Source organism: Pongo pygmaeus, chromosome 13 (genome assembly GCF_028885625.2).
Source record: "Pongo pygmaeus isolate AG05252 chromosome 13, NHGRI_mPonPyg2-v2.0_pri, whole genome shotgun sequence".
Lineage (NCBI taxonomy): Eukaryota > Metazoa > Chordata > Mammalia > Primates > Hominidae > Pongo > Pongo pygmaeus.
Window position 1 is genome coordinate 2,889,888 of NC_072386.2, and position 288,358 is coordinate 3,178,245.

Here is a 288,358-nt window from a genome sequence, read left to right on the forward strand (position 1 = left end):
CCTCATTGCATTCCATTCCGTTCCACATTCCATTCCATTCCACCTTCCATTCCACAATGCATTACATTCCATTCCCCATCCATTCCATTCCAAATTCAATTCCATTCCGTTCCGTTCCTTTCCACATTCCGTTTCAATCCATTCCATTCCATTACACATTCCATTGCATTCCATTGCATTCCATTCCACATTCCATTCCATTGCATTCCAATCCACATTCTATTCCATCCTTTCCATATTCCATTCCATATTCCATTCCATTGCATTCCACATTGAATTCCATTCCATTCCACATTCCACTAAATTCAATTCCACATTCCATTCCATTCGCCTTCCATTCCATTCCATTCCATTCCACATTCCATTCCATTCCACTTTCCATTCCATTCCTTTCGTTTCCATTCCACATTCCATTCAATACATTTCCTTTACACATTCCATTCCATTCCATTTCCCATTCCATTACTTTCCATTCCTTTCCACAGTCAATTCCCTTCCATTCCACATTCCGTTCCATTCCATTTCACATTCCATTCCTTTCCATTCCATTCCACAGTCCATTCCATTCCATTCCACGTTCCTTTATATTCCACTTTCCAATCCATTCCATTCGTTTCCATTCCACATTCCATTGCATACCATTCCTTTCCACATTCCATTGCATTCATTCCACATTTCATTCCATTCCATTGCATCCCACGTTCTATTCCAAATTCCATTCCACATTCCTTTCCATTCCATTCCATTCCATTCCATTTCATTACACGTTTCATTCCACATTCCATTCCAAATTCCTTTCCATTCCATTAAACATGCAATTCCACATTCCATTTCACATTCCATTCCACTTTCCATTCCATTCCACATACCATTCCATTCCATTTCATTGCATTTCATATTGCTTTTCTTTCCCTTCCATTACACATTCCACTCCAATCCATACCTCATTCATTTCCATTCCACATTCTATTTCACATTCCATTCCATTACATTCCACGTTCCATTCCAAATACAATTCAATTCTGTACCATATTAAATTCCATAGCTTTCCATATTAAATTCTATTTCCATTTCACTTTCCATTCTATTCCACTCCACATTCCACTGCATTCCATTCCACATTCCATTCAATTCCATTTCACATTGCATTCCATTCCATTCCACATTGCATTCTGTTCCATTGCATTGCATTCCTTATTCCATTCCATCCAATTCCAAATGACATACCCATCCATTCCAAATTACATTCCAGATTCGATTCCATTCCATTCCACTTTCCATTCCACATTTCATTGCTCTTTCCGTTCCATTCAACGTTGCATTCCACATGCCATTCCCCTTTCCATTCCATTCCATTCCAAATTCCAATCCACGTTCCATTCCATGCCATTCCATTCTATTGCATTTCACATTCCATTCCATTCCGTTGCGTTCCATGTTCCATTCCACGTCTCATTTCTCACTCCAATCCTTTCTCTTCCACATTCCATTTTACATTCCATTCCACATTCCATTCCATTGCATTCCACTTTCCATTACACGTTCCATTCCACTACATTCCACGTTCCATTAATTATTCCATTACACGTTTCATTCCATTCCATTTCTCATTTCATTCCACATTCCATTCCACGTTCCATTCCATTCCATTCCACATTCCATTCCATTGCATTCCTCATTCCATTCCATTCCACCCCACATTCCATTCCATTCCATTCCACATTCCATTCCATTCTACCTTTCATTCCATTCCATTCCATATTCCATTCCATTACATTCCACATTAAATTCCATTCCATTGCATTCTACCTTCCATTCCATTCCATTCCATTCCTTATTCCATTTCAATCCATTCCACAGTCCATTGGATTCTATTCCACTTTCCATTCCATTCCATTCCACATTCCATTAGATTCCGTTCCATATTCCATTCCATTCCATTCAACATTCCATTCCATTCCATTCCACATTCCATTCCGTTCCATTCCATTCCATTTGACGTTCTATTCCACATTCCATTGCACTTTCCATTCCATTCCATTCCACGTTCCATTCCACATTCCATTCCATTCCATTCCACATTCCATTCCATTCCAATCCACATTCCATTTCATTCCATTCCATTCCACTGCATTCCACATTCCATTCCAGTCCATTATATTCGACTTTCCATTCCATTCCATTCCATCCCACGTTCCAGTCCACATTCCATTCCATTCCATTCCACATTGCATTCCATTCCAGTCCACATTCCATTTCATTCCATTCTAGTCCATTGCATTCCACATTCCATTCCAGTCCATTCTATTCGACATTGCATTCCATTCCATTCCACATTCCATACCTCATTCTATTCCACTCCATTCAACCTTCCATTTCACATTCTATTCCATTTCGTTCCACATTCCATTCCATTTCATTCCACCTTCCATTCTATTTCAATTTCACGTTCCATTCTATTTCCATTTCACATTCCATTCCATTCCACATTCCATTCCACTTTCCATTCCACATTCCTTTTCATTCCATTCCACTTTCCATTCCACCCCGGTCCACGTTCCACTCCACTCCGTTCCATTCCATGACTTCCCACATTCCATTTCAGTCCATTCCATTCGACATTCCATTCCATTCCATTCCACTTTCTATTTCATTCCACATTCCTTTGCATTCGATCCCACATTCCATTCCATTCCATTCCTTTCCATTCAAAATTCCATTTCATTTGATTCCACATTCCATTCCTTTCCATTCTACAATCCATTTCATTTCATTGCACTTTCCTTTCCATTACATTCCATTCCACGTTCCATTACAAATTCCATTCCACATTCCATTCCATTCCATTCCACGTTCCATTCTATTCCACATTCCAATCCGTGCCATTCCGCATCACATTCCATTCCATGCCACTTTCCGTTTCATTCCATTTCACTTTCCATTCCAGTCCATTCCATTCCACCTTCCTTTCCATTCCATTCCACGTACAGTTCCATTCCATTTAATGTTCCATTTTGTTCCATTCCACCTTGCATTCCATTCCACATTCCTTTCCAATCCATTCCTCATTCCATTCAATTCCAATTCACTTTCTATTCCTCATTCCATTCCATTCCATTCCACATTCCATTCCATTCCATTCCACTTTCCATTCCAAATTTTATTCCACATTCCATGCTATTTGATTCCATTCCACATTCCATTCCATTCCATTCCGCATTCCATTCCATTCCATTCCATTCCACATTCCATTCCATGCAATTCCACGTTCCATACCACATTTCATTCCTTTCAATTCTACATTCCATTCCATTCAGTTCCATATTCCGTTCCATTCCATTGCACATTCCATTCCACTTTTCATTCCATTCCATTACACCTAACATTGCAGTCCATTTCATTCCAAATTCTATTCCACATAGCATTCAATTCCATTCCACATTCAATTCCACATTCCATTCCATTCCACATTGCATTACACGTTTCATTCCACTCGACATCAGTTGCCACGTTCCATTCTATTTCATTCCACATTCCTTTCCAAATTCCATTCCACATTCCATTCCATTCGATACCATTCCACATTCCATTCCATTGCATTCTGCATTCCATTCCATTCCTTTCCGTATTCCATTGCATTCCATTACATATTCCATTCCACATTCCAGTGTATTCCATTCCACTTTCTCTTCCACATTCCATTACATATTCGTTTTCATATTCCATTCCATTCGATTCCATTCCACATTCCATTCAATTCCATTCCGTATTCCAATCCATTCCATTCCACATTGCATTCCATTCCATTACACATTGCATTGCACATTCCATTCTATTACATTGCACATTCCATTCCACATTCCTGTCTATTCCATTCCACATTCCATTCTATTCCACTTTCCATTCCATGCCACTCAGCATTCCATTCCATTCCATGCCAAATTCCATTCCGTTCCATTCCACATTCCATTCCATTCCACATTACAATCATGCCATTCCTCATTACAATCCATTCCATGCCACTTTCTGTACCATTCCATTCCACATTCCATTCCTTTGCATTCCATTCTACCTTCCTTTCCATTCCATTCCACGTTCAGTTCCATTCCATTTAACGTTCCATTCTGTTCCATTCCATCTTCCATTCCTTTGTATTCCACTTTCCATTCCATTACATTCCACGATCCATTCCATTCCATTCCATTGCACATTCCATTCCATTCCATTCCAAATTCCATTCCATTCCACATTGCATTCCAATCCATTTCTCATTCCATTCCATTCCAATTCACTTTCCATTCCTCATTCCATTCCATTCCATGCCCTTCCAAATTGCTTTCCACATTCCATTCAATTCCAATCCACATTCCATTCCATTCCATTCCATTCCAGACCACATTCCATTCCATTCCTTTCCATTCCACATTCCATTCCATTCCAAAGCACATAAAAATCTATTCCAATCCACATTTCTTTCCATTCCATTCCACGTTGCATTCCATTTCTTCCCAAGTTCCATTCCTTTCTATTCCACATTCCATTCCACATTCAATGCCTCTTTCATTTCCACTTTCCATTCCATTCCATTCCACATTCCATTCCATTCTTTTCGACTTTTCATTCCAGGTTCCATTCCACGTTCCATTCCATTCCATTCCATTCCATTCCTTATTACATTCCACTGCATTCCACATCCCATTCCACATTCCAGGCCATTCTATTTCACATTCCATTCCATTCCATTCCATTCTATTCCGCATTCCATTCAACATTCCGTTCCATTCCATTCCACATTCCATTCAATTCCATTCCATTCCATTCCAAATTCCATTCAATTCCATTCGACATTCCAGTCCACTCCACTACACATTCCATTTCACGTTGCATTCCATTCCATTCCACTTTGCATTCCATGCCATTCCACATTCCATTCCACATTCCTTTCTATTCCATTCCACATTCATTTCCATTCCGTTCCACGTTTCATTTCATTCCATTCCATTCCACTTTCCATTACTTTCTAGTCCACGATCAATTCTATTGCCTTCCACGTCCCATCCCACGTTCCATGCCATGTTCCTTTACACGTTCCATTCCATTTTCCATTCCATTCTATTCCACTATCGATTCCACTACATTCCACATTCCATTCCTTTCCATTACATATTCCATTCCACATTCCATTGTATTCCATTCCACTTTCTATTCCACTTTCCATTACACATTCCTTTCCATATTCCATTCCATTTGATTCCATTCCACACTCCATTCAATTCCATTCCGTATTCCAATCCATTCCATTCCACATTGCATTCCATTCCATTACACATTGCATTCCACATTCCATTCTATTACATCCCACATTCCATTCCACATTCTTTTCTATTCCATTCCACATTCCATTCCATTCCACATTCCCTTACAGGCCACACAGCATTAAATTCCATTCCATGCCACATTCCATTCCATTCCACTTTCCATTCCATTCCATATTTCATTCCATTCCATTCCATTCCACGTTCCATTCCATTCCACTTTCCATTCCATTCCATATTTCATTCCATTCCATTCCATTCCACGTTCCATTCCAATCCATTCCACTTTCCATTCCATTCCATTCCACGTTCCATTCCACATTCCATTCCTTTCCATTCCACATTCCATTCCACTCCATTCCATTCCACATTTCATTCTACTTTCCATTCCATTCCATTCTGTATACCATTATATTCCACTACACGTTCCATTCCATTCCATTCCACTTTCCTTTCCATTCCACTTTCCATTCCAAGCCCTTAAACATTACATTCCATTCCAATCCACATTCCATTCTTTCGATTCCATATTGCATTCCATTTCATTCGAATTTCCATTCCATTCCGCATTCCATTCCAATTCCTTTCCATTCCACGTTCCTTACACTCCATTACACATTCCATTCCATTCCATTCCACTCTACATTCCATTCCATTCCACGTTCAACTCCATTCAATTTCATTCCGCTTTCAATTCCATTCCATTCCACGTTGCATTCCATTTCCATTCCACATTCCACTCCATTCCATTTCACATTCCATTCCAACTTCCATTCAATCCCATTCCACGTTCCATTCCATTCCATTCCATAATCCATTCCATTCCATTTCCCATTCCATTCCATTCCACATTCCATTTCATTCGATTCCGCATTCCTTTCGATTCTGCATTCTATTCTTTGCCACATTCCATTCCATTCCCCATTCCATTACATGCCAATCCGTTTTAAATTCCATTCCATGCAACACTCCATTCCATTCCATTCTATTCCAAATTCCGTTACACATACCATTCCGTTATTTCCACAGTGAATTCCACATTCCTTTCCAGTCCACATTTCATTCCACATTTCATTCCATTCCACATTCCATACCACGTTCCATTCCATTCCATTCAACATTCAATTCCACATTCCATTCCATTCGATTTCTTTCCACATTCCACTCTATTCCATTCTGCATTCCGTTCCATTCCATTACACCTTGTATTCCATTAAATTCCATTAAACATTCCATTCCACATTCCATTTTATTCCACTACACATTCCATTCCACTTTCCTTTCCATTGTGTTCCACATTCCATTCTTTCCACATTCCATTCCATGTCATTCTTCATTACATTCCATTCCATGCCACATTCCAAGGCATTCCATTCCACATTCCATTCCATTCCACATTCCATTCAACTCCATTCCATTTCACGTTGCATTCCATTCCATTCCACCTTCCATTACCTTCCATTCCACTTTCCATATCATTCCATTCCACGTTCCATTCCACATTCCATTCCATTCCATTCCACATTTCAATCCATTGCATTCTACATTCCATTGCACATTCCATTCCATTCCATTCCACGTTGCATTCAATTCATTTACGTATCCCATTCCATTACGTTGCACGTTCTATTCCATTCCATTCCACTTTCCTTTCCATTCCACATTCCATTCAATGCCATTAAACATTCCATTCCTTTCCATTCCACATTCCATTCCGTTCCATTCCATTCCACATTCCATTCCATTCCATTCCACATTACTTTCTATTCCATTCCACATTGCATTCAATTCCATTCACATTCCGTTCCATTCCACCTTCCAGTACACATTCCATTCCATTCCATTCCACAATCCATTCTATTCCATTCCATTCCACATTCCATTCCATTTCTTTCCATTGCACATTCCAATCCATTCCATTCCACATTCCATTCCCTTTCATTCCACATTCCATTCCATTCCATTCGACTTTCCATTCCATTGCATTCCGTTCCACATTCCATTCCATTCCATTTCATTCCCTTCCCATCCATTCCACATTCCATTCTATTACTTTCCACAATCCATTCCATTCCATATTCCATATTACATTCCATTCCATTCCACATTCCATTCCATTCCATTCCATTGCATTCCAACTTCGTTTCCATTCCATTCCATTCCATTACAAATTACTATCCATTCCATTCCAGATTCCATTAGATTCCATTCCTCATTCCAATCAATTCCATTCCACATTCCATTCCATTCCATTCCATATTCCATTCAATTCCACTCCATTCCATTCCACGTTCCATTCCATTCTTTTCCATTCCATTTTCCATTCCACATTCTATTCCACATTGCATTCCATTCCATTCCATTCCACATTCCATTCCAGATTCCATTCCCCATTCCATTCCACATTCCCTTCCATTCCATTCCATTCCATTCCACATTGCATTTCGCATTCCTTTCCATTCCATTCAATTCCATTCCATTCCAAATTCCATTCTATTCCACATTCCATTCCATTGCATTCCACATTCCATTCCATTCCATTGCATGTTCCATTCCACAATCCACTCCACATTCCATTGCCTTCCATTCCGTTCCATTCCATTCCATTTCACGATGCATTCCACATTCCATTCCACATTCCATTCCATTCCATTCCATACCATTACAAGTTCCATACCAATTTCCTTTCCACATTCAAATCCGTTCCATTCCATTCCATTCCAATTTCAATTCCACATTTCTTTCCACTTTCCATTCCGTTCCATTCCACATTACGTTCCCCTCATTTATATTCCATTGCATTCCACATTCCATTTCAGTCCATTCCATTCGAAATTCCATGCCATTCCATTGCACGTTCTATTCCATTCCATTACACATTTCATTCCATATTCCATTCCAATCCATTCCACTTACAAATTCACATTCCATTCCATTCTATTCCACCTTCCATTCCATTCCATTCCACATTCCATTCTATTTCTATTTCACATTCTATTCTATTTCCATTTCACTTTCCGTTCCATTCCACATTCCACTCCATTCCGTTCCATTCCATATTCCATATTCCATTCCTTTATATTCCACATTCCATTCCATTCCATTCCATTGCCTTCCGCCTTACTTTCCATTCCTTTCCATTCCATTCCAAACTCCTATCCATTCCATTCTGGATTCCCTTAGATTCCATTCCTCATTCCATTCCATTCCATTCCACATTCCATTCCATTCGTTTCCACATTGCATTCCATTGCACTACATTCAATTCCACATTCCATTCCATTCCATTCCATTCCACATTCCATTACACATTCCATTCCACATTGCATTCTATTGCATTCCATTCCACATTGCATTGCAGATTCCATTCCCCATTCCATTCCACATTCCATTCCTTTCCATTCCACATTGACTTTCGCATTCCTTTCCATTCCTTTCCATTCAATTCCATTCCATTCCACATTGCATTCTATTCCACATTCCATTCCATTACATTCCACTGTCCATTCCATTGTATTCCATTCTATTCCACATTACATTCCACCTTCCATTCCATTCCATTCCATGTTCCATTCCACAATCCACTCCACATTCCATTCCCTTCCATTCCATTCCATTCCATTTCACATTCCATTCCACATTCCATTCCACATTCCATTCCTTTCCATTCCATTCCATTCCATTCCACTTTCCATTCCACTTTCCATTCCACATCCCATTCTGTTCCATTCCATTCCATTCCACTTTCCATCCCTCATTCCTTTCCACATTCCATTCCATTCCATTCCACACTCCATTCCACTCCATTCCATTGCATTGCATTTCACATTGCATTTCAGTCCATTCCATTTGAAATTCCATTCCATTCCATTCCACGTTCTATTCCATTCCATTACACATTCCATTCCATATTCCATTCCAATCCATTCCACTTTCCAATCCACATTCCATTCCATTCCATTTCACATTCCATTCCATATTCCATTCCAATCCATTCCACTTTCCAATCCACATTCCATTCCATTCCATTCCACCTTCCATTCCATTCCATTCCACATTCCATTCTATTTCCATTTCATATTCCATTCTATTTCCATTTCACTTTCCGTTCCATTCCACATTCTGTTACATTACTTTCCTCTTTCCATTCCATATTCAATTCCATTCCATTCCACGTTCCATTCCATTTCACTTTGCATTACATTCCGTTCCATTCCATTCCACATTCCATTTCACGTTCCATACCAGTCCATTCCACTTTCCATACTATTCCACTCCACATTCCATTGCATTTCATTCCATGTTCCATTCCATTCCATTCCACGTTCCATTCCGTTCCATTCCACATTCCATTCCGTTCCACGTTCCATTCCATTCCATTCCACGATTGATTCCACTTTCCATTCCATGTTCCAATCCATTCCATTAAACGTTCCATTCCTCATTCCGTTCCACATTCCATTCCTTTCCATACCACGTTCCATTCCAAGTTCCATTCCAGTCCATTCCGCGTTCCGGTCCGTTCCACTTTTCATTCCATTCCATTGCACGATTCATTCTACTTTCCATTCCACGTTCCTTTCCATTTTATTCCACGTTAAACACCTTATTCCATTCCACGTTCCATTCAATTCCATTCCACATTCTATTCCACATTCCATTGCATTCCATTCCACATTCCATTCCATTCCACATTGCATTCCATTCCATTCCACATTTTGTTCCATTCAGCATTCCATTCCATTCCATTTCACATTACATTTCATTCGAATCCATTCCATTCTATTCCACATTCCACTCCACATTCCATTGCATTCCATTCCACTTTCCATTCCACAATGCACTCCACATTCCATTCCATTCCATTCCTCGTTCCATTCCACATTCCATTCCACATTTCATTCTGTTCCAATCCTTTCCATGCCACGTTCCATTCCACATTCCATTCCACATTTCATCCCATTCCATTCCACATTCCATTGCATTCCATTCCACTTTCCATTCCATTCCATTCCACGTTCCATTCCATGTTCCATTCCATTAAACGTTCCATTCCTCATTCCGTTCCTCATTCCATTCCTTTCCATACCACATTCCATTCCAAGTTCCATTCCAGTCCATTCCGCGTTCCGTTCCGTTCCACTTTTCATTCCATTCCATTGCACGATTCATTCTACTTTCCATTCCACGTTCCTTTCCATTTTATTCCACGTTAAACACCTTATTCCATTCCACATTCCATTCAATTCCATTCCACATTCTATTCCACATTCCATTGCATTCCATTCCACATTCCATTCCATTCCACATTGCATTCCATTCCATTCCACATTTTGTTCCATTCCGCATTCCATTCCATTCCATTTCACATTAGATTTCTTTCGAATCCATTCCATTCTATTCCACATTCCACTCCACATTCCATTGCATTCCATTCCACTTTGCATTCCACAATGCACTCCACATTCCATTCCATTCCATTCCTCGTTCCATTCCACATTCCATTCCACATTGCTTTCTCTTCCAATCCTTTCCATTCCACGTTCCATTCCACATTCCATTCCACATTTCATCCCATTCCATTGCACTTTCCATTCCACATTTCATTCCATTCCATTCCACATTCCATTCCTTTCCATTCCACATTCCATTCTATTTTCATTTCACATTAAATTCTATTTCCATTTCACATTGCATTCCATTCCACATTCCATTCCACGTTCCATTCCATTACATTCCATATTCCTTTCCACTTTCAATTCCATTCCATTCCATGTTCCATTCCATTCCAGTTTGCATTCCATTCTGTTCCATTCCATTCCACTTTCCATTCCACCTTCCATCCCACTCCATTCCTCTTTCCATAATTTTGAATTTCAAGTTCCATTCTGTTCCATTTCACGTTCCATTTCTGTCCATTCCACGTTCCATTCCAGTCCACCTTCCATTCCATTCCATTCCACGATACATTCCACGTTCCATTCCACTTTCCATTCCACGTTCTATTCCATGTGCCATTCCATTGCATTAAACGATCCACTCCGCTTTCCATTCCACATTCCATTCCAATCCATTCCACATTCCATTCCACGTTCCATTCCACGCCATTCCACTTTCTTTTACATTCCACTTTCCATTCCATTGCATTCTACGATCCATTCCATTCCATTCCACGTTCCATTCCATTGCATTCCACGTTCAATTCCGTTCCATTCCACGATCCATTCCACTTCAAATTACACATTACATTCCACTTTCCATTCCACGTTCCATTAAATTCCATTACAGATTGCATTCAACATTCCATTCCACATTCGATTCCAATTCATTTCACATTCCATTCCATTCCATTCCACATTCAGTTACTTTCAATTCAATTCCATTCTATCCCACATTCTATTCCACATTCCATTCCTTTCCATTCCACGTTCCATTCCAAAATCCACTCAACATTCCATTCCATTCCATTCCATTCCATTACACGTTCCATTCCGCATTCCATTCCATTCTATACCATTCCTTTCCTCACTCTATTACACATTCCATTCCATTCCTTTCCACTTTCCATTCCATTCCATTTCACGTTCCATTCCGCATTCCATTCCATTCTATACCATTCCTTTCCTCACTCTATTACACATTCCATTCCATTCCTTTCCACTTTCCATTCCATTCCATTCCACATTCCATTCCACATACCATTCCAATACATTCCACATTAGATTCCATATTCCATTCCATTCCATTTCACATTCCATTCCATTCCATTCTCTTCAATTCCACATTCCATTCGATTCCATTCCAAACTCCTTTGCACTTCATTCCCTTCCATTCCACATTCCATTCCATTCTATTCCACATTTCATTCCCTTACATACCATTTCACATTCCTTTTCTTTCCATTTCTCCTTCCATTCCATTGCAATCAATTCCATATTGCATACCACATTGAATTCCATTCAACTCCACATTCTATTCCACTCCATTCCACATTAAATTCCATTCCATTCCACATTCCACTCCATTCCATTCCACATTCCACTCCATTCCATTCCACATTCCATTCCATTCCATTCCACTTTCCATTCCATTGCATTCCACATTCCATTCCATTCCATTCCTCATTCCATGCCATTCCATTCATCATTTCATTCCACATTCCATTCCTTTCCTTTCCACGTTCCATTCCATGTTCCATTATATGTTCCATTCCACGTTCCATTCCATGTTCCATTCCACGTTCCATTCCACGTTCCATTGCATTCCATTCCACGTTCCATTCCAAGTTCTCTTCCAGTTTCGATTCCACGTTCCATTCCACGTTCCATTGCATTCCATTCCATGTTCCATTCGTCATTCCATTCCATTCCATTCCCCATTCCATTCCACACTCCATTCAACATTCCATTCCACAATCCTCTCCACATTCCATTCATTTCCATTTCATTCCTCGTTCCACTCCACTTTCCATTCCACATTCCATTCCACATGCCGTTGCATTCCATTCCACTTTGCCTTCCACATTCCATTCCATCCCATTGCACGTTCTATTCCACATTCCATTCCACTCCATTCCATTCCTTTCCATTTCACATTCCATTTCATTCGATTTCACATTCCATTCCATTCCACATTCCATTACACTCTATATAATTCCACATTCCATTCCATTCTATTCAACATTCCATTGCATTCCTTTCCGCATTGCATTCCACATTCTATTCCATTCCATTCAACGTGCCATTTCACATTCCATTCAATTGCATTCCACATTCCATTCAACATTCCATTCAATTCCATTGTACGTTCCATTCCACTTTCCATTCCATTGCTTTCCATTCCTTTCCATTCCACATTCCTTTTCATTCGATTCCACATTCCATTCCATTCCAATCCACAATCCATTCCATTCCTTTCCACTTTCCATTCCATTCCATGTACCATTCCAAATTCCATTCCACATTCCGTTCCATTCCATTCCATTTCATTCCACGTTCCATTCCACCTTCCATTCTATTCTATTCCATTCCATTCCATGTTCCATTCCACATTCCATTCCACATTCCATTCCCTTCCATTCCACATTCCATTCCACATTCTATTACATATTCCATTCCATTACATTCCACTTTTCATTGCCCATTCCATTCCGCATTCCATTCCACATTCCATTCCATTCCTTTCCACATTCCATTCCATTGCATTCCATTGCAGTCCACATTGCATTCCATTCCATTCCATTCCACATCCCATTCCATTTCATTTCACTTTCCATTTCACCTTCCATTCCATGCCATTCCACATTTCATTCGATTCCATTCCATTCCACAATCTTTTCCAGAGTCCATTACACTTTCCATTCTACATTCATTTCCACTTTACATTCCACGTTCCATTCCACAACCCATTCCACGTTCCATTCCACTTTCCATTCCATTCCATTCCATTCCATTTCATTTTCCATTCCATTCCTTTTCATTCCAGTTCAAGTTCCGTTCCCTTCCATTCCACATTCCATTCCATTCCTTTCCACATTCCAGTCCACATTCCGCTCAATTCCATTCCACATTCCATTCCACATTCCACTCCGCATTCCACTTCATCACATTTCACATTCCATTTCATGACATTCCATTCCACACTGCATTCCATGCCATTCCACATTGCACTGCATTCCATTCCATTCTACATTCCATACCATTCCGTTCTACACTCCATTCCACATTCCATTCCGCATTCCATTGCATGCCATTCCACATTCCATTCCATTCCATTCCACATTCCATTCGTTTCCATTCGACATTTGATTCCAGATTCCATTCCATAGATTCCATTTTCTATTCCATATTCCATTCCATTCCATTCCACATTCCATTCCACATTCCATTCCATTCTATTCCACATTCCAATCCATTCCACATTCCACTCCATTCCATTCCTCATTCTATTCCAGATTCCACTTCACATTCCACTTCATTCCATTCCACATTCCATTCCATGCCATTCCATTCCGCATTCCCTTGCACATTCCATTCCTTTGCATTCCACATTGCACTCCATTCCATTTGATTCAACATAGGATTCCATTCCATTCCGCATTCCATTACATTCCATTCCACATTTCATTCAACTTTCCATTCCACTCCATTCCATTCCACATTCCATTCCACATTCCATTCCACATTCCATTCCTTTCGATTCCGCATTCCATTCCACATTCCTTTCCATTCCATTTCACTTTCCATTCCACACTCCATTCCATTCCATTCCACATTTCATTCGATTCCTTTCCATTACATTCCACATTCCATTCCAGGGTCCATTCCACTTTCCATTCTACATTCATTTTCTCTTTCCATCCCATATTCCATTCCACGACCCATTCCACGTTCCAATCCTCTTTCCATCCATTCCTTTGGACATTTCATTCCACTTTCCATTCCATTACATTCCACATTCCATTCCATTCTTTTCCACATTTCATTCTTTCCTTTTCACATTCCATTCCATTCCATTCCACATTCCGTTCCATTCCTTTTCACATTCCATCCCTTTCCCTTCCACATTCCATTCCATACTCCAATCTATTCCATTTCACATTCCATTCCACTCCATTCCACATACAATTCCATTCCATTGCATCTTTCTTTCCATTCAATTCCATTCAACATTCCTTTCCATTCCATTCCCCATTCCATTCCGCATTCCCTTCCATTCCATTTGATTCCAATCCATTCGATTCCTTTATAATCCTTTGCATTCTACATTCCATTTCATTCCTTCCTACATTCCATTCCATTCTATTCCATTGCATAGTCCATTCCATTCATTTCCAATGCATTCCACAAACCATTCCATTCCATTCCACTCTCCATTCCATTGCATACCACAATCCATTCCAGATTCCATTGCATTCCATTCCACACTCCAATCTACATTCCATTTCATTCAATTCCACATTCCATTCAATTCCATTCCTCTTTCCATGCCACATTCCATTCTACATTCTGTTGCATTCTATTCCACATTCCATTAAATTCCACTCCACGTTCCATTCCATTCCATTTCACTTTCCCTTCCATTCCTTTCCATTCCACATTCCATTCCATTCCTTTCCATTCTGCAATCCATTCCTTCCCATGACACTTTCAGTTCCACTCCATTCCAATTTCCTTTCCACATTCCTTCCCAAATTTCATTGAATACCATTCCACATTCCATTCCATTGCAGTCCACATTCCATTCCATTACTTTTCACATTCCATACCCCATTCCATTCCATTCCATTACACATTTCGTTCCACATTCCATTCCATACCATTCCACATTCCACTCCATTCAATTCCACTTTCCAATCCATTGCATTCCACATTCCATTCCATCTTTCACTTCTTTTGATTCCATTCCACATTCCATTCCATTCCATTACAAATTCCTTTTCCATTCCAGTTCATTCCGTTCCATTCCATTCCATTCCATTCCCCATTCCATTCCATTCCATTCCACATTCCATTTCATTGCATTCCATTCCACGTTCCATTCCTCGTTCCATTCCCTTTCATTCCATGTTCCTTTCCACATTCCGTTCCACATTCCATTCCACATTCCACTCCACATTCCATTCCATTCTATTCCATTCCACATTCCACTCCATTCCATTCCACATTCCATTTCATTCCATTCCACATTCCATTTCATTCCGTTCCACCTTCCATTTCACATTCCATTTCATTCCATTCCTCATTCCTTTCCATTCCATTCCATTCCACGTTCCGTTCCATTCCATTCCATACTCCATTACATTCCATTCCACATTGCACTGCATTCCATTCTGTTCCATTCCACATTCCATTCCACATTCCATTCCATTCCACGTTTCATTCCACATTCCATTCCATTCCATTCCACCTTCCTTTCCACATTCCATTCCACTCCATTCCACATTCCATTACACATTCCATTCCTCATTCCATTCCACTTTCTATTCCATTCCATTCCATATTCCATTCCATTCCATTCCACATTCCATTCCATTCCATTCCACATTATATTCCACTTTCCATTCCATGTTCCATTCCAATTTCCACTACACTTTCCATTCCACATTCCTTTCCGCTCCATTCCACATTCCATTACACATTCCATTCCTCATACCATTCCATATTCCATTCCATATTCCATTCTATTCCATACCACATTCCAATCCACCCCATTCCACGTTAAATTCCAAATCCATTCCACATTCCATTCCATTCCATTCCACATTCCATTCCGCATTCCATTCCATTCCATTCCACATTCCATTCCATTTTATTCCACATTTCATTGCACATTCCATTGCATTCCACATTCCATTATATCCCATTCCACGTTCCATTCCATTCCATTCCACATTTCATTCCATTCCATTCCATTCCATATTCCATTCCAGACTGCATTCCATTCTATTTCATATTCCATTGCATTCCATTCCACATTCCATTCTATTCCACCTTCCATTCCATTCCATTATACTATCCATTGCATATTCCAATCCTCGTTCCATGTCTTTCCATTCCGCATTCCATTCCATTCCATTCCATATTGCATTCCATTTTATTCCACATTCCATTCCATTCCACATTCCATTCCATTCCATTTCACATTCCATTCCATTCCATTCCACATTCCATTCCATTCCATTCTACCTTCCATTCCATTCCATTTCACATTGCATTCCATTCCTTTCCACTTTCCATTCCATGTTCCATTCCACTTTCCTATCCACGTTCCATTCCATTCCATTCCAGGTTCCATTCCACGTTCCATTCCACATTCTATTCCAATGTATTCCATATTCCATTCAATTGCCTTCCATTACAATTTCCATTCCATTCCAATCCATTTCATTTTACATTCCACATTGTATTTAATTTCATTTCACATTCCATTCCATTCCATTCCATTCCATTACTTTCCTTTCTACATTCCATTCCTTTCCATTCCAATCCACATGCCATTCCATTCCATTCCATATTCCATTCGATTCCATTCCACATTGCATTCCCTAGCATTCTTCATTCCATTCCACTCCATTCCACGTTTCATTCCACTTTCCATTCCATGTTCCATTCGTTTGCATTCTACATTCCATTCCTTTCCATTCCATTCCTTTCCACATTCCATTCAATTCCATTCCTTTCCATTACATTGCATTCGTTTCCACATTCCATTACATTAAATTCTATTTCACATTCCATTCCATTCCATATTCCATTCCGCTCCATTCCACATTCCATTCTTTGCATTCCAGGTTCCATTCCATTGCATTCCAAATTCCATTCCACGTTCCATTGCACGTTCGATTACTTTCCTTTACACATTTCGTTCCACATTCCATTCCTTTCCATTCCATTCCATTCCACATTCCATTCCATTCCATTCCGTTTTCCATTCCTTTCCATTCCACATCCATTGCATTCCATTCCACATTCCATTCCATTCGTTTCCCTTCCATTCCATTGCAATTTCCATTCCATTCCAATCCATTCTGCAATCCATTAATTTCCATTCCACTTTCGATTCCATTCTATTCCACTTTGCATTCTACATTCCTTTCCATTCCATTCCATGTTCCATTCCATTGCATTCCAAATTCCATTGAATTCCAACACATTCCATTCCATTTCATGTTCCATTCCTTTCCATACCATTCCAATTCACATTCAATTCCACTACATTCCACATTCCATTACTTTCTATTCCAAATTTCTTTCCTCATTGCATTCCACATTTCATTCTACATTCCATTCCACATTCCATTCCATTCCATTCCACCTTCAACTCCATTCCATTGCATTCCAAATTGAATTCCATTCCATATTCCATTCCATTCCATTCCTGTTTCCAATACACGTTCTACTCCATTCCATTTCGCTTTCCATTTCATTCCATTCCTGTTTCCAATACACGTTCTACTCCATTCCATTTCGCTTTCCATTTCATTCCATTCAACATTCCATTCCATTCCATTTCAAATTCCATTCCACATTCCACTCCATTCCATTCCACATTCCACTCCATTCCATTCCACATTCCATTCCATTCCACTTTCTATTCCACATTCCATTCTATTCCATTCAAAATTCTGTTCGATTCCATTCCATTCCTTTCCACTTTCCATTGGATTCCATTCCACTTTCCATTCCATTCCATTTCACGTTTTATTCCTTTCCATTCTACTTTCCATTCCACATCCCATTGCATTCCACATTCCATTCCACATTCCTTTACGTTCCATTCTACATTCCATTTCATTCCATTCCGCATTCCATTTGATTCCATTCCACGTTGATTCTGTTCCATTCTACATTCCATTCCACGTTTCATTGCATTCCGTTCCTCATTACATTCCACTGTATTCCACTTTCTATTCCATTGCATTTCACGTTTCTTTCCATTCCACTGTATTCCACTTTCTATTCCATTCCATTTCACGTTCCATTCTATTCCACATTTCATTCCTTTCCATTCCTCAATCCATTCCATCCCATTCCACAATCCACTCCATTCCATTCCACATTCCATTCCACATTCTACTTCATTCCCTTCCGTATTCCATTCCACAATCCATTCCTCATTCCATTCCATTACATTCCACATTCCGCTACATTCCATTGCATTACACACTCCATTCCATTCCATTCCATTCCACATTCCATTCCTTTCCATTCCACATTCCACTCTATTCCATTCCATTCCTCATTGCTTTCCATTCCATTTCACATTCCATTCCATTCCATTCCACATTCCATTCCACTTTCCATTCCATTCCATTCTACATTCCATTCCACTTCCCATTCCATTCCATTCCAAATTCCATTCCACACTCCATTCCATTAGACATTCCATTCCACATTTCATTCCATTCATTTCCACACTACTCTCCATTCCATACCATTCCACATTCCACTTCATTTCTTTCCACATTACATTCCACATTCCATTCCACATTCCATTCCGCATTCCATTCCGTTCCGTTCCACATTCCACTACATTCCATTCCATTCCATATTCCCTTTCCTTCCATTCCACATTCCATTCAATTCCATTTCAATTTCCATTTCATTCCATTCCTTTCCATTCCACATTGCATTCCATTCCACTCCTCATTCCATTGCACATTCCATTCCATGTTCCATTCCTTTCCATTCCACATTGTATTCCACTGTGAATTCCATTACTTTCCACATTCCATTCCAAATTCCATTCCGTTCCATTCCACATTACATTACATTGCATTCCATTGCATTCCATATTCCATTCCATTCCATTCCACATTCAATTCCATTCCATTCCACCTTCCATTCCATTCCTTTCCACATTGCATTCCATTCGATTTCGTTCCATGCCACGTTCCATTCCAGTTTCCACTCCAAGTTCCATTCCACTTTACACTCCACGTTCCATTGCATTCCATTCAACGTTCCATTCCACGTTCCATTGGACGTTCCTTCCACGTTCCATTCCACAATCCTTTCCACGTTGTATTCCACATTCCATTCCATTCTTTTCCACATTTCTCTCCACATTCCATTCCATTCCATTCCATTTCACATTCCATTCCACATTACATTACATTCCATTCCATTCCACATACAATTCCACCTTCCATTCCACTTTCCATTCCATTTCATTCCTGTCCACATTCCATTCCATTCCATTCCATTCCATTCCACAAACTCTCCCAGTCAACTCCACATTCCATTCCATTCCATTCCACGTTCCATTCCACATTCCATTCCTTTCCCTTCCACAATGCATTCCTTTCAATTCCACATTGCATTCCTTTCCACTTTCCATTCCACATTCCCATCCATTCCAATTCACTTTCCATTCCTGTCCATTCCATTCCATTCCACATTCCATTCCATTCCATTCCATTCCACATTCCATTCCATTCCATTCCATTCCTCATTGCATTGCATTCCATTGCACTTTCAATTCCATTCATTTCCATTCAATTCCATTCCACATTCCATTCCATTCCTTTCCATTCTGCAATCAATGACACATTCCGTTCCACTCCACTCCACTTTCCATTCCTCCTTGCTACCCAAATTCCATTGAATACCATTCCACATTCCATTCCAGTCCAGTCCACATTCCATTACATTCCATTCCACATTCCATGCCACCTTCCATTCCATTCCATTCCACATTCCATTCCACATTCCATTCCATTCCATTGCACATTCCACTCCATTCAATTCCACAGTTCAATCCATTCCATTCCACATTCAATTCCACATTTCACTTCTTTCCATTCCATTCCACATTTCATTTCATTCCATTCCACATTCCATTTCATTCCATTTCAAATTCCATTCCATTCCATTCTATTCCCCAATCCTTTCCATTCCATTCCACATTCCATTCCATTGCATTACATTCCACGTTCCATTCCACGTTCCATTCCACGATCCATTCCAAGTTCCATTCTTTTTCATTCCACGTTCCATTCCACATTGCATTCCACATTCCACTCCATTCCATTCTGCCTTACGTTTCATTCTATTCCACATTCCATTCCACTCCATTCCACGTTCCATTCCACATTCCATTGCATTCCACTCTACATTCCATTCCATTCCATTCCATTCCATTCCACACTCCATAACATTCCATTTTATGTTCTTTTCCATTCCATTCCACGTTCCATTCCACATTCCATTCCACATTCCATTCCACGTTCGATTACGTTTCATTCTACATTCCGTTCCAATCCATTCCATTCCACATTCCAATTCATTCCATTCCGCATTACATTTCTTTCCATTACATTCCACATTCTGTTCCTCTTTGCATTCCACGTTCCATTCCATGTTCAATTCCCTTTCATTCCACGTTCCATTCCACATTCCATTACACATTCCATTCCACATTCCATTCCATTCTATTCCATTCCACATTCCTCTCCATTCCATTCCGCATTCCATTCCTCATTCCATTCCTCATTCCTTTCCACATTCCTTTCCAATCAATTCTACCTTCTGCTTCATACCATTCCAGTCAACTTTCCATTCAATTCCATTCCACGTTCTATTCCACACTGCATTCTTTTCCATTCTACTTTCCATTCCATATTCCATTCTACGTTCCATTCCACTTTCCATTCCATGTTCCATTCCACTTTCCATTCCATTGCATTCCACATTCCAGTACACATTCCATTTCATTCCATTCCACGTTCAATTCCACATTCCATTTCACATTCCATTCTTCAATCCATTCTACATTCCATTCCATTCCATTGCACTTTCCACACCATTCCATTCTATTCCACCTTCAATTCCTTTCGATTTTTCATCCCATTCCATTCCATTACACATTCCATTCCATTCCATTCCATTCCATTCCACATTACAATCCATTACGCATTCCATTCCACATTCCATTCCACATTCCATGCCATTCCATTTCACATTGCATTCCACATTCAATTCCATTCCATTTCACATTCCATTCCACTCCGTTCTGCATTACATTCGATTCCATTCCATTCCATTCTACAATCCATTCCACAATGCATTCTACATTTCATTCCATTCCATTCCACATTCCATTCAATTCCTTTCCACATTCCATTCCACATTCCATTCTACATGCCATTCCCTTCCATTCCACATTCCATTCAATTCTATGCCACATTCTATTCCATTTGATTCCACGTTCCATTCCCAATTCAATTCCATTCAATTCCACATTCCATTCCATTCCTTTCCATTTCCATTCCATTCCATTCCATTCCAGATTCCTATCCATTCCATTACACATTCCATTGTGCATTCCCTTCAATTCCATTCCATTCCATTCCTATCCATTCCATGACACATTACATTCCATTCCATACCACATTCCATTCCACATTCCATTCCATTAAATTCCACATTCCATTCTACATTCCATTCCATTCCATTCCACATTCCTTTGAATTCCATTCCAAATTCCTTTCTACTCTCCATTCCATTCAATTCCACATTCTATTAAATTCCATTCCACATTCCATTGCACATTTCATTCTACATTCCATTCCATTGCATTCCATATTCCACTCCATTCCATTCAACATTCCATTCCATTCCATTTCACGATCCATTCCCCATTCCATTCCATTCCATTCCAGTTTCCATTCCACTCCATTCCACATTCCATTCCATTAAATTCCACATTCCATTCCATTACTTTTCACTTTCCATTGCATTCCATCCCGCATTCCATTCCATTCTTTTTCACATTCCATTCCATTCCATTTCACATTCCATTCCACATTCCATTCCATTCCATTCCACATTCCATTCCATTCCATTCCATTGCACTTTCCTTTCCATTCCATTCCACATTCAATTCCACATTCCCTTCTATTCCATAACATTCCATTTCTTTCCATTTTATTCGACATTCCATTCCATTCCATTGCATTGCATTCCATTGCATTCCACATTCCATTGCATTCCATTCCACTGCACTTGCCATTCTATTCCATTCCATTCCATATTCCATTCCATTCTTTTCCCTTCCATTCTACAATCCATTCCATTCCATTTCATATTCCATTGTGTTCCATACCTCTTTTCATGCCACGTTCCATGCCATTCCATTCCACTTTCCATTCTACATTCCATTCCATTCCATTCCACATTCCATTCGATTCCTTTGCATATTCCATTTCACATTCCATTCTACATTCCATTCCATTCCTTTCCACATTCTATTGAATTCCATTCCACATTCCACTCCATTCCATTTCACATTCCATTCCATTCCTTTCCACATTCTATTCCATTTCATTCCACATTCCATTCCACATTTCTTTCCATTCCATTGCGCATTCCATTCTAAATTCCATTCCAAATTTCATTCCATTCCTTTCCACATTCGGTTCCACATACAATTCCGCATTCCATTCCAATTACCGTTTCTTTCCATTACACATTTCGTTTCGCATTCCATTCAATTCCATTTCCCATTCCATTCCCCATTCCATTCTATTCCATTCCACATTCAGTTGCATTGCTTTCCGCATTCCCTTCCATTCCTCTCCGCATTCCATTCCATTTCATTGCATTCCACAATGCATTCAATTCCATTCCTTTCCACATTCCATTTTATTCCATTGTAGATTCCATTATTTTCCATTCTGTTCCATTCCAAATTCCTTTTTATTCCATTCATATCCATTCTATTCTAAATTCCTTTCCACATTCCATTCCATTCCATTCCATTCCACATTCCACTCCATTCAATTTCGCATTCCATTCCACATTCCATTCCACATTCCACTTCATTCCATTCCACCTCCCATTCCATATTCCATTTCACATTCCATTCCATGCCATTCCACATTGCACTCCATTCCTTTCCGTTCCATATTCCATTCCATTGCATTCGACATTCCATTACATTCCATTCCATTTTCCATTCCACATTCCATTCCACATTCCATTCTACATTCCATTCCACGTTGAATTCCTTTCAATTCCACATTCCTTTCCACATTCCATTCCACATTCCATTCCACATTCCATTCAATTCCATTCCACATTCCATTCCACATTTCATTCTACATGCCATTCCCTTCCGTTCCACATTCCATTCAATTCCATTCCACGTTTCATTCCATTCGATTCCACGTTCCATTCCTCATTCAATTCAATTCCATTCCATATTCCATTCCATTCCACATTCCATTCCATTCCATTCCATTCCACATTCCTTTCCATTCAATTACACATTCAATTCTGCGTGCCCTTCAAATCCATTCCATTCCATTCCATTCCATTCCACATCCCATTCCATTCCATTCCACATTGTATTCCATTGCATTCCACGTTCTATTCCAAGTTCCATTCCGCTTTCCACTCAACGTTCCATTCTATTCTGTTCCACGTTCCATTCCACATTGCATTCCACATTGTATTCCATTCTATTTCTCATTCCATTTCATTACATTCCATTTCATTTTACGTTCCTCTCCATTCAAATCCACATTAATTCCATTCCAATCCATTTCACATTCCATTCCATTCCATTCCATTCCTTTCCATTTGACATTCCATTCCATACCATTCATTTTCACATTCGATTCCACATTCCATTCCATTCCATTCCACAATCCATTCCATTCCATTCCATTCCTTTCCACTTTCCATTCCATTCCATTCCATTCCACTTTCCATTCCATTCCATTCCATTCCACTTTCCATTCCATTCCATTCCATTCCATGTTCCATTCCATTCCATTCTACTTTCCATTGCCTTACATTCCACATTCCATTCCTTTCCTTTCCTTTACATTCCATTCCACATTCCATTCCACATTCCATTCCACATTTAATTCCTTTCCATTCAATTGCATTCCACTTTCCATTCCATTTCATTCCACATTCCATTGCATTCCATTCCACATTACTTTCTATTCGTTTCCATTGAATTCCATTCAACAATCCATTCCATTCCATTCCATTCCGCCATCCATTGCATTCCATTCCGCATTCCATTCTATTCGTCTTTCCATTCCACATTTCTTTCCATTCCATTCCATATTCCATTCCTTTCCATTTCAAATTCCATTGAATTCAATTCCACATTCCATTCCATTTCACGTTCCATTCCATATTCCACTCCATTCCATTTTGCATTCCAATCCATTCCATTCCACTTTCCATTCCATTCCACGTTCCATTCCACCTTCCAATCCATTCCATTCTACATTCCATTCAACATTGCATTCCTTTACTTTCCACTTTCTATTACATATTCGATTCCATATTCCATTAAAAATTAAATTCCATTCCATTCCACATTCAATTGCCTTCTTTTCCGCATTACATTCCATTCAATTCTGCTTTCCATTCCATACCATTCCACATTCAAATACGTTCCATTCCTTTCCACATTTCCTTTCATTACATTACACATTCCATTCCATTCAATTTCATTTCTTTCCGCATTCCATTCCTTTCCATTGCATTCCATTCCACATTCCATTCCATTCCTTTCCATTCCATTCCATTCCACAGTCCATTCCAGTGCCTTCCATTCCACATTCCGTTGAACATTCCAATTCATTCCTTTCCACATTTCATTCAACTTTCTATTTCGTTACATTCCACATTCCATTCCATTCCATTTCATTCGAAATTCCATTAAATTCTATTTCAATTCCCATTTCATTCCCTTCCATTACTTTCCACATTCCATTGAATTCCATTGCACATTCCATTCCATTGCTTTTCACGTTCCATTCCATTATATTCCACGTTCCATTCCACATTCTATTCTACATTCCATTCCACTTTCCAGTCTATTCCATAAAACACTCCTTTCCATTCCATTCCACTTTCCGTCCCATTCCAATGCACATTCCACCCACATTCCATTTCATTCCATTCCACATTCTATTCCACATTGACTTCCATTCCGTTCCACATTGCACTCTATTTCATTCCATTCCACATTCCTCTCCATTCCATTCCACATTCCATTACACATTCCACTCCATTTCATTTCATTCCACATTCCTCTCCATTCCATTCCACATTCCATTCCACATTCCACTTCACATTCCACCTCATTCCATTCCACATTCCATTCCACATTGCATTCCAAATTCCATTCTGTGCCATTCCACGTTGCATTTCTTTCCTTTCAACTGCACATTCCATTCCACATTCCATTCCTTTCCATTTCACATTGCATTTTACATTCCATTCCACAATCCACTCCACATTCTATTACATGCTCCACAGCTTTCCATTCCACATTCCGTGCCATATTCCATTCCATTCCTTTCCAGATTCCATTCCCTATTCCACTGCATGACATTCAACATTCCATTCCAGATTACATTCCATTCCATTCCACATTACTTTCCATTCAATTTCAAATTCCATTAGATTCCATTCCATTCCATTCCACATTCCATTCCACATTCCATTCCACACTCCATTCCATTCCATTGTACATTCCATTCCTTTCCAATGCATTCCAGTTTCCATTCAATTCCATAGTCCATTCAACAATCCATTCCATTCCACATTCCATTCCACGTTCCATTCCTTTCCATTTCACATTCCATTCCATTCCATTTCACATTCCATTCCATTCCAAATTCCATTACATTCCATTTCACATTGCATTCCATTCTATTCCATTCCACATTCCTTTCCATTCAATTCCAAATTCCATTAGATTCCATTCCATTCCATTCCACATTCCATTCCGCATTCCAATCCATTCAACTTTCCATTCCACATTCCATTCCATTCCATTCCACATTCCATTGCCTTCCATTGCATTCCATATTCCATTCCATTTCACATTACATTCTATTCCACTTTCCACATTCCATTCCGTTTTACATTCCATTCCATTCCATTCCACGTTCCATTCCATATTCCATTCCATTAAATTCCATTCCACATTCCATCATATTCCATTCTATTCTCTTCCACATTCCATTACATTCTTTCTTTTCCACATTCGATTCCATTCCATTACATTCCAAATTTCTTTCCAAGTTTCATTCCACTCCATTAAACTTTCCATTCCTTTCCACTTTGCATTCCATTCCATTCCACCTTTCATTTTATTCCCTTCCACATTTCAACCCATTCCACCTTCCATTTTATTACCTTCCACATTCCAATCCATTCCACCTTCCGTTCCATTCCAATCCACTTTCCTTTCGTCATTCTATTCCACTTTCCACTCCATTCCATTCCACATTGCATTCCTCATTCCATTCCACGTTCCATACCATTCCATTCTACATTCCATTCCTCGTTCCATTCCACGTTCCATTCCGTCTTCCATTCCACGTTCCATTGCTTTCCATTCCAAGTTCCATTCCATTCTGTTCCAATTTCCATTCAATTCCATTCCACATTCCATACCATTCCATTCCACATTACATTCCATTCAACCACATTCCATTCCAAATTCCATTTCATTCCATTCCACATTCCATTCCATTCCATTCCACATTCCATTCCATTGAATTCCAAATTCCATTCCACTGCATTCCAAATTCCATTCCACATCATTCCACATTCAATTCAATTCCATTCCACATTGGATTCCATTCCATTCCACATTCCCTTCCCTTCCATTCCACATTCCATTATATTCCATTCCATTCCACATTCCATTCCATTCCATACTACGTTCCATTCAACATTCATTTCCATTCCATTACATTCCACATTCCATTCCATTCCATTCCTCCCCACATTCCATTCCATTCCATTCCACATTCCATTCCACATTCCATTCCACACTCCATTCCATTCCCTTCCATATTCCCTTCCCTTCCATTCCACATTCCACTCCATTCCATTCCAGATTCCATTCCCTTCCATTCCATTAAAATTTCCGTTCCAATTTCTATTCCATTGCATTCCACATTCCATTCCAACACATTTCACATTCCATTCCATTCCATTTCGAATTATATTCCATCCCTTTCCCTTCCACATTCCAATCCATTCCTTTATAAATTCCATTCCATTCCATTCCATTTCACATTGCATTCAATTCCAATCCATTCCACATTCCATTCCATTCCATTTCAAATTGCAATCCATTCCAAATTCTAATCCACATTCCATTCCATTCCGTTCCATATTCCATTCCACATTCCATTCCATTTCATTCCACATTCCATTCTATCCATTCCACATTCCCTTCCATTCCATTTCACTTTATATTCCATTCCTTTCCGTACCACATTCTATTCCATTCCACTCCACATTCCATTCCCTTTCATTCCACATTCCATTCCTCATTCCATTGCATTCCATTCCATTCCACATTCCATTCCACATTCCATTCCACATTCCATTGCATTCCATTCCATTCCACATTCCATTCCATTCCATATTCCATTCCATTCCATTATATTTCACATTCAATTCCATTCCATTCCATCATTGCCTTCCATTCCACATATCACTCCATTCTATTCTCATACCATTCCATATTCCTTTCCATTCCATTCCATTCTATTCCACTTTCCAATCCATTCAATTCCATTCTGTTCCACATTCCAATCCATTCCATTCCATTCTGTTCCACATTCCATTCCATTCCTTTGCATTCCACACTCCATTCCAAGTTCCATTCCACTCCATTAAAAGTTCCATTCCATTCCAATTTCCATTCCATTCCATTCCACGTTCCTTTCCAATGCCATACACATTCCATTCCATTCCAAGTTACATTCAGTTCCATTCCATGTTCCTTTCCAAGTTTCATTACACGTTCCATTCCACATTCCATTCCACTTTCCATTCCATTCCATTCCAAGTTCCTTTCCTCGTTCCTTTCCACGATCCACTCCATTCCATTCCACAGTCCATTCCTCAATCCATTCCACGATCCTTTCCATTCTATTTCACTTTCAATTCCATTAAATTCCGCATTCCATTCCACATTCCATTCCACATTCCACTCCATTTCATTCCACCTTCCATTCCATTCCATTCCATATTCCATTCCACATTCCATTCCATTCCATTACACATTGCATTCCATTCAGCTCCATATTCCATTAGATTCCATTCCATTACACGTTCCATTCCATTCCATTCCATTCCTCTTTCCATTCCATTCCATTCTACATTCCCTTGCATTCCATTCCATTCCATTCCACATTCCCTTGCATTCCATTCCACATTCCATTCCATTGCATTCGACATTAAATTCCATGTTTCATCCTATTCCATTCCACATTCCATTCCACATTCCATTTTATTCCATTCCATTCCATTCCACTTTCCATTCCATTCCATTCCATTCCACATTCCATTCCATTCCATTTAATTCCATTCCACTTTCCCTTCCTTTCCTTTCCACATTCCCTTGCATTCAATTCCACATTCCTTTCCATTCCATTCCACATTCTACTCCATACCATTCAATTAAATTACACTATCCATTCCCTTAAATTCCACATTACGTTGCATTCAATTCCAGATTCCATTCCATTCCATTCCACCTTTGATCCCTTCCATTGCAAATTCCATTCCATTCCATTCCATTCCACATTCCATACCATTCCATTCCATTCCACATTCCATTCCACTCCCTTAAACTTTCCATTCCCTTCCATACCACATTCCTTTCCTATCTATTTCACATTCCATTCCCTTCCATTCCATTCCACATTCCATTCCCTTCCTTTCCATTCCACAATCGATTGCATTCCATTACACATTCCATTCTATTCCTTTCCATATTCCATTCCATTCCATTCTTCATTCAATTCCACATTTCTTTCTATTCCATTCCACATTCTTTAAACCACCTATTCCATTATATTCCACATTCCATTCCATTCCATTTCACATTCCCTTCCATTCGATTTCACATTCCTTTCCATTACATTTCACATTCCATTCCATTCCATTTCCCATTCTATTCCACTCCATTCCATTCCACTTTCCATTCCACTCCTTTCCACATTCCATTCTATTCCATTTCTCATTGCATACCATTCCATTCCATTCCGCATTCCTTTCCCTTCCATTCCACATTCCATTCCATTCCATTCCACATTCCATTCAATTACATTCCACATTCCATTCCACATTCCATTCCACATTCCATTCCATTCCGTTCCTTTGCAGATTCCTTTCCATTCCATTCTACATTTTTTCCAATCCATTCCACATTCCATTCCACATTCCATTCCATTCCGTTCCTTTGCAGATTCCTTTCCATTCCATTCTACATTCTTTCCATTCCACTCCACACTACATTCCACATTGCATTCCACTACACTCCACATTCGTTTCCACATTCCACTCCATACCAATACACATTCCATTCTATTCCATTCCACTTTCCATTCTACTTTACATTGCATTTCACATTCCATTCCACATTCCATTCCATTGCATTCCAAGTTCCATTCCATTCTGTTACATTCCATTCCATTCCATTCCTCATTCCATTACACGTTACATTCCATTCCATTCCAATTGTCATTCCAATATTTTCCACGTTCCATTCCACATTCAATTCCATTCCATTCCACATTCCATTCCATTACATTCCACATTCCATTCCACATTCCATTCCACATTCCATTCCATTCCGTTCCTTTGCAGATTCCTTTCCATTCCATTCTACATTTTTTCCAATCCATTCCACATTCCATTCCACATTCCATTCCATTCCGTTCCTTTGCAGATTCCTTTCCATTCCATTCTACATTCTTTCCATTCCATTCCACACTACATTCCACATTGCATTCCACTACACTCCACATTCGATTCCACATTCCACTCCATACCAGTCCACATTCCATTCTATTCCATTCCACTTTCCATTCTACTTTACATTGCATTTCACATTCCATTCCACATTCCATTCCATTGCATTCCAAGTTCCATTCCATTCTGTTACATTCTATTCCATTCCATTCCTCATTCCATTACATGTTACATTCCATTCCATTCCAATTGTCATTCCCATATTTTCCACGTTCCATTCCACATTCAATTCCATTCCATTCCACATTCCACTCCATTTTCATCTCCTTTCCATTCCACATTCCATTCCATTCCATTCCTTTCCATTCCACTTCCATTCCATTGCCTTTTACATTGCATGCCATTCCATTCCAATCCACATTCCATTCCATTCCATTCCATTCCAATCCACATTCCATTCCATTCCATTCCATTCCACATGCCATTCCACATTCCATTCCACATTCCAATCCGTTCCATTGCACGTTCCATTCCTCATTCCATTCCACATTCCATTACATTTCTTTCAACATTCCATTCCACATTCCATTCCACATTCCATTCGATTCCATTCCACATTCCATTCCTTTCCCTTCCAAATTCCATTCCACATTCCATTCCATTCCTCATTCTATTCCACATTTCATCCCGTTACATTCCACATTCCATTCCCTTCTATTCCATTCCATTACTGATTCCATTTCACATTACATTCGATTCCATTCCACGTTCCATTCCATTCAACGTTCCATTTCACATTCCATTCCATTCCATTGCACATTCGATTCCATTCCTTTCCACATTCCATTCCATTCCACTTTCCATGCCTTTGGATTCCACATTCCATTCCACATTTCATTCCACATTCCTTACCATTCCATTCCAAATTCCATTCCATTACATTGCATTCCATTCCACATTGCATTCCATTCCATTCCATTCCATTCCATTCCACATTCTGTTCCGTACCATTAAATTCCACAATCCATTCCATTCCATTTCACATTCCATTGCTTTCCATTCCATTCCAGAGTCCATTCAATTCCATTCCACATTCTATTCCACATTCCATTCCACGTTCCACTCCATTCAATTCCGCGTTCCTTTCCATTCCATTCCAAACCATTCCATTACACATTTCACTTCATTCGCTTCTACATTAAATTCCTTTCCATTCCAGAATCCTTTCCATTCCATTACAAATTTCATTCCACTCCATTCCACTCCACGTTCCCTTCCACATTCCATGGCACATTCCATTCCATGCCACGTTCCATTCCACTTTCCGTTATACGTTCAACTCCACGTTTCTTTCCACGTTCCATTCCATTTTCCCTTCCATTCCATTCCATGTTCCATTGCTCATTCCATTCCACATTCCATTCCACATACCATTGCACATTCCATCCCACGTTCCATTCCATTTCATTCCACATTCCATTGTATTCTGTTCCACTTTCCTTTCCACGTTCCATTCCATTCCACTCCACATTCCATTCCATATTCCATTCCATTACAAACCACATTCCATTCCATTCTATTCCATTCCATTCCTCATTCGATTTCATATTACATTACATTCCATTCCATTCCACGTTCCATTGCGTTGAATTCTATATTCCCATCCATTCTTTTCCATTCCATTCCTCATTCCATTTCACATTCCATTCCATTCCATTCCATGTTCCATTCCATTCCATTCCACGTTCCATTCCATTCCATAACACATTCCATTCCACATTCGTTTCCATTCCATTCCACATCCCTTTCTTTATTCCATTCCCCTCGATTCCTCATTCCATTCCTTTCCATTCACTTCCATTCCACATTCCATTCCATTCCATTCCACATTCCAATGCATTCCATTCTCTTCCAATCCATATTCCATTCCATTCTATTACACATTCCATTCAATTCCATTACATTCCACCTTATATTCCATTCCATTCCTCATTCCATTCCATTCCATTCCGCATTCTATTCTATTCCACATTCCATTTCATTCCACATTCAATTTCATTCCTCATTCCATTCAATATTCCATTACAATCCACACTCCATAGCATTCAATTCCACATTCCATTCCATTGCATTCCATTCCACATTCCATTCCATTCCATTGCACATTCCTTTCGATTCCATTCCATTGCAATCCACATTCCATTCCATTCCACATTCCATTCCATTCCATTCCACTTTCCATTTCACGTAGCATTCCACATTCCATTGCATTCCACTTTCCATTTCACGTATCATTCCACATTCCATTCCATTCCATTCCACGTTCCATTCCACGTTTCATTCCACATTCCTTTCCTTGTTCCATTCCACATTCCATTCCATTCCACTTTTCTTTCCATTAAACATTCCATCCCACATTACATATAACATTCCATTCCATGCTATTCCATTCCGCATTCCATTCCAGATTCCATTCCACATTCCATTCCTCATTCCATTCCATTACATTTCACATTCCATTCCATTCCATTCCCTTCAATTCCACATTCCATTCTGCATTATGTTCGATTCCATTCCATTGCAATCCACATTCCATTGCATTCCAATCCATTCCACATTCCATTCCATTCCAATCCACGTTCCATTCCATATTCAATCACATTCCATTCTACATTCCATTCCATTCCACATTCCATTACATTCCATTCCACATTCCATTCCACATTCCAGTCAATTCCATTTCAGTTTCCATTCCATTCCATTCCACCATCCCTTCCATTCCAGTCAATTCCATTCCCTTCCAAATTGCATTCCATTCCACATTCCATTCCATTCCATTCCACATTCCATTCCTTTCCATTTCACATTCCTTTCTCTTCCATTCCACATTCCATTCCACATTCCATTGCATTCCATTCCATTCCACATTCCATTCCATTACATTACATTTCAAATTCCATTCCATTCCATTCCTTCATTCCCTTGCATTCCACATTTCTTTCCATTGTATTCTCATACCATTCCACATTCCATTCCATTCCATTCCATTCTATTTCACATTCCAATACATTCCATTCCATTCTGTTCCACATTCCATTCCATTCCTTTGCATTCCACACGCCATTCCAAGTTCCATTCCACTCTGTTAAAAGTTCCATTCCTTTCCACTTTCCATTCCATTCTATTCCACATTCCTTTCCATTCCCTTACACATTACTTTCCATTCCACGTTATATTCAATTACGTTCCACGTTCCTTTCCAAATTTAATTACACGTTACATTCCACATTCCTTTCCACGTTCCTTTCCATTCCATTCCAATTTCCTTTCCTCATTCCTTTCCATGTTCCACTCCATTGCATTCCACAATCCATTCTTCATTCCATTCGTCTCTCCAATCCATTCCATTCCACATTCCATTCCATTCCATTCCACATTGCATTCCACATTCCACTCCATTCCATTCCACTTTCCATTCCATTCCGTTTGACATTCCATTCCACATTCCATTCCATTCCATTCCATTCCATTCCACATTCCATTGCATTCCAATCCACATTCCATGCCATTCGACATTCCATTCCACGTTCCATTCTATTCCATTCCACATTTCACTCCATTCCTTTCCATTCCATTCCACATTTCATTCCATTATATTCCACGTTCCATTCCATTCAATTCCATTCCATTCCACATTCCATTCCATTCCTTTCAACATTCCATCCCATTCCATTCAATTCTATTACACTTTCCATTCACTTCCATTCCACATTCCATTGCATTCCATTCCAGATTCCATTCAATTCCATTCCACTTTCCATTCCTTTCCATTGCACATTCCATTCCATTCAATTCCATTCCACATTCCATTCCATTCCCTTCCACTTTCCATTCCCTTCCAATCCACGTTCCATTACAATCCTTGCCACATTCCATTCCCTTCCATTCCAATCCACATTCCATTACATTCCATTCCTTTCCACGTTCCATTCCATTCCATTCCACATTCCATTCCATTCCTTTCCACATTCCATTGCATTCAATTCTTCATTGAATTCCACATTTCATTCTGTTCCATTCCACATTCCTTTAAAGCACCCTTTCCATTCTCTTCCACAATCCATTGCTTTCTATTTCACTTTCCGTTCCATTCCACTTTCCATTCCGCATTCCATTCCACATTCCATTCGACATTCCTTTCCATTCCATTGCACATTACATTCCACATTCCATTCCATTCCACATTCCATTCCACATTCTATTCCATTCCACATTCCATTCCATTCCACATTCCATTCCACTGTATTCTATTCCATTCAATTCCAAATTCCATTCCATTCCTTTCCATTTCATGTTCCGTTCCATTCCATTTCACTTTTTATTCCATTCCATTCCATTCCATTCTATATTCCACTCCATTCCAATTCACATTCTATTCCATTCCATTCCATTCCACATTGCATTCCATTCCACTGTGCATTCCATGCTATTCCATTTCTCATTGAATTCCATTCCATTCCATTCCAATTTACTTTCCCTTACATTCCACATTCCATTCCATTCCATTCCACATTCCATTCACTACCATTTCTTTCCACATTCCATTCCATTCCATGCCACATTACATTGCATTCAATTCCACATTCCATTCAATTCCCTTCCACATCCCATTCCACATTCCATTCCAAATTCCATTCCATTCCATTCCTTTGCAGATTCCTTTCCATTCCATTCCACTTAGTTTCCATTCCCTTCCCCTCTACATTCCAAATTCCATTGCACTACAGTCCACATTCGATTCCAAATTCCACTCAACTCCATTTCACATTCCATTCTATTATATTCCACATTCCGTTCCACATTCCATTCGTTTTCACATTCCATTCCACATGCCATTCCTTTTCATTCCAGTTTCCATTCCATTCTATTCCCTTCTATTCCTCTTTCCATTACAAGTTTCATTCCATTACATTACATTTTTCATCCCATTATTTTCCACGTTCCATTACACCATCCATTCCTTTCCATTCCACATTCCATTCCCTTCCCTTTTACATTGCATGCCATTCCATTGAACTCCCCATTCCATTCAATTCCATTCCATTCCAGTCCACTTTCCATTGCATTTCATTACATTCCACTTTCCATTCCACAGAGCATTCGACGTTCCATTCCTTTCAATTGCACGTTTCATTCCTCATTCCATTAAACATTCCGCTACATTTCATTCCACATTCGGTTCCAAATTCCATTCCACGTTCCATTCGATTCCATTCCATATTCCATTCCATTCCGTTCCAGATTCCATTCCACATTCAATTCCGTTCCTCATTCTATTCCACATTCCATCCCATTGCATGCCACAATCCATTCCATTCTATTCCATTCCGTTACTGATTCCATTGCACATTACATTCCATTTCATCCCACGTTACATTCCATTCCATTCCACGTTCCATTGCACATTCGATTTGAAACCATTCCACATTCCATTCCATTCCATAATATATTCCGTTACATTCCACATTCCATTCCATTGGATTCCACATTCCGTTCCACATTCAGTTCCACATTGCATTCCATTCCATTCCAAATTGGGATTTAATGTGGAATGCAATGATATTTAATGGAAAGGAATGAGGAATGGAATGGAATGGAATGTGGAATGGAATGGAATGGAATGTTGAATGTAATGGAATGGAATGTGGAATGGAATGGAATGGATTGGAATGTCAAATGGATTTTGGCATGGATAGTGGAATGGAATGGAATGGATTGGAATGGAATGTGGAATGGAATGGAATAGAATGGAATGGGGAATAGAATGGAATGTGGAATAGAATGGAATGTAATGGAATATGGAAAGTAATGGAATGGAATGGAATTTGGAATGGAATGTGGAATTGAATGGAATGGAATGTGGAATGGAATGGAATGTGAAATGTGGAATGCAATGGAATGTGGAATGCAATGGAATGGAATGAGGAATGTGGAATGGAATGGAATTTGGAATGGAATGGAATGCAATGTGGAATGGTATGGAATGGAATGTTGAAAGGAATTGACTCTAATGTCCATTGCGGAATGGAATGAAATGTGGATCGGAATGTAATGGAATGTGGAATGGATGTGAATGGAAAGTGAATTGGAATGTAATGTAATGTTGAATGGAATGTGGAATGTAATGTAATGGAATGTTGAATGGAGTGTGGAATGGAATGGAATGGAATGTCGAATGGAGCTTATTGTGCTTCATGGAATGGAACGTGGAATGGACTTCAATGCAAAGTGGAAAGGAATGGAACGTGGAATGGAATGGAAAGGAAAGTGGAAATTATTGTGGAATGAAATGGAATGGAATGTGGATTGGAATGGAATGGAATGTGGAATGCAATCCGGAACAGAATGTGGAATGGAATGAGGAATTGAATGGAAGGAAATGTGGAATGGAATGGAATGGAAAGTGGAATGGAATGTGGAATGGAACGTGGAATGGAATGGAATGGAATGGAATGGAATATGGAATGGAATCTGGAATGCAATGGATTGGAATCTGTAATGGAATGGAATTGAATGGAAAGTGGAATGGAATGGAATATGGAATGGAATGGAATGGAATGGAATGTGGAATTGAATGGAATAGAATGTGGAATGGAATGGAATGGAAACTGGAAAGGAATGTGGTAGTGAAAGCATTGGAATTTGTAATGGAATGAAATGGAATGGAATGGAATGAATTGGAATGTGTTACGGAACGGAATGTGGAATGCAATGGAATGGAATATAGAATGGAACGGAATGTGGAATGGAATGAATTGTAATGTGGAATGGAATGTTTCAGAACGGAATGGAATGTGGAATATAACGGAATGCAGAAAGGAATGGATTGGAATGTGGATTCGGAAGTAAGGGAATGTGGAATGGAATGGAATTTAGTGTGGAAAGGAACGGAATGTAATGTGGAATGGAACGTGGATTGGAATGTGGAATGGAATTGACTGGAATGTGGAATGGAATGGAATGGAGGGTGGAATGGAATTTGGAATGGTTTGCAATCCAATATGGAATGGAATGGAATGCAATGGAAAATGGAATTGAAGGGAAGTGGATGTGGAAAGGAATGGAAACGAATGTGCAATGGAATGTTGAATGGAATGGAATGGAATATGTAATGGAAAGGGGAATGAAATGCAATGGAATTGAATGGAATGTGGAATGTAATGGAATGGAATCTGGAATGTAACGGAAGGGAATATGAAATGGAATGGAATGGAATGTGGATTGGAATTTAATGGAATGTGGAATGGAATGGGATGGAATGGGGAAAGGAATGTGGAATGGAAAGAGGAATGGAATGGAATGGAATGGAATGCAGAATGGAATGGAAGGGAATGTGCAGTGGAATGGAATGGAATGGAACGTGGAATGGAATGGAATTTGGAATGGAAAGGAAAGGAACATGGAATGGAATTGAATGGAACGTGGAATGGAATGGAAAGTCGAATGGAGTGGAATGGAACGTTGAATGGAATGTGGAACGCAATGTGGAATGGAATGGAATGGAAAGTGTAATGGAATGGAAGGTAATGTGGAATGCAACGGAATGGAATGGAATGGAATGTGGACTTGAATGGAATGTAATGGAATAGACTATGGAATGTAATGGAACGGAGTGTGGAATTGTATGGAATGGAATGTGGAATGGAACGTGAAATGGAATGGAATGTGCTATGGAATGTAATGGAATGGAATATGGATGGAAATGGAAAGTGAAATGGAATAAAATGGAATGTGGAATAGAATGTGGAATGGAATGAAATGGAATGTGCAAAGGAATGTGGAATTGAATCAAATGGATCATGGAAAGGAATGTGCAATGGAATGTAATTGGAATGTGGAATGCAATGTTGAATGCAATGTTATGGAATGTGGAATGAAATGGAATGGAATGTGGAATGGAACGTGGAATGGAATGAAATGGAATGTGGATGCGAATCCCTAATGTAATGGAAAGCAATGTGGAATGTAATGTGGAATGCAATGGAATTGAATGGAATGGAATGTGAAATGGAATGGAATGGAATGTGGAATGGAAGAGAATGGAATGGAATGTGGTATTGAATCTGGAACGGAAAGGAATGGAATGTGGAATGGAAGGGAATGCGGAATGGAAAGGGAAATAATATGGAATGGAATGTGGAATGGAATGGAACGGATTGTGGAATGGAATGGAACAGAATGTGGAATGGAATGTGGAATGGAAAGTGGAATGGAATGTGTAAAGAAATGTGGAATGGAAAGTGGAATGGAATGTGTAAAGAAATGTGGAAGGGAATGTGGAATGGAATGGAATGGAATGTGGAATGTAATGAAATGCAATGTGGAATGGAATGGAAAGGAATGCGGAATGGAATGTGGAGTGGAATGGAATTGAATGTGGTTTGGAATGGAATGCAATGGAAAGTGGTATGCAGTGTGGAATCAAACGGAATGGAAAGTGGAATCGAATGCAATGGAAAGTGTAATGGTATGTGGAATGGAATGGATTGGAATGTGTAATGGAAAATCTAAGGGAATATCGAATGGGACGTGGAATGAAATGGAATGTGTAATGGAATGTTGAATGGAATGTGGAATGCAATGGAATGTAGAATGGAAAGTGGCATGGAATGGACTGGAATGTGGAATGGAACGTGGAATGGATTGTGGAATGTAACGCAGAACGTAATGGAATGTAGAATGCAATGGAACGGAAGGTAATGTGGAATGGAATGGAATGGAATGTGGAATGGAAAGGAATGGAATGTGGAATGGAGTGCAATGGAATGGAATGGGAGATGGAATGGAATGGAATGGAATGTGTAATAGAATGGAATGGAATGGAATGTGGAATGGAATGGAATGTGGAATGGAATGGAATGGAATGTGGAATGGAATGAAATGCAACGTGGAATGTAATGGAATGGAATGGAATGTGGCCTGGAATGGAATTGGAATGGAATAGAATGGAATGTGAAATGGAACGTGGAATTGAATGGAATGGAATGTGAAATGCAAAGGAATGGAATGTGGAGTGGAATGGAATGGAATGTGGAATGGAATGTGGAGTGGAAAGAGGAATGGAATGCAATGGAATTTAATGTGGAATGGAACGGAATGGAATGTTGAATGGAATGGAATGAAGTGCAAAGTGGAATGCAATGGAATGGAATGTGGAATGGAATGTGGAAGGGAATGGGGAAAGGAATGTGGAACGGAATGGAATGGAATGGAATGGAATGTGGAATGGAATATGGAATGGAACGTGGAATGCAAAGTGGAATGGAATGTGGCATGGAAGGGAATGAAACATGGAATGGAATGTGGAATGAAATGTGGAATGGAATGGAATGGAACGTGGACTGGAATGTGTAGTGGAATGGAATGGAATGTTGAATGGAATGGAATGGGGTGAGGAAACGAAAGTAATGGATGGTAGTGAAATGGAATGGAAAGTGGAAAGGAATGAAATGGAATGTGGAATGGAATGGAATGTGGAACGGAATGTGAAATGGAATGGAATGTGAAATGGAATGGAGTGGAATGGAATGTAGAATGGAATGGAATAGAATGCGGAATGGAACGTGCAATGGAACGTGGAATCAAATGTAATGGAACGTGGAGTGGAAAGTGGAATGGAACGTGGAATGGAAGGTGGAATGCAATGGAATGCAATGTGGAATTTAATGGAATGTAACGTGGAATGGAGTGGAATGGAATGTGGAATGAAATGGAATGGAATGGAATAGAATGGAATGTGGAAAGGAAAGGAATGTAATGTGGAATGGAATGTGGAATGGATTGGAATGTAATGTGGAATGCAATATGGAATGGAAAGGAATGGAACGTGGAAAGGAATGTCGAATGGAATGTGGAAAGGTATGTGGAATGGAATGTGGATAGGAATGGAATGAAATTTAATGTGGAATGGACTGGAATGGAATGTGGAGTGGAATGCAATGAAGTGCAATGTGGAATGGCATGGAGTGTAATGTGGAATGGAATGTGGAAGGGAATGTGGAATGGAATATGAAACGGAATGAAGTGGAATGTAGAGTGGAATGCGGAATGGAATGTGGAATGGAATGGAGTGGAATGTTTAATGGAATGTTATGGAGTGGAATGTGGAATGGAATGGAATGTGGAATAAAACGTGGCCTGGAATGAAATGGAATGTGTAATGGAATGTGGAATGGAATGGAATGGAATTTGGAATGGAATGGATGGAAAGTGGAATGGAATGTGGAATCGAATGTGGAATGGATCGTGGAATGGAAAGGAATGGAACGTGGAATAAAATGGAATGGAATGTGGAATGGAATGCAACGGAATGTGGAATGGAAAGGAAAGGAATGAAATTGAAATTGACATGGAATGCAATGGAATGTGGAATGGAATGGAATGGAATGTGGAATGGAATGGAATGGAATGGTGTTTGCAATGGAATGTAAAGGAAAGTGAAATGGAATCCAAAGAAATAAGGAATTGAATGGAAAGGAAAGGAATACAATGTGGTATGGAATGCATAGGAATTTGGAATGGAATGCGGAATGGAACAGAATGGAATGTGGAATGGAAAGGAATGGAATGTGCAATGGAATAGAATGCAATATGGAATGGAAAGCAACTGAATGGATTGTGGAATGGAATGCAGTGGAATGGAATGTGCAAAGAAGGTAATGGAATAGATTGGCATGGGATGGAATGTGGAATGGAATGGAATGGAATGTGGAATGGAATGGAATGGAATGTGGAATGGAATGGTGAAAGGAATGGAATAGAATGTGGAATGGAATGTGGAATGGATAGAATGGAATGTGGAATGGAATGTGGAAAGGAATGGAAAGGTATGTGAAATCGAATGGAATGGAATGGAACGGGCTGTGAAATGGAATGGAATGGGATGTGAAATGCAATGGAATTGAATGTGGAATGGAATGGAATGAAATGTGGAATGGAAATGAATGGAATGTGGAATGGAATGGAATGGAATGCAATGTACAATGGAATGGAATGGAATGAAATGTGGAATGGAATGGAATAGAATGAGTAAAGGAATGGAATGTGTAGGAATGGAATGGTATTTGCATTGGACTGGAGTGGAAAGTGAAATGGAATGCAATTGAATGTCGAATGGAATGGAATGGAAACTGCAATGGAATGGAGTGGAATGGATGTGGAAAGGAATGGAATGGAATGCGGAATGGAAGGTCGCATGGAATGGAATGGAATGTGGAATCAAATATGGAATGGAATGGAATGTGGAAAGGAATGCAATGGAATGTGGAATGGATTGGAATTCTATGTGGAATGGAATGGAATGGAAAGTGGAATGTGGAATGGAAAGGAATGGAATGTGGAATGGAATGCGAAATGGAATGTGGAATGGAATCGAGTGAAATATGGAATGGAATGTGGAATGGAATGGAGTGGACTGTGCAATAGAACGGAACGGAAAGAGGAATGGAATGGAATGGAACGTGTAATGGAATGTGGAATGATACGGAATGGAATGTTTATTGGAATGTGGAATGGAATGTGGAATGGAAAGTAATGGAACATAGAATGGAATGGAATGCAATGTGGAATGAAATGTGGAATGGAATGGAATGCAATGGAATGTGGAATGGAATGTGTAGTGGAATGGAATGGAATGTGGAATGAAATGTGTAATGGAAAGGAATGCAATGGAATGTGGAATGGAATGTGTAGTGGAATGGAATGGAATGTGGAATAGAATGGAATGGACGGTGGAAAGGAATGAAATGGAATATAATGTGAAATGGAATGAAATGGAATGGAATGTGAAATGGAATGGAACGGAATGGAATGTGTAATGGAATAGAATAGAATGTGGAATGAAAAGTGGAATGGAACGTGGAATCGAATGGAATGAAATGTGCAGTGGAAAGTGGAATGGAACGTGGAATGGAACGGGGAATGGAATGGAATGCAATGTGGATTGGAAAGGAATGGAAGGTGGAATGGAATGGAATGGAATATGGAATGGAATGGAATGGAATGGAATGGAATGGAATGGAAAGGAATGTGGAATTCTATGGAATGGAAAGTGGAAAGCAACGGAATAGAATTTGGAATGGAATGAGGAAAGCAACGGAATGCAATATGGAATGGAATGTGGAATGGAATGGACTGCAATGTGGAATGCAATATGGAATGGAAAGGAATGGAACTTGGAAAGGAATGTGGAATGGAATGTGGAATGGAATGTGGAGTGCAATGTGTAATGGAATTTAATGGAATTTAATGTCGAATGGAATGGAATGGAATGTGGAATGGAATGGAATGAAGTGCAATGTGGAATGGCAAAGAATCGAATGTGGAATGGAATGTGGAAGGAAATGTGGAATGGAATGTGGAATGGAATTGAATGGATCGTGGAATGGAACTTGGAATGGAAACTGGAATGGAATGTGGAATGCAATGTGGAATGGAATGCAGTGGAAGATGGAATGGAATGGAATGGAAAGTGGACTTCAATGGAATGGAATGGAGTGGACTACGGAATGGAATGGAATGGAATGTGGAATGGCATGGAATGGCATGTTGAATGGAACGTAGAAAGGAATGCAATGTGCTATGGAATGTAACGGAATGGAATATGGAATGGAATGGAAAGTGAAATGGAATGGAAAGAAAGTGGAATAGTATTTGGAATGGAATGGAATGGAATGCGCAAAGGAATGTGGAATGGAACGAAATGGATCATGGAAAGGAATCTGGAATGAAATGGAGTGGCATATGGAATGGAATGTGGAATGCAATGTTATGGAATGTGGAATGAAATGGAATGGAATGTGGAATGGAACGTGGAATGAATTGGAATGGAATGTGGAATGGAACGTGGAATGGAATGGAATGGAATGTGGAAGGGAATGCGTAATGGAATGGAAAGGAATGTGGAATGTAATGTGGAATGGAATGGAATGGAATGGAATGGAATGGAAAGTGAAATGTAATGGAATGAAATGTGGAATGGGAGGGAATGGAATGTTATGTGGTATGGAATCTGGAATGGAATGCCAAGGAATGTGGAATAGAATGGAATGGATCGTTGTAAGCACGGAATGGAATGTGGAATTAAAGGAATTACTTAATTCCACGGAAAGGAATGTGGAATTAAAGGAATGGAATGGAATGGCCACCAAATGGAATGGAATGTGGAATGGAATGAGATATGTGGAATTCCACATTCCATTCCACTGGAATGGCCACGTTCCACGCATCAAATCCATGTGCACTTCATTCCATTCCATTCCTTTCTATTCCACATTCCATTCCATTACATTCCATTCCAGTCCATTCAACATTCCATTCCATTCCATTCCTCATTCCATTCCATTCAATTCTACTTTCCATTCCATCCAATTCCACATTCCATTCCATTCCATTCCACATTCATTTCCATTCCCTTCCATCCCATTCCATTTCACATTCCATTCCATTCCATTCCTCATTCCATTCCATTCCATTCCATTCCAGATTCCATTCCATTCCTTTCCACATTCCATTCCATTCCATTCCACATTCCATTCCATATTCCATTCCATTCAATTCCACATTCCATTTGTTTCCATTCCATTCAAGTCCACTTTACCTTCAATTCTATTCCATTCCAAATTTCATTCCTTTCCATTCCAGTCATCATTAAATTCCATTACATTCCACCTTCCATGCCACTCCATTCCAAATTCCATTCCACTTTCCATTGCCCATTCCATTTCATTCGATTCCACGTTTCATTCCACGTTCCATTCCAAATTGCATTCCACTTTCCTTTCCATGTTCCACTCCTTTGCAATCCACATTCCATTCCATTCCACTTTCCATTCCCTTCCATTACATATTCTATTCCCTTTCATTCCACATTCCATTCCAAGCTCGATTCCATTCTTCCACATTCCATTCTATTCCATTCCAGTCCACTTTGCATTCCATTCAATTCCATTCCAGTCCGCATTCCATTCCTTTCCATTCCAAATTCCATTCCATTAAATTCCACATTCCATTCCACGTTCCATTCAACATTCCATTCCATTCAATTCCACTTTCTGTTCCAAGTTGCATTCCATGTACCATTCCATTCTATTCCACGTTCCATTCCAAGTTCCATTCCACGTTCCATTCCACATTCCATTACACATTCCATTACACATTCCAAAACATTCCATTACACATTCCATTCCACATTCCCACCCATTCCATATTCCATTCCACATTCCATTCCACGTTCTATTCCACATTCCATTCCATTCCATTCCACTTTCTATTCCATATTCCATTCCATTCCATTCCACATTCCATTCCATTTCATTCCACATTCCATTCGATATTCCTTTCCATTCTATTCCACATTCCATTCTGTTCCATCGCATTCCACATTCCATTCCATTCCATTCCACATTCTATTCCAGCCCATTCCACTTTCCATTCTATTCCATTCCATTCCACCTTCCATTCCGTTCCATTCCACATTCCATTCCACATTCCATTCCATTCCATTCCATTCCATTCCACATTCCATTCGTTTCCATTCCACATTCCATTCCATTCCATTCCATATTGCATTGCACTTTCCATTCCATGCCATTCCACTTACCACTCCACATTGATTTCCATTCTATTCCACATTCCATTCCATTCCATTCCATTCCACATTACATTCCACATTCAAATCCATTCCATTCCACGTTGCATTCCACTTTCCATTCCACGTTCCATTACTCGTCCCTTCCACGTTCCATTCCACGTTCCATTCCACGATCCATTCCAATCCATTCCACATTCCTTTCCATTCCATTCCGCTTTCCATTCCATTTCAGTCCACATTCCATTACTCATTCCATTCCATTCCATTCCATTCCACATTCCATTCCACATTCCTATCCTTTCCATTCCTCATTCCTTTCCATTCCATTATGCTTTCCATTACATTTAATTCCACATTCCATTGCTCATTCCATTCCATTCCATTCCACATTCCATTCCACCTTCCATTGCATTCCATTGCACGTTCCTTTCCTTTCCATTACAAACTCCATTCCATTAAATTCCATTCCATTCCACATTCTATTCCGCATTCCATTCCATTCCTTTCGCATTTCAGTCCACCTTCCCTTATATTCCACGTTCCATTCCGTATTCCATTCCATTGCATTCCACATTCCATTCCTTTCTATTCCATTGCATTCTTCATTCCATTACAGATAACATTCCACTCCATTCCACCTTCCATTCCATTGCTTTCCACCGTCCATTTCACATTCCATTCCATTCCATTCCACATTCCATTCCATATCCCTTTCCATTCCATTCCACATTTCAATAAATTCCATTGCCTTCGATTCCACATTCCATTCCATTTCATTCCATTCCTCCTTCCATTCCATTGAGCATTCCATTCGATTTCATTCCATTGCAATCCACATTCCATTACATTCCAGTGCATTCCACATTCCATTGCATTCCATTCCACATTCCATTCCATTGCGTTCCAATTTCCATCTCACATTCTTTTCCATTCCATTGCATTCCATTCCACTTTCCATTCCACATTCCATTCCATTACATTGCAATCAATACCACATTCCATTCCATTCCATTACACATTCCTTTCCCTTCCATTACACATTCCTTTCCATTCCATTCCCTTCCATTCCACATTCCATTCCATATTCTAATCTACATTCCATTTCACATTCCATTCCATTTCATTCAATTCCATTCCATTTCATTCAATTCCATTCCATTTCATTCCACTTTCCATTCCACATTCCTTTCCCTTTCATTGCATTCCATTCCACGTTCCATTCCTTTACATTCCATTCCATTCCACCATCCATTCCATTCCATTCCACATTCTATTCCATTCCTTTCCATTCCACGTAGCATTCCAATTTCCATACCTCATTGCATTCCATTCTATTCCATTCCACATTCCATTCCATTCCCTTCCTCATGCCATTCCATTCCACATTCCATTCCATTCCATTCCACATTCCATTCCATTCCACATTCAATTCCATTCCATTCCATTCCGCATTCCGTTCCAGATGCCGTACAACATTCCATTCCTCATTGCATTCCATTTCATTTAACATTACATTCTATTCCATTCCAAATTCCATTCCGTTCCATTCCATTCCACATTCAATTCCATTCCATTCCACATTCCATTCCGTTCCATTCCATTCCACATTCCATTCCATTCTATTCCACATACCTTTCCACATTCTATTCCAATCCATTCCACATTGCATTCTATTCCATTCCACATTGCATTCCGTTACATTTCAGTCCATTCCATTCCACATTCCATTCCATTCCATTCCTTTCCACATTCCATTACATTCCATTCCACATTCTATTCCTATCCATTCCACCTTTCATTCCACATTCCATTTCATTCCATTCCACGTTCCATTCCATATTCCATTTCACATTGCATTCCATACCATTCCTCGTTCCATTCCATGTTCCATTCCAAATTCCATTCCATTCCACGTTCCATTCCACATTCCATTCCATTCCATTCTATTCCATTCCATTCCACGTTGCATTCCACATTCCTTTCCATTTCATTCCACATTGCATTCCATTCCATTTCACATTCCATTCCGCATTCCATTCCATTCCGCATTCCATTATTTTCTGTTCCACATTCCATTCCATTCCATTCCACCTTCCATTCCACGTTCCATTCCATCCCACTTTGTATTCCATTCTGTTCCACTCCATCCCACTTTCCATTCCATTCCATTTTATTCCATTCCACATTCCATTCTATGTTCCATTCCTGTCCATTCCACGTTCCATTTCTTTTCAATTTCCATTCCATTCCATTCCACGTTCCATTCCTTTCCATTCCACTTTCCATTCCATTCCACATTCCATTCAATTATATTTCTTGTTCCATTCCAAAACATATTATACAACCCATTCCATTTCATTCCATTCCTTTCCAATTTCCTTTCCACATTCGATGCCACATTCAATTTTATTCCATTACATTCCATTCCACGTTCCATTCCACATTCCATTCCATTCCATTCCACATTCCAGTCCATTCCATTCCACATTCCATTCCATTCCATTCCCCATTCCATTCCATTCCATTACACTGCACATTCCATTCCACATTCCAATACATTCCTTTCCACGTTCCATTCCACATTCAATTGCATTCCATTCCATTCCACTCCACGTTGCATACCACATTAAATTCCATTCCATTCCACATTCCGTTCCATTCCTTTCCACTTTCCATTCCACATTCCTTTCCATTCCACATTCCACTGCATATTCCATTCAAAATTCCATTTCAGATTCCATTCCATTCCATTCCACATTCCATTGCACATTCCGTTACAGATTCCGTTTAACTTTCCATTCCATTCCATTCCATTCCATTACATATTTCATTCCACATTTCTTTCCATTGCACATTCCATTCCACATTCCATTCCACATTCCGTTCCTTTCCATTCCATTCCATTGCATTCCACTATCCATTCCATTCCATTCCATTCCACATTGCGTTCCACTTTCCATTCCATTCCTTTCAAATTTCCTTTCAATTCCATTCCATTCCTTGCCACATTTCACTCCAGATTCCATTCAACATTGCATTCCACATTCCATTCCTTTCTATTCCATTCCATTCTATTCCATTCCATTCCACTTTCCTTTCCATTCCACATTGCATTCCATTCCATTCCATATTCCATTCCATTCCATTCCATATTCCATTCCATTCCATTCCATTCCATTCTATTCCACATTCCTTTCCACTTTCCATTCCACATTCAATTCCACATTCCATTCCATTCCACATTCCTTTTCACTTATGTTTCCATTCCATTCCACATTCGATTCCACATTCCTTTGCCTTCTATTCCACATTCCATTCCACATTGCATTCCATTGCATTCCACATTCCATTCCATTCCATTTCACATTGCATTCCACATTCCATTACACATTCCATTCCACATTCTATTCCACAATCTATTCCACGATCCATTCCCTTCCATTCCACAATCCATTCCATTCCACATTCCATTCCATTCCATTCCAATTTCTATTCCATTCCATTCCACGTTCCTTTCCATTCCGTTCCACTTTCCAATACATATTCCATCCCACATTCCATTCCGCATTCCAGTCCCTTACATTCCACAGTCCATTCCATTCCCTTCCACGATTCTTTCCGTTCCATTCTACATTCCATTAAATTCCTTTCTACTTTCCATTGCACATTCCATTCCACATTCCATTGCGAATTCCATTCCCTTCCGTTCCACTTTCCATTCCATTCTATAACTAATTCCATTCCACATTCCCTTCCACTTTCCATTGCACGTTCCATTCCACGTTCCATTCTGTGTTCAATTCCACGTTCCATTCTTTTGCATTCCACATTCCATTCCACATTCCATTCCATTCCATTTCACATTCCATACCATTCCATTCCATTCCATTCCAAATTCCTTTCCATTCCATTCCACATTCCATTCCACATTCCATTCCACATTCCATTCCATTCCTTTCTACAATCCATTCCATTCCTTTCCACGTTCCGTAGCATTGAATTTCACATTCCATTCCATTCCACGTTTCATTTCATTCCATTCCACAATCCATTCCACATTCCATTTCACATGCCATTCCACATTCCATTCCACATTACATTTCACATTGAATTCCACATTCCATTTGACATTAGACATTCAATTCTATTCCATTTCACGTTCCATTTCATTTCACATTCCATTGCATTCCATTCAATGCCATTCCAAATTCCATTCAATTCAATTCCACATTCCATTCCACATTCCATTCTATTACATTCCATTCCACATTCGATTCCATTCCATTCCATTCCATATTCCATTCCATTCCACATTCCTTTCCATTCCATTCCATTCCATTCCTCATCCCATTCCATTCCATTCCATTCCACGTTCCATTCCACATTCCATTCCCTTCCATTCCACATTCCATTCCACGATACATTTTATTCAATTAAACATTGAATTCCTTTCAATTCCACATTCCATTCAATTCCATTCCACATTTCACTCCATCGCATTCAACACCACATTCCATTCAATCAATTCCGTATTCAATTCCATTCCTTTCCACATTGCTTTCTATTCCATTCCATTCCACATTCCATTCCATTCCATTCCAAGTTCCATTCCGTTCCTTTCCACATTCCATTCTATTCCGTTCAATATTCCATTCCATATTCCTTTCCACATTCCATTCCTCATTTCAGCCCTTTCATTCCACATTCCATTCCATTCCATTCCATTCCTTTGCAGCTTCCATTCCACTCAATTCCACTTTCCATTCCATTCCATACCACTTTCCAATCCACATTATATTCCAAAATCCATTCGGCATTCCATTCCCTTCCATTCCACGTTCCATTCCATTCCATTACTCATTCCATTCCACTTTCCGTTCCACGTTCCAATGCACGTTCCTTTACACGATCCGTTCCATGTTCCATTAAAAGTTCCATTCCATTCCATTCCACATTCCATTCCACATTCCATTCCATAGCTTTCCACATTCCATTCCATTCCATTCTGTTCCATTCCTCATTCCATACCATTCCATTCCACTCCATTCCCCATTCCATTCTATTCCACAACCCATTCCATTCCACTCCGCATTCCATTCCACATTCCATTCCATTGCATTCCATTCCACATTCCGTTCCATTCTATTCCATTAGTGCCCACATTCCATTCCATTCCATTCAGCCGTCAATTCCATTCCATTCCATGTTCCATTCCATTTCTTTCCATGTTCCAGTCCATTCCTTTCCACATTCCTTTCCCCTTTCCATTCCGCATTCCATTCCCTTCCTTTCCATATTCCAATCCATTCCTTTACTCATTCCATTAGGCTTTCCATTCCACCTTAAATTGCACTTTCCATTACACGTTCAATTGCACGTTCCGTTCCATTTTCCATTCCAATCCATTCCACATTACATTCCAAGTTCCATTGCATTCCATTCCACTTTCCATACCATTGCATTCCTTTCCATTTAACATTCCATTCCATTACATTCCATATTCCATTCCACATTCCATTCCTTTGCATTCCCCAATCCATTCCATTCTGTTCCACATTCCATTCCATATTCCATTCCATTCTATTCCACATTTCAATCCACATTGCATCACATTCCTTTCCATATTCCTTCACATTCAATTCCATATTCCATTCCACATTGCATTCCATTCCATTCCACATTGTTTTGCGTGCCATTGCATTCCATTCCATTTCACATTTCATTCCGTTCTATTGAATTCCACATTCCATTCCATTGCATTCCACATTACATTCCACATTCCATTCCATTCCATTCAATTCCTCATTCAGTTTTACATTCCATTCCACATTCCATTCCATTCCATTCCACATTCCATTCCATTCCATTCCAGTTTACAATCCACGTTCAATTCCTCTTTCCTTTCCATTCCAATCCACGTTGCATTCACATTCCATTGCATTCCATTACACTTCCGTTTCCCCATTCCATTCCATATTCCATTCCACTCCATTCCACATTCCATACCTTTACATACGATTTCATTCCACAATCCGTTCCATTACATTCCACTTTTGATTCCACATTCCATTGCACATTCCATTCTGTTCCATTCCACATACCATTCCGTTCCATTCCATATTCCATTCCACATTCCATTCCACATTCCATTCCACATTCCATTCTGTTCTATTCCAGATTCCATTGCATTCCATTCCAGATTCCTTTCCACATTCCAATACATTCTATTCCACATTCCATTCCATTCAATTCCAGATTTCATTCCACATTATATTCAACCTTCCATTCCACATTCCTTTCCATTCCATTCCACATTCCATTCCTTTCCATTCCACTTTCTATTCCATTCCATTCCATATTCAATTACACGTTCCATCCCATTACATTACAGGTTCCATTCTGCATTCCATTCCACTTCGCATTCCACATTCCATTCCGTTCCATTCCATATTCAATTCCACATTTCATTCCACATTCCATTGCGTTCCATTCCACATTCCATTTCACATTCCATTCCACATTCCATTCCACATTCCATTCCACATTCCTTTCCGTTGCATTCCACATTTCATTCTACATTCTATTCCATTCCATTCCACATTGCATTCCTTTCTAGTGCAGATCTCATTCCACTTTCCATTCCATTCCTTTCCACATTCCATTCCATTTCATTACATGTTCCATTCCACATTTCATTCCACATCCAATTCCATTCCATTCCATATTCCATTCCACATTCCATTCCACATTCCATTACATTCCACATTCCATTCCACATTCCATTCCACAGTCCATTCCACATTCCATTCCAAATTCTATTCCACGTTCCATTCTCATTCCATTGCGTTTCTTTACACATTCTATTCCACAATCCATTGCATTCCAATTCACATGCCATTCCACATTCCTTTCCATTCCTTTCCATTCCACATTCCATTCCACATTCTATTACAAGTTCCATTCCAATGTCCGTTAAATTCCTTTCAACATTCCATTCCATTCCATTTCACAATCCATTCCATTCCAATCCACATTTCATTCCACGTTTCATTCCATTCCATTGCACATTCCATTCCACATTCCATTCCACATTCCATTCCATTCCTTTCCACATTCCATTCCTTTCCATTCCATTCAATTCCACTTTACATTCCACATTCCATTCCATTCCATTCCCCGTTCCATACCATTTTCCATTCCATTCCATTCCACGTTCCATTCCATATTACATTGCATTCCATTCCAGGTTCTATTGCACACTCCATTCTACATTCCATTCCACATTCTATTCCATTCTATTCCACATTCCATTGCACAACCCATTCTACATTTCATCCACTTTCCATTCCACATTCCATTCCACTCCATTACAAGTTCCATTCTACACACCATTCCACTTTCCATTCAATTCCACTCCACGTTCCATTCCACTTTCCATTCCATTCCATTCCACGTTCCATTCCATATTACATTGCATTCCATTCCAGGTTCTATTCCACACTCCTTTCCACATTCCATTCCACAATCTATTCTGTTCTGTTCCACGTTCCATTCCAGAACCGATTCTACATTGCAATCCACTTTCCATTCCACATTCCATTAAATTGCCTGCTACATTCCATTCCACATTCCATTCCATTCCATTCCGCACTCCGTTCCACATTCCATTCCACATTCCGTTCCTTTCCATTCCACATTCCATTCCACATTCAATTCCACTTCCCATTCCACATTCCATTCCACTTCCCATTCCACGTTCCATTCGATTTCATTCCATGTTCGATTCCACATTCCATTAAACTTTCCATTCCACATTCCATTGCACATTCCATTCCGCATTCCATTCCGTTCCATTCCACATTCCATTCCATATTCCATTGCATTCCGTTCCACTTTCGTTTCTTTTACACTCCACTTTTCATTCCACATTACTTTCCATTCCATTCCACATTCTATTCCAAGTTCCATTCCATTCGAATCCACGTTGCATTCCACGTTTCATTCCACATTCCATTCCACATTCCATTCCTTACCATTCCGCATTCCATTCCACATTCCATTGCACATTTGAATCTATTCCATACCACATTCAATCCCACATTCCATTCCGTTCCATTCCACATTCCGTTCTCATTCCAATACATTATATTCCACATTCCATTCCACATTCCGTTCCATTCCATTTCCCATTTCATACCACTTTACATTCCACTGCATTCCACATTCCATTCCACATGCCATTCCACTTTCCATTCCATGTTCCATTCCACCTTCCATTCCACGTTCCTTTCCATTCTATTCCACGTTCCATTCCATTCCATTTGACGTTTGTTTTCATTCTGTTCCATTTTCCATTCCACATTACATTTCTCATTCCGCTCAACATTCTATTTCGCTTTAAATTCCATTCCATTCCATTCCATTACACATTCCATTCCGTTTCATTCCTCATTCCATGCCATTCCATTCCACATTCCTTTCCAAATTCCATTCCACATTCCATACCACTCCATTCTATTCCACATTCCATTCCATTCAATTGCACAATCCATTCCACATTCCATTCCACATTCCATTCCAAGTTCCATTCCATTGCATTCCACATTCCAATCCATTCCTTTCCTCATTCCATTGCATTGAATTGCACATTCCATTCCATTCCATTGCATTCCATTCCACATTCCATTCCATACATTTCCATTCCACAATCAATTCCATTCCATTACACATTCCATTCCTTTCCATTCCATTTCAGAGTCCATTCCATTAAATTCCAAATTCCTTTGCAGATTCCATTCCACATTGAACACCATTCCATTCTACATTCCATTCCTTTCCATTCCAAACCATTCGATTCCACATTCCATTTCATTTGATTCTACATTCCATTCCATTCCATTCCAGAATCCATTCCATTCCATTCCACAATCGATTCCTTTCCATTCCTCTCCACTTTCCATTCCACATTCCATTCCACTTTCCATTCCACTTTCCTTTACTCGTTCCACTCCACGTTTCATTTCACATTCCATTCCATGTTCCATTCCATTGCATTCCATGTTCCTTTCCTCATTGCATTCCTCATTCCATTCCATTCCATTTCACTTTCCATTCCATGGCGTTCCACATTCCATTCCACTTTCCTATCCATTCCATTCCATTAAAAACCACATTCCGTTCCATTCTATTCCTTTCCATTCCTCATTCCATATCACAATACATTGGATTACATTCGAAGTTCCATTCAATTAAATTACACATGCAATTCCATTCTATTTCATTGCGTTCCACATTCCTTTTCACATTCCATTCCATTCAATTACACATGCAATTCCATTCTGTTTCATTCCATTCCTCATTCCATTTCACATTCCATTCCATTCCACTCCACGTTCCATTCCAATCCATTCCACGTTCTATTCCACATTCCGATCCATTCAATTCCACAGTCCATTCAATATTCCATTCCATTCCATTCAACTTTCCATTCACTTCCGTTCCATTCCATGTTCCATTCCATTCCATTCCATTTCACATTCCATTCCTTTCCATGCCAAATTCCATTCCATTCCACATTCGATTCCATTCCATTCCACATTCCATTCCATTCCATTCCATTGCATTCCGCTTTCAATTCCATTCCATTCCTTTCCACATTCCATTCCACTCCACTCTCCATTCCATTCCATTCCACATTCGATTCCACATTTCTTTCCATTCCATTCCACATTTCATTCCATTCCATTCCATTGAAGTTTCCAGCCCACATTCAATTCGATTCCATTCCATTCCATTCACTTCCATTCCACATTGCATTCCATTCCATTCCACATTCAATTCCATATTGCCTACCATTCCGTTGAACATTCCATTCCACTTTCCATTCCCATTCATTCAATTCCACATTCCATTCCATTCCATTCCTCCATTCTACATTCTAATCCATTCCATTCCACATTCCTTTCTATTCTGTTCCACATTCCATTCCATTCCATTCCACATTCCATTTCAAATTCCATCCCATTCCGTTCCACATTGCATTGCAAATTCCATTCAATTACATTTGACATTCCGTTCCAAATCCCTTTCCATTCCATTCCACATTCCATTGCATATTCCATTCCATTCCATTCCACATTCTTTTCCATTTCATTCCACATTCAATTCCATTCCATTCCACATTGCATTCCATTCCATTCCGTTTCATGCCACATTCCATTCCATTCCATTACACATTCCATTCGTCATTCCATTACATTCCATTCCACGTTCCATTCCACTTTCCATTCTATTCCATTCCACATTCCATTGCAATCCACTCCACATTCCATTCCACGTTAAATTCAATTCTCTTCCACGTTCCATTATACATTGCTTTCGGTATTCCATTCCATTCCATTCTATTTCATTCCACCTTCCATTCCACATTCCATTCCACATTACGTTTAGTTCCAAGACATTCCATTCCACCTACCATTGCACATTCCATTCGACATTCCATTGTCTTCCAATCCATTCCATTCCGAGATCCATTCCACATTCCATTCCACATTCCATTCCATTCCATTCAACATTGAATTCCAATCCATTCCCTTCCATTCCACATTCCATTCCATTCTTTTCCACATTTAATTCCATTCCATTCCATTCCACATTAATTTCCATTCCATTCCACCTTCCATTCCACTCCAAACTATTTCATATTCCATTCCACATTCAATTAAATTCAATTCCACATTCCATTCCATTCCACATTCCATTCCATTCCGTTCCACATTCCATTCCATTCCATTCCACGTTCCATTGCCTTCCATTCCACATTCCATTCCATTCCATTCCACAATCCATTCCCCATGCAATTCTCTTCCATTCCACATTCCATTCAATTCCATTCCCATTCTTTCCACATTCCATTCCATTCTAGTCCACATTTCATTTCATTCCCTTCCATCCAACATTCCTTTCCATTCCATTCCAACTTCGATTGCATTAAAATCCATTCCATATTCCATTCCGCATTCCATTCCGTTCCATTCCACATTCCATTGCATTCCATTTCATTCCTTGTTAAATTCCATTCCATTCCACATTCCGTTCCCTTCCATTCTACATTCCACTCCCTTCCATTCCATTCCATTCCACTTTCCTTACATTCCATTCGTTTCCATTCCACATTCCATTCCATACCACATGCCATTCCAATTTCCATTCCAAATTCCACTCCGTGTTGCATTCCATTCCATTCCATTCCACATTCCATTTCATTCCATTCCATTCCACATTGCATTCCACATTTCATTTCATTCCATTCCATTTCATTCCGCATCCCATTCCGTTCCACTCCGTTCCACATTCCATTCCATTCCCTTCCACATTGCATTCCAGTCCATTCCACATTCCATTCCACATTCCGTTCCATGACATTTCACCTTCCATTCGACATTCCATTCAACATTCCAAAGCATTCCATTCCACTTTCCATTCCATATTGCATTCACTTCCTTTCCACATTCCATTCCACATTTCATTCCATTGCACATTCCACATTCCATTCGACATTCCACATTCCATTCCATTCTATTCCATTCCATTCCTCATTCCTTTACACATTTCAATCCGTTCCATTTCACTATCCATTCCATTACTTTCCATATTCCATTCCAAATTCCATTCCATTTCATTCCACATTCCATTCCATATTCCATTCCATTCCTTTCCACATTCAAATATATTCCATTGCCTTCCATTCCACTTTCCATTACATTGCATTCCCTTCCATTCCACATTTCTTTCCATTCCATTTTAAATTCCATTCCATTCCATTCCATTCCACATTCCATTCCATTCAATTCCACATTCCACTCCATTTATTTCCATTGCAATCCGTATTCCATTACATTCCCATCCAGTCCACATTCCATTCCATTCCCATCCACTCCACATTCCATTCCATTCCATTCCACATTCCAATCAAATTCATTCAACATTCCATTCCATTCTATTCCACAATCCGTTCCACATTCCATTCCACATTCCTTCCCATTACATTAAATTCCTGTTCACAGTCCATTCCATTCCATTCTATTCCAGATTCAAATCCAATCCATTCCACATTCCTGTCCATTACGTTCTACACTCCATTCAATTCCTTTCCACCTTCCACTCCATTCCACATTCCATTGTAAATTCCATTCCACATTCCATTCCATTACATTCCACATTCCATTCCATTCCAGTCACATTACATTACATCCCATTCCCTTCCTCATTCCATTCCATTCCGTTCCACATTCCATTCCATTCCGTTCCACATTCCATTCCATTCCGTTCCACATTCCATTCCACATTCCATTCATTCCATCACACATTCCATTCAATTCCATTCCACATTCTAATCCATTTCATTTAACATTCCATTACTTTCCACATTCCATTCCACATGCCATTCCACATTCCATTCCATTCCACGTTCCATTCCATATTGCATTCCATTACATTCCACATTCCATTCCTTTCTATTCCATTCCATTCCTCATTCTATTACACATAACCTTCCAATCCATTCCACCTTCCATTTTATTACTTTCCACCTTCCATTTCACATTCCATTCCATTCCATTCCACGTTCCATTCCATATGCCTTTCCATTCCATTCCACATTTCATTAAATTGCATTCCCTTGATTCCACATTCCATTCCATTCTTCATTCCATTCCATTGCCCATTCCATTAGATTTCCTTCCATTGAAATCCACATTCCATTACATTCCAATGCATTCCACATTACATTGCATTCCATTCCACATTCCATTCCATTGCATTCCAATTTCCATCCAATATTCTTTTCTATTCCATTGCATTCAATTCCACTTTCCATTCCACATTCCATTCCTTTATATTCCATTCAATTCCACATTCCATTCCATTCCATTACACATTGCTTTCCATGCCAATACACATTCCTTTCCATTCCATTCCCTTCCATTCCACATTCCATTCCAGATTCCATTCTACATTCCATTACACATTCAATTCCATTCCATTCAACTCCATTCCATTCCATTCCACTTTCCATTCCACATTCCTTTCCCTTTCTTTGCATTCCTTTCCACTTTCCATTCCATTACTTTACATTCCATTCCACCATCCATTCCATTCCATTCCACATTCCATTCCATTCCATTATACATTCCATTCCAGTCCATTCCACATTCAATTCCATTCCGTTCCTTTCCACATTTCATTCCCCATTCCATTCCACGTTCCCTTCCATTCTGTTCCACATTCAATTCCATTCCACCTCCCATTCCATTCCATTCCGCATTCCATTCTACTACATTCCACATTCCATTCCACATTCCACTCCATACCATTTCACTTTCCTTTCCATTCCATTCCACATTACATTGTATTCAACTTTCCATTCCACATTCCATTCATTTTCACATTCCATTCCACATTCCATTCCATTCCATTCCTCATTCCATTCCACATTCCAAACCATTCCATTCCTCTTTCCTTCAGACATTAATTTCCACTCCATTTCACGTTCCATTCCATTACTTTCCAAGATCCTTTCCACTTTCCATTCCATTCCATTCCACATTCAACTCCTTGTTCCATTCCATTTCATTCCACTTTCATTCGAATACATTCCCTTCCATTTCACATGCTATTCCATTCTATTTTGCGTTCCATTACATTTATTGTATTCCACATTCGAATCCTTCCCACATTCCTTTCGATTCCATTCCATTGCAATCTACATTCAATTAAATTCCAATCCACATTCAATTACATTCCAATCCATTTCACATTCCGTATGATCCGTACCACATTCCATTCTATTCCATTCCACTTTCCATTCCACATTCCATTCCATTCTATTCTATTCCATTCCAATTTCCATTACATTCCACTCCATTCCAATCCATTTCTCATTCCATTACACATTGCATTCCATTCCACATTGCATTCCAAATTCTATTCCATTCAATTCCATTCCATTCTACATTACATCCCATTCAATTCCATTCCACTACACATTAAATTACACTTTCCATTCCGTTCCATTCCATTCCATTCCATTCCATTCCACATTTCCTTCCATTCCATTCCATTCCACATAAAATTCCATTCCATTACAAGTTCCATTCCAATCCATTCCACATTAAGTTCAATTCCATTCCATTCATTTCCTCATTTCATTCCAGATTCCATTCCACATTCACTTCCACATTCCATTCCATTCCATTCGCTTCCATTCCATTCCATTCCATTCCACATTCCATTCCACATTCCATTCCATTCCATTCCATTCCATTCCTCACTGCAATCCATTCCACATTCCATTCCATTCCATTCCACATTCAATTCCGTTCCATTTCACATTCAAATCCATTCCATTCCATTCCAGTTCACATTCCATTCCAGATTCCATACCAAATTCCATTCCACATTGCATTCCATTGAATTCCATTCCACATTCCATTCCACATCCCATTCCATTCCATTCAACATTCCATTCCACATTCCATTCTATTCCATTAAATTCCATTCAATTTCAAATTCCATTCCATTACATTCCACATTCCTTTCCATTCCAATCCATTCCATTCCAATCCACATTCCTTACCACATTCCATTCCACATTCCACTCCATTCCATTCCACATTCCATTCCACTCCATTCCATTCCAGGACACATTCTGTTCCATTCCATTCCATTCCAGATTCCTTTCCATTCCTTTCCACATTCCTGTGCATTACATTCCACACTCCATTCTACATTCCATTCCACTACATTCCACATTCCATTCCACATTCCACTCCATACCACTCCACATTGCATTCAACTCCATTCCACATTCAATTCCACATTCCATTCCATTCCACTTTCCACATTCCATTGTAGATTCCATTCCATTCCAGATTCCACATTCCATTCCCTTCAATTCCATTCCAATCCACATTCCATTGCATTCCATTCCACATTCCGTTCCATTCCATTCCGTTCCTGTCCACATTATATTGCATTCCACATTCCATTACGCATCCCATTCCATTCCATTCCACTTTCCATTCCACATTCTTTCCATTCCATTCCACATCCCATTCCACATTCCATACCATTCCACTCATTCAATTCAATTCAATTCCACATTCCATTCCATTACCTTCCACTTTCCATTCCATTCCATTCCATTCCATCCCATTCCATTCCACATTCCCTTCCAGATTCCATTCCACATTCCAATCCACATTCCATTCCACATTCCATTCCATTCCATTCCACATTCCATTCCATTCCATTCCACATTCCATTCCATTCCGTTCTCCTGCAGTCCACATTCAATTCTATTCCAGATTCCATTCCTTTCCATTCAACATTCCTGTCCATTAGATTCCACACTCCATTCCACATTCCATTCCAGTACATTGCACATTCTATTCCACATTCCTCTCCACACCATTCCCTATTGCATTCAATTCCATTCCACATTCCATTCCCCATTTCGTTCCATTCCACATTTCACATTCCACTCCATTCTATTCCATTGCATTTCTCATTCCATTACACTTTATAATCCGTTCCATTACACTATCCATTCCATTACTTTCCACGTTCCATTCCAAATTCCATTCCATTCCTTTATACATTCCATTCCATATTCCATTCCATTCCCTTCCACATTCCAAGACACTCCATTCCCTTCCATTCCACATTCCATTATATTGCATTCCCTTCCATTCCACATTCCATTCCATTCAATTCCTCATTCCATTACATTTCTTTCCATTTCAATCCACATTCCATTACATTCCCATCCATTCCACATTCCATTCTATTCCATTCCACATTACTTTCCATTTCATTAAACATTCCATTCCATTCCACATTCCATTCCACATTCCATTCCATGTTCCATTCCAAATTCCATTACCCATTCCATTGCATTACATTCCATTCCAGTCCACAGTCCTTTCCATTCCATTCCATATTCCTTTCCATTGCATTCTACACTTCATTCCATTCCTTTCCACATTCCATTCCACTCAATTCCACATTCCATTCCACATTCCAATCCATTACATTCTACATTCCATTCCATTACATTCCATTCCATTCTACATTCCATTCCATTCCATTCCATTTCATGCCACATTCCATTCCATTCCATTACACATTCCATTCCTCATTCCATTACATTCCATTCCACGTTCCATTCCACTTTCCATTCTATTCCATTCCACATTCCATTGCAATCCACTCCACATTCCATTCCACGTTAAATTCAATTCTCTTCCACGTTCCATTATACATTGCTTTCGGTATTCCATTCCATTCCATTCTATTTCATTCCACCTTCCATTCCACATTCCATTCCACATTACGTTTAGTTCCAAGACATTCCATTCCACCTACCATTGCACATTCCATTCGACATTCCATTGTCTTCCAATCCATTCCATTCCGAGATCCATTCCACATTCCATTCCACATTCCATTCCATTCCATTCAACATTGAATTCCAATCCATTCCCTTCCATTCCACATTCCATTCCATTCTTTTCCACATTTAATTCCATTCCATTCCATTCCACATTAATTTCCATTCCATTCCACCTTCCATTCCACTCCAAACTATTTCATATTCCATTCCACATTCAATTAAATTCAATTCCACATTCCATTCCATTCCATTCCACGTTCCATTGCCTTCCATTCCACATTCCATTCCATTCCATTCCACAATCCATTCCCCATGCAATTCTCTTCCATTCCACATTCCATTCAATTCCATTCCCATTCTTTCCACATTCCATTCCATTCTAGTCCACATTTCATTTCATTCCCTTCCATCCAACATTCCTTTCCATTCCATTCCATCTTCGATTGCATTAAAATCCATTCCATATTCCATTCCGCATTCCATTCCGTTCCATTCCACATTCCATTGCATTCCATTTCATTCCATGTTAAATTCCATTCCATTCCACATTCCGTTCCCTTCCATTCTACATTCCACTCCCTTCCATTCCATTCCATTCCACTTTCCTTACATTCCATTCGTTTCCATTCCACATTCCATTCCATACCACATGCCATTCCAATTTCCATTCCAAATTCCACTCCGTGTTGCATTCCATTCCATTCCATTCCACATTCCATTTCATTCCATTCCATTCCACATTGCATTCCACATTTCATTTCATTCCATTCCATTTCATTCCGCATCCCATTCCGTTCCACTCCGTTCCACATTCCATTCCATTCCCTTCCACATTGCATTCCAGTCCATTCCACATTCCATTCCACATTCCGTTCCATGACATTTCACCTTCCATTCGACATTCCATTCAACATTCCATTGCATTCCATTCCACTTTCCATTCCATATTGCATTCACTTCCTTTCCACATTCCATTCCACATTTCATTCCATTGCACATTCCACATTCCATTCGACATTCCACCTTCCATTCCATTCTATTCCATTCCATTCCTCATTCCTTTACACATTTCAATCCGTTCCATTTCACTATCCATTCCATTACTTTCCATATTCCATTCCAAATTCCATTCCATTTCATTCCACATTCCATTCCATATTCCATTCCATTCCTTTCCACATTCAAATATATTCCATTGCCTTCCATTCCACTTTCCATTACATTGCATTCCCTTCCATTCCACATTTCTTTCCATTCCATTTTAAATTCCATTCCATTCCATTCCATTCCACATTCCATTCCATTCAATTCCACATTCCACTCCATTTATTTCCATTGCAATCCGTATTCCATTACATTCCCATCCAGTCCACATTCCATTCCATTCCCATCCACTCCACATTCCATTCCATTCCATTCCACATTCCAATCAAATTCATTCAACATTCCATTCCATTCTATTCCACAATCCATTCCACATTCCATTCCACATTCCTTCCCATTACATTAAATTCCTGTTCACAGTCCATTCCATTCCATTCTATTCCAGATTCAAATCCAATCCATTCCACGTTCCTGTCCATTACGTTCTACCCTCCATTCAATTCCTTTCCACATTCCACTCCATTCCACATTCCATTCTAAATTCCATTCCACATTCCATTCCATTCCATTCCACATTCCATTCCATTCCATTCCATTCCAGTACACATTACATTACATTCCATTCCCTTCCTCATTCCATTCCATTCCGTTCCACATTCCATTCCATTCCGTTCCACATTCCATTCCACATTCCATTCATTCCATCACACATTCCATTCAATTCCATTCCACATTCTAATCCATTTCATTTAACATTCCATTACTTTCCACATTCCATTCCACATGCCATTCCACATTCCATTCCATTCCACGTTCCATTCCATATTGCATTCCATTACATTCCACATTCCATTCCATTCTATTCCATTCCATTCCTCATTCTATTACACATAACCTTCCAATCCATTCCACCTTCCATTTTATTACTTTCCACCTTCCATTTCACATTCCATTCCATTCCCTTCCACATTCCATTCCATATCCCTTTCCATTGCATTCCACATTTCATTAAATTGCATTCCCTTCGATTCCACATTCCATTCCATTCTTCATTCCATTCCATTGCCCATTCCATTAGATTTCCTTCCATTGAAATCCACATTCCATTACATTCCAATGCATTCCACATTACATTACATTCCATTCCACATTCCATTCCATTGCATTCCAATTTCCATCCAATATTCTTTTCTATTCCATTGCATTCAATTCCACTTTCCATTCCACATTCCATTCCTTTATATTCCATTCAATTCCACATTCCATTCCATTCCATTACACATTGCTTTCCATTCCAATACACATTCCTTTCCATTCCATTCCCTTCCATTCCACATTCCATTCCAGATTCCATTCTACATTCCATTACACATTCAATTCCATTCCATTCAACTCCATTCCATTCCATTCCACTTTCCATTCCATATTCCTTTCCCTTTCTTTGCATTCCTTTCCACTTTCCATTCCATTACTTTACATTCCATTCCACCATCCATTCCATTCCATTCTACATTCCATTCCATTCCATTATACATTCCATTCCAGTCCATTCCACATTCAATTCCATTCCGTTCCTTTCCACATTTCATTCCCGATTCCATTCCACGTTCCCTTCCATTCTGTTCCACATTCAATTCCATTCCTCCTCCCATTCCATTCCATTCCGCATTCCATTCTACTACATTCCACATTCCATTCCACATTCCACTCCATACCGTTTCACTTTCCTTTCCATTCCATTCCACATTACATTGTATTCAACTTTCCATTCCACATTCCATTCATTTCCACATTCCATTCCACATTCCATTCCATTCCATTCCTCATTCCATTCCACATTCCAAACCATTCCATTCCTCTTTCCTTCAGACATTACTTTCCACTCCATTTCACGTTCCATTCCATTACTTTCCAAGATCCTTTCCACTTTCCATTCCATTCCATTCCACATTCAACCCCTTGTTCCATTCCATTTCATTCCACTTTCATTCGAATACATTCCCTTCCATTTCACATGCTATTCCATTCTATTTTGCATTCCATTACATTTATTGTATTCCACATTCGAATCCTTCCCACATTCCTTTCGATTCCATTCCATTGCAATCTACATTCAATTACATTCCAATCCATTTCACACTCCGTATGATCCGTACCACATTCCATTCTATTCCATTCCACTTTCCATTCCACATTCGATTCCATTCTGTTCTATTCCATTCCACATTCCATTACATTCCACTCCATTCCAATCCATTTCTCATTCCATTACACATTTCATTCCATTCCACATTGCATTCCAAATTCTATTCCATTCAATTCCATTCCATTCTACATTACATCCCATTCAATTCCATTCCACTACACATTAAATTACACTTTCCATTCTGTTCCATTCCATTCCATTCCATTCCATTCCACATTTCCTTCCATTCAATTCCATTCCACATAAAATTCCATTCCATTACACGTTCCATTCCAATCCATTCCACATTAAATTCAATTCCATTCCATTCATTTCCTCATTTCATTCCAGATTCCATTCCACATTCACTTCCACATTCCATTCCATTCCATTCCCTTCCATTCCATTCCATTCCATTCCACGTTCCATTCCACATTCCATTCCATTCCATTCCATTCCATTCCTCACTGCAATCCATTCCACATTCCATTCCATTCCATTCCACATTCAATTCCGTTCCATTTCACATTCAAATCCATTCCATTCCATTCCAGTTCACATTCCATTCCAGATTCCATACCAAATTCCATTCCACATTGCATTCCATTGAATTCCATTCCACATTCCATTCCACATCCCATTCCATTCCATTCAACATTCCATTCCACATTCCATTCTGTTCCATTAAATTCCATTCAATTTCAAATTCCATTCCATTACATTCCACATTCCTTTCCATTCCAATCCATTCCATTCCAATCCACATTCCTTACCACATTCCATTCCACATTCCACTCCATTCCATTCCACATTCCATTCCACTCCATTCCATTCCAGGACACATTCTGTTCCATTCCATTCCATTCCAGATTCCTTTCCTTTCCTTTCCACATTCCTGTGCATTACATTCCACACTCCATTCTACATTCCATTCCACTACATTCCACATTCCATTCCACATTCCACTCCATACCACTCCACATTGCATTCAATTCCATTCCACATTCAATTCCACATTCCATTCCATTCCACTTTCCACATTCCATTGTAGATTCCATTCCATTCCAGATTCCACATTCCATTCCCTTCAATTCCATTCCAATCCACATTCCATTGCATTCCATTCCACATTCCGTTCCATTCCATTCCGTTCCTGTCCACATTATATTGCATTCCACATTCCATTACGCATCCCATTCCATTCCATTCCACTTTCCATTCCACATTCTTTCCATTCCATTCCACATCCCATTCCACATTCCATACCATTCCACTCATTCAATTCAATTCAATTCCACATTCCATTCCATTACCTTCCACTTTCCATTCCATTCCATTCCATTCCATCCCATTCCATTCCACATTCCCTTCCAGATTCCATTCCACATTCCAATCCACATTCCATTAGACATTCTATTCCATTCCATTCCATATTCCATTCCATTCCATTCCACATTCCATTCCATTCCGTTCTCCTGCAGTCCACATTCAATTCTATTCCAGATTCCATTCCTTTCCATTCAACATTCCTGTCCATTAGATTCCACACTCCATTCCACATTCCATTCCAGTACATTGCACATTCTATTCCACATTCCTCTCCACACCATTCCCTATTGCATTCAATTCCATTCCACATTCCATTCCCCATTTCGTTCCATTCCACATTTCACATTCCACTCCATTCTATTCCATTGCATTTCTCATTCCATTACACTTTATAATCCGTTCCATTACACTATCCATTCCATTACTTTCCACGTTCCATTCCAAATTCCATTCCATTCCTTTATACATTCCATTCCATATTCCATTCCATTCCCTTCCACATTCCAAGACACTCCATTCCCTTCCATTCCACATTCCATTATATTGCATTCCCTTCCATTCCACATTCCATTATATTGCATTCCCTTCCATTCCCCATTCCATTCCATTCAATTCCACATTCCATTACATTTCTTTCCATTTCAATCCACATTCCATTACATTCCCATCCATTCCACATTCCAATCTATTCCATTCCACATTACTTTCCATTTCATTAAACATTCCATTCCATTCCACATTCCATTCCACATTCCATTCCATGTTCCATTCCAAATTCCATTACCCATTCCATTGCATTTCATTCCATTCCAGTCCACATTCCTTTCCATTCCATTCCATATTCCTGTCCATTGCATTCTACACTTCATTCCATTCCTTTCCACATTCCATTCCACTCAATTCCACATTCCATTCCACATTCCAATCCATTACATTCCACATTCCATTCCATTACATTCCATTCCAGTCCGCATTCTATTCCATTCCATTCCCTTCCTCATTCCATTCCATTCCTCTCCACATTCCTTTCCATTCCATTTAATATTCCATTACATTCCACTTTCCATTCCAGAATCTTTTCCGTTCCATTCCATTCCATTCCTTTCCATTACTTTGCATTCCACATTTCTTTCCAATCCATTTCATTCCACGTTGTATTATGTTCCATGCCACATTCCATTCCATTCCATTCCATTCCATTGCACTCCACATTCCATTCCACATTCCATTCCATTCCATTCCACTTTCCATTCCATTCCATTTCAAATTTCATTCCATTCCATTCCATTCCATTCCACATTAAATTCAACTCCATTTCATATTCCATTTCATTCCATTCTATTCCATTCCACTCCACTTTCGATTCCACATTCCATTCCATTCTTTCCACATTACATTCCACATTCCATTCATTGCATTCCACATTCCATTCCAATCCATTCCACAATCCATTCCATTCCATTCCATTCCAATCCATTCCACATTCCTTTCCACATTCATTTCCATTCCGTTCCACATACCATTGAACATTCCAATCCATTCTTTTACACAACCCATTCCAATCCACATTCCATTCCTTTCCACATTCAATTACATTCCGTTCCATTCCGTTTCATTCCACATTCCATTCCATTCCATTCCATATTCCATTCCATTCCAATCCATTCCATTCCATTCCATTCCATTCCATTCCACATTCCATTCCTTTCCATTCCATTCCATTCCATTCCTTGCCATATTCCATTCGACATTACATTCCATTCCATTCCTTTCCATTACACATTCAATTACATTCCAATCCATACCATTCCTCATTCCTTTCCTTTCCTTACCATTATACAATCCATTACACAATCCATTACATTCCATTACACGTTCCTTTCCAATCCATTCCACATTCCATTCCACATTCCATTCCGTTCCATTATACATTCCTTTCTAATCCATTTCACTTTCCATTCCACGTTCCATTCCATTCCATTCCACATTCCATTCCAATCTATTCCACATTCCTCTCCACGTTTCATTCCATTCCATTCCACTTTCCATTCCACATTCCATTCCACATTCCATTCCACATTCCATTCCATTCCATTCCATTCTACGTTCCACTCCACATTCCATTCCAGATTCCATTCCATTCCATTCTATTCCATTCCACGCTGTATTCCACATTCCTTTCCTTTCCATTCCATTACATTCCACTTTGCATTCCACATTCCATTCCATTCCATTCAATTCCATTGCATTATGTTCCATTCCATTCCATTTCATTCCTTTCAATACCTTACCATTCAACATTCTATTCCATTCGACATTCCCTTCCATTTCATTCCACATTCCATTCCATTCCATTCTTTTCCACATTCCATTTCACATTCCATTCCATTCCATTCCATTTTAGATTCCATTCCATTCCATTCCACATTCAGTTCCACTCCATTCAACATTCCATTTCATTCCATTCCTTTCCATTCCACATTCCATTCCATTCCATCCTATTCCACTTTCCATTCCACATCACCTTCCATTCCATTGCACATTCCATTCCCCATTCCATTCTATTACTTTCCACATTCCATTTCACTTTCCATTCCACATTCCATTGCACATTCCATTACATTCCATTCCACATTCCATTCCATTCCATTCCACATTCCATTCCATTCCATTCCATTCCATTCCAGTCCACATTCCATTCGATTCAATTCCATTGCAGATTCCATTACATTTCATTCCACATTCCTTTCCATTCCATTCCACTCTCGTTTCCACCTTCCATTCCACTACATTCCACATTCCATTCCACATTCCATTGCATTCCTTTCCGCATTCCATTCCATTCCATTCAATTCCACTTTCCTTTCCACATTCAATTCCGTTACTTTCCACATTCCATTCCATTTCATTCCTTTTCATTCCACATTTCATTCCTTTCCATTCCACGTTCCATTCCACATTACATTCCAAATTCATTTCCACATTCCATTCCACATTCCATTCCACTTTCCATTCCACATTCCATTCCGTTGTCGTCCACATTCCTTTCCCCATTCCCTTCCACATTCCATTCCACATTCCATTCCACTTTCTATTCCATTACATTCCACTTTCCATTCCACGTTCCATTCCACATTCCATTTCACGTTCCATTCCACGATCCATTCCATTCCATTCCACGTTCCATTCCACTTTCCATTCCATTCCATTCCACCTTACATTCCACATTCCATTGTACATTCCATTTCAACTTCCATTCCACATTACTTTTCACGTTATATTCCACGATACATTCCACATTTCCTTCCAATCATGTTCCATTCCACATTGCATGTCATTACATTCCACGTTCCATTCTACATTCCATTCCACATTCCATTCCACGTTTCAGTGCACATTCCATTCTATGTTGCATTACACTTTCCTTTCCACATTCCATTCCACTTTCCATTCCATGTTGAATTCCATTCCTTTAAACGTTCCTTTCCATGTTCCATTCCGCATTCCATTCCATTTTCCCTTCCACATTCCATTCCACTTTAGATTCCATTCAACTCAAGATTCATTTCCACATTCCTTTCCATTTCATTCCACATTCCATTCCACTTTCCGTTGCACATTGCATTTCCCATTACTTTTCTCTTTCTATTCCATGCCATTCCTCATTCCATTCCACATTCCATTCCATTCAATTCCACATGTCATACCACAATCCGTTCCACATTCCATTCCATTCCATTCCACATTCCATACCACATTCCACTCCATTGCATTTCACGTTCCATTCCATTCCATTACACATTCCATTCCACATTCCTTTCCACGGTCCATTGCATTCCGTTCCACGTTCCTTTCTACTTTCCATAGATATTCCATTACATTCCATTCTACATTCCATTCTAAATTCCATTAGAGGTTCCATTCCATATTCCATTCCACGTTCCATTCCATTCCATTCCACGTTATATTCAATATTCCATTCCATTCCATTCCACATTTCATTCCATTCCATTCCTCATTCCATTCCATTCCATTCCACTTTCCATTCCACATTCCTTTCCACGTTCCATTCTATGTTCCATTTCATGTTCCATTCCATTCTATTCCACCATGTATTCCACATTCCATTCCATTCCATTTCACGTTCCATTCCACATTCCATTCCACGTTCCTTTCCACGTTACATTCCACGTAACTTTCCATTACATTTCACGTTCAGTTCCACATTCTATTCCATACAATTCAACAATCCATTCCATTCCATTCCACATTCCATTCCATTCCTTTCCACATTCCATTCCATTCCATTCCTCTTTCCATTCCACGGTCCATTCCATTAAATTCCACCTTCCATGCATTTCATTCCACGCTCCATTTCATTACATTTCACATTCCATTCCACATTGCATTTCACATTCCATTCACCATTCCTTGTCGCATTTCATTCCTCGTTCCATTCCACATTCCATTTCACATTCCATTCCACATTACATTTCACATTCCAAATTCCATTCCATTCCATTTCATGTACCATTTCATTCCACATTCCATTGCATTCCATTCCACATTCCATTTCTTTCCATTCTACATTCTCTTCAATACAGTTCCACATTCCAATCCGCTTTCCATTGCACATACCATTCCATTCCATTCTATTCCACATTCCATTGCATTCCATTCCACATTCCAATCAATTCCATTGCATTCCATTGCACATTCCATTCCCTTCCATTCCACGTTCCATTCCATTGCATTCCACATCCAATTCCATTCCATTCCACATTCCATTCCATTCCATTCCACGTTCCATTACATTCCATTCCACAATCCATTCCATTCCATTCCGTACCATTCCACATTCCATTACACATTCCATTCTTTCCATTCCAAATTCCATTCTTTCCATTCCAGATTCCATTCCATTCAATTCCTCATTCCATTCTTTTCATTCCACATTCCATTCCACTTTCCATTTCTTTCCATTCCACATTCCATTCCATTCCATTCCACTTCCAATTCCATTCCATTCCATTCCATTCCACATTCAATTCCATTCCATTCCACATTCAATTCCATTCCATTCCTCGTTGCATTCCATTCCATTCCACTTTCCATTCCACTCCATTCCGTAGCATTCCATATTCCATTCCACATTCCATTCTTTCCATTCCACATTCCATTCCACATACCATTCCATTCCAATTTCCATTGCATTAAATTCCACATACCAATCCATTCCATTCCATTCCACATCCCATTCCATTCCATTCCATTCCACATTCCATTCCATTCCATTCCACATTCCATTCCATTCCATTCCATATTCCATTCCATTCCATTCCACATTTCATTCCACATACCATTCAATTCCATTCCATATTCCGCTCCATTCCATTCCACATCCATTCCATTCCATTCCAGTTTCCAGTCTACACTCCATTTCATTCCACATTCTGTTCCATTACATTTCACATTCCATTGCAATTTCCATTCCATTCCATTTTACATTCAATTCCATTCCATTCCACATTCCATTCCATTCCATTCCATACCATTCCACATTCCATTCTACGTTCCATTTTTTCCATTCCACATTCCATTCCATTCAATTCCTCATTCTGTTCTATGTTCCATTCCACGTTACATTGCACTTTCCATTCCACGTTGCATCCCACGTTCCTTGCCACGTTCTGTTCCATGTTCCATTCCATTTCATTCCTCTTTCCATTCCACATTCCATTCCAATACTTTCCACATTCCATTACATAACATTCCACATTCCATTACTTTACATTCCAGATTGCATTCCATGGCATTCCTCATTCCTTACCACATTCCAATCCACATTCCATTCCACATTCCATGCCACGTTCCATTCCTAGTTCCATTCCATTCCATTCCACTTTCCATTCCACGTTCCATTCCAAAATCCATTCCATTCCATTCCGCGTTTCATTCCATTTCATTCCGCATTCCTTTCCATTCAATTCCACATTCCATTCCATCCCATTCCACATTCCATTCCACATTCCGTTCCACCTTCCATTCCACTTTCCATTCCACGTTTCATTCCATTCCATTCCACGTTCTATTTCATGCCGTTCCACGTTCCATTCCACATTCCATTTCGCGTTCCATTCCATTCTATTCCATTCCATTCCACACCCCATTTTCTTCCGTTCCACATTCCATTCCATTTCACATTCCATTCCATTCCATTCCACATTCCATTCCACATTCTGTTCCACATTCCCTTCAGTTCCTTTCTACATTCTATTCCACACTCCATTCCACATTCCATTACACATTCCATTCCGTTCCATTTAACATTCTTTTCCACATTCCATTACACATTCTATTCCATTCCATTACGCATTCCATTCCACATTCCATTCCATTCCATTTCACATTCCATTACTTTCCATTTAACTTTCCTTTCCACATTCCATTCCACATTTCTTTCCATTCCATTCCACATTCCATTCCACATTCCTTTCCTTTCCATTCCACATTCCATTGCATTCCATTCCACATTCCATTCCAGATTCCATTCCTTTCCATTCCACATTCCATTGCATTCCATTCCACATTCCATTAGACATTCCATTCCACATACCATTCCTTTCCATTCCTCATTCCATTCCATTCCATTCCATTCCACATTCCGTTCCACATTCCATTCCTTCTTCCATTCCATTCCATTACACATTTGATTACAAACTGCATTCCACTCCATTTCACATTCCATTTCATTCCATTCTACGTTCCATTCCACGTTGCTGTCCACGTTCCATTCCACATTCCATTCCTTATTCCATTCCCTTCCTTTCCAATTTCAATTCCAGTTTCCATTCCACATTACATTCCACATTCCACTCCACATCCCATTTCACATTCCATTCCACATTCCATTCCACGTTCCATTCCATTCCATTCCACGTTCCATTCCACGTTCCATTCCACGTTCCATTCCACATTCCACTCTACATTCCATTCAATCTTCCATTCCATTCCATTCCACGTTCAATTCCAGTTTCCATTCCACAATCCATTCCATGATCCATTCCACATTCCATTGCATTCCATTCCACGTTCCCTTCCAAGTTCCATTCCACTCCATTCCACGTTCCTTTCCACATTTGATTCCACTTTCCATTCCTAACCATTCTACGTTCCATTCCATTCCATTCCACATTCCTTTCCATTCAATTCCACATTCAGTTCGAAATTCATTCCACATTCCATTCCATTCCTTTCTATTACACATTCCATTCCATTCAATTCCACATTCCATTCCATTATATTTCGCATTCCATTCCATTCCAACCGAAATTCCACTACATTCCATTCCATTCGACTTCTCATTCCATTCCATTCCACATTCTATTCAACTCCATTCCACATTTCAATCCAAGTTCCACTCCATGTTGTATTCCACTTTCCATTCCACATTTCATTCCACGTTCCATTCCCTTCCGTTCCACATTCCATTCCATTCCATTCCACTTTCCATTACACGTTCCTTTCCACATTGCATTCCTCGTTTCATTCCACGTTCCATTCCACGTTCCATTCCACGTTCCATTTGTTTCCACTGCACATTCCATTCCTTTCCACTGCACATTCCATTCCATTGCCTTACACATTCCACTCCTTTCCATTCCATGCCATTGCACATTCCATTCCACATTCCTTTCCCTTCCATTACAGATTCCATTCTATTCCATTCCACATTTCATTCCACGTTCCATTCCACTTTCCATTCCATTCCATTCCATTCTATTCCACATTCCATAGCATTCCATTCCATTCCACTTTCCATTCCACATTCCATTCCACATTCCATTCCTTTCCATTCCACATTCCATTCCATTCCAGTGCACATTCCATTCCATTCCGTTACACGTTCCATTCCATTCAATTCCACTTTTCATTCCATTTTCCATTCCATTCCATTCCACTTTCCATTCCATGTTCCATTGCACGTTCCATTCCACATACAATTCCACATTCCATTCCACTTTCCAGTCCATTCCATTCTACATTGCATTGCACATTCCATTCTACGTTCCTTTCTACTTTCCATTCCACCTTCCATTCAAAGATCTGTTCCATTCCATTCCATGCCATTCATCATTCCATTCGAGATTCCATTCCATTCCATTCCACATTATATTCCATGTTCCATTCTTCATTCCATTCCACGTTCCATTCCACTTTCCATTCCATTCTAATCCACATTCCATTTCACATTCTATTCCATTACACTTTCCGTTTTACTTTCCATTCCACATTCCATTCCACATTCCATTCCATTATATTACATTCCATTTTCCATTCCACATGCCATTCCTTTCCATTCCACCATCCATTCCATTCCATTACACTTACCATTCCATGTTCCATTCCACTCCACATTCCATTCCATTCCATTCCACCTTCCATTACATTGCATTCCATGTTGCATTCCACTTTCCATTCCTTTCCACGTTGCTTTCCACATTCCATTCCACATTCCTTTCAACATTGCATTCCACATTGCATTGCCTTCCATTCCACATTCCATTCCACTCCATTCCAATTTCCATTCCATTCTATTACGCATTTCATTCCATTCCATTCCACATTCCATTCAACCTTCCATTCCATTCCATTCCATATTCCATGCCACATTCCTTTCCACATTCCATTCCATTCCATTCTACATTGCATTCCACAATCTATTAAACAATCCATTCCATTCCATTCCACATTCCATTCCACATTCCATTCCATCTCATTCCACATTCCGTTCTACTTTGCATTCCGTTCCATTCCACTTTCCATTACATTCCATTCCACGTTCCATTCCATATTCCATTTTATATTCCATTCCAAGTTCTGTTCCACATTCCATTCCACGTTACATTCCAAGTTACGTTCCATGTTCCATTCCAATCAAGTTCCATTTCACATTCCATGCCATTCCATTCCACGTTCCATTCCACATTCCATTCCACTTTCCATTCCACGTTCCATTGCACACTCAATTCGACGTTCCATTACACATTCCATTCCACTTTCCATTCCACTTTCCATTCCATGTTTCATTCTTTGTTCCATTCCATTCCATTCCACGTTCCATTACACATTCCATTCCACTTTCCATTCCATGTTTCTTTCTTTGTTCCTTTCCATTCCATTCCACGTTCTATTCCACATTCCATTCCACATTCTGTTCCATTCCATTCGAAAGTCCATTCCACATTACATTACATTCCATTCCACATTCCATTCCATTTCATTCAAAATTCCATTCCACATTGCATTCCACATTCCCTTTCACGTTCCTCTCCATTCGTTTCCACATTCATTTCCACATTCCATTCCATTCCATGCTAAATCCCATACCACATTCCATTCCACATTCCATTCCATTCCATTCCAGATTCCATACCACATTCCATTCCATTGCATTTCCCGTTCCATTCCATTCCATTACACATTCAATTCCACATTCCATTCCACGTTCCATTCCATTCCATTCCACGTTCCATTCCACTTTCCATTCCATTCCATTCCAAGTTCCATTCCACGTTCCATTGCATATTCGATTCCACATTCCATTCCACTTTCCATTCCACATTCCATTGTACGTTCCATTCCATTTTCCATTCCATTGCATTCCACTATCCATTCCACTTTCCATTCCACTCCATTTCACTTTCCATTCCACATTCCATTACACGTTGCATTCCTCTTTCCATTCTTTTCTATTCCACGTACCATTCCACATTGCTTTCCATTCCACGTTCCATTTCACATTCCATTCCTCTTTCCATTCCACATTGCACTCCGTTTTATTCCACGTGCCACTACACATTCCATTCCACAGTCCATTTCACATTCTATTCCATTCCATTCCACATTCCATTCTAATCCATTCCACATTCAATTGCATTCCATTCCACATTACACTCCACTTTCCATTCCCTTCAATTCCATATTGCATTCCACATTCCATTCCATTCCATTCCACATTCTGTTCCACATTCCAATCCATTCCATTTCACTTTCCATTACATTCCATTCCACATTCCATTCCACATTCCCTTCCATGTTCCATTCCATTCCATTCCACGCTGCATTCACCTTCCATTCCACTTTCCATTCCACATTCCATTCCACGATCCATTCCATTCCATTCCACGTTCCATTCCACGTTCTACTCCACAATTCATTCCACATTCCATTAAACATTCCGTTCCACATTCCATTCCATTCCATTACAGATTGCATTCCATTGCAGTCCACATTCCATTTCACATTCCATTCCATTCCATTTAAACCTTCCAATCCATTCCATTCCACATTCCATTCCACCTTCCATTCCATTCCACATTTCGTTCCACATTCTAGTCCACATTCCATTCCATACCATTCCACATTCTATTCCTTTCCATTCCTCTTTCCATTCCACATTACATTCCAAATTCATTTCCACATTCCACTCCACATTCCATTCCATTCCATTCCACATTGCATTCCACATTCCATTCCGTTGCCTTCCACATTCCTTTCCACATTCCCTTCCACATTCCATTCCAAATTCCATTCCACATTCCATTCCTATCCATTCCACGTTCCATTCCACGTTCCATTCCATATTCCATTACACGTTCCATTCCACTATGCATTCCATTCCATTCCAGGTTCCATTCCACTTTCCATTCCATTGCATTCCACGTTACATTCCACGTTCCACTGTACATTCCATTTCAAATTCCATTCCACATTCCATTTCACGTTACTTTCCACGATACTTTCCACATTCCCTTCCATTGTGTTCCATTCCACATTCCATTCCACATTCCATTACACGTTTCAGTGCACATTCCATTGTAGGTTGCATTACATATTCCATTCCACGTTCCATACCACGTTCCAATCCATGTTCCATTCCATTGCTTTCCACGTTCCATTCCACGTTCCATTGTGCATTCCATTCCATTTTCCCTTCCACGTTCCCCTCCACATTCCATTCCACTTTAGATTCCATTCCAGTCCACATTCCTTTCCACATTCCATTCCATTTCATTCCACATTCCATTCCACATTCCCTTGCACATTTCATTCCCCATTCCCTTTCTCATTCTATTCCATACCATTCCACATTCCATTCCACATTCCATTGCATTCAATTACACATGCCATACCACAATCCATTCCACATTCCATTCCATTCCATTCCACATTCCATACCACATTCCACTCCATTGAATTTCACGTTCCATTCCATTACATTACACATTCCATTCCACATTCCTTTCCACGGTCCATTCCATTCCATTCCACGTTACATTCTACTTTCCATTAGACTTTCAATTACATTCCATTCCACGTTCCATTCTACAATCCATTAGAGGTTCCATTCCACATTCCATTGCATTGCATTCCACGTTACATTCCGCATTCCATTGTACATTCCATTTCAACTTCCATTCCACATTCCATTTCACGTTACATTCCACGATACATTCCACATTCCCTTCCATTGTGTTCCATTCCACATTGCATGCCATTCCATTCCACGTTCCATTCCACGTTTCAGTGCACATTCCATTCTAGGTTGCATTACACATTCCATTCCACGTTCCATTCCACGTTCCAATCCATGTTCCATTCCATTCCTTTCCATGTTCCATTCCACGTTCCATTCTGTGTTCCATTCCATTTTCCCTTCCACATTCCCGTCCACATTCCATTCCACTTTAGATTCCATTCCAGTCCACATTCCTTTCCACATTCCATTCCATTTCTTTCCACATTCCATTCCACATTCCCTTGCACATTGCATTCCCCATTCCCTTTCTCATTCTATTCCATACCATTCCACATTCCATTCCACATTCCATTGCATTCAATTCCACATGCCATACCACAATCCATTCCACATTCCATTCCATTCCATTCCACATTCCATACCACATTCCACTCCATTGCATTTCACCTTCCATTCCATTACGTTACACATTCCATTCCACATTCCATTCCACGGTCCATTCCATTACATTCCACGTTCCATTCTACTTTTCATTAGATGTTCCATTACATTCCATTCCACGTTCCATTCTACTTTCCATTAGAGGTTCCATTCCATATTCCATTCCGCGTTCCATTCCATTCCATTCCACATTAAATTCCATATTCCGTTCCATTCCATTCCACATTCCATTCCATTCCATTCCACATTCCGTTGCGTTCCATTCCACTTTCCATTCCACTTTCCATTGCACGTTCCATTCCGCGTTCCACTCCACATTCCATTCCACTTTCCGTTCTACGTTCCATTCCATGTTCCATTCCATGTTCCATTCCATTCTATTCCACGGTGTATTCCACATTCCATTCCATTCCATTTCATGTTCCATTCCACTTTCCGTTCCACGTTCCTTTCCACGTTTCATTCCACATAACTTTCCATTACATTTCACGTTCAGTTCCACATTCCATTCCATTCCATTCCAAGATGCATTCCACTTTCCATTCCGCGTTCCATTCCATTCCATTCCACGTTCCATTCCACGTTGCATTCTACGTTCCATTGCATTCCATTTCACTTTCCATTCCACTTTCCATTGCATTCCATTCCAAGTTCCATACCACAGTCCATTCCACATTCCATTGCATTCCATTGCAAGTTACATACCACAGTCCATTCCACGTTCCATTCCACATTCCATTCCGTTCCATTCCACTTTAGATTCCACAATCCATTCCACATTCCATTCCAATTTCCATTCCACATTCCATTAAATTCCATTCCACATTCCATTCCACATTCCATTCTATTCCATTCCACACTCCATTCCACATTCATTTCCACACTCTATTCCATTCCCTTCCACATTCCATTCCACATTCCATTACACATTTCATTCCACTTTCCATTCCACGTTCCAGTCGATTTAATTCCATGTTCCATTAAACATTCCATTCCTTTCCATTCCACTTTCCATTACACATTCCATTCTGTTCCATTCAACGTTCCATTCCACATTACATTCCACATTCCAATACGTTCCATTGCACATTCCATTCCACCTTCCATTCCATTCCACATTTCATTCCACATTCTATTCCACACTCTATTCCCTACCATTCCACATTCCACTCCTTTCCATTCCACGTTCCATTCCACATTACATTCCAAATTCATTTCCACATTCCATTCCACATTCCATTCCACATTCCATTCCGTTCCCTTCCACATTCCCTTCCACATTCCCTTCCAAATTCCATTCCACATTCCATTCCATTCCATTCCACGTTCCATTCCACGTTTCATTCCACATTCCATGCCATGTTCCATTCCACGTTCCATTCCATTCCATTCCACGTTCCATTCCACTCCATTCCACGTTCCATTCCACTTTCCATTCCATTCCATTCCACTTTAAATTCCACATTCCATTTTACATTGCATTCCAACTTCCATTCCACATTCCATTTCACGTTACGTTCCACGATACATTCCACATTCCCTTCCAATCAAGTTCCATTCCACATTGCATGCCATTCCATTCCACGTTCCATTCCACATTTCATTCCACGTTTCAGTGCACATTCCATTCTACGTTGTATTACACATTCCATTCCAAGTTCCATTCCACCTTCCATTCCATGTTCCATTCCATTCCATTTTACTTTCCATTCTACGTTCCATTCTGCATTGCGTTCCACTTTCCCGTCCACATTCCATTCCACATTCCATTCCCCATTCCATTCCACTTTAAATTCCATTCCACTCCACATTCCTTTCCACATTCCATTTCATTTCATTACACATTCCATTCCACATTCCCTTGCACATTGCATTCCCCATTCCCTTTCTCATCCTATTCCATACCATTCCACATTCCATTCCAGATTCCATTCCATTCAATTCCACATGCTATACCACAATCCATTCCGCATTCCATTCCATTCCATTACATTCCATACCACATTCCACTCCATTGGATTTCAGGTTCCATTCCTTTACATTACAAATTCCATTTCACATTCCATTCCACCGTCCATTCCTTTCCATTCCACGTTCCATTCTACTTTCCATTAGACGTTCCATTCCATTCCATTCCACGTTCCATTCTACATTCAATTAGATTTTAAATTCCATATTCCATTCCATGTTCCATTCCATTCCATTCCACATTAGATTCCATATTCCATTCCATTCCATTCCACATTCCATTCCATTCCATTCCACTTTCCATTCCACTTTCCACTGCACGTTCCATTCCGCTTTCCATTCCATATTTTGTTCCACATTCCATTCTACGTTCCATTCCATGTTCCATTCCATTCTATTCCACAATCTATTCCACTTTCCATTCCATTCCATTTCACTTTCCATTCCACATTCCATTCCATGTTCCTTTCCACGTTACATTCCACGTAACTTTGCATTACATTTCACGGACAGTTCCACATTTCATTCCATTCCATACCAAGATGCATTCCACTTTCCATTCCACGTTCCATTCCATCCCATTCCACGTTCCATTCCACTTTTCATTCCACATTCCATTGCATTCCATTTCACGTTCCATTTCACATTCCATTGCATTCCATTCCAAGTTCCATACCACATTTGTTTCCACATTCCATTCCGTTACATTCCACTTTCCATTCCACAATGCATTCCATTCCAGTTTGCATTTCACATTCCATTAAATTCCGTTCCACAATCCATTCCACATTCCATTCCATTCCACACTACTTTCCACATTCCATTCCACACTCTATTCCATTCCTTTAAATATTCCATTCCACATTCCATTACACATTTCATTCCACTTTCCATTCCACGTTCCAGTCGATTTAATTCCATGTTCCATTAAACATTCCATTCCATTCCATTCCACATTCCATTCCACATTCCATTCTGTTCCATTCCACATACCACTCCACATTCCATTCCACATTCCAATCCATTCCATTCCAGATTCCATTCCACTTTCCATTCCATTACATTCTACATTCCATTCTCATTCCATTGTATTCCATTCCACGTTTCATACCAGATTCCATTCCATTCCATTCCACATTCCATTCCACTTTACTTTCCACGTTCCATTCCAAGTTCCATTCCACGTTCCATTCCACGTTCCATTCCATTCCATTCTACGTTGCATTCCATTCCAGTCCACATTGTATTTCATTCCGTTCCACATTCCATTCCACGTTCCATTTCACTTTCAATTCCGCATTCTATTTCACTTTCCATTCCATTCCATTATATTGCACATTACGTTCCATTACATTACACATTCCATTCCACTTCATTCAACATTCGTTTCCACATTCCATTCCACATTCCATTCCATTCCATTCTGTTCCACTTTCCATTGCATTGCATTACACAATAAATTTCACATTCCATTCCACATTCCATTACACGTTCCATTCCTTTCCATTCCACTTTCCATTCCATTCAATTCCACGTTCCATTCCATTCCAGTCTATTCCATTCCATTCCACATTCCATTTCATTGCCTTCCACATTCCATTCCATTGCATTACACATTCCATTCCACTTGCCATTCCACGTCACATTCCATGTTCCTTTCCATGTCCCATTCCTCCTTCATTTCCTTTCCATTCCACATTCCATTCCATTCCCTTACACTTTCCATTCTATTCCATTCAACATTCAATTCCATGTTCCATACCATTCCATTCCATGTTCCATTCCAATTTCCATTCCACATTCCATTCCACATTGCATTCCAAGTTGAATTCCATACTCCATTCCACATTCCATTCCGTTCCATTCCACATTCCATTGCACATCACATTCCACATTCAATTCCATTCCATTCCACATTCCATTCCACACTCCATTACACATTCCTTTCCACATTCCATTCCGTTCCATTATACATTCCATTTCACACCCCAATCCACTTTCCATTCCGTTCCATTCCATTCCATTCCACATTCCATTCCATGTTCCATTCCATTCCATTCCGAATTCCATCCCATTCCAATCCATTCCATTCCTGATTCCTTTCCATTCTGTTACCCATTGTATTCCACTTTCAATTCCATTCCATTCCCCTTTCCATTCCAGTTTCCATTCCATTCCAATCCACGTTCCATTCCATTCCATTCCATTGTACATTCCATTCCACGTTCCATTCTACATTCCATTCCGTGTTCCATTCCATTCAATTCCATGTTCAATTCCACATTCAATTCCACGTTCCATTCCAGGTTCCATTCCAAGTTCCATTTCAAGTTCCATTCCACTTTCCATTCCGTTCCATTCTACGTTCCATTCCACATTACATTCCACTTTCCAGTCTACATTCCATTACACATTCCATTCCACATTCCATTCCGCTCCATTCCACATTCCATTCCACATTCCATTCCTCATTCCATTCTGCGTTCCATTCGATTCCATTCCACATTCCATTCCACATTGCATTCCATTACAGTCCACATACTAATCGACATTCCATTCCATTCCATTCCACATTCCATTGCATTCCAGTCCACTATCCATTCCACGATAAATTCTATTGCATTCCACCTTCCATTACACATTCCATTATAGAATCGATTCCACATTCCATTCCATTCCATTTCACATTCCATTTCACATTGCATTCCAGTCCACATTCCATTCAATTCCATTCCGCCTTCCATTCCATTACATCCCTCATTCCATTCCATTCCATTCCACATTCCATTCCATCCAATTCCACATTGCATTCCATTCCATTCCACATTCCATTCCACTTTCCATTCCACATTCCATTCAGTTCCAATCCACATTCCATTCCAAATTCCATTCCTCTTTCCATTCATCATTCCATTCCGCATTACATTCCACATTCCATTCCACATTGCATTCCATTACAGTCCACATTCTAATCGACATTCCATTCCATTCCATTCCACATTCCATTGAATTCCAGTCCACTTTCCATTCCACTTTCCTTTCCACGATCAATTCTATTGCATTCCACCTTCCATTCCACATTGCATTATAGAATCCATTAAACATTCCATTCCCTTCCATTTCACGTTCCATTCCACATTGTCTTCCATGCCAGTCCACATTCCATTCCACATTCAATTCCATTCCATTCCACATTCCATTCAATTCCATTCCATATTCCATTCCATTCCATCCCTCATTCCATTAAATTCCATTCTACATTCCATTCCATCAAATTCCACACTCCATTGCATTCCATTCCACATTCCATTCCACATTCCATTCCACATTCCATGCAGTTCCATTCCACATTCCATTCCACATTCCATTCCTCATTCCATTCTGCATTCCATTGGATTCCATTCCAGATTCCATTCCACATTGCATTCCATTACAGTCCACATTCTAATCGACATACCATTCCATTCCATTCCACATTCCTTTGCATTCCAGTCCTCTTTCCATTCCACTTTCCATTCCACGATCAATTATATTGCATTCCAACTTCCATTCCACGTTCCATTATAGCATTGATTCCAAATTCCATTCCATTCCATTTCACATTCCATTCTACATTGCCTTCCATTCCAGTCCACATTCCGTTCCTCATTCAATTCCATTCCATTCCACATTGCATTCCATTCCATTCCACATTTCATTCCATTCCTTTCCACTTTCTATGCCACATTCCATTCCATTCCATTCCAAATTATATTCCACGTTCCATTCTACATAACATTCCACGATCCATTCCACATTCCATTCCATTCCATTCCACATTCCATTGCACATTCCATTCCATTCCATTCCACATTCTATTCCACATTCCATTCCACGTTATATTCCATTTCACGTTCCATTCCACGTTCCATTCCATTCCATTCCACATTCCATTCCATTCCATTCAATTCCATTCCACTTTCTATTTCACGTTCCATTCCACATTCCATTCCACATTCCATTCCATTCCATTCCATTCAATTCTGCATTCCATTCCACATTCCTTTCCATTCCCTTCCACCTTCCATTACATTCCATTCCACGTTCCATTCAACATTCCATTCCATTTCATTCCACATTCCATTCCACATTCCATTCCATTTCATTCCACTTTTCATTATATGCCATTCCATGTTCCATTGCATGTTCCATTCTACTCTCCATTATATTGCATTCCACCTTCCATTCCTGATTCCATTCCTTTCCATGTTGCTTTCCACTTTCCATTCCACATTCCATTCCACATTCCATTGCATTCCATTCCACATTCCATTCCATTCAATTTCACTTTCCATTCCATTCCTTTTCACATTCAATTCCATTCCACATTCCATTCAAAATTCCATTCCATTCCATTACACTTTTCATGCCACATTTCATTCCACATTGCATTCCATTCCATTCCAAATTGCTTTCCACATTCCATTCCATTCCATTACACATTCCATTCCACGTTCCATTACTTTCTATTCCACCTTCTATTCTACGTTCAATTCCACAATCCATTCCATTCCTTTCCACGTTCCATTGCACATTCCACTACACATTTCATTCCATATCCCATTAACTTTCCATTCCACATTCCATTATATTCCATTCCACATTGCATTCCAGATTGCATTCTATCCCAGTACGCATTCCATTACACATTCCATTGCATTCCCTTTAAAATTTCCATTCCGTTCCATTCCACATTCCATTCTACATTCCATTCCATTCCATTCCATTCCATTCCACATTCCATTCCACATTCCTTTCCATTCCAAGTTCCATTCCGTGTTCCATTCTGTGTTCCATTCCGCATTCAATTCCACATTCTACTCCACTTTCCATTCCATTCCTTTCCATTCCATACCATGTTCCATTCCAGATTCCATTCCATAGCATTCCACATTCACTTCCGCTTTCCATTTCATAATCCTTACCATTCCGTTACATTCCATTCCGGATTCCATTCGATTCCATTCCACATTCCATTGGACTCCATTCCATTGCAATCCACATTCCATTCCTTTCCACATTCCATTCCATATTCCATTCAATTCCATTTCATTTTCCATTCCACATCCCATTCCATTCCATTTCACATTCCTTCCCATTCCATTCCATTCCACAATCCATTCCTTTCCTTTCCATACCATTCGACGTTCCATTCCATATTCCATTCCTTTCCATTTCATTCCATTAGAAGTTTCATTGTACTTTAAGTTCCACATTCCATTTCGTTCCTTTCCATTCCATTCCACGTTCCATTCCACATTCCATTCCACCTTCCTTTCCATTCCTTTCCATGTTCCATTCCAAATTCCATTACACAATCCATTTCATTCAATTCCACGTTCCATTCCTCATTCCATTCCATTCCATACCACACATTCCATTCAATTCCATTCCACATTTCATTCCATTCCATTCCACATTCCATTCCATTCCATTCCATTCCATTCCATTGTATTCCACATTCCATTCCACACCATTCCATTCGACATTCCATTCCATTCAATTCCACATTCCATTCCATTCCACATTCTATTTGATTCCATTCCATTGCAACCCACATTCCATTGCATTCCAGTGCATTCCACATTCAATTCCATTCCATTCCATTCCAAATTCCAATCCATTGCATTCCAATTTCCATTCCACATTCCTTTCAATTCCATTGCATTCCATTCCACTTTCCATTCCACATTCCATTCGACTACATTCCATTCAATGACACATTCCATTCCTTTCCATTACACATTCCTTTTCGTTCCATTCCACATTCCTTTCCATTCCATTCCTTTCCATTCCACATTCCATTTCAGATTCCATTCTACATTCCATCACACATTCCATTCAATTCCATTCAATTCCATTCCATTCCATTCCACTTTCCATTCCACATTCCTTTCCATTTCATTCCACTTTCCATTCCACATTCCTTTCCATTCCATTGCTTTCCATTCCAAGTTCCATTCCATTACATTCCATTCCATTCAACAATCCATTCCATTCCATTAAATTACACATTCCATTCAATTCCATTCCACATTCCATTCCATTCCACTCCATGGCATTCATTTCCACATTTCATTCCAGATTCCATTCAACATTCCATTCCATTCGAATCCACATTCCATTCCATTCCACTTCCCATTCCATTCCATTCCAGATTCCATTCCACTACATTCCACATTCCATTCCACATTCCATACCATTGCATTCCACATTGCATTCTGATCCATTCTGCTTTCCATTCCATTCCAAATTCCATTCCATTCCATTCTATTACATTATATTCCACATTGCATTCCACATTCCATTGCATTCCAGTCCACATTGCATTCTGATCCATTCCTCATTCCGTTCTATTCTAAATTCCATTCCTTTCCATTCCAATCCATTCCATGCCACATTCCATTCAATTCCATTCCATTCCTTTCCACATTCCATTCCATTCCATTCCATTCCATTCCACATTCCATTCCATTCCATTCCATTCCACATTGCAAACCACGTTCCTTTCCATTCCATTCCATTTCATTCCACATTCCATTCCAAATTACATTCCATGCCATTTCACGTTCCATTGCACATTCCATTCCACATTCCACTCCATTCCATTCCACATTCCAATCCACATTCTATTCCATTCCATTCCACGTTCAATTCCACATTCCGTTCCACTTTCCATTCCAATCCATTGCATTACATTCCATTCCACATTCCATTCCACTTTCCATTCCACTTTCCATTTCATTCCATTTCACATTCCATTCCACATTCCATTCCATTACTTTCCTCATTCCTTTGCATTCCATTCCATTCCATTTCACATTCCATTCCTTTCCATTCGATTGCTTTCCACATTCTATTCCACGTTCCATTCCACGTTCCATTCCATTGCATTCCATTACATATTCCATTCCATTTCACATTCCATTTCACATTCCATTCCACATTTCATTCCATTCCATTAAACTCTATTCCACATTCCATTCAATTCCATTCCACATTCCATTCCAGATTGCATTCTATTCCACATTCCATTCCAGATTCCATTCCATTCCACATTCCATTCCAAATTCCATTCCATTATATTCCACATCTCCATCTACATTCCATTCCATTCCATTCCGCATTGAATTCCACACTGTGTTCCATTCCACTTTGCATTCCATTCCTTTCCATTCCACTCCACATTCCATTCCACGTTCCATTCCACTCCATTCTACTTTCCATTCCATTCCACTTTCCATTTCATTCCATTCCATTCCACTTTCCATTCCATTCCATTCTATGTTCCATTCCATTCAATTCCACGTTCCATTCAATTCCACATTCCATTCCATTTCATTCTGCTTTCCATTCCACTCCATGTTCCATTCCATTTCATTCCACGATGCATTCCACCTTCCAGTACACGATCTAATCCACGACCCATTACATTCCACTACACGTTCCATTCCTCCCTCCATTCCACATTCCATTCCATTCCATTCCTTTTTCCATTCCACTTTCCATTCCACACCATTCAAGTTTCCATTCCATTCCACTTTCCATTCCATTCCATTCCACTTTCAATTCCATTCCTTTCCACATTCCATTCCATTCCATTCCACGTTCCATTCCACTTTCCATTCCATTCCGCTTTCCATTCTATTCCATTCCACATCCCATTCCATTCCATTACACTTTCCATTCCATTCCACGTTCTATTCCATTCCATTCCACGATCCATTGCAAGTTCCATTTCACGTTCCATTCCATGTTCCATTGCATTCCATTCCACGTTCCATTATTTCTACCATCCAAATTCTATTCCATTCATTTCCACTTTCCATTCCACATTCCATTCCACATTCCATTCCATTGAATTCCACATTCAATTCCACATTCCATTCCAGTTCACATTCCATTCCACATTCCATCCCATTCCATTCTACATTCCATTCCATTCCATTCCACATTCCATTCGTTTCCATTCCACATTCCATTGGATTCCATTCCATTGCAATCCTCATTCAGTTCCATTCCACATTCCATTTCATATTCCATTCTATTCCATTTCACATTCCATTCCACATTCCTTTCCTTTCCAGTCCACATTCCATTCCATTCCATTCCCTTCCTCATTCCATTCCGTTCCATTCCACATTCCTTTCCAGATTCCATTCCACATTCCATTCCACATTCCATGGCACTTTCCAGTCCAGTCCATTGCACATTCCATCACATTCCATTCTATTCCAGTCCACATTCCATTCCATTTCCTTCAATTCCTTTCCAGATTCCATTACTTTTCATTCAAATTTCCTGTCCATTAGATTCCAAACTTCCTTCCACATTCCATTCCACTACATTCCAAATTCCATTCCACATTCCACTCCATACCATTCCACATTGCGTTCAATTCCATTTCACATTCTATTCCAGATTTCATTCCATTCCACATTCCCCATTCCATTCCATTCTATTCCATTCCATTCCTCATTCCTTTACACATTACAATGCGTGCCATTTCACTATCCATTCCATTACTTTCCATGTTCCATTCCAAATTCCATTCCATTTCTTTCCACATTCCATTCCATATTCCATTCCATTCCTTTCCACATTCCAATACATTCCATTACCTTCCATTCCACTTTCTATTACATTGCATTCCCTTCCATTCCACATTCCATTCCATTCCATTTTAAATTCCATTCCATTCCATTTTAAATTCCATTCCATTCCATTCCATTCCACATTCCATTCCATTCAATTCCACATTCCATTCCATTTCTTTCCTTTGCAATCCACATTCCATTACATTCCCGTCCACTCCACATTCCATTCCATTCCATTCCACCTTCCAATCCAATTCATTGAACATTCCATTCCATTCTATTCTAAAATCCATTCCACATTCCATTCCACATTCCATTCCATTAGATTAAATTCCAGTCCACAGTCCATTCTATTCCATTCCATTCCATTCCAGATTCCAATCCATTCCATTCCACATTCTTGTCCATTACATACAACACTCCATTCAATTCCTTTCCACATTCTACTCCATTCCACATTCCATTCCACATTCCATTCCATTACTTTCCACATTCCATTCCATTACATTCCATTCCATTCCAGTCCACATTTCATTCCATTCCATTTCCTTCCCTTCCTCATTCCATTCTATTCCATTCCACATTCCATTCTACATTCCATTCATTCCATCACACATTCCATTCCATTCCATTCCGCATTCTAATTCATTCCATTTAACATTCCATTACAATCCACATTCCATTCCTCTTTCCATTCCATTCCATGTTCCATTCCATATTCCATTCAATTACATTCCACATTCCACTCCTTTCTATTCCATTACATTCCTCATTCCATTACACATAACATTACACTCCATTCCGCCTTCCATTCTACTACTTTCCACCTTCCATTTCACATTCCATTCCACTCCATTCCACATTCCATTCCATATCCCTTTGCATTCCATTCCACATTCCATTAAATTCCATTGCCTTCAATTCCACATTCCATTCCATTCCATTCCATTCCTCATTCCATTCCATTGTGCATTCCATTTGATTCCATTCCATTGCAATCCACATTCCATTACATTCGAGTGCTTTCCACATTCCATTGCATTCCATTCCACATTCCATTCCATTGCATTCCAATTTCCATCCCACATTCTTTTCCATTCCATTGCATTCCCTTCCACTTTCCATTCCACATTCCATTCCATTCCATTCCATTCAATTCCACATTCCATTCCATTCCATTACACATTCCTTTCCATTCCATTACACATTCCTTTCCATTCCATTCCATTCCACGTTCCATTCCAGATTCCATTCTACATTACATTTCACATTCCATTCCATTCCATTCAATTCCATTCCATTTCTTTCCACTTTCTATTCCACATCCCTTTCCCTTTCATTGCATTCCATTCCACGTGCCATTCCATTACATTCCATACCATTCCACCATCCAATCCATTCCATTCCACATTCCATTCCAATCCTTTACACATTACCTTCCCTTCCAATCCACATTCAATTCCATTCCATTCCTTTCCACATTTCATTCTCAATTCCATTTCACGTTCCATTCCATTCCATTCCACATTCCATTCCGTTGCACCTCCCATTCCGTTCCATTCCACTTTCCATTCTACTACATTCCACGTTGCATTCCACATTCCACTCCATGCCATTTCACTTTCCTTTCCATTCCATTCCACTTTCCATTCCACATTACATTATATTCAACATTCCATTCCACATTCCATTCATTTCCCCCTTCCATTCCACATTCCATTCTATTGCATTCCTCATTCCATTCCACATTCCATACCATTCCATTCCTCATTCCATCACACATTGCTTTCCACTCCGTTTCACGTTCCACTCCATTATTTTCCACGTTGCTTTAAACTTTCCTTTCCATTCCATTCCACATTCCATTCCTTGTTGCATTCCATTTCATTCCACATTCGATTCCAATCCATTCCCTTTCATTCCACATGCTATTCCATTCCATTTTGCATTCCATTACCTTTATTGTGTTCCACATTCCTATCCTTTCCACATTCCTTTCGATTCAATTCCAGTGTAATCTACAATCAATTACATTCCAATCCATTTCACATTCCATTCGATTCCGTTCCACATTAAATTCCATTCCATTCCACTTTCCATTCCACATTCCATTCCATTCTATTCCATGCCATTCCACCGTCCATTACATTCCAGTCCATTCCAGTCCATTACTTACTCCATTACACATTGCATTCCATTCCAGATTGCATTCCAACTTCTATTCCATTCCATTCCATTCCATTCTACATTCCACTCCATTCAATTCCATTCCACTACACATTAAATTACACCTTCCATTCCATTCCATTCCATTCCATTCCACGTAAAATTCCTTTCTGTTCCAATTTTCATTCAAATCCATTCCACATTAAATTCAATACCATTCCATTCCTTTCCACATTTCATTCCAGATTCCATTCCACATTCTGTTCCACATTCCATTCTATTCCTTTCCATTCCATTCCATTCCATTCCATTCCATTCCACATTCCATTCCACATTCCATTCCTTTCCATTCCATTCCATTCCTCATTGCAATATATTCCACATTCCATTCCATTCCATTCCACATTCAATTTCGTTCCATTCCACATTCCAATGCATTCCATTAAGTTCCAATGCACATTCCATTCCAGATTCCCTATCAAATTCCATTCCACATTCCATTCCATTCCATTCCATTCCACATTCCATTCCACTCTACATTCCATTACACATTCCATTCTATTCCATTAAATTCCATTCCATTTCAACTTACATTCCATTCCATTCCACATTCCTTTCTATTGCAATCCTTTCCATTCCACTCCACATTCCTTACCAGATTCCATTCCACATTCCACTCCATTCCATTCCACATTCAATTCCATTCCATTCCATTCCATTCCACATTCCATTCCACATTCCTTTCAAGATTCCATTCCACATTCCAATCCACATTCCATTGCAGATTCCATTCCATTCCATTCCACATTCCATTCCATTCCTTTCTCCTCCAGTCCACATTCCATTCCATTCCAGATTCCATTCCTTTCCATTCAACATTCCTGTCCATTAGATTCCTCACTCCGTTCCACATTCCATTCCACTACATTCCACATGCCATTCCACATTCCACTACATACCGTTCCATATTGCATTCAATTCCATTCCATATTCCATTCCACATTTTTTTCATTCCACATTCCACATTCCATTCCATTCTATACCATTGCATTCCTCATTCCATTACACATTACAATCCGTTCCATTACACTGTCCATTCCATTACTTTCCGCATTCCATTCCAAATTCCCTTCCATTCCTTTTCCCATTCTGTTCCATCTTCCATTCCATTCCCTTCCATATTACAAAACTCTCCATTACCTTACATTCCACATTCCATTATATTGCATTCCCTTCCATTCCACATTGCATTCCATTAACTTCCACATTCCATTCCATTCAATTCCACATTCCACTGCATTTCTTTCCATTGCAATCCACATTCCATTACATTCCCATCAATTCTACATTCCATTCCATTCCATTCCACATTCCATTCCATTTCATTCAACATTCCATTCCTTCCACATTCCATTCCAAATTCCCTTCCACATTCCACTCCATTACATTTCATTCCCGTCCACAGTCCATTCCATTCCATTCCATTCCTGATCCCATTCTATTCCATTCCACATTCCTGTCCATTGCATTCAACACTTCATTCCATTCCTTTCCACATTCCATTCCACTCAATTCCACATTCCATTCCACATCCCATTCCAGATTCCATTCCATTACATTCCACCTTCCATTCCATTATATTCCATTCCAGTGCACATTCCATTCCATTCCATTCCCTTCCTCATTGCTTTCCATTCCATTCCACATTCTATTCCATTCCATTTAACTTTCCATTACATTCCACGTTCCATTCCACATTCCATTCCTTTCCATTCCATTCCCTTCCACATTCCATTCCATTCCCTTCCACATTCCATTTCATTCCATTCCTTTGCATTCCACATTTCTTTCCAATCCATTGCATTTCACATTCTATTACGTTCCATGCCACATTCCATTCCATTCCATTACATTCCACTTCACATTCCATTCCACATTCCATTCCATTCCATTCCACATTCCATTCCATTCCATTGCACATTTCATTCCATTCCATTCAATTCCACATTAAATTCAACTCCATTTCACACTCCATTTCATTCCATTTCACATTTCATTCCATTCCATTCAATTCCACATTAAATTCAACTCCATTTCACATTCCATTTCCTTCCATTCTATTCCATTCCACTCCACATTCCATTCCAAATTCCATTCCATTCTTTCCACATTACATTCCACATTTAATTCCATTCCATTCCACATTCCAGTCCAATGCATTCCACAATCAATTCCATTCCATTCCATTCCAATCCATTCCACCTTCCACTCCACATTCATTTCCATTCCATTCCAAATACCATTGAACATTCCATTCCATTCTTTTACACAATCCATTCCAATCCACATTACATTCCTTTCCACATTCAATTCCATTCCTTTCCATTCTAATTCAATGCACATTCCATTCCATTTCATTATACTTTCCATTCCATTCCAACCAATCCATTCAATTCTATTCCACATTCAGTTCCTTTCCATTCTATTCCATTCCATTCCATATTCCATTAGACATTCCATTCCATTCCATTCCACATTCCATTCTATTCCATTCTTTTCCATTACACATTCAATTCCATTCCATTCCATACCATTCCACATTCCTTTCCATTCCATTCCATTATACAATCCGTTACATTCCATTACACATTCCTTTCCAATCCATTCCACATTACACTCCACATTCCATTCCGTTCCTTTCCAGATTCCTTTCCAATCCATTTCACACTACATTCAACCTACCATTCCATTCCATTCCACATTCCATTCCAATGCATTCCACATTCCTTTCCACATTCCATTCCATTCCATTCAACGTTCCATTCCACATTCAATTCCACATTCCATTCCACATTAAATTCCATTCCATTACATTACACATTCCATTCCACATTCCATTCCTCATTCCATTCCACATTCCATTCCGTTCCATTCTATTCAATTCCATGCTGCATTCCACATTCCATTCCATTCCATTCCACATTCTGTTCCATTACATTCCACTTTGCATTCCACTTTCCATTCCATTCCATTCAATTCCATTCCATTCTGTTCCATTCCATTTCACTTCATTCCATTCAATTCCATTCCATTCAACATGCCATTCAACATTCCATTCCATTCCACATTCCATTCCATTCCATTCCACATTCCATTCCATTCCATTTAATTCCTTTCCACATTCCATTTCACATTCCATTCCATTCCATTCCATTCCAGATTCCATTCAATTCCATTTCACATTCAATTCCATTCCGTTCAACTTTCCATTCCATTCCATTCCTTTCCATTCCACATTCCATTCCGCATTCCATTCCATTCCACATTCCATTCCATTCCACATTCCAATCCACAAAACTTTCCATTCCATTGCACATTGCATTCCACATTCCATTCTATTCTTTCCACATTCCATTCCACTTTCCATTCCACATTCCATTCCATTTCATTCCAGGTTCCATCGATTACCCATTCCATTTCTCTTTGCATTCCGTTCCACTACCCATTGCATTCCACTCTCCATTCCACATTCCATTCCACATTGCATTCCACATTCCATTTTCTTCCATTCCCCATTCAATTCCACACTCCATTCCACATTCCATTCCATCCTATTCCACATTCTATTCCACATTCCATTCCACATTCCATTCCATTCCATTGCATATTCCATTCCACAATCCTTTCCATTCCATTCTTCCTTCTATTCCACGTTGCATTCCACATTCCATGCCACATTCCATTCCATTTCATTCCAGGTTACATTCCACGTTCCATTCCACATTCCACTACATGTTCCTTTCCATTCCATTCCACGTTCCATTCCAAATTCCATTTCAAATTCCATTCTACATTCCATTCGACATTCCATTCCACGTTCCATTCCACATTCCATTCCACGTTCCATTCCACATTCCATTCGACGTTCAATTCCATTCCACATTCCATTGCGTTACTTTCCATTCCAAATTCCAATCCATATTGCAATCCATTTCATTCTATTCCACTGCATTCCATTCTACATTCCATACCATTCGATTGCATTCCACATTACTTTCCTTTCCATTACACATTCCATTCCTTTCCATTCCACGTTCCCTTCCGTTCCATTCTACAATCCATTCCATTCCATTCCACCTTCCATTCCACGATCCATTCCACATTCCATTCCATTACATTAGATTCCATTTCATTCCATTCCACATTCCATTACACATTCCATTCCATTCCATTCCACATTCCGTTCCACATTCCTTTCCACATTCCATTCTATCCCATTCCACATTCCATTCCATTCCATTGCACATTCCTTTCCTTTCCATTCCATTCCATTCAACATTCCATACCATTTCATTGCATTCCACATTCCATTCTTTTCCATTCCACGTTCCATTGCATTCCATTCCACGTTACATTCCATTCCATTCCATGTTCCATTCCATTCCATTCCACATTTCATTACATTCTATTCCACATTACATTCCACTTCCATTCCACTTTACATTCCACGTTCCATTCCACGTTGCCTTCCATTACATTCCACAATCAATTCCATTCCATTCCACCTTACATTTAACGTTCCATTCCATGTTCCATTCCATCTTCCATTCCACTTTCCATTCCACTTTTCATTCCATTCCAATCCACATTCCATTCCATTCAATTCCACCTTCCATTCCACATTCCACTCTACTCCTTTCAACATTCCTTTCCACATTCTTTTCCACATTCCATTCCATTCCATTCCATCTTCAATTCCACATTCCATTCCGTTCCATTCCATTCCATTCAAAATTCCATTCCACTTTCCATTCAATTCCTTTCCACATTCCATTCCATTCCATTCCATTCCATTCCATTCTATTCCATTCCATATTCCATTCTATTGCGTTCCACATTCTATTCCACGTTGAATTCAACGTTCCATTGCACTTTCCATTCCATGTTCCATTCCATAATACATTCCACATGAAATTCATTCTATTCCATTCCATTTCATTCAGTTCCATTTCACATTCCATATTATTCCATTCCATTCCACATTCCATCCATTCCATTCCACATTCCATTGCGTTCCCTTCCATTCCACATTCCATTCCATACTATTCCACATACCATTCCACATTTCATTCCAAACAATTCCTCATTGCATTCCCTTCCATTCCACATTCCATTCCATTCCATTCCATTCCAGTCCATTCCATTCCACATTCCATTCCTTTCCATTCCTTTCCACATTCCGTTCCATTCCATTCCATTCCACATTCCATTCCTCTCCATTCCACCTTCCATTCCACATTCCATTCCATTCCATTCCACCTTCCATTCCACGTTCCATTCCATTCCATTTCACATTCCATTCCACAGTCCATTCCACTTCTTTCCACCTTCCATTCCATTCCATTCCGTGTTCCATTGCACGTTCCATTCTCCCTTCCATTACATACCGTTCCACCTTCCATTCCACATTCCATTCCTTTCGATGTTGCTTTCCACTTTCCATTCCACATTCCATTCCACATTCCATTGCATTCCATTCGACATTCCATTCCATTCCAGTTCACTTTCCATTCCATTCCTTTTCACTTTCAATACCATTCCGCATTCCATTCCAAATTCCATTCTATTCCATTCCACATTCCATGCCACATTCCATTCCACATTGCATTCCATTTCATTCCACGTTCCTTTCTACCTTCCATTCCATTCCATTCCACATTCCGTTCCATGTTCCATTACTTTCTATTCCACCTTCAATTCCACGTTCAATTCCACAATCCATTCCATTCCTTTTCATGTTCCATTGCACGTTCCACTACCCATTTCATTCTACATTCCATTAACTTCCCTTTCCACATTCCATTCTATGCCATTCCACGTTGTATTCCACATTCCATTCCCTTACATTCCACATTCCATTCCATTCCATTTCACTTTTCATTACACGTTCAATTCCACATTTCATTCCTGGTTTCATTCCGTGTTCCATTCAACGTTCCATTTCTTTCCACTCCACATTCCATTCCATTTCCTTACACATTCCCTTACTTTCCATTCCATTCCATTGCACATTCCATTCCACATTCCATTCCCTTCCATTACAGATTCCATTCTATTCCATTCCACATTTCATTCCATTTTCCATTCCACGTTCCATTCCACGTTCCATTCCAATACATTCCACATTCCATTCCACATTGCATTCCATTCCAGACCATATTTCATTGCACATTCCAAACCATTGAATTTAAACATTCCATTCCATTCCATTCCACATTGCATTCCAAATTCCATTCCACTTCACACTGCATTCCACTTTCCATTACACATTCCATTCCATTCCATCCCACATTCCATTCCACGTTCCATTCCATGTTCCATTCCACATTCCATTCCACATTCCATTCCATTCCATTCCACATTTCATTCCACATTTCATTCCATATTCCATACCATTCCATTGCACATTACATTGCATAATCTATTCCATTCAATTCCCCATTCAATTCCACGTTCCTTTCTATGTTCCATTCCACGTTCCACTCCACGTTTCTTTCCATTCCATTCCACATTGCATTCCACAGTCCATTTCCCATTCCATATCATTCCATTGCACATTCCATTTCACAATCCATTCGATTCAATTCCACATTGAATTCCACGTTCCGTTCCACATTCAATTCCACTTTCCCTTCCACATTCTATTTCACTTTCCATTCTATTCCATTCTATTTCATTCCACATTCTGATCCATTCCATTCCACATTTCATTCCATTCCATTCCACATTCCATTCCATTCAATACCACATTCCATTTCACATTACATTCCACATTCCATTCCATTCCATTCTATTACACTTTCCATTCCATTACATTTCACTTTCCATTCCACATTGCATTCCACATTCCATTCCACGTTCCATTCCATTCCATTCGACATTCCATTCCATTCCATTCCACATTCTGTTCCATTCAATTCCGCATTCCATTAGAGTCCATTCCATTTCATTCCACATTCCAATCCATTCAATTCCATTCCACATTCCATAACATTCTATTCCATATTAAATTCCATTCCATTTCTTATTCCATTCCTTTCCACTTGCAATTTCATTCCACATTCCATTCCACATTGCAAACCATTCCATACCCCATTCCATTCCATTTCATCCACATTTCTTTCCATTGCATTCCACATTCCAATCCACTTTCCTCTCCATTCCATTCCTTTGCACATTCCATTCCACATTCCATTCCATTCCTTTTCACATTCAATTCCATTCCATTCCATTTCACATTCCATTCCACATTCCATTTCTTTCCATTTCACATTCCTTTCCACTCCTTTCCACATTCCTTTTCACTCCTTTCCACTCCTTTCCATTCCGCCTTCAATTCCATTCCATTCCACATTCCATTGAACATTCCATTCCATTCCATTCCACATTCCTTTCCATTGCATTTCTCTTTCCATTCTAATCCATTCCACGTTGCTTTCCACGTTCCATTCCACGTTCCTTTCCTCTTTCCATTTCACATGCCATTTGACATGCCATTCCATTCCATTCCAATTTCCATTCCACATTCCATTCAGTTACATTCCACTTTCCTTTCCATTCCTTTACACATTTCAATCCACATTCCGTTCCACATTCCAGTCCAGATTAGATTCCATTCCATTCCGCTTTCCATTCCATTCCACATTGCATTCCATATTCCATTCCTTTCCATTACATTCAGTATTCCATTTCATTCCATTCCACATTCCATTCCATTACATTCCATGTTCCATTCCATTTCTTTCCATTCCCCATTCTATTCCATTCCACTTTCCACTCCATTCCATTCCACATTCCGTTAAGTTCCATTCCATTCCACTCCATATTCCTGTCCATTCCATTGCAAATTGAAGTGCACATTCCATTCCATTCCATTCCCCACTCCATTCCACATTCAATTCCATACCATTCTTCCTTCCATTCAACGTTCCTTTGCACATTCCATTCCACATTGCATTCCAGATTCCATTCCATTCCATTCCACTTTCCATTCTACAATCCATTCCACATTCCTTTCTATTCCATTGCAAATTGCAGTGCACTTTCCATTCCATTCCATTCCCCACTCCATTCCACATTTGATTCCATTCCATTCTATCTTCCATTCCACGTTCCTTTCCACATTCCTTTCCACATTGTATTCCACATTCCATTCCATTTCTTTCCACTTTCCATTCTACATTCCATTCTACATTCCTTTCCACATTCCATTCCTTTCCATTCAACGTTCCATTCCACAATCCATTCCACATTCCATTCCACGTTCCATTCCCTTCCATTTCATGCTCCATTCCACATTCCAATCCTCATTCCATTCCACATTCCATGCCACGTTCCATTGCATTCCATTCCACGTTCCATTTCATCTTCCATTCCATTCCATCCCAGGTTCCATTACACATTCCATTCCACATTTCATTCCACGTTCCATTCCACCTTCCACTACAAGTTCCATTCCACATTCCAATCCAATTCATTCCACGATCCATTCGACATTCCATTCCATTCCATTCCACTTTCCATTCCACATTCCCTTCCACATTCCATTCCACATTCCATTCCATTACTTTCCACGTTCCATTCGACATTCCATTCCATTGATATCCACTTTCCATTCCACATTCCATTGCACATACCATTCCGCATTCCATTTCATTCCATTCCACATTCCATTCCACATTCCATTCTACATTCCATTCCATTCCATTCCACTTTCCATTCCCTTCCATTCCACTTTCCACTCCACATTCCATTCCATTCCATTCCACATTCCATTCCATTCCAGTCCATATCCCATTCCACATTCCATTCCATTCTTTCCACATTCCATTCCATTCCAGTCCATTTCCCATTCCACATTCCATTCCATTCTTTCCACATTCCATTCCATTCCATTACACATTCCATTCCACATTTCATTCCACATCCCTTTCCATTCCACGCCACACTCCATTCCTCAATCCATTCCGTTCCATTCCACATTCCATTCCATGTTCCATTCCACATTCCATTCCAGATTCCATTCCACAATCCATTGCATTCCATTCCAAGTCCCATTGCACTTTCCATTGCATTACATTCCACATTGCATTCCACTTTCCATTGCGCTTTCCATTCCACCTTCCATTCCATGTTCCTTTCCACGTTCCATTCGATTACATTCCACTATCCATTCCACATTCCATTGCACATTCCATTCCCCATTCATTTCCGTTCCATTCCACATTCCATTCCACATTCCATTCTTCATTACACTGCTCGTTCCATTCCACGTTCCATTCGATGTGCCATTCCACGTTCCATTCCATTAAATTCGATGTTCCTTTCCGCAATCCATTCCATTCCATTCCACTTTCCCTCGCACATTCCATTCCACATTCCGTTCCGTTCCATTCCACATTCCATTGCACAGTCCATTCCACATTCCTTTCCACATTCCATTCCATTCCATTACAGGATATTTCACGTCCCATTCCACTTTCCATTCCATTCCATTCCATTCCATGTTCAATTCCACATTCTATTGACCATTCCCTTCGACGTTCAATTCCATGTTCGATTCCACGTTCCACTCGTTCCATTCTACTTTCCATTCCACGTTCCACTCGATTCAATTCCACTTTCCATTCGACATTCCTTTCCATTCCATTCTACTTTCCTTTGCACTTTCCATTACACATTCTATTCCACATTTCATTGCACATTCCATTCCATTCCATTCCACATTCCATTCCATTCTATTCCAAATTCCATTATATTCCATTCCATTACATGCCTCTTTCCATTCCATTCCTTTCCATTCCATTCCATTCCATTCCACATTTCATTTCATTGCATTCCGCATTCCATTCCATTCCATTCTATTCCATGCCACATTCCACTCCATTCCATTCAATTCCACATTCCGTTCCATTCTATTCCACATTCCATTGCTTTCCATTTCACACTACATTCCACGTTCCATTCCACGTTGCTTTCCACCTTCCATTCCGTGTTCCATTCCTTGTTCCATTCCTTTCCATTCCACATTCCGTTCCATTCAATTCCACATTCCATTCCATTCCACTCCACATTCCATTCCACGTTCCATTCCATTCCATTCCACCTTCCATTACGCATTCAATTACACATTCCATTAAACGTTGTATTCCACATTCCATTCCATATTCCATTGCACATTCCATTCCATTCCATTGCACGTTCCATTCCATTCCAAGTTCCATTCCATATTCCATACCATTCCATTACATTCCATTCCGGATTGCTATCCATTACAATCCGCACTCTATTCCACCTTCCATTCCATTCTATTCCACATTCCATTCCACATTCCATTGCATTCCATTCCAAATTGCATTCCTTTGCATTCCAAATTCCATTACTTTCCATTCCAAATTGCACTCCACATTCTATTCCACGTCACGTTCCACATTCCATTCCACATTCCATTCCACGTTCCATTCCTCTCCATTCCACGTTCCGTTCAACTTTCCATTCCTCATTCCATTACGCATTCCATTCCACGTTCCATTCCACATTCCTTTCCATTTCATTCCACATTCCATACCGTTCCATTCTATTCCATTCAACATTCCATTCCATTCCATACCACATTCTATTCCACATTCCAATCCATTCCGTTCTCATTCTTTTCCATTCCATTCCACATTGCATTCCGAGTTCCATTCCATGTTCCATTCCACGTTCCATTTCCCATTGCATTCCGTTCCATTTCGCATTCCATTCCATTCCATTACACATTCTGTTCCACATTCCTTTCCATTCCTTTCCACAGTCCATTCCACATTCCATTCCACTAGATTCCAAATTCCATTCCATTCCACTCCACATTCCACTCCACATTCCATTCCATATTCCATTCCATTTTGTTACACATTCCATTCCATTCCATTCCACTTTCCATTCTACGTTCCATTCCAAATTCCCTTCCACATTCCATTCCACTTTCCATTCCACATTCTAGCCCATCCCATTCCACTTTGCATTCCATTGCATTCCATGTTCTATTCCACATTCCATTCCACATTCCATTCCACATTTAATTCCGTTCCATTCCATATTCTATTCCACATTCCTTTCCAGTTTCCATTACACATTCCATTCCATTCAATTCCATTCCACATTCTCTTCCACATTAAATTCCACATTCCATTCTAGATTCCATTCCACATTCCATTCCATTACATTCCACGTTCCATTCCACATTCCATTCCACATTCCATTCCACGTTCATTTCCATTCCATTCCACGTACATTTCCACTTTCCATTCCATTCCTTTCCACGTTCCATTTCACATTCCATTGCACATCCTATTCCACGTTCCATTCCATATTCCATTCCACGTTCCATTCCATTCCATTACACGATCCGTTCCAGATTCCATTCCATTCCATTCCACTTTCCATTCCACCTTCCATTTCGTGTTCCAATCCACGTTCCGTTCAATTCCAATCCACGTTCCATTCCACATTGCATTCCTTCCTTGTTCTGTTTCACATTCCATTCCATATTACAATCCACATTGCACTCCGTTCCACGCCATGTGCCACTCCACTTTCCATTCCTCATTCCATTCCACGTTCCATTCCATTCCATTCCACATTCCTTTACATTCCTTTCCACATTCCTTTGCATTTCATTCCACATTCCATTCCACATTCCAGTCTGTTCCATTCCACTTTCCATTCCACATTCCAATCCATTGCATTCCACATTCCATTCCATTGCATTCCACATTCCATTCCATTCCACATTCTTTTCCACATTCCATTCCACTTTCCTTTCCATTCCATTCCACACTCCTTTCCACCTTGCATTCCAAGTTCCATTCCATGATCCATTCCACGATACATTCCATTCCATTCCACTTTCCACTCCACGTTCCACTCCATATTTCATGCCACATTCCATTGAAAATTACATTGCACATTCCATTCCATTCCACTCCACATTGTATTCCATTGCAGTCCACATTCCAATCCACATTCCTTTAGCTTCCATTTAAACTTTCCAATCTATTCCATTCCACATTTCATTCCACCTTCCATTCCATTCCACATTCCATTCCACTCCACATTCCATTCCACATTCCATTCGACAGTCCATTCCACACTCCATTCCATACCATTCCATATTCCATTCCACATTCCCTTCCATTCCATTCCACGTTCCATTACACGTTCCATTCCTCATTCAGTTGTACTTTCCATTGCACATTCCATTCCATTCCATTCCACATTCCATTCCATTCCATTCCAGTTTACAATCCACGTTCAATTCCACTTTCCATTCCATTCCAATCCAGGTTCCATTCCACATTCCATTGCATTCCGTTCCACTTTCTTTTCCACATTCCATTCCATATTGCATTCCTTTCCATTCCACATTCCATTCCACATTCCATTCCACATTCCATTCCACATTCCATTCCATATTCTGTTCCAATCCATTCCACATTCCATTTCACGTCATTCCACACTCCATTCCGCATTCCATTCCATTCCATTCCACATTTCGTTCCACGTAGCATTCCATTCTATTCCACTTTCCATTCCACGTTACATTCCACATTCCGTTCCACATTCCATTCCACTTTCCATTTCAGATTCCTTTTCACATTCCATTTGACATTCCATTCCATTCCATTTCACATTCCATTCCACATTCCTTCCATTCCATTCCACATTCCATTCCACATTGCCTGCCACATTCTATTCCATTCCATTCCACATTCCATTCCATATACCATTCCACGGTCCATTCCATTCCATCCCACATTCCATTCCACTTTCCATTCCATTCTATTCCACGTTGCATTCCACATTCACTTCCACGTTCCATTCCAAGTTCCATTCCACATTGCATTCCATTCCATTCGTCATTCCATACCATTCCATACCATTGCATTCCACAATCTATTCCATTACGTTCTATTTTTGATTCCACATTCCATTGCACATTCCGTTCTGTTCCATTCCACATGCCATTCCGCACTCCTTTCCACATGGCATTCCACATACCATTCCGTTCCATTCCATATTCCATTACAAATTCCATTCCATTCTATTCCAGATTCCTTTACACATTCCAATACATTCCATTCCATTCCACTTTCCATTCCATTCAATTCCACATTCCATTCCACATTCTATTCCACATTCCATTCCACATTCCTTTCCATTCCATTCCACATTCCATACCTTTCCATTCCAATTTCCATTCCATTCCATTCCATATTCCATTACACGTTCCATTCCATTACTTTCCAGGTTCCATTCCGCATTCCATTGCACTTCCCATTCCACATTCCATTCCGTTCCGTTCTGTATTCAATTCCACATTCCATTCCACATTCCATTGCATTCCATTCCACATTCCATTTCACATTCCATTCCACATTCCATCCACATTCCATTCCATTCCATTCCACATTGCATTCCACATTGCATTTCATTCCAATCCAGAACCCATTCCGCATTCCATTCCATTCCTTTCCACATTCTCTTCCATTTCATTACACATTCCATTCCACATTTCATTCCACATCCAATTCCATTCCATTCCACATTCCATTCCACATTTCATCCCACATTCCATTCCATTCCACATTCCATTCCACATTCCATTCTGCAGTTCGTTCCACCTGCCATTCCACACTCTATTCCAAGTTCCATTCTCATTCCATTGCGTTTCGTTACACATTCTATTCCACAATTTGTTGTATTCCAATTCACATGCCATTCCACATTTCTTTCAATTCCATTCCATTCCATTCCACATTCCATTCCACATTCCATTCCACGTTCCATTCCAAAGCCCGTTAAATTCCATCAACATTAGATTCCATTCCATTCCACATTCCATTCCTTTCCATTCCTTTCCATTCCATTTCATATTCCATTCGACATTCCACTCCGTTCCATTCTACATTCCATTCCATTCCATTCCTTTCCATTACACATTCCATTCCAGTCCATTCCATACCATTACAAATTCCTTTCCATTCCATTCCATTATACAATCCAATGCATTCCATTACACATTCCTTTCCAATACATTCCACATTCCATTCCAAATTCTTTCCGTTCCATTCCACATTCCTTTCCAATCCTTTTCACATTCAATTCCACATTCCTTTCCATTCCATTCCACATTCCATTCCAATCCACTCCACATTCCACTCCATGTTCCATTCCATTCCATTCCACGTACCATTCCACATTCCATTCCACATTCCACTAAATTCCATTCCATTCCGCCTTCCATTACACATTCCATTCCACATTCCATTCCGTTCCATTCTATTCCATTCCACGCTGCATTCCACGTTCCATTCCGTTCCATTCCACATTCCATTCCATTACATTCCTCCTTGCGTTCCACATTCCATTCCATTCCACATTCCATTCCACAGTCCATTCCGGATTCCATTAGACATTCCATTCCACATTCCTTTCCATTCCATTCAATTCCATTCCATTCTGTTCCATTCCATTCCATTTCATTCCATTCAATTCCATTCTATTCCACATTCCATTCCATTCCACATTCCATTCCATTCCATTCCACAATCTATTCCATTCCATTCCATTCCTTTCCACATTCCATTCCTTTCCATTCCGTTCCTCTCCATTCCAGAATCCGTTCCATTCCATTCCATATTCAATTCCATTCCATTCAACATTCCACTCCATTCCATTCCTTTCCATTCCACATTCCATTCCATTCCATTCCACAACACATTCCATTCCATTGCACATTCCATTCCCCATTCCATTCTTTTCCTTTCCACATTCCATTCCACTTTCCATTCCACATTCCATTCCACATTCCATTCCATTCCATTACACATTCCATTCCATTCCATTCCATTCTGGTCCACATTACATTCGACTCAATTCCATTTCAGATTCCTTTACAATTCATTGCACATTCCTTTCCATTCCATTCCACTCTCCATTCCACATTCCATTCCACAACATTCCACATTCCTTTGCACATTCCATTCCATTCCGTTCCACATTCCATTCCATTCCATTCAATTCCACATTCCTTTCCACATTCAATTCCGTTACTTTCCACATTCCATTCGTTTTCATTCCTTTTCATTCCACATTTCATTCCATTCCATTCCATTCCACATTCCATTCCAATCCATTCCATGTTCCATTCAATTCCGTTCCACATTCCATTCAACATTCCATTCCAATCCACATTCCTTTCCAAATTCTATTCCATTCCATTCCAATTTCCATTCCACATTTCTTTCCATTCCATTCCACATTGCATTCCACGCTGTATTCCATGCCACTATGCATTCCATTCCTTTCCATTCCATTCCACATTCCGTTCCATGTTCCATTGCACTCCATTCCACGTTCCATTCCATTCCATTGCACGATACATTACATTCCACTTATCCCTTCCGTTCCACTCCACTTTCCATTCCATTCCACGTTCCATTCCATTCCATTCCACGATCCATTCCACTTTCTTTCCACCTTCCATTCCACATTCCATTCCGTTCGTTTCCACGATCCATTACTTATACTTTTCCAAATTCCATTCTATTCCATTCCACATTCGATTCCATTCCATTCTTCATTCCATTCTCTTGAATTCCACATTCCATTCCATTATCCATTCCAATCCACATTCCATTCCACATTGCATCCCATTCTATTCGACATTCCATTCCATTCCACATTGCATTCGATTCCATTCTACATTCCATACAATTCCATTCCATTGCAATCCACTTTCCTTTCCATTCCACATTCCATTCTATATTCCATTCAATTCCTTTCCACATTCCATTCCACATTCGATTACATTCCATTCCACATTTATTTCCATTCCATTCCACTTTCCATTCCATTCCATTTCACATTGCTTTGCATTCCATTTCTTTCCACATTCCATTCCATTCCATTCCATTCCACATTCCATTCCACATTCCATTCCGTTCCATTCCATTCCATTACACGTTCCATTCCACGTTCCATTCCTAATTCCATTTCTTTCCTTTCCATTCTTTCCACTTCCCATTCCACTTCCCATTCCACATTCCATTCCACATTCCATTCCATTCCTTTCCAAGTTCCATTCCACATTCCATTCCACTTTCCATTCAATTTCATTCTGCATTTCATTCCATTCCATTTCACATTCCATCCCATTCCGTTCCATTAAATTGCATTCCAATTTCCATTCCACTCCATTCCATTTGACATTTCATTTAATTCCATTCCACATTCCATTCCATTCCACATTCCGTTCCGCATTCCATTCCATTCCATTCAAAGTTCCTTTCCATTCCATTCATTTCCATTCCACATTTCATTGCATACCATTCCTTTCCACATTCCATTCCATTCCATTCCACATTCTATTCCATTCCATTCCATTCCACGTTCCATTCCAAATTCCACACCTCATTGCATTCCATTCTATTCCATTCCACATTCTATTCCATCGCATTCCTCATGCCATTCCATTCCACCTTCCATTCCATTCCATTCGACTTTCAATTCCATTCCATTACACATTCCACTCCATTCCATTCCATTCCAGATTCCATTCCAGATTCCCTACAACATTCCATTGTGCATTGCATTCCATTTCATTTCACATTGCATTCTATTCCATTCCACATTCCATTCCGTTACATTCCATTCCACATTCCGTTCCATTGCATTCCACATTCCATTCTGTTCCATTCCATTCGACATTCCATTCCATTCTATTCCACATTCCATTCCACATTTCATTCCAATCCATTCCACATTGCATTCCATTCCATTCCACATTCCATTCCATTGCATTCCAGTCCATTCCATTCCACATTCCATTCCGTTCCATTCCTTTCCACCTTCCATTCCATTCCATTCCATTCCACATTCCATTCCAATCCATTCCACCTTCCATTCCACTTTCCATCCCATTCCATTCCATTCCACATTCCATTCCAATCCATTCCACCTTCCATTCCACTTTCCATTCCATTCCATTCTACGTTCCATTCCACATTCCATTCCATTTCATTCCACATTCCATTCCATTCCATTTCACATTCCATTCCAGTTTCCATTCGATTCCGTATTCTATTAATTTCCATTCCACATTCCATTCTGCATTCCATTCCATTCCACCTTTCATTCCACGTTCCTTTCCATCCCACTTTGCATTCCATTCAGTTCCACTCCATCCCACTTTGCATTCCATTCCGTTTCATTCCTTTCCACATTCCAATCTATGTTCCATACCACTCCATTCCACATTCCATTTCATTCCAATTTCCATTCCAGTCCATTCCAAGTTCCATTCAATTCCCTTCGACGTTCCATTCCATTCCATTCCACTTTCCATTCCATTCCACATTCCATTCAATTCCATTCCTCGTTCCATTCCACAATCTATTACACAATCCAGTCCATGTCATTCCATTTCTTTGCAATTTCCTTTCCACATTCGATTCCACATTCCACTTTATTCCATTCCATTCCATTCCACGTTCCATTCCACATTCCATTCCATTCCTTTCTACTTTCCATTCCATTCCACGTTCCATTCAACATTCCATACCATTCCTTTCCGCGTTCCGTTCCACATTCAATTGCATTCCATTCCATTCCACTCCACGTTCAATTCCACATTAAATTCCATTCAATTCCACGTTCCATTCCATTACTTTCCACTTTCTATTCCACATTCCATTCCATTCCATATTCCATTGCACATTCCACTCCAAATTCCATTCCACATTCCATTCCATTCCACATTCCATTCCACTTTCTTTTCCACATTCCATTCCACATTCCATTCCATTCCATTCCACATTCCATTCTACATTCCATTCAACATTCCGTTCCACAATCCATTCCATTCCATTCCATGTTCCCTTCCACAGTCCATTCCACATTTCATTCCACATTCCATTCCACATTGCTTTGCATTCCATTCAACATTCCATTCCACATTCCATTTCACATTCTGTTACACATTGCATTCCATTTCATTCCACATTTCATTCCATTCCAGCTTCCCTTCCACGTTATATTCCACATTCCACTCCACGTTCCATTCCACGTTTCATTCCATTCCACGTTCCGTTCCCCGTTCCATTCCACGTTCCACTCCACGTTCCATTCCATTCCACTCCACGTTCCGTTTAAAATTCCATTCCATTCCATTCCACTTTTCATTTCATATTCCATTCCACATTCCAATCGACTTTGCATTCCATCACATTCCGCATTATATTCCACATTACATTCCACATTCCATTACATTCCATTGCACTTTCCATTCCACTCCATTCCATTCCATTCCACATTCCATTCCAAATTCCATTGCAATCCATTCCACGTTCCATTCCACATTGCATTCAATTAAATTCCACATTCCATTCCATTCCATTCCACATTCCGTTCCATTCCATTGCATTCCACATTCCATTCCACATTCTATTCCACATTCCTTTCAATCTATCCCACATTCCATTCCATTCCATTCCACATTCTATTCCACATTCCATTCCTTTCCATTCCATGTTCCATTCCACATTCCATTACACATTTCATTGCAACCCATATCTCATTCCCTTCCACATTCCATTCCATTCCATTCCATGTTTCCTTGCACATTCCATTCAACATTCTTTCCTCATTCCATTTCACATTCCATTCCACATTCCATTAAATTCCATTCCACATTTCATTCCATTCCACGTTCCCTTATACGTTCCATTCCACGTTCCACTCCACGTTCCACTCTATTCTTTACACATTCCATTCCACATTCCAATCCATTCCTTTCCACTTTCCCTTCCACATTAAATTCCACTTTACATTCCTTTCTATTCCACATTCCTTTCCACATTCCATTCCACATTCTCTTCCAATCAATTTCACATTCCATTCCATTATATTGCATTCCACATTCCATTCCATTTGATTCCGGATTCCATTCCATTCCTTTCCCTTCCATTCCACGTTCCATTCTATTCCATTCCATACCACACTCCATTCCATTCAAATCCACATTCCATTCCATTCACTTGCATTCCACATTCTATTCCAATCCATTTCGCATTCAATTTCATTGCATTGCATACTATTCCACATTCCATTCCATTCTATTCCACGTTCCATTCCGTTCCATTCCACATTCCATTCCTTTCCATTCCACATTCCATTCCATTCAATTCCACATTCCATCCCATTCCATTCCACATTCCATTCCATTCCATTCTGTGATCCAGTCCACATCCATTCAACATTCCATTCCACGTTGTCTTATATTCCGTTTCACATTCCATTCCACTTTCCATTCCATTCCATTCCACGTTCCGTTCCACTTTATATTGCATATTCCTTTCGAAGTTCCATTCCACATCCCATTCCACAATCCATTCCACATTCCAATCCACTTTGCTTTCCACATTCCATTAAATTCCCTGCCACATTACATTCCACGTACCATTATGCGTTCTGTTGCATACCATTCCAAGTTACATTCCACATTTCATTCTGTTTCATTCCACATTCCATTCCACATTCCATTCCGTTCCATTCCACATTCCATTCCGCATTTCATTCCACTTTCCATTCCACATCAAATTCCATTCCATTACATTCTTTTCCACTTTCCATTCTACATTCCATTCCACATTTCATTCCATTCCGTTCCACATTCCATTCTACCTTCCATTCCACCGCATTCCACATTCCATTCCACATTACATTTTCACATTCCATTCCCATTACATTCCACATTGCATTTCGATTTCCATTCCATTCCATTCCACATTCCATTACACATTCCCTTCCATTCCATTACACATTCCATTCCATTCCATTCCACAATCGATTCCACATTCCATTCCATTCCATTCCACAATCGATTCCACATTCCTTTCCATTCCATTCCACATTCTATTCCATTCCTTTCCACGTTCCATTCCACTTTCCATTCCACGTTTGAATCCACTTTCAATTCCATTCAATTCCACATTCCATTACACGTTGCATTCAACATTCCATTTCACCATCCTTTACGTTCCACATTCCATTCCATTCCATTCCACATTCCATTTGACATTTCATTAATCATTCCATTCCATTCTACAATCCATTCCAAATTACATTCCACATTACATTGCATTCATCTTTACATTCTACATTCCATTCCATTCCATTTTCCAGTCCATTCCATTCCCCATTCCATTCAATTCCATTAAACATTCTGTTCCACTTTGCATTCCACGTTCCATTGCATGTTCCACTCCACGTTCCCTTCCATTCAATTCCACGTTCCATTCCACATTCCATTCAACATTCCATTCCACGTTGCCCTCCATTGCGTTCCACATTCCATTCCACATTCCATTCCATTCCACGTTCCATTGCACATTCCTTTCCAAGTTGCATTCCACATTCCATTCCACAATCCATTCCACATTCCAGTCCACTTTGCTTTCCACATTTCATTAAATTCCCTGCCACATTCCATTCCACGTTCCGTTATGCGTTCTGTTGCATACCATTCCAAGTTCCATTCCACATTTCATTCCATTTCTTTCCACATTCCATTCCACATTCCATTCCGTTCCATTCCACATTCCATTCCACATTCCATTACACATTTCATTCCACATTCCATTCCACATTAAATTCCATTCCATTACCTTCTTTTCCACTTTCCATTCCACATTCCATTCCACATTTCATTCCATTCCATTCCACATTCCATCCTACCTTCCTTTCCACCCCATTCCACATTCCATTCCACATTCCATTTCACATTCCATTCCCATTACATTCCACATTTCATTTCGCTTTCCGTTCCATTCCATTCCACATTCCATTCCACATTCCCTTCCATTCCATTACACATTCCATTCCATTCAATTCCACAATCGATTCCACACTCCATTCCATTCCCTTCCACAATCGATTCCACATTCCTTTCCATTCCATTCCACATTCTATTCCATTCCTTTCCACGTTCCATTCGACTTTCCATTCCACGTTTGAATCTACTTTCAATTCCATTCAATTCCACATTCCATTACACATTGCATTCAACATTCCATTTCACCATCCATTCCATTCCACCTTCCTTTCCATTCCATTCCACATTCCATTCGACATTTCATTCCTCATTCCATTCCATTCCACAATCCATTCCAAATTACATTCCACATTGCATTCAACTTTACATTCTATATTTCTTTCCATTCCACTTTCAAGTCGATTCCATTCCACATTCCATTCCATTCTATTAAAAATTCCATTCCTCTTTGCATTCCACTTTCCTTTTCATGTTCCATTCCTCGTTCCCTTCCATTCAATTCCACGTTGCATTCCACATTCCATTCCATTCCGTTCCACTTTCCTTTCCACATTCCATTCCACATTCAATTCGACATTTGTTCCGTTTCATTCCACATTCCATTCCACATTCCATTCCATTACATTCCACACTCCATTCCACATTCCTTTCACCATTCCATTCCACATTCCATTCCTTTCCATTCCACATTCCATTCCACATTCCATTCCATTCCATTCCACATTCCATTCCACATTCTATTCCATTACATTCTACATTCCATTCCACATTGCATTCCACATTCCATTCCATTCCATTCCACATTTCATTTCACGTTCCATTCCATTCCATTAGACGTTCCATTCCACGTTCCATTCCACATTTCTTTCCACACAACACTCCACATTTCATTTTAAATTCCATTACATTCCACATTCCATTGTTTCAATTCTACATTCCATTCCATTCCATTCCACATTCCATTGCACATTCTATTCCCATCGATTCCAAATTCCATTCCATTAAATTCCATTCCACATTCCATTCCATTCCATATTCCATTCTATTCTTTACCACTTTTCACTCCACTCCATTCACTTCCATTCCATTTCATTCCAATCCACATTCCATTTCAAATTCTTTTCCATTCCATTCCACGTAAAAACCATTCCATTCCATTCCATGAAACATTACTATACTTTCCATTCCACATTGTTTTCCATTTTATTCCTCATTCCATTACACGTTCCATTCCAAGTTCCATTCCATATTCCATTCCACGTTGCCTCCCATGTTCCCTTCTACTTTCCACTCCACGTTCCCTTCTATTCCAGTCCACATTCCATTTCATAATCCATTCTATTCCATTCCACATTCCATACCGTTGCATTCCATTCCTTTCCACATTCCATTCCATTCCATTCCATTCCATATTCCATTCTATTCTATTCCACTTTTCACTTCATTCCATTCCATTCCATTCCATTTCATTCCATTCCACATTCCATTCCATTCCATTGCATTCCACGTTCCATTCTACATTCCATTCCATGCTCCACTCCATTCCATTTCTCGTTCCATTCCACTTTCCACTCCACGTTCCATTCATTCCATTCCACGTTTCGTTCGACATTCCATTCCATTCCGTTCCACATTACATTCCACATTCCATTCCATTCCATTCCATATTCCATTCCACATTCCATTCCACATTCCATTCCTTTCCATTCCACGTTACAATCCACGTTCCATTCCACATTAAATTCCATTCTATTCCACACTCTGTTCTACATTCCATTCCACATTCCATTCCATTCCATTCTACTTTCAATTCCACTTTCCATTCCACATTCCGTTCCGTTCCATTCCACATTCCTTACACTTTTCATTCCACGTTCCATTCCAAGTTGCATTCCACGTTCCATTCCGGCTTCCATTCCTTTGCATTCCATGTTCCTTTCCATTAGATTCCGCGTTCCATTTCATTACGTTCCACACTCCATTCCACTTTCCAGTTCACATTCCATTCCACATTCCATTTCACATTCCATTCCACATTCCACTTCACATTGCATTCCTTTCCATTCCATTCGATTCCACTTTCCATTCCTTTCCAGTCCACATTCCATTCCATTGCATTCCTTTCCATTCCATTCGATTCCTCTTTCCATTCCTTTCCAGTCCACATTGCATTCCATTGCATTCCTTTCCGTTCCATTCGATTCAACTTTCCAATCCTTTCCTGTCCACATCCCATTCCATTGCATTCCACAATAAATTCCATTCCATTCCACCTTAAGTTCCATTCCATTCCATTCCATTCTACATTCCATACAATTCCATTGCATTCCACATTCCATTCTTTCAATTCTACATTCCAATCCATTCCATTCCACATTCCATTGCACATTCCATTCCCATTAATTACAAATTCCATTCCATTGAATCCCATTCCACATTCCATTTCATTCCATTCCATTCCATATTCCATTCTTTTCTAGTCCACTTTACACTCCATTCCCTTCCATTCCATTCCATTCCATTCCACATATTCCACTTTCCATTCCACGTTCCCTTCCACGTTTCATTCTACGTTCCATTCCACTTTCTCTTCCATTCCAATCCACATTCCTCTTCAAATTCCACTCCATTCCATTACACATTCCAAACCATTCCATTCCACTCCATGCCACATTCCATTACATTCCCTTCCACATTTCTTTCCACATTCCTTTCCGTTCTATTCCACATTCCATTCCACGTTTCATTCCAAGTTTCATTCCATATTCCATTCTACGTTGCATTCCAAGTTCCCTTCTACTTACCACTACACGTTCCCTTGTATTCCATTCCACATTCCATTCCCATTCCATTCCATTCCATTCCATATTCCATTTCATTTCGTTCCCCACGCCATTCTACATTCCATTCCGTTCCATTCCGCATTCCATTCCACATTACATTCCACATTCCACTCCATTCCATTCCGCATTCCATTAAATATTCCATTCCGCATTCCATTCAATTCCATTCCACATTCCGTTACACGTTGCATTTCATTCTATTCCACCTTCCATTCCATGATACATTCCACATTCCATTCCACATACCATTCCACTTTCCATTTCAGATTCCTTACCTCATTCCATTTGACATTCAATTCCATTCCATTTCACATTCCATTCCGCATTCCTTCCATTCCATTCCACATTCCATTCCACATTGCCTACCTCTTTCCATTCCATTGCATTCCACATTCCATTCCACAGTCTATTACATTCCTTCCCACATTCCATTCCATTTTCCATTCCATTCTATTCCGCGTTGCATTACACATTCCATTCCACGTTCCATTCTATGTTCCATTCCACATTCCATTCCTTTGATTCCACATTCCATACCATTCCATTCCACAATCCATTCCATTCCATTCCACATTTGATTCCACATTCCATTGCACATTCCATTCTCTTCCATTCCACATTCCCTTCCACACTCCTTTCCACATTCCATTCCACATACCATTCCGTTCCATTCCACATTCCATTGCCTTCCATTCCAGAATCTTTTCCACATTCCATTTCATCCCATTCCACATTCCATTCCATTCAATTCCACATTCCATTCCACTTTCGATTCCACATTCCATTCGACATTCCATTCCACATTCTATTCCATTCCATTCCACATTCCATTCCTTTCCATTCCACTTTCTATTACATTCCATTCCATATTCCATTACACTTTCCATTCCATTACATTCCAGGTTCCATTCCGCATTTCATTCCACTTCCCATTCCACCTTCCATTCCGTTCAATTCCATATTCAATTCCACATTCCATTCCACATTCCATTTCTTTCCATTCCACATTCCATTCCACATTCCATTCCACATTCCTTTCCATTGCATTCCACATTTCATTCCACATTCCAATTTCCATTCCAGGTTCCATTCCACTTTCCATTCCATTCCTTTCCACTTTCCATTCCACTTTCCATTTCACATTCAATTCCACATTCTATTGCGTTCCATTCCACATTCCCTTCCACATTCTCTTCCATATTCCTTTGAACATTCCTTTAAATTCCATTCCACATTCCATTCCACATTGCATTCCTTTCCATTCCACAGTCCATTCCACACTCCATTCCACGTTCCATTCCACCTTCCATTCCATGTTCCATTCCATTCCATTCCACGTTCCATTCTATTCCATTCTACATTCCATTTCATGCCATTTCACGTTCCATTCCACATTCCATTTCGAATTCCCTTCCATTCCATTCAATTCCATGCTGCATTCCGTTCCATTCCACATTCCATTCCATTCCATTCCACATTGCATTCCTCATTCCGTTCCATATTCCATTCCATTCCATTCCACATATGATTCCACATTGCATTCCTCTCCATTCCACATTGCATTTCATTCCATTCCACCTTCCATTCCACGTTGCTGTCCACGTTCCATTCCACTTTCCATTCCTCGTTCCATTCCATTTCATTCCACGTTACATCCATTCCATTCCACATTCAATTCCTGTTTCCATTTCACATCCCATTCCACATTCCATTTCACATTCCATTCCTTTCAATTCCCTATTCCATTCCATTCCACATTCCATTCCATTCCTTTCCACGTTCAATTCCACATTCAATTTCACGTTGCATTCTATTACATTCCACTTTCCATTCCACTTTCCATTCGATGACTCATTACATTCCATTTCACGTTCAATTCTATGTTCACTTCCACTCCATTTCACGTTCCATTCTGCATTCCATTCCAAATTCCATTTCACTTTCCATTCCAAATTCCAATTCACTTTCCATTCCATTCCATTCCATTCCCTTACACGTTCCATTCCATTCCAATCCACATTCCATTCCATTGCATTCCACGTTGCATTCCGTTTCACATTCCATTCTGTTCCATTCAGCATTCCATTCCATTACATTCCACATTCCATTCCACTTTCCATTTCTCATTCCACTGCATTCCATTCTATTCCACAATCCATTGCATTCCATTCCATTCCATTCTATTCCACAATCCATTACTTTCCATTCCACATTCCATTCCATTCCATTCCATCCCAATTATCATTCCACATTACCTTTTACGTTCCATTCCATTCAATTCCACATTCCATTCCTTTCCATTCCACATTCCATTCCATTCAATTTCACATTCCATTCCATTATATTGCTTTCCACATTCCATTCCATTACATTCTGAATTCCATTCCATTGCATTCCATTCTATTCCACATTTCATTCCATTCCATTCTTTTCCACATTCCATTCCACTTTATTCCACATTCCATTCAATTACATTCCACATTCCATTCCACTCCTTTCCACACTCTGTTCCACATTCCATTCCACATTCCATTCCATTCCATTCAACAATCCATTCCACATTCCATTCCACTTTCCATTCCACTCTCCATTCGATTTCGTTCCATGTTTGATTCCACCTTCCATTCCATTCCATTGAACTTTCCATTGCACATTCCATTCCACATTCCATTCCCTTCCATTCCACATTCCCTTCCATATTCCATTGCATTTCGTTCCACATTCCTTTCTATTACACTCCACATTTCATTGCACATTCCCTTCCATTCCATTCCACATTTTATTCCATGTTCCATTCCATTCAATTCCACGTTCCATTCCACGTTTCATTCCACATTCCATTCCACATTCCATTCCTCATTCCATTCCACATTCCATTCCACATTCCAATCCATTACATACCACATTCCATTCCGTACCATTCCGCATTCCATTCCACATTCCATGCTACGTTCCAATCCATTCCATACCATATTCCTTTCCATTCCACATTCCATTCTCATTCCATTGCATTAAATTCCACATTCTTTTCCACATTCCATTCCGTTCCATTTCACATTTCATACCACATTACATTACTTTGCATTCCATATTCCATTCCACATTCCATTGCACTTTCCATTCCATGTTCATTCCACCGTCCATTCCACGTTCCATTCCATTACCTTCCACTTTCCATTCCATTCCATTCAACGTTCATTTACATTCCGTTCCACATTCCATTCCACATTCCAATTCTCATTCCATTCCACATTCTATTTCTCTTTCCTTTCCATTCCATTCCATTCCATTACACATTCCATTCCATTCCATTACACACTTCATTCCATTCCATTCCACAATCCATTGCACAATGCATTGCACATTCCATTCCAAGTTCCATTCCATTGCATTCCAAATTCCAATCAATTTCATTCCTCATTCCGTTCCATTCAATTGCACATTCCTTTCCATTCCATTCCATTCCATTAAATTGCACATTCCATTCCATTCCATTCAAGCTTTCATTCCATTCCAACCGACGTTCCATTCCATGTTCCATTCCGCATTCCATTCAATTACATTCCACATTCCATTCCACATTCTATTCCATTCCATTCCACTTTCCATTCCATTCTGTTCCTCATTCCATTCCATTCCATTTCATTGCACATTCCATTCCATTCCATTCTGCATTCCATTCCATTCCATTCCCTTCTATTCCACATTCCGTGCCATTCCATTCCACATTCCATTCCATTATTTTCCACATTCCATTCCACATTCTATTCCACGTTCCCTTCCATTCCATTACACATTCCATTCCATTCCATTCCACATTCCGTTCCATTCCATTCCACATTCCATTCCACTCCATTCCATATTCCATCCCATTGCATTCCACTTTTCATTCCATTCCATTCCACGTTACATTCCACATTCCATTCCCCATTCCATTCCACATTGCATTCCATTCAGTTGCACATTCCATTCCACCTTCCATTCCATTCCATTCCACGTTGCATTCAACATTCCATTACACATTCCCTTCCAAGTACCATTCAACCTTTCATTCCTCATTCCATTGCACGTTCCCTTCAGTGTTCCATTCCACATTCCATTCCATGTTCCTTTCCACGTTCCATTCCACATTCCATTGCACGTTCTATTCCATACCATTACAACTTCCATTCCACATTCCATTCCATTGCATTTCATGTCCCATTCCACATTTCATTCCACATTGCATTCCACATTCCATTCCATTCCATTACATTTTCCATTCCACATTCCATTCTACATTCCATTCCACAATAAATTCCATTCCATTACATTCTCTTCCACATTCCATTCAACATTCCATTCCACATTCCATTCCACATTTCAATAGACTCCATACCACCGTCCATTCAACATTCCTTTCCATTCCACTACACATTCCATTCCACATTCCATTCCACATTCCATTCCACTTTCCTTTCGATTCCATTCCACATTCCATTCCACATTCCATTCCATTTCATTCAACGTTGCATTCCATTCCAACCGACTTTCCATTCCATGTTCCATTCCACATTTCATTCCACGTTCCATTCCATTCTATTCCAGGTTCCATTCCATTCCGTTCCATATTCCAATCCACATTCCATTTCACTTTTCATTCCCTTCCATTCCACATTCCATTCCATTTCCTTCCACATTGCAAATTTTCCACATTTCATTCCAAATTCCATTCCACGTTCCATTCCATTCCATTTGACGTTCCGTTCCACGTTGCATTCCATGTCCCATTCCATTCCATTCCACGTTCCATTCCGCTTTACATTCCATACCATTTAACGTTCCATTCCAATCCATTCCACTTGCCATTCCACATTGCATTCCAGATTCCATTCCACGTTCCATTCCACATTGCATTCCATTCCATTCCACATTGCATTCCACAATCCATTGCATTCCATTCCATGTTCCATTCCACACTCCATTCCACATTCCATTCCACATTCCGTTCCATTCCTTTCTACATTCCATTCCACATCCTACTGGCCATTCCATTCCGTTCCTTTCCACATTCCATTGCATTACCTGCCACATTCCTTTCCGTATTAAAATCCATTCCAATCCTCTTTCCATTCAATTCCATTACACATCCCATTCCATAGAATCTTCCAGATTCCTTTTCACATTCGATTCCATTCCATTCAATTCCACATTCCTTTCCACATTCTATTCCACATTGTATTCCAAATTCCATTCCACTCCATTCCATGTTCCCTTCCACTTTCCATTCCACATTCCATTGCATTCCATTCAACATTCCATTTCAGATTCAATTTCACATCCCATTACACATTCCATCCCATTCCATTCCACATTCAATTCCATTCCATTCCATTCCACATTCCATCCCACGTTCCAAAGCACGTTGCACTAAACTCTCCATTCCATGTTCCATTCCATTCCATATTCCTTTCCACATTCCAATCCATTGCATTCCACTATACATGCCACGTTGCTTTCCACAATCCATTCCGTTCCATTCAACATTCCATTCCACATTCCATTCCTCATTCCACTGCATTCCATTCCCCATTAAATTCCACATTCCATTCCATTCCATTCCATAATCCATTCCATATTCCATTCCACATTCCATTCCACATTCCATTCCATTCCACATTCCGTTCCATTCCATCCTAAATTCCATTCCACGTTCCATTTCACGTTCCATTCCACGTTCCATTCAATACATTCTATGTTCCATTTTTTCCCATTCCAGTTTTCTTTCCAGCTTACATTTCCCATTCCATTCTACATTCCTTTACACATTCCTTTCCATTCCATTCCACATTCAGTTCCATTCCATTCCACATTCCATTCCATTCCATTCCATTCCACATTCCATTCCATTCTTTTCCACATTCCAATTCTTTCCACATTCCATTCTACATTCCATTCCATGTTCCATTCCATTCCATTCCACGTTCCATTCCACGATCCATTCCATCTTCCATTATATTCCATTCCACGTTCCGCTCCGCATTCCATTCCTTTCCATTTCATGTTCCATTCCACAATTCCATTACATATTCCATTCCACTTTCAAATCCATTCCATTCCACTTTCGATTCCACTCTCTACTCCACATTATACTCCACATTCCATTCCGTTCCAATACACATTCCGTTCCACATTCCGTTCCACATATCATTCCACATTGCATTCCATTCCATTACACATTCCATTCCATTCCATTCCACATTCCATTCTACTTTGCATTTCCCGTTCCATTCCACGTTCCTTTCCACTTACCATTCTTTTCCATTCCACGTTCTATTCCACATTCCATTCCATTCCGTTCTAGTTTCCTTCCACATTCCATTCCACATTCCATTAAACATTACTTGCGTTCCATTCCACATTCCATTGCACATTCCATTCCACAATCCATTCCAAATTCCATTCCATTCCATTCCACATTCCATTAATCATTCCATTCAACATTCCATTCCACATTCCTTTCCACATTCCATTCCATTCTATTCCACAATGCATTTCACATTTGATTCCATTATATTCTGCATTCCATTCCACATTCCATTCCTCATTCCATTCCGTTCCTTTTTACATTCCATTACACGTTCCATTCCATTCCATTCGACGTTCAATTCCACTTGCCATTCCAGATTCTGTTCCACATTCCATTGCACATTCCATTCCAGATTCTATTCCATTCCATACCACATTCCATTCCAATCCATTCCACTTTCCATTCCACATTCAATTCTACATTCCATTCCACATTCCATTCCATTCCATCCCACATTCCATTCCAAGTTCAATTCCATTCCATTCCACATTCCATTCCTTCTTCCATTCCATTACATTCCACGTTCCATTCCACGTTCCATTCCACGTTCCATTCCTCATTCCTTTCCACGTTCCATTCCACATTCAAATTCCTTCCATTCCATATTCCATTCCATTCCATTATATTCCCCAATCCATTCAGCATTCCATTCCACATTCCATTTCACATTCCATTCCACATTCCATTCCATTCCTTTCTACGTTTCATTACATTACACGTTCCCTTACACGATGCATTCCACATTGCAGTCTAGGATCCATTCCATTTCATTCCAAGTTCCATTTCATTCCATTCCACTTTCCATTCGACATTCCATTCCACATTCCATTTCACATTCCTTTCTCATTCCATTTCACTTTCCATTCCATTCCATTCTATTCCATTAAACATTCCATTCCATTCCATTCCACATTCCATAGCTTTCCATTCTATGTTCCATTCTGTTCCACATTCCATTCCATTCCATTCCTCGTTCCATTGCATTCCATCCCACTTTCCATTCCATTGCATTCCACATTCTATTACATATTCCATTGCATTCTATTCTATTCCACTTTCCATTCCATTCCAAACCACATTCCATTCCTTTACATTCCACGTTACATTCCACGTTCCTGTCCACGTTCCTCTCCAAGTTCCATTCCACGTTGCATTCCATTACATTCCGTGCTCCATTCAATGTTATATTCCACATTCCAATTCACATTCCATTACACGTTCCATTCCATTCCATTCCGCGATCCATTAAGCATTACATTGCACATTCCATTCCACGTTCCATTCCACATTCAATTCCACTTCCCATTCCTTTCCATTCCACGTTCACTTTCATTCCATTCCATGATCCATTTCATTCCATTCCACATTCCATTATACATTCAATTTCACATTTCATTCCACATTCCATTCCATTCTAATCCACATTGCATTCCTTTCCATTCCATTCCATTCCACATTCTATTCCATTCAATTCCACATTCCATTTAATTGTATTCCACATTCCATTCCACTTTGCTTTACATTCCATTCCATTCCACTTTCCATTCCAGATTCCATTCCACATTCCATTCCCCGTTCCATTCCATTCCATTCCACATTCCATATTATTCCCTGCAATTCCATATTGCATTCCATTACATTCTACGTTGCATTCTATTCCATTCCACATTGCATTTGATATTGCATTCCACTTTCCATTCCATTCCATTCCACATTCCATTCCATTCCATTCCACATTCAGTTCCATTCCATTCCACATTCCATTGAACATTCCATTACACATTCAATTCCACATTCCATTCCGTTCCTTTCCACATTCCATTCCACATTCCATTTACCGTTCCATTCTTTTCCATTCCACGTTCCATTCCACGTCCCATTCCACTTCACTCCACGTTCAGTTCCACAGTCAATTCATTTCCATTTCACGTTCCATGCTACATTCCATTCCACATTCCAATCCACATTACATTACGTCCATTCCACATTCAATTCCACATCACATTCCAATTCCATTCCATTCCATTCCACAATCCATTCCACATTCCATTGCACATTCCATTCCGTTACATTCCACATTGCTTTCCACATTCCATTCCTCATTCCATTCCACATTCCATTGAATTCCATTCCACATTGCAATCCGCAACCCACTACATTCCATTCCACATTCCATTCCATTCTATTCCACATTCCTTTCCACTTTCCATTCCACATTCCATTCCATTCCATGTCCCATTGCATTCCACATTCCATTCCTCATTCCGTCCCACGTTCCGTTCCACGTTTCATTCCATTCCATTCCATGTTCCATTCCATGTTCCATTCCATTCAATTCCACGTTCTGTTCCACTTTCCATTCCATTCAATTCCACATTGCGTTTCACATTCCATTCCACATTCCTTTCCATTCCAGTCCTCATTCAATTCCACGTTCCATCCCACCTACCATTACACGTTCCATTCCACGTTCCATTACATTCCATTCCATGTTCCATTAAACGTTCCATTCCTCATTCCATTCCCCTTTCCATTCCAGTCCATTCCATTCCATTCCATTCCACATTCCATTCAACATTCCTTTCACATTTCATTCCATTCCATTCAAATTTCCTTTCCACGTTCCATTCCACGTTCCATTCCATTCCATTCCACATTCCATTTCACATTCCATTCCTTTCCATTCCACATTCTTTCCACATTCCATTCCATTCCATTCCACATTCTACTTCACATTCCATTCCGTTCCATTCCACATTCATTCCACATTCCATTCCACATTCCATTCCACATTCCTTTCCATTCCTTTCCACATTCCATTCCATTCCATTCCACATTCCATTCCATTCCATTCCACATTCCATTCCAAATTCCATTCCACATTCCGTTCCATGTTCCATTCTATTCCATTCCACATTTCATTCCATGATCCATTCTCTTCCATTCCACATTCCATTGCATTTCTTTCCACATTCCATTTCATTCAATTTCACATTCCATTCCATTACATTGCATTCCACATTCCATGCAATTCCACTCCGCATTCTATTCGAATCCATTCCATTCTATTCCACGTTCCATTCCATTTCATTCTATTCCACATTCCATTCCATTCCATTCCACATTCCATTCAATTACATTTCACGTTCCATTCCACATTGCATTCCACATTCTATTCCACGTTCCTTTCCACATTCCATTGAACATTCTATTCCATTCCAACCCACATTCCATTACACTTTCCATTCCATTCCATCTGACATTCCATTACACTTTCCATTCCATTCAATTCCACCTTTCATTCCACTTCCCATTCCACGTTCCATTCCACGTTCCTCTCCAGGTTTCATTCCACATTCCATTCCTTTCCAATCCACACCCCTTACCATTCAATTCCATTCCTTTCCACAATCTATTCCATTCCATTCCACATTTCTTTCCACATTCCATTCCACATTCCATTACTTTCCATTCCACATTTCGTTCCACACTCCATTCCACTTTCCATTCCACATACCATTCCGTCCCATTCCACTTTCCATTCCACAGTGCATTCCACATTCCATTCCACTTCCCTTTCCATTCCACTCCACATTCCATTCCACCCTCCCTTCCACCCTCCATTTCCCATGCCATTTAGTTACATTCCACATTCCATTGCACACTCCATTCCGTTCCATTCCACTTTCCATTCCACAGTCCATTCCACATTCCATTCCATACTCCATTCCACATAGCATTCCACATTCCATTCCACATTCCATTCCACCTTCCATTCCTCATTCCATTCCAATCCATTCCACATTCCATTCCACATTCCTTTCCTTTCCATTCCACATTCCATTCCACACTCCATTCCACATTCAATTCCACATTACATTCTGTTCCATTCCACATTCCTTTACGCATTCCATTCCACATTCCATTCCAGATTCCATTCCACACTCCATTCCATTCTTTTCCAGATTCCATTCCATTCTCTTCCAAATCCCTTTCACATTGAATTCCTCATACCTTTCCTTTCCATTCCACATTCCATTCCACATTCCAAAACACGTTACATTCCACATGCAATTCAACATTCCATTCCGATCCATTCCACATTCCATTTGGCACTCCATTACACATTCCATTGCACATTCCAAACCGTTCCTTTTGACATTCCTTTCCACATTACATTCCACAATGCGTTCCACATAACATTCCGTTTCAGTCCACATTCCATTGCATTCCATTCCACATTCCATTCCACTTTCCATTTCGCATTCCGTTCCTGTCCATTCAACATTCCATTCCACATTCCATTACAAGTTCCATTCCATTCCATTCCACGTTCCAAGTTTTATTCCACATTCCATTCCACATTCCATTTCACATTCCATTCCACATTCCATTCCACATTCCATTCCATTCCACTCCATATTTCATTCCAGATTTCATTCCATTGCATTCCAGATTCCATTCCGTTCCATTTCACATTCCATCCCACTCCGTTCCTTGTTCCATTCCATTCCATTCCATGTTCCATTCCACATTCCATTCCACATTCCATTTCACGTGGCATTCCATTCCTTTCCAGGTTCCATTCCACGTTACATTCCATTCCATTCCACTTTCCATTACACATTCCATTGCACATTCCTTTCCAAATTCCATTCCACACTACATTCCGCTTTCCATGGCACGTTCCATTCCATATTCCATTGCGCGTTCTGTTCCATACCATTCTGAGATCAATTTCACATTCCATTCTAGTCCATTCCACGTCCCATTGCTCATTCCATTCCACATTCCATTCCATTATATTCCACATTCAATTCCAAAATCCATTCCATTCCACTCCACATTCCCTTCCACATTCCATTCCACATTCGATTTCACGTACCTTTCCACATTCCTATACTCGTTCCATTCTACCTTCCATTCCACATTCCTTTCCATTCTTTTCGACGTTCAATTCCACGTTCCATTCCATTCTATTCAACTTTCCATTCCAAATTCCATTGAACATCACATTCCACGTTCCATTCCATATTCCATTCCATGTTCCATTCCACATTTCATTCCATTCCATTCCAATTTCCCTTCCACATTCCATTCCACATTACATTCCACATTATATTCCATTCCTTTCCACATTCCATTTCACATTCCATTCCACATTCCACTCCATTCATTTCCACTTTCCAATAAACATTCCTTTCCACATTCCATTCCATATTGCATTCCATTCCATTCCACAATCCATTCCAAAGTCCATTCCATTCCATTCCATTCCACATTCCTTTCCACATTCCATTCGACACTCCATTGCACAGTCCATTCCAAATAGCATTACACATTCAATTCCACACTCCATTCTAATTCCATTGCATTTCTTTCCCCTTTCCATTCCACATTCCATTGCATTCCAATTCACATGCCACTCCACATTCCATTACATTCCATTCCATTCCACATACCATTCCACATTCCACATTCCACATTCCACATTCCATTCCACATACCATTCCACATTCCACATTCCACATTCCACATTCCACATACCATTCCATTCCATTCCACATTCCATTCCTCGTTCCATTGCATTCCATTCCACCTTCCATTCCATGTTCCATTCCACGTTCCGTTCCACGTTCCTTTCCACCGTCCATTCCACATTCCATTCCACTCCATTCCATATTCCATACTATTCCATTCCTTTCCATTCCACAATGCATTCCATTCCATTGCTCGTTCCATTCCACATTCCATTCCACATTCAATTCCTTTCCATTCCACATTCAATTCCTTTCCATTACACATTCCATTCCACATTCTATTTGACATTGCAATCCACTTTCCATTCCGTTTCATTCCAAATTACATTCCACATTGCATTCCACATTCCACTCCGTTCCATGCCACATTCCACTGCATTCCATTCAACATTCCATTCCACATTCCATTCTATTCCATTCCACTGCACATTCCATTTCACATTCTATTCCACATTCCATTACACATTGCATTGCATTCCATTCCACATTCCATTCCTCATTCTATTCCACATTCCATTCCACATTTCATTGCATTGCATTCCATGTTCCCTTCCACATTCCATTCCACTTTCTATTCCACATTCCTTTCCATTCCATTCAACCTTCAATTCCTCGTTCCATGTCACATTCCATTCCACATTCCATTACGTCAATTCCACATTTCATTCCGTTCCACTTTCCATTCCATGATGCATTCCACGTTCCATTCCATTCCATACCATGTTCCGTTCCACATTGTACTGTATTCCATTCCATTTTCCATTCCACATTCCATTCCACATTACATTTCACATTACATTCCTTTCCAATCCACATTACATTCCACATTACATTCCACATTCCATTTCTTTCCATTCCACATTCCATTCCACATTCCGCTCAACATTCCATCGCACATTCCATTCCATTCGGTTCCACATTCCATTCCAATTTCCATTCCATTCCACTCCACATTCCAACCCACGTTCCATTCTCTCCATTCCACATTCCATTCCACATTCCATTCCGTTCCATTTCACATTCCAATCCAGACTGCACTCCACAATCCATTGCACATTCCATTCCGTTCCATTCCACATTCCTTTCCACATTCCATTCCTCATTCCATTCCACATTCCATTAAATTCCTTTCCACATTGCATTTCACAACCCACTACATTCCATTCCACATTCCATTCCATTCCATTCCACATTCCTTTCCTCGTTCCATTCCACATTCCATTCCAAGCAATTTCAGATTCCATTCCACATTCCATTCCTCATTGCATTCCTCCACATTCCATTCCACATTCCATTCCATTCTATTTCACATTCCTTTCCACGTTCCATTCAACATTCCATTCCATTCCATTTCCCATTCCATTCCACATTCCATTCTCCATTCCATTCCACGTTCCTTCCCACGTTCCAATCCACGTTTCATTCCATTCCATTCCATGTTCCATTCCACGTTCCATTCCATTCAATTCCACGTTCTGTTCCACATTCCATTCCATTCAATTCCACATTTCATTTCACATTCCATTCCACATTCCATTCCACATTCCTTTCCATTCCATTCCCCATTCCATTCCACGTTCCATTCCATGTACCATTCCACGTTCCATTCCACATTCCATTCCATTCCATTCCACGTTCCATTAAAGGTTCCATTCCACAATTCCCTTCCATTCCTTTCCATTCCATTCCATTGCATTCCACATTCCATTCAACATTACTTTCCACATTTCGTTCCATTCCATTCCAATTTCCTTTCCACGTTCCATTCCACTTTCCATTCCATGTTCCATTCTGTTACATTCCAAGTTCCATTCCATTCCATTCGACATTTCTTTCCATATTCCATTTGACACAACGATTGCATTCCCTTACACATTCCATTCTACATTCCTTTGAACATTCCATTCCATTCCATTGCACATTCCATTCCACATTCCATTCCTTTTTTTTCCACATAGCATTCTACATTCCATTCCATTCGATTTCATATTCCTTTTCACGTTCCATTCCAAGTTCCATTTCGTTCCATTCCACGTTCCATTTCACATTCCATTCCACATTCCTTTTCACATTCCATTCCATTCCATTCCATTCCATTTTGCATTCTTCATTCCAATCCACATTCCTTTTCATTCAATTCCAAATTCCTTTCCACATTCCAATCCATTCCATTCCACATTCCATTCTATTCCACATTACTTTCAAAATTCTATTCCACATTTCATTCAATTCCATTCCACTTTCCATTTCACATTCTATTCCATATTCCATTTCACATTCCATTTCATTGCATTTCATGTTCATTTCGACATTCCATTCCACATTCCATTCCAGATTCCATTCCACATTTCATTCCACATTCCTTTCCATTCCATTCAACATTCCATTCAACTATCCTTTCCACATTCCATTTCACATTCCATTCCACATTCCATTCCATTCCGTTCCACATTTCACTCAATTCCATGTTCCTTTCCACTTTCCATTCCATTCAATTCCACTTTTCATTCCACATTCCATTCCACATTGCATTCCACATTACATTCCTTTCCATTCCACATTTCATTGCACATTCCATTCCACATTCCAATCAAGACTGCATTGTACATTCTATTCCATTCTATTCCACATTCCATTCCTTTGCATTCCGTTCTACTCCACATTCCATTCCATTACATTCCATTCCACATTCCATTCCATTATATTCCACATTCCATTTCATTACGTTCCACATTCCATTACAGATGCCATTCCACATTCTAACCAACGTTCCATTCCATTCCTTTGCACATTCTATTCCGTTCCATTCGACACTCCATTCCATTTAATTCCTCATTTCATTCCATTCCATTGCATTCCACATTCCGTTCCATTCCATTCTGCATTCCTTTCCATTCCATTCCGCATTCCTTTCCATTACCTTCCATTCTATTCCACATTCCATTCCATTCCATTCTATTCCACATTCCATTCTATTACATTCCACTTTCCACTGAATTACGTTCCATATTCCATTCCACATTCCATTCTATTACATTCCACATTCCACTGAACTACTTTCCACATTCCATTTCACATTCCATTCCACATTCTATTCCACAATGTATTCCATACCATTCCACATACTATTCCATAATTTTTACATTCCATTCCATTTAATTCTACTTTCCATTACATTCCGTTGCATTCAACATTCCATTCCGTTCAATTCCACATCCCATTCCATTCCATTCCATTCCATTCCAATCCACATTCCATTCCATTCCACTCCACATTCCATTCTATTCCATTCCACATTCCCTTCCACATTCCATTCCACATTCTTTTCCACGTTCCACTCCATTCCATTAAACATTCCACTCCATTCCATTCCAGATCCCATTCCTTGTTTCATTGCTTTCCTTTCAACTTTGCATTCCATATCCCATTCCTTACCATTCCACATTTCATTCCACGTTCCATTCCACGTTCCATTCCACGTTCCGTTCCATGGTCTATTCCACAATCCATTGTATTCCATTCCACATTCCACTGCACATTTCAATCCATTCCATTCCACCTTCCAGTCCACATTCCATTTCACATTCCATTCCACATTCGAATCCATTCCATTCCGCATTCCATTCCACATTCCATTCCACATTCCAATCCATACCAATCCACGTACCATTCCATACCGTTAGAGGTTCCATTCCACTTTCCTTTCCACGTTCCATTCCATTCCATTCCACATTCCATTCCACATTCTATTGCATTCCATTACACATTATTTTCCACATTCCATTCCATTACACATTCCATTCCTTATTGCATTGCGTTCCATTCCACATTCTTTTTCACATTCCATTCCATATTCCTCTGCACATTCCTTTCCATTCAATTCCACATTCCATTTCACATTCCTTTCCCTTCCATTCCACATTCCATACCACATTCCATTCCATTCCATTCCATTCCACATTCCATTCCTTTCCATCCGACATTCCACTCCATGTTCCATTCCACGTTCCATTCCACTTTTCATTCCATGCCATTCCGTGTTCCATTCTGTTCCATTCCACATTTCATTCTAACTTCCATTTCGCATTCTATTCGACATTCCATTTCAAATTCCTTTCCATTCCATTCCACATTCCATTCCATTCCATTCCACATACCATTCCACATTCCATTCCACATTCGTTTCCATTTCATCCAACATCCATTCCACATTATATTCCATTCCATTCCACATTCCTTTCCACATTCCTTTCCACATTCCATCCCATTGCATTCCACATTCTTTTCCTTTCCAATCCACTTTCCATTCCACATTCCAATCTATTCTATTCTTCATTCTATTCCACATTCCATTCCACATTCCATTCCATTCCATTGCACATTCCATTCCACATTCCAGTCCATTCCAATCCACGTACCTTTCCCTTCCATTACGTGTTCCATTCCACTTTCCTTTCAACGTTCCATTCCATTCCATTCCACGTTCCATTCCACGTTCCGTTCCACGTTCCATTTCATTCCATTCTACGTTCCATTTCAGGCTGCTCCACGTTCCATTCCACATTCCATTCCACATTCCTTTGCGTTCCATTCCACTTTCCATTCCACATTGCATTCCACATTGCATTCCACATTCCATTCCATATTCCTTTGCACGTTCTTTAAATTCCATTCCACAATCCATTCCACATTCCATTACACAATCCATTCCACTTTCCTTCCCGCATTCCATTCCCCGCTCCATTCCATGCCAATCCATTACACTTTCAATTCCACATTCCATTGCATTACATTTGGCATTCAATTACACATTCCATTCCCCATTCCATATCTCTTTGCATTCCGTTCCACTACCCATTGCATTCCACTCTCCATTCCACATTCCATTCTCTTCCATTCCACATTCAATTCCACACTCCATTCCACATTCCATTCCATTCTATTCCACATTGTATTCCACATTCCATTCCACATTCCATTCCATTCCATTGCATATTCCATTCCACAATCCATTCCATTCCATTCCATTCCTCCTTCTATTCCACGTTGCATTCCACATTCCATGCCACATTCCATTCCATTTCATTCCAGTTTCCATTCCACGTTCCATTCCACATTCCACTCCATGTTCCTTTCCATTCCATTCCACGTTCCATTCCAAATTCCATTTCAAATTACATTCTACGTTCCATTCCACATTCCATTCCACGTTCTATTCCACATTCCATTCCACGTTCCATTCCACATTCCATTCGACGTTCAATTTCATTCCACATTCCATTGCATTACTTTCCATTTCCAAATTCCATTCCATATTGCAATCCATTTCATTCTATTCCACTGCATTCCCTTCCACATTCCATACCATTCCATTGCATTCCACATTACTTTCCTTTCCATTACACATTCCATTCCTTTCCATTCCATGTTCCATTCCGTTCCATTCCACAATCCATCCCATTCCATTCCAACTTCCATTCCACGATCCATTCCACATTCCATTACATTACATTAGATTCCATTGCATTCCATTCCACATTCCATTACAGATTCCATTCCATTCCATTCCACATTCTGTTCCACATTCCTTTCCACACTCCATTCTATCCCATTACACATTCCATTCCATTCCATTGCACATACCTTTCCTTTCCATTCCATTCCATTCAACATTCCTTACCATTCCATTGCATTCCACATTCCATTCTTTTCCATTCCACATTCCATTCCATTCCATTCCACGTTTCATTCCATTCCATTCCATGTTCCAATCCATTCCATTCCACATTCCATTACATTCCATACCACGTTACATTCCACTTCCATTCCACTTTACATTCCACGTTCCATTCCACTTTGCCTTCCATTACATTCCACAATCAATTCAATTCCATTCCACCTTCCATTTAACGTTCCATTCCATGTTCCATTCCATCTTCCATTCCACTTTCCATTCCACGTTTCATTCCATTCCAATCCACATTCCATTCCATTCAATTCCACCTTCCATTCCACATTCCACTCTACTCCTTTCAACATTCCTTTCCACATTCTATTCCACATTCCATCCCATTCCATTCCATCTTCAATTCCACATTCCATTCCGTTCCATTCCATTCCATTCTAAATTCCATTCCACTTTCCATTCAATTCCTTTCCACATTCCAGTCCATTCCATTCCATTCCACATTCCATTCTATTCCATTCCACATTCTATTCCACGTTCAATTCCACGTTCCATTGCACTTTCCATTCCATGTTCCATTCCACAATACATTCCACATGAAATTCAATATTCCATTTCAAATTCCATTCCATTCCATTCCAGATTCCATTCCACATTTGATTTCATTCCATTCAACATTCCATTCCATTCCACTCCACGATCCATTATACATTCCCTTCCATTCCATTCCACATTCCATTCTACGTTCCATTCCACGTTCCATTCCATTCCGATCCACGTTCCATTCCTCTTTCCATTCCACATTCCATTCCACATTCAAGTACACATTCCATTCCACATTCCATTCCATTCCATTGCACATTCCATTCCACATTCTATTCCATTGCATTCCACATTCCATTTCACAATCCATTCCGCATTCCATTCCATTCCATTCCACATTCCATTCAACTTTCCATTCCATCCGATTCCACATTTCATTCCATTCCATTCCTCATTCCATTCCCCATTCCATTCCACATTCCATTCCGCATTCCATTCCATTAAATTCCACATTCCATTCCACCTTGCATTCCACGTTCCATTCCACATTCCATTTCACATTCCAATCCATGTTTCATCCCATTATATTCCACATTCTATTCCATTCCATTTCATTCTGTTCCATTCCACATTCCGTATTATTCCATTCCATTCCACATTCCTTTCCTTTCCATTACACATTCCATCGAATTCCATTCCGCATTCCAGTACATTTCATTCTATTCCTTTCCACATTCCATTACACATTACTTTCCCTTCCATTCCACTTTCCATTACATTCCATTCAACATTTCATTCCACGTTCCATTCAACTTTCCATTCCGCGTTCCATTCCGCGTTCAATTCCATGTTCCATTGCACGTTCCATTCCATTCCATTCCAGATTCCACTGCACATTTCATTCCATTCCAATCCATATTCCATACCATTAAATTACATTCCACTACACAGTCGATTCCATTCCACATTCCATTTCACGTTCCATTCCTTTCCATTCCACATTCCATTCTGCATTCCATTAAATTCCATTCCACATTCCATTCCGTTTCATTCTACATTACTTCCACATTCCATTTGACGTTGCATTCAAAGTTCTATTCCTCTTTCCATTCCAGCTTCTATTCCATTCTACTCCACATTCCATTCCATTCTTTTCCACGTTCCATTTTAGTCCGTTCCACATTCCTTTCCACATTCCATTTCACATTCACTTCCACATTCCATTTCACATTCCACTCCATTCCATTCCATTCAATTCCACGTTCTATTCCTTTCCAATCCACATTCCATTCCTTTGCATTCCACACTAAATTCCTTTCCATTCCACATTTCATTCCATTCCATTCCATTCCAATCTACATTCCATACCATTCTATTCCATTCCAAATTCCATTCTCTCCATTCCACATTACATTCCATTCGTTTCCACATTCCATTCCATTACATTCCATTCCACATTCCATTCCCTTTCATTCCTCATTCCATTCCCTTCAATTCTACATTCCATTCCACGTTCTATTCCATGATCCATTCCACGTTCCATTAGGTTCCATTCCACATTCTATTCCACATTCCATTCCATAACATTTCACGTTCCATTCCACATTCCATTACATTCCATTCCACGTTCTATTCCACATTACATTCCACATTGCATTCCATGTTCCACTCCACGTTCCATCCATTCAATTCCTTGTTCCATTACACGTTCCATTCCTTTACATTCTACTTTCCATTCGCACAATACATTGCACACTCCATTCCATATTCCATTCCACTTTCCTTTCCACGTTCCATTCCACGTTGCATTGCATTCCATTCCACGTTCCATTACACATTCTATTCTTCATTCCATTCCACATTCCTTTCCATTCCATTTCGCATTCCATTCCACATTCCATTACACATTCCTTACCATGCCTTTCCGCTTTCCATTCCATTCCATTCCACATTCCATTCCATTCCTTTCCACATTGCAATCCTTTCCACTTTCCACTCCAGATACCATTAAACATTCCATTCCATTCCATTCCACTTTCCATTCCACGTTCCATTCCATGTTCCATTCCATTCTATTCCACGTTCTGCTCCTCATTCCTTTCGATTGAATTTCACGTTCCACTCCACAATTCCATTACAAATTCCACTTCACTTTCCATTCCGTTCCATTCCACATTCAATTCCACTCTCCACTCTACATTCCATTCCACAATCCATTCCTTTCCATTCCACATTGCATTCCACATTCGATTCCACATTTCATTACATATTACATTCCATTCCACAATCCATTCCTTTCCATTCCACATTCCATTCCACATTGGATTCCACATTGCATTCCATATTACATTCCATTCCATTCCACATTCCTTTCCATTCCATTCCACTTTCTATTCCACGTTGCATTACCCGTTCCATTCCACATACCATTCCAAGTTACATTCCATTCCATGAAACGTCACTTTCCATATTCTATTCCATTCCGTTCCAGTTTCCTTTCCAGTTTCCATTCCACATTACTTCCTTTCCACTCCACAGTCCATTCCACATCCCATTCCACATTCCATTCCATTCCATTCCACATTCCATTAATCATTACATTCAACATTCCATTCCACATTCCATTCCACATTCCATTTCGTTGCATTCCACATTGCATTCCATTCTTTTCCACATTCCTTTCCAGACATTTTCACATTCCATTCCATTCCACATTCCATTCCATTCGTTTTCACATTTCATTCGTTTCCATTCCACATTCCATTCCATTCCATTCCACATTCCATTCCACTTTCCATTCCACTACATTCCACATTCCATTCCAAATTCCGTACCATTCATTTCCACATTCCATTCCATTACATTCCACATTCCATTCCACTCCATTCCACTTTCCATTCCATTCCATTCCACATTGCATTCCACTGCATTCCACATTCTATTCCACGTGTCATTCCACTTTCCACTGAACGTTCCATTCCATTCCATTCCACGTTCCATTTCACGTTCCATTTCACGTTCCATTCCACATTACATTCCATTCCTGTCCGCCTTCCATTCCATTCCATTGCATTTCACATTTCACTCCAGTAAATTCCATTTGACATTCCACTCCATTCCATTCCATTTCAACTTCCATTCCACATTCCATTCCATTCCATTCCACATTCCATTCCAGTCCATTCCATTGCATTACATTCCTTTCCACAGTCCATTCCATTCCATTCCATACAACATTCAATTCCATGCCATTTCAATTTCCATTTGATTCCATTCCATTCCATTCCACATTCTGTTGCATTGCATTCTACATTCCCTTTCTTTCCATTCCACGTTCCATTCCATTTCATTCCACGTTCCATTCCACATTCAATTCCACATTCTATACCATATTCCATTCCATTCCATTCCACATTCCATTCCACATTCCATTTAATTCCACTCCACATTCCATTATACATTCCATTCCATTCCACATTCCACTCCATTCCATTTTCCACTGATTTCGATTCAATGCCACATTCCACTCTATTCCATTCCACATTCCGTCCCACATTCCACGCCACATTCCAATTCATTGCATTAAACATTGCATTCCACATTCCAATAAACATTCCATTCTATGCCATTTTACCTTGCTCTGCATTCCATTCCATTCAACACTACATTCCATTCTATTCTACATTCCTTTCCATCCCATTGCAAATTCCAATCCACTTTAATTTCCACATTCCATTCCACATTTCATTCCACGTACCATTCCTTTCCATTCCACATTCAATTCCACATTCCAATCCATTCCATTCCACATTCCATTCCACTTTCCATTCCACTACATTCCACATCCCTTTCCAAATTCCATACCTTTGATTTCCACGTTCCATTCCATTACATTCCACATTCCATTCCACTCCATTCCACCTTCCATTCCATTCCATTCCACATTGCATTCCATTGCATTCCACTTTCAATTCCACCTTCCATTCCAGTTTCCCCTCAACGTTCCATTCCATTCCATTCCACGTTCCATTTCACGTTCCATTCCACATTCCATTCCATTCCAGTCCACATTACATTCCATTCCATTTCACATTCCATTCCATTCCATTAAATTCCAGCCCAGAATCCCTTCCATTAGAATCCACATTCCATTCCACTCCATTCCACATTGCATTCCACATTCCATTCCACATTCCATTCTGCATTCCATTCCATATTCCATTCCATTCCATTCCACTTTCCACTCCATTCCATTCCATTTCACATTGCATTCCATTCCAATCCACATTCCATTCCATTCCATTCCATTCCATTTCACATTCCATTCCATTCCACTTTACATTTCATATATCATTCTGTTCCATTCCACATTCCATTCCATTCCATTTCACAATGCATTGAACATTCCATTCCATTCCGTTTCACAATGCATTCCGTTCCCTTCCACATTCCATTACAAATTGCATTCCATTCCATTCCACATTCCATTCCGTTCTATTCCACATTCCATTCTATTGCATTCCATTGAATTAACCATTCCATTACACAGTCCATTCCACGTTACATTCCACGTTCCTTTCCACTCTCCTTTCCACGTTGGAATTCACGATCCATTCCACGTTCCGTTCCATTCCATTCCACATTCCATTCCACATTCCATTCCATTGCATTCCACATTCCATTCCATTCTTTTCCACATTCCATTCCATACATTTTCACATTCCATTCTTTTCCATAATCCGTTCCATTCCTTTTGGCATTCCATTCCTTTCCATTCCACATTCCATTCCACATTCCATTCCATTCCATTCCACATTTCATTCCACTTTCCATTCCATTACATTGCACATTCCATTCCAAATTCCATCCCATTCATTTCCACATTCCTTTCCATTACATTCCGCCTTCCATTCCACACCATTCCACCTTCCATTAGATTCCATTCCACATTGCAGTCTATTGCATTCCATTTTCCATTCCACGTTCCATTCCACTTTCCACTCAACGTTCCATTCCATTTCATTCCACATTTCATTTCACGTTCCATTCCACATTCCATTCCATTCCATTCCATTCCATTTCACATTTCACTCCGTTTAATTCCATTTCACCTTCCACTCCATTCCATTCCATTTCCCCTTGCATTATACATTGCACTCCATTCCATTCCACATTCAATTCCAATCCATTCCATTCCAATCCATTCCATTCCATTACATTCTTTCCATAGTCCATTCCATTCCATTCCATTGCACATTGCATTCCATTCCACATTCCATTCCCTTGCATTCTACATTCCATTCCATTCCATTCCACATTCCATTCCACGTTCCACTCATTTCCATTCCACATTCCATTCCACATTGCATTCATTTCCATTTCATTCCATTCCACATTCCGTTACATTCCTTCCCATTCCACGTTCCATTCCATTGCATTCCACTTTCCATTGCGTTACATTGTACTTTCGTTTCCATTCAATTTCACTTTCCTTTTCATTTCATTTTTTTTCCATTACTTTCCATTCCACATTCCATTCCATTCATTTCCATTCCATTCCATTCCACATTCCATTCCATTCAATTCCATTCCATACCATAATCCATTCCATTCCATTCCACATTCCATTCCGTTCCATTCTACTTTCCATTCCACTTTCCTTTCGGTTCTATTCCACAATCCTTTCCATTCCATTCCAAAGTTGCATTGAATTACATTCCACATTCCATTGTATTTCCGGTTCCATTCCATTCCATTCCATTCCATTCCAGTTCACTTTCTATTCCCCTACATTCCACTTTCCATTCCATTCCATTCCACGTTCCATTACGCATTGCTTTCCACATTCCATTCTACATTCCATTCTACATTCCATTCCACATTCCATTCCATTCCATTCATTTACTCTCCATTCCATTCCATTGCACTCTATTCCATTCCATTTCTTTCCAACCCACTCCATTCCATTCCATTCCACATTCCATTCCATTCCATTCCACATTCAATTCCACATTCCACTCCATTCCATTTTGCATTCCATTCCATTCCTTTCCACTTTCCATTCCACTCCATTACAATTTCCATTCCACTTTCCATTCCATTCCATACTACATTCCACTCCATTCCATTCCACATTCCATTAGATTCCATTCCACTTTCCATTCCGTTACATTCCACGTTCCATTCCATTCCATTCCATGTTCCGTTTCACATTCCATTCCATTCCATTCCACATTCCATTCCATCTTCCATTCCACGTTCCATTCCACCATCCATTACATGTTCCATTCCAGTTTCATTGCATTGCATTCCACATTCCATTTCACATTATATTCCACATTCCATTCCACATTCCATTCCACATTACATTCCACGTTAAATTGTACATTCCATTCCACATTCCATTCCATTCCATTCCAATTTCCACTCCATTCCATTCCATTCTACCTTCCATAGTATTCCATTTCACTTCCCATTCCATTCCATTCCACCTTCCATTCCATTGCGTTGCACCCCATTCCACATTCCACTCCATTACATTCCGAATTCCATTCCACATTCCATTCCATATTCCAGTCCATATTCCATTCCAATCCATTCCACCATCCACATCATTCCATTCCAATCTACCTTCCACTGCATTCCCTTTCACATTCCTTTCTATTCCATTGCACATTTCATTCTGCATTCCATTCCATTCCATTCCACATTCCATTCCATTCCATTCCATTCCTTTCCACTTTCCACTCCATTATATTCCGCATTCCATTCCACATTCCATCATATATTCCAGTCCACATTGCATTCCAATCCATTCCTCAATCTGCTTTATTCCATTCCATTCCACATTCCATGCCATTCCATGCCATTCCACTTTCCATTACACATTACTTTCCATTCCATTCCACATTCTATTCCATTCCATTCCAAGTTCCATTGAATTCCAGGTTACATTCCATTCCATTCTATTTCACTGTCCATTCCATTCGATTAAATTCCAGTCCAGAATCCATTCCATTATATTCCACATTCCATTCCATTCTATTCCATCTTGCTTTCCACATTCCATTCCACATTCCATTCTACATTCCATTCCGTGTTACATTCCATTCCGTTCCACTTTCCACTCCATTCCATTCCATTCCTCCATCCGTTCCATTCCATTTCACATCCCTTTCCATTGCAAACCACATTCCATTCCATTCCATTTCATTCCATTTCACTTTCCATTCCATTCCACTTTACATTTCATATACCATTCCTTTCCATTCCACATTCCATTCCACTCCATTTCACAATGCATTCTACATTCTATTCCATACCTTTTCACATTCCATTCCATTCCACATTCCATTCCATTCCTTTTCACATTCCATTCCATTACATTCCACATTGCATTCCACATTCCATTCCGTTCCAGTCCACATTCTTTTCCTTTCCAATCCATTCCACATTCCTTTCCAATCAATTCCATATACCATTCCGCATTCCCTTCCATTCCATTTAATTGAAGTCCATTCCTTTCCATACCATTCCATCGCATTCCAATCCATTGCATTCTACATTCCTTTCCATTCCATTCCATTCCACATTCATTCTATTCCATTCCATTCCATTACATATTCCATTCCATTCCATTCCATTATATTCCGCAATCCATTCCATTCTATTCCATTCCATTCCACAATCCATTCCTGTCCTTCCACTTTCCATTCCATTCCATACCACATTCCATTCCACATTCCATTCCATTCCATTCTGCATTCCATTCTACATTCCAGTCCATTCCTTTCCACATTCCATTCCATTCCACACTCCATTCCATTCCCTTAGACATTACATTGCACATTCCATTGCATTCGATTCCACATTCCACTCCATTCCATTCCACATTCCAATCCACATTCCACTTCATTCCATTTTCCTTTCCACATTCTATTCCGCATACCATTTCATGACATTCCACATTCCCCTCCATTCCATTGCATTACACATTCCAATCCATTCCATTCCATTCCATATCCCATTCCACTTCCCGTTCCATGTTCCATTCCACCTTCCATTCCATTCCATTCCACATTAGATTCCACATTCCTTCACATTCCATTCCTCATTCATTCCACATTCCATTCCATTCCACATTCCATTGTGCGTTCCATTACACGTTCCATTCCATTCCATTCCACAATGCATTCCATTCTACATTCAATTCCATTCCATTCCATTCCACATTCCATTCTATTCCATTCCACTTTAGATTCCACATTCCTTCACATTCCATTCCTCATTCATTCCGCATTCCATTCCATTCCATTGCACTTTCCATTCTGTGTTCCATTACACGTTCCATTCCATTCCATTCCACATTGCATTCCTTTCTACATTCAATTCCATTCCATTCCATTCCACATTCCATTCCATTCTGTTCCACATTGCATTCCATTCCATTCCATTCCACCTTCCATTGCCTTCCATTCCACATTGCATTCCATTCATTTCCATTGTATCAAATTCTAAATCCCATTCCATTCCATTCCATACCGTAATCCATTCCATTCCATTCCACATTTTATTCCATTCCATTCCACTTTCCATTCCACATTCCTTTCCATTCCAGAACACATTCCATTCCTTTCCATTCCAAATAATATTGAATTCCTTTCTGAATTCTGTTCCATTCCATTTCACGTTCCAATCAATTCCATTCGAGTCCACATTCTAATCTATTATATTCCAAATTTCTATCCATTCCATTCCACATTCCATTCCACGTTCCATTTCAAATTCCATTTTACAATGCATTCCACATTCAATTCCATTCCATTCCACGTTCCCTTCTACATTCCGTTTTACAATGCATTTCACATTCCATTCCACATTCCACTCCACTCCATTCCATTCCACTTTCCATTCCTTTCCATTCCACTTTCCATTCCGTTTCATTCCAAATTCTTTTCCACATTCCATTTCATTCCATTACACATTCCATTCCAAATTCCATTCCACATTCCATTCCATTTCTTTCCTCTTTCCATTCCACTTTCGATTCCATACCATTCCACTTTTCCTTTCATTCTATTCAACATTCCATTATGCGTTACTTTCAATTGTATTCCACATTCCATTCCTTTCCGTATTCCATTCCATTCCATTCCATTCCACATTCCATTCCATTCCATTAAATTCAACTTTCCATTCCACATTCCATTCCATACCATTCCACATTCTATTCCATTCCATTCCACAGTCCATTCCATTCAATTCCATTCCATTCCATTCCATTCTACTTTCCATTCCTTCGCATTCCACATTCCATTTCACATTCCTTTCCATTTCATTTAAAGTTCCATTCCACTTTCCATTCCTTTGCATTCTACATTTGTTTCCATTCCATTCCACATTCCATTCCTTTCCAGTCCACTTTCCGTTCCACATTCCAGTCCATTACATTAAACAATCCATTCCTTCCCCGTCCACATTCCATTCCACATTCCATTCCACATTCTTTTTAAGTCCATTCCATTCCATTCAATATTCCTTTCCTTTCCAGTCCACATTTCATTCCACAGTCCAATCCATTCCATTCCACATTCCATTCCTTTCCATTCCACATTCCTTTCCACATTGCATTCCATTCCGTTCCACTTTCCATTCCAGGCCACATTACATTTCTTTCCATTACAATCCACATTGCATTCCTTTTCATTCCACATTCCATTACATTAATTTCCACATTCCTTTCCATTCCATTCCATTCCACATTCCATTCCATTCGAATCCACATTACATTCCTTTCCATTCCATATTCCATTCCATTCCATTCCATTCCACATTCCTTTCCATTCCATTCCACATTCGTTTATGTTCCACGTTATATTCCAGAATCGATTCCACGATCCACTCCACTTTCTAGTGCATTCCATGCCACATTCCATTCTACATTCCTTTCCATTCCATTCCACATTCCATTACACATTCCATTCCATTCCAAGTCCCATTACACATTCCATTCGACTTTCCATTCCACTTTCTATTCCACGTTCCATTTCACATTCCATTGCATTCCATTGCAAACCACATTCCATTCCATTCCATTACACATTCCATTCGACATTCCTTTCCTTTCCATTCCACATTGCATTCCATTCCATTCCACATTCCATTCCACATTCCATTCCATTGCACATTCCGTTCCATTCCATTCCACATTCAGTTCCATTCCTTTCCATATTCCATTCCACATTCCATTGCATTCCATTCCACATTCCATTCCACATTCTATTCCTTTCCTTTTGGCATTCTATTCCATTCCATTCCACTCAATATTCCATTCCATTCCATTCCATTCGACATTCCACTCCACATTTCATTCCACTGCAATCCACATTCCATTGCACTGCATTCTAAATTCCATTCCTTTCAACTCCCCATTCCATTCCACATTTCATTTCATTTCATTCCACAATCCATTCCATTACATTCCACATTCCATTTCACATTCCATTCCATTCCATTCCACATTCCATTCCACTCCTTTCCAAATTCCATTCCTTCCCAATCCACATTCCATTCCTCATTCCATGAAACTTTCCATTCCATTTTATTCTACTTTCCATTCCATATTCCATTCCATTCCACATACCATTCCATACCATTCCACATTCCACTCCTTTCCAGTCCTGATACCATTCCATATTCCATTTGATTCCATTGCAGAAGCCATTACTTCCCATTCCACATTACATTCCACATTAAAATTAAACATTCCATTCCAAATTCCATTAAACATTCCATTCCACTTTCCATTCCGTTCCATTCCATTCTATTACAGATTCCATTCTTTTCCAGTCCACATTCCAATGCACATTCCATTCCATTCCACATTCCATTTTTTCCAGTCCACATTCCATTCCACATTCCATTCTTTTCCATTTCATTCCATTCCACCTTCCATTCCATTCCATCCCATTCCACGTTCCATTCCCTTTCATTCCACTTTCCATTGCGTTACCTTCTACTTTTCTTTCCATTCCATTGCACTTTCCATTACATTCCATTCCACTTTCCATTACATTCTATTCCACATTCCATTCCATTCTTTTCCATTCCATTCCATTCCACATTCCATTCCATTCCATTGCATTCCGCAATCCATTCCATTCCATTCCACATTCCATTCCATTCCATTCCACTTTCCATTCCACTTTCCTTTCCATTCCATTCCACATTCCTTTCCATTCCAGTCCACATTCCTTTCCATTCCATTCCAAAATTGAATTGAATTCCATTCCACATTTCATTGCATTTCACGTTCCATTCCATTCCATTCCATTCCAATTAACTTTCTATTCCACTACATTCCACAATCCATTCCATTCCATTCCACATTCCATTCCATTCCATTCCACATTGCATTTAGCATTGCATTCCAGTTTCCATTCTACCTTCCATTCCACATTCCATTCCACTGCATTCCACATTCCACTCCATTCCATTCCATTCCACATTCCATTCCATTCCATTCTACATTCCATTCCACATTCCAATTCATTCCATTCCGCATTCCCTTTCATTCCTTTCCACATTCCATTCCATTCCATTCCACGTTCTATTGCACTTTCCTTTCCATTCCATACTACATTCCACTCCATTCCATTCTACATTCCATTAGATTCCATTCCACTATCCATTCCATTCCATTCCACGTTCCATTCCATTCCATTCCATGTTCCGTTTAACATTCCATACCATTCCATTCCACATTCCATTCCATCTTCCATTCCACGTTCCATTCCACCATCCATTCCACGTTCCATTCCAGTTTCATTGCATTGCATTCCACATTCCTTTGCAGATTACTTTCAACATTCCATTCCGCATTCCATTCCACATTCCATTCTACATTCCATTCCACATTCCATTCCATTCCATTCCATTCCAATTTCCACTGCATTCCTTTCCATTCCACGTTCCATAGTATTCCAATTCACTTCCCTTTCCATTCCATTCCACATTCCATTCCATTGCATTCCATCCCATTCTTCATTGCACTCCATTACATTTCACATTCCATTCCACATTCCATTCCACATTGCTTTCCATTCCACCCCGCATTCAATTCCATTCCATTCCACTTTCCATTCCACATTCTATTCCATTCCATTCCATTCCACTCCACGTTCCATTCCACATTCCTTTCCACATTCCATTCCTTTCCATTCCACATTCCATACCACTTTCCATTCTACAATCCTTTCCAAATTCCATTTCATTCGACGATGCCTTCCAGTTTCCATTCTGCATTCCATTCCATTCCACGTTCCTTTCCACATTACATTCCATGTTCTATTCCACATCCCATTCCATTCGATTTCACTTTCCATTCCACATTCCAGTCCATTCCATTCCACATTTCATTCCATCTCATTCCACATTCCATTCCATATTCCATTCCATTCCATTTCACGTTGCAGTCCAAATTACATTCCACAATCCATTCAACATTCAATTCCTTTCCAAGTTCCATTCCACGATACATTCCACATTCCACTCCATTACACGTTCCATTCCATTTTCCATTGCACGTTCCATTCCACATTCCATTCCATTCCATTCCACAATACATTCCATTCCATGTTCCATTCCACATTCCATTCCACTTTCCATTCCACTACAAGTTCCTTTCCACAATCCATTCCACGTTCCATTTCACATTCCATTCCATTCCACTTAACGTTGAATTCAGGATTCCATTCCATTCCATTCCACATTCAATTCCATTTCATTCCACATTCCATTCCACATTCCATTCCATTGTTTCCACATTCCATTCCACATTCCATTGCATTCCATTCCACATTGCATACCACATTCCATTCCACAATCCGTGCCACATTCCATTCCATTCCACGATCCATTCCACTTTCCATTTCGCATTTCATTCTATTCCACGTTCCCTTCCAAGTTCCATTCTACATTCCATTCCGCATTCCACTCCATGCGATTCCACGTTCCATTCCACGTTGCTATCCATTCCATTCCACATTCCTTATATCCCATTCCACATTCCTTTCCACCTTCCATTCCATTCCATTCCACTTTCCCTTCCAAATTAGATTGCACAATCCATTGCACATTCTATTCCATTCCAAGTTACATTCCACAATCCATTCCACTTTCCACTACATTCCACGTTTCATTCCACTTTGCATTGCACGTTCCATTCCATATTCCGTTCCATTCCATTCCATTCCACTTTCCATTCCATTCCGTGTTCCATTAAACATTCTATTCCATATTCCATTCCAGGTTCCATTTCACATTCCAATCCATTCCATTCCACGTTGAATTCCACATTCCATTCCATTCCATTCCACAATCTGTTCCATTTCATTCCACTATCTGTTCCATTTCATTCCAATTTCCATTAGGAATTCCATTCCTTTCAATTTCACATTCCATTCCACATTCCATTCCATTCCATTCCAAGTTACATCCCATTCCATTCCCCATTCCATTCCACATTCCATTCCATTCCGTTCCGCATTCCGTTCAACATTCCTTTCCATTCCATTCTGCATTCTATTATACTTTCCATTCCATTCCATTACACTTACCTTTCCATTCCATTACACTTTCCATTCCACTTTCCTTTGCATTCCATTCCACATTGCATTCAAAATTCCATTCCATTCCATTTCCCATTCCGTTCCACATTCCATTCCATTCCATTCCACATTCCATTCCATTGCATTCCGCATTCCATTCCGCATTCCATTAAACATTCCATTCCGCACTCCATTCTTCTTTCCATTCCATTCCTTTCCACATTGCATTCCATTGCATTCCACATTCTTTTCCATTCAATTCCACATAGCATTGCATTCAATTCCATTAAACTTTCCTTTCCACATTCCATTCCTTTCCACGTTCCATTCCACATTCCATTCCACATACCATTCCACGTTCCATTAAACATTCCATTCCACATTCCATTCCACATTCCAATCCATTCCATTCTACATTTCGTTCCACATTCCATTCCATTCCATTCCATTCCACATTGAATTACAATCCATTGCATATTCCATTCCATTGAATTCCACATTCCATTCCATTCCATGATCCATTCGTGTTTCCATTCCCCATTCCATTCCACATTCCATTCCATTTCATTCCAAGTTCCATTTCAAATTTCTTTCGACATTCCAACACATTACACGTTCCATTCCACATTCCATTCCACGTTAAATTCCACATTCCATTCCATTCCAATCCATGTTCTATTCCACAGTCCATTCCATTCAATCCCGCGTTCCATTTCATTCCATTGTAAGTTTCATTAGTCATTCCATTACATTCCATTCCACATTCCACTCCATTCAATTCCTTTCCATTCCTCATTCCATTCCTTTTCATTCTACATTCCATTGCATTCCATTCCAAATCCCATTCCATTCCTGTCCACGTTCCATTCCTCATTCCATTCCACATAGCATTCCACGTTCCATTCCACATTCCATTCCACATTCCATTCCATATTCCATTCCATTCCATTTTCCATTCCACATTCCTTTTCTTTCCAAACTCCATTCAACATTCCATTCCATTCCACTATAGTCCATTACACATTCCATTCCATTACACTCTATTCCATTTCATATTCCATTCCACTTTCCATTCCTTTCCATTCCAGATTCCCTTCCACATTATATTCCATTCCATTGCACATTCCATTCAATTCCATTCCACGTTCCATTACATTCCATTCCACATTCCATACCTTTCCATTCCATTCCAAGTTCCATTCCATTCCATTCCACATTCCATTCTACATTCCATTACATTCCATTCCACTTTCCATTTCACATTCCATTACATTCTATTTCACATTCCATTCTACTTTTTTCTATTCGAGATTCCAATCCATTCCATTCCACATTCTATTCCATTCCATTCCACATAGCAAAGCATTCAACTCCATTAAACATTCCTTTCCACATTCCATTCCTTTCCACGTTCCATTCCACATTCCATTCCACATACCATTCCACGTTCCATTAAACATTCCATTCCACATTCCATTCCACATTCCAATCCATTCCATTCTACATTTCGTTCCACATTCCATTCCACTCCATTCCATTCCACCTTGAATTACAATCCATTGCATATTCCATTCCATTGAATTCCACATTCCATTCCATTCCATGATCCATTCCTGTTTCCATTCCCCATTCCATTCCACATTCCATTCCATTTCATTCCATGTTCCATTTCCCATTCCTTTCGACATTCCAACACATTACACGTTCCATTCCACATTCCATTCCACGTTAAATTCCACATTCCATTCCATTCCAATCCACGTTCTATTCCACAGTCCATTCCATTCAATCCCACGTACCTTTTCATTCCCTTCTAAGTTTCATTAGTCATTCCATTAAATTCCATTCCACATTCCCTCCATTCAATACCTTTCCATTCCTCATTCCATTCCTTTTCATTCCACATTCCATGGCATTCCATTCCAAATCCCATTCCATTCCTGTCCACATTCCATTCCTCATTCCATTCCACATAGCATTCCACGTTCCATTCCACATTCCATTCCACATTCCATTCCATATTCCATTCCATTCCATTTTCCGTTCCACATTCCTTTCCTTTCCAAACTCCATTCAACGTTCCATTCCATTCCATTAAAGTCCATTCCACTTTCCACTCCATTACTCTCTATTCCATTTCATATTCCATTCCAATTTCCATTCCTTTCCATTCCAGATTCCATTCCACATTATATTCCATTCCATTGCACATTCCATTCAATTCCATTCCACGTTCCATTCCATTCCATTCCACATTCCATTCCTTTCCATTCCATTCCAAGTTCCATTCCATTCCATTCCACATTCCATTCGACATTGCATTAAATGTTCCATTCTACATAGCATTCCATTCCATTCAAATACCATTCCAGATTCCATTCAATTGCACATTCCATTCCACGTTCAATTCCACATTCCCTCCCAATTACCATTCAATTACATTACACATTCCATTTAATACTGTTAACCATTCCATTCCAATCCTTTCGAAATTCCATACCACATTCCATTCCATTCCTTTACACATTCCATTCCGCATTCCATTCCAGTCCATTCCACATTGCATTTCATGCCATTCCACATTCCATTCCATTCCATTCCACATTGTATTCTATTCCACATTCCATTCCATTCCAGTCCATTGCATTCCACTTTCCATTACAGATTCCATTCTATTCCATTCCACATTCCATTTCCTTCCATTCCATTCCACCTTCCATTCCATTCCATTCCACATTCCATTCCACATTCCATTCAATTCCACATTCAATTAAATTCCATTCCGCATTCCATTGCTTTCCATTCCATATTCCATTCCATTCCATCCCGCACTGCATTCTCTTACATTCCAAATTGCGTTTCACATTCCATTCCATTCCATTCCTTTCCATTCCACATTCCATTCCATTCCATTCCACATTCAATTCCATTGAATTGCAATTTCAATTCCGTTACATTCCACATTCCATTCCATTGCATTCCAGGTTCCGTTCCACTCCATTCCATGTTGCATTCCCTTCCATTTTCCATTCCATTCCATTCCATTCCATGTTCCATTCCATTCCATTCCATGTTCCATTTCACATTCCATTCCAATAAATTCCACAATCCATTCAATACCATTCCACTCCTTTCCACTTTGCATTCCATTCCACTCCACTTTGCATTCCATTCCCTTCCATTCCACATTCCATTCAACTTTCCATTCCATTCCATTCCACATTCCATTGCATTCCATTCCACGTTCCATTCCTCTTACCATTCAACATTCCATTCCATTACATTCCACATTCCACTCTGCATTCCTTTCCATTCCATTCCACATTCCATTACATATTCCATTCCATCCCATTCAACATTCCATTCCATTCCACATTCCATTCCATTGCATTCCATCCCGCATTCCATTTCATTCCACATTCCATTCCACATTTCATTCCACATTCCATTCAATTCCATTCAACATTCCATTTCATTCCACATTGCATTCCACATTCCATTCCAGATTCCATTCCATGTTCCATTCCATTCCATTCCACATTCCTTTCTACATTCCATTCCCTTCCATTCCACATTACATTACATTCCACTTTGCTTTCCAGATTCCATTCCACATTCCATTCCATTACATTGCACATTCCATTCCACCACATTGCACATTCCATTCCACCTTTCATTACACATTGCATTCAAACCCATTCCATATTCCATTCCATTCCACATTCCATTCCACATTCCATTCCTCATTTCCTTCCGTTCCATTCCACATTCCATTCCATTCCACATTACATTCCACATACCATTCCGCATTCCATTCCATTCCATTGCATTCCATTCCACAGTCCATTCCATTCCATTGCATGTTCCATTCCTGATTACATTCCACATTCCAATCCATTCAATTTCATTTCATTCCATTCCATTCCACATTCCATTCCATTCCATTCCACATTGCATTCCATTCCATTACGTTCCATTGCACTTCACCTTCCATTCCATTTCACTTTCCATAGCCTTCCATTCCACATTACATTCCACATTCCATTCCACATTACATTCCACGTTCCATTCCACGTTCCGTTCCACATGCCATTCCATTCCATTCCAAATTCCATTCCATTGAGTTCCACATTCCATTCCGTTCCATTCCACTTTCCATTCCATTCCATTCCATTCCACATTCCATTCCATTCCTTTGCAGATTCAATTCCTTTCCATTCCACATTTTATTCCATTCCACATTCAATTCCATTCCCCATTCCATTCCACATTCCTTTGGATTCCATTCAATTCCCCTTTCCTTTGCAATCCATTCCACAATCCGTTCCATTCCACATTCCATTTCACATTCCTTACCACATTTCATTGTATTCCATTCCACATTGCATTACATTCCAATCCACATTCCATTCCATTCCTTTTCGCATATCATTCCATTCCATTGCATTCCCTTCCATTCCAGATTTCATTTCATTCCATTCCACATTCCATTCCACGTTCCATTCCACGTTCCATTCCACATTGAATTTCATACCATTCCACATTCCATTTCATTCCATTCCACATTCAATTCCTTTCCATTCCATTGCATTCCACTTTCCATTACAGATTCCGTTCCATTCCATTCCACATTTCATTCCCTTCCATTCCATTCCACCTTCCATTCCCTTCCATTCCACATTCCATTCCACATTCCATTCCATTCCACATTCAATTTCATTCCATTCCACATTCCTTTGCATTCCATTCCGCATTCCATTCCATTCCATCCCACACTGCATTCTATTCCATTCCAAATTCCATTCCATTCTATTTCACATTCCGTTCCATTCCATTCCACTTTCCATTCCCTTCCATTTCACATTCCATTCCATTCATACTACATTGCATTCAACATTCCATTCCATTCCATTCCACATTCCACTCCCTTCCTTTCCACATTCCATTCCACATTCCATTCCATTCCATTACACTTTCCATTCCATTCTAATCCACATTCCTTTCCACTCCATTTCACATTCCATTCTATTCCATTCCATTCCATTGAATCCCATTCCGCATTTCATTCCATTCCATTCCACATTGCATTCCACGTTCCATTCCACGTTCCATTCCATTTTCCATTCCACATTCCATTACACTTTCCTGTCCACGTTTCATTCAACTTTCCATTCCACTTTCCATTCCTCAGTTCATTCCACATTCAATTCCACATTCTATTCCATTCCAGTCCACATTCCATTCCCTACCATACCACATTCCATTGCCTTCCATACAACATTCCATTCCATTCCACATTCCATTCCACATTCCATTCCATTCCATTCCACATTCCATTCCCTTCCATTCCACTTTCCTTTCCACATTCCATTCCACATTCCATTACTTGTTCCATTCGATGTTCTACTCCACGTTCCATTCCACGTTCCATTCCACATTCCATTAAACATTCCATCACATTACATTCCACGTTCCATTCCACATTCCATTCCATTCCATTCCACCTTCCATTCCACACTCCATTCCACTCCACGTTCCATTCCACTTTTCATTCCACGTTACATTCCACGTTCCAAACCATTACATTCCACGATCCATTCCACATGACTTTCCATTCCATTCCTCTTTCCATTCCATTACACTCCACATTCCATTCCAATACATTCCACATTCAAATCCATTCAACACTCAATTCCACTCCACATTTCTTTCCATTACATTCCAATCCATTCCACATCCCATTCCATGCCATTCCACATTGCATTACAATCCATTTCACATTCCATTGCATTCCATTTCATTCAGCATTTCATCTCATTCCATACCACATTCCATTCCACATTCCATAACATTCCATTCCACATTCCATTGAATTGCATTCCACATTTGATTCCATTTCATTCCATTCCATTCCAGTTTCCATTCCATTCCCTTCCACATTGCATTCCATTATATTCCAGATTCCATTCAATTCTATTCCATTTCAATCCACATTCAATTCCACATGCCATTCCATTCCATTCAACATTCCATTCCACATCCCATTCCATTACATTCTACATCCCCTTACATTCCATTCCATGTTCCATTCCATTCCATTCCATTCCACATTTGATTGCATTGCATTTAACTTTCCATTCCACCCTCCATTCCATTCCATTCCACATTCCGTTCTATTCCATTACTCATTCCATTCCCCGTTCCATTCCACATTACATTCCGGTCCATTCGAAATTCCATTCCATTCCTTTCCACATTCCAGTCGTTTCCATTCCACATTCCATTCCATTCCATTCCACATTCCATTACTTTCCACATTTTATTCCATTCCATTCCACTTTCCATTCCATTCCATTCCAATTCCTTTCTAGTCTACATTCCACTCCATTCCATTCCATTCCACATTACGTTCCATTCCACAATCCAATCCATTGCATACCATTCCATTCCACATTCCACTCCATTCCATTCCACATTCCATTCGTTTCCATTCCAAATTCCTTTCCACTTTCCGATCCATTCCTTTCCACATTCCATTCCGTTGCTTTCCATATACAATTCCATTCCATTGCGTTCCACATTCCATTCCATTCCATTCCATTACAGCTTCCATTCCATTCCATTCCACATTGCATTCCATATTCCATGCCATTCCATTCCATTCCATTCCACGTTCAATTCCACATTGAATTACACATTCCTATCCACCTTCCATTCCATTCCATTCCACATTTCATTCCATTCCATTCTACAATCCATTCCATGCTGCTTTCCACTCCATTGCACGTTCCATTAAACTCCACGTTGTATTCATTTCCATTCCATTCCACGTTCCATTCCACATTCCATTCCACTTCCCATTTCACTTTCCATTACATTCCTTTCCACGTTACATTCCTCATTCCACTCCACATTCCATTCCATTCCATTCCACATTCCATTCCGCATTCCTTTCCACATTCCATTCCACATTCCATTGCACATTCCATTCCATTCCATTAAATACCATTCCAAATTCCATTCCTTTCAATTCCACATTCCATTCAATTCCAATTCTTTGCCTTCCACATTCCATTCCACATTCTATTCCGTCCCATTCCACATTCCATTCCATTCCATTCCACATCCCATTCCACATTTCATTCCATTCCATTCCACCTTCCATTCCATTCCATTCCACATTCCCTTCCATTCCATTCCAGATTCCATTCCATTCCATCCACATTCCTTAAATTCCATTTCACCTTCCATTACAGTTTCCATTCATGAGTCCATTCCATTCCACTTCACATTCCTTTCCAATCTATTCCATTCCACATTCCATTCTGTTCCATTCCACATTATATTCCATTCCATTCCATTCCACTTTCTATTCCACATCACATTCACATTCCATTTCATTCCATTTCACATTCCATTCCATTCCAATTTCCATTCTATTCCATTCCACATTCCATTCCATTCCTTTCCACATTCCATTACTTTCCATTCCACATTCCAATCCACGTCCCATTCAATTCCATTCCCCATTCCGTTCCACATTAGAATCCATTTCATTCTAAATTCCATTCCATTCCATTCCACCTTCAATTCCATTCCATTCCATTCCACAGTCCATTCCTTTCCATTCCACATTCCATTCCCTTCCTTTCCACATTATATTCTATTCCATTGCATTCCATTCCATTCCATATTCCATTCCATTCCATTCCACATTCCGTTCGATTCCATTCCACATTTCATTCCACATTCCATTCCATTCCATTCTATTCCATATTCAATTATTTTCCATTCTATTCCACATTCCATTCCATTCCATTTCAATCCTTTCCACATTCCATTCCATTCCATTCCGTTCCATTCCACGTTCCATTCCACAATCCATTCCACATTCCATTACTTTCCATTCCACGTTCCATTTCACGTTCCATTCCATTACATTCAACATTCCATTCCATTCCATTCCACATTCCATTCCATTCCCTTCCACATTCCATTCCATTGTATTCCTCTTTCCATTCCATTCAATTGCATTGCATTCCACATTCAATTCCATTCCATTAAATTCCATGATACATTCCATTCCATTCCATTCCACTTTCCATTCCATTCCATTCCACATTCCATTCCATTCCATTCCACATTCTGTTCCACATTCATTTCCGTTTCTTTCCACTTTCTGTTCCATTCCATTAAGCATTCCATTCTATTTCCATTTCACATTCCATTCCTTTCCGTTCCATTCCACATTTTGTTCCATTCCATTCCATTCCATTCCATATTCCATTCCATTCCACATTCCATTCCATTCCATTCCTTTGCTTTCCACATTCTATTCCATTCCACTCCACCTTCCATTCTATTCCATTCCACATCTCATCTCATTCCATTCCAAATGCCTTTCCACGTTCCATTACATTCCATTCCACATTCGATTCCATTCCATTAAACATTCGATTCTATTTCATTTCACATTCCTTTCCATTCCATTCCATTCCACATTAAACTCTATTCCATTACATTCCATTTCAGATTCCATCCCACTTTCCATTCCATTCCATTTCACTTTCCATTCCATTCCATTCCACATTCCATTCCACATTCCATTTCATTTCATTCCACATTCCATGCCATTCCATGAAACATTCCATTCTATTTCCATTTCACATTCCATTCCACTCCTTTCCATTCCACATTGCGTTCCATTCCATTCCATTCCATTCCACATTCCATTCCACTCCTTTCCATTCCACATTGCGTTCCATTCCATTCCATTCCATTCCACATTCCATTCCACATTCCATTCCATTCCATTCCACTTTGCATTCCAAATTCTAATCCATTTCTTTCCACATTCCATTCCCTTCCATACCACATTCCATTCCATCCCATTCCATTCCATTCCACATTTCTTCCCATGCCATTCCATTTCATTCCACATTCCATTCCATTACATTGCATTACAGATTCCATTCAATTCCCTTCCAAATTCCACTCCCCATTCCTTTCCATTCCACATTGCATTGCACATTCCATTCCACTCCGTTCCACATTAAATTCCATACTATTACACATTGCTTTCCACATTCCTTTCCATTCCATTACACATTCCATTGCATTCCATTACACTTTCCATTCCATTCCATTACACATTCTATTCCATTCCATTCCATTCCATTCCACATTCTTTTCAATTCCATTTCACATTCCTTTCAATTCCATTGCATTCCAAATTCCATTACATTCCATTCCAAAATCCTTCCTATTCCATTGGATTCCATTCCACATTCCATTCCATATTGCCTTCCACATTCCATTCCACATTCCATTCCGTTATTTTCTCATTCCATTCCATTCCTTTCCATACTCCTTTCAATTCCATTCCACATTGCTTTCCATTCCATTCCACATTCCATTCCACATTCCATTCTGCATTCCATTCCATTCCTTTCTACCTTCCACTCCATTCCATACCATTGCATTTCACATACCATTCCTTTCCATTCCATTCCACATTGCATTCCATTGCATTCCACAATCCTTTCTGTTCGATTGCATTGCATTGCACATTCCATTCCATATTGCTTTCCACATTCCATTGCACATTCCATTCCTTTATTTTCCCATTCCATTCCATTCCATTCCATTCCATATTCTGTTCCATTCCATTCTACTTTCCATTCCAGACCGTTCCACATTCCATTCCATTCCATTCCACATTCCATTCCACATTCCATTCCATTCCACGTTCCATTTCATTCCAATGAACATACCATTCCATTCCATTCCAGTCCACATTCCATTCCATTCCATTTCACATTCCATTCCATTCCATTCCATTCGAAATTTCGTTCCATTCCATTCCATTCCACATTCCATTACTTTCCATTGCATTCCAGGTTCCATTCCATTCCTTTCCACATTCCACTCAACATTCCTTTCCATTCCACTTTGCATTGCACATTCCATTCCATTCCATTCCACATTCCATTCCATACCATTCAGCATTGCACTCCACGTTCCTTTCCATTCCATTACACGTTCCATTCCATTCCATTACACATTCCATTGCATCCCATTCCACATTCCTTTCCATTACATCTGACATACCATTCAAATCCACTGCATTCCAAATTCCATTCCATTCCATTCCACAATCCTTTCAGTTCGATTGCATTCCATTCCACATTCCATTCCATATTCCTTTCCACAATCCATTCAACATTCCATTCCGTTATATTCCCATTCCATTCCATTCCATTCCTTTCAACATTCCATTCAATTCCATTACACATTCCATTCCATTCCATTCCACATTCCATTCCACATTCCATTCCACCTTCCATTCCATTGAATTCCAACTTCCATTCCATTCCATTCCATTGCATTTCACATTCCATTCCATTCCACTTTATTACACATTACGTTCCATTGCATTCCACATTCCATTCCACTCCATTCCACATTCCAATCCACATTCCATTCCATTCCATTCCATATTCCATTCCATTCCACATTCCGTTCCATTCAATTCAACATTCTGTTGCATTCCATTCTACATTCCATTCTATTTCCATTTCACATTCCATTCTATTCCATTTATTTCCACATTCCATTCCATTTAATTCCACATTCCATTCCATAAGTTTCCATTTCATTCCACATTTCTTTACACGTTCCATTCCATTCCATTCCACATTCCATTCCATTCCTTTCCACATTCCATTCCAATCCATTCCATTCCATTCCATTCCACATTCCATTCCATTCCACATTCCACATTTCATTTCATTCTATTCCACATTCCATTCCCTTCCATTCCACATTCAATTCCATTCCATTCCATTCCACATTCTATTCAATCTTCCATTCCATTCCATTCCACTTTCCATTCCATAGCATTCCACATTCCATTCCATTCCATTCTACATTCCATTCCAGATTCCATTCCATTCCATTCCACATTCCATCCCATTGCATTTCACTTTCCATTCCATTATATTTCATATGCCATTCAATTCCACATTCCATTCCATTCCATTTGAGAGTGTATTTCATTCCACATTCTATTTCACATTCCATTCCATTCCATTCCACATTCCAGGCCATTCCAAGCCACATTCCATTTTATTCCGTTCCACATTCCATTCCATTCTATTCCACATTCCGTTCCATTCCATTCTACTTTCCATTTCTTTCCATTCCACTTTCCTTTCCAGATTCCATTCCATGCCATTGCACCTTCCATTCCATTACATTCCACGTTCCATTCCACTTTACTTTCCAAATTCCGTTTCATTCCATTCAACATTCCATTCTTACTTCCATTCCATTCCATTCCACATTCTATTCCACATTCCATTCCATTCCATTCCACGTTCAATTCCATTCCATTCTATTCCATTCCATTATACGTTGCATTCCACATTCCATTCCATTCAATTCTACATTCCTTTCCATTCCATTCCACATGGGATTCCTTTCCAATCTATATTCCATTGCTTTCCATTCTGCATTCCTTTCCATGTAACATTCTATTCCATTCCAAATTCATTCGATTCCATTACTTTCCACTTTCCATTCCTTTCCATTACACATTCCTTTCCATTCCATTCCACATCCATTCTATTCCATTCCACATTCCACATTCCATTCCGATTTCCGTTCCGCGTTCCATTCCACGTTCCATTCCACCTTCCATTGCATTCCATTCCATGTTCCATACCACATTCTTTCCTTTCGATTCCACGTTCCATACCACATTCTTTCCTTTCGATTCCACGTTCCATTTCACTTTCCATTCCATTCCAATCCATTCCACGTTTCATTCAAATCCATTCCACTTTCCACTCCAGTTGACATTCCATTCCATTCCAAATTCTATTCCAATCCACATTCCATTCCAATCCGTTCCATTCCACATTCCACTCCATTCCATTCCCCATGACATTCAATTCCATTCCACGTTCTTATCCATTCTATTCCACCTTGCATTCCATTCCATTCCCTGTTCCATACATTCAATTCCACCTTCCATTCCATTCCATTCTACTTTCCAATCCATTCCATTCCACATTTCATTCCACTGCACCTTCCTTTCCATTGTACGTCCAATTACATTCCATTCCATTCCACCTCACGTTCCAATCCATTCCATGTTCCATTCCATTCACTTCCATTCCACATTCCATTCAATTCCATTCCACATTGCATTCCATTCCATTCCAAGTTCCATTCAATTCAATTCCATTCCACTTTCCATTCTTTTCCATTCCACATACCATTCCACATTGCATTTCATTCCATTCCATTCCGTTGCACATTCCATTGCGCATTCCATTCCACGTTCCATTAGACATTCCGTTCCACGTTCCATTTGACATTTCATTCCACGTAACATTCCAAGTTCCATTCCAGGTTCCAATCCACGTTCTCTTCCACATTCGATTCCATTCCACTCCATTCCATGCCACATTTCATTCCACATTCCATTCCTTATTGCATTCCATTGCATTCCACATTCCATTCCAAATTCCATTCCATTCCATTCGATATTCCATTCCAAGCCATTCCAAATTCCATCCCATTCAATTCCCGATTCTATTCCATTCCACATTCCATTCCATTCCGTTCCATTCCACATTACATTCCATTCCATTCCACTTTCCATTCCACTCTCCATTCCATTCCATTCCACATTCCATTCTATCTCATTTCACATTCCATTCCACATTCCATTAAATTGTATTCCACATAGTATTCCACATTCCATTCCACAATCCATTCTACCTTCCATTCCATTCCACGTTCCATTACATGTTCCATTCCACATTCCATTCCATTCCACTTTCCACTCCACATTCCTTTCCCCCTCCCATTCCACATTCCATTCCATCCCATTCGACGTTGCTTTCCACATTCCATTCCATTCCATTCCATGTTCTCTTCCATACAGTTCCACGTACCATTCCACATTCGATTCCACATTCCATTCCGCCTTCCATTCCATTCCATTCCACATTCCTTCCCATTCCATTTCACATTCCGTTCCACATTCCATTTCATTTCATTCCACATTCCATTCCACATTCCATGCCATTCCATTCCATATTCCAATCCATTCCATTCCTTTCCACATTCCACTCCGTTCCATTCCACCTTCCATTCCACATTCTACTCCACAGTCCACTTCATTCCACTCCACATTCCTTTCCACATTTCATTCCACATTCAATTCCATTCTATTCCATTCCAGACCACATTCCATTTCATTCCATTCCACATTCCATTCCATTAATTTCCATTCCACATTCCACTCCATTACATTCCATATTCCATTCATTAAATTCCGCATTCCATTCCACATTCCATCCCACATTCCATTGTACATTCCATTCCAAATTCTATTCCATTCCATTCCATTCCTTTCCGTATTCCAATCCATTCCATTACACATTCCATTCCAGATTCCATTCCACTTTCCATTCCATTGCATTCCACATTGCGTTCCACTTTCCATTCCATTCGTTTGGATTCAATTCCATTCCATTGCACATTCCATTCCATTTCACATTCCATTCCATTCCATTCCTTTCCATTCCAAATTCCATTCCATTCCACATTCTATTCCACATTCCATTCCATTCCATTACACATTCGGTTCTACTTTATGTTCCTTTCTGTTCCACATCCCATTGCATTCCTTTCCACGTTGCATTCCAATCCATTCCATGTTGCTTTCCTTTCCATTTCACATTCCATTCCAACTTCAATTCCATTCCTTTCCACATTCCATTCCGCATTCCATTCCATTAAATGCGACATTCCATTCCATTCCATTCCACATTTCATTCCACTTTCATTTGCACATTCCATCCCAAGTTCCATTCCACTTGCCTTTCCACGTTCCATTTCACATTCCATTTCACCATCACTGCATTCCATTGCACATTGCATTCCAAATTCCATTCCACATTCCATTCCATTCAATTCCACATTCCTTTCCACATTGCATTCTATTCTATTCCACATTCAATTCCACATTCCTTTCCACATTGCATTCCATTCTATTCCACATTCCATTCCACAATCTGCTCCACGTTGCATTCCAGATTCCATTCCATTCCATTCCATTCCACATTCCATTCCACATTCCATTTCATTCCATTCCACATTGCATTCCACATTCCATTTCATTGCATTCCACATTGCATTCCACATTCCATTATATTCCATTCCACATTCCATTTCATTCCATTCCATTCCACATTCCATTCCATTTCTTTCCACCATTTTTCCCAATGCATTCCACGTTGCATTCCATTGCATTCCACGTTCCATTCCACTTTCCATTCCACATTCCATTCCACTTTCCATTCCATTTTCCACTACATGTTCCAGTGCATTCCATTCCACGTTCCATTCCACCTTTCATTCCACGTTCCATTCCACATTCCATTCCACTTTACGTTCCTCATTCTATCCCATTCCTTTCCACATTCCGGTCCTTTCCATTCCACATTCCCCTCCGTTCCATTTCACATTCCATTCCATTCCTTTTCACATTACATTCTACTCCATTCCACATTTCATTCCATTCCATTTCACAATCCAATCCATTCCATTCCAGATTCCATTCCACGTTCCATCGCATTCCATTCCACATTCCATTCCCTTCCTTTACACCTTCGATTCTACATTCCATTCCATTCCTTTCCATTTCACTGTCAACTCCATTCCACTCAGCATTGCATTCCACATTGCAATCCATATTCCATTCCACATTCCATTCCAATTCATTCCACCGTCCACTTCATTACATTACAGACCACATTCCATTCTATTCCATTCCATATTCCATTCCACATTCGATTCCTTATACCATTCCACTTCCATTCCATGTTCCATTACAATTTCCTTTCCAGTTTTCATTGCATTGCACTCCACATTGCATTCCTCATTCCATTTCTTTCCATTCCACATTCCATTCCATTCCATTCCATTCCACATTCCCTTCAATTCCATTCCTTCCCATTGCCCATTCCATTCCTTTCCATTGCACATTCCATTCCACATTCAATTGCATTCCATTTCACATTCCATTCCACGGTCCATTCCACGTTCCATTGCAAGTTAGTTTCCATTCCATTTCACATTCCTTTCCACTTTGCATTCCATTGCGTTCCAAGTTGCATTCCGCATTCCACTCCATTCCATTCTACGTTCCATTACGTTCCATTCCATATGCCAGTCCATTCAATTCCACTCTATATTGCATTCCATTCCATTCCACTCCACATTCCATTCCACTCCTTTCCATTCCACATTCCATTCCATTCCATTCCACAATCTATTCCATTCCATTCCACTTTCCATTCAATTCTATTCTGCATTCCAATCCATTCCATTCCAAATTCCATTCCATTTCACATTCCATTCCATTCCATTCCTTTCCATTCCACATTGTATTCCACATTCCATTCCATTCCATTCCACATTCGATTCCACATTATGTTCCTTTCCGTTCCACATCCCATTGCATTCCTTTCCACATTGCATTCCACGTTGCTTTCCTTTCCATTTCACATTCCATTCCAACTTCAATTCCATTCCATTCCACATTCCATTCCACATACCATTCCATTCTTTGCTGCATTCCATTCCATTCCTTTCCACATTCCATTCCACTTTCCATTGCACATTCCATTCCACGTCCCATTCCACGTTCCTTTCCACTTTCCATTTCATATTCCATTCCACCATCCATTACATTGCATTCCACATTGCCTTCCAGAATCCATTCCACCTTCCATTCCATTCCATTCCACATTCCATTCCACGTTGCATTCCATTCTGTTCCACATTCCATTCCACATTCCACTGCACGTTCCATTCCATATTCCATTCCATTCCATTCCACATTCCATTTCATTCCATTCCACATTCCATTCCATTCCATTCCACATTGCATTCCACATTCCATTCCATTCCACATTGCATTCCACATTCCATTCCATTCCATTCCATATTCCATTTCATTCCATTCCATTCCATATTGCATTCCATTTCATTCTACCATTCTTCCCATTGCATTCCACATTCCATTCCATTCCATTCCATGTTCCATTCCACTTTCAATTCCACATTCCATTCCACTTTGCATTCCACATTCCATTCCATGTTCCATTCCACTTTCCACTACACGTTCTAGTCCATTCCATTACACTTTCCATTCCACTTCACGTTCCTCATTCTATCCCGTTCCTTTGCACATTCCAATCCTTTCAATTCTACATTCCTTTCCATTCCATTTCACATTCCAATCCATTCCTTTTCACATTCCATTCCATTCCATTCCACATTGCATTCCATTCCATTTCACAGTCCTATCCATTCCATTCCACATTCCATTCCAGATTACATTCCACGTTCCATTGCATTCCATTCCACTCTCCATTCCACATTCCATACCCTTCCTTCACATTTTCGATTCCACATTGCATTCCATTCCTTTCCATTTCACTGTCCCCTCCATTCCACTCAGCTTTCCATTCCACATTCCAATCCATATTCCATTCCACATTCCATTCCAATCCATTCCGCCGTACACTTCATTACATTCCAGACCACATTCCATTGTATTCCATTCCATATTCCTTTCCGCATTCCATTCCATATACCATTCCACTTCCATTCCATGTTCCATTCCAGTTTCCATTCCAGTTTGCATTCCATTGCTTTCCACATTGCATTCCTCATTCCATTTCTTTCCATTCCACATTCCCTTCCACATTCCATTCCATTCCACATTCCCTTCAATTCCATTCCTTTCCCTTGCACATTCCATTCCTTTCCATTGCACATTCCATTCCACATTCCATTCCATTCCATTCCACATTCTATTCCACGGTCAATTCCATGTTCCATTCCACATTAAATTCCATTCCATTCCACATTCCTTTCCACTTTGAATTCCATTGCCTTCCACGTTGCTTTCCGCATTCCATTCCCTTCCATTCCACGTTCTATTACGTTCAATTCCACATTCCAATAAATTCAATTCCACTCTATATTGCATTCCATTCCATTCCACTCCACATTCCATTCCATTCCTTTGCATTGCACATTCCACTCCATTCCATTCCACAATCCATTCCATTCCATTTTACGTTGCATTACATTCCATTCCTCTTTCCATTCTATTTCACATTCCATTCCACATTCCCTTCCACATTGCATTCTATTCAATTCCACATTCAATTCCATTCCATTTCCCATTCCATTCCATTCCATTCTATCCCATATTCCATTCCATTCATTCCACATTCCATTCGACATTGCACTCCCTTCAATTCCACTTTCCATTCCCTTCCAATCCACATTCCATTCCATTCCACATTCCATTCCATTCCATTCTACTTCATTCCACGTTCCATTCCATTCCATTCCATTCCACTGCACGTTTCTTTCCACATTCCATTGCACACTCCATTCCATTCCATTGCACATGCCATTCCACATGCCATTCCATTCCTTTCCATTCCATATTCCATTGCATTCCATTTCATTGCACATACCTTTCCATTCCATTCCACATTCCATTCCATTCCATTACACTCCAGTCCACATTCCATTTCATTGCATTGCATTCCATATTCCGTTCCATTGCATTCAACATTGTTTTCCATTCCATTCCACAACCCATTCCATTCCATTCCACGTTCCATTCCATTCCATTCCACGTTCCATTCCACGTTCCATTGCACGCTCCATTCCACGTTCCATTCTGTGTTCATTTCGACTTTCCATGGCATTGCAATCCACAATCCATTGCATTCCATTCCATTCCACATTGCATTCCACTCCATTCCAAATTCCAATCATTTCCATTCCATTCCAAGTTCCATTCCATTACATTCCAACTTCCATTGCATTCCAATCCATGTTCTTTTCCATTCTATTCCACGTTACATTCCACATTGCATTCCATTCCATTCCACTTTCCATTCCTTTTCATTCCAGTCCACACTCCATTCCGTTCCATTCTATTATACATTCCATTCCATTCCATTCCGTTCCACATTCCATTCCATTCCATTCCGTTCCACATTTGATTCCATTCCAAATTCCTTTGCATTCCATTCCATATCCCATTCCATTCCATTCCATTCCGTTCCACATTTGATTCCATTCCAAATTCCATTGCATTCCATTCCATATCCCATTCCATTCCATTCCACATTCCTTTACATTCCATTCCACATTCCATTCCACATTTCATTGCATTCCATTCCACATTCCATTCCACATTCCATTCCATTCCACATTCCATTCCATTCCATTCAACTTTCCATTCCACTTTCCATTCCATATTCCATTCCATTCCATTCCACATTCGATTCCATTCCATTCAGCATTCCATACCATTCCACTCCACATTCCATTCTATTCCATTCCACATTCCTTTCCATGCTATCCCGCATTCCATACCACTTTCCATTAAATTCCTTTCCACTTTCCTTTCCATGCCATTCCACAATCTTTTCCACTTTCCATTCCATTACGTTCCACATTCCATTCCATTCCATTCATTTCCAGGCCATATTCCATTCCAATTCTTTGCATTCTACATTACATTCTATTTCCTTCCACATTCCTTTCCATTCCATTCCACAATCCATTCCATTCCATTCGATCATACGTTACATTCCACGTTCCATTCCTCTTTCCAATCCTCGTTACATTTCGCTTTCCATTCCACATTCCATTACACTCCATTCATTTCCACATACCATTCCACATTCCATTCCATTGAATTCCAAATTCCATTCCGTTCCATTCCACATTCCATTCCGTTCCTTTCCAAATTCCATTCCATTCCATTCCATTCCCTTCCAAGTTACTTTCCGCATTCCATTCCATTCCATTCCACATTCCATTCCATTCCATTCCACATTCCATTCCACATTCCATTCGTATCCAGTCCACATTACACATTTCATTTCACCTTCCATTCCACTTTCCATTCCACGGTCAATTCCACTTCCCATTCCACTTCACATTCCATTTTCCATTTACTCCATTCCAAATTCCATTCCATTCCATTACACAATCCATTCCACCTTCCATTCTATTCCATTACAAAATCCATTCCACCTTCCATTCTATTCCATTACACATTCCATTACATTACATCCCAAATTCCATTCCACATTCCATTCCATTCCATTCTACATTCCAATCCTTTCCATTACACATCCCATTCCACATTCCATTACTTTCCATTCCATATTCCATTCCAACACATTCCACATTCCATTCCTTCACACTACATTACATTTCACAATGCATTCCACATTCAATTCTATTCCATTCCATTCTACATTACAGTCCATTCCAATCCATATTCCATGCCATTGCATTAAGAGTTCCATTCGTTTCCATTCCACATTCCATTACATTCCATTCAATTCTACATGCTATTCGCCATACAAATGCATTCCATTTCACATTCCATTCCATTGCATTCCATTCCCTTACAAATTCCATTCCAGATTCATTTTCATTCCATTCACATTCCATTCCATTCCACTTTCCATTCCACACCATTCCATTTCATTCCATTCCATTCCAATTTCCACTCCATTCCATTCCACGTTCCTTTCCTATCCATTCCACTTTCCATTCCTTTCCATTCCACATTCCACTCCATTCCATTCTACATTTATTCGAAATCCCATTCCATTCCATTCCGCATTCCATTGCATTGCATTCCACATTCTGTTCCACATTCCATTTCCATTCCACACTCCATTCCATTCCATTCCATTCGACTTTCGATTCCATTAGATTCCACATTCCATTCCACGTTCAATTCCATTCCATTTCACATTCCATTGCATTCCATTCCACAATGAATTCCAATCCATTACACTTTCCATTCCATTCTGTTATATTCCACACTGCATTCCATTTCATTCCATTCCACATTCCAATCCACTTTACATTCTATTCCATTTCACATAAAATATGAAATGGAATTTGGAATGGAATCTGCAATGGAATGTAATGGAATTTGGAATGGTATCTGCAATGGAATGTAATTGAATGTCGAATGGAATGTGGAATGGAATGGAATGGAAAGTGGAATGGAATGGAATGGAATGAGGAAAGGAATTTAAGAGTATGTGGAATGGAATGGAATGGAATGTGGAATAGAATGTGGAATGTAATTGAATGTGGAATGGAATGAAGTGGAATGTGGAATCAAATGGAAAGGAATGTGGAATTGAATGTGGACTGGAATGGAATGGAATTTGAAATGGAAAGTCGACTGAAATCTAAAGGAATATGGAATGGAATGGAATAGAATGTGGAATGGAAAGGAATGGAATGTGGAATGGAATGCAGAATGGAATGGAGTGGAATGTGAAAAGGAAAGTGAAATGGAATGGAATGGAATGGAATATGTAGGGGAATGAAATGGAATGTGGCATGGAATGGAAATGATGTGGAATGGAATGGAATAGAATGCTGAATGGAATGTGGAATTGAAAGGAAAGGAAAGTGGAATGGAATGAAATGGAATGTTGAATGGAAAGGAATGGAATGGAATGTGGAGTGTTATGGAATGGAATGTGGAATGGAATGTGGAATGAAATGGAATGGAATGGAATTGAATACACAATGGAAAGGAATGGAAAGGAATTTGGGATGGAAAGGAATGGAATATAATGTAATGGAGTGGAATGTGGAATGGAAAGGGGAATGGAATAGAATGAAATTTGGAATGGAATGGAACGTGGAATGGAAAGGAATTGAATGTGGAATGGAATGGAATGGAAGTGGAATGAAATGGAATGGAATGTGGAATGTAATGTGCAATGGAAAGGAATGGAATATGGAATGGAATGAGGATGGAATGGAATGGAATGTGGGATAGAATGTGGAATGGAATGAAATGGAAGGTGGAATGGAATGAAATGGAATGTGGATTGGATTTTGGAATGGAATGGAATGGAATGTTGAAAGGAATGTGGAATGCAATGGATTGGAAAGTTGAATGGATTGTAATGGAATGTGGAATGGAATGTGGAATGGAATGGAATGGAAAGTTGATTGGAATGTGGAATGGGATAGAATGCAATGTGTAATGGAATGTGGAATGGAATGTGGAATGGAATGGAATGGAAAGTTAACTGGAATGTGGAATGGGATAGAATGCAATGTGTAATGGAATGTGGGAGGGAATGGAATGAAATGCGGAATGGAATGTGGAATAGAATGGAATGTGGAATGGAATGGAATAGAATGTGGAATGGCATGTGGAAAGGACCGTGGAATGGAATGGAATGGACTGTGGAATGGAATGAAATGAAATGTTGAAGAGAATGTGGAATGGAATGGAATAGAATGCAATGTGGAACGGAATGAAATGGAATGGGATGGAATGGAATTGAATGGAATGTGGAATGGAATGGAAAGTGGAATGGAATGGAATGTGATATCAAATGGAATGGAATGTAATTTGGAATGGAATGGAATGCAATTTGGAATGGAATGGATTGGAACGGAATGTGGAATGCAATGGAATGTGGAATGGAAGAGAAAGTAAAGGAATGATATGTAGATTGGAAAGTAATGGAATACGTAATGGAATGTGGAAGGGAATGCAGCGGTATGCTGAATGGAAAGCGGAATGGAATGGAATGGAACGTGGAATGGAATGGAAGGGTATCTGTAATGGAATGAGGAAGGGAACGTGGAACAGAATGGAATGGAATGTGGAATGTAATGTAATGTAATGGAATGTGGAATGGAAGGGAATGGAATGTAGAATGGAATGGAATGGAATGGAATGTGGAATGGAAGGGAATGGAATGGAATGGAATGTGGAATGGAAGGGAATGGAATGTGGAATGGAAGGGAATTGAATGAAATGTGGAATAGAATGGAATGTGGAAGGGAATAGAAAAGAATGGAATGTGAAATGGACTGGAATCGTATGGAATGGAATGCTGAATGGAATGGGATGCAATCTTTAATTGAATGGAATGGAACATGGAATGGAATGTAATGGAATGTTGAATGGAATGGAATTGAAAGTGGAAAGGAATGGAAAGGAATGTGGTTTGGAATGTGGAATGGAAGGCGGAATGAAATAGAATGGAAAGGAATGGAATGTGGAATGGAATGGAATGTAATGGAATGTGGAATGGAATTTGGAATGGAGTGGAATGGAATGTGGAATGAAATGGAATGGAATGTGGAATGGAACGTGGAATGGAATGAAGTGGAATGTGGAATGGAAAGTGGAAGGGAATTGAATGGAATACGGAACTGAACGAGGAATAGAACGTGCAATGGAAAGTGAAGTGGAACGCGGAATGGAACGTGGAATGGAATGTGGAACGGAATGTGGAATGGATGACAATGGAATGTGCAAAAGAAAGGAAGAGAAAGTGTAATGGAATGTGTAATGGAATGGAAAGTAATTTGGAAAGCAACGTGGAATGTAATGCATTGGAACGTGGAATGGAAAGTGGAATGGAATGTTGAGTTGAATGGAGTGTGGAATGGAAGGTGAAATAGAATGGAATGGAATGTGGAATGGAACGTGGAATGGAATGGAATGGAACGTTTCTTGGAAAGTGGAATGGAACGTGGAATGGAACGTGGAGGGGAACGTGCAATGGAACGACTAATGGAACGTGCAATGGAATGTGGAACGGAAAGAGGAATGTAAAGTAATGGAATGAGGAATGGAATAGAATGGAATGTGGAATTGAATGTGGAATGGAATGAGTAATGGAATGTGGAATGGAAAGTTGAATGGAACGTGGAAATGAACGTGGAATGGAATGTGGCAAGGAAAGTGGAATGGAACGTGGAATGGAATGTGAAATGGAATGGGTTGGAATGCGGAATGGAATGGAATGGAATGGAATGTGAAATGGAATGGATAGGAATGTGGATTAGAATGGAAAGGAATGTGGAATGGAATGGAATGCAATGTGGAATGGAATGTGGAAAGAATGTGGAATGGAAGGCAATGGAATGGAACGCAATGTGGAATGGATTGGATTGGAAAGTGGAGAGGAATGGAACGGAATCTAATGGAATGTGGAATGGAAAGGAATGGAATTCAATGTGGAATGGAATGTAATTTGGAAAGGAATGGCATGCAATGTGGAAGGGAATGGAATGAAATGTGGAATGGAATGGAATGGAATTGAAAGTGGAATAGAATGGAATGTGGAATGGAAGGTAGTAGAATGTAGAATGGAATGGAATGAAGTGTGGAATGAATGGAATTGATTGTGGAATGGAAAGGAAAGGAAGGTGGAATGGAATTTAAAGGAATGTGGAATGGAATGTGGAATGGAATGAGGAATGGAAAGTGGAATAGAACTTTGAATGGAAGGTGGAAAGGGACGTGGAATGCAACGTGGAATGGAAAGTGGAATAAAACGTGGAATGGAACATGGAATGAAATCTGGAATGGAATGGAAAGAAACGTGGAATGGAAGGGAATGCAATGGAATTGAATGGTATGTGAAACAGAATGGAATGGAATGTGGATTAGAATGGAATGGAATGTGGAAAGGAATACAATGAAATGTGGAATGGAATGTGGAACGGAATGTGGAATGGAATGGAATGGGATGGAATGAGGAATGGAATGGAATGGATAGTGGAATTGGATGGAAACAAATGGAATGTGGAATTGAATGGAATATAATGCGGAATGGAATTGAATGTGGAATGGAACGTAATATGGAATGGATTGGAATGGAATCTGGAAAGTAATGGAATGGAATATGGAAAGGAATGGAATGAAATGGAATGTGTAATGGAATGGAATGGAATGTGGAATGCAATGGAATGGAAAGTGAAATGGAATGTGGAATGGAATGGAAAGGAATATGGAATGGAAAGTGGAATGGAAAGTGGAATGCAACATGGAATGGAAGGTGGAACGGAATGTGGAGTGGAAGGGAATGGAAAGTTGATTGGAATGGAAGTTAATGTGGAATTGAATGGAAAGGAATGGAATGTGGAATGGAAAGGAATGGAAGGGAATGGAATGAAATGGAATGCAATGGAATGTGGAATGTAATGTGGAATGGAAAATGCAATGAAATGGAATGGAAGGTGGAATGGAATAGAATGGAAAGGAATGGAATGGGAAATGGAATGTGGAGTGGAATATGGAATTGACGTGGAATGGTACGTGGAATGGAACCTGTAATGGAAAGCGGAATGGAATAGAATGTGGAATGGAATAGAATGGAAAGTGGAATGGAATGTGGAACGGAATGTAAAGGAATGTGGAATGGAACGTTGAATGTGATGGAATGGAATGTGTAATGGAATGCGAAATGGAATAGAATGGCATGCGGAATGGAATGTGGAATGAAACGGAATGTAATGTGGAATGGAATGCGGATTGGAATGTAATGGAATGTGGAATGGTATGTGGAATGTTATGTGGAATGCAACGAGGAATGTAATGGAATGGAACGTACAATGTAATGGAATGGAATGTTGAATGGAATGTGAAATGGAATCAATGAAATCCAATGTTGAATGGAATGGAATGGACTGGAATTGAATGTACAATGGAACAGATTGCAATGTGGAAAGGAATGTAATGGAATATGCAATGGAAGGGAATGGAATGTGGAAAGGAATGGAATGGAATGTGGAATGGAATGGAATGGAATGCAATTAAATGTGGAATGGAATGGAATGGAATTTCAAATGGACGTGAATTGAATGGAATGGAATGAGGAATGTAATGGAAATGAATATGGAATTCAAGGGAATGAAATGCAGTGATATGTGGAATGGAAACGAAAGCAATATGGATTGGAATGTTGAAAGGAATGGAACGGTATGTGTAATGGAACATGGAATGGAATGGAATGGAACTTGGAATGCAATGGAAAGGAATGTGTAATGGAATGAGGAATAGAATGGAATATAATGGAATGGAATACGGAAAGAAATGCAATGGAATGTGGAATGAAATGCAATTGAATGTGGATTGGAATGTGGAAAGAAATGTGGAACAGAATAAAATGGAATGTGGGATGGAATGAGGACTGGTAAGTGGAATGGAATGGAATGGAACGTGGAATGCAACATGGAATGGAAAGTGGAGTGGAATGTGGAATGGAACGTGGAATGGAATGGAATGGAGCATGGAATGGAATGAAACGAAACGTGGAATGGAATGAAAGGTGGAATGGAATGGAATGGAACGTGGAATGCAATGGAAGGTGCAATGGAGTGGAATGCAACTGGGAATGGAATGTGGAACGGAAAGTGGAATGGAAGGGAATGGAAAGTGTAATGGAATGGAAGGTAATGTGGAAGGCATCAAAATGGAATGGAATAGAATGTGGAATGGAATGGAATTGAATGGAATGGAATGAAAAGGAAAGGAATGGAATGTGTAATTAAAGTGGAATGGAACGAGGAATGGAATGGCATGGAATGTGTAAAGAAATGGAATGGAATATAAAGTGGAAAGGAATGCGGAATGGAATGTGGCATGGAAGGGAATGGAATGTGGAATGGAACGTGGAATAGAATGGAATGGAATGTGGAATGGTATGTGGAATGGAACAAAGAATGGAATGGAATTGAATGTGCAATGGAATTGAATTTTGAATGGAATGTGGAATGGAATGCAGTGGAATGCAGTGTGTAATGGAACGCAATGGAATGTAGATTGGAATGGATTGTGGAATGGAATGGAATGGAATGTGCAATGGAATGGAATGGAATGTGGAATGCAAAGGAATGCAGGGTGAAATGGACTGGAATGCAACGTGGAGTGGAATGGAGTGGAATGTGGAATGGACTGTGGAATGGAATATAGAATGAAATGGATTGGAATGTTGATGGCATGGAAAGGAAAGCAAAGTGGAATGGAACGTGGAATGTAATCAAATCGAATGTGGAACGGAATGGATTGGAATGTGTAATGGAATGTTGGAACGGAATGGAATGGAATGTGGAATGCTTGGAATGGAATGGGGAATGGAATGGAATGGAAATGGAAAGTGGAATGCAATGTAATGGAACGTGGAATGGAATGCGAAATTTGATGAAACAGAATGTGTAACGGAATGGGGAATGGAATGGAATGGATGGCAGAATGCAATGTGGAATGGAATGGAATGGAATGCAGAATGGAATGTGGAATAGAATGGAATGGAATGTGGAATTTTACGTGGAATGGAATGTGGAATGGAATGGAAAGGAAAGTGGAATGGAATGTGGAATAGAATGGAATGGAATGTGGAATGGAATGGAATGGAGTGTGGAATGGAACGTGGAATGGAAAGTGGACTAGAACGTGGAATGGAATGTGGAAAGTAATGGAATGGAACGGAATGTGGAATGAAATGGAATGGAAAGTTTAATGCAATGTGGAATGGAATGGAATGGAATCCAAGGTAGAATGGAATGGAATGCAATGAGGAATGGAATGGAATGCAGAATGGAATGTGGAATGGAATGGAATGGAATGCAGAATGGAATGGAATGGAATGTGGAATTATAAGTGGATTGGAATGTGGAATGGAATGGAAAGGAATGTGGAATGGAATGTGGACTAGAATGGAATGGAATGTGGAATGGAAAGGAATGGAGTGTGGAATGGAACGTGGAATGGAAAGTGGACTAGAAAGTGGAATGGATCTGGAATGGAATGGAATGGAAGGGAATGTGGAATGGAATGGAATGGAAAAGAATGTGGTATGGAATGGAATGGAAAATTTAATGGAATGTGGAATGGAATGGAATGGAATCCAAGGTGGAATGGAATGGAATGGAATGCAATGTGGAATGGAATGGAATGCAATGTGGAACGGAACGGCATGGAATTGAATGGAATGAAAAGGAACGTGGAATGGAATCGAAAGGAATTTGAACGGAATGGAATAGAATGTTGAACGGAACGGAATGGAATTGAATGGAATGTTGAATGGAATGCAATGGAATGTGGAATGAAAGAGAATGGAATGGAATGACGTGTGGAATGGAATGGAATGGAATATGGAATGAAATGCGGAAAAGAATAGAATTGTATGTGCAACGGAAAGTGGAATGCAATGGAATGCCACTTGGAATGGAATGAAAAGGAATATGGAATGGAATGAGTAATGGAACGTGGAATAGAATGGAATGGAAAATGGAATGTAATGGAATGGAATGTGGAATAGAACGGAATGGAATGAAATGTGGAATGGAATAGAATGGAATGTGGAAGGGAATGGAATGGAATATGGAATGGAATGGAATGCAATGGAAAGTGGCATGCAATGGAAATAATTGCAATGGAATGTAGAACGGTATGGAATAGAATGTGGAATGGAATGGAATGGAATCTGGAGTGGAATGGAATGGAATGTGGAATGCAATGGAATGGACCGTGGAATGGTATGTGGAATGGAATGGATAGGAATGTGTAATGGAATGTGGAATGGAATGGAATGGAAAGTGGAATGGAACTTGGAAAGGAAAATGGAATGGAACTTGGAAAGAAACGTGGAAAGGACTGTCGAATGCAATATAGAATGGAATGCAATGGAATGTGGAATGGAATGGAATGACATCTGGAATGCAACGGAATGGAATGTGGAAAGGAATGTGGAATGGATGGGAATGGAAAGTGGAATGGAAAGGAATGTAATGTAATGTGGAATGGAATGGAATATAACATGGAATGGAAAGTGGAATGGAATGGAATTGAATGTGGAATGGAATGTGGAATGGAATGGAATGGAATGGAATGGAATGGAAAGCGGACTGGAATTGAATAGAATGGAATGGACTGTGGAATGGAATGGAATGGAAAGTGGAATGGAATGGAATGGAATTTTGAATGGAACGTGGAATGAAATGGAATGTGGAAAGGAATGGCACCGAATGGAATATGGTATGGAATTGAATGTAGAATGGAATAGAATGGAATGTGGAATGAAATGTGGAATGGAATGGAATGCAATGTGAACGGCAATGGAATGGAATTTGGAATGGAATGGAAAGGAATGTGGAATGCAATGGAATGATTTTTGGAATGGAATGGAATGGAATGTGCAATGGAATGGAATGGAATGTGAAATTGAAAGTGAAATGAAATGGAATGGAATGTGGAATGGAATGTGGAATGGAAAGGAATGTAATGTGGAATGGAAAGGAATGGAATGTGGAATGGATTGGAATAGAACGTGGAACGGAACGTGGAATGGAAGATAGAATGCAACGTGGAGTGGAACATTGAATGGAATGGAATGTGGAATGGAATGGAAACGAATTTGGAATGCACTCTGGAATGGAATGGAATGGAGTGTGCAACGGAACGTGGAATGGAATGGAATGGAATGGAATGTGGAATGGAACGTGCAATGGAATGGAATGGAATGTGGAATGGAATGCAATGGAATGTAGAGAGGAATGCAATGGAATCGAAAGGAATTTGAAATGGAATTGAATGGAATGTGGAATGGAATGTAATGAAACGTGGAATTTAATGTGGAATGGAATAGAATGGAATATGGAATGGTATATGAAACGGAATGGAATGTAATGTGGAATGCAATGTGAAATGGAATGGAATGGAACGTTGAATGAAATGTGGAATTGAATGGAATGGAATGTGGAAAGCAAGGCAGAACGGAAAGGAACGGAAAGTGGAATGGAATGTGGAATGGAATGGAATGGAATGTGGAATGGAACGTCGAAAGGAACGGGGAATGGAATCTGGGATGGAATGGAGTGGAATGGAATGGAATGTGGAATGGAATGGAATGGAATGTGGAATGCAATGTGGAATAAAACCTGGAATAGAAAGAAAAAGAATGGAATGTGGATTGCAAGGCAATGGAAGGGAAATTGGAAAAGAATGCAACGTAATGGAATATGGAAAGGAACGGAATGGAAACTGGAATGGAATGGAATGGAATGTGAACTGCAATGGAATGGAATGTGGAAAGGAATGTAATGGAATTTGGAATGGAAGGTGGAATGGAATGTAAAGGATTGTGGAACGGAATGGAATGGAATGTGGAATGGACTGGAATGTGGAATGGATTAGAATGGAATGTGTAATGGAACGTGGATTGGAATTCAATGTGGAATCGTATGGAATGGAATGGAATATGGAATGTTATGAAACGTGGAATGGAATGGAATGGAATGTGGAATGGAATGTGAAAAGGAATGGAATGGAATGTGAACTGTAATGGAATGGAATGTGGAAAGGAATGTAATGCAATTTGGAATGGAATGTGACATGCAATGTAAAGCATTGTGGAATGGAATGGAATGGAATTTGGAATGGAATGGAAAGGAATGCGGAAATTAATGGAATGGAATGTGGAATGGAACGTGGAATGAAATGGAATGGAAGGTGGAATGGAATGTGGAATGGAAAGAAATGGAAGGGGGAATTGAATGTCGAATGGAAAGAATGGAATGTGGAATGCAATGAAACGGAATGTGGAATGGAATGCAACGGAATGTGGAATGGAATGTGGAACGGAATGGAATGGTATGTTGAATGGAATGTGGAATGCTTAGAATGGAATGTGGAATGGAATGGAATGGAATGGGAATGGAATGTGGAATGCAATGTAATGGAAAGTGGAGTGGAAAGTTTAATGGGATGGAATGGAATGTGGAATGGGATGGAATGGAATGTGGAATGGAATGGAAACGAATATGGAATTGAATGGATTGGAATGGAATGTGGCATGCAATGGAAAGATTTGGAATGGAATGTTCAATGGAATGGAATGGAAGGTGTAATGGAATGGAATGGAAGGAGGAGTGGAATGATACGGAATGTGGAATGGAATGGAGTGGAATGGGGAATGGAATGTGGAATTGAATGCAATAGAATGTGGAAGGGAATGTGGAGTGGAAAGAAATGGAAGGGAATCTGGAAGGCAATGGAATGGAACGGAATGGAATGTGGAATGGAATGGAAAGGAATGTTGAATGGAATTCGGAATGGAATGTGGAATGGAATGTGGAATGCAATGGAATGGACTGTGGAATGGAATGGAATGTGAAAACGAAAGGAATGGAATGTGGAATGCAATGGAATTGATTGTGGAAAGGAATGCAACGGAATGTGGATTGCAATTTGGTATGGAATGTGGAATGCAATATGGAATGCAATGGAATGGACTGTGGAATTGAGTGGAACGGAAAGGAATGTGAAAAGGAATGTAATGTAATGTGGAACGGAATGTGGAATGGAATATGGAATGGAATGAAATTGAAATGAATGTATTGTGGAATGGAATAGAATGGAATACGGTATGCAATGGAATGCAATGGAATGTGAAATGGAAAGGAATGGAATTTGCAATGGAATGGAAATGAATGTGGAATGGAATGGAATGGAAAGTGGAATTGAATGTGGAATGGAATGGAATGGAACGTGGAATGCTGTATGAAATGGAATGGAAAGAAATGTGGAATGGAATGTGGAATGGAACGTCTAAGGGAAGGTGGAATGGAACGCGGAAAGCCATTTGGAATGGAATGTGGAATGGAATGGAATGGAACGTGGAATGGAAAGTGTGATGGAATGGAATGAAATGGGTAAAGGAATCTGGAATGGAAAAGAATGTAATGTGGACTGGAATGTGGAATGAAATGGAATGGAACGTGGAATGTGGAATGGAAAGTGGAATGGAATGGAATGGAATCTGTAATGGAACGTGGAATGGAATGGAATGTGGAATGGAACGTGGAATGGAACTTGGAATGGAATGTGGAATGGAACGTGGACATCAATGAGGAAAAGAAAGTGGAATGGATTGTAGAATGGAATGGAAAGTAATGTGGAAGAGAATGGAATGGAATCTGGAATGCAATGGAATGGAAGGTGGAAAGGAATGTGGAATGGAATGGAATGCGGACTGGAACTGAATGGAATAGAATGTACTGTGGAATGGAATTTAACGGAATGTGGAATGGAATGGAATGGAATTTGGAATGGAACGTGGAATGGAATGAATGTGGATTGCAACGGAATGGAATGGAATATGGAATGGAACGGAATGTGGAATAGAAAAGAATGGAATGTGGAATGGAATGTTGAATGGAATGGAAGGAAAGTGAACTGCAATGGAATGGAATGTGGAATGGATTGGAATGGTATGTGGAATGGAATGTGGAATGGAATGTGGAATGGAATAGAAAGGATTGTGCAATGGAATGGAATGGAATGAGAAATGGAATGTGGAATGGAATTGAATGGAATGCGGAATGGATTAGAAAGGAATATGGAGTGGAATGGAATGGAATGTGGAATGGAATGTGAAATGAAACGGAAAGGAATGTGGAACGGAATGTGGAATGGAAAGGAATGGAATGTGGAATGGAATGGAATGGAATGTGGAATGGATTGGAATAGAACATGGAACGGAACGTGGAATGGAACTTGGAATGGAACGTGGAGTGGAACGTGGAATTGAATGCGGAGTGGAATGGAATGGAATGTGGAATGGAATGTGGAATGGAAATCGGAATGGAATAGAATGGAATGTGGAATGGAATGTGAAATGGAATGCAATGGAATGTGCAATGGAAAGGAATGGAATGTGGAATGCAGTGTGGAATGGATTGAAATGGACTCTGCAATGCAATGTGGAAAGGAAAGGAATGTAATATCTACTGGATTGTGGAAGGGAATGGAATGGAATGTGGAATGCAATACAATGGAATGTGGAATGGAATGCAATAGAAAATGGATTGAAATAGAATAGAATGGAATTGAATGTGGAATGAAATGGAATGGAAAGGAATGTGGAAAGGACTGTGTAATGCAACGTGGAATAGAATGAAATTTTATGTGGAATGGAATGTGGAATTGAATGGAGTGTAATTTGGAATGGAATGGAATGGAAAGTCGAATTCCATGTAATGGAATGGAAAATGGAATGGAATGTGTAATGGAATGGAATGTGGAATGGAAAGTGGAATAGAAAGGAAAGGACTGTGGAATGGTATGAAGTGGAATGTGGAAAGGAATTTGGAATGTAGTTGAATGGAATGTGGAATGGAGTGTAAAATGGAATGGAAAGTAATTTGGAATAGAATGGGTTGGAATGTGGAATGGAATGTGGAATGGATTGGGATGGAAAGGAATGTGGAATGGAAAGTGGAACGGAAACAGGAATTCAAGGTGCAATAGAATGGAATGGAATGAAATGCAATGGAATGGAATGTGGAAAGGAATGGAATGTAATGTGGAAATTAATGGAATGGAATGTGGAATGGAACAGAATGTGCAATGGAATGTAATGTAATGGAATGTAAAGGAATGGAATGTGGAATGGAATGTGCAATGGAAAGTGGAATGGAATGGAAGGGAATGTGGAATGGAATGTGGAATGAAATGTGGAATGGAACGTGGAATGAAATGGAATGGAGAGGAATGGAATGGAATGGGGAAATTAATGGAATGGAATGTGGAATGGAACAGAATGTGCAATGGAATGGAATGGAATGGAATGGAATGGAATGTGGAATGGAATGTGGAATGGAAAGTGGAATGGAATGGAATGGAATGTGGAATGGAATGTGGAATGAAATGTGGAATGGAACGTGGAATGAAATGGAATGGAGAGGAATGGAAGGGAATGGGGAATGGAATGTGGAACGGAATGTGGAATGGAAGGTGGAATGGAATGTAATGGAGTGGAATGGAAAGGAATGTTGAATGGAATGTGGTATGAATTGGAATGGAATGTGTAAAGGAATGGAATGGAATATGGAATGGATCGTGGAATGGAATGGAATGAAATGTGGAATGGAATGTGGAATGGAATGGAATGGAATATGCAGTGGAATGGAATGGAACGTTTAACTTAATGGAAGGGAATGTAATGTGGAATGCAACGGAAGGGAATGTAATGGAATTGAATGGAATGTGAAATCGAAAGTGGAATGGAATGTGAAAACGAAAGTGGAATGGAATGGAATGTGGAACGGACTGTGGAAAGGAATGGAATGGAAAATGGAATGGATTGGAAAGGAATGTGGAATGCAATGAAAATGAAAGGAAGACGGAATGCAAAGGAATGGAATGAAATGGAATGGAATACGGAATGGAATGGAAATGAATGGGGAATGGAATGTGGAATGGAACGTGGAGGGGAATGGGACGGTAAACAACGGAATGTGCAATGGAATGTAGAACGGAAAGTGGAATGGAATTTAATGGAATGTAGTATGCAATGTTGAATGGATGGGAATGGCGTGTGGAATGGAATGGAATAGAATGCAGTGTGCAATGGAATGGAATGGAAGGTGGAATGGAATGGAATGCAAATTGGAATGGAATGGAATGGAATGTGTATCGCAATGCAAAGGATAGTGTAGTGGAAAGTGGAATATAATGGAATTAAATGGAATAGAATGTGGAATGGAATGCAATGGAATGTGGAATGGAATGGAATTCAAATTGGAATGGAATGGAATGGAATGTGTATCGCAATGCAAAGGATAGTGTAGTGGAAAGTGGAATATAATGGAATTAAATGGAATAGAATGTGGAATGGAATGCAATGGAATGTGGAATGTAATGCAATGGAAAGTGAAATGGAAATAGAAGGGAATGTGGAGAGTTATGGAATGGAGTGTGGAATGGAATACAATTGAATGTGGAACGGAAAGTCGAATGGAATGGAATGGAATGTGAAATAGAATGTGGAATGGAATGGAACGTGTAATGGATTCGAATGGGATGTCGAATGGAATGCAATGGAATGTGGAATGGAAAGTGGAAAGGAACACGGAATGGAATTGAATGGAATGGAATGTGTAATGGAATGGAATATAATGGAATGTGGAATGGAATTTGGAATGGAAAGTGGAATGGAATGCTATAGAATGGAATGAGTAATGGAATGGAACGGATTGTGGAATGGAACACAATGGAATGTGGAATTGAATGCAATGGAATGTGGAATTGAATGCAATGGAATGTGGAATTGAATGCAATGCAATGTGGAATAGAATGGAATGGAAAGTGGAATGGAATTTGGAATGGAATGGAATACAGAATGGAAAGTGGAACACAATGGAATGGAATGGAATGCACTGTGGAATGCAACGAAACGGAATGGAATGTGAAATGGAATTGAATGGACTGTGGAATGGATTGGAAGTTAATGGAATGTGAAACTGAATGGAATGGAATGGTGTGGAATGGAATGTGGAATGGAAATAAATGGAATACAATGGAATGTGGAATGGAAATAAATGGAATACAATGGAATGTGGAATGGAAAGGAATGTGGAATGAAATGGAATTTAATGTGGAATGGAATGGAATTGAATGTGGAATGGAAAGGAATGGAATGCGAATGAAATGGAAAGGAATGGAAGGTGTATGGAATGGAGTGGAATTTAATGTGGAATGGAATGGAATTGAATCTGGAATGGAAAGGAATGGAATGTGAATCAAATGGAAAGGAATGGAAGGTGAATGGAATGGAAAGTGGAATGGAATGGAGTGGAATGTGGAATGCAATGGAATGGAAAGTGGAATGGAAAGGAATGGAATGTGGAATGCAGTGGAATGGAATGCACTGGAATGTGGAATTGAATGGTGTGGAATTTGGAATGGAATGGAATGGAATGTGGAAAGGAATGTGTAATGCAGTTTAATGGAATGTGGAATGGAAAGGAATGCATTGGAATTGATTGGAACGGAATGTGGAATTGAATGGAATTGAATATGGAATGCAATGGAATGGAATGTGGAATGGAATGCAATGGAACATGCAATGGAATGGAAAGCAATATGGAATGGAATAGAATGAAATATGGAATGGAATGTGGAATGGAATTGGAATGGAATGGAATGGAATGTAGAATGAAACGGAATGAAATATGCAGTGGAACGTGGAATGGAATGTGGAATGGAACATGGAATGGAAGGCAATGGAATGTGAAATGGAATGAGGAATGTAAGGGAATAGAATGGAATGTAATGTGGACTGTAGTAGAATGGAATGTGTAATGGATTGTGGAATGGAATGGATTGGAACGTGAAATGAAATGTGGAACGGAATGGAATGGAATGAGGAATGGAAGGGAATGGAACGCGGAATGGAATATGCAATGGAATGTGGAATAGAATGGAATGGAAAGTGAAATGGAATGAAGAATGGAACATGGAATGGAATAGAATGGAACATGGAGTGGAACGTGGAATGAAACGTGGAGTGGAACGTGTAATGGAAAGTGGAATGGAACGTGGAATGGAATATGGAATGCAACGTGGAGACGAATGGAATGTAATGGAATGTGGAATAGAATGGAATGAATTGTGAAAAGGAGGGGAATGGAATGTAGAATCGAATGAAATGGAATGGGGAATGGAAAGGATTGGAACGAAACGGATTGGAATGTGGAATGCAATGGAGTGGAAAGTGGAATGGAATGTGGAATGGAATGAGGAAAGGAATGGAACGGACTGTGGAATGGAATGAAAGGAATGGAATGTGAAATAAAATGGAACGTATTGTGGAATGGAATGGTATGGAACGGAATGTGGAATGGAATGGAATGGAATGGAATGGAATGGAATGGAATGGAATGTGTAATGAAATGGAATGAAATGTGGAATGGAACGTGGAATGGAATGGAAAGGAAAGTGGAATGGAAAGGAATGGAATGTGAAATGGAATCAGGAATGGAATGGATAAGAATGGAATGGAATGTGGAAAGTAATATGATGGAATATGCAATGGAATGAAGAATGTAATGCAATTGAATGAAGAATGGAATGGAATGGAATGTGGAATGGAATGTGGAAATGAAAGGAATGGAATGTGGATTGGAATAGAATGGAACGTGGAATGGAATATTTAATGCAATGTGGAATGATACGTAATGGAATGTGGAATGGAATGTGGAATTAAATGGAATGGAAGGTAGAATGGAATGGAATGGAAGGTGGAATGGAAAGTATCATGGTTTGGAATGGAACATGGAATGAAACGTGGAATGGAATGTTGGATGGAATATGTAATGGAATGCAATGGAATGGAATGTGGAATGCAATGGAATGGAATGCAATGGAATGTGGCATGAAATGAAATTGAATGGAATGGAATGCGAAACAAAATTAAATGGAATGTGGAATGGAATGGAATGTAATATGGAATGGAACATGGAATAGAATGGAATGGAAATTGTAATGGAATATGAAATGGAATGGAATGAAATGTAGAATGGAACATGGAATTGACAGTGGAAAGAAATGTGGAATGGAACGTGGAATGGAACGTAGAAAGGAAAGTGGAATGGAACGTGGAATGGAACGTGGAATGGAATGGAATGCAATTTGGAATGGAATCTGGAATGGAATGGAATGGAGTTTGCAATGGAATGTGGAATGGAATGGAATGGAATTTGCAATGGAATGTTAAATGGAATGGAATGGAATGGAATTTGCAATGGAATGTGGAATGGAATGGAATGGAATGTGGAATGGAATGTAAATGAATGTGAAATTGAATGGATTGGAAGGTAGAAAGGAGGAATGGAATGGAATGGATTGGAAAGTAGAATGAAGGAATGGAATGGAAAGGAATGTGGAGTGCAATGAAAGTGAATGGAAAGTGTAATGGAATGTTCAATGGAATGTAATGAAATATGGAATGGAATGTGGAATGGAATGGAATGGAAAGAGGAATGGAATGTGGAATTGAATGGAATGGAATGCAATTTAATGGAATGGAATATAATGTGACATGTAATGGAGAGGACTGTGGAATGGAATGTGGAATGGAATGGAATGGAAAGTGGAATAGAATATGTAATGCAATGGAATGGAATAGGGATTGGAATGGAAAGGAATATGGAAAACAATGTGGAACGGAATGGACAGACGAATGGAATGTGTAATGGAATGGAATGTGGAATAGAATATTTAATGGAATGGAACGGAATGTGGAATGGAATGGAATAGAATGGTATGTGGAATCGAATGGATTGGAATGTGGAATGGAATGGAATAGAATTTGAAATGCAATGGGATGGAATGCGGAATGGAATGGAATGGAAAGCGGAATGGAACGTGGAGTGGAATGGAAGGTAATGTGGAATGGAGTATGAAATGAAATGGAATGAAAAGTAAAGAAAAGAAAGGGAATGGAATGTGGAATGGAATGGAATGGAATGTGGAATGGACTGTGACGGAATGTGGAAAGGATTGTGGAATGGAAAGTGGAATGGAATGGAATGAATGTGGAATGGAATGTGTAACATAATGGAATCGAATGTGTAATGGAGTGGAATAGAATGAATATGTTATGGAATGTGTAACGTAATGGAATCGAATGTGTAATGGAATGGAATGGAATGGAATGTGGACTTGAATGGATTGGAATGGAATGGAATGTGGAATGGAATGGAATTGAATGTGGAATGGAACGTGGAATGGAATGGAAAGGAATGTGAAATAGAATGTGGAATGGAATGGAATAGAATGTGGAATGCAATGGAATGGAATGTGGAATGGAATGGAATGAAATGTGGAATAGAATGGAATGGAACAGAATGGAATGTGGAATGGAATCTGGAATGGAATGTGGAATGGAACTTGGAATGAAATGGAGTGGAATGGAATGGAAAATGGAATTGAACGGAGTGGAATACAGTGGAATGGAATGTGGAATGGAATGGAATTGAATGTGGAATGGAACGTGGAATAGAACGTGGAATGGAACTTGGCATGGAACGTGGAATGGAATTTGCAGTGGAAAGGAATGTGGAATGGAATGGAATGGAATCTGGAATGTAATGTGGAATGGAATGGAAAGGAATGGAATGGAAAGGAATGGAATGGAATGGAATGTGGAATGGAATATGGAATGGAATTGAATGGAATGGAAAGGAATGGAATGGAATGGAATATGGAATGGAATGGAATATGGAATGGAATGGAATGTAATGTGGATTGGAATGTGGAATTGTACGGAATGGAATGGAATGTGGAATGGAATTTGGAAAGGAATGGAAAGGAATGGAATGGAATTTGAAATGAAATGTGGAATGGAATGGAATGGAATGTGAAATGCAATGGAATGGAATGGAATGTGCAATGGAATGTGCAATGTAATGGAATGGAAAGTGGAATGGATCGTGGAATGCTACGTGGAATGGAATGGAATGGAATGGAATGTGGAAAGGAATGGAATGGAATGGAATGCGAAATGGAATGGAATGGAATGCGGAACGGTACATGAAATGTAATGGAATGAAATGGGGAATGGAACGTGGAATGGAACGTCAAATGAATGGTGAAATGTATTGTGGAGTGGAATGGAATGGATAGTGGAATGCAACGTGGAATGGATCATGCAATGGAACGTGGAATGGAAGGTGGAAAGTAATTGAATGCAATGTGGAATGGAATGGAATGTGGAATATAATGCAATGGAATGTGGTATGGAATGAGCAATGGGGTGCAATTTGGAATGGTTTGTGGAATGGAATGTAATGGAATGTGGAATGGAATGTGGAATGGAATGTGCAATGGAATGGAATGAAATGGAATGTGGAATGGAATGTGGAATGGAATGGAATGGAATGTGGAATGGAACACCTTGGAATGTGGAATGGAATGGAAAAGAATTTGGAATGCACTCTGGAATGGAATGGAATGGAATATGTACTGTCACGTGGAATGGAATGGAGTGGAATGGATTGTGGAATGGAACATGGAACAGAATGGAATGGAATCTGGAATGGAATGCAATGGAATGTAGAGAGGAATGCAATAGGATCAAATGGAATTTGAAATGGAATGGAATGGAATGTGGAATGGAATGGAATGAAATGTGGAATTGAATGTGGAATTGAATGGAATGGAATGTGCAATGGTATATGAAATGGAATGGAATGTAACATGGAATGGAATGTGGAATGGAATGGGATGGAATGTTGAATGAAATGTGGAATGGAATGGAGTGGAATGTGGAAAGCAATGCGGAATGGAATGGAATGGAACATGGAATGGAATGTGGAATTTAATGGAATGGAATGTGGAATAGAACGTTGAAAGGAACGTGGAATGCAACGGGGAATGGAATATGGAATGGAATGGAATGGAATGTGGAATGCAATGGAATGGAATAGAATGTGCAATGGAACGGTATGTGGAATGGAAAGGAATGGAATGTGGAATGGAATGTTGAATGGAATGGAATGGAATGTGAACTGCAATGGAATGGAATGTGGAATGGAATGGAATGTTATGTGGAATGGAATGTGGAATGTAATTTGGAATGGAATGGAAAGGATTGTGCAAAGTAATGGAATAGAATGTGGAATGGAATGTAAAATGCAATTGAATGGAATGCGGAATGGAATGGAAAGGAATATGGAATGGAATGGAATGGAATGTGAAATGGAACGTTCCATTCCACATTCCATTCCGCATTCCATTCAACCATCCATTCCATTCCATTCCACGTTCAATTCCACTTTCCATTCCACATTCCATTGCATTCCATTCCACATTCCATTGCATTCCATTCCACGTTCCATTCCAAGTTCCATTCAACATTCCATTGCATTCCATTCCACGTTCCATTCCAAGTTCCATTCCACTCCATTCCTCGTTCCTTTCCACATTCCATTCCCCTTTCCAGTCGAAACCATCCTACGTACCATTCCATTCCATTCCACATTCCTTTCCATTCAATTCCACATTAAATTCGACATTCCATTCCACATTCCATTCCATTCCTTTCTTTTCCACTTTCCATTCCATTCCATTCCATTCCACATTCCATTCCATTATATTTCTCATTCCATTCCATTCCATTCCAAATTCCTCTACATTCCATTCCATTCGACATTCCATTCCATTCCATCCCACATTCCATTCAATTCCATTCCACATTCCACTCCAAGTTCCACTCCATGTTGCATTCCGCTTTCCATTCCACGTTGCATTCCGCGTTCCATTCCCTTCCATTCCACATTCCTTTCCATTCAATTCCACTTTCCATTACACGTTCCATTCCACATTCCATTCCTCGTTTCATTCCACGTTGCATTCCACGTTCCATTTCTTTCCACTCCACATTCCATACCATTGCCTTACACATTCCATTCCTTTCCATTCCATTCCATTTCACATTCCATTCCACATTCCATTCCCTTTCATTACAGATTCCATTCTATTCTATCCCATATTTCATTCCACGTTCCATTCCACGTTTCATTCCACGTTCCATTCCAATACATTCCACTTTCCATTCCACATTGCATTCCATTACAGACCATATTCCATTCTGCTTTTCCATACCATCCCATTTAAACATTCCATTCCATTCCATTCTACATTACATTCCATTTTCCATTCCATTTCACACTGCATTCCACATTCCATTACACATTCCATTCCATTCCATCCCACATTCCATTCCATCCCACATTCCATTCCACATTCCAATCCATTCCATTCCACGTTCCATTCCACGTTCCATTTCACATTCCATTCCACATTCCATTCCATTCCATTCAACATTGCATTCCACATTCCATTCCATGTTCCATACCATTCCATTGCACATTACATTCCACAATCTATTCCATTCAATTAACCGGTCAATTCCACGTTCCTTTCCACGTTCCAGTCCACATTCGATTCCACGTTTCTTTCCATTCCATTCCACTTTGCAATCAACATTCCATTCCACATTCCATACCATTCCATTGCACGTTCCATTTCACAATCCATTCGATACAATTCCACATTCAATTCCACGTTGCGTTCCACATTCAATTCCACTTTCCATTCCACATTCTATTTCACTTTCCATTCCATTCCATTCCATTTCATTCCACATTCCAATTCATTCCATTCCGTTCCACATTCCGTTCCATTTCATTCCACATTCCATTCCATTCAATTCCACATTCCATTCCACATTGCATTCCTCATTCCATTCCATTCCATTCTATTACACTTTCCCTTCCATTCCATTCCACTTTCCATTCCACATTGCATTCCACATTCCATTCCACGTTCCATTCCATTAAATTCAACATTCCATTCCATTCCATTCCTCATTCTATTCCATTCAATTCCGCATTCCATTAGAGTCCATTCCATTCCATTCCACATTCCATTCCATTCCACATTCCATTCCATTCCACATTTCTATCCATTACATTCCTTTCCACATTCCATACCATTCAATTCCACATTAAATTCCATTCCATTTCACATTCCATTCCACGTTCCATTCCACGTTGCTTTCCACGTTCTATTCCATTTTCCATTCCTTGTTTCATTCCTTTCCATTGCAGGTTCCATTCCATTCCATAACACGTCCCATTCCATTCCATTACACATTTCATTAATCGTTCCATTCCATTCCATTCCACCTTCAATTCCACATTCCATTCCACATTCCATTAAATTCCATTCCACATTCCATTACATTCCATTCCACGTTAAATTCCACGTTCTATTCCATGTCACATTCCACTTTCCATTCCATATTCAATTCCACAATCCATTCCGTTCCATTCCACGTGCCATTCTACGTTCCATTCCTTTTTCCATTACATTCCATTCCACATTCCATTACACATTCCATTGAACATTTCATTCCACATTCCATTCCACATTCCATTCCATTCCATTCCATTCCACATTCCATTCCACATAGTGTTCCATTCCAGTACACATTCCATTCCACATTCCTTTCCATTCCATTTAAACTTTCCTTTCCATTCCACATTCCATTCCATTACATTCCACATTTCATTCCACATTCCATTCCACATAGTGTTCCATTCCAGTAAACATTCCATTCCACATTCCATTCCATTCCATTTAAACATTCCATTCCATTCCACATTCCATTCCATTCCACATTCCATTCCATTCCATTCCACATTCCATTCCACATTCCATTCCATTCCATTCCATCTTCAATTCCACGCTCCATTCCACATTCCTTTGCACATTCCATTCCTCATTGCATTCCATTCCATTCCACATTATATTCCCATTCCATTCCGCTGCATTCCACTTTCCATTCCATTCCACGTTCCTTTCCATTCCATTGCAAATTGAATTGCACATTGCATTCCATTCCATTCCCCACTCCATTCCACATTCGATTCCATTGCATTCCACCTTCCATTCCTCGTTCTTTCCACATTCCATTCCACATTACATTCCACATTCCATTCCATTCCTTTCCAATTTCCATTCTACATTCCATTCCACATTCCATTCCTTTCCATTCAACGTTCCATTCCACATTCCATTCCACATTCCGACATATTCCATTCCACATTCCATTCCACATTCTATTCCTTTCCATTCCACACTCCATTCCACATTCCATTCCTTTCCACATTCCATTCCACATTCCATCCCACAATCCATTCCATTCCGTTCCGCATTCCATTCCACATTCCACTCTATTCCATTCCGCGTTCCACTCCACATTGCATGCCACATTCCTTTAAATTGAATTCCACATTCTGTTCCACATTCAATTCCACATTCCATTCCACATTCCATTGAATTCCACCACACTTTCCATTCCATATTCCATTCCACATTCCATTCCACGTTCTAGTCCACATTCCATTCCATTCCATGTTACATTCCACGTTCCATTCCATTCCATCCCATTCTACGTTCCATTCCATTCCATTCCACTTTCCATTCCACATTCCATTTCACATTCCATTCCATTCCATTCAATTCCTTTCCACCTTCTATTCCATTACATTCCACATTCCATCCCATGTTCCTTTCCATTCCATTTCACGTTGCATTCAACTTTCCATTAGGCATTCATTCCACTTTCCGTTTCATTCCATTCCACATTCAATTCCATAGTCCATTCCATTCCATTTCACTGTCCATTCCATTCCTTTCCACTTTCCATTCAATTCCATTCCACATTCCATTACATTCCATTATACTATCCATTCCACTTTACTTTCCACGTTCCATTCCACGTTCCTTTCAATGTTCCATTACATTCCATTCCACGTTCCATTCCACTCCATTCCGAGATCCATTTCCTTCCATTCTAGGTTCCATTCCTCATTCCATTTCATATTCCATTCCACCTTCCATTCCACATTCCATTCCATTCCACATTCCATTCCATTCCACATTTCTATCCATTACATTCCTTTCCACATTCCATACCATTCAATTCCACATTAAATTCCATTCCATTTCACATTCCATTCCACGTTCCATTCCACGTTGCTTTCCACGTTCTATTCCATTTTCCATTCCTTGTTTCATTCCTTTCCATTGCAGGTTCCATTCCATTCCATAACACGTCCCATTCCATTCCATTACACATTTCATTAATCGTTCCATTCCATTCCATTCCACCTTCAATTCCACATTCCATTCCACATTCCATTAAATTCCATTCCACATTCCATTACATTCCATTCCACGTTAAATTCCACGTTCTATTCCATGTCACATTCCACTTTCCATTCCATATTCAATTCCACAATCCATTCCGTTCCATTCCACGTGCCATTCTACGTTCCATTCCTTTTTCCATTACATTCCATTCCACATTCCATTACACATTCCATTGAACATTTCATTCCACATTCCATTCCACATTCCATTCCATTCCATTCCATTCCACATTCCATTCCACATAGTGTTCCATTCCAGTACACATTCCATTCCACATTCCTTTCCATTCCATTTAAACTTTCCTTTCCATTCCACATTCCATTCCATTACATTCCACATTTCATTCCACATTCCATTCCACATAGTGTTCCATTCCAGTAAACATTCCATTCCACATTCCATTCCATTCCATTTAAACATTCCATTCCATTCCACATTCCATTCCATTCCACATTCCATTCCATTCCATTCCACATTCCATTCCACATTCCATTCCATTCCATTCCATCTTCAATTCCACGCTCCATTCCACATTCCTTTGCACATTCCATTCCTCATTGCATTCCATTCCATTCCACATTATATTCCCATTCCATTCCGCTGCATTCCACTTTCCATTCCATTCCACGTTCCTTTCCATTCCATTGCAAATTGAATTGCACATTGCATTCCATTCCATTCCCCACTCCATTCCACATTCGATTCCATTGCATTCCACCTTCCATTCCTCGTTCTTTCCACATTCCATTCCACATTACATTCCACATTCCATTCCATTCCTTTCCAATTTCCATTCTACATTCCATTCCACATTCCATTCCTTTCCATTCAACGTTCCATTCCACATTCCATTCCACATTCCGACATATTCCATTCCACATTCCATTCCACATTCTATTCCTTTCCATTCCACACTCCATTCCACATTCCATTCCTTTCCACATTCCATTCCACATTCCATCCCACAATCCATTCCATTCCGTTCCGCATTCCATTCCACATTCCACTCTATTCCATTCCGCGTTCCACTCCACATTGCATGCCACATTCCTTTAAATTGAATTCCACATTCTGTTCCACATTCAATTCCACATTCCATTCCACATTCCATTGAATTCCACCACACTTTCCATTCCATATTCCATTCCACATTCCATTCCACGTTCTAGTCCACATTCCATTCCATTCCATGTTACATTCCACGTTCCATTCCATTCCATCCCATTCTACGTTCCATTCCATTCCATTCCACTTTCCATTCCACATTCCATTTCACATTCCATTCCATTCCATTCAATTCCTTTCCACCTTCTATTCCATTACATTCCACATTCCATCCCATGTTCCTTTCCATTCCATTTCACGTTGCATTCAACTTTCCATTAGGCATTCATTCCACTTTCCGTTTCATTCCATTCCACATTCAATTCCATAGTCCATTCCATTCCATTTCACTGTCCATTCCATTCCTTTCCACTTTCCATTCAATTCCATTCCACATTCCATTACATTCCATTATACTATCCATTCCACTTTACTTTCCACGTTCCATTCCACGTTCCTTTCAATGTTCCATTACATTCCATTCCACGTTCCATTCCACTCCATTCCGAGATCCATTTCCTTCCATTCTAGGTTCCATTCCTCATTCCATTTCATATTCCATTCCACCTTCCATTCCATTCCATTGCATTCCATATTCCATTCCATTACATTCCCCTTCCCAATTGATTCAATTCCGCATTCCGTTCCATTCCATTGCATTCCTTTTGGCATTCCACTGCATTCCATTACATTCCGTTCCACATTCCATTCCATTCCATTTCATTCCACATTCCTTTCAATTCCATTCCATTCCACTTTCCATTATACATTCCATTACACATTCCATTCCATTCCTTTCCATATTCCATTGCATTCCTTTCCATTCCAGATTCATTTTCATGTTCCATTCCACGTTTCATTCCACGTTCCATTCCATTCCATTCCATATTCCACTCCATTGCATTCCATTCCATTCCAGATTTCATTCTATTCCAATCCACATTCTATTCCACATTCCATTCCTTTCCATTCCACATTTCATGCCACATTCCATTCCACGTTCCATTCATTTCCATTCCACACTCCATTCCACTTTCCATTCCTCATTCCATTTCACATTCCGTTCCATTTTCCATTGCATTCCATTCCCCTTTTCATTTCACCTTCCATTCCATTCCATCCCAGGTTCCATTCCACATTCCATTCCACATTCCATTCCACGCTCCATTCCACATTACATTCCACGTTCCATTCCACCTTCCAATCCCTTTCATTCCATGGTCTATTCGACATTCCATTCCATTCCATTTCACTTTCCATTCCACATTCCATTTCACATACCATTCCGCATTCCATTCCGTTCCATTCCACATTCCATTGCACATTCCATTCCACATTCCATTCAATTCCATTCCACATTCCATTCCACTTTGCAGTCCATTCCATTCCACTTTCCATTCGACTTTGCATTCCATTCCAGTCCATATCCCATTCCACATTCCATTCCATTCTTTCCACATTCCATTCCATTCCATTACACATTCCATTCCACATTTCATTCCACATCCCATTCCATTCCATTCCACATTCCATTCCACAATTCATTCCGTTCCAGTCCACGTTCCATTCCAGGTTGCATTCCACATTCCATTCCAGATTCCACAACACATTCCATTCCATTCCAAGTTCCATTCCACTTTCCATTGCATTATATTCCACGTTCCATTCCACATTCCATTGCACATTCCATTTCCCCTGCCTTTCCGTTCCATTCCACATTCTATTCCTCATTATATTGCTCATTCCATTCCACGTTAAAATCCATCAAATTCTGCGTTCCATTCCACAATCCATTCCATACCATTCCACTTTCCTTTGCACATTACATTCCACATTCCATTCCACATTCCGTTCCGTTCCATTCCACATTCCATTCCACCGTCCATTCCACATTCCACATCACATTCCATTCCATTACAGTACATTTCACGTCCCATTCCACTTTCCATTCCATTCCATTCGACGTTCCTTTCCACGTTCGATTCTATGTTCCCCTCCAATCCATTCTACTTTCTATTCCATGTTCCATTAGATTAAATTCCACTTTCCATTCCACATTCTATTCCATTCCATTCCACTTTCCTTTGCACTTTCCATTCCATATTCTATTCCACATTCAATTCCACATTCCATTCCATTCCATTCCACACTGCATTCCATTCTATTCCAAATTCCTTTAGATTCCATTCCATTCCATGCCTCTTTCAATTTTATTCCATTCCATGCCTCTTTCAATTCCATTCCATTCCATTCCATCCTATTCCATTCCACATTTCATTCCTTTACATTCCACATTCCATTCCATTCCATTCCATTCCATTCCACATTCCACTCCATTTCATTCCTTTCCACATTTCATGTCTTTCTATTCCCCATTCCATTCCATTCCATTTCACATTACATTCCACGTTCCGTTCCACGTTGCTTTCCACGTTCCATTCCATTTTCCATTCCTCGTTCCATTCCTTTCCATTCCAAATTCCATTCCATTCCATTCCACATTCCATTCCATTCCACTCCACGTTCCATTCCACGTTCCATTCAATTCCATTCCACCTTCCATCACACTTTCAATTCCACATTCCATTCCACGTTGTATTCCACATTCCATTCCATATTCCATTGCACTCTCCATTCCATTCCATTCCATGTTCCATTCCACATTCCATTCCAGTTTCCATTCCACGTTCCATTCCACATTCCATACCATTCCATTCCATTCCATTCCGGATTCCTATCCATTTCATTCTGCATTCTATTCTGCCTTCCATTCCATTCTATTCCACATTCCATTCCACATTCCATCGCATTCCATTCCACATTCCATTCCTTTCCATTCCAAATTACATTCCACATTCTATTCCACGTCCCATTCCACATTCCATTCCACATTCCATTCCACGTTCCATTCCATTCCATTTCACATTCCATTCAACGTTCCATTCCTCATTCCATTACGCATTCCATTCCACATTCCATTCCATTACATTCCACTTTCCATTCCACATTCCTTTCCATTGCATTCCACATTAAATACGATTCCATTCTATTACATTCTACATTCCATTCCATTCCATACCACATTCTTTTCCACATTCCAATCTCTTCCATTCTCATTCTTTTCCATTCCATTCCACATTCCATTCCAAGTTCCATTCCACGTTCCATTGCACGTTCCATTCCACGTTCCATTTCCCTTTGCATTCCATACTATTTCGCATCCCATTCCATTCCATTACACATTCTATTCCACATTCCATTCCATTCCATTCCACATTCCATTCCACATTACATTACGTTACATTCCATATTCCACTGCATTCCATTCCACATTGCATTCCTTTCCATTGCACGTTACGTTGCACATTCCCTTCCACGTTCCAATCAACATTCCATTCCACACCATTCCAAATTCCAGTGCATTCCATTCCACATTCCATTCTGCATTCCATTCCACATTCCATTCCTTTCTGTTACATATTACATTCCATTCCTTTCCACGTTACATTCTACGTTCCATTACAAATTCTCTTCCACATTCCATTCCACCTTCCATTCCACATTCTAGTCCATCCCATTCCACTTTCCATTCCATTGCATTCCACGTTCCATTCCACATTCCATTCCACATTCCATTCCACGTTTAATTCCACTCCATTCCACATTTCCTTCCACATTCCTTTCCACATTGCGTTCCGCATTCCATTCCATTCCATTCAATTCCATTCCACATTCCCTTCAACATTAACTTCCACATTCCATTCTACATTCCATTCCACATTCCATTCCATTCCGTTCCACGTTCCTTTCCACATTCCTTTCCACATTCCATTCCACGTTCCTTTCCATTATATTCCATGTACCATTCCACTTTTCATTCCATTCCTTTCCACGTCCTCTTTCACATTCCATTGCACATTGCATTCCATGTTCCATTCCACATTCCATTCCACGTTCCATTCCATTCCATTACATGATCCCTTCCACATTCCATTCCATTCCATTCCACTTTCCATTCCACATTCCATTCCACGTTCCATTCCATGTTCCATTCCATTCCAATCCACGTTCCATTCAACACTGCATTCCATCCACTTTCCATTTCACATTCCATTCCACATTCCATTCCACATTGCACTCCTTTTCATTCCAAGTGCCACTCCACATTCCATTCCTCATTCCATTCCACATTCCATTTCATTCCATTCCACATTCCATTCCACATTCCATTACTTTCCATTCCACATTCTGTTGCATTGCATTCCACATTCCATTCCACATTCCAGTCCGTTCCATTCCACATTCCATTCCACATTCCAATCCATTCCATTCCATGTTCCTTTCCACATTCCAATCCATTCCATTCCATGTTCCTTTCCACGTTCCATTCCACATTCCATTCCACATTTAATTCCATTCCATTCCACATTCCATTCCATTTTATTCCAGTTTACAATCCACGTTCAATTCCACTTTTCATTCCATTCCAATGCACGTTCCTTTCCACATTCCATTGCATTCCATTCCACTTTCGTTTCCACATTCCATTCCATATTACATTCCTTTCCATTCCACATTCCATTCCACATTCCTTTCCATTCTATTCTAGATACCATTTCATTTCATTACACACTCTATTCCACATTCCATTCCATTCCATTCCACATTCCATTCTTTTCAATTCCAAATTACATTCCACATTCTCTTCCACCTCGCATTCCACATTCCATTCCTCATTCCATTCCACGTTCCATTCTAGTCCATTCCACCTTCCATTCAACATTCCACTCCTCATTTCATTACGCATTCCATTCCACGTTCCATTAAATTCCATTCCACGTTCCATTCCACATTCCTTTCCATTCCATTCCACGTTCCATACCATTCCATTCTATTCCATTCAACATTCCATTCCATTCCATTCCATACCACATTCTATTCCACATTCCAATCCATTCCATTCTTATTCTTTTCCATTCCATTCCACATTCCATTCCATGTTCCATTCCACGTTCCATTCCATGTTTCATTCAACATTCCATTTCGCATTGCATTCCATTGCATTCCTCATTCCATTCCATTCCATTCCATTCCATTCCACATTCCACTCCATTCCATTCCATTCCACATTCCGTTTCCATTCTATTCCCCATTCCATTCCATTCTATTTCACATTACATTCCACGTTCCATTCCACGTTGCTTTCCACGTTCCATTCCATGTTCCATTCCTCGTTCCTTTCCTTTCCATTCCACATTCTATTCCATTCCATTCCACATTCTATTCCATTCCATTCCACATTCCATTCCATTCCTCTCCACATTCCATTCCACGTTCCATTCCCCTCCATTCCACCTTCCATTACACTTTCAATTACACTATCCATTCCACGATGTATTCCACATTCCATTCCACGTTCCATTCCACATTCCAGTCCATCCCATTCCACTTTCCATTGCGTTGCATTCCACGTTCCATTCCACATTCTATTCCACATTCCTTTCCATGTTTAATTCCGTTCCATTCCACATTCCATTCCACAGTCCTTTCCATATTCCATTCCACATTCCATTCCATTCCATTCAATTCCATTCCACATTCTCTTCCACATTACATTGTACATTCCATTCTACATTCCATTCCACATTCAATTACATTCCATTCCACGTTCATTTCCACTTTCTAGTCCACATTCCATTCCACGTACCTTTCCATTCCATTCCACCTACCATTCCACTTTCAATTCCATTCCTTTTCACGTTCCATTTCACATTCCTTTGCATATTCCATTCCACGTTCCTTTCCATATTCCATTCCACGTTACATTCCATTCCATTACACGATCCGTTACACATTCTATTCCATTCCATTCCACTTTTCATTCCACATTCCATTCCACGTTCCATTCCACGTTCCATTCCATTCCATTCCACTTTCCATTCCATATTACATTCCACGTTCCATTCCATGTTCCATTCCATTCCAATCCTGGTTCCATTCCACACTGCATTCCTTCCACGTTCCATTTCACATTCCATTCCACATTCCATTCCACATTGCACTCCGTCCATTCCAAGTGCCACTCCACATTCCATTCCTCATTCCATTCCACATTCCATTCCATTACATTCTACATTCCGTTAATTTCCATTCCACATTGCGTTGCATTGCATTCCACATTCCATTCAACATTCCAATCCGTTCCATTCCACATTCCATTCCACATTCCAATCCATTCCATTCCGCATTCCATTCCATTCCATTGCACATTCCGTTCCACATTCCATTCCACGTTCCTTTCGATTCCATTCCTCACTCCATTACACCTTCCATTCCAAATTCCATTCCAGGTTCATTCCACGATCCATTCCATTCCATTTCACTTTCGATTCCACGTTCCATTCCATATTTCATGCCACAATCCATTGAAAATTACATTCCACATTCCATTCCATTCCATTCCACATTGCATTCCATTGCAGTCCACATTCCAATCCACATTCCATTCCATTCCATTTAAGCATTCCAATCTATTCCATTCCACATTCCATTCCTTTCCACTTTCCATTCCACGTTTCATTCCACACTCCATTCCACACTCCATTCCATACCATTCCATTTCCCATTCCACATTCTGTTCCATTCCATTCCACGTTCCATTCCTCATTCACTTGTACGTTCCATTCCACATTCCATTGCATTCATACTACATACAATTCCATTCCATTCCACGTTCCATTCCACTTTCCATTCCATTCCATTCCATTCCACAATCAGTTCCATTGCATTCCACATTCCATTCCATTCCATTCCACATTCCATTCCACATTCCATTCTACATTCCATTCCTCTCCATTCCATTCCATATTCCATTACATTACATTCAACATTCCATTCCATTCCATTCCACATTCCAGTCCATTCCATTCCAGTTTACAATCCACGTTCAATTCCACTTTCCATTCCATTCCAATCCACCTTCCATTCAACATTCCATTGCATTCCATTCCACTTTCTTTTCCACATTCCATTCCATATTACATTCCTTTGCATTCCACATTGTATTCCACATTCCATTCCTCATTCCATTCCATTACATTCCACTTTCCATTTCATTTCATTCCACACTCCATTCCACATTCCATTCCATTATATTCCACATTCCATTCCACATTCCATTCCACATTCCACTCCATTCCATTCCACATTCCATTAAACATTCCATTCCACTTTCCATTCCATTCCATTCCACATTCCGTTACACGGTGCATTCAATTCTATTCCACTTTCCATTCCACGATATATTTCACATTCCACTCCATGATAGATTCCAAATTCCATTCCACATTCCATTCCACTTTCCATTTCAGATTCCTTTCCACATTAAATTTGACATTCCATTCCATTCCATTTCACATTCCATTCCACATTCCTTCCATTCCCTTCCATTTCACATTCCATTCCACATTCCTTCCATTCCATTCCACTTTCCATTCCACATTGCCTTCCACATTCCATTCCATTCCATTCCACATTCCATTCCACATTCCATTCTACATTCCATTCCACATTCCATTCCAAATTCCACTCCTTTCCATTCAATCCCGTTCCACATTGCATTCCATTCCATTCCATTCCACGTTGCATGCCATTGCATTCCACATCCTTTTTCACCTTCCATTCCTTTCCATTACACATGTCATTCCACATTCCTTTCCACGTTCCATTCCACGTTCCTTTCAACATTCCATTCCATTCCAGATTCCATACCATTCCATAGCATTCCATTCCACAACCCATTCCATTCCATTCCACTTTTCATTCCGCATTCCATTCCACATACCATTCCGTTCCATTCCATATTCCATTCCACATTCCATTCCGTTCCATTACACATTCCATTGCATTCCATTCCAGATTCCTTTCCACATTCCATTTCAGTCCATTCCACATTCCATTCCTTTAAATTCCACATTCCATTCCACATTCTATTCCACATTCCATTCCACATTCCATTCCATTCCATTCCACATTCCATTCCATTCCATTGCACATTCCATTCCTTCCCTTTCCACTTTCCATTCCATTCCATTCCATATTCCATTACACGTTCCATTCCATTACATTCCAGGTTCCATTCCGCATTCCATTCCACTTCCCATTCCACACTCCATTCCGTTCCATTAGATATTGAATTCCACTTCCATTTCAGATTCCATTCCACATTTCATTCCACATTCCATTCCACATTCCATTCCATTGCATTCCACATTTCATTACACATTCCATTCCATTCCATTTCACATTGCATTCCACATTGCATTCCATTCCAGTCCAGATCACATTCCTCATTCCATTCCATTCCTTTCCACATTCCATTCCATTTCATTACACGTTATATTCCACATTTCATTCCACATCCAATTCCATTCTATTCCACCTTCCATTCCACATTCCATTCCATTCCTCATTCCATTCCACATTCCATTCTGCAGTCCGTTCCACATTACATTCCACATTCCATTCCACGTTCCATTCTCATTCCATTGTGTTTCATTACACATTCTGTTCCACAATCTATTGCATTCCAATTCACATGCCATTCCACATTCCTTTCTCTTCCATTCGATTCCATTCCACATTCCATTCCACATACCATACCACGTTCCATTCCAATATCCGTTAAATTCCATTCCACATTCCATTCCACAATCCATTCCATTCCATTCCAATCCACATTTCATTCCACATTTCATTCCATTCCATTGCCCATTCCATTCCACATTCCATTCCATTCCATTCCACATTCCATTCCATTCCATTCCATTCCACGTTCCATTGCACATTCCTTTCCATTCCATTCCACTCTCCAATCCACACTCAATTCCACATTCCTTTCCATAATCCATTCCGTTCCATTCCACAATTGATTCCACATTTTATCCTATGTTCAATTCCACATTCCATTCCACTTTCCATTAGACGTTATATTCCACGATCAATTTCATTGCATTTCACTTTTCATTCCACATTCCATTTCATTCCATTACAAGTTCCATTCCACATACAGTTCCACTTTCCATTCCATTCCATTCCACCTTCCTTTCCATATTTCATTGCATTCCATTCCAAGTTGTATTCCACACTCCATTCCACATTCCATTCCACATTGTATTCTGTTCTATTCCACATTCCATTCCACAACCCATTCTACATTGCAAAACACTTTCCATTCCACATTGTATTCTGTTCTATTCCACATTCCATTCCACAACCCATTCTACATTGCAATACACTTTCCATTCCACATTCCATTAAATTCCCTGCCACATTCCATTCTACAATCCATTCCATTCCCTTCCACACTCTGTTCCACATTCCATTCCACATTCCATTCCATTCCATTCCACATTCCATTCCACTTTCCGTTCCACGTTCCATTCAATTTCATTCCATGTTCTATTCCACATTCCATTCCATTCCATTAAAGTTTCCATTACACATTCCATTGCACATTCCATTCTACATTCCATTCCACTTTCCATTTCATGTTCCATTAAACCTTTCATTCCACGTTCCATTCCATTCCATTCCATTCCACGTTCCATACCATTCCATTCGACTTTCCTTTTCATTCCGATCCACATTCCATTCAACATTCCATTCCATTCCATTCCACATTCCATTCCATTCCATTCCACATTCCATTCCATTTCACTCCACTTTCCATTCCACGTTCCATTTCACATTCCATTCCACACTGCATTCCAATTTACATCCCATTCCATTCTACATTCCAATCGATTCCATTCCACGTTGCATTCCACTTTCCATTCCACATTCCGTTTCACTTTCCAATCCAAGTTCCATTCCAGTTCCATTCCACTTTCCATTCCATTCCATTCCTCGTTCCATTCCAGTTTCAAATCCACGTTCCATTCCACATTCCATTCCACATTCCATTCCATTCCATTCCACTTTTGTTTCCAGATTCCATTCCACATTCCATTCCACATTCCACTCCATTCCATTCCACTTTCATTTCCAGATTCCATTCCACATTCCATTCCACATTCCACTCCATTCCATTCCACTTTCCTTTCCAGATACCATTCCACATTCCATTCCATTCCATTCCACATTCCATTCCACATTCTATTCCATTCCATTCCAAATTCCATTCAACATTCCATTCCATTCAATTTCATGTTCCATTCCATATTTTATTCCACATTCCATTCCACATTCCATTTTACGTTCCATTCCACGATTCATTCCACACTCAATTCCACGATACATTGCACGTTCCATTCCACTTTCTATTCCATTCCATTCCATACCCCTCCACATTTCCTTCCACGTTCCATTCCACATTCCATTCTATGTTCCATTCCAGATTCCTTTACACGTTTCATTGTACGTTCCATTCCACATTCCATTCCATTCCTTTCCACATTCAACTCCACGTTCCCTTCGAGTCCATTCAACTGTCCATTCCATATTCCATTGAACATCCCATTCCACGTTCAATTCCTTGTTCCATTCCACGTTCCATTCCACAGTCCATTCCGTTCCATTCCACATATCATTCCACATTCCATTCCACATTCCAATCCATTCAATTCCACATTCCATTCCATTCCATTCCAATCCACATTCCATTCCATTCCATTCCAAGTTCAATTCCGTTTCACCTTCCATTTCATTCCATTCCACATTCCATTCCACATTCCATTGCATATTCCGTTACACATTCCACTCAATTCCATTCCACATTCCATTCCACTCCATTCCACATTCAAATCCACTTTCCATTCCACATTCTTTCCCCATTCAATTCTATTTAATTCCATGTTCCATTCCATTCCATTGCATTCAACGTTCCTTTCCATTCCATTAAATTCCAAGTCCCATTCCCTTCCTTTGCATTCCACATTCCATTCTATTCCATTCCACATTCCATTCCATTCCATTCCATTCCATTCCAAATTCCATTCCATTCAATTCCAATCCACATTCCATTCCATTCCATTTCAAGCTCAAATCCATTCCACATTCCATTCCATTGCACTCCTTTGCATTAAATTAACTTCCATTCCACATTCCATTCCATTCTATTCCACATTCCATTCCACATTTGCTTCCATTCCATTCACCATTCCTTTCCACATTCCATCCCATTCCATTGCATTCCACAATCCATTCCACATTCCATTGCAGATTCCAATCCACGTTATTTTCCATTCCTTTCCACATTCCATTCCACATTCCATTCCATTCCTTTCCACATTCCATTCCACATTTCATTCCATTCCATTACTCATTCCATTCCACATTACATTCCATTCAATTTCACATTCCTTTCCATCAATTTCACATTCCATTCCACATTCCATTCCATTCCATTCCATTCCACATTCCATTCCACATTCCATTCCACATTCCATTTACTTCCATTCCACATTCCAATCCATTCCATTTCACATTCCATTCCATTGCATTCCACATTGCTTCCCATTCCATTCAACATTCCTTTCCATTCCATTCCACATTCCATTCCACATTCCACTCCATTCCATTTCATATTCAATTGCATTTCATTCCACATAACATTCCATTACATTACATTCCACATTCCATTCCACATTCCATTTTATTCCATTCCACATTACATTCCACATTCCATTCCATTCCACATTCCATTCCACAGTCTACTCCATTTCATTCGATACCACATTTCATTCCACTTTCCATTGCATTCCATTTTACATTCCATTCCACATTCCATTCCATTACATTCCACTTTCCATTGCATTCCGTTTCACGTTCCAGTCCACGTTCCATTCCAAATTCCATGCCATTCCATTTAACCTTCCATTCCATTTCATATGCCAGTCCATTCCATTACTTTCCATTCCATTCCATTCTACATTTCATACCACTTTCCATTCCACATTCCATTCCATGTTCCATTCCACGTTCCATTCGACTTTCCATTCCATTCCATTCCATTGCACGCTCTATTTCATTCCATTCCACGTTCTAATTCATTCCGTTCCACATTTCATTCCACATTCAATTTCACATTCCTTTCCAAATTATATTTCACTTTCCATTCAATTCCATTCCATTCCATTCCACATTTAGTTGTATTCCATTCCATTCCATTCCACCTTTCATTCCATTTCATTCCACATTCTATTCCTTTCCATTCCATTCCATTCCATTCCATTCCATTCTATATTCCACTGCATTCCATTCCATTTCACATTCCATTCCATTCCATTCCACATTCCATTCCTTTCCTTTCCACATTCCATTTCACTTTCCATTCTACGTTGCATTCCATGTTCCATTCCGCGTCCCATTCGACGTTGCATTCCTTTCCATTCCACATTCCATTTCGTTCCATTCCACGTTCCATTCCACTTTCCATTCCACGTTGCATTCCATGTTCCATTCATTCCATTCCATGTTCAATTCCATGTTCCATGCCATTAAATTATACGTTTCATTCCATTCCATTTCTCATTCCATTTCACGTTGCATTCCATTCATTTTCACGTTCCATTCCATTCCATTCCACATTTCCTTCCACGTTCCATTCCATTCAATTCCTCTTTCCATTCCACGTTCCATTCCATGCTCCATTACTTTCCTTTCAACATTCCTTTCCATTCCACTTCATATTCCATTCCATTCCATTTGACACTCCATTCCACTTTCCATTCCATGGTGTATTCCATGTTCCATTCCGCATTCCATTCCACGTTCCATTCCACATTATGTTCCGTTCCATTCCACATTCCCTTCCACTTTCCATTCCACATTGCATTCCATTCCATTACACATTCCATTCCACATTGCATACCACATTCCATTCCATTGCATTCCCCATTCCATTCCACATTCCATTCCAATCCATTCCGCATTGCATTCCATTGCAGTCCACATTCCATTCAATATTCCATTCCATTCCATTTGAACTTTAAATTCCATTCCATTCCACATTCGACTTCACCTTCTATTCCATTCCAAATTCCATTCCACACTCCATTCCATTCCATTCCACATTCCATTCTACATTCTGTTCCATTCCATTCCACCTTCCATTCCACATTCCATTCCATGTTCCATTTCACTTTGCATTCCACATTCAATTCCACATTTCATTGCACATTCCATTCCATTCCATTCCACATTCCATTCCACTTTATATTCCACATTGCGTTCCGCATTCCATTCCATTCCATTGCGCGTTCCATTCTATGTTCCATTCCACATTCCCTTCCACGTTCCATTCCACGTTCCATTCCATTGCATTCCACGTTCCATTCCACTTTCCATTCCATTCCATTCCACGTTCCGTTCCTCCTTCCATTCCATTCCATTCCACATTCCGTTACACATTCCATTGTACATTCCATTCCACGTTCCATTCCTCATTACTTTCCACTTTCCATTTCACTTTCGATTCCACTTTCCATTCCATTCCATTCCGAGCTCCATTCCATATTCTATTGCATTCCCTTCGACTTTGCATTCCACATTCCATTCCACATTCCATTCCACATTCCACTGCACATTCCATTCCACGTTCCATTCCACATTCTATTTCATGTTCTATTACACTTTCCATTCCACGTTTCTTTCCATTTGTTTCCATTCCACGTTCCATTCCAGGTTCCATTCCACATTCCATTCCTCATTCCATTCCACATTCCTTTCCACATTCCATTGCACTGCATTCCACATTCCATTCCTCATTCCATTCCATTCCTTTCCACATTCGATTCCTCTTTCCATTCCACATTTCATTACATTCCATTCCACGTTCCATTCCACATTCCATTCCACAATCCATTCCACATTCCATTCCGATCCATTCCACATTCCTTTCCACTTTCCATTCCACATTCCATTCCATTCCATTCCACATTCCATTCCACATTTCTTTCCACATTCCATTCCAAATTCCATTCCATTGCATTCCACATTCCGTTCCACATTCCATTCTATTCCATTCCCCATTGCATTCCATTGCAGTCCACATCCATTCAACATGGCATTTCATTCCATTTAAACTTTCCATTCCATTCTGTTCCACATTCGATTTCACCTTCCATTCTATTCCAAATTCCATTCCAAATTCCATTCCATTCCCTTCCACATTCCATTTCACATTCCGTTCCATTTCATTCCACGTTCCATTCCACGATCAATTCCACGTTCCATTGCACATTCAATTCCACATTTCATTCCATATTCCATTCCTTTCCATTCCATTCCACAGTCTATTCCACATTCCATTCCACATTGCATTCCAGTTTCCATTCCATTCCATTCCACGTTCTATTTCACGTTCCATTCCACATCCCATTCCACGTTCCATTCCACGTTCCATTCCATTCCATTACACGTTCCATTCCTCCTTCCATTCCATTCCATTCCACGTTCCATTCCACTTTCCATTGTACGATCCATTCCAAGTTCCATTCCACATTCCATTCCATTCCATTTCAAGATCCATTTCACATTCAATTCCATTCCATTCCACGTTCCATTCCACATTCCATTGCACATTCCGTTCCATTTCATTCCTCATTCCATTCCACGTTCCATTCTGCATTCCATTCCACGTTCCATTCCACATTCAATTCCACATTGCATTCCATTCCATTCCATTCCACATTCCATTCCACATTCCATTCCACATTGCATTCCATATTGCATTCCATTCCATTCCACGTTTTATTTCTCGTTGATTCCACATTCCATTTCACATTCCATTCCACGTTCCTTTCCATTCCATTCCACATTACATTCCACCCTCCATTCCATTCCATTCCACCGTCCATTCCATTCTATTCCACTTTCCAATCCATTCCATTCCACTTTCCATTCCACATTTCATTAAATTCCATTCCATTCCACATTCCATTCCATTCTATGAGTAATTCCATTCCATGTTCCATTCCACTTTCCATTGCAGGTTCCTTTACACCTTCCACTCCATGTTCCATTCCCCGTTCATTCCATTCCATTCCACATCCGATTCCACATTCCATTCCATTCCATTCCACATTACATACGATAACATTCCATTCCATTCCACATTCCATTCCATTCCATTATACATTCCATTCAATTCTATTCCACTTTCTATATCATTCCATTCCATTTCTTTCCACACTCCATTCCATTCCATTCCACATTCCATTTCACATTCCATTGTATTCCATTAAACATTCCATTCCACCTTCCATTCTAATCAATTTCACACTCCATACTGTTCCATTCCAGATTCCTATCCACATTCCATTCCACATTCCATTCCACATTCCATTACTTTGCATTCCACTTTCCATTTCACATACAATTACTTTCCATTACACATTGCTTTCCACATTCCATTCAACATTCCATTCCACATTCCATTCCGCATTGCATTCCACATTTCACTCCATTCCATTCCACATTGCATTCCATTCCATTCCACATTCCATTTCTCTTTCCATTCCATTCAATTCCACTTTCCATTAAACATATCACTCCATTCCATTCCACATTCTATTCCATTCCATTCCACATTTCATTCCATTCCATTCCACATTCCATTCAGCATTCCTTTCTACGTTCCATTCCAAGGTCCATTCAATTAAATTCCACGTTCCATTCCCCATTTCATTGTGTTCCATTCCACCTTCCTTTCCACATTCTATTCCACATTCCATTGCATTGCATTCCACATTCCATTCCATTCAATTCCACATTCCATTTTACGCTCCATTACATTCCATTCCATGTCCAATTCTACATTGGAATCCATACTCCATTTCACACTGCATTACACTCTCTTTCACATTGCATTCCGCATTCCACTACATTCCATTCCACAATCCATTCCACAGTTCATTAGATTCCATCCCACATTCCATTCCACGTTCCATTCCATTGCATGCCACGTTCAATTAAACATTTCATTCCATTGCATTTGACTTTCTTTTCCACTTTCCATTCCACATTCCTTTTCACATTCCATTCCATTTCATTACACATTCCATTCCACACTCCATTCCACATTCCATTCCACATTCCATTCTGTTCCATTCCATATATCGTTCCACATTACATTCTGCATTCCATTCCACATTCCATTCTACATTCCATTCCACATTCCATTAAATTCCTTTCCACTTTCCATTCCATTCCATTCCACATTCCATTATAGTTTCCACTCAGCGTTCTATTCCAAGATTCATTCTATATAATTCCACGTTGCATTCCACATTACATTCCATTCCACTTTCTGTTCAACATTCCATTCCCCATTCCATTCCACATTACATTCCGTTGCATTCCACATTCCATTCCACATGCTGTTCCACATTCCATTCCATTCCATTCCACATTCCATTCCATTCCATTGCACATTCCATTCCACATTCCATTCCTTTCCTTTCCACATCTCATTCCACATTCCATTCCACATTTCATTCCTTCTTCCATTCTATTCCACATTCCATTACATGATCAATTCCATTATATTCCACGTTCCTTTCCACGTTACACTCCCCTTTCCATTACACATTCCAATCCACATTCCATTACACATTCCACTCCAAATTCCATTCCGCAATACATTCCACATTCCATTCCACAATCCATTCCACATTCCATTCCATTCCATGCAACATTCCATTCCACGTTCCATTCCTTTCCATACCACTTTCAATTCCACATTCCATTCCATTATATTTTACATTCCATTCCACATTTAAATCCAATTTCCATTTCACATTGCATTGCGTTCCTTTACACATTCCATTCCTCACTCCATTCCACTTTCCATTCCATGTTCCATTCCGTTCAATTCCACATTATGTTTCACACTCCAGTCCACATTCCATTCCACACACCATTCCACATTCCATTTGACATTCCATTCCGTTCCATTCCACATTCCTTTCCAATTTCCATTCCGCATTCCATTCCACATTCTATTCCACATTCCATTCCACTTTCCATTCCACAACCCATTCTACATTCCTTTCCGTTCCATTCCACATTGCTTTTCTCCTTCCTATCCACATTCCATTCCATTTCATTCCACATTGAATTAAACATTCTATTCCATTTCATTTCACATTCCATTCCGTTAAATTGCAGATTCCTTTCCACATTCCATTCCACATTCAATTACACATTCCTTTCCATATTCCATTCCAAATTCTATTCCCTTGCATTCAACGTTCCATTCCATTCCATTCCACATTGCATTTCACATTCACTTCCGTTCCATTCCACATTCCTTTCCGCATTCCATTGCACATTCTATTCCACATTCCGTTCAACATTCCATTCCACGTTCTATTCCACTCCATTCCATATTCCATTTCACATTCCGTTCCATATTGAATTTCACATTCCACGTCATTCCATTACCCATTCCATTCCATTCAACTCCACATTCCATTCCACGTTCCATTGCATTCCATTCCATGTTCAATTCCAGATTCCATTGCATTACATTTTAAATTCCATTACACATACAATTCCACATTCCATTTCACATTCCATTCCATTCCATTCCACATTCCTTTCCACATTACGTTGCACATTCCATTCCACGTTCCATTCCAATCCGTTCCACATTACATTTCAGATTCCGTTCCACATTGCATTTCACATTCGATTCCCTTCCATTCCCCATTCTATTCCACCCCATTCCACATTCCATTCCACCTTCCCTTCCATTCCAATCCACATTTAATTCCCTTCCTCATTACATTCCTTTCCATTCCACTTTCCATTGTATGTTCCATTCCAAAGTTGATTTAATTCCATTCCACCTTCCATTACACATTCCATTCCATCCTATTCCACTTTCCTTTCCACATTCCATTGCACATTCCATTCCATTCCATTCGACATTCCATTCCATTCCATTCCACATTCTATTCCATTCCATTCCACATTCCATTCCTTTCAATTTCACATTCCATTACACTTTCCATTTCATTCCATTCCACATTCCATTCCACGTTGCATTCCACTTTCCATTCCAAATTCCAATCCACTTTCCATTTCACATTATATTCCACTCCATTTCACATTCCATTCCACATTGCACTCCATTCCGATCCACATTCCTTTCTACATTCCATACCACAATCCATTCCACATTCCATCCCACATTCCATTCCACTTTCCATTCCATTCCATTCCACGTTCAATTCCACATTTCATTGCTTTACATTTTACATTCCATTACACATTCAATTCCACATTCTATTTCACCTTGCATTCCGTTCCATTACACATTCCATTCCACACTCCATTCCATGTTCAATTCCACATTTCATTGCTTTACATTTTACATTCCATTACACATTCAATTCCACATTCTATTTCACCTTGCATTCCGTTCCATTACACATTCCATTCCACACTCCATTCCACATTCCATTCCACATTCCATTCCATATTCCATTCCATTCCATTCCAGTCCGCATTCCATTCTGTATTCCTTTCCGTTCCATTCCACATTCTTTTCCACTTTCCTTTCCGCATTCCATTTCACATTCCATTTCACATTCCATTCCACAGTCCATTCCATAGTCCATTTCACATTCCATACCGTACCATTCCACATTCCTTTCCACTTTCCATTCCACATTCCGTTTCTTTACATTTCACATTCCCTTCCGTTCCATTCCACATTACTTTCCACATTCCGTTCCTCATTATATTCCACATTCCGTTCCACATTCCATTCCACATTCCATTCCATACCATTCCACATTCCATTCCATTCCATTCCACATTCCATTCCATTCCATTCCACATTCCATTTCACATTCCATTCCACATTCCATTCCATTACTTTCCACATTTCATTTCACATTCCATTTAAAGTTCCATTCTTTTCCGTTCCACGTTCCATTCCACGTCCCATTCCATTTCATTCCACCTTCAATTCCACGGTCAGTTCCATTCCATTTCACGTTCCATGCTACATTCCTTTCCACATTCCTATCCACGTTCCATTTCGTCCATTAAACATTCCATTCCACATTACTTTCCACATTCCATTCCGTTCCATTTCACATTCCAATCCACACTTCATTCCACATTCCATTGCACATTCCATTGCATGCCATTCCACATTCCTTTCCACATTCCATTCTTCATTCCATTCCACATTCCATTAAATACCATTCCACATTGCATTCCACAACGCACTACATTAGATTCCACATTCCATTCCATTCTTTTCCATATTCCTTTCCACATTCCATTCCATTCCATTTCAGATTCCATTCCACATTCCATTCTACATTGCATTCCACATTCCATTCCACTTTCCATTCCACATTCCATTCCATTCTATTCCACAATCCTTTCCACATTCCTTTCCACATTCCATTCCATTCCATTTCCCATTCCATTCTACATTCCATTCCACTTTCCATTCCACGTTTCATACCACGTTCCATTCCTCGTTTCATTCCGTTCCATTCCATGTTCCATTCCATGTTCCATTCCATTCAATTCCATGTTCCATTCCACATTCCATTCCATTCAATTCCACATTTCATTTCACGTTCCGTCACACATTCCTTTTCACATTCCTTTCCATTCCATTCCTCATTCCATTCCACGTTCGATTCCAAGTACCATTCCACGTTCCATTCCACGTTCCATTACATTCCATTCCACGTTCCATTAAACGTTCTATTCCACATTCTTTTCCACATTCCATTCCATTGCATTCCATTCCACATTCCATTCCACATTCCCCACATTCCATTCTATTCCTTTCCACATTCCATTGCACGTTCCATTCCGCGTTCCATTCCACGTTTCATTCCATTCCATTCCACGTTCCATTCCACGTTCCATTCCATTCCATTCCACATTCCGTTCCAAGTTCCATTCCATTCCATTCCACATTGCATTTCACTTTCCATTCCACATTCCATTCCACATTCCTTTCCATTCATTCCTCATTCCATTCCACGTTCCATTCCACATAACATTCCATGTTCCTGTCCCCGTTCCATTCCATTCCATTCCACGTTCCTTTCCAAGTTCCATTCCATTCCATTCCACATTGCATTTCACTTTCCATTCCACATTACATTCCACATTCCTTTCCATTCCATTCCACGTTCCATTCCACATTCCATTCCACGTAATATTCCACTTTCCATTTCCCGTTCCATTCCATTCCATTCCATGTTCCATTCCACTTTAAATTGCACATTCCATTCCACATTCCATTCCTTTGCATTCCATTCCATTCCATTCCATTCCACATTCCATTCCACTTTCCTTTCCTTATTACATTCCGCATTCCCTTCCATTACATTCCACCTTCCTTTCCACGTTCCATTCCAAATTCCATCTCACATCCCCTTCCATTCCATTCCACATTCCGTTCAACTTCATTCGAATTTAGTTTCCACTTTCCATTCCACACTCCTTATTTCATTTGACATACCATTGAATTCCGCTCCACATTTCATTCCACATTCCTTTGCACATTCGATTCCTCATTCCTTTTCACATTCCATTCCATTCCATTGCAAATTCCATTCCACATTCCATTCCATTCCATTCCACATTCCATTCCATTCCATTCCACATTCCATTCCACATTGCATTCCACGTTCCAATTCACATTCCATTCCACATCCCATTTCACATTCCATTCCATTCCATTCCATTCCACATTCCGTTCTACATTCCATTACACTTTCCACTGCATTCCATTCCACATTCCATTCCACGTTCCTTTCTACGTTCCATTTCACTCCATTGCACATTCCATTCCACTTTCCGTTGCTTTCCATTCCACATTCCATTCCACATTATATTCCAATCCATTCCACATTCCATTCCACATTCCATTCCACATTCCACCCCATTCCTTTCCACATAGTTTTCCATTCTAATCCACTTTCCATTGCACATTCCAATCAATTCTATTCTTCATTCTATTCCATATTGCATTCCACATACAATTCCTTTCCATTGCACATTCCATTCCACGTTCCATTGCATTACATTCCATTCCATTCTACCTCTCATTCCACGTTCCAATCCAAATTCCATTTCTCGTTCCATACCACGTTCCATTCCACAATTCATTCCACGTTTCATTCCAGGTTTCATTCCATTCCATTCCACATTCCATTCCATTGCATTGCATCTTCAATTCCACTTTCCAGTACAAGTTCCATTTCATGTTCCATACCACGTGCCATTCCACAATCCATTCCACATTTCATTCCACGTTTCATTCCATTCCATTTCACATTCCATTCCATTCCATTCCATTCCGTCTTTCATTCCACTTTCCAGTCCACTGCTTTCCACATTCCTTACCACATTCCATTCCATTCCATTCTAATCCAACTTCAATTCCACATTCCATTCCTTTCCATTCCACATTCCATTCCATTCCTTTCCACATTCCATTCCATTCCATTCCAGATTCCTTTCAATTACATTCCATTCCATTCCACATTCCATTCGAATGCAATCCAAATTCCATTCCATACAATTCCACATTACATTACATTCCTTTCCACATTCCATTCCACATTCCATTCCACATTGCATTCCATTCCATTCGACATTCCACCCAACATTCCATTCAATTCCATTATACATTTGTTTCCACATTCCATTAAACATTCTTTTCTTCATTCCATTCCTTTCCATTCAACATTTGATTCCATCCCATTCCACATTCCAATACAATTTCCATTACATTCAATTCCATATTCCATTCTGCACCATTCTATATTGCATTCCACTTTCCATTCCACCTTGTATTTCACATTCCATTTCACATTCCTTTCCATTCCATTCCACATTCTATTCCACATTGCATTCCATTCCATTCCACATTCCTTTCCATATTCCATTTGACATTCCATTCCACGTTTCATTCCATTCCATTCTACTCCACTTTCCATTCCACATTCCATTCCATTGAATTCAACAAAGCATTCCATTGCATCCGACATTCCATTCCACTTTCCATTCCACATTTCATTCCACTTTCCATTCCATACCATTCCACCTTCCATTCCGTTCCATTACACATTCCAATCCACATTCCATTTCACCTTCCATTCCCTTACATACCCCATTCCATTCCATTCCTTTCCACATTCCAATCGTTTCCACATTTCATTGCACATTCCATTCCACGTTCCATTACATTGCATTCCATGTTCCATTCCACGTTCCATTCCATGATCCATTCCATTCCATTCCACGTTCAATTCCACATTCCATTCCATTTCATTTAGCGTTCCATTCCAATCCATTCCACTTTCCATTCCACATTCCATTCCACATTCCATACCACATTCCATTCGACATTCCATTCTGTTCCATTCCACATTCCACTCCACACTCCATTCCACGTTCCATTCCACATTTCATTCAGTTACATTTCCCATTCCATTTCACACTCCATTCCACATTCCATTCCATATTCCATTCCATTCCTTTTCACATTCCATTCCGCATTCTATTCCACATTCTATTGCGTTATATTCAACATTGCATTGCATTCCCTTCCACATTCCTTTCCGCTTTAAAGTCCATTCCATTGCACATTCAATTCCATTCCATTCCACATTCCATTCCACATTCCATTCCACATTCCATTCCAAGTTCCATTCCACAATCCATTCCTTTCCATTCCTCTTTCCATTCCACAATCCGTTCCACATTCCTTTCCATTTCATTTCATTCCACATTCCATTCCTTTGCATTCCAAGTTACATTCCACATTCCTGTCCACGTTCCTTTCCAAGTTCCATTCCACTTTGCATTGCATTCCATTCCACGTTGCATTCCATATTCCAATCCACATTCCAAATCACATTCCATAACACGTTCCATTCCTTTCCATTCCGCGATGCATTCCACATTCCATTCCATTCCATTCCACGTTCCTTTCCGCATTCCATTGCACATTCCATTCCACGTTCCATTCCACATACCATTCCACTTGCCATTCCTTTCCATTCCATGTTCCATTTCATTCCATTCCATGATCCGTTTCATTCCACTCCACATTCCATTATACTTTCCATTTCACATTCCATTCCACGTTCCATTCCATTCCAATCCATATTGCATTCCTTCCCATTCCATGTTCCATTCTGTTCCACATTCCATTACATTCCATTCCACATTCAAATTCATTGCATTCCACATTCCATTCCACATGGCATTACAATCCATTCCATTCCCCTTTCCATTCCACATTCCATTCCACATTCCATTCCCTGTTTCTTTCCTTTCCATTCTGCATTCCACACTATTCTCTGCCATTACACATTGCATTCCACTCCATTGCACATTCCATTCCATTCAATTCGACATTGCATTCGACGTTGCATTCCACATTCCATTCCATTCCTTTCCACATTCCATTCCATTCAATTCCTCATTCAGTTGCATTCCATTCCACTTTCCATTCAAATTTCCATTTCATTCCATTCCACATTGCATTCCATTCCATTACATATTCCATTCCATTCCATTCCACATCCCATAACTTTCCATTCCACATTCCTTTCAGCATTCCATTCCAGGTCTCATTCTACATTCCATTTCACTTTCCATTGCAAGTTTCATTCCACTCTATTACACATTCCATTCCATTCCATTCCACTTTCCATTCCATAACATTCAATTCCGTTTCACATTTTATAGCATTCCATTTCATTCCATATTCCCTTCCTTTCCTTTACACGTTCAATTGAATTTCAAATGAAAGTGGAATGGAATAGAATGGAATATGGAATGGAATATACTGGAATGTGGAATGGAATGGAATACGGAATGGAATGTAAAATGGAATGGAATGGAACATGGAATGGAATGGCATGGAACGTGGAATGGAATGTAATGGAAGTTGGAATGGAATGGAATGAAAGGTGGAATTGAATGAAATTGAATGTGGAATGGAATGTAGAATGGAATGCAATGGAATGTGAAATGGAACGTGTAATGGAACGTGGAATGGAATGTGGAATGGAAAGTGGAATGGAACAGAAGAGAAAGTGGAATGGAATGGAAAGCAAAGGAAAATGGAATGGAATGGTATGGAATGGCATGGGGTGTGTAATAAAATGTGGAATGGAATGTGGAATGGAATGTAATTGAATGTGGAATGGAATGTAGTCGAATGTGGAATTGAATGGAATAGAATTGAATGTGGAAAGGAATGCAATGGAATGTGGAATATCATGTAGAATGGAATGGAATGGAATGTGCAATCAAATGTGAAGTGGATTGGAATGGAATGTTTAATTGAATGTGGAATGTTATGCAATGGAATGTGCAGTGGAAAGGAAAGCAATGTGGAATGGAAAGTGGAATGGAATGGAATGGAATGTGGAATGTAATTGAATGGAATATGGAATGGAATGCAGAATGGAATGTAGCGGAATGGAATGGAATGTGGAATACAATTGAATGGAATGTCAAATGGAATGGAATTGAATGTGGAATGGAATGGAATGGAATGTGGAAAGGAATGTGGAAAGGAATTGAATGGCATGGAACTGAATGTGGAATGGTGTGTGGAATGGAATGGAATGTGGAATGGAATTGAATGGAATGTGTAATGGAATGTGGAATGCAATGGAAAGGAATGGCATGGAAATGGGAATGGAATGGAATGTGGAATTGAATGCTTTGGAATGTGTAATGGAATGTGGAATGGAATGGAATGCCATGGAATGGAATGTCAAATGGAATGGAATGGAATGTCGAATGGAAAGGAATGGAATGTGGAATGATACGGGGAATGGAATGTGAAATGGAATGTTGAATGGAATCAAATGAAATGAATTGGAATGTCGAATGGAATGGAAAGCATTGTGTACTGCAATGGAATTGAATGTGAAATGCAATGTTGAATGGAATCGAATGAAATGAATTTGAAAGTCGAATGGAATGGAAAGGATTGTGTACTGCAATGGAATTGAATGTGAAATGGAATGTGGAATGGTATGTGGAATGGAATGCAGAATGAAATGAAATGGAATGGAAAGGAATTTGGAATGGAATGGATTTGAATGTGGAATGGAATGTAATGGAATGTGGAATGGAATGGAATGTAATGTGCAATGGAATGCGGAATTGAATGGAATGGAATGTAGAATCGAATGGCATGCATTGTGGAATGGAATGCAATGGAACTGAATGTGGAATTGAATGGTATGGAATGGAATGTAGAATGGAATGGAATGCAATAGAATGTAATGGAATATAAAGGAATGTAAAATGAAATGGAATGGAATGTGGAATGGAATGGAATGGAATGGAATATGCAATGGAGTGTGGAATGTTATGGAATGGAATGGAATGGAATTGAATGGAATGTGAAGTGGACTGGAAGGGAATGTGGAATGGATAACCGTATGGAAAGGAATGCTTGGAATGTGGAATGAAGTGGAATGGAATGGTATGGAATGGAATAGAATGGATTGGAATGGAAAACAAGGTGGAATGGAATAGAATGGAATGTGGAATGGAATTTGAAGATGAATAGAATGTAAAGTGGAATGGATTGGAATGGAAGGTGGAATCGAATGTAATCGAATGTGGAATGGAATGGAATGGAATGGAAAGTGCAATGGATTGGAATGGAAAGTGGAATGTTATGGAATGGGATAGATTGGAATGGAATGCAATGTGGAATATAATGGACTGGAAAGTGTAATTCAATGTGGAATGGAATGGAGTTGAAAGTGGAAAGGGATGGAATGGAATGTGGAATGCAATGGAATGTAATGTTGAATGGAATGGAATGGAATATAGACTGGATGGAATGGAATGGAAAGGAATGTGCAGTGGAAAGGAATGGAATGTGGAATGGCATGGTATGCAATGTGGAATGGAACGTGGAATGGGATAGAATGCAATGGAATGTGGAATTGAATAGAATGGAATGGAATGTGGAATGCAATGGAATGGAATGGAATGGAATGCGGAATGGAATGGAATGGAATGTGGAATGGAAAGTGGAATGGAATATGGAATTTAATGGAATGGATTGGAATTTGGACTGGAATGGAATGGAATGCAGTGGAATGTGCAATGGAATGGAGTGGAACATGGAATGACAAGGAATGGCATGTGGAATGGGACGTATAATTGAATGGAATGGAATGGAATGTAGAATGGAATGGAATGGAATGGAATGGCATGCAATGTGGATTGGAATTTGCAATGGAATGTGTAATGGAATCTGGAATGGAATGTGGAAGGGAATGTGGAATGGAATGGACTGGGATATGGAATTGAAGAATTTAATGAAATGTGGAAAGGAATGAGGAATGCAATGGAATGAAACGCTATGTAATGTTGTATGGAATGTGGAATGGAACGTGGAATGGAAAGTGGAATGGAATCGAACGGAAAGTGGAATGGAATGGAATGGAAAGTGGAATGGAATGGAATTGAATGATGAACGGAATGGAATGGAATGGAATGTGGAATGCAATGGAATGTGAAATGGAATGGAGTGGAAATTGGAATAGAATATGCAATGGAATGGAATGGAATGTGGAATGGAATGGAATAAAATGGAAAGTGGAATGGAATGTGGAATGGAATATGGAATGGAATGGAAAGGAAAGTTGAATGGAATTTGGAATTGAATGGAATAGAATGAGGAATGGGAAGGAATGGAATGGAATGTGGAATGGAATGTGGAATAGAATGTGTAACGTAACGGAATGGAATGTGGAATAGAATGGAATGGAATGGAACGTGGAATGGAACTTGGAATGGAATGTGGAATGGAATGGACTGGAATGTGGAATGGAATAGAATGCAATGGAATGGAATGTGGAATGGAATGTGGAAGGAAATATAATGGAATGTAGAGTAGAATTTGAAATGGAATGGAATGTGGAACGGAATGGAATGGCATGTGGAAAGGTAAGTGGAATGGAATGGAATGGAATGTGGAATGGAATGTTATGGAATGGAATGGAATGGAATGGAATGGAATGTAGAATGGAATGTAGAATGGAATGGGAAATGGAATGGAATGAATAATGGAAAGAGGAAGAGAATGGAATTTGAAATGGAATGTAGTGTAATGGAATGGAATTTGGAATGGAATCGAAAGGAATGGAATGCGGAATGGAATGCAATGGAAAGTAGAATGGAATGTGCAATGGAATAGAATGGAATAAAAATTGGAATTCGGAACATAATGGAATGGAATGAGGAAAGAAAGTGGAATGGAATGTTGAATGGAATGTGGAAGGGAAAGTAATGGAATGTAGAATGGAATGTAGAATTGAACTGTATGGAATTTGGAATGGAATGGAATGTAGAATGGAATGTGGAATAGAAGGTCAAATGGAATGTGGAATGGAATGTGGAATGGAATGGATTGGAATATAATGCCATGGAATGGAATGGAAAGCGAAATAGAATTTAATGGAATGTGGAATGGAATGTCGATGGAAGGTAATGTGGAATGGAATGGAACGGAATGTGGATTGAAATGCAGTGGAGTGGAATGTGCACTGCAATGGAAAGGAATGGAATGTGCAGTGTAATATGGAATTCAAAGGAATGGAATGGAATGTGTAATGGAAAGTTGAATGAAAAGGAATGGAATGCAGTGTGGAATGTGGAATGGAATGGATTGGAAAGTGGAATGGAATGGAATGGAATGTGGAATGGAATGTGGAATGAAATGAAATGGAATGTGTAATGGAATGTGTAAGGGAATAGAATGAAATGTAGAATGGAATGTCTAATGGAATGGAATGGAATGTGGATAGGAAAAAAAGGAACGGAAGATGGAATGGAACGTGGAATGGAATGTGGAATGTACTGAAATGGAAAGTGGAATTCAATGGAATGGAATGTGGAATGGAATGGTATGAAATGTGGAAGGGAACGTGGAATGGAATGTAATGGAATGTGGAATGGTATTTGTAATGAAATGGAATGGAACGGAATGTAGAATTGAATGAGGAATGCAATGCAAGGGAATATAGAATTGAATGTGAAATGGCATGGAATGGAATGTGGAATGGGAAGTGGAGTGGAACGTGGAATGGAATGCAATGGAATGTGGAATGGAATGGAATGCAATGTGGAATGGAAAGTGGAATGGAATAGGACGGAAAGTGGAATGGAATGGAATGCAGAATGGAAAGTGGAATGCAATGCAATGGAACGTGGAATGGAATGTGGAATGGAATGGAAAGGAATGGAATGTGGAATGGAATATGGAATGGAATGGAATGGAATGTGGAGTGCAACGTGGAATGGAATGGAACGGAATGTGGAATGCAATGGAACGGAATCTGGAATGGAATGGAAAGTGGATTGGAACGTGGAATGCAATGCAATGTAATGTAGAGTGGAATGCAATGGAATGGAATGCAATTTGGAATGGAACGTGGAATGGAAGCTGGAACGAAATGGAATGGAATATGAAGTGGAATTTGAAATGGAAATGAATGGAATGTCGAATGGAATATCGAGTGGAATGTGTAATGGAATGGCATGGAATTTGAAATGGAATGGAATGGAATGTGGAATGGAATGGAGTCGAATATGGATTGGAATGAAATGCAATGTGCAATGGAATGGAATGGAATGGAATGTGGAATGGAATGGAACGGAATAGAACGTGGAATGGAATGGAATAGAATGGAACAGAATGTGGAAAGGAATGGAATGGAATGTGGAAAGGAATGGAAAGGAATGGAATGGAATGTGGAATGGAATTAAATGGAATGTGGAACGGAATGTGGAATGGAATGGAATGGAATGTGAAATGGAAGGGAATGGAATGGAATGGACTGTGGAGTGCAATGTAATGAGGAATGGAATGTGGAATGGCATGGAATGGAACGTGGAATGGAATGCGGTATGTAACAGAATGGAAAGTGGAATGCAACGGAATGGAATGTGGAATGGAACGGGGAATGGAATTGAATGGAAAGTGAAATGGAATGGACTGGAATGTGGCATGGAATGGAATGGAATGGAACGTGGAATGGATAGAGGATTAGAAGGAGAAAAGGACTGTGGAATGCCACGTTGAATAGAAGGGAATGCAACGTAGAATGGAATGTAATGGAAAGTGAAAATGAACGTAATGGAATATGGAATGCAATGGAATGGAATGTGGAACGGAATGTGGAAATGAATGGATTGGAACGTTGACTGGATTGGAATGTGGAATGGAATGGAATGGAATGGAATGTGGAATGGAATGGAATATGGAATGGAATGGAATGGAATGGAATGGAATTTAAAACGTAATAGAATGGAATGTGGAATTAAAGGGAATGGAAAGCAATGTAATGAGGAATGGAATGGAATGGAATATGGAATGGAATGAGGAATGGAATGGAACGGAATGTGGAATGGAAAGTGGAAAGAAATGGAATGGAATGTGAAATGGAAAAGAATATAATGTGGAATGGAATGTGGAATGGAATGTGGAATGGAAGGGAATGGAATATAAAGGAATGTGGAATGGAACGGATTGAGATGTGGAATGGAGTTTGCAATGGAATGGAAAAGAATGTTGAATGGAATGGAATTTTATATGGAATGGAAAGGAATGGATTGGAATGTGGACTGGAAAGGAATGGAATGTGATGGAATGTGGAATTGAATGTGTATTGGAATCGAATGTGGAATGGAATGTGAAACGGAATGGAATGGAATGGAATATGGAATGGAAGGGAATGGAAGGTGAAATGGAATGGAATGTAAAATGGAATGGAATGGAAAGTGGTATGAAAGGGAATGGAAAGGAATGGAATGAAGAATGGAACGGAATGGGATGTGGAATGGAATGGAATGTGGAACAGAACATGGAATGGAAACAGGAATGGAATGTGGAATAGAATGGAATGGAATGCAATGGAATGGAATGGAATGTCGAATGGAATGTGGAATAGAATGAAATGGAATGGAATGGAATGGAATGCGGAATGGAATGGAGTGGAATGTGGAATGGAATGTGGAATGAAATGTGGAATGCAATGGAATGGAATGTGGAATGTAATGAGTAATGGAACGTGTAATGGAATGGAATGGAACTTGGAATGGAACGTGGAATGGAATGAAGAATGGAACGTGGAACGGATCATGGAGTGGAATTGAATGGAACGTGGAATGAAATGAACAATGGAATGTGGAATGGATCATGGAATGGAATTGATTGGAAAGTGGAATGTAATGAAACGTGGAATGAAATGGAATGGAAAGTGGAATGGAACAGAATGCAACGTGGAATGCAATTTAATGGAAAGTGGAATAGAATGGAACATGGAATGCAGTGAAACAGTACGTGGAATGGAATGTGGAATGGAATGGAACATAATGGAATGCAAAGTGGAATCAAATGGAAAGTGGAATGGAAAGTGCAATACAATGGAATGGAATGTGCAATGGAATTTGGAATGGAAAGGAATGGAGTGTGGAATGGAATGGAATGCGGAATGGAATGTGGAATGGAACAGAATGGAATGTGGAATGGAATGGAAAGGAATGTGGAAAGGAACATGGAATGGAATGGAATGGGATGGAATGGAATGTGGAATGGAATGTGGAATGGAAAGTGGAATGAATGGAATGAAATTGAAAGGAATGTGGAATGGTATGGAATGTAAAATGGAAACAAATTGAATGTGGAATGGAAGGGAATGGAAAGTAATGAAATGTCTAATGGAATTGAATGGAATATTTAAAGGAATGTGGAATGGAATGGAATGGAATCTGGAATGGAATGGAATTGAATCTGGAATGGAATGGAATGGAATGGATTGTGGAATGGAATACAATGTGGAATGGAGAGGAATGGAATGGAATGGAATGTGGAATGTACTGAAATGGAATGTAGAATGGAATGGAATGGAATGTGGAATGGAATGGAATAGAATGGATTTTGGAATGGAATGGAATGGAATGCATTGTGGAATGGAATGGAATGGAATGCATTGTGGAATGGAATAGAATGGAATGTGGAATGAAATGGAATGGAATGTGGAATGGAATGAAATGGAATGGATTGTGGAATGGAATCGAATGGAGTGGATTTTGGAATGAAGTGTGGAATGGAATCTGAAATGGAATTTGGCATGGAATGGAATGTGGAATGGTATGGAATGTAATGGAATGGAATGCGGAATGAAACTTGGAATGGAATGATGAATGGAATGGAATGGAATGTGGAATGAATTCGAACGGAATTGACTGTCATATGGAATGGACTGGAATGGAATGTGGAATGGAATGTGGAATGCAATGCAATGGAATGGAAAGTGGAATGGAAGGGAATGGAATGGAATGGAATGGAAAGTGGAATGGAATTGAATGGAATGCAATGGAGTGGAATGGAATTTAGTGTGGAATGGAATGGAATGTGGAAAGGAATGGAATGGAATCTGGAATGTAATGGAATGGCGTGTGTAATGGAAATATAATGGAATTTGAAATGGAAGTAGAAAGGAATGTGGAATGGAATGAAAAGGAATGTGGAAAGGAAGGGAATGGAATGAGGAATGGAATGGAATGGAAGGTGGAATGGAATGGAAAGGAATTTTGAATGCAATGTGCAATGGAATGGAATGGAATGTGGAATGGAATGGAATGGAATGTGGAATGGAACGTGGAATGGAACGTGGAATGGAATGGAATGGAATGTGGAATGGAATGTTGAATGGAACGGAATAGAATGTGGAATGGAAAGAGGAAGTCAATGGAATGGAATGTGAAATGGAATGGACTGTGAAATTCAATGGAATGGAGAGGAATGGAATGGAATGGAATGGGGAATGGAATGTGGAATGGAAGGTGGAATGGAATGCAATGTGCAATGGAATGTGGAATGCAAAGTGGAATGGAATGGAATCGAAAGTGCAATGCAATGTGGAATGCATGGGAAAGGCATGTGGAATGGAATGGAATGGTATTTGGAGTGCAGTGCAATGGAATGCAAAGGAATGTGGAATGGAATGGAATGTAATGGAATGTTGAATGGAATGGAATTTAATGTGGAATGGAATGTGAAATGTAATGTGGAATGGAATGGAATAAGATGTGGAATGGAGTTTGGAGTGCAATGGAAAGGAATGTGGATTGGAATGGAATGGTACCTGGAATGGAATGGAATGGATTGGAATGTGGACTGGAAAGAATGGAATGTGATGGAATGTGGAATGGAATGTGTATTGGAATGGAAAGTGTAATGGAATATGAAATGGAATGGAATGGAATGGAATGTGTAATGGAATGTGAAATGGAATGGAATGGAATGGAATGCAGAATGGAATGGAATGGAATGTGGAATGGAATGGAATGGAATTTAAAATGGAATGCAATGGAATGTGGAATGTAAGGGAATGGAATGGAATTGAATGTGGAATGGAACGGAATGGGAAGTGGAATGGAATGTGGAATGCAATGGAATGTGGAACGGAACATGGAATGGAAACTGGAACGGAATATGGAATACAATGGAATGGAATGGAATGGAATGGAGAGCAATGCAATGTGGAATGCAATGGAAAGCAATGCAATGTGGAATGCAATGGAATGGAGTGAAATGGAATGTGGAATTGAATTCAAAGTGGAATGGAATCTGGAATGGAACATGGAATTGAATGGGTAATTGAATGGAATGTGGAATGGAACGTGGAATGGAATGGAATGGAATGGAATGTGGAATGGAATGTAATGGAAAGTGGAATAGAATGTAATGGAATGTGGAATGGAATGGAATGGAAAGCCATTTGGAATGGAATCTGGAATGGAACGTGGAATGGAATGGAATGTGGAATGAAATGGAATGGATGTGGAAAGGAATGGTGTGGAATGGAATGTGGAATGAAAACGAATGGAATGGAATGGAAAGTGGAATGGAATGCAATGAGGAATGGAACGGAATGGACTGTGGAATGGAATGGAAAGGAATGGAAGGTGAAATGAAATGGAATGGAATGTGGAGTGGAATGGAAGGGAATGGAATGTGAAATGGAAAGGAATGGAATGTGGAAAGGAATGGTACGGTATGGAATATGGAATGGAAATGAATGGAATGGAATGGAAAGTGGAATGGAAGGGAATGTGGAATGGAATGGAATGGAAAGTGGAATGGAAAGGAATGAAATGTGGAATGGAATGGAATGGAATGTGGAATGGATTGGAATGGATTGTGCAATGCAATGGAATGGAATGGAAACTGGAATGGAAAGGAATGAAATGTGGAATGGAATGGAATGGAAGGTGGAATGGATTGGAATGGATTGTGCAATGCAATGGAATGGAATGTGGAATGGAATATGGAATGGAAAGGAATGGAATGTGGATTGGAATGGAATGGAATGTGGAATGGATTGGAATGGATTGTGCAATGCAATGGAATGGAATGTGGAATGGAATATGGAATGGAATGGAATGGAATGGAAACTGTAATGGAATGGAATGGAATTAAACGGAATGGTATGGTATTTGGAATGGAATGGAATGGGGTGTAGTGGAATGGAATGGAATGGGGTGGAATGGAATGTGGAATGGAATGGAAGGGAATGTAATGGAATTTGGAATGGAATGGAATGTGGAATGGAATGGAATGCAATGTGGAATGGAAGGTGGAATGGAATGGAATGTGGAATGAAACGAAATGCAATTTGGAATGGAATAGAATGGAATGTGGAATGGAATGTGGAATGGAATGGAATGGAATTTGCAATGGAATGGAATGCAATGGAATGTGGAATGGAATGGAATGGAATGTGGAATGGAATGGAATGGAATGTGGAATGGAATGGAATAGAATGTGAAATGTAAACAGAATGGAATGTCATATTCAAAGAGAATGGGATATGGAATTGAATGGAATGGAATGTAGAATGGAATGGAATGGAATGTGGAATGCAACGTGGAATGAAACGGAGTGGAATGTGCAATGGAATGTTGAATGGAATGTAATGGAATGTGGAATGGAAAGGAATGGAATGGGGAATGGAATGCAATGGAGTGTGGAAAGGATTATGGAATGGAATGTGGAATGGAATGTTGAATGGAATGTGGAAAGAATGTGGAATATAACGGAATGGAATGTGAAATGGAATGGAATGGAATGTGGAATGGAATGGAATGGAATGTGGAATGGAATGTGGAAAGTAATGTGGAATGGAATGTGGAATGGAAGGTGGAACGGAATGGAATGGAAATAGGAATCGAATGGAATGGAATGTGGAATGGAATGTGGAATGCAACATGGATTGGAACGGACTGGATCGTTGAATGGTATGTGGAATGGAATTTAATGGAATGTGGAATGGAATGTGGAATGGAATGCAATGGAATGTGGAATGGAATGGAATGGAATGTAGAATGGAATGTGCAATGGAATGGTATGTGGAATGGAATGAGGAATGGAATGGAAAGGAATGTGTTTGGAATGGTCAATGGAATGTGGAATGGAATGTGAAATGAAATGTGGAATGGAATGGGGAATGGAATGGAATGTGTTTGGAATGGGCAATGTAATGTGCAGTGGATTGTGAAATGAAATGTGAAATGGAATGTGTAATGCAACGGAATGGAATGTGGAATGGAATGTGGAATGGAATGGAATGTGGAATGGAATGTGGAATAGAATGTGCAATGGAATGTGGAATGTAACGGAATGGAATGTGGAGTGGAATGGAATTGAATGAGGAATTTAATGCAATGGAATGTGGAATGCAATGTGGAAAGGTATGGAATGGAATGTGGAATGGAATGTTGAGTGGAATATGGAATGGAATGTGGAATGGAATGGAATGAAGTGTGGAGAGGAATGGAAATTAATGGTAGTGAATATGGAATTGAATGGAATGGAATGTGGAAAGAAATGTGGAAAGGAACGTGCCATGGAACGTGGAATGGAACGTGGAATGGAACGTGGAATGGAATGCAATGGAACGTGGAATGGAATGTGTAATGGAATGTAGTTTGGAATGTGGAATGGAAACTGGAATGGAATGTGGAATGGAATGTAGATTGGAATGTGCAAAGCAAAGTGTAATGGAATGGAATAGAGTGTGTAATGGAACGTGGAATGGAATGGAATGGGACGTGGAGTGGAATGTGGAAAGGAATGTGGAAGGGAACTTGGAATGGAATGAAATTAGGAAGGGAATGAAATGGAATGTGGAATGGAATGTGAAATGGAATGTTGAATGGAATGTGGAATGGAATGGGAAATGGAATTTAAAATGGAATGGAACGGAATGGAATGCAAAATGCAATTTAATGTGTAGTGGAATGGAATTAAATGGAATGGAATGTAGAATGGAATGGAATGGAATGGAATAGAATGTGGAATGCAATGTGGAATGGAATGCAATGTGTAATGGAATGAGTAATGGATTGGAATGGAGTGGAATGTAACGGAATGTGGAATGGAATGTGAAATGGAATGGAATGGAATGGAATATGGAATGGAAGGGAATGGAAGGTGAAATGGAATGGAATGTAAAATGGAATGGAATGGAATGAGGTATGAAAGGGAATGGAAAGGAATGGAATGAGGAATGGAACGGAATGGGATGTGGAATGGAATGGAATGTGGAACAGAACATGGAATGGAAACAGGAATGGAATGTGGAATAGAATGGAATGGAATGCAATGGAATGGAATGGAATGTGGAATGGAATGTGGAATAGAATGGAATGGAATGGAATGGAATGGAATGCGGAATGGAATGGAGTGGAATGTGGAATGGAATGTGGAATGAAATGTGGAATGCAATGGAATGGAATGTGGAATGTAATGAGTAATGGAACGTGTAATGGAATGGAATGGAACTTGGAATGGAACGTGGAATGGAATGAAGAATGGAACGTGGAATGGATCATGGAGTGGAATTGATTGGAACGTGGAATGAAATGAACAATGGAATGTGGAATGGATCATGGAATGGAATTGATTGGAAAGTGGAATGTAATGAAACGTGGAATGAAATGGAATGGAAAGTGGAATGGAACAGAATGCAACGTGGAATGCAATTTAATGGAAAGTGGAATGGAATGGAACGTGGAATGCAGTGAAACAGTACGTGGAATGGAATGTGGAATGGAATGGAACATAACGGAATGCAAAGTGGAATCAAATGGAAAGTGGAATGGAAAGTGCAATACAATGGAATGGAATGTGCAATGGAATTTGGAATGGAAAGGAATGGAGTGTGGAATGGAATGGAATGCGGAATAGAATGTGGAATGGAATAGAATGGAATGTGGAATGGAATGGAAAGGAATGTGGAAAGGAACATGGAATGGAATGGGATGGAATGGAATGGAATGTGGAATGGAATGTGGAATGGAAAGTGGAATGAATGGAATGAAATTGAATGGAATGTGGAATGGTATGGAATGTAAAATGGAAACAAATTGAATGTGGAATGGAAGGAAATGGAAAGTAATGAAATGTCTAATGGAATAGAATGGAATATTTAAAGGAATGTGGAATGGAATGGAACGGAATCTGGAATGGAATGGAATGGAATGGATAGTGGAATGGAATGCAATGTGGAATGGAAAGGAATGGAATGGAATGGAATGTGGAATGTACTGAAATGCAATGTGGAATGGAATGGAATGGAATGTGGAATGGAATGGAATAGAATGGATTTTGGAATGGAATGGAATGGAATGCATTGTGGAATGGAATAGAATGGAATGTGGAATGAAATGGAATGGAATGTGGAATGGAATGAAATGGAATGGATTGTGGAATGGAATCGAATGGAGTGGATTTTGGAATGAAGTGTGGAATGGAATCTGAAATGGAATTTGGCATGGAATGGAATGTGGAATGGTATGGAATGTAATGGAATGGAATGCGGAATGAAACATGGAATGGAATGATGAATGGAATGGAATGGAATGTGGAATGAATTCGAATGGAATTGACTTTCATATGGAATGGAATGGAATGGAATGTGGAATGGAATGTGGAATGCAATGCAATGGAATAGAAAGTGGAATGGAAGGGAATGGAATGGAATGGAAGGGAAAGTGGAATGGAATTGAATGGAATGCAATGGAATGGAATGGAATTTAGTGTGGAATGGAATGGAATGTGGAAAGGAATGGAATGGAATGTGGAATGTAATGGAATGGTGTGTGTAATGGAAATAAAAGGGAATTTGAAGTGGAAGTAGAAAGGAATGTGGAATGGAATGAAAAGGAATGTGGAAAGGAATGGAATGGAATGTGGAATGGAATGGAAGGGAAGGTGAAATGGAATGGAAAGGAATTTTGAATGCAATGTGCAATGGAATGGAATGGAATGGAATGTGGAATGGAATGGAATGGAATGTGGAATGGAACGTGGAATGGAACGTGGAATGGAATGGAATGGAATGTGGAATGGAATGTTGAATGGAACGGAATAGAATGTGGAATGGAAAGAGGAAGTCAATGGAATGGAATGTGAAATGGAATGGAATGGAATGGACTGTGAAATTCAATGGAATGGAGAGGAATGGAATGGAATGGAATGGGGAATGGAATGTGGAATGGAAGGTGGAATGGAATGCAATGTGCAATGGAATGTGGAATGCAAAGTGGAATGGAATGGAATCGAAAGTGCAATGCAATGTGGAATGCATGGGAAAGGCATGTGGAATGGAATGGAATGGTATTTGGAATGCAGTGCAATGGAATGGAAAGGAATGTGGAAAGGAATGGAAGGAATGGAATGTTGAATGGAATGGAATTTAATGTGGAATGGAATGTGAAATGTAATGTGGAATGGAATGGAATGAGATGTGGAATGGAGTTTGGAGTGCAATGGAAAGGAATGTGGATTGGAATGGAATGGTATCTGGAATGGAATGGAATGGATTGGAATGTGGACTAGAAAGAATGGAATGTGATGGAATGTGGAATGGAATGTGTATTGGAATGGAAAGTGTAATGGAATACGAAATTGAATGGAATGGAATGGAATGTGTAATGGAATGTGAAATGGAATGGAATGGAATGCGGAATGGAATGGAATGGAACGTGGAATGGAATGGAATGGAATGTAAAATGGAATGGAATGGAATGTGGAATGTAAGGGAATGGAATGGAATTGAATGTGGAATGGAACGGAATGGGAAGTGGAATGGAATGTGGAATGCAATGGAATGTGGAACGGAACATGGAATGGAAACTGGAACGGAATATGGAATACAACGAAATGGAATGGAATGGAATGGAGTGCAATGCAATGTGGAATGCAATGGAATGGAGTGAAATGGAATGTGGAATTGAATGCAAAGGGAATGGAATCTGGAATGGAACATGGAATGGAATGGGGAATTGAATGCAATGTGGAATGGAACGTGGAATGGAATGGAATGGAATGGAATGTGGAATGGAATGGAATGGAAAGTGGAATAGAATGTAATGGAATGTGGAATGTAATGGAATGGAAAGCCATTTGGAATGGAATCTGGAATGGAACGTGGAATGGAATTGAATGTGGAATGAAATGGAATGGAATGTGGAAAGGAATGGTATGGAATGGAATGTGGATTGAAAACGAATGGAATGGAATGGAAAGTGGAATGGAATGCAACGTGGAATGGAACGGAATGGACTGTGGAATGGAATGGAAAGGAAAGGACGGTGAAATGAAATGGAATGGAATGTGGAATGGAATGGAAGGGAATGGAATGTGAAATGGAAAGGAATGGAATGTGGAAAGGAATGGTATGGTATGGAATATGGAATGGAAATGAATGGAATGGAATGGAAAGTGGAATGGAATGGAATGTGGATTGGAAAGGAATGGAAAGTGGAATGGAAAGGAATGAAATGTGGAATGGAATGGAATGGAATGTTTAAATGGATTGGAATGGATTGTGCAATGCAATAGAATGGAATGGAAACTGGAATGGAATGGAATGAAATGTGGAATGGAATGGAATGGAATGTGGAATGGATTGGAATGGATTGTGTAATGCAATGGAATGGAATGTGGAAAGGAATATGGAATGGAATGGAATGGAATGGAAACTGTAATGGAATGGAATGGAATGTGGAATGGATTTAAACGGAATGGCATGGTATTTGGTATGGAATGGAATGGGGTGGAGTGGAATGGAATGGAATGGGGTGGAATGGAATGTGGATTGGAATGGAAGGGAATGTAATGGAATTTGGAATGGAATGGAATGTGGAATGGAATGGAATGCAATGTGGAATGGAAGGTGGAATAGAATGGAATGTGGAATGAAACGAAATGCAATTTGGAATGGAATAGAATGGAATGTGGAATGGAATGTGGAATGGAATGGAATGGAATGTGCAATGGAATGGAATGCAATGGAATGTGGAATGGAATGGAATGGAATGTGGAATGGAATGGAATGGAATGTGGAATGGAATGGAATGGAATGTGAAATGTAAACAGAATGGAATGTCATATTCAAAGAGAATGGGATATGGAATTGAATGGAATGGAATGTGGAATGGAATGGAATGGAATGTCGAATGCAACGTGGAATGAAACGGAGTGGAATGTGCAATGGAATGTTGAATGGAATGTAATGGAATGAGGAATGGAAAGGAATGGAATGGGTAATGGAATGCAATGGAGTGTGGAAAGGATTATGGAATGGAATGTGGAATGGAATGTTGAATGGAATGTGGAAAGGAATGTGGAATATAACGGAATGGAATGTGAAATGGAATGGAATGGAATGTGGAATGGAATGGAATGGAATGTGCAATGGAATGTGGAAAGTAATGTGGAATGGAATGTGGAATGGAATGGACTGCAACGTGGAATGAAATGTGGAATGGAAGGTGGAAGGGAATGGAATGGAAAGTGGAATCGAATGGAATGGAATGTGGAATGGAATGTGGAATGCAACATGGATTGGAACGGACTGGATCGTTGAATGGTATGTGGAATGGAATTTAATGGAACGTGGAATGGAATGTGGAACGGAATGCAATGGAATGTGGAATGGAATGGAATGGAATGTAGAATGGAATGTGCAATGGAATGGTATGTGGAATGGAATGAGGAATGGAATGGAAAGGAATGTGTTTGGAATGGTCAATGGAATGTGGAATGGAATGTGAAATGAAATGTGGAATGGAATGAGGAATGGAATGCAATGGAATGGAATGTGTTTGGAATGGGCAATGTAATGTGCAGTGGATTGTGAAATGAAATGTGAAATGGAATGTGTAATGCAACGGAATGGAATGTGGAATGTAATGTGGAATGGAATGGAATGTGGAATGGAATGTGGAATAGAATGTGCAATGGAATGTGGAATGTAACGGAATGGAATGTGGAGTGGAATGGAATTGAATGAGGAATTTAATGCAATGGAATGTGGAATGCAATGTGGAAAGGTATGGAATGGAATGTGGAATGGAATGTTGAGTGGAATATGGAATGGAATGTGGAATGGAATGGAATGAAGTGTGGAGAGGAATGGAAATTAATGGTAGTGAATATGGAATTGAATGGAATGGAATGTGGAAAGAAATGTGGAAAGGAACGTGCCATGGAACGTGGAATGGAACGTGGAATGTAACGTGGAATGGAATGCAATGGAACGTGGAATGGAATGTGTAATGGAATGTAGTTTGGAATGTGGAATGGAAACTGGAATGGAATGTGGAATGGAATGCAGATTGGAATGTGCAAGCAAAGTGTAATGGAATGGAATAGAGTGTGTAATGGAACGTGGAATGGAATGGAATGGGACGTGGAGTGGAATGTGGAATGGAATGTGGAAGGGAACTTGGAATGGAATGAAATTAGGAAGGGAATGAAATGGAATGTGGAATGGAATGTGAAATGGAATGTTGAATGGAATGTGGAATGGAATGGGAAATGGAATTTAAAAGGGAATGAAACGGAATGGAATGCAAAATGCAATTTAATGCGTAGTGGAATGGAATTAAATGGAATGGAATGTAGAATGGAATGGAATGGAATGGAATAGAATGTGGAATGCAATGTGGAATGGAAAGCAATGTGTAATGGAATGAGTAATGGATTGGAATGGAGTGGAATGTAACGGAATGTGGAATGGAATGGAATAGAATAAAATGGAATGTGGAATGGAAAGTGGAATGGAATGGAATGGAATGTGGAATGGAATCGATTGTAATGTGGAATGGATTGGAATGTAATTGAATGTAGATTACAATGGAATGGAATCGAAAGGAATGTGGAATGGATTGGAATGTGGAATACAATAAATGTAATGGAATGCAAAATGGAATGGAATAGCATGTGGAATGGAAGGGAATGGATTGGGATGGAATGTGGAATGAAATAGAATGGAAAAATGAATGGAATGTGGAATGGAATGGAATGGAATGTGGAAAGCAACGTGGAAAGTAATGGAATGGAACGTGAAATGGAGTGGAAAGTAATGTGTAATGGAATGAGGAATGCAAAGGAATGGAATGTGGAATGGAATGAGGAATGGAATGGAATGGAATGTGGATTGAATTGTGGAAATGAATGGAATGTGGAATGGAATGTGGAATATAATGTAATGTGGAATGGAACGTGGAATGGAATGGAAAGGAAAGTGAAATGGTATGGAGTGGAATTTGGAATGGAATGTGGAATGTAGTAGAATGGAATGGAATGAGAGGTACAATGGAATGGAATGTGGAACGGAATTGAATGGAATGTGGAATGGAATCTGGAATGAAATCTGGAAAGGAATGGAATGGAATTGAATGTGGAATGGAATGGAATGGAATGTGGAAAGGAATGGAATGGATTGTGGAATGGAATGGAATGGAATGGAATGGAAAGTGGAAAGGAATATAATGGAAGGGAAAGGAATGTGGAATGGAAATTGGAATGAAATGCAATGGAATTGAATGGAATAGAAAGGAATGTGAAATGGAATGAGGAATGGAATCCGGAATGGATTGTGGAATGCAATGGAATGGAATGGAAAGGAATGTGCAATGGAATGGAAAGGAATGTATAATGGAATGGAATAGAATGTGGAATTGAATGGAATGTATCAGAATGTAATGTGGAATGGAAAGTGGTATGGAATGCAATGGAATGGAAAAGAATGTGGGATGGAAATTGGAATGCAATGGAATGGAATGTGGAATGGAATGCAATGTTAAGTGGAATACAATGTAAAGTGGAATGTAACGGAATGTGGATTGCAATGGAATGGATTCGAATGGAATGCACAATGGAATGGAATGAGAAATGCAATGGAATGGAATGGAATGTGGAATCGAAGGGAATGGAATTTAATGGAATGTGGAATGGAAAGGAAAGGGATATGGAATGGAATGTGGAACGGAAAGGAATGGAATGTGAAATGGAAGGTGGAAAGTAATGGAAAGCAAGGTGGAATGGAGTGGAATGTTATGTGTAATGGAATGAGAAATGGAATGGAATAGAAAGGAATGGAATGTGGAATGAAATGGAATGGAATATGGAATGTAACTTAGAATGGAATGTTATGTGAAATGGAATGTGGAATGTAAAGGAATGTTAAATGGAATGGATTAGAATGTGGAATGGAATGGAATGGATTGTGTGATGGAATTAATGGAATGTGGAATGGAATGGAATGGAATGAGGAAGGGAATGGAATGGAATTGAATGTGTACTGGAATGGAATGGAATGGAATGGAATGTGGAATGGAATGGAATGGAATGGAAAGGAATGTGGAATGGAAAGTGGAATGGAATGGAATGGAATGTGGAATGGAGTGGAGTGGAATGTGGAAAGGAATTGAATGGACTCTTGAAGGTAATGAACAGTAATGTGGAATGGAATGGATTGGAATCTGGAATGGAACGGAATGGAATGGACTGTGGAATGGAATTTAATGTAATGGAATGGAATGTGGAATGTAATGTGGAATCGATTGTGGAATGGAATGGAAAGGAATGTTGAATGAATTGGAATGGAATGTGGAATGGAATGGAATGCAATGTGGAGTGGATGGGAATTTAATATAATTTGGATTGCAATGGAAAGAAATGGAATGGAATGTGGAATTGAATGGAACGGAATGTGGAATGGAATGGAATGGAATGTGGAATGGAATGAAATGGAATAGAATGGAATTTAAAATAGAATGGAATGGAATATGGAATGGAAGGGAATGCCATGTAATGGAATGTGGAATGGAAGGCAATGGAATGTATTCAAATGTGGAAAGGAATGGAATGGAATATGGAATGGAAAGTTGAATGAAAAGGAATGGAATTTGCAATGTAACATGGAAAGTAATGGAATTGATAGTGAAGTGGAACGGATTGTAATGTGTAAAGGAATGAGGAATGTAATGGAATAGAATGGAATGGAATGTGGAATGTGGAATGGAATGAAATGTGGAATGGAATGTGGAATGGAATTGAATGCAATGTGGAATGGTATTGAGTGGAATGTGCAATGGAATATGGAATGTAGTGGAATAGAATGTGGAATGGAGTGTGGAATATAGCGGACAGGAAAGCTGATTGAAAAGTAATGGAATCTGGAATGGAATGGAAAGGAATGGAATGGAATGTGGACTGGAATAAAACGGAATGGGATGGAATGTGGAACGGACTGGAATGGAATGTGCAATGGAATGTTGAATGGAATGTGGAAAGGAACCTTGAAAGTAATGTGGAATGGAATGGAATGAAATGAGGAAGGGAATGGAATGGAATGGAATGGAATGTGGACTGGAATTGAATGGAATGGATTGGAATGTGGAATGGAATGGAATGGAATGGGGAACGGAATGTGGAATGGAATGTGGAATGCAGTGGATTGGAATGTGGAAACGAATTGAATGGAGTGTTGAATGTAATGGACAGGAATGTGGAATGGAGTGGAATGGAATCTCGAATGGAATGGAATGCAATGGGCTGTGGACTGGAATTTAATGTAATGGAATGGAATGTGGAAAGGAAAGTGGAATGGAATGCAATGGAATAGAAAGGAGTGTGGAATGGAAATTGAAATGCACTGGAATGGAATGTGGAATGGAATGGAATGGAATGTGGATTGCACTGGAATGTAGTGGAAGGTGGATTGCGTTGGAATGGAATCGAATGGAATGTGGAATGGAATGGAATGGAATGTGGATTGCCCTGGAATGTAGTGGATGGTGGGTTGCAATGGAATGGAATGGAATGGAATGTGGAATGGAATGGAATGTGGAATGGAATGGAATGGAATCTCGAATGGTGGAATGGAATGTGGAATGCAATTGAATGGAATGAAATGGAACGGAATGTGGAATGGAATGGAATGAAATGCGGAATGGAATTGAATGGAATGTGGAATGGAATGGAATGTGGAATGGAATGGAATGGAATATGGAATGGAATGTGGAATGGAATGTGGAATGGAACGTGGAAAGTAATGGAATAGAAAGTGGAATGGATTGTGAAATGGAACGTGGAATGGAATGGAAAGGAATGAAATGGAATGTGGAATTTAAAGTGGAATGGAACTTCTAATGGAATGGAATGGAACGGAATGGAATATGGAATGGAATGTGGAATGGAACAGAAAGGAAAGGTTCCATTCTACGTTCCATTCCACATTGCATTGCAGATTCCATTCCACATTCCATTCCATTCCATTCCACCTTCCGTTCAGTTCCATTCCACGTTCCATTCAACGTTCCATTCCACATTACATTCCACATTCCATTCCGTTCCATTACACTTTCCATTCCACATTTCATTTCACAATCCATTCCACATTCCATTGCACATTCCAACCACACTCCATCCATTCTATTCCTCTTTCCATTATTCATTCCATTCCACATTCCATTCCATTGCACATTCCATTTCACATTCCATTCCATTCCATTCCCCATTCCATTCCATTCCATTCCACATGCCATTGCATTCCATTCCACATTCCATTCCACGTTCCATTAAATTCCATTCCACTTTCCATTCAATGTTCCAGTCCTTTCCAATCCATGTTCCATTCCACATTCCATTCCACCTTCCATTCCACTTTCCATTCCACGTTCCATTCCACGTTCCATTCCATTTGATTCCACATTCCATTCCATTCCGTTGCACATTCCATTCCACATTTCATTCCACATTCCATTTCATTCGATTCCAGATTCCATTCCATTCCGTTCCACATTCCTTTCCACATTTCATTCCACTTTGCAGTCCATTCCATTCCACATTTCATTCCACATTACTTTCCACATTCCATTTTACATTCCATTCGAAATTCCATTCCATTCCACATTCCATTCCATTCCATTACATTTCACATTCCATTCCGTTATATTCCACATTCCTTTCCACATTCCATTGAACATTCCATTCCACATTTCTTTCCATAATCCTTTCCATATTCCATTGCATTCTATTCCTCATTCCATTCCATTCCATTCCACATTCCATTCCATTTTATTTCACATTCCATTCTGTTCCATTCCACATTCATTTCCACATTGCATTCCACATTCTGTTCCACATTCCATTCCACATTCCGGTCCATTCCATTCCTCATTCCATTCCACATTCCTTTCCATTCCATTTCTCATTCCATTCCACGTTCCATTCCACGTTCCATTCAACGTTCTTTTCCACGTTCCATTACATTCCAATCCACGTTCCATTCCACGTTCCATTCCACCTTCCATTCCACATTCCATTCCACATTCCATTCCACATTCCATTCCATTCCACGTTCCATTGCACGTTCCTTTCCACGTTCTTTCCACATTCCCTTCCATTCAATTCCATATTCCCTACCATTAATTTCCATTCCTCTCCACACTCCATTACATTCCATTACACATTCCATTCCATATTCCGCTCAACACTGCATTCCACATTCCATTCCATTCGTTTCCACATTGCATTCCACGTTCCATTGCATTAAATTCCTCATTCCATTCCATTCCATTCCGATCCACATTAAATTCGATTCAATTCCATTCCAAATTCCACTACATTTCATTCCAAATTCCTTTCCATTCCATTCCACTCTCCGTTCCACATTCCATTCTACTACTTTCCACAATCCATTCCACATTCCATTCCATTCCTTTCCGCATTCCATTCCATTCCATTCAATTCCACATTCCTTTCCACATTCAATTCCTTTACTTTCCACATTCCATTCCATTTCATTGCTTTTCATTCCACATTTCATTCCATTCCATTCCATTCCACATTCCATTCCATTCCATTCCACATTCCATTCCATTCCATTCCATTCCACATTCCATTCCATTCCACTCCACATTCCATTCCATTACATTCCACATTCTCTTACATCCCATTCCACTTTCCATTCCAATCCATTCCACGTTCCATTCAATTCCGTTCCACATTGCATTCCACATTCCATTCCATTCCACATTCCTTTCTAAATTCCATTCCATTACATTCCACATTCCATTCCACATTCCTTTCCATTCCATTCCACATTGCATTCCATGCTGTATTCCATGCCGCTATGCATTCCATTCCTTTCCATTCCATTCCACATTCCATTCCATGTTCCATTGCACTCCATTCCACCTACCAATCCATTCCACTTTCCATTCAGATCCATTGCACGTTCCACTCAATTCCATGTTCCCTTCCATTCCATTGCACGTTCTATTCCATTCCAGATTCCATTCCATTACATTCCATGATCCATTCCACGTTCCTTTCCACCTTCCATTCCACATTCCATTCCATTCAATTCCCTGATCCATTACTTATACTTTTCCAAATTCCATTCCATACCATTGCACATTCGATTCCATTCCATTCCATATTCCATTTTCTTGAATTCCACCTTCCATTCCATTATCCATTCCAATCCACATTCCATTCCACATTTCATCCCATTCCATTCTGTATTCCATTCCATTCCATTCCATTCCACATTGCATTCGATTCCATTTCACATTCCATACAATTCCATCCCATTGCCATTCACTTTCCTTTCCATTCCGCATTCCATTCTATATTCCATTCAATTCCATTCCACATTCCATTCCATATTCCATTACATTCCATTCCACCTTTATTTCCATTCCATTCCACTTCCCTTTCCATTCCATTTCACATTGCTTTGCATTCCGTTTCTTTCCTCATTCCATTCCATTCCATTCCATTCCATTCCACATTCCATTCGACAATCCATTCCGTTCCATTCCATTCCATTACACGTTCCATTCTACTTTCCATTCCCCATTCCATTTCTTTCCTTTCCATTCCTTTCCACTTCCCATTCCACATTCCATTCCACATTCCATTCAATTTCTTTCCACATTTCATTGCATTCCATTTCACATTCCATCCCATTCCGTTCCATTAAATTGCATTCCGCTTTCCCTTCCACTCCATTCCATTCGACATTTCATTTCATTCCATTCCACATTCCATTCCACATTCCATTCCATTCCATTCCACATTCCATTCCATTCTATTCGTTTCCATTCCACATTCCATTCCATACCATTCCTGTCCACATTCCATTCCATTCCATTCCACTTTCCATTCCAAATTCCATACCTCAGTGTATTCCAACCTATTCCATTGCACATTCCATTCCATTCCATTCCTCATGTCATTCCATTCCACCTTCCATTCCATTCCATTTCACATTCAATTCCATTCCATTACACATTCCATTCCATTCCATTCCATTCCAGATTCCATTCCAGATTCCGTACAATATTCCATTGCGCATTGCATTTCATTTCATTTCACAATACATTCTAATCCATTCCACATTCCATTCCGTTCCATTCCATTCCACATTCCATTCCATTCCACATTCCATTCTCTTCCATTCCATTCCACATTTCATTCCATTCTATTCCACATTCATTTCCACATTTCATTCCAATCCTTTCCACATTGCATTAAATTCCATTCCACATTCCCTTCCATTCCATTCCACGTTCCATTCTGTTCCATTCCTTTGCACATTCTATTTCTTTCCATTCCATTCCACATTCCAATCCAATCCATTCCACCTTCCATTCTACATTCCATTCCATTCCATTCCACGTTCCATTCCACATTCCTTTCCACATTGCATTCCATTCCATTCCACGTTCCATTCCACGCTCCATTCCACGCTCCATTCCAAATTCCACTCCATTCCATGCCATTCCACGTTCCATTCCACATTCCATTCGGTATTCCATTCCATTCCATTCCATTCTATTCCACGTTCCATTCCAAATTCCATTCCATTTCATTCCACAATCCATTCCATTCCATTCCACATTCCATTCCATTCCATTTCACATTCAATTCCACTTTCCATTCCATTCCGCATTCCATTACTTTCCATTCCGCATTCCATTCCACATTCCATTCCATTCCATTCCACCTTCCATTCCACGATCCATTCCATCCACTTTGCATTCCATTCGGTTCCAATCCATCCCACTTTGCTTTCCATTCCATTTCATTTCATTCCACATTCCAATGTACGTTCCATTCCACTCCATTCCACGTTCCATTTCATTCCAATTTCCATTCCACTCCATTCCATGTTCCATTCCATTCCCTTCCACGTTCCATTCCATTCCATTCCACTTTCCATTCCATTGCACATTCCATTCAATTCCATTCCTCGTTCCATTCCACAATCTTTTACACAATCCATTCCATGTCATTCCATTCCTTTCCAATTTCCTTTCCACATTAGATTCCAAATTCCATTTTATTCCATTCCATTCCATTCCACGTTGCATTCCATATTCCATTCCATTCCATTCCACATTCCATTTCATTCCATTCCACGTTCCATTCCACATTCCATTCCATTCCATTCCACATTCCATTCCATTCCATTCCACATTCCACTCCATTTCTTTCCACATTCCATTCCATTCCATTACACTGCATATTCCATTCCACATTCCATTCCATTCCTTTCCACGTTCCATTCCACATTCATTTGCATTCCATTCCATGCCACTCCACGTTCCATTCCACATTAAATTCCATTCCATTCCATATTCCATTCCATTACTTTCCACTTTCCATTACACTCTCCATTCCATTCCACCTTCCATTGCACATTCCACTCCAAATTCCATTCCACATTCCATTCCATTCCATTCCACATTCCATTGCACATTCTGTTCCATATTCCAGTCCAATTTCCATTCCATTACATTCCTTTCCATTGCACATTCCATTCCACATTCCATTCCATTCCATTCCATTCCACAATCCATTCCCTTCCATTCCATTCCACATTGCATTCCACTTTCCATTCCATTCGATTCAAATTTCCATTCATTTCCATTACATTCCATGCCACATTTCATTCCAGATTCCATTCAACATTGCATTCCACATTCCATTCCATTATATTCCATTCCATTCCATTCCACATTCCATTCCATTCTACATTCCATTCCATTCCTTTCCATATTCCATTCCATTAAATTCCATTCCAATCTATTCCACATTCCTTTCCACTTTCCATTCCACATTCCATTCCACATTCCATTCCATTCCACATTCCTTTCCACATACCTTTCCATTGCATTCCACATACGATTCCACATTCCTTTGCATTCTGTTCCACATTCCATTCCATATTGCATTCCATTCCATTCCGCATTTCATTCACATCCCATTTCACATTACATTGCACGTTCCATTCCACGTTCCATTCTACGTTCCATTCCCCGTTCCATCCCATTCCATTCCACATTCCATTCCACATTCCATTCCTTTCCATTCCACATTCCATACCATTCCATTCCATTGCATTCCACATTCCGTTACATTTCATTCCACATTCCATTCCACATTCCATTCCATTCCTTTCTACAATCCATTCCATCCCATTCCACGTTCCATTGCATTCAATTCCACCTTCCATTCCATTACATTCGACCTTTCATTTCATTCCATTCCACAATCCATTCCACTTTCCATTTAACATTCCATTCCACATTCCATTCCACATTACATTTCACATTGAATTCCACATTCCATTTCACATTCCACATTCAATTCCATTCCATTTCACGTTCCATTACATTTCACATTCCATTGCATTCCATTCCGCATTCCTTTCAATTATATTCCAAACACCATTCAATTCAATTCCACATTCCATTCCACATTACTTTCCATTACATTGCATTCCACGTTCCATTCTATTCCATTCCTCATTCCATTCCATTCCATTCCATTCAATTCCACTTTCCATTCCACATTCCATTCCCTTCCATTCCACATTCCATTCCATTCAATTCCACATTCCATTCCACGATCCATTTTATTAAATTATACATTGAATTCCTTTCAATTCCACATTCCATTCAATTCCATTCCACATTCCACTCCATTCCATTGAATTCCACATTCCATTCCATTCAATTCCATATTCCATTCCCTTCCATATTGCTTTCCATTCCATTCCATTTCACATTCCATTCCATTCAATTCCAAGTTCCATTCCATTCCATTCCACATTCCATTCTATTGCATTCCGCATTCCATTCCATATTGCATTCCACATTCCATTCCTCATTCCAGCCCTTTCATTCCACATTCTATTACATTCCATTCCGTTACATTCCAGGTTCTGTTCTATCCCATTCCACGTTCCATTCCATTCCATTCCACTTTCCAATCCACATTCTATTCAACAATCCATTCGGCATTCCATTCCCTTACATTCCATATTCCATTCCATTCCATTACTCATTGCATTCCACTTTCCATTCCATGTTCCAATCCACGTTCCTTTACACAATCCATTCCACGTTCCATTCCACGTTCCATTCCATTCCATTCCATTGCATTTCACATTCCATGCCATTCCTTTCTGTTCCATTCCTCATTCCCTACCATTCCATTTCACTCCATTCCCCATTTCATTCCATTCCACAATCCTTTCCATTCCATTCCACATTCCATTCCACATTCCATTCCATTCCATTCCACATTCTATTCCATTACAGTCCACATTCCATTCCATTCCGTTCCGCCTTAAATTCCATTCTATTCCACACTCCATTCCATTCCATTCCACGATCCATTCCATTCCATTCCACGTTTCATTCCATTTCTTTCCATGTTCCAGTCCATTCTTTTCCACATTCATTGCCACTTTCCTTTCCGCATTCCATTCCCTTCCATTCCATATTCCATTCCATTCCTTTACTCATTCCATTACGCTTTCCACTCCACGTTCCATTGCACTTTCCATTACACGTTCCATTCCACGTTCCATTCCATTTTCCATTCCATTCCATTCCACATTCCATTCCATGTTCCATTGCATTCCATTCCACTTTCCATACCATTTGATTCCATTCCATTTAACATTCCATTTCATTACATTCCATCTTCCATTCCACATTCCATTCCTTTCCATTCCCCAATCCATTCCATTCGGTTCCACATTAAATTCCGCATTCCATTCCATTCTATTCCACATTCCAATCCACATTGCATCACATTCCATTCCATATTCCATCACATTCAATTCCATGTTCCATTCCACATTGCATTCCATTCCATTCCACATTGTTTTGCATGCCATTGTATTCCATTCCATTCCACATTCCATTCCGTTCTATTGAATTCCACATTCCATTCCATTCCATTCCATATTCCGTTCCACTTTCGATTCCATTCCATTCCATTCCACATTTAATTCCGTTAAATTCAATTCCATTCCACATTCCATTCCATAACATTCCATTGCATTACACGTTACGTTATTTTCCACGTTCCTTTCCATGTTCCATTCCTCGTTCCACTCCACACTCCTTTCCATTGTATTCCACATTACAATCCACATTCCATTTCTTTCCATTCCACATTCCATGAGATTCCATTCCACATTCTTTTCCACATACCATTCCTTTCCATTCCGCATTTCATTCAACATTCCATTCCACGTTCCATTCCATATCCATTCCACTTTCCATTCCATTCCGTTCAACATTCCTTTCCACATTCTGTTGCATTCCATTCCACCTTCGATTCCATTCCAATCAATTGCATTCCACATTCCATTTCATTCCACCCACATTCCATTCCTTTCCATTCCACATTCCATTGAATTCCATTCCACATTCCATTCCATCCCATTCCACATTCCATTCCAATAACATTTATATTCCATTCCACATTCCATTCCATTCCATTCCACATTCTATTCTGTCCCATTGAATTACACATTCCGTTCCACTCCATTTCACATTCCATTCCATTGCATTCCATTCCACGTTCCGTTCCACATTCCATTCCACTTTCCATTCCATTCCATTCCTCATTACATTTCGTTCCATTTAATTCAACATTCATTTCCATTCCATTCCACATTCCTTTCCATTCCATTCCATTCCACATTAAATTCCATATTCCTATCCATTCCATTCCATTGCCTTCAACATTCCTTCACATTCCTCTTTCCATTCTATTCTACGTTCCATTCCACATTCCACACCACATTCCATTCCATTCCATTCCACATTGTATTCCATATTCCTTTCCATTCCTTTCCATTCCATTCCATTCCTCACTCCGTTCCACTTTCCATTCCTTCCGATTCCACATTCCATTCCACATTCCATTTCACATTCTTTCCGTTTCATTCCAAGTTCCATTCCACTTTCCATTCCATTGCATTCTACATTTTTTCCATTCCATTCCACATTACATTCCTTTCCAGTACACATTCCATTCCACATTCCAGTCCATTCCATTAAACAATCCATTCCTTCATCTTTCACATTCCATTCCACATTCCATTCCACATTCCATTTAAGTCCATTCCGTTCCATTCCACATTCCTTTCCTTTCCAGTCCACATTCCATTCCACATTCTAATCCATTCCATTCCACATTCTATTCCATTCCATTCCACATTCCTTTCCACATTGAATTCCATTCCATTCCACTTTCCATTCCAGGCAACATTCCATTTCTTTCCATTACATTCCACATTACATTCCTTTTCATTCCACATTCCATTACATTCCTTTCCACATTCCTTTCCATTGCATTCCATTCCACCTTCCATTCCATTCCAATCCACATTCCATTCCATTCTATTCCACAATCCATTCCATTCCATTCCATTCCATATACATTTCCATTCCATTCCACATTCCATTCAATTCCATTCCACGTTCAATTTCGTTCCACGTTATATTGCAGAATCCATTCCACGATCCACTCCACTTTCCAGTCCATTCCATGCCACATTCCATTCCATTTCATTCCACATTCCATTATACATTCCATTACACATTCCATTCCATTCCACGTCCCATTACACATTCCATTCGTCTTTCCATTCCATATTCTATTCCATTCCATTCCATGTTCCATTACACATTCCATTGCATTCCATTGCAAACCTCATTCCATTCCATTCCATTACGCATTCCATTCCACATTCCTTTCCATTCCATTCCACATTGCATTCCATTCCATTACACATTCCATTACACATTCCATTCCATTACATTCCATGTTCAGCTCCATTCCATTCCACATTCCATTCCACATTCCGTTCCATTCCATTCCACATTCTATTCCTTTCCATTCCGCATTCCATACCATTCAATTCCATTACACATTCCATTCCATTCCATTCCATTCCACTTTCCATTCCATTCCATTCCATTCCACGTTCCTTTGCACATTCCATTTCACATTCCTTTCCATTCCATTCCACATTCTATTCCATTCCAATAAAATTTCCATTCCATTCCATTAAACATTCCATTCCATTCCATTAATCACTCCGTTGCATTCCACATTCCATGCCATTCCACTTTCCATTCCACATTTCATTCCATTCCATTCCACATTCTATTCCATTCCACAATCCATTCCACGCTCCTTTCCACTTTATTCCATGTTCCATTAAATTCCACTTTGTATTCAAGTCCATTCCACGTTCCATTCCACGTTCCATTCCACTTTCCATTCCACATACCGTTCCATTCCATTCCACTTTATATTCCTCATTCCACTCCACAATCCGTTCCATTCCATTCCACATTCCATTCCGTATTCCTTTACACATTCCATTCCACGTTCCATTGCACATTCCATTCCATTCCATTAAATAGCATTCCAAATTCCATTCCTTTCCATTCTACATTCTATTCAATTCCAATTCATTGAATTCTACATTCCATTCCACATTCTACTCCATTCCATTCCACATACCATTCCACATTCCATTCCATTCCATTCCACTTTCCATTCCATTCCATTCCACATTCCATTCCATTCCATCTACATTGCATTCCAATCCATTCCACATTGCATTACAGATTCCATTCCACATTCCATACCATTCCATTCCACATTCCATACCATTTCATTCCACATTCCATCGCATTCCATTCCATTCCACATTCCATTCCTTTCCAGTCCACAATGAATTCCATTCCATTCCATTCCATTCCACTTTCCTTTCCTTTCCGTTCCACATTCTATTCCACATTCCTTTCCATTCCATTCCACACTTCATTCCATTCAATTACATATTCAATTCCATTCAATTCCACTTTCCATTGCATTCCATTCCATTGAAGTCCACATTCCATTCCACATTCTATTAAATTCCATACAAGTCCACATTCCATTCCATTCCATTCCATACCACATTCCATTGCTTTCCATTCCACATTCCATACCACATTCCATTCCATTGAATTCCATATTCCATTCCTTTACATTCCATATTCTGTTCCACATTCCATTCCACGTTGTATTCCATGTTCCATTGCACGTTACACTCCGCGTTCCATTCCACATTCCATTCCACGTTCCTTTCCATTCCACTCCACTTTCCAATCCTCGTTCCATTTCACTTTCCATTCCTCGTTCCAATCCATTCAATTACACATTCCATTCCACATTACATTCCATTCCGTTACACATTCCTTTACATATTCCATTTAATTCCGTTCCACATTCCATTCCCTTCCATTCCACTTTCCATTCCACTTTCCATTCCACTTTCCATTCCACGTTCCACTCCATGTTCCATTCTACGTTCCGTTCCACCTTCCATTCCAGGTTGCATTTCATTACATTCCACGTTCTTTTCGCATTTTACTCCACTCCATTCCACGTTCCATTCCACTTTCCATTCCAATTTATTCTATGTTCCGTTTCGTTCCATTCCACATTCCATTCTACATTCCATTCCGTTCCATTCCATTCTACATTCCAATCCATATACCATTCCATTCCATTCCATATACAATTCCATTCCATTCCACATTCCATTCCATTCCATTCCACATTCGATTCCATTCCATTCAACTTTCCATTACATTCCATTCCACATTTTATTCCGTTCCTTTCCACATTACATTTCATTCCATTCCAGATTACATTGCATTTCATTCCATTCCAAATTCCATTCCATTCCACATTCCATTCCATTCCATTCCATTCCACATTCCTTTCCATTCCATTCCACATTCCATTCCATTCCATTCCACATTCCACTCCACATTGCGTTCCACATTCCATTCCATTCCATTCCACCTTCCATTAAATTCCATTCCACATTGCATTCAATTCCATTTCACATTCCATTCCATTCCATTCCACCTTGCATTCCATTATATTCCACATTCCATTCAATTCCATTCCATTTCAATCCACATTCCATTCCACATGCCATTCCATTCCTTTCAACATTCCATTCCACATTCCATTCCATTATATTCCACATCCCCTTCCATTCCATTCCATGTTCCATTCCATTCCATTCCATATTTGATTGCATTCCATTTAACTTTCCATTCCACCCTCCATTCCATTCCATTCCACATTCCATTCGATTCCATTACACGTTCCATTCCACGTTCCATTCCACATTCCCTTCCGCTCCATTTGAAATTCCATTCCATTACTTTCCACATTCCAGTGCTTTCCATTCCAAATTCCATTCCTTCCAGTCCACATTCCGTTACTTTCCACATTTTATTCCATTCCATTCCACATTCCATTCCATTCCATTCCAATTCCGTTCCATTCTACATTCCATTCCATTCCATTCCATTCCACAATACTTTCCATTCCAATTCCGTTCCATTCTACATTCCATTCCATTCCATTCCATTCCACAATCCTTTCCTTTCCACAATCCAATCCATTGCATACCATTCCATTCCACATTCCACTCCATTCCATTCCACATTCCATTCTTTTCCATTCCACATTCCTTTCCACTTTCCATTCCGTTCCATTCCTTTCCATTCCACATTCTATTCCTTTGCTTTCCACATACCGTTCCATTCCATTGCGTTCCACATTCCATTCCATTCCAATCCATTACAGCTTCCATTCCATTCCATTCCACATTGCATTCGATATTCCATGCCATTCCATGTTATTCCACGTTCAATTCCACATTTGATTACACATTCCTTCCCACCTTCCTTTCCATTCCATTCCACATTTCATTCCATTGCATTACTCATTCCATTCCACGTTCAATTCCACATTGTATTCCACATACATTTCCATTCCATTCCACATTCCATTCCTTTCCATTCCAAATTTCGTTCGATTCCATACCATTCCATTCCACATTCCATTACTTTCCATTGCATTCCGTGTTCCATTCCATTCCCTTCCACATTCCACTCAACATTCCTTTCCATTCTACATTGCATTGCACATTCCATTCCATTCCATTCCACATTGCATTCCACACCATTCAGCATTGCATTCCACCTTCCTTTCCATTCCATTCCACATTCCATTCCATTCCATCACACATTCCATTGCATTCCATTCCACATTCCTTTCCATTCCACCTGACATTCCATTCAATTCCATTGCATTCCAAATTCCATTCCATTCCATTCCACAATCCTTTCAGGTCTATTGCATTCCATTCCACATTCCGTTTCATATTCCTTTCCACAATCCATTCCACATTTCTTTCCGGTATACTCCCATTCCATTCCATTCCATTCCGTTCCACATTCCGTTCAATTCCATTCCCCATTCCATTCCATTCCATTCCACATTCCATTCCACATTCTATTCCGTCTTTCATTCCATTCTATTCCATCTTCCATTCCATTCCATTCCATTGCATTTCACATTCCATTTCATTCCACTACGTTCAACATTACTTTCAGTTGCATTCCGCATTCCATTCCACTCCATTCCACATTCCCCTCCACATTCCATTCCATTCCATTCCATATTCCATTCCATTCAACATTCTATTCCATTCCATATTCCATTCCATTCCACATTCCATTCCTTTCAATTAAACTTTCCATTGCATTCCATTCCATATTCCTTTATATTTCCATTTCACATTCAATTCTATTCCATTTATTTCCACATTTACTTCCATTTAATTCCACATTCCATTCTATAAGTTTCCATTCCATTCCACATTTCTTTACGCATTCCATTCCATTCCATTCCACATTCCATTCCATTCCTTTCCAGATTCCATTCCAATCCATTCCATTCCATTCCATTCCATTCCACATTCCATTCCATTCCACATTCCACATTTCATTTCATTCCATTCCACCTTCCATTCCCTTCCATTCCACGTTTAATTACATTCCATTCCATTCCACATTCCATTTCATATTCCATTCCATAGCATTCCACAGTCCATTCCATTGCATTCCGCATCCCATTCCACATTCCATTCCATTCAATTCCACATTCCATTCCATTGCATTTCACTTTCCATTCCATTATTTGTCACATGCCATTCAATTCCACATTCCATTCCATTCCATTAGAGAATGCATTTCATTCCACATTCCATTCCATTCCATTCCACATTCCATGCCATTCCAATCTACATTCAATTCCATTCCCTTCCACATTCCATTCCATTCTATTCCACATTCCATTCCATTCCATTCTACTTTCCATTTCCTTCCATTCCGTATTCCTTTGCAGATTCCATTCCATTCTGTTGCTCCTTCCATTCCATTCCACTGCACATTCCATTCCACTTTACTTTCCACATTCCATTTCATTCCATTCAGCATTCCATTCCACCTTCCATTCCATTCCATTCCACATTCTATTCCACATTCCATTCCATTCCATTCCACGTTCCATTCCATTCCATTCTATTCCATTCCATTCCACGTTCCATTCCACATTCCATTCCATTCTATTCTACATTCCTTCCCGTTCCATTCCACATGGGATTCCATTCCAATGTACATTCCATTGCATTCCATTCCGCATTGCACTCCACATAACATTGTATTCGTTTCCAAATTCATTCGATTCCATTCCATTCCAGATTTCATTGCATACCATTCCACATTCCATTCCATTCCATTCCACTTTCCATTCCATTCCATTCCACATTCCATTCCATTCCATTGCATTCCTTTCCACATTCCGTTCCGTGTTCCATTCCACTTTCCGTTCCGTGTTCCATTCCACGTTTCATTCCATTCCATTCCACGTTCCATTCCACCATCCATTGCATTCCATTCCATGTTCCATACACATTCCATTCCTTTTGATTCTACGTTCCATTCCACTTTCCATTCCATTCCCATCCATTCCACGTTTCATTCAAATCCATTCCACTTTCCATTCCAGTCGACATTCCATTCCATTCCACATTACACTGCAATCCGTTCCATTCCACATTCCATTCCATTCCATTCCCCATGACATTCCATTCCATTCTACGTTCTTACCCATTCCATTCCACCTTGCATTCCATTCCATTCCCTGTTCCATACATTCTATTCCTCCTTCCATTCCATTTCATTCTACTTTCCAATCCTTTCCATTCCACATTCCATTCCACTGCACATTCCTTTCCATTCCACATCCAATTCCATTCCATTCTATTCCAGTCCACATTCCAATCCATTCCATGTTCCATTCCATTCACTTCCTTTCCACATTCCACTCAAATCCATTCCAAGTTCCATTCCATTCACTTCCATTCAACATTCCCTCAATTCCATTCCACATTCCATTCCATTCCATTAAAAATTCCATTCAATTCAATTCCATTCCACTTTCCATTCTTTTCCATTTCACATACCATTCCAGATTCCGTTTCATTCCATTCCTTTCCATTGCACATTCCATTGCGCATTCCATTCCACGTTCCATTAGTCATTCCATTCCATGTTCCATTTGGCTTTTCATTCCATGTAACATTCCAAGTTCCATTCCAGGTTCCAATCCACGTTCCATTCCACATTCGATTCCGTTTCTGTCCATTCCATTCCACATTTCATTCCACATTCCATTCCATTTCATTACACATTACATTCAAACTTCCATTCCACTGTCCATTCCTTATTGCATTCCATTCCATTCCACATTCAATTCCACATTCCATTCCATTCGATATTCCATTCCAAGCCATTCCAAATTCCATCACATTCCATTCCACATTCTATTCCATTCCACATTACATTCCAATCCGTTCCATTCCAAATTCCATTCCATTCCATTCCACGATCCATTCCACTCTACATTCCATTCCATTCCACATTCCATTCCATCTCATTTCACATTCCATTCCACATAACATTCTGTTGCATTCCACATAGCATTCCACATTCCATTCCACAATCCATTCAACATTCCATTCCATTCCACGTTCCATTACACATTCCATTCCACATTCCATTCCATTCCACGTTCCATTCCACGTTCCTTTCCACCTCCCATTCCACATTCCATTCCATCACATTCCGCATTGCATTGCACATTCCATTGCATTCCATTCCAATTTACATTCCATTTCTTTCCACATTCCATTCAACATTCCATTACATTCCATTTCACACTCCATTCCACATTCCATTCCACATTCCACTGCATTCCATTCCATTCCACAGTACATTCCACATTCCTTTGCACTGCATTCCACAATGCATTCCAATTTCCAATCCACGTTCCATTCCACGTTCCATTTAACGTTCCTTTCCATTCCGTTCCACATTGCATTGCATTATATTAAACATTCCATTCCATTGCATTCCACATTCCATTCCACATTCCTTTCCGTTCCATTCCACGTTCGATTCCACATTCCCTTCCATTACATTCCACGTTCCATTCCATTCCATTACAAGTTCCATTGTATGTTCCATGCCACGTTCCATTCCACCTTGCTTTCCATGTTCCACGTTCCATTCCACATTCCATTCCATTCGACGTTCCATTCCACATTCCATTCCACATTCCATTCCACGTTCCATTCCAATTTCCATTCCAAATTCAATTCCATTACATTCCACATTCCATTCCGTTCCTTTCCACATTGCATTCCATTGCATTCCACATTCCATTCCACATTCCTTTCCATTCCATTCCACATTTCATTACGCATTACTTTCCATTGCATTCCACATTCCATTCCACATTCCATTCCACAATCCATTCCACTTTCCATTCCACATTCCATGCCACAATCCATTCCACATTCCATTCCATATTCCATTCCAAAATCCATTCCACATTCCATTCCACATTCCTTTCCATTCCCCATTCCATTCCACATAACTTTCCATTCCACATTCCATTCCACATTCCATTCCACATTCCTTTCCATTCCATTCCACCTTCGATACCACATTCCATTCCATTCCATTCCACATTCCTTTACACACTTCTTTCCGTTGCATTCCACATTCCGTTCCATTCCATTCCATATTCCATTCTATATTCCAATCCATTCCATTCTACTTTCCTTTCCATTACATTCCATTTCATTAGACATTTCATTCCATTCCACTACACCTTCCATTCCACATTCCATTAAAATCCATTCCACATTCTATTCCAAATTCCATTACATTCCATTCCTTTCCACATTCCATTCCCTTCCATTCCAACTTCCGTTCAATTCCACATTCTATTTCACATTGCATTCCATTCCATTCCACTTTCCATTCTACGTTACATTCCATTCCACATTGCATTCCATTCCATTCCACATTGCATTGAATTCCTTTCCACTTTCCATTCTACATTTCATTCCATTCCATTCCAATCCATTCCATTCCATTCGGCATTGCAACCCATTCCATTCCACAATCCATTCCATTCCAATGCACGTTCCATTCCATTCCATTCCGCAATCCATTCAACATTCCATTCCATTCCACGTTCGATTCAACATTCCATTCCACATTCCATTCGATTTCACATTCCATTCGATTCCACATTCCATTCCACATTGCATTACATTTACTTCCACTTTAAATTCTACATTCCATTCAATTCCCTTCCACATTTCATTTCATTCCATTACACGTATCATTCCATTCCACATTCGATTTCACATTGCATTCCATTCCATTCCAAATTCCATTCCACATTCCATTCCATTCCAGTCCGCATTTCATTCCGTTCCATTCCACTTTCCATTCCTTTTCACTCGGCATTCCATTCCATTTCTGCATTCCATTCAAGGTTGCATTCCACATTCCGTTCCTGGTTCCATTCCACATGACATTCCATTCCATTCCACTTTCTATTCCACATTCCATTCCACATTCCATTCCATTCCATTCCCCGTTCCTTTCCACATTCCATTCCATTCTATTCCACATTCCATTCCAAATAATATTCCACAATCCATTCCACATTGCATTCCATATTACATTCCATTCCACATTCCATTCCACGTCCCATTCAACATTCCAATCCATATTCCATTCCACATTCCATTCCAATTTCCATTCCACATTCTATTCCATTCCATTCCACATTCCATTCCATTCCATTCCACATTCTTTCCATTGCATCCCACATTCCATTCCACATTTCTTTCCGTTCCATTCCACATTCAATTACACATTCCATTCCATTGATTTCCACATGCCATTCCAAATTCCATTCCACAATCCTTTCCACATTACATTCCACATTCCTTTCAATTCTATTCTGCATTCCATTCCACATTCCATTCCATTCCACATTCCATTCCACATTCCATTCCATTCCTTTCCACCTTCGTTTCCACATTCCTTTTCATTCCATTCCACATTCCATTACATATTCCATTCCCTGCCATTCCACATTCCATTCCACATTCCATACCATTGCATTTCATATTCCATTCCACATTCCATTCCATTCCACATTGCATTCCACATTCCTTTCATTTCCATTCCACATTCCATTCCATTGCACATTCCATTGCATTCCTTTCCCCATTCCATTCCACATTCCATTGCATTCCACATTCCATTCCATTCCATTCCACATTCTTTCCACATTCTATGCCATTCTAGTATACATTTCATTCCACATTCCAATCCATTACTTTTCACATTCATTCCATACCAATCCATTCCATTCCATTCCAATTTCCATTCCACGTTCCATTTCACGTTCCATTCCACATTTCATTCCACTCCACACTCCATTCCATTCAATTCCACATTGCATTCCTTTCCCTTCCATTCCAGATTGCATTCCATTCCATTCAATATTCCATTCCATTCCATATCCCATTCCATTCCACATTCCATTCCTTTCCATTCCGCATTCCATTCCTTTCCATTACACATTCCATTCCGTTCCAAATTCCTTTGCACATTCCACTTCATTCCATTCCACATTCCACATCATTGAATTCCACATTCCATTCCTTTCCATTCTGCATTCCTTTCCTTTGCATTCCACATTCCATTCCTTTCCAAATTCCATTGCACATTCCATTTCATTCCATTCCACATTCCACTTCATTGAATTCGACATTCCATTCCACATTCCATTCCATGCCATTCCATGTTGCACTTCATTCCATTCCTTTCCACATTCCGTTCCATTCCATTCCACCTTCCATTCCATTCCATTCCACATTCCATTCCATACTCCATTCCACATTCCATTCCACATTCCATTCCAAGTTCCATTCCATGTCATTCTACATAGCACTCCATCCATTTCAATTCCACATTCCATTCCATTCCATTCCATGTTCTCTTCCAGATCATTCCACGTAACTTTCCTCATTCGATTCCACATTCCATTCTGCCTTCCATTCCATTCCATTCCACATTCCTTGCCATCCATTTCATATTCCATTCCACATTCCATTTCATTTCATTCCACATTCCATTCCATATTCCATTCCATTCCATTTCACATTCCAATCCATACCATTCCATTCCACATTCCACTCCGTTACATTCCGCATTCCATTCCACATTCTACTCCACATTCCACTTCATTCCACTCCACATTCCACTTCATTCCACTCCACATTCCATTCCACATTTCATTCCACATTCCATTCCATTCCAATCCACATTCCATTCCAGATTCCATACCACATTCCATTCCACTTTCCCTTCTATTCCATTCCATTGAAAATTCCATTCCACATCCCATTATATTACTTTTCATTCCATTCCACATTCCATTCAATTCCTGTCCACATTCCATTCCATTCCATTCCACATTCCATTCCATTCCATTCCACATTCCATTCCATTCCATTTAACATTCCGTTCCATTCCATTCAATTCCACATTCCATTCAGTTCCATTCCACATTGCATTCCATTGCATTCCGCATTCCAGTACACATTACCTTCCATTCCATTCAACATTCTATTTCATTCCACAATCCATTCCATTCCATTTCACATTCCATTGCATTCCACATTCCATTCCATTCCATAGCATTCCACATTCCATTACATTCCATTCCACATTCCATTCCATTTCATTTCACATTCTTTTCCATTCCATTCCTTTCCACATTCCATTCCATTCCATTTAACATTCCATTCCATTCAACATTCCATTCCATTCCATTCAAATCCACATTCTGTTCAGTTCCATTCCACATTCCACTCCATTCCATTCTATTGAATTCCATTCCGAATTCCATTCCACATTACATTCCATTGCATTCCGCATTCCATTCCTCATTCCATTCCATTCCATTCAACATTCTATTCCATTCCACAATCCATTCCATTCCATTTCACATTCCATTCCATTCCACATTCCTTTCCATTCCTTAGCATTCCACAATCCATGACATTCGATTCCACATTCCATTCCATTTCATTTTACATTCTTTTCCATTCTATTCCATTCCACATTCCACTTCATTCCAATCCACGCTTAATTCCTTTCCATTCCACTTTCCATTCCATTCCATTCCACATTCCATTGCACATTCCTATCCATTCAATTCCACATTCCGCTTTATTCCATTCCACATTCCATTCAATTTGCATTCCATTCCATTCCATTCCACATTCCATTCCATTCCACATTCCATTCCATTCCATTCCACTTTCCATTCCACTTCATTCCACATGCCATTCCATTCTTTTCTATTGCATTCCACATTTCATTCCATTCCATTCCATATGCCATTCCATTCCATTCCACGTTTCATTCCATTCCATTCCACATGCCATTCCATTCCATTCAATTCCATTCCACATTTCATTCCATTCCATTCCACTTGTGATTCCATTCCATTCCATTCCATTCCGTTGCATTCCCCATTCCACTCCATTCCACATTGATTTTATTCCATTCCACATTCCATTCTATTACATTCCACATTCCATTACACATTCTATTCCATTACATTTGCCATTCCTCTCCACATTCTATTCCATTTCACATCCCGCTACACATCTGATTCCATTCCATTCTATTCCATTCCATTCCATTCCATTCAAATCCACATTCCATTCCATTCCCTTCCACATTCCATTCCATTCCACATTCCATTCCATTCCCTTCCACATTCCATTCCATTCCATTCCATTCCACATTCCATTCTATTCCATTCCATATTCCATTCCATACTCCATTCCATTCCATTCCACATTCCATTCCATTTCATTACATTCCACATTCCATTCCACTTTGCATTCCACTTTCCTTTCCATTCCACTCCACCTTCGATTCCACCTTAAATTCCATTCCATTCCACATTCCATTCCATTCCATTCCACTCTCCTTTCCATTCCACATTCCATTCCATTCCATTCCACGTTCCATTGTACTTTCCATTAAACGTCATTCCACACTTCATTCCGTGTTCCATTCCATGACATTCGAAGTTCAATTCCCCATTCCATTCCATTCCATTCCACATTCCATTCTACATTCCATTACATTCCATCCCACACCCCTTTCCACATTCCATTCCACATTCCATTCCACATTGCATTCCACGTTCCATTCCATTCTATTCCACATTGAATTCGACATTCCTTTCCAAGTTCTGTTTCGTTCTATTCCACATTCAATTCCACATTCCATTCCAGTCGATTGCATTCCACGTTCAATTCCATTCGTTTTCGAGTTCCATTCCTTTCCCTTCCATTTTCCATTCAAATCCATTCCATTCCATTCCACATTCCATTCCAATTCCTTTCAAGTTTATTACACATTCCATTCCACACTCCATTCCATTCCACATTCCATTCCATGCCATTCCACATTACATTCCATTCCGTGCGATATTCCATTCCAGATTCCATTCCATTCTTTTCTATACAAAATTCCGTTCCACATTTCATTCCATTCCATTCCACATTCCATTCCATTCCATTCCATATTCCATTCCAGATTCCATTCCATTCTTTTCCATTCCACATTCCATTCCATATTCAATTCCATTCTTTTCCATTCCACATTCCATTCCATATTCAATTCCATTCAATTCTACATTCCATTCCATTCCATTCCACATTGCATTCCAATCCAATTCACTTTCCCTTCCATTCCACATTCCTTTCCATTAGATTGCATTCCATTCCACATTCCGTTCCATTCCATTCCACATTCCTTTCCTTTCCTTTCCACATTCCATTCCATTTCATTCCACATTCCATTCCACATTCCATTCCTTCCCCTTCCACATTCCACTCCATTCCACTTTCCATTCAAAGTTCCATTCCATTCCATTCCATATTCATTTCCATTCAATTCCACATACCATTCAATCCCATTGCATTCCATTCCCTTCCACATTCCCTTCCATGTTCCATTCCATTCCATTCCAGATACCATTCCAATCCATACCACATTCCATTCCCTTTCATTCCATTCTATTCCTCCCACATTCCATTCCTCATTCCATTCCATTTAGTTCCACAATCCATTCCATTTCATTCCACATTCCATTCCATTCTATTACACATTCCATTCCACATTCCATTCCATTCCATTCCACATTCCATTCCACATTTTATTCCATTCCATTTCACATTGCTTTCCATTCCATTGCATTCCAGTCCACATTCCATTCCATTTTGCATTCCATTCCATTCCATTCCACATTCCATTCCAATCCATTCCAAATTCCATAACATACATTTCCTTTCCATTTTCCATTCTACATTCCATTCCACATTCCATTCAATGCCATTCCACATTCCATTCCACATTATGTTTCATTCCATTCCACATTCCATTCCATTCCATTCCACTTTTCATTCCATTCCATTCCACATTCCATTCCATTCCACATTCCGTTCCACATTTCATTCTATTTCACATTCCATTCCACATTCCCTTCCACATTACATTCTATTCCATTCCACATTTCATTCTTTTTCACATTCCATTCCACATTCCCTCCCACAATACATTGTATTCAATTCCACATTCCATTCCATTCCATTTCACATTCCATTCCATTCCATTCTATTGCATATTCCATTCCTTTCATTCCACATTCCATTCTACATTCCATTCCCTTCCATTCCACTTTCCTTTCCCTTCTAATCCAAATTCCATTACATTCCACATTCCATTCCATTCCACTCTATTTCATTCCACGTTCCATTCCTATCCATTCCAATCCATTCCACGTTCCATTCCAAATTCCATTGCACATCCCATTCCACGTTCCATTGCATTCCATATTTCATTGCATTCCATTTCACTCCACATACCATTCCTTTCCATTCCACATACCATTCCATTCCATTCTGCGTTCCATACCACTTTCCATTCCACATTCCTTTCCCCGTTCAATTGCATTGAAGTCCACGTTACATTCCATTCCATTGCATTCAACGTTCCATTCCATTCCATTCAATTCCACGTACCATTCCATTCCATTGCATTCCACTTTCCATTCCATTCCATTCCACATTTCATTCTATTCCATTCCACATTCCATTCCGTTCCACACACCATTCCATTCCAAATTCCATTGCATTTCATTCCACATCCCATTCCATTCCATTCCAGATTCCTTTCCATTCCATTCCACATTCCTTTCCAATCCATTCCACATTGCATTCCACATTCCATTGCATTCCATTCCACATTCCATTCCACATTCCATTCCATTCCATTCCACATTCCATTCCACATTCCATTCAGTATTCCATTCCATTCCTTTCCACATTCGATTCCATTCCATTCCACATTCCATTCCATTCCACTCCACAATCCATTCTATTCCATTCCACATTCCTTTCCATGCCATTCCACATTCCATACCACTTTCCATTCCATTCCATTCCACTTTCCATTCCACGCCATTCCACTTTGTTTTTCACTTCCCATTTCATTACATTCCACATTCCACTCCATTCCATTCATTTCCAGGCTATATTCCATTCCTTTGCTTTGCATTCCACTTTACTTTCCATTTCATTCCACATTCCTTTCCATTCCATTCCACAATCCATTCCATTCCATTCCACCTTCCATTCCATTCCATCACACATTACATTCCACGTTCCATTCCTCTTTCCAATGCAAGATCCATTTCGCTTTCCATTCCACATTCCATTCCTTAGAATTCCAAATTCCTTTCCATTCCATTCCAGATTCCATTCCATTCCTTTCCAAATTCCATTCCATTCCATTCCATTCCCTTCCAAGTTACATTCCGCCTTTGATTGCATTCCATTCCACGTTCCATTCCATTCCACATTCCATGCAACATTCCATTCCAATCCTGTCCACATTACACATTCCATTTCACGTTCCATTCCACTTTCCATTCCACGGTCCATTACACGCCCCATTCCATGTTCCATTCCATTCCAAACCATGTTCCATTCCACTCCCTATTGCATTCCATTCCAAATTCCATTCCATTCCATTACACTTTCCATTCCACCTTCCAATCTATTCCGTTCCACATTCCATTACATTACATCCCACATTCTATTCCACATTCCATTCCTTTCCATTCTACATTCCATTCCATTCCATTACACTTTCCAATACACATTCCATTACATTCTATTCCATATTCCCTTACATGTCATTCCACATTCCATTCCATCACACTCCATTACATTCCACATTGCATTCCACATTCAATTCTACTCCATTCCATTCCACATTACATTCCGTTCCAATCCATATTCCATGCCATTCTATTGCACATTCCATTCCTTTCCATTAAACATTCCATTACATTGCATTCAATTCCACATGCCATTCCACATTCCAATGCATTCCATTTCAAATTCCATTCCTTTGCATTCCATTCCTTTGCAAATTCCATTCCACATTCCTTTTCTTTCCATTCCACATTCCATTCCATTCCACATTCCATTCCACTCCACTTTCCATTCCATACCATTCCATTTCATTCCATTCCAATCAACTTTCCACTCCATTCCATTACACGTTCCATTCCTATGCATTCCACATTCCATTCCATTCCATTCCACATTCCATTCCTCATTCCACTTCATTCCGTTCTACATGTCATTCCAAATTCATTCCATTCCATTCCACATTCCATTGCATTCCATTCCACACTCCGTTCCACATTCCATTCCACATTCCATTTCATTCCATTCCAGTCCACATTCCATTCCATTCCATTCTGCTTTCAATTCCATTCCATTCCACATTCCATTCCACATTCTATTCCATTCCTCATTCCATTCCATTCCATTGCACATTCCATTTCGCATTCCATTACATTCCATTCCACTGTGCATTTCATTCCACTCCACATTCCATTCCAAATTCCATTTCACTTTCCATTCCATTCCATTCCATTCCAATCCACATTCCATTCCATTCCATTCCAGGTTAAATTCCATTCCACGTTCCATTCCACATTCCATGGCATATTCCATTCCATTCCATTCTATTCCACATTCCATTCCATTCCATTCCAATCCACCTTCCATTCCATTCCATTCTAAATTCAATTCCATTCCACATTCCATTCCATTGCATTCCACATTCCATTCCACATTCCATTGCACATTCACTTCCATTCTATTCTATTCCACATTCCATTCCATTCCATTCCACATTCTATTCCATTCCATTCCACATTCCACTCCATTACACTCCACATTCCATTCCACATTCCATTCCACGTTCCATTCCACTTTCCATTCAACATTCCATTCCTCATTCTATTCCGTTGCATTCCACATTGCATTCCACATTCCATTCCACATTCCATTCAACAATGCATTCCACTTTCCATTCCATTCCATTTTACATTCCGTTCTCATTCCATTGCATTCATTTCCACATTCCATTCCACATTCCTTTCCATTCCATTCCACTTTTCATACCACATTCCATTCCACGTTCCATTCCATGCTCCATTCCACGTTCCATTCCATGTTCCATTTCATTCCATTCCATTCCTTGTTCCATTGCATTCCATTGCACGTTCCAATTCATTCCGTTCCACATTCTATTCCACATTCCATTTCACATTCCATTCCACATTATATTTCACTTTTGAATCCATTCCATTCCATTCCACATTCCATTCCTTTCAATTCCATTCCATTCCACCTTTCATTCCATTGCATTCCACATTCCATTCCTTTCTATTCCATTCCATTCCACATTGCATTCCACTTTCCATTCCTCGTCGCATTCCATGTTCCATTCTACGTCCCATTCCAGGTTGCATTCCTTTCCATTCCACGTCACATTCCATGTTCCTTTCCTTGTCCCATTCCAGGTTGCATTCCTTTCCATTCCACATTCCATTCAATTCCATTCCACATTCCATTCCATTCCATTCCCCGTTCCATTCCTCGATCCATTCCACTTTCCATTCCACATTGCATTCCAAGTTCCATTCCATTCCATTCCACTTTCCATTCCACGTTCCATTCCATTAAATTCCACGTTCCATTCCATTCCATTCCACATTCCATTTCACTTTCCATTCCATTCAATTCCACGTTCCATTCCACTCCATTTCACATTCCATTCCACGTTCAAATCCATTTTATTCCACTTTCCATTCCACGTTCCGTTCCACGTTCCATTCCTTTCCATTCCACATTCCTTTCCATTCCATTTCACATTCCATTCCATTCGATTCAACATTCCATTCCACTCTCCATTCCACGTTGAATTCCCTGTTCCATTCCACGTCCCATTTCAAGTTCCATGCCTTTCCATTCCACATTCCATTCCATTCCATTCCATATTCCATTCCATTCCATTCCTCATTCCATTCCACATTACATTCCATTCCTTTCCACGTTCCACTCAATATTCCAATCCATTCAATTTCACGTTCCATTCCATATTCCATTCCACATTTCACATTCCCTTCCAGTTCCATTCCACATTCCATTCGATTCCATTCCACGTTCCATTCCACGTTCCATTCCACATTCCATTCCATTCCATTCCATTCCATGCCACATTCCCTTCCAGGTTACATTCCACATTACATTCCACGTTCCATTCCACATTCCTTTCCATGTTCCCTTCCACGTTCTATTCCAAATTCCTTTCCAATTCATTCAACGTTCCATTCCACGTTACATTTCTTTCCATTCCACTTTCCATTCCACATTCCATTGCACATCCCATTCCACTTTCCATTCCGTATTCCATTCCATGTTCCATTCCATGCTCCATTCCACATTCCAATACACATTCCATTCCATTACATTCCACTTTGCCTTCCACATTACATTCTACATTCCTTTCCACGTTCCATTCCACGTTCCATTCCACGTTCCATTCCACATTCTGTTCCATTCCAATCCACTTTCCATTCCACATTCCATTCCACCTTCCATTCCACATTCCATTCCACATTTCACTGCAAATTCCATTCTACATTCCTTTCCACATTCCATTGCACATTGCATTCCACATTCCATTCCACATTCCATTTCTTTCCATGTCACATTCGTTTCCACTCCATTCCACATTCCGTTCCATAATCAATTCCATTCCATTCCACATTCCATTGGACATTCCATTCCATTCCATTCCGTATTCCTTTCCATTGCATTCCTATTTCAATTCTAATCCATTCCATGTTCCATTCCATGACATTCCCATTTCCATTCCATTCCGTTCCATTCCACATTCTATTGCATTCCACATTCCATTCCATTTTTATTCCATTTCACATTCCACTCTATTCCATTCCATTCCTTTCCACATTCCATTCCATTTCATTCCATTCCATTTCATTCCATTCCACATTCTATTCCATGCCACATTCCATTCCACTGTATTCTATTCCATTCCATTCCACATTCCATTCCATGCCATTCCATTCCACATTCCATTCCATTCCACATTCCATTCCATTCCATTCCACATTCCATTCCATTCATTTATTGCATTCCATTCCATTCCATTCCACATACCATTATATTCGACATTCCATTTCACGTTCCATTCAACGTTCCATTCCGCGTTCCATTCCATTCCATTCCACATTCCATTCCACTTTCCATTCCGTTACATTCCACGTAATATTCGACATTCCATTGCCCATGCCATTCCACGTTCCATGACACATTCCATTTCACCTTCCATTCCACTTTCCATTCCAAGGTCCATTCCATTCCATTCCACGTTGCATTCCACATTCCATTCCACTTTCCATTCCACAATCCATTCCGTTCCATTCTGCTCTATTCCACATTCTATTCCACATTCCATTCCTCATTCAATTTCATTCCATTCCTCCTTCGATTCCATTCCATTCCACATTCCATTCCACATTTCATTCCATGTTGCATTCCACATTCCATTCCACGTTCCATTCCAATTTCCATTCAAATTTCCGTTCCACATTGCACTCGATTCCATTCCACGTTCCGTTGCACATTGCATTCCATTCCATTAAACTTTCTATTCCACATTCCATTCCACATTCCATTCCATTGCATATAACATTCCATTCCGTTCCATTACATATTTCTTTCCACATTCCATTCCACATTCCATTCCACATTATGTTCCATAATCCCTTCCACATTCCATTTGATTCCATTCCCCATTCCTTTCTATTCCATTCCACATTCCATTCCATTCTTTCCACATTCCATTCCACATTCCTTTGCACGTTCCATTCCATTCCATTGCACGTTCCATTCCGTGTTGCATTGCACTTCCTATTGCATTCCATTTCACGTTGAATTCCACTTTGAATTCCATTCCATTTCACATTCCATTCCACATTCCATTCCATTCCGTCGCAGATTCCATTTGACATTCATTCTACATTCCATTCCACATTCCATTCCACACTCCATTCCACATTCCATTTCACATTTCATTCCACAATCCATTCCACATTCTTTTCCACATTCCATTACATTCCATTCCACATTCCATTCCATTCCATTCCCCATTACATTCCAATCAATTCCACTTTCCATTCTATGTTCCATTCCAAGGTCCCATCAATTCCACTCCACTTTCCATTCCACATTACATTCCATTGCATTCCACTTTCCTTTCCACTTTCCATTCCACCTGCCATTCCATTCCATTCTACATTCCATTCCATTCCATTCCACATTCCATTACACGTTCCATTCCATTCCATTCCAAGTTGCATTGCACGTTCCATTCCAATTTCCAAACCACATTCCATTTAACATTCTATTCCAATCCATTTCACATTCCATTCCACATTCAACTCCATTACCTTCCACATTCCATTCCACATTCCATTCCACAGTCCATTCCACATTCCATTCCGCATTCCATTCCACGTTCCATTCTATTCCATTCTACGTTCAATTACACACTCAGTTGCATTACATTTGACATTGCTTTGCACATTCCATTCCTCATTCCATTTCACATTGCATTCCAGTGCATTACACATTCCATTCCACACTGCAATCCACATTCCATTCCACATAAAATTCCACATTCCATTCCGTTTCATTCCACATTCCATTCCAGATTGTATTCTACATTCCATTCCACATTACATTCCGTTCCATTCCACATTCTTTTTCACATTCCTTTCCGCATTCCATCCCACATTCCATTCCACATTCCATTCTGTACCATTCCACATACCTTTAAACTTTCTTTTCCACAGTCCATTCCACATTCCATTCCATTCCTTTCCACATGCCATTCCACATTCCATTCCACATTCCATTCCATTCGATTTCACATTCCATTCCATTCCATTCCGCATTCCTTTCCACATTCCTTTTCACATTCTGTTCCACATTCCATTCCACATTCCATTCCGTATTCCATTCCATTCCTTTCCGCATTCCGTTCCTCATTCCGTTCGACATTCCATTCCGTATTCCATTCCATTCCTTTCCACATTCCATTCCCTTACATTCCACATTACATTTCACATTCCATTCCGTTCCATTCCACAGTCATTCCACATTCCATTCCACATTGCATTCTACATTCCATTCCACATTCCTTTCCACATTCCATAATATTCCATTCCACATTCCATTCCATTCAATTCCACGTTCCACTTCACATTACATTCCACATTCCATTCCAGATTGCATTCCATTCCATTCCACATTCTATTCCACATTCCATTTAACGTTTAATTCCTTTCCATTCCACGTTCCATTCCACTTTCCATTCCCCTTCCCATTCCATTTCAGTACACGTTCAATTTCACAGCCATTTTCATTCCATTTCAAGTTACATGCAACATTCCCTTCCACATTACCTTCCACATTCCATTCCATCAGTTCCACATTCCGTTCCATTCCGTTACACATTCCTTTGAACTTTCTATTAAACATTCCATTTCATAAAATTTCTCATTCCATTCCACATTCCATTCCACATTCCATTCCATTCCATTCCACATTCCATTGCACGTTCCATTCCACGTTCCATTCCACATTTCATTCCATTCCATTCCAGGTTCCATTCCACGTTCCATTCCATTCCATTCCACATTCCGTTCCATTTTCCATTCCATTCCATTCCACATTGCCTTTCACTTTCCATTCCACATTCCATTCCACATTCCTTTCCATTCCATTCCTCATTTCATTCCAGGTTCCATTGCCTGTTCCATTCCATTCCTATCCACGTTCTGTTCCACGTTCCATTACACATTCCATTCCACATTCCATTCCTTTCCATTCCATTCCATTCCATTGCACATTCCCTTCCACATTCCTATCCACATTACATTCCACTTTCCATTCCGTTTCGTTGCACCTTCCTTTCTACGTTCCATTCCAAATTCAATTTCACGTTCCATTCCATTCCATTCCACGTTCCATTCCACTCCATTCGACATTAGTTTCCACTATCCATTCCACATTATATTCCACATTCCATTTGACATATGATTGAATTCCGCTCCACATTCCATTCCACATTCCTTTGCACATTCCATTCCATTCCATTGCACATTCCATTCCACATTCCATTCCATTGCATTCCACATTCCATTCCATTCCATTCCACATTCCATTCCACGTTCCATTCCACTTTCCATTTTTACGATTCCACATTCCATTCCACGTTTCAATTCACATTCCATTCCACATCCCATTTCACTTTCCATTCCATTCAATTCCATTCAACATTCCATTCTACATTCCATTACTCATTCCATTTCATTCCATTCCACATTCCATTCCACGTTCCATTCCACGTTCAATTTTTACTATTCCACATTCCATTCCACGTTTCAATTCACATTCCATTCCCCATCACATTTCACATTCCATTCCATTCAATTCCATTCAACATTCCATTCTACATTCCATTACTCATTCCATTGCATTCCATTCCACATTCAATTCCACGTTCCATTCCACGTTCCATTTCACACCGTTTTACATTCCATTCCACTCCATTCCACATTCCATTCCACGTTCCATTCCTTTCCATTCCATATTCCATTCCACAATATATTCCAATCCATTCCACATTGCATTCCACTTTCCATTCCACCTTCCATCCCATTCTGTTCCACTTTCTTTTCCATTGCAATCCACTTTCCTTTCCACATTCCAATCCATTCTATTCTTCATTCTATTCCACATTGCATTCCACATTCCATTCCATTCCGTTGCACATTACATTCCACATTCCATTCCATTCCATTACACATTCCATTACACATTCCATTCCACATTCCATTCCATATTCCATTCCATTCCATTCCAGGTTCCATTCCACGTTCCATACTGCATTCCCTTCCACATTCCTTTCCACGTTCCGTTTCATTGCATTCCACTTTCCCTTCCAAGTTCCACTCCACGTTCCACTCCACATTCCATTCCACATTACATTCCACATTCCATTCCTTTCCATTCTATTCCTTTGCAGTCCATTCCACATTCCTTTCCATTCCTTTGCATTCTACATTCCACTGCATTCCATTGCACATTCCATTCCATTCCATTCCATTCCACATTCCATACCATTCCATTGCATTCCACGTTCCAATAGTTTCCATTACACATTCCATTCCTTTCCCTTCCACGTTCCATTCCATTCCATTCCACATTCCATTCCACCTTCCATTCCACTTTCCATTCATGTTCCATTCCTCGTTCCATTCCACGTTCCACTCCACATTTCATTCCTTTCCATTCCACATTCCATTCCATTGCAATCCACAATCCGTTCCACATTCCTTTGCAATCCATTCCACATTCCATTCCACATTCCATTCCATTCCATTCCAAATTCAATTCCCCATTCCATTCCATTCCAGATTCCATTCCACATTCGTTTCTATTCCAATACACATTCCATTCCACATTCCATTATATTCAATTCCACCTTCCATTCGACATTCCATTCCATTCCATTCCATTCCATTCCACATTCCATTCCATTCCATTCCATGTTCCATTCTGTTCCATTCCACATTTCATTCCACCTTGCATTTCGCATTCCATTAGTCATTCCATTACACATTCCTTACCATTCCATTCCACTTTCCATTCCATTCCATTCCACATTCCTTTCAATTCCTTTACACATTCCAATCAGTTCCACTTTCTGGTCGACATTCCATTCAACGTTCCATTCCTTTCCATTCCACTTTCCTTTCCACTTTCCACTCCATGTTCCATTCCATTCCATTCCACGTTCTGCTCCAGATTCCATTCCATCCGTTTCATGTTCCATTCCACAGTTTCATTACAAATTCCATTCCACTTTCCATTCCGTTCCATTCCACATTCGATTCCTCTCTCCACTCCACATTCCATTCCGCATTCCATTGTGTTCCATTCCACATTCCATTCCACATTCGATTCCACATTTCATTCCAAATTGCATCCCATTACATTCCACATTCCATTCCATTCCACTCCACATTCTATTCCACGTTGCATTCCACGTTCAATTCCACGTTCTGTTCCACATTCCATTCCATTCCATTACACGATCCATTCCGCATTCTATTCCATTCCTTTCCAGTTTCCATTCCACATTACATTCCAGATTGCTTCCCTTCCATTCCACATTCCATCCAGCATTCCATTCCGGATTCCTTTCAATTCCATTCCACATTCCATTAATGATTCCATTCAACATTCCATTCCACATTCCATTCTATTCCATTCCACATTCCATTCCACGTTCCATTCCACGTTCCATTCCATTCCATTCCACGTTCCATTCCACTTTCCATTCCATTCCACGTTACATTCCACATTCCATTGTATATTCCATTCCAACTTCCATTCCACATTCCATTTCATGTTACATTCCATGATACATTCCACATTCCCTTCCAATCAAGTTCCATTCCACATTGCATGCCATTCCATTCCACATTCCATTCGATATTGCATTCCATTCTCAATGCATTCCATTCCATTCCTCCTTCCATTCCAAAGTCCATTCCACATTCCATTACATTTGATTCTATTCCATTGCAAGGCACACCATATTCCATTCAATTGCATTCCATTCCATATTCCATTCCATTCCATTCCACATTCCATCCTACTCCATTCCACTTTCCATTCCATTCCATTGCACTTTCCATTCCATTCCATTCCATTCCATTCCATTGAAAATTATATAACTTTCCATGGCATTCCACATTCCCTTCCTATCCATTACACTTTCCATTCCTTTCCATTCCAAGTTCCATTCCATTCCGTTCCACATTGCATTCCATTGCATTCCACATTCCATTGAAATCCATTCCACATTCCATTCCACATCCCATTCCACGTTCCATTCCACGATCCATTTCACATTCCATTGCATTCCATTCCACATTCCATTCCCTTCCAATCCACATTCCATTCCACTTTGCATTGCATTCCATTCCACATTCCATTAAACTACATTCCATTCCACATCCCATTCCATTTCATTCCACTTTCAATTCCATTCCATTCCATATTCCATACCATTAAATTCCACAATGTATTCGATTCCATTCCACCTCTCATTCCACGTTCCATTCCAAATTCCATTTCACTTTCCATACCATGTTCCATTCCACGATGCATTCCATGTTTCATTCCACGTTTTATTCCATTCCATTCCACATTCCATTCCATTCCATTCCATCTTCCATTCCACTTTCTAGTCCACTCCTTTTCACATTCCTTACCACATTCCATTCCATTCCATTCCAACTTCAGTTCCACATTCCATTCCTTTCCATTCCACATTCCATTACATTGCTTTCTACATTCCATTCCATTCCTTTCCACATTCCTTTCAATTCCATTCCATTCCATTCCACATTCCATTCGATTGCATTCCACATTCCATTCCATACAATTCCACTTTACATTCCATTCCATTCCACATTCCATTCCACATTCCATTCCACATTGCTTTCCATTCCATTCCACATTCCATTCCATTCCATTCCAGATTCCTTTCCACATTCCATTAAACATTCTATTCTTCAATCTCTTCCATTCCATTCGACATTCAATTCCTTCCCATTCCACATTCCATTCCACATTGCATTCCATTGAATTCCATATTCCATTTCACACCATTCTATATTGCATTCCACATTCCATTCCACATTCTGTTTCACATTCCATTCCACATTCCTTTCCTTCCCATTCCACATTCTATTTCACATTCCATTCCATTCCATTCCACATTCCTTTCCACATTCCAAACCACATTCCATTTCACCTTCCCTTCCCTTCCATTTCCCTTTACATTCCATTCCTTTGCACATTCCATTCCTTTCCACATTACATTCAACATTGAATTCCACGTGCCATTACATTGCATTCCACGTTCCATTCCACGTTCCATTCCATGTTCCATTCCATTCCATTCCACATTCAATTCCACATTCCATTCCGTTTCTTTTAGCGTTCCATTCGAATCCATTCCACTTTCCATTCCACATTCCATTCCACATTCCCTTCTGTTCCATTCCTCATTCCACTCCACACTCCTTTCCACGTTCCGTTCCACATTTCATTCCATTCCATTCACCATTCCATTCCACAGTCCATTCCACATTCCATTCCACATTCTTTTCCATTCCTTTTCACATTCCATTCCACATACTATTCCACATTCCATTGCGTTACATTCCACATTGCATTGCATTCCCTTCCACATTCCTTTCCGCATTAAAATCCATTCCATTGCACATTCAATTCCATTCCATTCCACGTTCCAAATCCATTCCTTTCCATTCAAAATTCCATTCCACTTTCCATTCCACTTTCCAATCCACTCCATTCCACTTTCAATTCCATTTCATTCCACATTCCATTCCACGTTCCATTCACTTTCCTTTAAACTTTCCATTCCACGTTCCTTTCCATTTATTTCTACATTCTTTTCCACATTCCAATCCATTGCATTCAACTTTCCATGCCACACTTCATTCCACAGTCTATTCCTTTCCATTCCACATACCATTCTACATTCCATTCCCCATTCCACTGCATTCCATTCCACATTCAATTCCACATTCCATTCCATTCCATTACACAATCCATTCCACATTCCATTCCACATTCCATTCCACATTCCATTCCATTTCATTCCACATTCCATTCCATTCCATCTGACTTTCAATTCCATGTTCCATTAAACATTCCTTTCCACGTTCCATTCCATTCCCTTCCATGTGGCATTCCACGATCCATTCTGTGTTCCATTCCATTAAAATCCACGTTCCTCTCCACATTCCATTCCATTCCATTTCACGTTCCATTCCACTATTCCATTCCACATTACATTCCGTTCCATTCCACATTCCATCCCACATTACGTTCCAAATTCTATTCCATTCCACTCCACAATCCATTCCATTACATTCCACATTCCATTCCTCTTTCCATTCCATTCCATTCCACATTCCATTACACGTTCCATTCCATTCCATTGCACTTTCCATTCCACGTTCCATTCCACCTTCCATTCCACATTCCAATCCACATTCCATTTAACATTCCATTACATTCCATTTCAGAGTCCATTCCACATTTCACTCCATTCCGTTCCACATTCCCTTCCACAATCCATTCTATTCCATTCCATCGCAAATTCCATTCCATGTTCCATGCCATTCCATTCCACGTTGAATCCCACATTCCATTCCATTACATTTGACATTCCATTCTAATTTCCATTATAATCCGCTCCACATTCTATTGCATTCCATTCCACATTCCATTCAACTTTCCATTCACATTCCATTCCATTCCATTCCACATTCCATTCCCCATTCCATTGCATTCCATTCCACATTCCATTCCATTCTACCCCACATTCCATTACACATACCAGTCCATTAATCTCCATATTCAATCGTCATTTCATTCCATTCCATTCCACATTCCATTCCACATTCCATTACACAATCCATTGCACTCCATTCCATTCCACTTTCCATTCCACGTTCCATTCCATTCCATGTTCCCTTCCACGTTCCATTCCACATTCCATTCCACATTCCATTCCATTCCACTCCACATTCCATTCCACATTCCTTTGTATATTCCATTTCACATTCCATTCCATTCCATTAAATTCCATTCCACATTCCATTCCATTACAATCCACATTCCATTCCATTCCTTTCCACATTCCTTTCCATTCCACGTTCAATTCCATTCCAGATTCCATTCCATTTCACCACATATTCCGTTCCATTCCATTACACATTCGATTCCATTCCATTACACTTTCCATTCCACATACCATTCCATTCGATTCTATTCCACATTCCATTCCATTGCATTACACATTCCATTCCATTCCATTCCACATTCCATTCCATTCCATTCCTTTCCACATTCCATTCCGTCCCATTCGGCATTCCATTCCGTTGCATTCGATTCCGTTACTAAATCCATTCCATTCCATTCCAGATTCTATTCCACATTCCATTCCACGTTATATTCCACATTCCATTCCAGTTTCCATTCCTCGTTCTATTCCACGTTCCCTTCCAAGTTCCATTACACATTGCATTCCCTTCCATTTCACATTCCATAGCTTTCCATTCAATTTCATTCCAAATTCGATTCGATTCCATTCCGCATTCCATACCATTCCATTCCATTTCATTCCACATTCCATTCCATTCCATTTCATTCCACAATCCATTTCGTTCCATTCCACATTCCATTCCGCATTCCATACCATTCCATTCCATTTCATTCCACATTCCGTTCCATTCCATTTCATTCCACATTCCATTTCGTTCCATTCCACATTCCATTCCGCATTCCATTCCATTCCATTCCACTTCACGTTCCATTCCTTTCCATTCCGCTTTCCCTTCCACATTCCATTCCACCTTGCATTCCACATTCCATTCCTCATTCCATTCCACGTTCCGTTCCAAGTTCCATTCCTACCATTCCACGTTCCATTCCCCATTCCTCTCCACATTCCGTTACATTCCATTCCATCTTCAATTCCACATTCCGTTCCATGACTTTCCATTTCACATTCTATTCCACTACTTACCATTCCACATTCCATTCCATTCCATTCAATTCGACATTCCATTCCACATTCTATTCTATTCCATTCCATATTCCGTTCCATACCTTTCCACATTCCTTTCTATTCCTTTCCACTTTCCATTCCACATTCCATTCTACATTATATTTCGCTTTCCATTCCTATTTCCATTCCACTTTCCATTACACATTGCATTGCACGTTCCATTCTACATTCCATTCCATTCCACATTCCATTTCATTCCATTCCACATTCCATTCCGTTCCTTTCCACATTCCATTGCCTTCCATTAAACATTGCATTCCACGTTGTATTCCACGTTACTTTGAATGTTCCATTCCATTCCATTCCAAGTTCCTTTCCATGTTCCATTAAATTCCATCCACTTTCCTTTCCACATTCCATTACACATACATTTCCCCATTACTTCCGTTCCATTCCACATTGCATTTCACCTTCCATTCCACATTCCATTCCGGTCCATTATACATTCCATTCCACCTTTCATTAAATATTCCATTACACATTCCATTCCACATTCCATTCCATTCCATTCCAGATTCCATTCCATTCCATTCCACATTCCATTCCATTCCGTTCCACTTTCCATTCCACACTCCATTTCATTCCATTCCACATTGCATTATATCTTCCATTCCATTACATTCGACGATCCATTGCACATTCCATTCCATATTCCATTCCTTTGCTTTCCCCATTCCATTCCATTCCATTCCACATTGCATTCCATTCCTTTCCACATTGCATTCCACTTTCCATTCCACATTCCCTTCCATTCCATTCCACGTTCCATTTCATTTCCCATTCCATTCCATTCCACTTTGAATTCTACATTCAATTACATTCCATTTCACGTTGCATTCCACATTCCATTCAATTCCATTCCATTCCATTGCATTAAACATTCCATTCCACATTCCAGTCCATATTCCATTCCATTCCATTCCACTTTCCATTCGATTCCATTCCAGATTCCTTTCCATTTCATCGCGCATTCCATTCCACATTCCATTCCACATTCCATTAAATTCCTTTCCACTTTCCCTTCCATTCCATTCCACATTCCATTCCACTTTCCATTCAGCATTGTATTCCAAGTTCCATTCAATATCATTCCACATTCCATTCCACATTCCATCTATTCCATTCCACTTTCCGTTCAACATTCCATTCCCCATTCCATTCCACATTACATTCCGTTCCATTCCACATTACATTCCACATGCCATTCCACATTCCACTCCATTCCACATTCCATTGTATTCCATTGCACATTCCATTCCACATTCCATTCCTTTCCTTTCCACATTTCATTCCACTTTCCATTCCACATTTCATTCCACATTCCATTCTATTCCACATTCCATTACACGTTCAATTCCATTACATTCCACGTTCCATTCCATGTTACACTCCACTTTCCTTTACACATTCCAATCCACATTCCATTACACATTCTGCTCCAAATTCCATTCCACAATACATTCCACATTCCATTCCACAATCCATTCCACATTCCACTCCATTCCATGCCACATTCCATTCCATGTTCCATTCCTTTCTATACCACTTTCAATTCCACATTCCATTCCCTTATATTTTACATTCAATTCCACATTAATTTCCAAAATCCTTTTCACATTCCATTACGTTCCATTACACATTCCAACCCTCACTCCATTCCACTTTCCATTCCACATTCCATTCCATGTTCCATTCCTTTCCATTCCACATTAAGTTTCACACTCCATTCCACATTCCATTCCACTCTCCTTTCCACATTCCATTCCACATTCTCTTCCGTTCCATTCCACATTCCTTTCCACTTTCCATTCCGCATTCCATTCCACATTCTATTCCACATTCCATTCCACATCCCATTCCACATCCCATTCCGTTCTATTCCACATTCCTTTCCTCCTTCCAATCCACTTTCCATTCCATTTCATTCCACATTCAATTAAACATTCCATTCCATTCCATTTCACATTCCATTCCATTAAATTCCAGATTCCTTTCCACATTCAATTACACATTCCGTTCCACATTCCATTCCACATTCCATTCCCTTCCATTCAACATTCCATTCCATTCCATTCCACATTGCATTTCACATTCACTTCCGTTCCATTCCACATTCCTTTCCACATTCCATTGCACATTCTATTCCACATTCCATTCAACATTCCATTCCACGTTCTATTCCACTCCATTCCACATTCCATTTCACATTCCGTTCAACATTCCATCTCACATTCCATATCATTCCATTACCCATTCCATTCCATTCCACTCCACATTACATTCCACCTTCCCTTCCATTCCATTCCACATTAAATTCCATTCCTCATTACATTCCATTACATTCCACTTTCCATTGTATGTTCCATTCCAAGGTCGAATTAATTCCATTCCACCCACCATTACAGATTCCATTCCATTCCATTCCACTTTCCTTTCCACAATCCAATGCACATTCCATTCCATTCCATTCCATTCCACATTCCATTCCTTTCCATTTCACATTCCATTACACTTTCCATTCCATTCCATTCCATTCCACTTTCCATTCCATTCCATTCCATTCCACTTTCCATTCTACGTTGCATTCCACTTTCCATTCTAAATTCCAATCCACAATCCATTTCACATTTTATTCCACTTCATTTCACATTCCATTCCACATTCCACTCCATTCCGTTCCACATTCTTTTCTACATTCCATACCACAATCCATTCCACATTCCATCCCACATTCCATTCCATGTTCCATTCCATTCCATTCCATGTTCAATTCCACATTTCATGGCATCACATTTTACATTCCATTACACATTCAATTCCACATTCCATTTCACATTCCATTCTGTTCCATTCCACATTCCTTTCCACATTCCATTGCACTTTCAATTCCACATTCCGTTCAACATTCCATTCCACGTTCCATTCCACTCCATTGCACATTACATTTCACATTCCATTCCACATTCCATTTCACTTTCCTTTCCATTCCATTCCCCATTCTATTCCTTTCCAATCCACATTCCATTCCACCTTCCCTTTCATTCCATTCCACATTCAATTCCATTCCTCATTGCACTCCATTCCATTCCACTTTCCATTGTACGTTCCATTCCAAGATCGATTCAATTCCATTCCACCTTCCATTACACATTCCATTCTATTCTATTCCTGTTTCCTTTCCAAATTCCATTGCACATTCCATTCCATTCCATTCCACTTTCCATTCCTTTCCATTTCACATTCCATTACAAGTTCCATTTCATTCCATTCCACTTTCCATTCCACGTTGCATTCCACTTTCCATTCCAAATTCCATTCCGCATTCCATTTCACATTCTATTCCACTCCATTACACATTCCATTCCACATTCCTCTCCATTCCGTTCCACATTCCTTTTGACATTCCATACCACAATCCATTCCACATTCCATCCCACATTCCATTCCACTTTCCATTCCATTCCATTCCACGTTCAATTCCACTTTCCATTGCATTACATTTTACATTCCATTACACATGCAATTCCATATTCCATTTCACATTGCATTCAGTTCCATTAAACATTCCATTCCACACTCCATTCCACATTCCATTCCACATTCTATTCCATATTCCATTCCGTTCCATTTCACATTCCATTCCATATTCCATTCCGTTCCATTCCACATTATTTTCCACATTCCTTTCCGCATTCCATTTCACATTCCATTTCACATTCCATTACACAATCCATTCCACAGTCCATTCCACGTTCCTTTCCACATTCCATTCCACATTCCATTTCATTCAACATTCCATTCCACATTCCATTCCTTTACATTTCACATTCCCTTCAGTTCCATTCCACATTCCTTTCCAAATTCCGTTCCACATTATGTTCCACATTCCGTTCCACATTCCATTGCACATTCCATTCCATTCCATTCCACATTCCATTCCATTCTATTCCACATTCCATTTCAAATTCCATTCCACATTCCATTCCATTACTTTCCACATTTCATTTCACATTCCATTTAACGTTCCATTCTTTTCCATTCCACGTTCCATTCCACGTCCCATTCCATTTCATTCCACCTTCAATTACACAGTAAATTCCATTCCATTTCACGTTCCATGCTTCATTCCGTTCATCATTCCAATCCAAGTTCCATTCCGTCCATTAAACATTTCATTCGACATTACATTCCACATTCCATTCCGTTCCATTTCACATTCCAATCCACACTTCATTCCACATTCCATTGCACATTCCATTCCATACCATTCCACGTTCCTTTCCACATTCCATTCCTCATTCCATTCCACGTTCCATTAAATTCCATTCCACATTGCATTACACAACCCACTACATTCCATTCCACATTCCATTCTATTCTATTCCACATTCCTTTCCACATTCCATTCTACATTCCATTCCATTCCATTTCAGATTCCATTCCACATTCCACTCCACATTGCATTCCACATTCCATTCCACGGTCTACTCCACATTCCATTCCATTCTACTCCACATTCCTTTCCACATTCCCTTCCACATTCCATTCCATTCCATTTCCCATTCCATTACACATTCCATTCCACTTTCCATCTCACGTTCCATATCACATTCCATTCCACGTTTCATTCCATTCTATTCCATGTTCCATTCCGTGTTCCATTCCATTCAATTCCACATTCCGTTCCACTTTCCATTCCATTCAATCCCACGTTGCATTTCACATTCCATTCCACATTCCCTTTTACGTTCCTTTCCATTCCATTCCTCATTCCATTCCACGTTCCATTCCACGTTCCATTCCACGTTCCATTACATTCCTTTCCACGTTCCATTAAACGTTCCATTCCACATTCCGTTCCACATTCCATTCCATTCCATTCCATTCCACATTCCATTCAACATTCCTTTCCACATTTCATTCCATTCCATTCCAATTTCGTTTCCACGTTCCCTTACACGTTCCATTCCACTTTCCATTCCCTTACATTACACGTTCCATTCCTTTCCATTCGACATTTCTTTCCATATTCCATTTCACATTCCATTCCACATTCAATTTGACATACCATTGCATTCCCTTATGCATTCCATTTTACATTACTTTGCAAATTCCATTCCATTTCATTGCACTTTGCATTCCACATTCCATTCCATTACATTCCACATTCCATTCTACATTCCACTGCATTCGATTACACATTCCATTCCACGTTCCATTCCAAGTTCCATTTCATTCCACTCCACATTCCATTCCACGTTCCATTTCACATTCCATTCCACATTCCTTTTCCCATTTCATTCCATTCCATTCCATTCCCTTTTGCATTCTACATTCCATTCCACATTCCTTTCCATTCCAATCCACATTACATTCCACTTTCCATTCCACGTTCAATTCCACGTTCCATTCCGCTTCCCATTCCATTCCATTCTGCTTTTCAATCCACGTTCCATTCCACGGTCCATTCCACATTCCAATCCACATTCCAGTGAGTTTCATTCAACATTGCATTCCACATTCCATTCCATGTTCCTTGGCACATTCCTTTCAATTCCTTTCCACGTTCCATTGCACTTTGCATTCCATTACATTCCACATTCCATTCCACGTTCCATTCCACGCTCTATTCCACTTTCCATTCCGTGTTCCATTCCAGTCCATTCCACATTCCATTCCATTCAGTTCCACCTTCCATCTCATGCCGTTCCACGTTCCCTTCCACATTCCATTCCACAATCCATTGCGTTCCTTTCCACATTCCATTCCTCATTACATTCCATATTCCTTTGCACATTCCTTTCCATTCCATTCCACATTTCATTCCACATTCCATCCCACATTCCATTCCACGTTCCATTCCATTCCATTCCACGTTAAATTCCACTTTCCTTTGCATTATATTTGACTTTCCATTACACATTCCATTCCACATTCCATTTGATATTGCATTCACTTCCATTACACATTCCATTCCGCATTCCATTCCGTTCCATGCCACATTGCTTTCCACATTTCTTTCCTCATTGTGTTCCACATTCCATTCCACATTCCAATCCACACTCCATTCGACATTCCATTCCACATTCCATTCCATACCATTACACATTCCTTTCCACATTCAATTCCACAGCGCATTCCATTACATTCCACATTGCATTCCACATTCCATGCCATTGCATTTCACATTCCATTCCGTTCAATTCCACATTCCTTTCCACATTCCTTTCCGCATTCCTTTCTTCATTGCGTTCCACGTCCCATTCCACATTCCATTGCATTCCATTCCACATTCCATTTCATATTCCATACCGTTCCATTCCACATTCATTCCACATTCCATTCCTTTCCATTCCACATTCCATTCTACATTCCATTCCGTTCCATTCTACATTCATTCAGCATTACATTCCACATTCCGTTCCACATTCCATTCCACATTCCATTCCATTCCATTCCACATTCCATTCCATTCTATTCCACATTCCAGTTCACATTCCATTCCACATTGCATTCCATTCCTTTCCATATTCCGTGCCACGTTCCATTTAATGTTCCATTCCTCTCCATTCCACGTTCCATTCCACTTTCCATTCCACGTCCCATTTCATTTCATTCCACGTTCAATTCCACAGTCAATTCCATTCCATTTCACGTTCCTTGCTACATTCCATTCCACATTCTATTCCACGTTCCATTCGGTCCATTCCACTTTCCATTTCACGTTCCATTCCACACTCCATTCCACATTCCATTTCACAGTCCATTCCACTTTCCATTTCAATTTCCATTCCGTTCCATTCCATTCCATTACACATCCCATTCCGTTCCAATCCACATTCCAAACCATTCCATTCCATGTTGCAATCCTTTTCACATTCCTTTCCATTCCATTCCACATTCGATTCCATTCCAATCCGTATTCCATTCCATTACATTCCACATTGAATTCCACTATCCTTTCCACATTCCATTCCATTCCATTCTATTCCACATTCCATTCAATTCCATTCCACATTCCATTCAACTACATTCCACATTCCATTCCATATTGCAATACAAATTCTATTCCACGTTCCATTCCACATTCCATTCCACATTCCATTTCATTGCATCCCACAGTCCATTACACGATCCATTCCATTCCATTCCACTTTCCATTCCGCTTTCCATTCCATTCCATTCCACCTTCGTTTCCACTTTTCATTCCACATTCCATTCCACGTTCCTTTCCACTTTCCATTGCATTCCATTCCATATTCCACACCATTCCATTCAATTCCATTCCACAATCCACTCCATTCCATTGCACATTCCATTCCACATTCCATCCCACATTCCTATCCATTCCATTCCCCATTCCATTCCACACTCCATTCGACATTCCTTTCCACATTTTATTACTTTGCATTCCACATTCCGTTCCACACTCTATTTCACATGCCATTCCACATTCCATTCCGTTCCATTCCACATTCCATTCCACATTCCTTTCCTTTCCATTCCACATTCCTCTTAATTCCATTCCAAATCCCTTTCCACGTTCCAATCCATTCCATTCCACATTCCATTCCATTCCACATTACTTTCCAAATTCTATTCCACATTCCATTCCACATTCCATTACATTCCATTCCACATTCTATTCCACATTCCATTCCACATTCTATTCCACATTGCATTCCACATTCCATTCCATTCCACATTTCATTCCACATTCCATTCCACATTCTATTCCACATTCCATTCCACATTCCATTCCATTCCATTTCATATTCACTTCGGCATTCCATTCCACATTAAATTCCAGATTCCTTTCCACATTCCATTCCTCTTTCCTTTCCATTCAATTGAACATTCCATTCAACTATCCTTTCCACATTCCATTCCACATACCATTCCACATTCCATTCTATTCCATTCCAAATTTCGTTCCATTGCACGTTCCCTTCCACGTTTCATTCCACGTTCCACTCGACGTTCCATTTCATTCTATTCCATGTTCCAGTCCTGTTTCCATTCCATTCCATTCCACTTTTCATTCCACATTCCATTCCACATTGCATTCCACATTACATTCCTTTCCATTCCACATTTCATTCCACATTCAATTCCACATTCCAATCAAGATTCCATTCTACATACTATTCCATTCCATTCCATATTCCAATCCATTGCATTCCATTCTATTCCACATTCCATTCTATTACATTCCATTCCACATCCCATTCTATTATATTCCACATTCCATTCAATTACATTCCACATTCCATTCCACATGCCATTCCACATTCTAATCCACGTTCTATTCCACTGCATTGCACATTCTATTCCATTCCATTCCATATTCCATTCCATTTAATTCCATATTTCATTCCATTCCCTTGCGTTCCACATTCCATTCTATTTCATTCCGCATTCCATTCCACTGCCTTCCATTCTATTCCACATTCCATTCCATTCCATTCTGTTCCACATTCCATTCTACTACATTCCACATTCCATTCTATTACTTTCCACATTCCATTCCTCATTCTGTTCCACATTGCATTCCATACTATTCCACATTATATTCCATTACTTTCTTCATTCCATTCCATTCAATTCTACATTCCATTCCATTCCATTGCATTCCACATTCCATTCCATTCAATTCCGCATTCAATTCCATTCCATTCCATTCTATTCCACATTCCTTTCCATTCCAAACCACATTCCTTTCCATTTTACTCCACATTCCATTCCCTTCCATTCCACATTCCCTTCCACATTCCATTCCACATTCTTTTCCACTTTCCACCCCATTCCATTCAACATTCGATTCCATTCCATTCCACATTTCATTCCTCAGTTCATTGCTTTCATTTCAGCATTCCATTCCACATTCCATTCCATTGAATTCCACATTTCATTCAACGTTCTATTCCACGTTCCATTCCATGTTCCGTTCCACGGTCCATTCCAAGTTCCATTGTATTCCATTCCACATTCCACTCCACATTAGAATCCTTCCATTCCACATTCCATTCCACATTCCATTTCACATTCCATTCCGCATTCCAATCCATTTCATTCCACATTCCTTACCAATTTCCATTCCACTTTCCATTCCACATTCCATTCCATTTCTTTCCATGATCCATTTCATTCCATTCCACTTTCCATTCCACATTCTGTTCCGCATTCTATTTCACATTGCATTCCGCATTCCATTTCTCTTTCCATTTCATTCCTCTCCATTCCTTTGCACATTCCATTCCATTCAAATCCACATTCCATTCCATTCCATTCCACGTTCCATTCCTTTCCACATACAATTCCATTCCGTTCCACTTTCAATTCCATTGAATTTCACATTGCATTCCATTACATTCCACATTCCATTCCACATTTCATTCCATTCCATCCTGTTCCACATTCCACTCCATTCCATTCCGTTCCACATTCCATTCCGTTTCACTCGACATTACATTCCACTTTCCATTCCACTTTCCATTCCAATCCATTCCACATTCCTTTCCACATTGCATTCCACATTGCATTCCACTCCTCATTACATTCCTTTTGACATTCCATTCCGTTCCATTCCACTTTCAATTCCATTCCATTCCATTTCAAGATCCATTATATTACATTGCATTTCACATTCCATTCCATTCCGCATTAAATTCCATTGCATTCCATTCTATTCCACATTCCATTACATTCCATTCTATTCCACAGTCCGTTCCATTCCATTCCACATTCCTTTCCACATTCCATTCCTTTCCATTCCAACTTCAATTTAACATTCCATTCCATTCCATTACGATCCATTCCGTATTAAATTCCAGTCCATTCCGCATACCATTCCATTCGATTCCATTCCATTCCACATTCTATTGCACATACCTTTCCTTTCAATTTCACTCTCCGTTCCACGTTTAATTCCATTCCATTCGATTCCTCATTCCATTCCATTCCATTCCACAATCCATTGCACATTCCATTCCCCATTTCATTCCATTCCATTCCACATTCCATTCCATTCCATTCCACATGCCATTCCATTCAATTCCATTCCATTCCATTCCATTCCACATTCCATTCTATTCATTTCCACATTCTCTTCCAAGTTCCATTGCACGTTCCTTTCCACTTTCCATTCCAAATTCCATTCCACATAAAATTAAACATTCCAATCCAAATTCCATTCCATTCCATTCCAGATTCTATTCCCCATAGCATTTCATTCCATTCCACATATTATTCCATTCAACTCCACCTTCCATTCCACATTCCATTCCATTCCATTCCACATTCCATTCCACGTTCCATTACATTCCAATCCACGTTGCATTCCACGTTCCATTCCACATTGCATTCCACATTCAATTCCACATTCCATTCCGTTCAATTCCACATGTCATTCCACATTCCATTCTTTTCCATTCCACATTCCATTCCATTCTTTTCCACTTTCCATTCCACATTCCATTCCTTGCCATTCAACATTCCATTAAATTCCATTCCACTTTCCATTCAATTCCATTCCACATTCAATTCGATGCCATACCATTCCATTCCATATTCCATTCTAATGCATTCCATGTTCTATTCCACTTTCCATTGCACATTGCATTCCACTTTCCATTCGACATTGCATTCCACATTAAATTCAACATTCCATTCCACATTCCATTCCATTCCATTCCACATTCCATTCCAGACTCCATTTCATTACTGTCCAAGTTCGATTCCATTCCACTCCACATCCCATTCCACATTCCATTCCATTCCATTCCATGTTCCATTCCATAATGCATTCCACGTTCCATTACATTGCAATCCAAGTTCCATTACACGTTCCATTCCACACTCTATTCCACATTCCATTCCATTGTATTCCACATTACATTCCACAATCCAATCCACATTCCATTTCATTCCATTGCACATTCCATTCCACATTCTATTCATTCCATCGCACATTGTACTCCAGAATCCATTCCACATTCCAATCCATTCCATTCTGCAATCCATTTAACATGCCGTTCCTTTCTATTCCACTTTCCATTCCATTCCATTTAACATTTCATTCCCCATTTGATTCCACGTTCCATTCCCCATTCCATTCCATTCCATTCCACATTCCTTTCCACGTTCCATTCCACATTCCATTTCACATTTCATTCCACGTTTCATTCCATTCTATTCTACCTTACATTCCATTCGATTAGACATTCGATTCCATTCCATTTAATTCCATTCCACATTCCATATCATTCCATTCCATCCACATTCCATTTCTTTTCATTACACATTCCATTCCATTCCATTCCACATTCCATTCCATTTCATTCCATTCTATTCCACATTCCATTACACATTACATTCCCGTCTATTCCACATTCCATTACATTCCATTCCACATTTCATTTCACGTTCCATTCCGCATTCCATTCCTCGTTCCTTTCCACGTTCAATTCAAAGTTCCATTCCACGTTCCATTCCATTCCAATCCAGATTCCAATGTGCATTCCATTACATTCCATTCCATATTCCATACCATTTAATTCCATTCCTTTCCAAATTACATTCCATTCCACATTCCACTCAACATTCCATTCCATTCCATTCCACATTCCATTCTGCATTCCATTAAATTCCATTCCACCTTCCATTCCTTTCCATTCCACGTTTCACAACTTTCCATTCCACATTTCATTCCACATTCAATTCCAAGTTGCATTCCACTTTCCTTTCCTTTCCATTCCACGTTCCATTCTATTCCACCTTTCATTCCATTCCATACCACTTTCCATTCCACTTTCCAGTCCATTCCATTCCATTCCAATCCTCATTCCATTTAAAATTCAATTCCACTCCATTCCATTCTATATTCAATTCAATTCAATTCCATTTCATTCCACATTCCAATCTGTGTTCCATTCCATATCACTCCACGTTCAATTCCATTCCATTCTATTCCACATTCCAATCCATTCCATTCCGCTTTCCATTCAATTCCATTCCACTTTCCATTCCATTCCATTCCACATTCCATTCCACATTTTGTTCCGTTCCATTCCACATTATTTCAATTCAATGCCAGATTCCATTCCATTCCCCTCCACATTCCATTCCATTCCATTCAATTCCATTCCACTTTCCTGTGCACATTCCACTCCATTCCATTCCACATTCTAATTGATGTTCCATTCCTTTCCATTGCACATGGTATTCCAATGCATTCCACATTCCTTTCCATTCCATTCCACTTTCCATTCCAAATTCCATTCCATTCCAGTCCACGTTCCATTCCACAGTCATTTCCATTCGATTCCACATTCCATTTCATTTCATTACACATTTAATTCCCTTCAACATTCTATTCCACTTTCCATTCCTTTCCATTCCACATTCACTTCCTTTCGATTCCTCATTCCATTATATTCCATTCCACATTCCATTCCACATTCCATTCCATTCCATTCCACATTCCATTCCACATTCAATTACATTCCATTGCACATTCGATTCCAAATTCCGTTTTATATTCTATGTTAAATGGAATGGAATGGAAAGTGGAATGGAATGTGGAATGGAATGGAATGGAATATGGTTAGGAATGGAATGCAATGCGGAATGGAAAGGAATGGAATGGAATGTGGAATGGATTGGAATTCATTGTTGAAAAGAATGCAATGGAATCTGGAATGGAATGGAGTTGAACGTGGTATGGAATGTGGAATGGAATGGAATCGAAAGTTGAATGGAATGGAGTGTGGAATGGAATGTGGAACGGAATGTGGAATGGAATGTGTAATGGAATGTGGAATGGAATGGAATGGAATGTGGACTGGAAAATGGAATTGAATCGAATGGAAAGGGAAATGCAATGGATTTTGCAATGGAATGGAATGTGTAATGGAACGTGAAATGGAAGGGATTGGAACACAGAATGGAATGAAATGGAAAGTGGAATGGAAATTAATGCAAGGTGGATTGGAATGGAATGGAATGCAATGTGGAATGGAATGGAATGGAATGTGGAATGGAAAGTGGATTGGAATAGAATGGAATATGGAATGAAATAGATTGAAATGCGGAATGGAATGGAATGCGGAAAGGAACGTAGAATGGAATGGAACGGAACATGGAATTGGATGGCATGGAACGTGGAATGGAATGGAATGGAAGTTGGAATGGAATGGAATTAAACGTGGAATAGAAAGAAATTGAATGTGGAATGGAAAGTGTAATGAAATGCAAATGAAAGTGGAATGGAACATGTAATGGAATGTGGAATCGAATGTGGAATTGAAAGTGAAATGGAATGGGAGGGAAAGTGGAATGGAATGGAACGGAAAGGAAAATGGAATGCAATGGAATGGAATGGAATGGAATATGGAATGGAATGTGGAATGGAATGTGGAATGGAATGGAATTGAATGTGGAATTGAATGTCTAATGGAGTGGAATGGAATGGAACGGAATGGAATGTGGAAAGGAATGCAATGGAATGTGGAATATAATGTGGAATGGAATTTGGAATGGAGTGGAATGGAATGTGGATTTGAATGTGCAATCCAATGGAATGGAATGTGCAATGGAATGTGAAGTGGAATGGAATGGAATGTGGAATTGAATGTGGAATATTATGCAATGGAATTTGCAAAGGAAAGAATGGAATATGGAATGGAATGTGGAATGGAATGTAAAGTAATGGAATGGAATGGAATAGAATGGAATGGAATGTGGAATGGAATTGAATGGCATATGGAATGGAATGCAGAAGGGAATGGAAGGGAATGGAATGAAATGTGGAATGGAATAAAATGGAATGTGGAATGGAATGGAATGTGGAATGGAATGGAATGGAATGTGGAATGGAATGTGGAAAGGAATGGAATGGCATGGAATGGAATGTGGAATGGAGTGTGGAATGGAATGGAATGGAATGGTATTGCACGGAAAGGAGAATGGAATAGAAAGTGGAATGGAATGCTTTCGAATGTGAAAGGGAATGTGGAATGCAATGGAATGGCATGGAATGGGGTGTGGAATGGAATGGAATGTAATGTGGAATGGAATGGAAACGAATGTGGAATGAAACGGGGAATGGAATGTTGAAAGGAACCGAATGAAATGGATTGGAATGTCGAAAGGAATGATAAGGAATGTGTACTGGAATGGAAAGGATTGTGAAATGGAATGTGGAATGGAAAATGCAATGGAATGTGGAATGGAATGGAATGGAATTCAGAATGAAATCGAATGGAATGGAAATGAATTTGGAAAGGAATGGTTTTGAAGGTGGAATGGAATGTAATGGAATGTGGACTGGAATGGAATGCAATGTGCAATGGAATGCGGAATGGAATGGAATGGAATGTGGAATTGAATGGCATGCATTGTGGAATAGAATGCAATGGAGCTGTATGTAGAATTGAATGGTATGGAATGGAATGTGGAATGGAATGGAATGCAATGGAACGTGGAATGTTATGAAATGGTACAGAATGGAATGGAATGGAATGTGGAGTGGAATGAAGTGGAATGTGGAATGGAAAACCATATGGATTTGAATAATTCGGTTGTAGAATGAAATGGAATGGAATGCAATGGAATGGAACATCACGGATTGGAATTTAAAGGAATGTGGAAAGGAATACAATGGAATGTGGAAAGGAATTAGAAGTGGAATAGAATGGAATGTGGAATGGATTGGAATGGAATTTGGAATGTAATGGAATGGAACGGAATTTGAAATGGAATGGAATTGAATGTTCAAAGGAATGTGTAATGGAATGGAATGGAATGTGGAATGGAAAGTGGAATGGAATGTGGATTGGAATGGAAAGTAAAGTGGAATGGAAATGAAAGGAAAGTGGAATGGAATGGAATGCAACGTGGAAGGGAATATGGAATGGAATGTTTAAAGGAATGTGGAATGGATTGGAATGGAATGTGAAATGGATTGTGGAATGGAATGGAATGGAATGGAATTGAATGGAATCTGGAATGAAATACAATGGAATGGAATTTGCAATGGAACCTGGAATGGAAAGTAATGGAACATGGAATGGAATGGAATGGAACGTTGAATGGAATGGAATGGAATGTGGAATAGAATGGAATGGAATGGCATGTGAAATAGAATGGAATGGCATGTGGAATGAAATGGAATGGAATGTGGAATGGAACGTGGAATGGAATAGAACAGAAGGTGAAATGGAATGGAATGCAGAATGGAATGGAATGGATCGTCGAATGGAATGTGGAATGAAATGGAATGGAATGAGGAATGGAATGAGGAATGGAATGAAATGGATTGTGGAATGGCATGGAATGGAATGTAATGGAGTGGAATGGAATGGAATGGAATATGGAATGGAATGGAATGGAATGAAACGGAATGTAATGGAATAGATAGGAATATAGAATGAAATGTAATGGAATGTAGAATGGAATTGAATGGAAAGTTGAATGGAATGAAATAGAATATGAAATGGAATGTGGAATGCAATGGAATGGAATGTAGAAAGCAATGTGGAATGGAAAGGAATGGAAAGTATAATGGAATGTGGAATGGAATGGAATGGAATGTAGAATGGAATTTGGAATGGAATGGAATGGAATGTGGAAAGGAATGGAATGGAAAGTGGAATGGAATGTGGAAAGGAATGGAATGGAAAGTATAAAGGAATGTCGAATGGAATGGAATGGAATGGATTATAGCATGGAATGTGGAATGGAATGTGGAGTCGAATTGAATTTGAAATGGAATGGGATGGAATACGGAATGGAATGGCGAATGGAATGGAATGGAATGTGGATTGGAATTGAATGCAGAACGGAACGTGCAATGGAATGGAATGGAATTTGGAGTGGAATGGAAAGGGTTGTGGAATGGAACGTTGAATGGAATGCAGAATAGAATGGAATGGAATGTGGAATGAAATGTGGAATGGAATAGAAGGAATGTGTATTGTAATACAGAT